General features: G+C 44.9%; 1 protein-coding gene and 1 long non-coding RNA gene across 2 annotated transcripts; one reads left to right on the forward strand and one right to left on the reverse strand.

Moving 5' to 3' along the window:
* Window positions 1–7,660: 7,660 nt before the first annotated feature.
* Window positions 7,661–211,131, reverse strand: LOC135310807 (BDNF/NT-3 growth factors receptor-like). The gene is made up of 16 exons (XM_064439796.1): window positions 210,523–211,131; window positions 192,957–193,031; window positions 192,617–192,688; window positions 179,674–179,742; window positions 173,957–174,111; window positions 169,928–170,064; window positions 166,903–167,035; window positions 165,140–165,439; window positions 135,417–135,517; window positions 125,911–126,010; window positions 100,750–100,938; window positions 71,764–71,894; window positions 58,740–58,912; window positions 42,034–42,268; window positions 11,351–11,509; window positions 7,661–10,494 (listed from the first exon to the last, which is right to left on the reverse strand). Exons 1-16 carry the CDS (start codon window positions 210,732–210,734, stop codon window positions 10,309–10,311), a joined length of 2,427 nt encoding a protein of 808 aa, XP_064295866.1. The 5' UTR covers window positions 210,735–211,131; the 3' UTR covers window positions 7,661–10,308.
* Window positions 211,132–244,486: 33,355 nt separating this feature from the next.
* On the forward strand, window positions 244,487–247,437 carry LOC135310801 (uncharacterized). The gene is made up of 3 exons (XR_010370807.1): window positions 244,487–244,704; window positions 245,241–245,383; window positions 246,416–247,437. It is a non-coding gene; the product is annotated as an uncharacterized LOC135310801 (long non-coding RNA).
* The last annotated feature ends 40,921 nt before the right edge of the window (window positions 247,438–288,358 follow it).

Raw genomic sequence — 288,358 nt, forward strand, 5'->3', positions numbered from 1 at the left:
TAGGAGAAGCAGGAGCAGGACTTGTATTGACTGTTCCCCTACTCGCCTTTTTAGTGTTTCACAACTCTCTGGATTTTATGCAGAAGGCAAAGGAAGAGCTGATGGACCTCTGACTCTGTTACTAGGCTGTGGAAGACAGAACCACAAAATCACAGAATGGTAGGGGTTGGAAGGGACCTCTGGAGATCATCTTGTCCAACCCCACTGCTTGAGCAGGTACATCTAGAGCAGGGGGCACAGGACCACGCCCAGGTGAGTTTTGAATGTCTCCAGGGAAGAAGACTACACAGCGTCTCTGGGCAGCCTGTTCCACTGCTCTGTTACCCTCACAGTAAACAAGTTTTTTCTCATATTGAGATGGAACTTGCTGTGTTCCAACTTGTGCCCATTGCCCCTTGTCCTGTCATTGGGCACCACTGAAAAGAGTCTAGTCCCATCGTCCTGACACCCACCCTTTAGGTATTTATAGATACTGATGAAATCCCCCCTCAGTCTTCTCTTGTCCAGGCTGAACAAACCCAGGTCTCTCAGCCCTTCCTCATAAGGGAGATGCTCCAGTCCCCTGATCATCTTGGTAGCTCTCTGCTGGACTTGCTCAAGCAGTTCCCTGTCCTTCTTAAACTGGGGGGCCCAGAACTGGACACAGTACTCCAGATGTGGTCTCACTAGGGCAGAGTAGAGGGGGTGGATAACCTCCCTCGACCTGCTGGCCACACTCCTTTTAATACACCCCAGGACACTGTTGGCCTTCTTGGCCACAAGGGCACAGTGCTGGCTCATGGCCAGCTTGCTGTCTACCAGCACTCTGAGGCCCATCTCAACAGAGCTGCTTTCTAGTAGTTCAGCCCCCAACCTGTACTGGTGCATGAGGTTGTTCGTCCCCAGGTGAAGGACCTTGCACTTGCTCTTGTTGAATTTCATGAGGATCCCCTCGGCCCAGCTCGCCAGCCTGTCCAGGTCTCGTTGCATGGCAGCACAGCCTCCTGGTGTATCAGCCACTCCTCCCAGCTTGGTATCGTCAGTGAACTTGCTGAGGTTACACACTATCCCTTCGCCCAGGTCATTGATGAATATATTAAACAGGACTGGACCCAGCACAGACCCCTGAGGAACACCACTAGTGACAGGCCTCCATCCAGACTTGTCTCCGTTGATCACGACCCTCTGAGTTCTGTTGTTGAGCCAGTTCTCTATCCACCTCACTGTCCACTCATCCAATCCACACTTCCTTGGCTTGCCTCTGAGGATGCTATGGGAGACAGTGTCAAATGCCTTACTGAAGTCAAGATAGACAACATCCACTGCTCTCCCTTCGTCAACCCAGCCAGTCACGCCATCAAAGAAGGCTATCAGGTTGGTCAAGCATGATCTTCCCTTGGTGAATCCATGTTGACTATTTCTGATAACCTTCTTGTCCTCTGCATGCCTGGAGATGACCTCCAGGATGAACTGCTCAGTCACCTTTCTGGGGATGGAGGTGAGGCTGACTGGCTTATAGTTCCCCAGGTCCTCCTTCTTGCCCTTTTTGAAGATTGGAGTGACATTTGCTTTCCTCCAGTCCTTGGGCACCTCTCCTGTCCTCCATGGCCTTTCAAAGATGATGGAGAGTGGCTCATCAAGAACATCAGCCAGCTCCCTCAGCACTCGCGGGTGCATCCCATCAGGGCCCATGGATTTGCGAAGATCCCGTTTGCATATGTGACCTCTGACCCAATCTGTCTCAACCGATGGTAAGTCTTCCTTTTTCCAGTTTTTTTCTCTCTCTTCTGGGGGCAAAGACCCTGTTGCTGAATAGCAAAGGTAATTATGCTTGGCTGGTGCAGGTTGTGCACACTGAAGGAGAAGCAAATGGCCTTAAACAAGCTATTTGCAAAGCCAGCTCTCCAGATGAACAGGTGTTCAAATAGGATCTTCGTTTTGGAGGAAAAAAATAAATAAAAATAAAAAAGAATCTGACAGGTTACATTCAGATTGGATATTCCTTTTTCCTATTATTATGGAACTCTTCTTTCCTCACCTTGGAAATCAGTGATCTGATTTTTATTCAGTGTTTTAGAGTGCAAATATATCATGCTTCTAAGCATACTATATCTTAATTTCACCCTTTTCAAAAGGAATGGAGGTAAATAAAGACATTTTTAAAAAATAGCACACATGTAAGAGGACAACCCCCTCTTGGAAAGAACAGGTATTGTCTATGTTTAATTCGCATGAATCTAGACTCCTTTCTTTTTGATCAAGCGCTGTTTCATGTTTTAATATTTAACCTAAGCTTAGGGACCGGATATCTTGGCTATCACTGATTATCCATTTATTCAAGAACAAGCATTCCCTTTAAAAGAAAATTATGGAAAGTTGGCAAGAGAAAATAGCCTTAAATTGTCCTTGAGTAACACATGACCATATATGGGTTAAAAGGGTTAGGGTACTTCAGCTGTAAAGCCCACCAAAGACCCTTGAAGAGAGGAATGCATGCACAGAAGAATCTGAAGCAGAGCCAAGAGGAGTGACTTAATGCCATTATGCAACCTCTGTAGATTAGAATGAATATGTATTAGATAGGCAGAATATGTATGGACTTAACGTATAAATATAATGAGGTAGCTGGCTTCGGTGTGCTTGATTTGTGGAAAACCACCAAGCACCCAGGCTTGTGCAGCCCTGAAATACATTAGCAATGTCTCACCTGAGTGTGTGATTATTGAGTCATTGCACACTGGGTGATGAGTCTGCTTTTTGGACAACACACAGCACTTCATGAAAATTGTATGTCTTTTAAAGTAATCACTGTATCTTTTGTTTGGGTGACACTTTATTGTAAGACATAATTTTTATTAAATGCACTCTAACACAAGAGACTTTCCATGTCATGTCAAGAGAAGCTTATCACATGATTCACAAACAAAACTTTTAACACTGATACATAGGCATCACTTCAAAATCAGCCAAGATGCAAAATTTTAAAGCAATGACTTGCTATACCGAACTGCAAAATGAGAATCAGTAAATATTTGCACAGATTCATCACATTAAGAAAAGAAAAAAGAAAGGAGAAAGAGTGCTACACACATCAGGTCAGAGTTTGGTGACAATATGGAGATCTATATTTATATATAGATATCTCTATCTCAAGTAACAAAGCGAGAGAGATATCTAGAAATATATGTATTAACTTATAGGTGGAGAGCAGGGCTGGGAAAAATATTTCATAATTACTTGATTCGACCTCTGTTGGTAATGTAATTAAACAGCAGTGTTGAATTAAGTTACTTGTATATAAAATATTCTTAGCTGCTTTTCTTTAAGTTACAGAATGATACATATAAGCTGCAAGATATCGGCCTCTAAAGGTTTGATCTGTGTTTTCTTACATATTTCTATCAAACAGCCTCACTACTAGCAACTTCTATTATCCTTGCCCAAAGTATTCAGTGTTTATAAAATACCAGCTGGTTGTCACTCAGAGCCTTCTACAAGCAAAAAAAAAACCACAAACAACCCATAGGCCTGGTCTAGAATGCATAGATGGTAAAATAAAGTACCCAGCATTTCCTTTTTCTTCTCCTGAGATACATGTTTGAAAGATGGCAAAATACTCACTTTGTTGATGCTGTGAAATTCACAGTGCTTTCCCTGAAACATGTACACTTTTAATTTTTGCTTCATACTTTTGAATAATTACAGTAACACCCCTGCAAGAAAACAACACGCAAGTGTTTTAAGGCTCTTCAAGGACCTCTTGATTCAAAACAGCACTGGTTCATCCTAGATCTGGCAACAAGAAAATGCAACTTATTGTGTGTCATGGTTTTAGCTGGGATGGAGTTCATTTTCTTCACTGTAGCTGGCATAGTGTTGTGCTTTGGGCTTAGTATGAAAGCAATGTTGATAACACACAGATGTTTTAGTTGTTGCTGGGTAGTGCTTGTACTAGTCAAGGGCTTTTCCAGCTTCCCATGCTCTGCCAGGTGCACAAGAAGCCGGGAGGGGAGGGGGCACAGCTAAGGGAGCGGATTCAAACTGGCCAAAGGGATATTCCATATCATGTAATGTCATGCCCAGTATGTTACCTGGGAGGAGCTGGCCGGGGGAGGGAGGCAGAAATCATGGCTCAGGGATGGGCAGCGTTGGTTGGCAGGTGGTGAGCGGTTGTATCGTTTGTGTTTCTGTTTTTTTCCCTTTTCCTTTTCATTATATTATCATTATTGTTATTAATATCATAATCAATATTATTATCATTATTAATTTATTGTAATTATTAAACTGTTCTTATCTCAACCAACAAGTTTGCTTTTTTTTTTTTTCCGCTTTTGCTCTTCCGATTCTCTCCCCCATCTCACAGGGGTGGGGGGAGTGAGCGAGCGGCTGCATGGTGTTTAGTTGCCGACTGGGGCTGAACCACGACAGTCCTTTTTGGCCCAAAGGGTTGAGATAATAACAGTTGCTGGTCACAGCATAGACTCTGTTCTCAATATTAGTTTATCTGATCTGTACCATTCTCTTGTATTTGCTGTGTCTCTTAAAGATTGGTGTTGGGTTTTGTGGTCTGCTGTGCTCTGCAGGGATGAGGGTTTTGCCTGGTAGAGTTGTTTTTAAAACACTGCCCTGGAGTTTTATTTGGTATTTGAAGTTTATATTGAAGCCGTTACTGTACTTCAGGCACCACCTCGTTGAGACAATTAGCAATTATACCTCCTCCTCTGAGAGGTTTTTTTATGGAGGAAATATAGAACGGCACCTTAGCTACCATCTTGTATAATGCCTCCTCCTTCATTACAACTTTTCAGTATCTTGAATGTCCTTGGGTATTTAAGATAAATCTGCTGGTATTGCTTTGGCAGACTGTTTCAGCTCTGTCTAAGGTTAATAAGCAGTTTATGAATATGATCGAGAGATCTGCCCCAAGGTTGGATAGCTATGCGTGTCAGGGTATGTGGGATGGTATGGGCAAATGCCTAAGACGGTGGGCACCCCCAGTGTCATGGGACTTCACCCCTGAACAAGTGCAGAATCCTGAAGAACTAGTAGAATATTTGGAGAAAGTATGTTGTCACCCTGGCAATTCCAGAGAGATACAAATCACTGCAGTGTGCTGGGGCCTGGAACATGCCTATTGAGCCTTTTTTAACACTATTCAGTACCACCAAGGGGAAGAGAAGACCTCTGGATCTAAAAGGACAAGGACAAGGAAAGCGAGAAGCACTGCGGCCACTCCAACCCCCACGACAGACACTGCGGGTACTCCAACCTCAGTGACAAGCACAGCAGCCACTCAAACCCCAACAACAAGCACTACAGCTGCTCCAACTCCGGTGGTAAGCACTGCAGCCACTCAAATCCCCTCGATAGATGCTGTGGCTATGCCAACCCCAGTGACAAACATTGCAGCTGAATCAGAGGATCAACCCGTGCCAGTATCAGTTGCCCCTATACACAAGAAGAAATCCTGGAAGAGAAAGTCAACGCATTTAGAAAGAGATGCAGAAAAAGCAGGGCCATCACGAGGAGAGGAAGAGGAAGAACTCATACAAGAAACAGAAACTACCCGATACATATCCTTGACTGAGTTTTGGGATATGCAAAAACATTTTGGCCATCGTTCAGGGCACCCTATCATTTTACCTGCATGACCACAGAAAGGACATGAGGAAGTGGGATGGAAAACCTACCTCGACCCTAGAGGCATGGGTACATGAGCTGCAAGGAAAAACAATCACTCAGGGGGGTTTTCCAGGAAAGCTGCTGCTCGTTTCCAGTAAGGAATTCCCCCCACGGAGGAGCAGAAGTGCTGATTTTCTTTCTGATCTTAACAGACACACCCGTGATTCATATTTACCGGAAGTGAGTGATGAACACTATGATCAGGACTAGGGGGGCCCTGCCTCCAGCCAGGTGGAGGAAAGGGATAACTGGGTTTATTGGACTGTGTGGATCCGATGGCCTGGCACATCCGACCCACAGGAGTATAAGGCTCTAGTGGTCGCTGGTGCACAGTGTACCTTAGTGCCATCAAACTATATAGGGGCAGAACCCATCAGCATTGCTGGAGTGACAGGGGGATCCCAAGAGCTAACTGTATTGGAGGCCGAAGTGAGCCTCACCAGGAACGAGTGGCAAAAGCACTCCACTGTGACTGGCCCAGAGGCTCCGTGCATCCCTGGCATAGACTACCTCAGGAGAGGGTATTTCAAGGACCCAAAAGGGTACAGGTGGGCTTTTGGTGTAGCTGCCTTGGAGACGGAGGAAATTAAACAGCTGTCTACCTTGCCTGGCCTCTCGAAGGACCCTTCTGTGGTGGGGTTGCTGAAGGTCAAAGAACAACAGGTGCCGATCGCCACCAAAACAGTGTACTGGCGTCAATATCGCACCAACCGAGGCTCCCTGATTCCCATCCATGAGCTCATTCATTGATTAGAGAGCCAAGGAGTCATCAGTAAGACCTGCTCACCCTTTAAGAGTCCCATATGGCCAGTGCAGAGGTCTAATGGAGAGTGGAGGCTAACAGTAGACTGTCGTGGCCTGAAATGAAGTCACTCCACCACTGAGTGCTGCTGTGCCAGACATGCTAGAACTTCAATACGAACTGGAGTCCAAGGCAGCCAAGTGGTATGCTACAAATGATATTGCTAATGCATTCTTCTCAATCCCTCTGGCAGCAGAGTGCAGGCCACAGTTTGCTTTCACTTGGAGGGGTGTCCAGTACACCTGGAATCGACTGCCCCAGGGGTGGAAACAGAGTCCTACCATTTGCCATGGACTGATCCATAATGCATTGGAACAAGGTGGAGATCCAGAACACCTACAATACATTGATGACATCATTGTGTGGGGAAACACAGCATAAGCTGTTTTTGAGAAAGGAGAGAAAATAGTCCCAATCCGTCTGAAAGCTGGTTTTACCATAAAACAAAGTAAAGTTAAGGGACCTGCAGAAGAGATCCAGTTCTTAGGAATAAAATGGCAAGATGGACGTCGTCAGATCCCAGGAGATGTGATCAACAAAATAGCAGCCATGTCTCCATCAAGTAACAAAAAGGAAACACAAACTTTCTTGGGCATTGTGGTTTTTTGGAGAATGCATATTCCCGATTGTAGTCTGATCGTAAACCCTCTCTGTCAAGTGACCTGGAAGAAGAATGATTTCAAATGGGGCCCTGAGCAACAAGAGGCCTGTGAACAAATTAATCAGGAGATAGTTCATGCAGTAGCTCTTGGGCCAGTCCGGGCAGGACAAGATGTAAAGTATGTGCTCTACACCGCAACATTGTGCAGTCAAAACCTTAATGTTTTATTGAAAACCCTGATCTGTTCCCCTGCCCTTCCCCACTCCCCTCTGTCACATTTTATAGGAGCATTTGAGGTGGGGGGGAGTGCTTGTTGTTATATCTCTGGCATTCTAGCACTTCCTCTGCTGCACAACAGTTTAAAAAGTTGAATTTCACATAGAAAAATAAATATAAAAAGAAAACAATTATTTTTACCAATCAGCAGACTTTATTAAGTTATTAACAGCACTGATTATCATTTGTAGTAATGTAGTCATATGTAAATTTATACATATATATTACCTTTTCACCAAAAAATGCATAATATGTATAACTACAGTTTATAGCTTGTCTACTCTAATTATACCTTTTATGCATGATCAAGAATAGTAATGATATAGCTTAAGATTATCCATATGGTGGCTTTGTAGAACATTTGGTCCTTTTGAAGTTTAACATACTGCTATGTTATTGCACAATGCTTTGTAATGTTAGCTATTCTCTAAAATCACTCTAATAGTCTCACAAGTAAATCAAAAATAAGATGCCACTAAGTACAATTTTGGGGCGGTGTTGGGTTTCCTTTTGTTGTTTGATTTTGGGTTTTTTTGTGTGGGTATACATTCTTTCAGTGCTTGCAAAACACTTTGCTTTCAGGCTGGAGCCTGTGCTGCAGCAGAAGCATCTCAGATGCCTTTTTCTTAAGCTCATAAGAAACTAAGACAGAATACAGCAGACAGAAGCTTAACACCTCCCCTTCCACCACCTGCAACCCTTTCCCACTGCACAGTATCAGCAGACTCTGACACCTTCCTCCTCTACTGCTGTTATGTTGAAAATTATTTGCAAATTCCTTTAAATTATAAAAATCAGATTCCAGCAGAATGGGTTTCAGTGGATGCTAAGTCTTTATCTAGGTTTCTATGTGAACTTCTAAGACAGTCTAGTAAAAATTTAAGGTTGATTTTGTAGGAATCTTCCTTACACTTTTTGTATGTTTTCAGTTCAGTACTGGTTAAGAAATAACATCTAGTTTATTAATGATAACTGAGTATGGCTTTATAGTTATATGCTCATGTTTATTTGTAATGCTGCCTTTTCAATGACATTGAGAAGGGTAAAAATCCACCACTGTCCAGTGAACTGTTTTCTTTTGGAAATGTTCAAAATATTTATGAGCTATCTCTAAAAGCTTCTGAAGGAAAAACCTAAAGTGCCTCAATAAATAATATATGCAAGTAAATGAAATATTAAGAATATTATGGGAGCACTTGCAAAAATAAAATGCTTAATTTATTAAATACAATACTCCCAACACAAGGTGAAGGTCTATTTTGGTCTGCCTCATGTCAATAAGGAAAATAAAGAGAAAAAGAAAAGAAAAATCACTCTTTTTTTTTTTTTTGCAGCAATGCCCCCTCATAAAGGGAGGCAAAAGTTTTGAGGACTAGGTAAGGTAGGTTTTCATTTGTAAGAATTCATATTAAAAATAATCCTACCTCTAAATTTGAAATCTTCAACTTCCAGTTTGAAAAAACAACAGCTATACCCATGCGTTTGTCATCAACACAGTGGTCATGCAAATGCTGTATATATACAATGCCCATCCAATCAAAAAGGAATAATTTTTTTTTAAGTGGATGTTTGGAATGACAACACTAGCATCAACACAAACATGGTGCTGAATTCAGGGTCTTTGCACTCCAAATAGTAAGCCATAATCTCAGAGTCATATTTATTTTGTCCAAGGATCTCACTCTATCCCCCACCATGGCTCAAACATAACCAGTGATCTCTGTGTTTTAGATTATTCATGTAATAGCAGTTTTGTATCTGTAGCATCTGTGTCCTCCATTAGCCCCTTCTAATGAAATATAAGTTATGCTATTATGAGTTAGCTATATGAAGTTTATATATATATATGACTTAGTACAAGGGTGTACTACAAGATGAGAGATTAATTTCTGCACAAAGGACATTAATCAACAAATAACATTCACAGTTTTGCTTGCAGAGTTTAAAAAAAAATTGAGGAAGGAAGGAATATGCTGCTGGACTAGCACCATACATACACCTGCCCCAGCATCTATAGCTTGCCCTATCTTAACAAAATCCTTAGCTTAAACACTTGATCCTGAAATTAATCATGTACATTATATAAGCCTAGCTTCAGCCTTAATTACCAAAGACTAGCTGGAGAATATTTTTATAGCAGTGACATGCCAGTATCCTACCAGAAGACAAAATAAGGGCAAGTGTTTTGTTCATAATTTTGTAAAATAATTGTGTGCAGTACAGACAATATCTTTTTCCCTTTTACCACAGACTTGCATCTGGCAAAGAAAAATGCTGGCCACGCACTTCCTTGAACAATCCCTTTATTCCTCAAAAAGACTGTCCAAGAAAAGTGCTAAACCACCTCTTGCCTTCCATCAAATTGTTTCAGTGGTTTTTTTTAGTGGGGTTAGATGCCATCTGATCCCACAGTTTCTTCAGATAGTGGATCACATAAGTGCTGTTTTCATTCCATCTAGCTTTGTCTCTGCAAGAAATGTTTCTTATAGAGAACATTAGTCTTTTCTACCCACATGCTGAAGCAAAAAAAAACTGAGGCAAAAACAAAGAGATTCCCAGTATCTATACAGCAGAAATCACAAAGTTTGAGTCAAATATATTTTTCCCTTTTTTCTTCCACATCAAAGGCATGAATACAACAAGGCATTGTTAGTTGTGGTGGGCTACCTGGAGAGTGCTGATATAAGAGATCAACTTTTTAAGGCCTTTGACTATGCAGAGTTACAATAATGCAGAAGCTAAATTAATTAGAGGAAAAATGATAGAAACTGAAAGAGAGAGTATATGTTTCAGTAATGTCTAAAATGTTAGTACTGTGTATATAGGTGGAGAAGTGCACATTGCTTGCCCTTTGAAAGCTTCTCCATATCTTTGTCATTAATACTGTCAAAGAACACATTTTAATGGAGTTCAGTGGCAGTTGAACACATTCATTCACGCAGACCATAAGAAGAAATGCTAGGATGTTTTAGCCTAAAATATCCAGGTAAACTGGAGATGCCTTAGCCAAGTTCTGGAGGAGAGAATGGATTTCTTTGACATTGATCCTCATGTGAGGCTCCCTTTGCCAACAGCCCAGCATCAACTCATATACTTCCATGGGGCACGTGCGAGGTCGCTGCAGCACTCGTCCCTGAGTGATGCACTCAATCACCTACAAGAAATCACAAGGAAAGGATCAATGTAACCATGCCAATTACGTAGGCCTCACCCATGGAAGACCTAGCTGCTAATAGCCACAGCAGCCTCTCTGGTGGCAGTCACCTGGCCACCACTGCAGAAGAGCTGCATTTCTAGTTAGATGTACAGGCAGTGGGATACGATCTGGAAAAATCACTATAATGTAGGATGTCAAGAAGCAATACCCTGACTCATGTGATGTGATGTTAACCCATGCTACCCCTTCTATTCATGAGGTAACGGTGGTAAAGAAGCAATACCATACCTCCCCTACCTCTCTATCAATCTCACCTCATCTGAGAAGTAACCTGTTTCAATCATGTCACATATAGCACCTTTCCCTCCCTCCTTACACTTCATGAGTACCACCATGGCTAATCTCTGGAAAGGGACTACTTTTGATTTCCCAAGTATGAAGAGATCTCCAGATTCCTTCAATCTATTCAATAATATTTTAGAACAACCACTTCTTGACAATGACATTTCCTGATATGTAACTGAAATCACTCACTGACAGTTTGGGAGACAGGTAAGCTCCTTTTATTGCCTTATGGTCTTTCTCAACACCCAGAGCAGACTATCCTATACAAAGGAAGAAGCTACATCCCAAATTGGTTTAGTCCTACTTGGATAATTTTCATCCAAGTTGGGGAGAAAAGGGTGAAAAAGAAGAACTTCAACCACAGCATTTGCGACAATACCATAAACACATGATATCAGGATTATTGCTTTTACTAAATAAATTTGCTATTGCCCTTTTCTCAGAGAAGCCGTACCATCAGTTAAAATGCCACCCTCCTTTATGCAATTAGAAAATATAATATGCACACCTCATTGTTTGACAGCTGATACCATGGCTGTTTGCCATAGGTAAATATTTCCCACAATACGACCCCCAAGCTCCACACATCACTTTCTGTGGTGAACTTCCTGTACATGATACTTTCTGGAGGCATCCAACGAATAGGTAGCATCGTGTGACCTCCAACCTGAGGAAAAAGAGAGTCAGAAATAATTAAATAATTCCTTCAGACCTCCAGGAAGAGTACTGAGATGCTAAACCAAGGAAATCCACATTTTCTTTTTTCCCATCTTCTGCCATTCACTTTAAAGAGCTCGTAAGAACTAGGGAGCTGAGATCCAACCTCTCTCCCGAATGGTGATCACTACCATGATAGGTTTCTCAACAGAATCTACAAAGAAATTGTTTCTGAAGTATACACTCATCTTCTACATTTATTTTGCACCCCCTATACAAGGAATTGAATTCTCTATAAGAATAATGATTAAGTAAACCTGTCAACCAAATATAAATTAGGCCGATATTACATTCCATTTTAAGACTGAGAAAACTGTAAAACATTCGTGCAATGAAATCTGCAGATATCAGCTGAGATCCATGAAGACACAATGACTGCATGACACAGAAGAATCGGGATATATATGGTTTAATCTATTAATTATGAATGACTTAAAGCAATGCTATTGTCTCTGGATAATTTCCAACTTTAATCAATCCATCAAATTATTTTGTTCCAAATTAACTACCTAGTTCTACACAGCTTTCCAAATTTTCAGTCCTTTGGCTATGTACACTTGATAATAAATAACTTGCAAGACATGTACTCTGTGTCCCAAATCATCACATGTTGAATTCCCCAGGAATCTTTTCCTGAATTAATGCCTTTCTGAAAGTTTCTAACACATTTTTTGTTTTCCCCCAAAATAATATACTTTCTTAAAATTGCCTTATTTAAGCTGAATTTAAATGAATGAATATATAAATACACTCTTGTTTTTCATTCTAGTTTCTAAACAACTTACTGTTCCTAATATGTCACATTCTGACTAGATCACATCAATGAATAAATCTACTCAAGTACTTTTAAAATAGTCTAAGTAGCTCAGCTAGAAGATAATAGAATAGATCAGTTGGAAGGGACCTACAATGATCGTCAAGTCCAACTGCCTGACCACTTCAGGGTGAACCAAAAGACCAAGCATATTATTAAGTGTGGAGTAAGTGAATTTGGCCTCCTGTGACAGCACCGGAGATCTCATTGGCCTTGTTGGATGCAAGCCGTGGGATAGAAAAACAACCCACAGAAAAAAACAGAACTGATGCCTTGATATGCAGGACAGAAGGTCGGGGCACAGCTGGAGCACTGAAGCAGGAGAGCACGCTTATCTATGTTTATACCATATATGGAACTAGTGTGATAGAACACATCCAGAGGCGGAGAGAAGGGAAAAATACTAGCTCAGGAGGCAGACTATATTAAGGCTGCTCTTTTGTTAATAAACGGCTTCGGCTTTGCTTGTGCATGAATACAGAGTCCATGTCGTTAATTGCCACAAATGGTGCCCTGTGTGAGGAGCGACAAATCGACCTAAGAAGGTGAACCGGTGGTGAGCCCCACAGGACTGAAGTGCTGCTGAAAGGAAGCAGGAGCCAGCTGCAATCCCTCATTGACTGAGGTGAGCTGTGGGGAACTATGGGGAGTAATATATCGTCCGAGGAGAAGTCAGTACTGAGCCTAACGGAGGGATTCCTATGAAAGCACAAGGTTGATATAGACGCGCAGTCATTAAAGAGAATTTTGAAGTGGATATCAATAAACTGTGAGGGGGTCGACGCAGTTAACATTTTTGACTCTGAAACTTGGGATGAAGCAGGAGTTAAATTGTGGGATAGAGCAACAAGGTTGGATAAAACTGCAGCGGAGCTCTAACTCCCTGGAGACAAATATTAGAGCTTATGCGCAAGCAGGAAGCTAGTTACCGAGATGCTGGAGAGTGTGAGTCTGCCGCTCCCCGTGACACCGCCCTACCCACTGCCCGCACAATGCCAGCGAAATCCGAGGTCCCAGAAAAAAGGAAAGGCACCTGATGTAAGACTCAAGTTTACCTAGGGTCCTCAAACAGTGATGATGACCCTGATCACCCATTTGATCCTGGACCTCTGACCCAGAGAAAGAACCTGATTTGTACCCACACGACCCAAATGAACAATGGCAAGTGATCGTAAAGAGGCATTAGCCGCTGGGGATCATGAGCTGGCCACGGAGATCGTAGCCCCTGTCATCTATGATCCCAATCAACAACCAAGATGAGAAGGACTTAACTTTTCCATTATTAAGGAAATGCGATGAGGAGTGATAGAATATGGACTGGGATCCCCGTATTCAAGGAACATGTTGGGGTCACTCATGAAATCTTTTACCCTGGTGCCCCATGATTGTCTACAACCCTGCAAGGGCTATTTGTTTTACCTGGCGTTATTGGTTCAGATTACTCTGGTGAAATCAAAATTATGGCCTGGACTCCCACCCCACCTTGCACTATTGTGCAAGGCTCACGAATATCCCAGTTGGTCTACTTTAATGCCCATCGCCCACAAACCACTAACACAGTACGAGGGTGTCAAGGCTTTAGATCAACAGGAGCCCCGCATATTTTGTGGGCCCAAACAGTGAGTGCCACGCGCCCCATGCTGCACTGTACCCTGACGGCGAAAGACAAGAAATCTATCTGATTAGCTGGTGTTATTGACACTGGTGCTGATGTCACCGTCATCTCTAAAGAACTGTGGCCCAAAGGCCGGCCTCTGGTGCAGCTTGGGAAAGCTTTAACTGGAATTGGCGGGAATGCTTTACCTTTGCAGAGTAAAAACAGGATATTAATCGAAGGGCCTGACAAACATGTAGTGTCAGTGTGCCCGTTTGTATTAGCAACACCAATTACTTTATGGGGACGGGACTGTATGAGTCAGTGGGGAGTGCAAATTGGGTCAAATTTATCCTGAGGGCCACTGTGGTGCAAGCCACCTTAGAATTGACATGGACAACACAAACTCTGGTATGGGTGGAACAGTGGCCCCTGCCTGTTGTCAAATTGCGCCATTTACACAAATTAGTTGACGACCAATTACGTGCAGTACACATAGTACCTGCCACTAGTCCATGGAATTCACCTGTGTTTGTAATTCAGAAGAAGAGTGGTAAATGGCGTCTCTTACATGACCTAAGGAAAATTAATGCTGTAATGGAGGATATGGGTGTGCTACAACCAGGCATGCTACCACCTGCCATGATCCCCCACAATTGGCATGTTACTATTATTGATTTAAAAGACTGTTTTTTCACAATTCCTTTGCATCCTAACGATGCCCCTAAATTTGCATTTTCAGTCCCTTCCATTAATATTAGTGAGCCCCAGAAATGCTATCATTGGGTAGCGTTGCCACAAGGCATGAAAAATAACCCTACGATATGTCAGTGATTTGTAGCAAAAGCCCTATCCCCAGTACGTGAACAATTTGCTGAAGCACTTATCTGTCACTATATGGATGATATCCTTACAGCCGCAGAATCTGATGAATAGGTGCAAATGACCTTAGCGTTTGCATCCCACCAAATAAAGCAGGCTGGTCTGCAAATTGCACCAGAGAAGATTCAACAGGTGAGCCCATGACAGTATTTAGGGTGGAGAATAACAGAACAAAAAATCAGGCCTCAACATGTAAAAAGCCAAAATAATGTCAAGACCCTTCATGATTTACAAAAACCCTTAGGTACTATTAATTCGGTTCGACCTCTGTTAAGTATTACAAATCATGAATTAAGCCCTTGATTTTCTCTATTGAAAGGCAACCCTGAGCTTTTATCACCTCGCGTTTTAATCCCTGAAGCGACAGTGGAACTTACAAAGGTTTCTGACGCTATCGTTTCTCGTCAAACAGATCACGTCTGTCCTGAACAACCCTTTCAACTAGTCATCTTGAATCCATCTACCCAGCCACATGCACTGCTTTATCAGTGGGATGTAACACGCAATGACCCCTTAGCGATAATCGAATGGATATTTCTTGCTAATCAGTTACATAAGACTGACGTGATGCATCCTGAAAGCTTTGCCCTGCTAATTATGAAAGGACAACAACGACTCAGAGTATTAGGAGGACAAGATATTGCCAGAATCATTTTACTAGCGTCGTCACATATGTTACAGTATTTGATGCAAACCTCCCTAGACTTTCAATCAGCTTTAGTAGACTTTCTTGGTCAGCTAGATAATCATAACCTGAGCCACAAGTTGACCCAACACAACTTTATATTATATGAAACCCCAAACAGAAGCCATATACTGTGGGGGATGAATTTGCAAGTAACTTAGCACTGTTTGACACGTCCTTGAACTGAAGCAACGCGGCTGTAAAAAACCAAACAGGAGCATGGGAATGCCAAGGAAGAATTAAGTAAGCAAAAACAAATGAGGTAGCGCAAATAGAACAGCCTATTAGAATATAGCATAAGGCGCGTGCTTAGAGCTAGCTGACGAATAAAAGAAATTGTTTGTGCGCATGATCGTGTGAGGAATGTGTCGAAAATGTATATAAGCAGTGAAAAGCTGGCAATAAAGGTCTTCTGTGGAACATCTGTCAGGAGTCCATGACATTCATCCCTGCAAATGGTGACCATGACGTGGGAGAGCAACGCGGAGGAGCAGCGTCCGCAAGGACCCCAGCCAGACAAATCAAGCTGACAGAGGGACCCCCAGCTTTAATCCTGGGACATCACCTTAATATTACAGGTGAGCAGCTGGGGCAGTAAGCATGGGAGCTAATCTCTCTGCCAAAGAGGCGATTGTTAAGTTACTGATTCAGTTACTGAGCAAGCGAGGCATTAAATATGATGCTTTTAAAGTAAAGTTATTACTGAAATTCCTGCAACAGCATGGGGCTCCATCAACAGTCTCAGCAGTGTTCGATGTTAAAACATGGGAAGAAGCAGGGACAACAGTATGGGAGGCCACCTCCCAGGAGGATGAGACTGCCAAGGAGGTGATGACCACCTGGTGGCTGGCGTTGGAAACATTCAAGTCCTGGCAAGTGGAGAAAAGGGTGGAAACCATAGCTGCACAGATGGTGACCGGAGGCGTGGACAGGGGTGGTGAGACTCCCTGTAGGGAGTCCCCGCCAGAAAATGACGTAGTAGATTTTAACGCAGACACAGAGCCGTTGCCCCTGTTAAAGCCAACAGCTCCGCCGTCCATACCGCCCATGACAGCTGTTTTATAGCCACCAACGTCCTTTGACCCCCGGGACCGATGGAAACAACTGCAACGAGATGCAATAAAGGAGGAAAGGGTGGCAGGACTAGTCTTTCCAGTATTGATCAGAGATGGAGGACCCAATGAGTGGGGCCCTTTTCAATGGGACCTAATAAAAGAATTAAGAAAAACAGTAACTACATACGGGCTTGCAGCTCCATTTTCCCAATCTCTGCTTCAAAATGTGATGACAGGGCAGTTATTGTGTCCCTATGATTTACAAACAATAGCGGCTATGATATTAACCCCAACGCAGAAGTTGTTGTGAGAGCAAAAATGGAGGGAATTTGTGAACAAGCTGCCCTTCAAAATTTAGAACGACGGCAAGGAGATGCTCTTTTAGGGGCAGACATATCACAGTTAATGGGCACAGATCCCATGGTGGATACGTGCCTACAGGCGCGGTTGGATGAGAACATACTCCAACAGTCTGCCACTCTCGCTCTTCAAGCTATGTTAAAAATTCTGGAAGCCGGAAAGCCATCTCTCTCATTTACTCGAGTCCAACATCAGCCAACTGAACCCTATAAGCAGTTTGTGGATCGCTTGCGGGATGCATTAGACAAGCAGGTAGACAACAGAGAAGCAAAAGAAGCACTGCTGTTGAAATGATCAGTAGAAAATGCAAATACTGATTGTAAAAAGATATTACAAACGCTGCCAATCAATATTAACCTAGTGCAAATGATAGAGGCTTGCAACCATGTAGGGTCTATTGCTCATCAGAGTCCTTAGCATCAGCTTTTGCAGCAGCTTTAACAATGAATAGGGACACGAAGAAGCAGTGCTACTGCTGTGGAAGCCCAGCCTACTCAGTTATTGAGCACCCTCAACAAAGACAAGGATGAGGAGCCCCTAGCGCGCCCGCTGTACTGTCCACGCTTTGCCCAAGGTGTGGTAAAGGACGCCATTGGGTGAGCCAGTGCAGATCCAAATATGATGCAGATGGACAGCCCCTGCCAGTGCAGCAGGGAAATGGGAGGCAGAGCATGGGGCGAGGTCACAAAATGACACAAGCTCCCTCGTCACAAGAGCCAAAGCAGGGCCCCCCGATGGGAACAGCGTCACATGTGATGGTTGCACAATCTCCAACTCCACCTGGAATGCAACCACCCTGCTTAGCACTGTGGGGACCCTCTCCGCCAGCACCCGAGGGAGTGCCGGACTGGATGTCGCCACAGTAGAAGACTCAACTCTCTGGGGCACACATTCCATTGAATGTGAAGGGGCCAATTGGGGGAGGGTGCAGCGCACTGTTGCTAGGTCGTTTCAGTACCACCGTGACAGGCCTGTTTGTTCTCCCCGAAGTAACTCATGCTGATTATAGTAGCCAAATACAAGCTATGGTTTGGACACCGGCCCCACTGCTGTCAGTTCCGAAAGGAACCCGGATTGTGCAATTAATACTTTTTCGAGCAATAGTACCAACAGCCAGTGAAACAAGCCATGGCTCTGCTGGGTTTGGATCAACAGGGAAACCAGCTGTTTTTTGGGCATAAGATATCATGTGACATTGCCCAACCATACATGTAACCCTGTGGAATCCTACCGAGCAGCCACAGACAAGCCAATGCACAATGCTAGTAGATACAGGTGCAGATGTTAGTTATCGCTGCCAAAGATTGGCCTTCCACATGGCCTACATCATCCCCAGCTAGCAGATTAGTAGGAGTCGGAGGCCTGTCCAGCACATTTCAAAGTTCTATAATCCTCACAATAAAGACCTAAGAGGGAACGACATGTACTGTTTGTCCTTATATCACACTAATTCCCATCAGCCTGCTGGGACGGGATGTGATGGAACAGTGCAGATTTACTGTCTCCACCTGTCGTGGTTTAGCCCCAGTCAGCAACCAAGCACCACGCAGCCGCTCGCTCACTCGCCCCTGGTGGGACGGGGGAGAAAATCGGAAGAGTAAAAGTGAGGCAACTCATGGGTTGAGATAAAGACAGTTTAATAGGTAAAGCAAAATCTGCGCACAGAAGCAAAGCAAAACAAAGAATTCATTCACTACTTCCCATGGGCAGGCAGGTGTTCAGCCATCTCCAGGAAAGCAGGGCTCCATCATGCGTAGTGGTTACTTGGGAAGACAAATGCCATCACTCCAAACGTCCCCCCACTCCTCCTTCTTCCCCCACTTGATATACTGAGCATGACGTCATATGGTATGGAATATCCCATTGGTCAGTTTGGGTCAGCTGTTCCGCTGTGTCCCCTCCCAGCTTCTTGTGCACCCGGCAGAGCACGGGGAGCTGAATAAGTCCTTGACCAGTGTAAGCGCTACTTAGCAACAACTAAAACATCTCCACATTATCACCACTGTTTACAGCAAAAATCCGAAACACAGCCCCATACTAGCTACTACGAAGAAATTTCACTCTATCCCAGCTGAAACCAGCACAGTATCCACCCCTTATTCCATACCATTTACATCATGCTCAGGTTCCACACTATCCAATACAGCCTCATTAACCTCCACCCCCTCCTTCCCATCCTTTGATAAAATACACGGATATCATTTAGTCCATGGCTTTGGTCTCCATCTGTTCTTGTGGTCACTCAGGACAGGAGAGGTGGGGTGTTGTGTGGAGTTACTGGGCACCAAAGCCAGCTCAGGTCGGGTCACTGCTGCACTCACACTGCTTCTTGAAAGACTTGTCCTCCATTGGTTCAGGTGGTTCCTGCTGTAGTAATTCCTGTAACATGCAACTCAAATCACAGGTTACAACAATTTAAAGGTATATCCATTACAATCTCCACCCCCTGGCCCCTTTGGGCCAGGTTGTAGGTTTTAACATTGCAATGAACTCCTCCCCTTGCTCCCAGCCTGGCTAGCAACAAGGGGTTTCTGCTATAGTAATTTCCATAATACGTAACTTAAATCCCGGGTTAGAACAATTTAAAGGTATTTCCATTACAATCTCCGCCCCTGGTCCATTTGGACCAGACCATCAGGTTTAACATTGTAATGAACTCCTCCCCTTGCCCCTGCTCTGGTTTGGACTTATCCACAGACTGTAGTCCTTCAGGGTTGTACCTGCTCCAAGTGGAGCCTAACCCAGGAGCCACAGTCTCTCCAGGGGCACACCTGCTGCAGTGTAGACTTATCCAGAGCCAGAGCCTCTTCGAGGAGCGCCTGTTCCAGCATGGCCATCTGCATGGGCCTCAATGCTTTCAGAGCTACACCTGCTCCAGCATGGCCTTACCCACAGCTGCAGTCCCTCCAGAAGTAAACCTCCTCCAAAATAGCCTTGCCCATGGCTGTAGTCCCTCCACAAGTAAGCATGATCCAACATGGCTTTGCCCCATGGCTTCAGTCCCTCCAGAAGTAAGCATGCTCCGTTATGGGATTACCTATGGCCACACACTTTGAGGTGCTCTGGCATGACCTCATGCACAGCCACTGATGCTTCAAGGTATACCTGCTGCAGCACGGACTTATCTACAGCCACAGACACTTAAAGGTTGTCATGGTTTTAGCTGGCATAGAGTTAATTTTCTTCACTCTAGCTGGTATAGTGCTGTGCTTTGAAATTAGCATGGAAAAAAAAAAACCTGTTGAGATAACAGAGATGTTTAGGCTGTTGCTGGGTAGCGCTTATACTAGTCAAGGACATGTCTAGCCTCCCATGCTCTGCTGGGTGCACAAGAAGCCGGGAGGGGAGGGGGCAGAGCTAAGAGAGCGGATTCAAACTGACCAAAGGGATATTCCATATCATGTAACGTCATGCCCAGTATGTTACCTGGGAGGGGCTGGCTGGGGGATTGGGGAGCAATCGCGGCTCAGGGACGGGCAGCGTCGGTCGGCAGGTGGTGAGCGGTTGTATCGTTTGTGTTTCCGTGTTTTTTTTCCCTGTTTTCCCTTTCCCTTCCTTTTCCCTTTTATTATATTAACATTACTGTCATTATTATCATAATCATTTATCATTATCATTTTATTGTAATCATTAAACTGTGCTTATCTCAACCCACAAGTTCTTTTCCTCGTCCGATTCTCTTCCCCATCCCACAGGGGTGGGTGGGGGGGTGAGCGAGCGGCTGCGTGGTGTTCAGTTGCCAGCTGAGGCTGAACCACGACAGTCTATTTTTGGCGCCCAGCATGGGGCACGAAGGGTTTGAGATAATAACAGTTGCTGGTCACAGCATTGATTCATCTGCTCGCAGTATTAGGTTGTCCAGTCTTTACCATGCTGATTGTAAAGTACATGTTAAAACTTGCTGTTGGTTTTGTCAGTTTGCTGTGCTCTGCAGTGATTAGAGATATTTTGCCTAGGAGACTTGTTATTAAAACACTGGCCTTGACTGTTATTGCTTATTTAGGTCTTGCATGGAAGCCATTACTGTACTACAGCTACCACCTCATGGAGGCAATTAGCAATTATACCTCCTCCTCTGAGAAGATTTTTATGGAGGAAATACAGAATGGCGTCTTATGTAATGCCTCCTCCTTCATTACAACAACTTTTCAGTATCTTGAACATCCCTGGGTAGTCAAGATATATCTGTTGATATTGCTTTGGCAGGTGGTATCAGATCTGTCTAAGGTTAGTAAGCAAGTTAAGAATATAATCCAGAGATCTGTCCCAAGGCTCGATAGCTATGCGTGGAAGTGTATGTGGGAAAGTATGGGCAAATGCCTAAGACGGTGGGCACCCCCTGTGGTGTGGGACTTCACCCCTGAACAAGTGCAGAATCCTGAAAAATTAGTAGAACATTTGGAGGAAGTCTGTTGTCACCCTGGCAATTCCAGAGAGATACAAATCACTGCAGTGTGCTGGGGCCTGGCCCATGCCTATCGATCCCTGTTTAACACTATTCAGTACCCACAAGGGGAAGAGAAGGGAGCTACTCCAACCCCAGTGACGAGCACTGTGGCCACTCAAACCCCCACGACAGGCACTGCAGCTACTCAAACCCCAGTGCCAAGCATTGCAGCTAAACCAGAGGACCAACCCATGCCAGTATCAGTCACCCCTATACACAAGAAGAAATCATGGAAGAGAAGGTCAACTCGTTTAGAAAGAGATTACGAGGAACCAGGGCCATCACGAGAAGAGGAGGAGGAGGAGGAACCATGTGTACAAGAAATGGAAACTACCCGATCTCTATCCTTGAGTGAGTTGCGGGATATACGGAAATATTTTGGGCGTCATTCAGGTGAGCACGTTATCACCTGGCTGCTCCGATGCTGGGATAATGGGGCCAGTAGTTTGGAATTAGAGGGGAAGGAAGCCAAACAACTGGGATCCCTCTCTAGGGAAGGGGGCATTGATAAAGCAATTGGAAAAGGAACACAAGCCCTCAGCCTCTGGAGGCGGCTCCTGTCCGCAGTGAGAGAGAGGTATCCCTTCAAAGAAGATATGGTATTTCGCCTAGGAAAATGGATGACCATGGAGAAAGGCATTCAGCATCTAAGGGAATTAGCCGTGCTTGAGGTGGTTTATGGTGACCTGGACGATCAACGGTCCTCCAAAGATCCAGATGAAGCTGAGTGCACACGACCCATGTGGCGGAAGTTTGTACGGAGCGCACCATCCTCGTATGCAAACTCATTGGCAGTGATGTCCTGGAAAGATGACAAGACACCAACGGTGGCTGAGTTGATTGACAGACTCCGGGAATATGAAGCGAATCTCTCTTCCTCGCTCGTCTCTGCTGTTGAGAAACTGTCCCGAGAGGTCCAGCAACTCAAAGAAGATAGGTCCTACTCCCCACCAGTACGGACCAGTATCTCAGCCATTAGGAGTAATCGTCCCTTGGCTCAAGAGAAGGGATACAGACGACGGGGCACGCTATGGTTTTACCTGCGTGATCACGGAGAGGACATGAAGAAGTGGGATGGAAAACCTACCTCAGCCTTAGAGGCACGGGTATGTGAGCTGCAAGGGAGAACAATTACTCAGGGGAGTTTCTCCAGGAGAGCTGCTGCTCCAGTTTCCAGTAAGCAATTCTCCAGACAGAGGAGCAGAAGTGCTGATGGCCTGACTGATCTTAACAGACACACCCATGATTCATATTTACCGGAAGTGAGTGATGAATACTATGATCAGGACTAGGGGGGCCCTGCCTCCAGCCAGGTGGAGGAAAGGGATAACCGGGTTTACTGGACTGTGTGGATCCGATGGCCTGGCACATCTGACCCACAGGAATATGGAGCTTTAGTGGACACCGGCGCACAGTGCACCTTAATGCCATCAAACTATATAGGGGCAGAACCCATCAGCATTGCTGGAGTGACAGGGGGATCCCAAGAGCTAACTGTATTGGAGGCCAAAGTGAGCCTCACCAGGAACGAGTGGCAAAAGCACTCCACTGTGACTGGCCCAGAGGCTCCGTGCATCCCTGGCGTAGACTACCTCAGGAGAGGGTATTTCAAGGACCCAAAAGGGTACAAGTGGGCTTTTGGTGTAGCTGCCTTGGAGACGGAGGAAACTAAACAGCTGTCTACCTTGCCTGGCCTCTCGAAGGACCCTTCTGTGGTGGGGTTGCTGAAGGTCGAAGAACAACAGGTGCCAATCGCCACCACAACAGTGCACCAGCGGCAATATCGCACCAACCGAGACTCCCTGATCCCTGTCCATAAACTCATTCACCAACTGAGGAGCCAAGGAGTCATCAGGAAGACCCACTCACCCTTTAACAGTCCCATATGGCCAGTCCGGAAGTCTAATGGAGAGTGGAGACTAACGGTAGACTACCGTGGCCTGAACGAAGTCACTCCACCGTTGAGTGCTGCTGTGCCAGACATGCTAGAACTTCAATACGAACTGGAGTCCAAGGCAGCCAAGTGGTATGCCACAACTGATATCGCTAATGCATTCTTCTCAATCCCTCTGGCAGGAGAGGGCAAGCCATAGTTTGCTTTTACTTGGAGGGGGGTCCAGTACACCTGGAATCGACTGCCCCAGGGGTGGAAACAGAGTCCTACCATTTGCCATGGACTGATCCATAATGCATTGGAACAAGGTGGAGCTCCCGAACACCTACAATACATTGATGACATCATTGTGTGGGGCAATACAGCAGAAGAAGTTTTTGAGAAAGGAAAGGAAATAGTTCAAATCCTCCTGAAAGATGGTTTCGCCATAAAACAAAGTAAAGTTAAGGGACCCGCTCGAGAAATCCAGTTCTTGGGAATAAAATGGCCAGATGGTCGTCGTCAGGTCCCCATGGATGTGATCAACAAGATAGCAGCCATGTCTCCACCAACCAGCAAAAAGGAAACACAAACTTTCTTGGGCGTTGTGGGTTTTTGGAGAATGCATATTCCACACTACAGTCTGATCGTAAGCCCTCTCTGTCAAGTGACCTGGAAAAAGAATGATTTCAAATGGGGCCCTGAACAACAACAAGCCTTTGAGCAGATTAAACGAGAAATAGTTCATGCAGTAGCTCTTGGGCCAGTCCGGGCAGGACAAGATGTAAAAAGTGTGCTCTACACTGCAGCCGGGGAGAATGGCCCTACCTGGAGCCTCTGGCAGAAGGCACCAGGGGAGACCCGAGGTCGACCCCTAGGGTTTTGGAGTCAGGGATACAGAGGGTCTGAAGCCCGCTATGCTCCAACTGAAAACTGCCCGTCCCCGAGCCGCAATTGCTTCCTCCTCCCCCGGCCAGCCCCTCCCAGGTAACATACTGGGCATGATGTTACATGAGATGGAATATCCCTTTGGTCAGTTTGAATCTGCTCTCTTAGCTGTGCCCCCTCCCCTCCTGGCTTCTTGTGCACCCAGCAGAGCATGGGAAGCTAGACATGTCCTTGACTAGTATAAGCGCTACCCAGCAACAGCCTAAACATCTGTGTGTTATCTCAACAGGTTTTTTTTCCATGCTATTTTCAAAGCACAGCACTATACCAGCTAGAGTGAAGAAAATTAACTCTATCCCAGCTAAAACCATGACAGAGGTGTACCACTTTCTCCAAGATGGATATATCCTTGGGCCACAATTGCCTCAGAGGTATACCTGCTGTGGCACAGACATAACCAAGGCCACAGATGCTTCGAGATATACCTGCTTTGTCATGGGCTTATACACACACACAGATGCCTTGGGGTGTCCTGCTCCCACATGGACTCATCCTCAGGTCAGTCTCTTTGACTCAAGTTTACACTAGCATTCCAGCCTGTCCAGTACAGCAGCACAGAAACAGGAGCTGGGCCCTGGCCATCTGCCAGCCCAGGCGCATCGCCATGGCTATTATCAGAATGTTCCCAGGCCCAGCAGGGTAAGGTGATAAGCAGTACAGCAAGCAGTGAATGCAAAAAGTACCATTAATGAGCACTAGATTTTAAGGTATACAGTAAGTCAGGCAAGCCCCATAGCAAGCAGAGATGCCTACCAATTAAGAGCTAAACAGCAATAACCGCTATAAATTCCATCTAGTACATTCCAATGAAATCTGTCGTTATCTCAAACCTTTCATGCCCCATGTTGGGCGCCAAAATGGACTGTCATGGTTTAGCCCCGGTCAGCAACCAAGCACCACGCAGCCTCTCACTCACTCCCCCCTGGTGGGATGGGGGAGAGAATCAGAAGAGTAAAAGTGAGGTAACTCATGGTTTGAGATAAAGACAATTTAGTAGGTAAAGCAAAATCTGCGCACAGAAGCAAAGCAAAACAAGGAATTCATTCACCACTCCCCACGGGCAGGCAGGTGTTCAGCCATCTCCAGGAAAGCAGGACTCCATCATGCGTAGCGGTTACTTGGGAAGACAGCCACCATCACTCCCAATGTCCCCCCCCCTTCCTTCTTCCCCAGGTTTATATACTGAGCATGACATCATATGGTATGGAATATCCCATTGGTCAGTTTGGGTCAGCTGTCCTGCTGTGTCCTCTCCCAGTTTCTTGTGCACCCAGCAGAGCACGGGGAGCTGAAAAAGTCCTTGACCAGTGTAAGTGCTACTTAACAACAACTAAAACATCTCCACATTATCACCGCTGTTTCCAGCAAAAACCCAAAACACAGCCCCATACTAGCTAATACGAAGAAATTTAACTCTATCCAGCTGAAACCAGGACACCACCCCTGAACATTTTTGGTAGTGGCCATTGAGGCGCGACCACCACTCCGCCTCAAATGGACAAGAGAGACCCCTGTATGGGTGGATCAATGGCCGCTCACCCAAGGAAAAGGTCGCAGCCCTACAGGAGCTGGTCCAGGACCAGCTTGCACAAGTACACATAGTACCAACCAACAGTCCATGGAATTCCCCAGTATTTGTAATCAAAAAGCAAAGTGGAAAATGGAGATTGTTGCATGTTTTATGGCAAATAACCACAGTCATAGAGGATATGGGCTTGTTACAACCCAGCCTACCATCACCTACAATGTTTCAATCCAGTTGGAATATAACCATTGTCGATCTGAAAGACTGCTTTTTGTCCATCCTGCTGCACCCAGACAATGCTCCAAAATTTGCTTTTTCAGTGCCAAAACTTAATAAGGGGGAGCCAATGGATCGATGTCACTGTACTTCCTCAGGGAATGAAAAACTCCCCAACAATGTGTCAGTCATATGTTGCAAAGGCAATTCAGCCAATTAGACAATGTTATCTAAATATTTACATGTACCATTACATGGACAATCTATTGTCAGTGGGGTGAACTCGTAATGTGCTTGAAGAGGCCCTTCAGGCCTTAAAGCAAGCACTGCAGGATGTAGGACTTCAGATAGCCCCTGAAAAGATACAGACAGAACCTCCGTGGAGGTATTTAGGATGGAAAATTTTGGAACAAACCATCCAGCCTCAAAACATGGGAATAACCACCAATATTTGGGCCTTAAATGATGTACAGAAACTATTAGGTAATATTAATTGGATTCAAACTCAATGCGGCATTGACAACGCCACTCTTAGTCCCCTGTTTGACCTGTTAAAAGGAGACACCGATATAAATGCACCACGAAGTTGGACACCAGAGGCACAACAAGCGCTACAGATAATCAACGACAAACTGTCAAATCAACAATGCCATCGTCGCAGTGAAGACATCCCACTCACACTGTTTGTCTGTAACCAAGAAGAGCAGCCTCTTGCTATAATTGGACAGTGGGATCCACGACGTAATGACGCTCTGTTGTGGTTTAGCCGGCAACTCAGCCCCACACAATCGCTCGCTCACTCCCCCACCGGCAGATGTGGAAGAGAATCAGAAGGGTAATGCTTGTGGGTTGGGATAAGAACAGTTTAATAATTAAAATTAACAACAACAGAAATGCAATGTTATGAAGAACGAGAGGCACAAAGCCCCAGGGGAGGGAACGAACCGCCGAAACAAACCGCACGTGACGCAGCCGCTCACCACCCACCGACCCAACGCTGCGCCGCTCCCGAGCCGCAAACTGCCCCCCCTTAACATACTGGTCATGGTGTCACATGGTATGGAATGAACATGCCATTGGCCAGTCGGGGTCAGCCACCCCAACCATGGCCCTGCCCCTCCCAGCCCCCCACCACGCACCAGAGCTGGGGAAGCTGGAAAGGTAGCCGACCCCCACAGTGAGGAGAATTAACCCCTTCTCAGCCAAAACCAGCACATTCTCCACCCCTTATTCCATACCATTTACACCATGCCCAGGTCCCATATGATGCAATACAACCGTACCAACCACCACCCCTCCTCTTCCCATCCTTTGACATAATACACAGACATCATTCCCTTAGATCATGGACTTTCCCTGTAAGATGTCCATTAAAATGTCCATTGAGTTCACCCAGTCCATGACTCTGGGCTCCATCTGCCGTATCAGGCTTTCAGGGTGGGAGAGGTGGTGTGTTTGGCATTGGGTTGCTGCATACCGAGTCAGTCATCGTTCCATCACTGCTGCATGGCTCGTTTCACAGTTTCTTTTCCATGGGTTGGGAGGCTTGTACTCTGATATCATTGATACAACACAGAGGTGACACAAAATATTATATAGCAGTTCGCATTGTGCCATTCAGTTCATTGACTGTTTTCAACCGACATCAAATCCCCTTGAGGCACACATCGACTCCTCCACCCTCCTGCATCATCCACCAAGTGCACCCAGGTCCTCAAGCAAAAACAGTCCCACAAATGGGTTTGCCTTTGCCTGAGGCAGGAAGAACCCAGACTGTTTTGCCCAGCATACTTTCTGCGTGCACTACAGGGACTCTATCCCCTTCCACAGTATGTAGGAGATAACATGTATGGGGGCAACTGATACTGGTACGGGTTTATTTTCTAAGCCAGCTCCAGTACTTGTCATGGGGGTTTGAGTGGCTGCAGTGCCTGTCGTCAGGGCTGGAGTGTCTACAGTGCCAGTCACTTTGCATTTCAATCCAGAGACATTCTCTTCCCCTTGGGGGCACTGAATACTGTTGAGCAGGGCTCAGTATGCATGGGCCAGGCCCCAGCACATTGCAGTGATCTGTGTCTCTCTGGAGTTCCCAGCATAACAACATACTTCCTCCAAATATTCTACTAGTTTTTTAGGATTCTGCACTTGTTCGGGGGTGAAACTCCAAAGCACTGGGGGTGCCCACTGCCCTAGGTATTTGCCCATGCTATCCCAAATGCCCTGCAACTCGTAACTATCAAGCCTCGGGGCAGATTTCTGGGTGATATTCTTAAATTGCTTAGACAAAACCAAAACAACCTGCCCAAAAACTAACAATAAGTGCACCTTAACCACCCAAGGATGTTCAAGATGCAAAAACGTTTTTGCAGTAAAGGCGGAGACATCATAGAACAAAGTTGCAAAGGTACTATTCTGTATTTCCTCCATATAAAATCTCTCAGAGGAGGAGGTATAATTGCTAATTGCCTCAACAAGGTGGTATCCGAAGTGCAGTAACAGTTTCAGCAAAAGCCCCAAATACCAGATGAAGCTGAAAACAAGTGTTTGTATAACAAATCTGGTAGGCAAAACGTTACTAATCACAGCAGAACACAGCAAACTAAACAAACCAACACCAATCTTTAACACGAACTGCAAAAACGAGATCATGGCGCTGTGACCAGCAGCTGTTGTTATCTCCAACCCTTGAGCCCCACGTTGGGCGCCAAAAAGACTGTCGTGGCTTAACCGGCAGCTCAGCCCCACACAGTCGCTCACTCACTCCCCCACCGGCAGATGGGGGAGAGAATCAGAAGGGTAACGCTCGTGGGTTGGGATAAGAACAGTTTAAAAATTAAAATTAAAAGAAACAACAACAGAAATGCAATGTAAAGGAGAACAACGAGAGGCACAAAGCCCCAGGAGAGGGGAGAGGGGGAACGAACCGCCGAAACAAACCGCATGCGATGCAGCCGTTCACCGCCCGCCGACCCGATGCGGCGCCGCTCCCGAGCCGCAAACTGCCCCCCCTTAACATACTGTTCATGGTGTCACATGGTATGGAATGAACCTGCCATTGGCCAGTCGGGGTCAGCCGCCCCCACCATGGCCCTGCCCCTCCCAGCCCCCCACCACGCGGCAGAGCTCGGGAAGCTGGAAAGGTAGCCGACCCCCACAGTGAGGAGAATTAACCCCTTCTCAGCCAAAACCAGCACACCCTCTCGTTATTCTAGAATGGGTCTTTTTACCCCACCAACCTACCAAGACCATTGCCACACGAATAGAAATGTTTTCTGACCTTATTAAAAAGGGATGGGAGAGAATAGTAAAACTTGCAGGGGAAGAACCAACACTTATTGTGTTACCTATTGTAAAAACTTATCTTACCTGGAGTATTCAAAATAGCCTAGAGTTACCATTAGCCTTAGCAGGCTTTAGTGGAAATCTAGATACCCATCTTCCTCCACAAAAGATGTTTACCATTTATTATAATGTTAAAATAGAAAATCGACCATTGTGCCAAAGACAACCGGTCAATGGCTGTACGGTATTTACCAATGGATCAGGGAAGTCATGCAAAGCAGTGGTAACGTGGGAAGAGAACCGAGTCTGGAAGCATTAAGGTGAGATTCTCCACGGCTTACCACAAATAGTGGAGCTGCACACAGTCATAATGGCCTTTCGATTCTGGCCTACCACCCCTCTTAATAGCGTTTCTGTCTCCCAATACGTGGTGGGCGTGGTTCAACGAATAGAAAGAGCTCATCTTAAACATATAACAAAGCAAACCCTATTTCTAAAATTTAAAGAACTTCTTTTAATTGAACAGCAGAAACACCCCTATTGTATAATTCATAGTTCAAGTCACACACAATTACCGGGTTTTCTTACACATGGTTGTAAAATGTGTTCATCTGATTCGTGTCAATATGGAACAATGCTAGAGTCACACGGTGAAGTGTGACCTTCTAGCATTTGACCGTTCTGTTTGTACTTGTGTAACCGAGGGCCGTTCAATTGACTTGTTAACTGTCTTAATGGTTGGAATGTTGATTGGCGATTTAGGTTGATGGTGAAGACAAAAGAAGACCCAAAATTGATCAGATAACTGGGAGACTGGCGCCTGAGAATTTTAACAAGATAATGGATGGTGCTTGGGCCAGTCGGGAGGGCGTTAGCAATGAATGAACTTCAAGGACTAACAGTGGAAACACCCTGCTACAAAGGGGAGTGACCAAAAAGACTTGCCCCCCCACACGCGTAAAGAGCATGCGGGCTAATCTACATGGCAAGCGTGGCTAATTTAACTACGGCTGACCAACGGCAAGTGGGATGCTTATCACTGACCAATGAGTGTAAACTTAGGCGTGTTTTTACTAATTGTTATTAATTAAGTAACTGAATATAAACCCTGTAATATTGTATGACGGGATGCACGTTAGGTGGAAGGATCCCCCGTGCATCCAGCGCTGCTTGCTTGTCTCTATTCAATAAATTGTAAACTTTGATTGAAATTCCGTTGAAGGCTAAATTAATTATAACATGGTAATGCCCATGCTGACATTTTAACTAATGTAACCCTTGCTGCTCCCATACCAAATATATTGGAGCAAGCATGACTCTATCACGATTTTTTCCACCAATCAAAGGCTTTAGTGAAACAATTCTGTATCACCATTGCTGACACCAAGTTAATCATGCAAACTTGCCCAGACTGTCAGGCCTGTGTATCTACCCCCGCCTTAGCAGTGAACCCTCGAGGTTTACATTCCCTCCACCTGTGGCAAACAGATGTCACTCACATTCCTGAGTTTGGACGACTTAAATATGTTCATGTATCCATTGATACGTTATCTCATGCAGTATAGGCAACAGCCACCACTGGCGAAACAAGCAGACATATACAGGCCCATTTCCGAGCCACTTTTGCTGCACTCAGAATCCCAAGTGAAGTTAAAACTGACAGTGGCCCAGCCTACAGCAGTAGCTCACTTAAAACCTTTTTTCACAAATGGGGTATTTGCCATGTTACTGGCATTCCCCACTCCCCTACCGGTCAAGCTATAGTAGAACGAACACACCACACAGTCAAACAACTGCTCCAAAAACAAAAAGGGGGAGATAGCCAAGAAACCCCGCACAACCGATTAGCAAAAATATTATACGTGATGAACCATTTGTCACTACTGTTCCAAAACGATAATACCCCACCTATAGTAAAACACTATAAATCCATGAGCAAAGCCCTAACATCTATTTAACATTCAGAACAGCCCTTAGTAATGATAAAAAATCTAAACACAGGCCTGTGGGAAGGCCCTCATCTGCTAATAACTTGGGGGAGAGGGTATGCTTGTGTCTCCACAGGTTGCGGTCCCCAATGGATTCCGGCAAAAGGAGTGAAACCATGGCTTGCAGCCTCATCACCTTCCTCGCCATCAGCTTCTGCCATTTGTGGGTCTCCATCCAACCACGAAAAAATGTCTGGGTTACCCTCGCAAGCTTAACAGGACAGGAGTCGATATGCCTGTCCTCAGCCAGCACGGATAATCCCTTTACAACATGTCTTGTGGGGACTCATGGTTGACTGGATGGGGAATCACAGGATGGTTCAAGGAAATAGTAAAAATGGCTATAGTATTTCTAATAATATTACTAATTTTGCTTTTGTTTTTGACATTCTGCAGCGATTAATAGAGAACAGTAAAAAAAGTCTGGCTAATACAAAATAAAAACGGGGGAGATGTGGGGGATGAATTTGCAAGTAACTTAGCACTGTTTGACATGTCCTTGAACTGAAGCAACACAGCAGTAAAAAGCAGCAAAAATAAATGAGATAGCGCAAATAGAACAGCCTATTAGAATGTAGCATAAAGTGCATGTTTAGATCTAGCTGACAAATAACAGAAACTGTTTGTGCACGTGATTGCGTGAGGAATGTGTCGAAAAGATATATAAGCAGTGAAAAGCTGACAATAAAGGTCTCCTGCAGAACATCTGTCAGGAGTCCGTGACATTCATCCCTGCAATATACCTCTATCAGCCCTCACCATATTTACTGATGGATCAGGTTGAACCGGCTGGGCAGTTATTGTGTGGAAAGATCCATGTACTCAAACTTGGTTGTCAGATATCAGCCATGCTGATGGTTCTCCACAAATTGTGGAACTCGCTGCAGTAGTCTGAGCTTTTCAGCTTTGGCAAGAACCCCTCAATATTGGAACAGACTCAGCTTATGTAGCCAGGCTAGTATCTCGTTTAGAAAATGCATGTTTGCGGGACGTTTCTCATCTGCTATTATTCCACTATCTATTCCAGCTGTCCCGTCTCTTGAATGACAGAAAAGAACCTTATTTTATTACACATATTAGAGCACATACGACTCTCCCTGGCCCTTTGGTTGAAGGCAACCGGCGAGCAGATGCTCGGACCATGCCTGTTCAAGTACTTCCCAATATGATGGAACAAGCCTGGATTTCCCACGCATTTTCTCACCAAAATGCGAAAGCATTACAAAAAAATGTTTTCTTTGACGTCTGTACAAGCCCATGACATTATTAGTGCTTGTCCAGACTGCCAATGCTTCTTTAGCACAACATCATGCACAGGCGTTAATCCTAGGGGACTGACTGCCTTAGAATGATGGCAAACAGATGTTACCCATTTTCCAACATTTGGTCGCTTGAAATATATTCACGTTTCTGTTGATACCTTCTCGGGAGCAATTTTTGCTTCTTGTCATGCCAGAGAAAGAGCCTGAGACGTAATCAAACACTTTACCTGTGCTTTGCATCCTTAGGTATCCCGTGCATAATTAAGACTGATAATGGCCCAGCCTATATTTCACATTGTCTACTAACCTTTTTTAAAGATTGGGGGGGTAAAACACATCACAGGTATTCCTCACTCCCCCACAGGGCAAGCCATTGTTGAACAAGCACATAACACCTTAAAACACATTTTGCTACAACAAAGCGAGGGAGCTGGAACCTTGACTCCACAAGAGCGTTTAGCAAACACTCTGTATGTCCTTAACTTTTTGAATTTTTCTGATACAGGTCCCCCCATTAGCCAACACTATCTCTCTATGCAAACAGACCGGCAGAGCATTGAAGGAAAGGCACAGGTCCTCATACGAAATTTAGAATCCGGGATAATGGAGAGTCCCTTCCCCCTAACAACATGGGGAAGAGGTTATGCTTGTGTCTCCACAGGGTCAGGACCTCGCCGGATCCCAGCCTGTTGCGTCTGGCCGTATCGGTATCAACCCTCAACAGAAAATTCCGCATGGGAAGAATCAAACCCTACTGAAGGAAAATTAAGATGCTCTGTTTGTTGATTGTATTTATAATCTGTTCATGTAAGTGGGTATGTTCTTGGCCAGGGTTACCCAAGGTGCCATCGTCTAACAATGTTTGGGTAACATTGGCGAAAGCCATAAACCAAAACTCTCTCATTCTGAATATATTCACAAAAGTATTCAGCTGCTAGAACAAAACCTGCAGAAACTGCAAATGGACGGTGACTGGAGTTGGCCTGATCAGCTCTTTAGTGGGCTAGGTCTGGGCGGATGGGTAAAAACCCTTGTGAAGTACGTAATTGCGGCGAGCGAGGAAAGCAAGCGGCCAACTCAATGTGAGTGATAGAGCAAGCTTCAGCTTTATTTTTAAGTCACAGCGCTTTTATATGCTCTTGTAAACAAGCTTCAACAATTACCTAATACAGGTTGCGACACCTTCTTAACAAACAGTCTATTTCTGTACTTCGTGCCTAATTCCTTGTTCTTGTTTATCGTTTGCTCTCAAGGCCGAGAGATATCCCTGCCTTTCTTCTTTGCTCTCAAGGCCGAGATATCTCTCGCCTTTCTCCCTCTTCCTGGTGACTTGCAGATTCTCTGTAATTTCCCATCAGTGGGTCTGATCTCTGTAATTTTCCATCAGCGGGTCTGACGCCGGGTCTGTAGTCAAGCTAATTCCATCGCATACCTATAATCCTCCAGCCCGCTTTCTATCTCAAACAACTTATCATGAGACCCACATGCTGATTCAAACCTATAGTTTCCCACACGTAATATTTTGCATTGGAATATTTTTGTGTATTGTTATCTGTATCCCATGCTTATTATAATGCTTACAACGTTTAATAGATAAATCTCTGAAAACCATATTGATAGTTGAAAAAGAAGGGGGAGTTGTGGAATAGGTGAATGTGACCTCCCGTGACAGCACCAGAGATCTCATCACCCTTGTTGGATGCAAGCTGTGGGATAGAAAAACAACCCACAAACACGCAGAACTGAGGCCTTGATATACAGGACAGAAGGTCAGGGGCGCAGCTGGTGCACCAAAGCAGGAGAGCGTGCTTACCTGTGTTTATACCATATATGGAGCTAGTGTGATAGAACACATTCAGAGGCAGAGAGAAGGGAAAAATACTAGCTCAGGAGGCAGACTGTATTAAGGCTGATCTCTTGCTAATAAACGGCTTCGGCTTCGCTTGTGCATGAATACGGAGTCCGTGTCGTGAATTGCCACACGGTTAATTACAAAATTTTTAGAATATGGGTTTTTGGTAGAATGTGAATCAGAATATAATACTCCTATATTACCAGTAAGGAAATCTGGAGGCAAGGAATATCAACTAGTTCAGGATTTAAGGGCTATAAATCAGTTAGTCCAAGATATACACCCAGTAGTGGCTAATCCATACACTTTACTGACCTCTTTAAAAGAGGAACATAAATAGTTTACTATACTAGATTTGAAGGATGCCTTCTTTTGCATACCTCTGGACATAAAAAGCCAAAGCGTATTTGCTTTTGAATAGGAAAGCCCCACCACAGGACGAAAGACGCAGCTAACATGGACTGTGCTTCCACAAGGATTTAAAAATAGCCCTACGATATTTGGGAATCAGCTGGAAAAAGAATTACAGATATGGAAGAAAACAGAACCAAGGGAGAGGCATATTGTAACACTATGTGAATGACATTCTGATAGTGGCAAAAAGTAAAGAAAAATATTTTGAAATTAAGATTCAGCTTATTAAATTTTTTGGGCCAAGGAGGATACAGAGTTTCCAGAAACAAAGCCCAAATAGGAAAAGAAACAGTGACTTATTTGGGATTTGAGATATCTCAAGGACAAAGACAATTAGGAAATGAAAGGAAAGAAGCTATTTGTCAAATTCCTGAACCTAGCAGCCCAAAGGAACTGAGAGCTTTTCTGGGGATGATTGGATGGTGTCGACTCTGGATTCTGAACTATGGACTGTATGTGAAGCCACTACATGAAGCTTTAAGAGAATCTAAAGATTGATATTTGACTTGGACACCTGAATGTCAGAAATCATTCAAAGAACTTAAAAAGGCACCTAATGATGGCTCCTGCCTTGGATTTACCTGATCTGACCAAACCTTTTGAGTTGTTTGTACATGAAAGGCAACATCTGGCTCTTGGAGTGCTGGCACAATGGTTGGGATCCTGGAGGCAGCCGATGGGATACTCTTCCAAAACAACTTGATAATGTGAGTAAAGGATGGCCGGGATGTTTGCGTACTTTGGCAACAACAGTACTGCTGATCCAAGAAGCTTGAAAACTGACCATAGGTCAAAAGGTGGTGATATGTGTGTATCACACTGCTGAAATATCAGGTTGTCTTATTGGAACAAGATGATGTAGAATTAAAAACCACAGCAATTGTTAATCCAGCAATGTTCTTGTCAGCAGAAAATCTGACGGGAAATTTAGAACAATTTAGCCGAAAATTTATTTCTCTCCCACTCTTCCCTGAAGCATCTCTTAACAACTGAGCTGATTCAATGTAGAATGTCATTAACAACCTAACAGCAAACAAGGACTGGTGATGACCCTTATCTTAGAGACGCAAACTATAAATAAACATCTTGGGTGAGTCTAACATCCTGACAGGACCGCAGCATCTCAGAAAACTGATTCCAGTGTATTAATAAACATAACTACCAAACCATTTCTTGCAGAGCACTTTGGAGCTATAGAAATCCTTCCAATAAATAACAGATAAAGCTTTCAAGGTTGGGGGAAAATTGCTTCCATGTATGTGATTAAGTCTGAACAGTTAAAAAGACTTATCCTCCTACAAAAAATCAAGTACAGTAGGTCAGAACCATCCCAGTGTTGGTATCCCTAAGAAAATTGAATTTTTGGAACTGTCTGCTAAAGACATAACAATGAAGTATGCGAGCCTGGCAAAACAGAAGTTGAGGGTCAGAGAGGGGAGCTGAGAGATATGGAAGCACTTTTTTTACAACTGTATCCTTGAGGAGAGCTGAGAGACTGATCAAAGCAAACATCCCACCTCAGAAGCCGCTGAGAAGGGGGTGATAAAGTGTGTAGTCAAGGAGAACAACTAATTGGGATGTAGATAAGAACAAAGTGCCAAACACAGGAACTATCCTCATTATAATACTAAAAATCAGGCCCATAGCCCAGGAACCACCCCCCTCTAGTAAGTCCCTCACACTCTGAGCATGTGCAGTAAATTAAAAGTGAGATGTACCATTACGTAGAAGCAAGAAAGAAATTAACTAATGATTAGCTGAGGGTTGTGAATATTAGCTGTGACTGACACATTTAACTGTATAAATGCCTCCTAGGTTCTCAGTGCAGGGTGCTAGCTTTGTGGGTTACCACGTAGCACCAATCTTTGTGCAAAAGTTACTTGAATAAGATACCTCCACTCCGTGTGCTGGTTTTGCACACCAGGTGATTGAACCCACTTTTCAGGATAACAGTGTCATTGCTGACAGTTTCATTACTTAGGTCTGCCACGGACATAATTCTCCAGGCAACTATTTGATAAGTCATAATAGCCTTGACTGATTTGTGAGCAGCTTCTGACTAGCTGTCGTGGTTTAGCCAGCAGCTCAGCCCCACACAGTCGCTCGCTCACTCCCCCACCAGCAGATGGGGGAAAGAATCAGAAGGGTAACGCTCGTGGGTTGGGATAAGAACAGCTTAATAATGAAAATTAAAAGAAACAACAACAGAAATGCAATGTTATGGAGAACAACGAGAGGCGCAAAGCCCCAGGGGAGGGGGGGAGAGGGGGAACGAACCGCCGAAACAACCCGCACGCGACGCAGCCACTCACCGCCCACCAACCCAACGCCACACTGCTCCCGAGCCGCAAACTGCCCCCCCCTTAATATACTGGTCATGGTGTCACATGGTATGGAATGAACCTGCCATTGGCCAGTCGGGGTCAGCCGCCCCCACCATGGCCCTGCCCCTCCCAGCCCCCCACCACGCGGCAGAGCTCGGGAAGCTGGAAAGGTAGCCGACCCCCACAGTGAGGAGAATTAACCCCTTCTCAGCCAAAACCAGCACACTAGCCCACATATGGCCCTAGTAGGGCAGGCCAAAATCACACAGGCTCGACTCTAACTTCCAGCTTTTATCAGCGTGAAAGATGGTGGCAAGACAGGCTGTGGCTCTGTCCCTCTTCTTGTGCTGGCCAAAAGCCAGCTGGAGTGTGAGGGGCTGGAGAAACGGTCCTTCTTGGTTTTTTCACTGTGCAGAACAAGCAACTTCCCGAAATTTGTTATCTATGCACCATATTGCAAGCTACTCCATCAGTTTGGATGAAGCCATCTATTATTATGTCTTACATCTACTTTTTTCTCCCTTCATTGTGGTTGTAACAAGTTTGCAGGATTCCTATGCACAAAGTTCACCCAATGCACAATATTTAAAAAGCATAACAGTATTTATTGCTCTATTATAGCCTTGCATAAGCAGTTACTAACATATTGCTCTATTATAGCCTGGCATAAGGAGTTACTAGCATATTGTTTTCCTTTTATGAGAGTCTTAACAACCCAACTATGCCTGAGACACCACTGAGCAGGAGGGTGACCATTAGCAGGGTCAGCACAGAGAAGGGAGGTAGGCATGGCACCTTCAGGGCACCCCCTGTGGTTCGTAGAGCATGCTCTGTGTCCTCTCTCCTCTCCACTTTGAGCCAGGGTTTTTTATACCCTCAGCAGATTCAGTGGAAAAGTACTGACTAGACGTTGCCACACGCATAGCCAGTGCATGCAACAAGGCCTGCCAGGTGCGTGCTCTGCCGGCTAATAGCAGCTTCTGGATTGCAACAACATATTGTTCAATAACAATCCTCCCGGTTCCCTTCTTCAAGGTCGCATTCTCACAGCTGTGTTCAGCTGTGAGATGAGCCCTATTGTGTTATCTTGGTCTTAACGACTTGGGTGCCAGGCAATCTCTGTCCACACCTGGGCTATCTGCTCCCTGAGCTGTGTACCAGAATTGTGGCCAGAATGTAAAATATTGACCAAAGCCAGTCATCTTGATCCTATAACTAGCAATCCAAGAGGGAGACCTTTCAATCTCTCTGGGACTGCAGCGGGCTGTGTGACCCTGTATGTCTCTGGGCTGTGATGCCTCTCAGGGTACATTTTGCGAGGACTGAAGGAAAGTCTGCTAATGATTTTGCAAAGACTCAAAGGCCTGATTTCGCGAGGTTCACTGGCTGTGTGCTGATGAATGCCAGCACATAAAAGTGAGTAATTTATGAAACTCACAAAAAGGGAAATTTTACTCACAGGTTAACTTCGGGGGGTGTGTGTGCAAATTGACTATATATATATATATATATATTTATTATCCCTATTCTCATAAACCATTGACCAAGTCTGAGACTAAGATTGGACCTAGCTGTACCTAGACTTCTCTCTGAAAGGAGTTTAGAAAGCAAGGGGGTCTATTCTGAACCTCGTGACTCAATGGGAGGGTCCTCCTTATAACCCTGCATCCACAATCCCTCTGTGAATCATTCTAAGCAGAGTATACCTCAATTTTCCTTTGTGCACTTTTTCTATGTAAGTAATAGAGTGAACCTTGCCATTCTTGAATCTTTAAGTCGCTATGCTGATTGTAATAAATTCCATCAAACTGCTGCTTTATATTGGCTAATTCTGTTAGGAATTCTACAACCTAATACTGTGATCTATCACAAAAATATTAATAAATCTTAAATTGCTAACCAAAGCTGTGTAACAAATCATATTCCTGACAATTTGGTGTAGTCGGCGATATCCACAAATCTGTATCTGCGACAATTTGGCGTAGTCAGTAGGATCCACAAGGTTTTGTGACATTCATCCATACTTTTGTCTTTTACTCACACCTTTCTCCACTCTCCTGCCTTATTCCCTCTCTCATGTCCATTATTGTACCCTCTTCACTAGTCATGCTGTCCCTTTCCTTCTCTCTCTTCTCCCTGGTCCCCACTCAGCCTCCCTCAGCCTCTAGGTAAGAGAAGATGAAGTGACAAAGAGAAAGGGAGATGTGGGAATGAATGTTGATGATGGACAGTCAGAGAGAAAGGAAACATGAGAAATGGAGCGTATCACTTGAATGAAGGGCTTTGAGAGGCACTCAGGCATCCCTCCCCATCCCCCAGACATTCCTTTGGTGAACCCCTGGTTCCTCCAAGTCACAGGTCAGGCAGGATAAAATCTTGGCCTTGTTCTAAACTCTTTCTTCATTAGGTGGAAGCTTTTCTCAAGTGGTTATGTGCTAGAATCAAGGACTAAACTCAGAGGTACACGAGCAAGTGAGATGACACTAGAGTCGGTACAGTACCACATGCCTGTGCCAGGTTTCAGTTGTCCCCAGGAAGCCCTTAGGATTAGCTAGCTTCCATCCATTTTTTTGTATTTACTTTTTCTGCTGTGGGGATTAATTATTTTTTTCTGTTGAGGCCTTTGCAAACATTTAGTATTAAGCATGATCATTCATTCTTAAGTATAATGATGAACATGGTAAATAAATTCAGTCTTATTGAAATACAGAAGAGAGACATATCCCCAGGCCCAAAAGTATTGCTCATACAAAATCAAGAAACCTTGGCCTTTGGTGCTCACTGATGTCCTCTCAAACACAATTATAGCCAGAGATTACTAATCTGTATATTTATCCAAGTTATGAAACAAAGTCATGCTTGTTTTACATTGAAGAAATAGCTTGAAGTGCTGAATTTCAAAAATAACAAAACCTAAGAATCTGGTTTGTATGTTTACTAAATACTAGGTGTGCTTTTTTATAAAAGGGACAAAGAACAAAGGAAACTGCTACTCCTTAGCTATTAAATGAAACAACACTCAAACAGAACTCGTGTGTGTAGATTCTTCTGCCCTGTCCAGTCTCATCCAGATGTAAAGGTATATTAGGTATATGTGGCAAGGTTTTGGTAGTGGGCAGGGAGGGCTACAGGGGTGGTCTCTTTGGGGCTGCCCTGTGCCATACACAGCCAGTTCTAGACAGCTCTGCAACGGACCCATCCCAGGCCAAAGCTGAGCCAATCAGCAAAGCATATTTAAGCATATTTAAGAAAGGATAAATAAACCCTGCACAGCAGCTGTGAGAGGAAAGAATGAGAAAAATGTGAGAGAAACAGCACTGCAGAGACCAATATCAGTGAAGGAGGGGGAAGAAGTGCTCCAGGCACTGGAGCAGATATTCCCCTGCAGACCATGGAAGAGACCACAGTGGAGCAAGTATTTCCCTGCAGCCGGTGGAGACAACCATGCCAGAGCAGCTATCCACACTGCAGCCCATGGAGGGCCCCATGCTGGAGCAGGGTAAAAGTATGAGAAGGAAGGTGTGGCAGAGAGGAACTGCTATGTACTGACCACAACTGCCCATTCCCCAACCCCTCCTGAGCTGCTCAGGGTTGGGGGGGATGTAGTGGAGTTGGAAATAAAGGAGTGAAGTTGAGCCTCGGAAAAAAGGGAGTGTGGGGAAGTTGTTTCAGTTTTTGTTTTTGTTTCTCACCATCCAACTCTATTTTTAACTGTCAATACATAAAACTAATTTTCCCCAAGTTGAATCTGTTTTCCCCATGATGGTAATTGGTAAGGGATCTCCCTGTCTTTATTTTGAGCCATGAGCTTTTTCATCTTATGTTTTTCCCCTCAACCTGTTGAGAAAGGGGAGTGAGAGAGTGGCTGGGTGGGTATCTGGTGGCCAGCCAAGGTCAACCCACCACAAAAGGTGATCTCTCTTCAGGCACTGCAGAAACATTGGTGCCAAGGGGACACTGTTCTTTTATAGACACAGCAGCGCAATTAAAGTGGCTAAGGAATAGGCCTTCATTTTATCTATAAGGAGTTCACTGGTAACAAATTACATGGGAGGCAGGTGCAGAGAATGTGTTTAAAGATTCTGAGTAGCTTACATTACAGGATACAGCTCTAACATTTATATACTAACAGCTTGGCCATGGATTGCCTCCCCCATGCTACAAAAAACTGATAGCTGCCACTCCAGTTCTACCCATGAAATTACATAGTACAAAGCCAACATTAACAACAATAATCAGCCGTCTATCCTAGAGATTCTAGAAGCCTTTTGCAAACTTCACAGATCATTTTATGGCAACTGAGCTCAGGGAAAATGGCCAGCACCAGAATATGAACAAGCACCATGGGCTATCGTTACCCACCACTAAGTTACAGCCCTCACCAGAGTGACACAAAACAAATGTTCAGCTATAAACAGTAAGACTAAAGAACTGTCTTAAAGCAGGAAATGCTGTCAGCAAGTAAAATAACTGCTGCGTTCAGTGCTGCTGACCATTATATCTATTTAAGTAAACTGAAACATTATACAATAACCAAAAGTTACAATTACAAATGTATAAGAACATATTTTAATATCTTCTGAGAGTTGGGCCAAATTTGATTAACCTCGCTTCCTTTTTATCTCCTGCTTCTTCACTACAGCCAAGCAAACATGCCCAATTTCTGCCGAGAGTAAAAGACTGTTGTATGATTTATTATTAGAAAATAAAGCCAACATATATAAACAACAGGACACGCCAATCTTATTCTGATTAACTCTCCCCAAATTTACCAAAACTAATACCAAAACTGAGCAAATACCATGGGTATTTACTCAGAACTAGCTTCTCCATATGCCAGCCCCTAAATAATCTCACAGAGACTGTCCAGTGTAAAAGTAGAATCAGTCACATGAATGCAGTAATATGACTGAACACCACCTCAGTTATTACTGATTATAGCAGTTCACTTACCCTATAGTAGTCTGTGCTGTACACATCTCTAGACATCCCAAAATCCCCAATCTTCACCAGCAGGTTCTCGCCAACCAGGCAATTCCGGGTAGCAAGATCCCGATGCACAAAGTGCTGTGATGCCAAGTAAACCATACCAGCTGAAATCTGCTGGACAATGTGAAGCATCTGTGACTGAGTCAGCTCAGCAGGACGGTTGCCTTCTGCCATCAATACTGCATCTGGTCCGTGTACCCTGCACCAAAAAACAAGCCAATGAAGTAATAGGCCACATGTAAGCTAGAGAAGTAAAAGTGGGCCCTAAACCACAAAATTGTCTCACTCAAATATAATGACAAAAAGGGCTAAGAATTCATTGGTGAAATAGGGGAGAATTTGCCTCTTGAATTTTCCTTTACTGTTTTCTTTCATGGTGACAGAGACAGGTGATTTAAAGACTGTTACACAATGGATATAACACATTGCTTAGGGGAATAAGGTAGATGGTTTATGACAATATATATCATTCCTAAACCACCACCTTTCTCCTGTTCTGTTTCAGCAACTAATTTCCTAGCCAACTTCCTTCTCAGAAGCAAGTGCAGCAATTTTAGATTTATAGCTGTCATGGTTTTAGCTGGGATAGAGTTAATTTTCTTCACTGCAGCTGGCATAGTGCTGTGCTTTGGACTTAGTATGAAAACAATGTTGATAACACACCACTGTTTTAATAGTTCCTGGGCACTGCTTGTACTAGTCAAGGACGTTTCCAGCTTCCCATGCTCTGCCGGGTGCACAAGAAGCCGGGAGGGGAGAGGGCACAGCTAAGAGAGCGGATTCAAACTGGCCAAAAGGATATTCCATATCATGTAACGTCATGCCCAGAATGTTAACTGGGAGGAGCTGGCAGGGGGAGGGAGGCAGCAATCACGGCTTGGGGACCGGCAGCGTCGGTTGGCGGGTGGTGAGTGGTTGTATCATTTGTGTTTCTGGTTTTTTCCCTTTTTTTTTTCCTTTTCCTTTTTATTATATTATCATTATTGTTATTATTATCATTATTATTTTATTTTAATTATTAAACTGTTCTTATCTTAACCCACAAGGGTTTTTTTTGCTTTTGCTGTTCCGATTCTCTCCACATACCACAGGGGTGGGGGGACTGAGCGAGTGGCTGCGTGGTGTTTAGTTGCTGACTGGGGCTGAACCACGACAGTCCTTTTTGGTGCCCAATGTGGGGCCCAAAGGGTTGAGATAATAACAGTTGCTGGTCACAGCATAGACTCTGTTCTCAATATTAGTTTATCCAATCTGCACCATGCTCTTGTATTTGCTGTGTCTCTTAAAGATTGGTGTTGGGTTTTGTGGTCTGCTGTGCTCTGCAGGGATTAGAGATGTTTTGCCTGGGAGAGTTGTTTTTAAAACATTGGCCTTCATTTTTATTTGGTATTTGAAATTTATACTGAAGCCGTTACTGTACTTTGGGTACCACCTCGTTGAGACAATTAGCAATTATACCTCCTCCTCTGAGAGGTTTTTTATGCAGGAAATACAGAACAGCACCTTAGTTACCATCTTATAGAATGTCTCCTCCTTCATTACAACATCTTTTCAGTATCTTGAACATCCTTGGGTAGTTAAGATATAACTGTTGATATTGCTTTGGCAGATGGTTTCAGCTCTGTCTAAGGTTAGTAAGCAAGTTAAGAATATCATCCAGAGATCTGCCCCAAGGCTCAATAGTTATGCATGGCAGGGTATGTGGGATATTATGGGCAAATGCCTAAGACGGTGGGCACCCCCAGTGTCATGGGACTTCACCCCTGAACAAGTGCAGAATCCTGAAAAATTAGTAGAATATTTGGAGGAAGTATGTTGTCACCCTGGCAATCCCAGAGAGATACAAATCACTGCAATATGCTGGGGCCTGGCCCATGCCTATCAATCCCTGTTTAACACTATTCAGTACCACCAAGGGGAAGAGAAGGCCTCTGGATCAAAAAGGATAAGGACAAGGAAAGCGAGAAGCACTATGGCCACTCCAATCCCCATGACAGACGCTGCGGGTACTCCAACCTTGGTGACAAGCGCTGTGGCCACTCAAACCCCCTTGATAGATGCTGCAGCTACTCCAACCCCTGTGACAAGCTGTGGAATAATTGCTGGAGGTGACTTAGAAATTAAACCTATGTTTTTAGAAAAGGTACAGCATTGAAGAAGCTGTCTGGTTGAAGTACAGCTTCTATGTGAGGAATCCATTCCACAATAGTTCCCTAGTAACCATAGATGTCAGCAATGCCAGGAAAACTTGGCGTACTGACTCTAAAAGGAGTTGTCTGGAGGGTGGAGAGGTGTGGAGGCATTGCGGCCAGGCTCTGTGATAAATGGGAACTCAAGGTACCATGGAGCTGGTACGCTGCATATTTGCCACCCTGGGCCAACAGTCAATCATACTTTTGACAAAATTATGTCCTTTTGGTGAACTTTGCTCATTATAATATCATTATAATACCAAAACACACCTCCATCCCAAAAGTTACCCACCTCTAAGGTGCAACCACCCCTCACCGGGCATGCGCTTTGAATTTCTTCTAGTCTATGCTTTTAAAAGTAAAGCAAGGAAATTCTGCAGCAATCATAATAAAGGTATGTATGACTAGAGTCACTCAAGCTCCACCTGAAAGGTAAAAAACAGTATAAAATGTGTGAAGAGAAAGAGGGTGTTGGGGAAGATACCATTGCATACCACTCTGATTTCTGGGACCAGTCAATGGGCTGAGCCTCCTTCCCCCCCACTGGGACGCCTTTGGGTAAGATCAAAACATCTGGGTATACCATCTGTTTCCCCGGGAAAACTTAGAAACCTCTCTATAGCTGCACTTCAAATCTCCAATCCTTCATATTTGCTTAATGCATTTGTAGCCTAGCAGTGTTACTCATCTTCTTAGTATTTGTGTGTGTCTTGTAACCAGCAATCTTATCACTGGTAATCCAAAGAACCTGTGTATCTATTGCTTTAATAAATTGTATTATTCATTACTAACAACAAATACTTTCATGAGTGGTTACTTCTACAACCCTTAGAAATTAAACCATTGACCATGTCTTAGACTAAGACTGGACTTAGCCGCACCTAGGCTCCTCTCTGAGGAGGAGTTTAGAAAGCAAGGGGGTCCTGTCTGAACCTCGTGACTCAACGGTAGGGTCTACCCCTAGCCACCCCTCAGACTCTTACCATTAATGCAACACAAGCATTGCAGCTGAATCAGAGGATCAACCCGTGCCAGTATCAGTTGCCCCTATACACAAGAAGAAATCCTGGAAGTGAAAGTCACCTCGTTTAGAAAGGGATGATGAAAAAGCAGGGCCATCACGAGGAGAGGAGGAGGAAGAGGAAGAACTCATACAAGAAACGGAAACTACCCGATCTCTATCCTTGAGTGAGTTGCGGGATATACGGAAAGATTTCGGGCGTCATTCAGGTGAGCACGTTTCGGGCTTGAGGTGTTTTATAGTGACCTGGACAATCAACAGTCATCCAAAGATCCAGACGAAGCCGAGTGCACACGACCCATGTGGTGGAAGTTTGTACAGAGTGTACCATTGACGTATGGGAACTCATTAACAATAATGTCCTGGAAAGATGACGAGGCACCAACGGTGGCGGAGTTGATTGATAGACTCCAGGATTATGAAACAAATCTCTCTTCCTCCCTCATGTCGGCTGTGGAGAAACTGTCCCAGAAGGTTCAGCAGCTCGAAGAGGATATGTTCTACTCCCCACCAGTACAGACCAGTATCTCAGCCATTAGGAGTAAGCGTCCCTTTGCTCAAGCGAGAGGCTAAACACCTACGGGGCACCCTATGGTTTTACCTGCATGACCATGGAGAGGATATGAGGAAGTGGGATGGAAAACCTACCTCGACCCTAGACGCACGGGTACATGAGCTGCAAGGAAAAGCAATCACTCAGGGGGGTTCTTCCAGGAAAGCTGCTGCTCCAGTTTCCAGTAAGGAATTCCCCAGACAGAGGAGTAGAAGTGCTGATTTTACTTCTGATCTTAACAGAGACACTTGTGAGTCATATTTACAAGAAGTGAGGGATGAATACTATGATCAGGAATAGAGGGGCCCTGACTCCAGCCAGGTGGAGGAAAGGGATAACCGGGCTTACTGGACTGTGTGGATCCGATGGCCTGGCACATCTGACCCACAGGAGTATAAAGCTTTAGTGGACACTGGTGCACAGTGCACCTTAATGCCATCAAACTATATAGGGGCAGAACCCATCAGCATTGCTGGAGTGACAGGGGGATCCCAAGAGCTACCTGTATTGGAGGCCGAAGTGAGCCTAACTGGGAATAGTTCTAATTTCCCATCCATATGTATAGCATGACACTATTTTTGCTGATTTCACCACTGAGGGTGAGTTCTGCCCAACACAGGGATTCTCCACAATGGGAAAGGAACAAAAAACACAGACTAGTTGGAACAACTAAACAACTTCAGAAATAGGATTTTTCCAAGATCTAGCAATCTCTTAAAAGATATGCTCATCAACTGACTCGTGAGAAACTCCTATACACTGTAGGGCAAAGAAGTCCCTTCTGCATTTGGAAAGCCCAACAAAGCACTATAACATGTGTTTCACCTGTCTTAAATGTCACATCAGTGACACTGATGTGTCACGCACATATGGCACATCCTGGTACGTTGAGGATACAGACGACACCAAGTTGGGTGGGAGTGTTTATCTGCCTGAGGGTAGGATGATTCTACAGAGGGATCTGGACAGGCTGGCTGGCTGGCTGGGACAAGTCTAATTGTATGAGAGTCAACAAGGCTAAGTGCACTTGGCTCATAACAACCCCATGAAATTCTACAGGCTTGGGGAAGAGTGGCTGGAAAGCTGCCCGGCAGAAAAGGACCTGGGGGTGCTGGTCAACAGCCAGCTGAATATGAGCCAGCAGTGTGCCCAGGTGGCCAAGAAGGCCAACAGCATCCTGGCTTGTATCAGGAGTAGTGTGGCCAGCAGGACTAGGGAAGCAATCATCCCTTTGTTGTGGAGAACAACATCTTGTTTAATAGAAACAGCATGAGAAATATGTAGCTTCGGCCTGTTTGCTGAAACAGCCAAGGACGATGGATCAAAGAAAGGGCACGTACAAAGCAAGCTCTGCATGTTCCAGTGTTTTGCAAACAACAGGTGGCTGGCTAAATTCCAGAGATAAGGAGCTGAGAAACAAGAGTCAGGCGCCTGCCAGAAGGAACAGAAAATATAAGCATCGAGTTATACTGGGAACATGAATCAGGTGGTGATTGGGGAGTACACCGTATGGAGTCCGTGTCCATCATACACCACAAATGGCGCCCAAACAGGGACTTGAAAAATAACAAAGGGACTTGGAAAAATAACAAAGAGAAAGCAGCAACGGTATTTACTGGTGGTGTACCCCTGCACAGCTGGACGGAGGATACTGCATCAAGCGCTCATACACATTCATCACCAGTCGCTGGATGGCAAAGGTGAGCAGCCGCGGGGAAGTCCTATAGACTGCCATTTTACATTAGGGGGCAGTCAGCAACTAGGGAACAGAAGTTACATTCTGAAATTTTGCAATGCATTTTGCAAGAGCAAGGTTTTAAGGTCGCTCCGCTGCAGTTGGTGAGGTTGCTTGTATGGATTCGGGATCATTGTCCATGGTTTCCTAGTGAGCGTTCATATGATCTCGCCCTATGGCAGAAAGTTGGTGAGGAGATGCAGACTAAGTAACTTTTGTAGTTGGAGCTCCCTGATGGTATATTGATTACCTGGCGTGTGGTTTATACTGCTCTCAGAACTCTGCTACCTGCTAAACAGGTACTGCAGAATGTAAATGATCCTGCACTGCTGCTCAATGAGTCAAACGGAAGAAAAGAACCCTGTTCATTTGAATTTATAGATCCTGAGCCAAAATCAGACTATGCTAAAGTGGCGGCTGACCCTCCATTATTGGAGGATGTAACTAATCCTGAGGATCCTTTTGATCCCCGTCCTGCCGATCCTGAACAGGAGTCAGATTTGTAACCCTCCCCCCCCCCCCGCTCACTCCTGTAAAAATTATGGCTGCTTCTGCCCCTACGGCAGACAAGATTTTGCAACAATGACAAAAAACTCTCTCACATTTATTTTTGACACATCTGCCTCCTTCTGCGCACCCCCCACCCATTTCTCAATTGCAAGGAGCTGTTCAGCCTACAGCTCCGGGTGGGCTGCTTGATGAGTGTCAGACAGAAGCATTAAAAAGAGGGGATATATCACTCCTTCAAGCCATGCCTGTGCTATATCGACCACATAGGCCACCGCAGTATACTAATTTATCATATGAAGTGATAAAGGAGCTGGGTAAGTCAATAAAGGAATACTGTTTACAGGCATCATTTACAAGGAATTTGCTACAACATATAGCAGAATCTTATGTAATGACACCCACAGACTGGAAATTCATTTTACGCCTTATCTTGTCTGCAGCACAATATTCTGTGTGGGTTTCTGAATACCATGACCTAGTTCAGGTCCAGGTAATGGACAATTTATCAGCTGGAATCGCTATCGGTCTTAATGAGTTGATAAGGGAAGGGAATTATGCTATGGGGACAGTACAAGCTGGCATGCCATGAAACGTTTTTACTCAGGCGGTAGGGTTAGCCTTGAGGGCACTCTGATGGGTGCCAGATATTGGAAAACGAGAATCATCATTTGCTGCCATTTGTTAGGGACCTCAGGAAAAATATGTACAATTTCTAGATTGTTTACAGACTGCTATACAGAGACAAAGTCTTCTGAAGCAGCAGAATTATTAAAGTTTCAGCTCGCCATTGAGAATGCAAACACTGACTATAAACGGGCTACTGATCCTATTTGCAATCAAGCAAAAACCTTGAATGATCTTATTAAAGCATGCCAAAATGTAGGTTCTGAGCAACATAAGGCAGATATGTTAGCTGCTGCCTTAGCTCAACAGTTGGTGGTCGCAAAAGCTGCTACTAAGTGTTTCTCCTGTGGTCAGGAGGGACATGTAAAGAAGGATTGCCCAAAAACAAAAAAAAGGAGGACGAGGTCAAGGAGAACAGGGAAAGCAACTTACTCGGCTATGCCCTCGTTGTCAAAAAGGATACCATTGGGCTAATCAGTGTCGTTCTAAGTTTGACAAACAGGGCAATCCCCTCCCTGGAAGTGCATCAGGAAATGAGAGGAGGGGCACGAGGTCCGGCACCCCGAGAATGCACAACAGGACCCAGCTTCCACTGGCGCAGTCCTTGACATGGCCGGCACATATAAGCGAGATGAGCACCAGCAACCTACAACAGTCAGGTCTCTCAAACCAGCCATAGCAGGCAGCGCCGGGTTGGACCTGGCCACCAGTCAATCCACAGTAATTCGAGATCAATCTGTACATTTACTGGCAATAGGAGTGTATGGTCCTTTACCTAAGGGTTTATGTGCCTTATTGCTTGGTCGTTCATCTACTTCCAGAGTAGGCCTATTTGTTTTGCCCGGGGTCATAGATTCTGACTATACAGGAGAGATAAAAATCATGGTCTGGACACCTACACCACTTTGCACTATACCTGCAGGGGAGCAAATTGCACAGTTACTCCTACTGCCCAACACACAGATACAAGCTGGAAACCCCACCCATGCTGGCAAAAGGGGATCCACTGGGTTTGGAAGCACAGGTTTGCCTCGCATTTTTTGGCCACATAAAATTACCACGGGACAACCGCTGTTGACTTGTAGGATAAACAGTCGGGTGTTCACGGGTCTAGCAGACACTGGAGTGGATGTTTCTATAATTCAATGGTCAGATTGGCCGCAGGAATGGCCATTAGTACAGGCGTTTGCTGCTGTTACTGGAATTGGAGGAACACAAATACCTTGGCAAAGTATGCAGTCCTTGACAGTAGAAGGTCCTGAAAACAAACAAGCGGTTTTAAAACCTTATGTTTTGACTGTGCCATGTACTCTATGGGGTCGTGATCTCTTGCAACAATGGAACATAGCAATAATGACACATTTTTAATGCGGGCCACTGACATTCAGCTGCGACCCAAGCTGGCTTGGCTGACAGACAAGCCGGTATGGGTAGACCAGTGGCCTTTGAAAGGTGAGCGGCTAGAAAGGGCTCATGAATTAGTGCAAGAGCAATTGAAATTAGGTCATATTGTCCCTTCCACGAGCCCTTGGAATACCCCTATATTTGTTATTCCTAAAAAGTCTGGTAAATAGAGATTGTTGCAAGACCTCCGAGCTATTAATACAGTGATGGGACCTATGGGGTCTCTACAACCAGGAACTCCAAATCCAACTATTATTCTGGATAATTGGCATTTGAAGGTTACTGATTTGAAAGATTGCTTTTTTACTATTCATTTACATCCTGATGATTGTATTCATTTTGTCTTTTCGGTTCCTGTGATTAATAATGATCGACCTATGCAGCGGTTTCATTGGGTAGTTCTACCGCAAGGGATGAAAAACAGCCCAACAATATGTCAAGTGGTGGTCAGCGAAGCCTTGTCGAATATTTGCAGACTGTATAATAACATTGTGTTATATCATTATATGGACAATATTTTATTAGCTGTTGAAACTGAATCACTTCTTTCCCAAGTTTTTGAAGGTGTAGTAACTGAGCTTCAGTGATATGGCCTCCAAATTGCAACAGAAAAGGTGCAATCAGTTCTTCCATGGGAATACTTCAGTTGGAAATTTCTTGATTTGTGTGTATATCCACAGTCGGTCCGACTTGCTATCACAGTGAGTACTTTGAATGATTTACAAAAGCTGTTGGGAACAATTAACTGGTTTCGACCTCTGTTAGGTATAACAACACATGGACTGTCACCTCTGTTTTCTTTACTGAAAGGGAATCCTGAGCTAACTTCTCATAGACGATTGACAGAAGGCGTTCAGTCAGTGCTTCAAACAGTGACAGATAAAATTATTTCCACATTCGCTCACCGAATTTCCCTCCAGTTGTCAGTTCAATCGTTTGTCATTTATCATTCTTTTCAACCGCATGCTCTTCTAAGCCAATGGGATGAAAAAGCGCAGAAGGAAGAAGATGCTTTGCGCATTTTAGAATGGCTATTTCTACCACATTCTTTTGCCAAGGCATTAACCACTGCCCTAGAGATGATTGCCAGGCTTGTTTCACAAGGTCGTTTGAAATGTCAACAAATAACAGGATGAGATCCTGTCTTTATCCATTTACCATTAACAAAAGAAGAGTTTCATACTGTGTTGTGTAAAAGTTTAACTTTTCAGGCTTCCTTGGCTGATTATACTAATGTTGTTTTGCATTCTCTGCCACGTCATCATTTATTAGGTCCTTTACACTGCTTACCTCTCCAACCACGATCCTTGTTGAGTTCTGTTCCTTTGCAAAATGCACATACTGTATTTATGGTTCTGGTAAAACAGGTAAGGCTGCAGTTGTTTGGCGACAGACTGTGCAGAATGGGCCTCAGATGTTTTGCATCTATCTGGGGGTCTACACAAATTGTGGAATTAGCTGCAGCAGTTCATGCTTTTGAATTATTTTCCAGGGAACCTCTTAATATAGTCACAGATTCTGCATACGTCACAGGTATTATTCAGCGTTTAGAATCTGCTTTTATATGGGAGGTGGACAACAAACAGTTGTTTTGAAAACGAGACAACATTTCTATTTTGTCATCCATATTCGATCTCACACTAACCTACCAGGACCTCTTCCTGAAGGTAATGCAATATCAGATCAATTTACAATGGCTGCATTTTCTCCTCGGTGTTTTGAGCAGGCCAAATTAGCTCATGAATTTTTTCATCAAAATGCACATTCCTTACAGAAACACTTTTCTCTAACAACTGAACAAGCTCAGGACATAATTCGGGCATGCCCGGATTGTCAGCAGCTTTCTCCATTACCTGTTTTGCCTGGAACTAATCCTAGAAGTTTAAATGCAAATGACTTGTGCCAATCAGATGTCACACACATTTCTTCCTTTGGACAACTTAAGTATGTCCACGTTTCTATCAACACCTTCTCTGGGTTTTTAACAGCCACTGCTCATTCTGGGGATCAGGCCTGGGATGTTGTGAAACATTTTTTGTGATGTTTTGCAACCATGGGGGTTCTCCAGAAGATAACGACAGACAATGCACCAGCTTATGTTTCTCGCCATTTTCTCTTATTTTTGCAGGATTGAGGAATTGAACACATTACTGGAATCCCACATTCTCCAACTGGTCAGGCAATTATAGAATGCACCCACCATTCTTTGAAATCTCTTACTGATAAACAAAAAAGGGGGTAATCTGATAGGGACAACACCACAGGAAGTATTGGACAAAGCTACTTACATTTTAAATTTTCTTAATCTATCTGGGTCTAAACAATATAGTTCCATGGTAGATAGACATTTTAGAGCTGAGGAATCCTTTACTGTGAGGCCCCAGGTGTTTTACAAGAATTTGGAATCTGGTCAATGGGTGGGACAAGTACCTCTGCTTACCTGAGGACAGGGATATGCTTGTGTTTCTCTTCCTTCAGGTCCTTACTGGATCCCTGTGAGAAATGTAAAGCCAGCCCAAGTGAAAACGCATGCTGAGGATGAGCAGGATTTGTGTATCTTTTAGTAATGTACAAAATAAGTCTTATCTTTTTCCTCTTCGGCAGCGTTCAGGATTATGGTTACCGGTGAATTTAACAAGATCATGGGAAGGTGAAGGTGGCTTGGCTCAATTTGCTAGAATTTTAGAGCAAGAAGTAAGTGAGACAAAAAGAACTACTAGATGGTTTTTAGGATGGTTGATATTTGCAATAATTTCTGCGATTATTATTATAGCCTTGGCTGCTACGGCAGTGGCCTCACTTACACAGTCTGTTAAAACTGCACACGTAGTTGAAGAAGCCTTGACAATTGTCACTAAAGAATTTCAAATACAAGAAAAAATCAATGAAGAGGTTTTATTTCGATTGTAGGCCTTAGAAGCCACAGTGATGTGGCTGGGAGATCGGCAGGAGGCACTCAAAACCTGAGTAAACCTGCAATGTGATTGGGAACATAAACATAGAACTTTGTGTCATGCCTCTCCTGTGGAATAGTACTCAGCATAGCTGGGATTTTGTGAAACAACATTTACGGGGGCGTTTGACTTATCTCTTCAGCATAACATTCAATCTCTGCATGATCAATTAAATGACCAATTTAAGAAACTGCAAGACCTAACAAGTGAAAGTGTGCTTCAAACATTAAGGGATGATTTGTCATGGCTAAATCCAAAAACATGGTTTAGTGGATTAAATCTTTGAATGTGAGTATTTATTGGTATAGGTGCTGTGTTGTTTTTCTTGTTCTTAGTGTTTTTACAGATTCTATGGTCAGCTATCTGACGAGTGCAAAAAGTAGAAGCCCACGTTACAGCCACACTGTTAATCAACGGATTGGTCATAAACAAAAAAGGGGGAGATGTGAAGAGCAACATCTTGTTTAATAAAAACAGCATGAGAAATATGCGGCTTCGGCCTGTTTGCTGAAACGGCCAAGGATGATGGATCAAAGAAAAGGCATGTACAAAGCAAGCTCTGCATGTTCCAGCAGTTTGCAAACAACAGGTGGCTGGCTAAATTCCAGAGATAAGGAGCTGAGAAACAAGAGTCAGGCGCCTGCCAGAAGGAACAGAAAATATAAGCATCGAGTTATACTGGGAACATGAATCAGGTGGTGACTGGGGAGTAAAGGGGCCTCCCCTTTACAGAAATGCTATATATAATTAGAGAATTTTATAATAAAGTGATTCTGTGCCTACACCCTACAGAGTCCATGTCCGTCATATACCACACTTTGTACTCGACACTGGTAAGGCTGCACCTCAAATACTGTGTTCAGTTTTGGGCCCCTCACTACAAGATATTGAGGTGCTGGAGTGCATCCAAAGAAGAGCAATGAAGCTGGTGAAGGGTCTAGAGCACAAGTCTTATGAGGAGCGGCTGAGGGAGCTGGGGTTGTTTAGCCTGAAGAACAGGAGGCTCAGGGGAGACCTTATTGCTCTCTACAGCTACCTGAAAGGAGGTCATAGTGACGTGGGGGTCGGTCTCTTCTCCGAAGTAGCAAGTGATAGGACAAGAAGAAATGGCCTCAAGTCGCACCAGAGGAGGTTTAGATTGGATATTAGGAAAAATTTCTTCTTCTTTTGTCAAATATTGGAACAGACTGCCCAGGGAAGAAGTGGTTGACTCACTACCCCTAGAGGTATTTAAAAGCCATGTAGAGGTGGTGCTTAGAGACATGGTTTAGTGGTGGACTTGGTAGTGCTAGGTTAACAGTTGGACTTGAGCTGAAGGGTCTTTTCCAATCTAAACAATTCTATGACTCTACGCCTACATGTACCTTTTTATGGTAAGCATTACTAGCCAGCACTTAGCCAATTAATGAGGTCATCTGACAGTTGTTCCTCATTTGATACACCCTATAATATTCTGAATAGCCCTTTTTATCCATCCCATTCTTCTGGTTTTACAGAAGCCTGTTTTTATTCCATTCCAGCAGACTAATCTTTCAGAGACCACCTCTGCCCTTCTCTCCTGAACTTTTTTTTAAAAATACCCTAGAACTGATTTTTGTTTTTTCTCAAAAGTCATTCATTTCCTACAAAGAGGAGTTTCAGAGTCACCTTTCTAACCAATAGAGGTGAAGTGTAGCCTTAATTTGTCCCTTGGGGAAGGGCATAGGTGTTTGGAAGAGTTGCAAATTAATCAAAATCTGTGAGAGCAAATCTGACACTACGTATTAGAAATATGATATTAAAATTTCCCCAGGGGAAGAGCTTCCTGAGGAAAGGGACAGGTGAAAGAGCATGTGTAGCATTGCTGGGATTGCATCTGATACTAGGCAAAGATGTTAAGTGCACTTGTTCTGTCACAGGCAGCCATAAAATTGTTGGGGGGGGGAATAAAAGGGAAGATATGAAATTCCCAACCAAGACTCACAGGCAAATTCCTTTTGAAAAGCATTGTACCTCTTCATTGCACTGATTTTTTTAAATGACCTTTCTCAAGCATGAAGCTCTGCATCTGCTAAATTAGAGCCCTCTTCATCTTTCACTAGCTTTCTTGAGGAGATGGTCTATATCTAATGAAACTTTTGGATTATTTTAATGGATCTTGCTTATCTTCTTGGTGCTGGTTGTAAATTAGGAGCTCCTCAGTAGCTGCAATAGCCAGTAACATTGACAGATTCCTTTGGCTACACAACAGTCTCTGCTAGCCAGAACAAGCACAGAGCAGGTGTGACTTTGAGGCTGTAGTCCTACATCTGAAACAGCCCTTGGCTCCACACAGGCAGCAAGCACCTTTGGATTAAATTTCAGATTCATTTTTCCCTGACAGCCATTGGTGGCACTGCAGGGTAAGAAATACAGGTTTTTACAGCCTGTTTTCAAGCCATGGCAAATCTGAGAGGAATAACAAATTGCAGCTTACGTTAAAGAGTTTGTCTCAGTATAATCACTTTACATTCGAAGGACAAGGGCTGATTAATAATTTTTAAAAAAGAAGAACTAATGTAGGAAATATACTCTCTGCTAAACTACCTTTCTGTACAACAATTCAAAACCAGAGTTAGGAGATAAAAAAAGGCCAATCAAAAAGAATCAAAGAAAAAGCATTTTTCATTATGACAATGAATCAGCTGCAAATTTGACTTGTTCTAATGGAAATTTGGTGCTCTGAAAAAGCACTTGTCTGACATCTTTGAAAATTGAAGCTCTCTTCTGTTCCTCAGCAGAGGTCCAAGGAGGTAAATGTAAATGTCCCAATGTCACCCTAACAATATACTTAAATCCTCTGCCAGAGAGATAATCATCCCAGGAAAAGTAGTCTTTTCTCTGCATCCTCAGTTCAGCCCCTGGTCTCCTTGTCAACCCTGCCAGCTCTGCTAATAAGGGAAGATGCTAGCTGATGCCTTTTGCTTTTATGATGTGGCTATTTGTTCACTGGAGATTAGAAGGACATCAAACTCATTTCACAAGGCTATCAAAAATGGCAACACCACCAGTCACATACAAAATCCAAACCCATTTCAAGGGACATTAGTTTGATTGCTTTACAGCTTTGTCAGTAACATGCATGACACATATATCTTTCCAAAATGGTGGTGTCCCCTAGTTATCCTTAGGCAGAAGAGGTCTCAGGACATTGAAATGCCTTTATGATACCCTGTAGTGGTTTAACCCCAGCCGGCAACTAAGCACCACACAGCTGCTCGCTCACTCCCCCCCCAGCGGGATGCGGGGAGAGAATCGGAAGGCTGAAAGTGAGAAAATTCGTGGGTTGAGATAAAAACAGTTTAATAATTTAAATGAAATAAAATAATAATAATAAATTTTAACGAGAAGGAAAATAAGAAAGAGAGAAATAAAACCCAGAAAAGACAAGTGATGCAAATGAAAACAATTGCTTACCGCCAACTGACCAATATCCAGCCAGTCCCTGAGCAGCGCCCCTGCCACCAACCTCCCCCCCTAGTTTTATTCCTGAGCATGTGTACTGTGTCAAGGTTTGGGGGGGGATGGGACTAAAGGGGCGGCTTCTGTGAAAAGCTGCCAGAAGCTTCCCCTGTATCCGATAGAGCCAGTGCCGGCCGGCTCTAAGACAGACATGCCACTGGCCAAGGCCAAGCCAATCAGAAACAGTGGTAGCGCCCCTGTGATAACATATTTAAGAGGGGAAAGAAAAAAAAAAACCACAACCCCGAAACCTTGTGCAACTGCAGCCAGAGAGAGGAGTGAGACTACGTGAGAGGAACAGCCCTGCAGACACCAAGGTCAGTGAAGAAAGAGGGGGAGGAGGTGCTACAGGCACTGGAGCAGAGATACCCCTGCAGCCTGTGGTGAAGACCATGGTGAGGCAGGCTGTCCTCCTGCAGCCCATGGAGGTTAACAGTGGAGCAGATATCCATCTGCAGCCTGTGGAGGACCTCATGCCGGAGCAGGTGGATGTGCCCTGAAGGAGGCTGCGACCCCATGGGAAGCCCATGCTGGAGCAGGCACCTGGCAGGACCTGCGGACTCATGGTGACAGGAGCCCACGCTGGAGCAGGTTTTCTGGCAGGACTTGTGACCCTGCAGGGGACACACGCTGGAGCATTTCATGAAGAACTGTATCCCATGGGAAGGACCCACGTTGGAAAAGTTCATGGAGGACTGTCTCCTGTGGGAGGGACCCCACGCTGGAGCAGGGGAAGAGCATGATAAGTTCTCCCCTGAGGAGGAAGGTGTGTCAGAGACAACATGTGATGAATTGACTGCAACCCCCGTTTCCCTTCCCCCCCATGCCGCTCAGCTGGAGGAAGTAGAAACTTTGGGAGTAAAGTTAAGCCTGGGAAGAAGGGGGGGGAGGCATTTTAAGACTTAGTTTTTATTTTCTCATTACCTTACTCTGATTTGATTGGTAATAAATTAAACTAATTTCCCCAAGTCGAGTCTGTTTGCCTGTGACAGTAGTTGGTGAACAGTAGCTCCCTGTCCTTATCTCAGCCCACCAATCTTTCATTATATTTTCTCTCCCCTGTCCAGCTGAGGAGGGGAGTGATAGAGTGGCTTTGGTGGGCACCTGGTGTCCAGCCAGGGTCAACCCACCACTGCATGATGTCATATGGTATGGAATATCCCTTTGGTCAGTTGGGGTCAGCTGTCCTGGCTGTGTCCCCTCCCAACTTCTTGTGCGCCCCCAGCTTACTTGCTGGTGGGGTAGTGTGAGAAGCAGAAAAGGCTTTGACTTGATGTAAGCACTGCTCAGCAGTAACTAAAACATCCCTGTATTATCAGTTCTGTTTTCAGCACAAATACAAAACATAGCCCCCTACTAGCTACTATGAAGAAAATTAACTCTATCCCAGCCAAAACCAGCCCATACTCTTTGATGGAAATGGCATAGGAGACCTTGAATGAACAGTCCCTTACGCAAATGTTTTTTAAGCAGGTGCTAATGTTGTCTCTTAACTGTTTATTTTTATGTCAACAAGTGCAGGCTAGAAGAAATTGTACATGCACAAGGACACTGGACATAACTTACTGGTTCATGAGTTTTATATTCTTGTGAAACTTATGTATCACCTATTTATTTATGACTGCTTCATTACCAAATTTCAATTTCAGATGTGCTTTCCTGAATAGCGCTTAAAAAAAAAAAAGCTCTAAACTAGCCCCCAAGATGTAGCAATTTCCATTGCACTGAAGTTTCCAAGGCTCAAAGTTTTCTTCTGGCAGATTAATGGTACCCTTTCAAAACAGAGGAGGGAAGCAGATTCTCAAAAGCTTTTAGGCAACTGCAGATAGAGATAGGTGCTGAGTGGGATCTTCCCAAGTGCTAGCAGAAAAGAGGCAAGGAAACAATTGCTACTGCAAGTTTTATAAACAGCCATTTCAGAATATGCTGAAATATACTGAAAACACTATTCCTTTGGTTCCCATTCTTTTGGTGGAAAGTGTAAGGATTAACTTAACAGTACTTCCAAATAGGTAAAGAAACAATAAATCCCACATCACAGTACAAAAGATGAATCAGCAGAGCGTTGCACAGATTTTTCACTCTTAGGTGTCCACATTTTTCAGTGAGAGCAGTTAATTTGGCATTAAGTATCAGCAATGTCTACCTTCTCTGCTCACTTCTGACTTTCCGGCACAACACATGTTGGTGGATTTACCTGAGGAATTTGTTAAGATCTCCGTTCTTCATATACTCAAAGACCATGATGAGTGGATCACCCTCGACACAGATGCCATAGAACTTGACAACGTGCTCATGACGCAGGTTAGTCAGCAGCTCTGCCTCACGGTGGAAGTCCTTGCGGGCATTGTCACTGCCATCCTTCAGTGTCTGGTGGAGGAAAGGCATATATAAGGAAGGGGAGATGTTCGCAGATGTGGCAAGGCACTGTGAGGGTAAGATAAGGACACTACTGTGTAAAGGATGGAGAAAATACATTCTTAGTAACTGTTTTAGCAATGTAGATGTGATGCAATTACAATTAAATAACAGTGGTACAATTTTCATTCCCCTGCCGCACATCATCCCATACAACGATTTTTATTGTAAGAGGATGCAGGAATACTCATGATCTTACTGTGCCAAGTGTTTCCCAAAAACAGAACAAAGAAATTAATCTTATCTGAAAAACATACTAGTACACAGCTGATCTATGGCCTTTAACATTTAACTCAAGCAAATCTCTGGTATCCTATTAGTATTTACCTTTGTTGTAAGTTCCTTAAAGTAAAACTTTGTTTGTTTAAAATACTTAGCAGGAATGTAGATGCATTTTTTTATTTATTATTAACATTGTTGCTGATGTCAGCCCCTACAGTGTGCTATACATTAGGTAGATTTATAGAAGGGTACACCCCTGGACCAGACCAGAACTTACAACCTGAGACCTCAGCCAGAAACTCCTCTGGAATCCAGTAAATCTACTCATATGCATAAGCAACTGAAGGATCAATCTTAAATTGATGGACAGAGAGGAAGTAGAAGCAGAACAGAATTTGGGGGGGTGTAATTTTATTTTTTTCCCCATTTATATACCTTTAAAATCTTGCATATTTTCATTTTACAGGAAATATATTAACACTGGATCAAATGGGAGGCTTAAATGTTGTATAATGAAATAATGCTAATTTAGTTCACACACAGGAAGTTTTAGATCTCTCCTCAAGAACTATGCTTCATGACAAGGAAATACTTTCATGCACCAAAAAACCCCAATTCTGACACTAGTTAAGTAAGGAATAATCATAAATAGCACCTTCAAAGGGTACAGTGGTTACACTATATTAATTCAAATAATGTTTTTAAAATAGTAAGAGAATGGTAACAGGTTACCAGTGCTCACAAACTGTTATTCACAAAAAGTGAAGGCTGGGCTCTCTACCTCTGTACTTTAACTACAATTAGACTCAATGCGAAGGAAGATGAGACAAAAAAAAGTAGCTGCTGTGTTTTTTTCTGGTCATCTAGTTTCATTATTTTCTATCCCAAATTCATATATAGAATGCGGGACCAACCACAGTCATGAGAACAGACACAGAACAAGTTGATACAATGCAATGGTTCTGCCAACAAACCCAGTTCTTAGCTGTAACAAATTCATGGTTTGTTCAAGGTTTTTCTTCAACTGACACAATTCTATCCAGTTTTCTAGTATTATATGTATGCATGTGTGAATGAGGGGCTAAAAGACAGCTGTCAGAGAAAATGCTTTACTTATGAAAGTGCAACATAGGTCTCCAAAAACGAACAGTTACGCTAATAAGGTCCAGATGATGGGACAAGGAGCAGGGCAGACTGAACAGCCATCTACAAAGATGAGGGTTTTTTCCCCTGTGGATTTCAGGCTCTATAGATCCCAGAGGCAATAAAAATCTGTCATGCCACAAACACCCCATCTCTGAGGGTCCCTCCTGTGTTTTCTGGCCCAGAGCTCCTCTTCCACAAGTTTTACCAATAATGATGCAATACGGATTTTGGCTGCTTCACGAGCTGTGATACAGCACACAGAGCTATATCCTCCAAGGTGGATATCATATCATCTCCCCACACAGTCATATCTGAACTAGGTGAGAACTGAATTGGAACATGTCTGCCAACCTTTTCAAACTCTGGGATGATGCTTTAACATGATATGGGCACCAACCCACAGTCCAATCTACATTATATAATGGAATCACCATTGAGAATTCTGTTGCCAATTGAGTTTGCTCTACTGTTTTCATGTATAAAGCAATTGGACTGTAATTCTTCTCAGTAACAGAACTAGAAAAGCAATTCATATAAAAAACATTTTGAAATAATAGCAACCTGGAGGAAAAAATTGACAGGGAGAAGCATAGGCTCATACTCTTTCCAACATGCTCTTTCCCTGGAAAGAGTAAAAATGCTGAAAACTTTGTCCTGGCATATTGTATATTTCAGAAAGCGCTTTTTATCTCGCAGATACAGCAAAATTATCATATGACAGAGCAGTTGCCATGGCAGCTACACATTTTCTGTCAAACAGCAAAATGCAGAAAGGCGTAAAACCCAGACAGGGTTTCTGCTACCAAGGGGCGACTGAAATTTCTGTTACCCAACATTGCCAAGTCCCTTTTCATTATTTCATGCAGCACACAGAATGGACAGAATGCATGAGAGAGAGCTTACATAGTCAGGCAAGGAGGAAAGTGAAAAGAACAAAAATTAATAAGTACACAGAATTTACATAGAAATGACAGAGCAATGCATTTAGCATGTCCTCAGTGCAAGGGAAAAACAAACCAAAAGAGCACAAGAGAGATAAAAGTATATGAATTTTATTTATTTATTTATTGTTACAATTACTGACAAGTAAACCAAAGCTTTAGCATGCAAAGCACTCTCAGCAGTCCATGGGAGTTTTGCCCGAATAGGAACCGAGAGACAACTCCATGTACATACAACCCTACTTGGCCAGCAGCTAAGGAGGAGAGGCATGCTCCCTTGGGCAACAGAGGGACTCCCTGGCTGTTACAGGAGCTCCACAACCACTGAAATCAGCCTTTTAACACATAACAGATAGACCACCACCCAACACTTATTCTCCTCTATGGGGTCTTTGTCCAGGTATCCCCTTAGAAACTGGTCTCTGCAGATCTGTGCTCCATAGGAAGTGCAAACCTGTAGCACCTCAATCCACCCCTACACCACTGAGCTGCATCTACCAGCAAGTCAGAGAAAGAACAGGGGAATCTGGCTCTCAACAGCATCAGTATGACTTGGTAATGAAATTATCAGGATACCTTTCCTTTACACTCTTTCAGACTTTCACTGTGACATCCTAAACTGCTGCTCCCCATCACCGTACAATAGCTAAGCTCAACAAATGAGGGGTGGTTTTGACCCTTATCTGAACTAAGAAGTTCTGAAGAGCTGGAAACCTTTAGTTTTCCTCTGCAGGTGCCGTGGAAATGTTCTTCATCTTGTACAGGCAGCACTCTACTAGATTTTTTTTCTGGAACTCTTAGCTCCTGTATAATTTGCTGCAGCAAATGTCAGTATTTCAGATATTTTGATGCATTTTGAGTCAGATGAAGTAGCTCCTGTGAGGTTCACTGACAGGGTTTTTAGCATGCTTGTTCAAGGCTGCCACAGTTGCCCAGCAACCAGCAGGCAAAAATTGACAGGCACCCTGATGAATAAAAAGAAATTCTGATGAATCTCACACAGGTGACACAATGCTTCCCCCGGGTCAGCTCACTCAGCTTCTTTGCTGCCTAAATCCTCCTATTACTCACCAGTTATAGCTTTTTTTTGGCCATTGCACAGGGACATTTTTATTTTGGTTTCACTCAGGAGGCTGAAGCTCTCTAAAACATTTGCTGTTCATGGAGACAAACTACCCTCAGCTCCTGGCATTCAGGACTGCTCTTCTAGGATGAAAAATTTTCATATTTTCACTGGGCAAAACCCTGTGCCCAACAGGAGGACCTGGACACAGTCATCTGTCACACACTCTGAATGCCTGTGAGGTCCCATTGATATCCTGAAGAAAATAGAATTTTCCACTAAAGACATAACAATGGACCATGCGAGCCTGGAAAAACAGAATTTGGCAGCCAGAGAAGGGAGCTGAGAGATAGGGAAGCATTTGTTTTGCGCCTATATCCTTGAGGAGAGCTGAGAGACTGATCAAAGCAAACATCCCGCCTCAGAAGACACTGAAATCTGGGTGATAAAGTGTATAGTCAAGGAGGACAACTAATCGGGATGTAGATAAGAACTAAAATTAAGTGTCCTTCAGGTGAACTATCCTCATTATAATACTAAAAATCATGCTCATAGGCCAGAAAACCCTCTACTCAAATAAGCCCCATACTCTCTGAGCATGCATGGTAAATTCACAGGGAGCTGTACTTTCTAAGGTGAAATGAGAAAGAAATTAACCAATTATTATCTGAGACGTGAATATTAGGTGTTACTGACACATTTAACTGTATAAATGCCTCATAGTTTCTTGGTGGGGTGTGCTAGCTTTGTGGAGTTACCACCGAGCACCCATCTTTGCACAAAAATGGATTGAATAAAATACCTCTGCTCTGTGTGTAGTTTGGCATTTTACACACTGGGTGAACGAACCAGCTTTTTGGGACAACAGTTTTGGTGACCCAGATGGGAACACGCTGACAGCCTTGCCCGGATCGTCTCGCCGTACCTGACGAGGAGAAGCGGACCGACTGGACTCCAGCGCGCACCGACCTGTTGATCGGGGACTCCATCGGCCCCTCTCCTGCAGTCGGGCGGTGAGCAACACAACGGTGCAATGCTATTCAAAAGAGGTATTTTAAGGGGAAAAGGTGGAAGAGCGAGATCTTAAGGAAGCAGCTGGAGTTGGTTTTTATATTTGTTCTGCATAAGACACATCGGGAAAGATAGGCAGCAGCAGCAGCGTAGCTTCGTATCTACATGTTGCATTTGTATTTGTAATGTAGGGAGAAAATCCCTTGTTTTGCATGGGGAATTTGTAACGCAAGGAGAAAGTGCCTCATTTTCCATGGAATTTTGGAATTTGTTGTGTATGAAACGTTAGTTTGTTTTTCGGTACCGAATTGGTTTCCACTGCTTCCAGGAAGGCTCCTCCTTGTTCTCCCATAGGATGCTTCATAAAGAATTGGAGTAAATTTGGAGGGGACCCCATGACTAAGGATAAATTAAAACAGTATTGCAATCAATGGTGGCCACAATATCAATTGGAAGATGGTGAAATATGGCTTGAAAATGGGTCTTTGAAATATAACACTATATTACAGCTAATGTTGTTTTGTCGAAGAAATGAGAAATGGGATGAAATGCCATATGTGAATTTGTTCTTTATGTTAAGAGGTGACTGGGATAATAGAAAGAAATGTGGTCTGGTGGATTCGAAACACCAGAATGGAATTGTCACAGTTTTAGCTGGGATAGAGTTAATTTTCTTCAGTGCAGCTGGCATAGTGCTGTGCTTTGGACTTTGGCCGGGGGAGGCAGGCAGCAGTCATGGCTCGGGGACTGGCAGCGTCGGTCAGCAGGTGGTGAGCGGTTGCATCGCTTGTGTTTCTGGTTTTTTCCCTTTTTCCTTTTTCCTTTTTATTATATTATCATTATTGTTATTATCATAATCAATATTATAATTATTATTTTATTCTAATTATTAAACTGTTCTTATCTCAACCCACAAGTTTCTTTTTTTTGCTCTTGCTCTTCCGATTCTCTCCCCCATCCCACAGGGGTGGGGAGTGAGCAAGCAGCTGTGTGCTATTTAGTTGCTGACTGGGGCTGAACCACGACAGGAATATATTCTTTAACGGAGAAAAGGGAAAAAAGGAAAAAGAGAGTTTGTGATGTATTGACTGTGAGACAAAAAAAAAAGGTCAGAGGATATGGAGGAAGATACTCAGCTATTGGTAGCCCCTCCGAAACAACTAGGATTGGAGTCCATAAGTGAGGAGGAATGTAAACGTGCTCAAGTGACTTACAGCTGGGGTGTCAGAAAACACATCGGTCATACCAATTGTTGTTTGGTCTTGTGTGTTGGACAAGTAAAACATCTGTATTTAGATAACACAGGCCTGGGATAGGTTTAGAGGCAGCCTACTGAACATGCTTGAGATTCCTGCCCTGCTGTGGGAAAGATCAAAGCACAGGGGTAAATTATGCCTGCGTGAATCCCTGAAATACGGGCGAAAATGGCAGGTTCGTTGATCCCCTAGCAAGGACCGAACTCCATGATGCCTGCATCCCTGCTTGTGTGCCTTTGCCCGGGTGCTGCTTCAAGGATCCCCTGGTTGGCGAGGTAACAAAAATAAATTTTACTCTTTGCATTTCATCCATGGTTTTGTGATTGTTCCTGTGTCCTGCCTGTGCTGGCTCACACATGTGGCATAGTCGGCAGGATCCAGAAACACCCAGGCCATGGCTGGAAAAATGTCAGGGACTAGGGGGGCCGCAATAGTGACTCCCTGTATTCCGGATGGCCCAGTACTGAGCACTGGACCCCCGCGGCCACTTTCCTGGCTACATTGGCTCCACCGGAAGCATGGCCTGAAATAGATGACGGGGTGGAGGTTACCCCCCCAGACAATTGAAATGGCTATGTGCGGGTTGCCACAGAAAGCGGCATTGGATTCTTCTTGCAAGTTAGCGGAGATTGGGGTGGTGGTTAGTTACTGGTCTTAGAGCTCTTGACCGTGAAGTTGTTGCATTATGGAGTAAAATGAGAGAACTGGAAAAGGAAGTCAGGACTTTACAAGACACACAGGCGATCACACAAGAAGTAATTACTATTCAAGCAGAGCGGTGCCCGATAGGTTTGATTGGAATGTGCTAGATCAAATCTATAGCTGTTATTGCTGTTTAGCTATTAATGGGCAAGCTTCTGTGCTTGACATGGGGCTTGCTTGCCTTACTGTATGTTAGAATCTAGTGCTCATTAGTGGCTGCTTTTTTGCTTTCACTGCTTGCCGTACTGCTCTACTGCTGATCATCTGACTCTGCTGTGCCTAGGAACAGTTTGGTAACAGCAATGGCTCATGTGTGGGTTACGGGATCCAATCCCGACAGGGTAGCAGTAATGAGAAGTATCAAAATGTAGCTTTTGAGAGGAGCGCCTGCCTCACTAAAACCCTTGATTATACCAGATGCAACAGGTAATGCAGGTGCCCTAGCAAATACCTTGAGGGAAATTGGTGCTGCAGTTTCAGGACCATCTGTTCGGGTGGTGAAAAAAGGAAAACCAGGAAAACCAAAAGCAGTTACAGCACGAGGAGTCAAATGTGGAATTATCTTGTACAAGCCGTTGTCCCACAATCAGAAATATATGGGATGATAACTAGTTGCAAGAGACGTTTTAGCGAGACTAAGACAAGCGTTGTTGGTGCTACAGGGAAAAGAACTTTGAGGCCTTTTTTACAGCCTATGGAGCTCACAGTTGGGAATACTAAATTAACACATGAATTCCTCTGCATGCCAGCATCTCCTTTACCATTACTTGGACAGGATTTACTCTGTAAATTAAATGCACAATTAACCTTCTCTGAAGACTCTGTCTAGTTACATATTCCCCCAGAGAATGCATGGAGAGCCCAGATATGACTGCTAACTGAGAAGGATCCTGTGGAAGAAGGAAATATTCCAGACGAAGTATTAGATGCGATAATACCCATGGTGTGGCCATCGGGAACGCTGGGATGAGCCAAGAATGTGACTCTGATAAAGATCGAACTAAAACCGGGAGCCCAGCCGGTAAGAAAGAAGCAATACCCTATTAAATTGGAAGCCCAGAAGGGATTAGAACTGGTGATAAATTCTTTTTTAGAGCATGGAGAATTAAGGGAATGTCAGTCGGAATATAAGAAAAAAACTAATGGAAGCCCCTGCCTTAGGGCTCCCAAATCTGAGAAAACCCTTTCAATTATACATACATGGAAGTCAACAAGTGGCATTGGGAATGCTGACACAAAAGCTGGGGAGCTGGAAGAGACCAGTGGGATATTTTTTCAAACAATTGGATGAGGTTAGTGAAGGCTGGCCTGCCTGCTTGAGGGCAGTAGCGGCGACTGTAGCCTTAATTGTGGAATCTCAAAAACTGACACCGGGCCAACCGATTACTGTGTTTGTACCTCATGCTGTATCGTCTCTCCTTGAAAACAAGGGGCACCACTGGATTTCCCCGAATAGGTTAGCGAGATGTCAAGCCGTATTACAAGAACAAGATGATGTCATGCTTCCCCTAACCTCCACCTTAAATCCTGCCACTTTACTCCCAATTTCTGAGTCTGATGAATTACAGCATGATTGTCTAACCACCACTGAGCAAGTGTATTCCAGCAGACCAGATTTACGAGACAAGCCTCTGCCTGACTCAGAAGTGGAGCTCTTCGCCGATGGCAGCAGCTACCTGTTGGAAGGAAAGTGCAGAGCTGGATACATGGTGGTAACAAATACCCAAACACTGGAAACCAGAGCACTGCCTGGTAATGCATCCGCTCAAAAGGTGGAATTGATGGCACTGACTCGAGCCTTAGTACTGAAGGGAGCTTCCAATACAAAACCCAAATACCAGATTGTGGAATAATCACTGGAGGTGACTTAGAAATTAAACCTATGTTTTTAGAAAAGGTACAGCATTGAAGAAGCTGTCCGGTTGAAGTACAGCTTCTATGTGAGGAATCCATTCCCTAATAACCATAGATGTCAGCAATGCCAGCAAAACTTGGCGTACTGACTCTAAAAGGAGTTGTCTGGAGGGTGGAGAGGTGTGGAGGCATTGCGGCCAGGCTCTGTGATAAACAGGAACTCGAGGTGCCATGGAGCTGGTATGCTGCATATTTGCCACCCTGGGCCAACAGTCCATCATACTTTTGACAAAATGCTGTCCTTTTGGTGAACTTTGCTCATTATAATATCATTGTAATACCAAAACACACCTCCATCCCAAAAGCTACCCGTCTCTAAGGTGTGACCAGCCCTCACTGAGCATACGCTTTGAATTTCTTCTAGTCTATGCTTTTAAAAGTAAAGTGAGGAAATTCTACACCAATCATAATAAAGGTATGTATGACTAGAGTCACTCAAGCTCCACCTGAAAGATAAAAAAATAGTATATAATGTGTGAAGAGAAAGAGGGTGTTAGGGAAGATAGTGCTCCAACTTCTGGGAGCAGTCGACAGGCTGAGCCTCCTTCCCCCCCCACTGGAATGCCTTTGGGTAAGACTGGAAACCTCTATAGAGTCACTTTAAATCTCTAATATATTAGAGTTGCTTTGCTTCATATTAGAGTCGCTTCTTATTTGTTTAGCATACTTTTAGCCTAGCAGTTTACTCATATCTTTGGTATTTATGTATGTTTTGTAACCAGCAATCTTATCACTGGTAATCCAAAAAACCTGTGTATCTGTTGCTTTAATAAATTATGCTATTCATTAATCTAGCCATGATTGTTCTCATTGAACGTGACTGGCCTGGGCATCTGCCAAATTAGTTACTAACAACAAATACTTTCATGAGTGGTTACTTCTACAACCCTTAGAAAATAAACCATTGACCAATTCTAAGACTAAGACTGGTCTTAGCCGCACTTAGACTCCTCTTGGAGGAGGAGTTTAGAAAGCAAGGGGGTCCTGTCTGAACCTCGTGACTCAACAGTAGGGTCTCCCCCTAGCCACTCCTCAGACTCTTACCATTAACGCAACAGAAAATTGGCATAGTCGGCAGGATTACCATGGATGAATTGCTTCAAAACCACAAATGTGCCCCTTCCCAGGCTGGGAAGAAGTAGGCTCAAAATTTTTGGAAGGATGAAGAGAAAGTGGTAGAACACATTGAGCAGTGTCAGGCTGTGCAAAGGCTGGGAGCAAACAGTAAAGGTGTAATTTGTGTGGTGTTAGGAGCCTATTTGTCTTGTGCTCAGCAAGAAGCGAAGGAATCCCCTGCTCCCCAAGAAATTTCAAATGCGGAATATACTGCTTTAAAATCAGAAATTGAAGTATTAAAATCATCATTGGCCTTTGAGAGGTAGACAGGCAAAAAACTAGGAACCCAAATTGATATACTTGTGAATGAAAATAATCAACTTGCAAGTGAAAATAATAATCTTAAACAATAGTTGAAAAGGTTGAATTGGCTGATAAATAAAGTGCAACCTTCCACCCCAATTGAGCAGATTTGCAGACTAATGCCCTGTACAGAGCCTGAGACCTGGGACGGGAATATTTGGTTTGATAGCAATGATGAGATTGCAGAAACCCCTGAACCAGAACCAGTTCCTTTAAAACCCTTGATTAAAACTGAGACCATTGTCGATGATAATGAAATCTTCACTACTGTGCGCACAGTTCCCTGGTATCCTGCAGAATTGGCAAACATCCAGGAGAAATATTCAAGGCAGGCAGGCGAATCTGAAGTTGAGTATAGGTGGCGAGTTTTTCTGACAGCTGCAGACCAAATTATGTTAGATGAGGAAGAAGCAGGAGGCTATTGCCTCCTCCATGCTGGGAAATCATAGCTATTCCTTCACTGCACAGGTTGCATATTGGGCAGGTGGTATGGATCCTCAGGAGAGAGGAGACCCACTGGAGACGAAAACTACTGGCTTCTCTGATCTGGCTGTGTCAGAACAGAAAGCAGCCTGCATACAGGCAATGTACGAAAGAAACAAGTTCAGGAAATCCCTGATGCTAGCTCCTGTCGACCTGGCACGATTAACCCCTCTTATTCACAGTCCTCCTGATAGTCTCAAACTAATTGCAACAAACACCCAAGATTGCATACAACCTGGCCAGCACAGGGTTAAATTCACTGGAATCGATGGTGCAGAAAAGGAATGCGCTATAAACCAACACCGATCTTTAACACGTACTGCAAAAACGAGAGCATGGTGCTGTGACCAGCAGCTGTTATTATCTCAAACCCTCTATGCCCCACGTTGGGCACCACAAAAGACTGTTGTGGTTTAGCCCCACACAGCCGCTTGCTCACTCCCCCACCAGCGGGATGGGGGAGAGAATCAGAAGGGTAAAAGTGAGAAAGCTCGTGGGTTGAGATAAGAACAGTTTAATAATTAAAATAAAATAATAACAAAAACAATAGTAACGCAATGAAAAGGAAAATAACGAGAGAGGCACAAAAACCAGGATGGGGGGAAGGGGGAATGAACAACCAAAACAAACAACACATGATGCAGCTGCTCACCACCCACCGACCCGACACCACCAGTCCCCAAGCCACAACCACCTCCTCCAAGGTTAATATACTGGTCATGGCATCACATGGTATGGAATATCCCATTGGTCAGTTTGGGTCAGCTGTCTTGGCTGTGGCCCTGTCCCTCCCAGCTTCTCGCACATGTGGCAGAGCATGGGAAGCTGGAAAGGTCCCTAACTACTATAGGCGCTACTTAACAACAACTACAACACCAATGTGCCATCGGCACTTTACCAGCTACAGTGAAGAGAATTAACTCTATCCCAGCCAAAACCAGCACACATGGCTACATGCAAGTTGCTTATTAAGGACACTGTAAAGAATGTATTTAGGAAAAAAATATACTGTTCCAGAAAAATGATAGATTTGTCATCTAACCCATGGAGGCATCTCTCCCTTTAAATGCAGAATTATCTTCATTGTGAATTACAGTGAGAAAGAGCAGCAGATAGAGAGTGCACGTACAGCATTTTACAGCAGCTGAAGTGCTAGGCTCCATTTGGTCAGGATTTTTAAAGGAAGCAAGTGAATGGAAAGGTTTTTATTTTGCTACCAAGCAGTTCCCTGAAGAGATAGAGAAGAGAAAATTTTTATTCCAGCTTCACCAAAATACAGTAGAAAATTCTGTCAGTTCTAGTTTTGCCATCTCCTCTCTCTTGCTTTCTCCTGTCTATATATTCCTTCAGGGCTTCATTTTTTTTTTTCTCACCAATCAGCATGAGTGAACAGCTCCAAGTATCAAAAAGCTTGTAACCTTGGCAAATCCAAAAAAACCCTGCTATTTTTGATGGAGCAAGAAAGTACTCAACAAATCCATCCTCTTTTTGTGTTCTCTCACTGCCAGATCCAAAACTCTGTTTCTTGTTTACAGTTTCAAAAAGATGATCTGTTGGGATTCTTTTACTGTATGGTTTGATCCAAAATGCACACACAGTTGCCTAATTGTGAATGGACAGGTAATATTATTTTCTGATCCCTAAGCACAGCCCAGATTCTAAAATGTATATTCAAACTGCCTTAAATGAGATACTTTAAATGTTGAACATCTTGTTCAGCTTTCAGCAGAGTATAGATAGAGACAGAAGTCTGTTGGCAGGGAGAATTGTCAAACTCTTAGTAGAGTAGTATACACATATAGCTGAGGATGACAATTGACCTCAGTGGTTCCATTTTGAGGAACAAAAAGGCTTGGCATGGTGAAGCAATTCTGGTGTGCAAGCTCTGTGATCATGATGGAAATCATCTTGCTTCTTGGTAGATTCCCAATGTGCTATGTAGTCTGTGCCCTTCCAGCATTCCAAAGAAATCCTTTTTTTCCCCCCTCAGAAACATGAGAATTATTCTGAATACTGGCAAGTCCAACGTTATGGTTGTTTTCACATAGTTTCCTTTTCCTTTGGACTGTATTTTGGGAGGGCTAAATGAAGAATAATCAAGAATCACTCCTCAGGGTCTGAAATATCATTACTTCTGGATTTCCATACAGCCAGTGTTTATCTACAAGGTTTTTTTATAACATTCCTGGCAGCCATATTAATGAAAATTACCCACAGACAATTTCAAAGGTTGACTGAAAGTATCACACAGTTCATGGAAAAATAGGCCTTCTTTGACTAGCAGTTATATACATAGCCTATTCACTTATCTGGTTATAGATTGTTTTTTTAGACACACAAATGTCACATGTATTTTTAATGACTTAAATGTTATCTTTCACTAATCATATCTTAGATCATAAAAGATTTTGCCCCTTTGTGACGCTGTCAGTTTCTTCCTTTTCCTTATGAAATTCAGCTCTCATTTTATAATCCACAGCAAGATCAAATTTCATGTTCTTTTAATGCTCCATTAGCCTTGTGAACCCCTCCACATATATTAGAGGAGTTACATGGGGCTACGGAATAAGCAAACATGATAATTTATAAATAAAATAGCATTAGCTGCAACCATGAATTAATAATGAAAATCCTAGACTCTTTTACCTTCACTGCCACCAAGATCTTGTCCTGCTTGGGACAAAGGTTATAGCATTCAGCCAGAAAGACTTTCCCAAAGGCTCCTTCTCCAAGTTCTCTTTTAAGAACAATACTGTGGCGTTTGATGTGCTGAACAACTGTGAACAGAACACAAAATGGAGGTCAAAAGTGAACTGCAAGGCCACAACAGGAAGGGGTCTGTGCTTACAGCCACATGGAGACAGGTTTGCCTGTACAGTGCAGTGCATATCATAAAAAGAATCAATGTGCCTATATGTTATTCATTAGCACTTTGTCCAAAAAGAATGTGTTCACATATTTATATTTGGAACATAGTGCATTTGCAGGATAAGAAGACGACTGTCATGGTTTCAGCTGGGATAGAGTTAATTTTCTTCACTCTAGCTGGTATAGTGCTGTGCTTTGAAATTAGCATGGAAAAAAACCTGTTGAGATAACACACAGATGTTTTGGCTGTTGCTGGGCAGCGCTTATACTAGTCAGGGACATGTCTAGCCTCCCATGCTCTGCTGGGTGCACAAGAAGCTGGGAGGGGAGGGGGCACAACTAAGAGAGCAGATTCAAACTGACCAAAGGGATATTCCATATCATGTAACGTCATGCCCAGTATGCTACCTGGGAGGGGCTGGCCGGGGGAGGGAGGGGGCAATCGCGGCTCGGGGAGGGGCAGCGTCGGTCGGCGGGTGGTGAGCGGTTGTATCGTTCATGTTTCTGCGGTTTTTTCCCCTGTTTTCCCCTTCCCTTCCTTTTCCCTTTTATTATATTAACATTATTGTCATTATTATCATAATCATTTATCATTATCATTTTATTGTAATCATTAAACTGTGCTTATCTCAACCCACAAGTTCTTTTGCTCGTCTGATTCTCTTCCCCATCCCACAGGGGTGGGGGGGTGAGCGAGCGGCTGCGTGGTGTTCAGTTGCCAGCTGAGGCTGAACCATGACAGTCTATTTTTGGCGCCCAACGTGGGGCACGAAGGTTTTGAGATAATAACAGTTGCTGGTCACAGCATTGATTCATCTGCTCGCAGTATTAGGTTGTCCAGTCTTTACCATGCTGATTGTAAAGTACATGTTAAAACTTGCTGTTGGTTTTGTCAGTTTGCTGTGCTCTGCAGTGATTAGAGATATTTTGCCTAGGAGACTTGTTATTAAAAACACTTGCTTTGACTGTTATCAGTTATTTAGGTTTTGCATGGAAGCCGTTACTGTACTACAGCTACCACCTCATGGAGGCAATTAGCAATTATACCTACTCCTCTGAGAAGATTTTTATGGAGGAAATACAGAATGGCATCTTATGTAATGTCTCCTCCTTCATTACAACAACTTTTCAGTATCTGGAACATCCCTGGGTAGTCAAGATACATCTGTTGATATTGCTTTGGCAGGTGGTATCAGATCTGTCTAAGGTTAGTAAGCAAGTTAAGAATATAATCCAGAGATCTGTCCCAAGGCTCGATAGCTATGCGTGGCAGGGTATGTGGGAAAGTATGGGCAAATGCCTAAGACGGTGGGCACCCCCCGTGGTGTGGGACTTCACCCCTGAACAAGTGCAGAATCCTGAAAAATTAGTAGAACATTTGGAGGAAGTCTGTTGTCACCCTGGCAATTCCAGAGAGATACAAATCACTGCCATGTGCTGGGGTCTGGCTTATGCCTATCGAGCCCTATTTGACACTATTCAGTACCCCCAAGGGAAAGAGAAGGGCGCTACTCCAACCCCCGTGACAAGCACTGCGGCCACTCAAACCCCCCCGATAGACACTGCAGCTACTCCAACCCCAGCGACAAGCACTGTGGCCACCCAACCCCCTACGACAGATACTGCAGCTACTCCAACCCCAGTGACAAGCACTGTGGCCACCCAACCCCCTACGACAGATACTGCAGCTACTCCAACCCCAGTGACGAGCACCGCGGCCACTCAAACCCCCACAACGGATACTGCAGCTACTCCAACCCCAGTGACGAGCACTGCGGCCACTCAAACCCCCACGACAGGCACTGCAGCTACTCAAACCCCAGTGCCAAGCATTGCAGCTAAACCAGAGGACCAACCTGTGCCAGTGTCAGTTGCCCTAATACGCAAGAAGAAATCATGGAAGAGAAGGTCAACTTGTTTAGAAAGAGATTACGAGGAACCAGGGCCATCACGAGAAGAGGAGGAGGAAGAGGAGGAACCATGTGTACAAGAAACGGAAACTACCCGATCCCTATCCTTGAGTGAGTTGCGGGATATACGGAAAGATTTCGGGCGTCATTCAGGTGAGCACGTTATCACCTGGCTGCTCCGATGCTGGGATAATGGGGCCAGTAGTTTGGAATTAGAAGGGAAGGAAGCCAAACAACTGGGATCCCTCTCTAGGGAAGGGGGCATTGATAAAGCAATTGGAAAAGGAACACAAGCCCTCAGCCTCTGGAGGCGGCTCCTGTCCGCGGTGAGAGAGAGGTATCCCTTCAAAGAAGATATTGTATTTCGCCTAGGAAAATGGACGACCATGGAGAAAGGCATTCAGCATCTAAGGGAATTAGCCGTGCTTGAGGTGGTTTATGGTGACCTGGACGATCAACAGTCCTCCAAAGATCCAGATGAAGCTGAGTGCACACGACCCATGTGGCGGAAGTTTGTACGGAGCGCACCATCCTCATATGCAAACTCATTGGCAGTGATGTCCTGGAAAGATGAAGAGACACCAACGGTGGCTGAGTTGATTGATAAACTCCGGGAATATGAAGCAAATCTCTCTTCCTCGCTCGTCTCTGCTGTTGAGAAACTGTCCCGAGAGGTCCAGCAACTCAAAGAAGATATGTCCTGCTCCCCATCAGTACGGACCAGTATCTCAGCCATTAGGAGTAATCGTCCCTTGGCTCAAGAGAAGGGATACACACGACGGGGCACCCTATAGTTTTACCTGCGTGATCATGGAGAGGACATGAAGAAGTGGGATGGAAAACCTACCTCAGCCTTAGAGGCACAGGTACGTGAGCTGCAAGGGAGAACAATTACTCAGGGGAGTTTCTCCAGGAGAGCTGCTGCCCCAGTTTCCCGTAAGCAAGTCCCCAGACAGAGGAGCAGAAGTGCTGATGGTCTGACTGATCTTAACAGAGACACCCGTGATTCATATCTACCGGAAGTGAGTGATGAATACTATGATCAGGACTAGGGGGGCCCTGCCTCCAGCCAGGGGGAGGAAAGGGATAACCGGGTTTACTGGACTGTGTGGATCCGATGGCCTGGCACATCTGACCCACAGGAATATGGAGCTTTAGTGGACACCGGCGCACAGTGCACCTTAATGCCATCAAACTATATAGGGGCAGAACCCATCAGCATTGCTGGAATGACAGGGGGATCCCAAGAGCTAACTGTATTGGAGGTCGAAGTGAGCCTCACTGGCAATGAGTGGCAAAAGCACCCTATTGTGACTGGCCCAGAGGCTCTGTGCATCCTTGGCATAGACTACCTCAGGAGAGGGTATTTCAAGGACCCAAAAGGGTACAGATGGGCTTTTGGTGTAGCCGCCTTGGAGACGGCGGAAATTAAACAGCTGTCTACCTTGCCCGGTCTCTCGAAGGACCCTTCTGTGGTGGGGTTGCTGAAGGTCAGAGAACAACAGGTGTCAATCTCCACCACAACAGTGCACCGGCAGCAATATCACACCAACAGAGACTCTCTGATCCCCATCCACGGGCTCATTCGTCGACTGGAGAGCCAAGGAGTCATCAGTAAAACCCACTCACCCTTTAACAGTCCCATATGGCCAGTCCGGAAGTCTAATGGAGAGTGGAGATTAACGGTAGACTACCGTGGCCTGAACGAAGTCACTCCACCGTTGAGTGCTGCTGTGCCAGACATGCTAGAAGTCCAATATGAACTGGAGTCCAAGGCAGCCAAGTGGTATGCCACAACTGATATCGCTAATGCATTCTTCTCAATCCCTCTGGCAGCAGAGTGCAGGCCACAGTTTGCTTTTACTTGGAGGGGGGTCCAGTACACCTGGAATCGACTGCCCCAGGGGTGGAAACACAGTCCTACCATTTGCCATGGGCTGATCCATAATGCTTTAGAACAAGGTGGAGCTCCCGAACACCTACAATACATTGATGACATCATTGTGTGGGGCAATACAGCAGAAGAAGTTTTTGAGAAAGGAAAGGAAATAGTTCAAATCCTCCTGAAAGCTGGTTTTGCCATAAAACAAAGTAAAGTTAAGGGACCTGCATGAGAAATCCAGTTCTTAGGAATCAAATGGCAAGATGGTCGTCGTCAGATCCCAATGGATGTGATCAACAAGATAGCAGCCATGTCTCCACCAACCAGCAAAAAGGAAACACAAGCTTTCTTGGGCGTTGTGGGTTTTGGAGGATGCATATTCCACACTACAGTCTGATCGTAAGCCCTCTCTACCAAGTGACCCGGAAAAAGAATGATTTCAAATGGGGCCCTGAACAACAACAAGCCTTTGAACAGATTAAACGAGAAATAGTTCATGTAGTAGCTCTTGGGCCAGTCCGGGCAGGACAAGATATAAAAAATGTGCTCTACACTGCAGCCGGGGAGAATGGCCCTACCTGGAGCCTCTGGCAGAAAGCACCAGGGGAGACCCGAGGTCGACCCCTAGGGTTTTGGAGTCGGGGATACAGAGGGAACGAAGCCCGCTATACTCCAACTGAAAAAGAGATATTGGCAGCATATGAAGGGGTCCGAGCTGCTTCAGAAGTGGTTGGTACTGAGGCACAGTTGCTCCTGGCACCCCGACTGCCAGTGCTGGGCTGGATGTTCAGAGGGAACGTCCCCTCCACACACCATGCAACTGATGCTACATGGAGTAAATGGGTTGCACTGATCACCCAGCGGGCTCGAGTAGGAAACCCCAGTCGCCCAGGAATCTTGGAAGTGATTATGGACTGGCCAGAAGGCAAAGACTTTGGAATATCACCAGAGGAGGAGCTGACACGTGCTGAAGAAGCCCCACTGTATAACACACTGCCAGAAAAGGAGAAGCAGTATGCCCTGTTCACTGATGGGTCCTGTCGCCTTGTGGTAAAGCACCAGAGATGGAAGGCTGCTGTATGGAGTCCTACACGACAAGTAGCAGAAACTGCTGAAGGAGAAGGGGAATCAAACCAGTTTGCAGAAGTAAAGGCCATCCAGCCGGCCTTAGACATTGCTGAACGGGAAAAGTGGCCAGTGCTCTATCTCTATACTGATTCCTGGATGGTGGCAAATGCCCTGTGGGGCTGGCTGCAGCAGTGGAAGCAGAGCAACTGGCAGCGCAGAGGCAAACCCATCTAGGCTGTCACATTGTGGCAAGATATTGCTGCCCGCGTAGAGAACCTGGTTGTAAAGGTACGTCATGTGGATGCTCACGTCCCCAAGAGTCGGGCCACTGAAGAACATCGAAACAACCAGCAGGTAGATCAGGCTGCCAAGATTGAAGTGGCTGAGGTGGATCTGGACTGGCAACATAAGGGTGAACTATTTCTAGCTCGATGGGCCCATGACACCTCAGGCCACCAAGGGAGAGATGCAACATACAGGTGGGCTCGTGATCGAGGGGTGGACTTGACCATGGATATTATTGCGCAGGTTATCCATGAATGTGAAACATGTGCTGCAACGAAGCAAGCGAAGCGGGTAAAGCCTCTGTGGTATGGGGGACGATGGCTGAAATATAAATATGGGGAGGCCTGGCAAATTGACTATATCACACTCCCACAGACCCGCCAAGGCAAGCGCCATGTTCTCACCATGGTAGAAGCAACCACCGGCTGGCTGGAAACATATCCTGTCCCCCACGCCACTGCCCGGAACACTATCCTGGGTCTCGAAAAACAAGTGCTGTGGCGACATGGCACCCCAGAGAGAATTGAGTCAGACAATGGGACTCATTTCCGAAATAACCTCATAGACACCTGGGCCAAAGAGCACGGCATTGAGTGGGTGTATCACATCCCCTATCACGCACCAGCCTCTGGGAAAATCGAAAGATACAATGGACTATTAAAGATGACACTGAGAGCAATGGGGGGTGGAACATTTAAACACTGGGATACACATTTAGCAAAAGCCACCTGGTTAGTCAACACGAGGGGATCTGCCAGGCGAGCTGGCCCTGCCCAATCAGAATCCTTACATACTGTGGAAGGGGATAGAGTCCCTGTAGTGCACATAAAAAATATGCTGGGCAAGACAGTCTGGGTTATTCCTGCTTCCAGCAGAGGCAAACCCACTCGTGGGATTGCGTTTGCTCGAGGACCTGGGTGCACTTGGTGGGTGATGCGGGAGGATGGAGGAGTCCGGTGTGTACCCCAGGGGGATTTAATTTTGGGTGAAAACAGCCAATGAACTGAATAATATGCTGTTAATTGCTATATGATGTTGTATGTCATCACTACTATGGTTGCATCAATGGAATGTTATCATGGTGGGAATCTCCCAATTAATAATAATAGCAAATGAACTTTCAATGGAACCGAGCAAAGTGCAGCAGTGAGAGAACAAGAACTACCAGTGCAGCGGTGATGGAACAAGGACTGACATGCCACAATCTGACCCCACGCACACCGCCTCTCTGAAGGACCCTTACAAGAGATGAAATCCAAAGTCATGGACTAAATGAACTCAATGGACATTTCACAGGCATCCTACAGGGGTGTTCCATAAACTAGGAGAATGATAAATGAAAATCTGTATATATAGATATATATATTGTTAAAGGATGAGAAGATGGATAGGGATTATTGAATTTGTACTGAATAGTATGGGACCTGAGCATGACGTAAATGATATGGAATAAGGGGTGGGTACTGTCATGGTTTTAGCTGGGATAGAGTTAATTTTCTTCACGCTAGCTGGTATAGTGCTGTGCTTTGAAATTAGCATGGAAAAAAAAAAACCTGTTGAGGTAACACACAGATGTTTAGGCTGTTGCTGGGTAGTGCTTATACTAGTCAAGGACATGTCTAGCCTCCCATGCTCTGCTGGGTGCACAAGCTAGGAGGGGAGGGGGCACAGCTAAGAGAGCGGATTCAAACTGACCAAAGGGATATTCCATATCATGTAACGTCATGCCCAGTATGCAACCCGGGAGGGGCTGGCCGGGGGAGGGAGGGAGCAATCGCGGCTCGGGGACGGGCAGCGTTGGTCGGCAGGTGGTGAGCGGTTGTATCGTTTGTGTTTCCGTCTTTTTTTTCCCTGTTTTCCCCTTCCCTTCCTTTTCCCTTTTATTATATTAACATTATTGTCATTATTATCATAATCATTTATCATTATCATTTTATTGTAATCATTAAACTGTGCTTATCTCAACCCACAAGTTCTTTTGCTCGTCCGATTCTCTTCCCCATCCCACAGGGGTGGGTGGGGGGGTGAGCGGGCGGCTGCGTGGTGCTCAGTTGCCAGCTGAGGCTGAACCACGACAACGACGTAGAATTAAGAGTCATCTGGGAGAAAGCTTTTTATCATTACGCTTGGATGAGTGCTGTAGAGCATACATAACAGTGAATGCTGCCGGGTAAACAGTCCAGAGCTTGGGATATATTCAGATGTGGACCAATCTCATGTTCCGTGCTTGACCACATGCATGTTCCAAACTGAGTGTTTATTTACTTAGAAACTAACTTATCTCCATTACTAAAGAATGTTAAAAGGAATGCTGCTATTAACAGCAGTGGAGAGAAGTGACACAGCCTGTCCCCCTTGCTGTCACCAACTTTGGGGAAAGGGGCCACAGTCTATGAAAGGAAAATGCATATGTTCCAAATCATAAGTCACAGAATCACAGAATGGTAGGGGTTGGAAGGGACCTCTGGAGATCACCTCGTCCAACCCCCTGCTTGAGCAGGGACACCTAGAGCAGGGGGCACAGGAACGCGTCCAGACAGGGTTTGAATGTCTCCAGGGAAGGAGACTCCACACCCTCTCTAGGCAGCCTGTTCCACTGCTCTGGCACCCTCACAGGAAAGGAGTTTTTTCTCATGTTCAAGTGGAAAAGTCTATGAAGATGCAACCTCAGAACACTCCATATATACTTAATAATAATGTGTACATCTGTGAGGTGAGCCTGGTGCTGGAATAAACTAGAAGAGAAACCCAGGATGTCCTGAGCCACCTCCAGTATAAGCCTACCAGGAGGCATCATGCCTGAGAAGCACACCTCCACAAGACTCAGCTGCTACTCAACCAGGTGCCAGAAAACCCGCTGCCAGCATGAAAACAGGCTTGCTACACACTCTCTGATCCCATGAAGGGCCCTAAGCTCCCAGCTAGCTACTCCTAGTGTACCACCACTCACTTGCAGGGCTCGGTAGTGCCAGAGGTACAGTGCCAGCTGCCTTCTCACAGGCCAGCATGCCACTCTGTCTCTTATTTGCAGGGTGATGGCTAAATGTGCTGTTTTCAAAGGGTGGGGAGAGACTATTAAATACTTGAGTGTTGACATTTTCAAACCATAACAAAAGATAAGCTATGAACGAGGCCTTTGCTGTAGGGTTGTTCCAAATGAGGTTGGGGAGTGGGTCTGTAGAGGGTACAGAGCCAATATTTATTTAGCTTTTTAGCTTCCATTTTGACATAGCCTGCATAGCCTACAAACAGGAGTACTCAATGTACACTGCACTTGGATGATATGTAGCTTTAAGTCCTCTGGATCCCAACATTCCCACTACTCATGCCCTTTGGCTCCAACACTCTATCAGACACAGACAGACTTGCTGTGATCACATTCATTTCATATAACAGCCAGCCTGTTAGACAGCACAGTATGGAAGAGTGGTTATTTGCAATGTTCCAGGCCCACAAAAACCTGTTCCTGCCGTTGCTGTGATTGCACGGTAAGGCAATTATGAAAATGGCCTGCCTTTGTATGACAGGTCTCATTAAAACTGAGAAGCCATGCTTTGAAATAATAGCAAAAATAGCCATTAAATGAGACCACAAGTTACAAACATTTTTGATTCTTGTCAAACTCTGGTCTACTGTAAAATTAAGTTATATTATGGTAAGATACACACCACCCCCACTTTTTGGCCAGCTGCTCGAATGCTGAGCAGCTTCCCTACAGTCAGTAGGAATACACTCTTTATTTTTAATTTCCTTCTTAGCATTGGCTTTTTAAATAAAACATAAAATACAGTTAGCACAAGAGACAGGCCTGAACCAAAACACATCTTTTCGTCACAGATGCAAATTAACTGGATTACTTCATCTTTACTAATATTCATAACAGAACAGATATCAAGGGTGAATTCCTGTCCTGGAGTGTTACCTAAATACAGGATACATGATATATATCTCAAACATAATTTAAGCAGAGGGTGCAGATATCATGGCTCATATCAGGCCTGAAATGTGCTGCCATTGTGCTGTATCCTATAAGTTGCTCTGCTTTCCTTCAGTTTTTCTAACTGTTCATGTCTCAATTCACATGAAATAAGTCAGTAAACAGTCCCTAATAGTAACAGAGGTCTTCAATTACAGCTAAAGATGCAGGGAATGAAAGGTGTTCAAAACTCTCTGGTTAATTACACTTTTACAAATGTTCCCCTATGCTTGCATTAGAAAAGTGTGGCAAGTTGACAGACTGTAATTATATTTGGTTGTTGCGAGGGAATCCAATTATGGTCAGACCAGTCCATTTGTGTGGGAGGAGCTGGAGACTGTGAACAGTTTTGAACATTTCTTTTCTACTAGAGAGGCAGGACTCCTTTCCACCTGAGTCCTAGAGGCCCTTCCATGCCTCCCAATGCCATCAGGAGCCAGGACAGCAGGCAGCGGTGAGGGGTTAGGAGCTGGGCTCCCAGACAGACAACCTAGCCCAGATTTTTTTGCCCTATGGACATCATGCTGGCTTAAAGGCCACTGTGACCTGGACTTTAAAAAATGCTTACTAATAAATGAGACTTTTTTTTTTTTTGCCAGCATTATAACTTGCCAGCTGTTCTCATCAGGGCAGAGACTGAAACCATAAGGTCCTGTTTTATTCTTGTTCATGTTCAGCCAAAACTGTCATTCAGTCCTACCTCTTTGGGGATTTCTCTTTCCCTCTACTTCCCCAATAGCACTACAAGGATGTCTCACTTCCTTTACTAGAGAGAAGTTTAGCTCCACATTACAAGTGTCATAATTTTAAAATGCTCATAAACCCCATTAACTTTCACAGGCAGAGAGCATGGCTAAAATCCTGGCCTACTGGAGTCAGCAGCAAAACTCCACTTCAGCAGAGGTAGGTTTTCGTTTTGTTCTCTTTAATACCACCATCAAAGACCTGGTGATAAACACACTCAACCTCTTAAATTTTATTTGGGTCCTCTCCATTTTGCACACAGAACAGCACTGATGTCTATCCTAGTGGTAAAGAGACTTTTTTGTCAAGATCTTGTAGAGTAAAAATAAATAAGAAACATGAAATACTTCTGTACAGTACACTTACAGCTGGTGCTAAATGCTCTTATATAAACCAAGCATTTAACTAAACATCCTGTCCCATACAAAACTGTCAAATGCAAAACATAGCAAGCCACAGAAGTGATCTGTACAGAATATGTTTCCAACTTGTCACATTCTATTCATCCCTGTTACCTTTCTGAGTTGAACTGAGTTACTAAATAAATTTAAAAATTACGGTAAATGTGACTGGGCGCAGATTAAATATCAAAACAATGTAAGTAAATCACACAGATGTGATGGAAATATGAGCTAAGGGGAAAAAAATCCATTTAGAACACTCAGGGCCAAGCCGTAATGACATTGTCATCAGTGGCAGGAGATTCCAGCAATAGATACACTGAAAAATTCAAGTCAAAATCTGCTTTCAATTAATATCAGGATATAGCAAAATATCTCTGTTAAAGTCCAAGGGATAATCCTGGGTTTACATTGAGGAAACAAAGCAGAATTTGGCCAAGGAGGTGGCATAAGTGAATTACCAAAGACATGGTCTAACAGGCAAAGATACACAGATGTTGAAAGGTCACGATATATATTCCCCCTTTTGGCTCTAAATCATAGAATCATAGAATCATTAAGGTTGAAAAAGACCTCTAGGATCATCAAGTCCAACCATCAGCCCAACACTACCATGTCTCTCAAACCACACCCTGGAGCGCCACATCTACAGATCTTTTAAATACCTCCAGGGATGGTGACTCCACCACCTCTCTGGGCAGCCTGTTCCAATGTCTGACCACTCTTCCAGTAAATAAATTTTTCCTAATATCCAATCTAAACCTCCCCTGATGCAACTTGAAGCCATTTCCTCTCATTCTATCACTAGTAACTTGGGAGAAGAGACCAACACCCACCTCACTACAACTGCCTTTCAGGTAGGTGTAGAGAGCGATAAGGTCTCCCCTCAGCCTCCTCTTCTCCAGGCTAAACAACCCCAGTTCCCTCAATCTCTCCTCATAAGACTTGCTTTCTAGACCCTTCACCAGTTTTGTTGCCCTCCTCTGGACACACTCCAGCAACTCAATGTCCTTCCTGTACTGAGGGGGCCAAAACAGAACGCAATATTCAAGTTCTGGCCTCACCAGTGCTGAGTACAGAGGCACAATCACTGCCCTGCTCCTGCTGGCCACACTATTCTTGATACAAGCCAGGGTGCTGTTGGCCTACTTGGCCATCTGGACACACTGCTGACTCATGCTCAGCCGGCTGTCTAACCAGAACCCCCAGGTCCTTCTCCACCAGGCAGCTTTCCAGCCACTCTGCCCTAAGCCTGTAGCATTGCATGGGGTTGTTGTGACCAAGGCACTTGGCCTTGTTGTATCTCATACAATTGACCTCGGCCCATCAATCCAGCCTGCCCAGATCCTTCTGTAGACCCTTCCTACCCTCAAGCAGATCAACACTCCCGCCAAACTTGGTGTCATCTACAAACCTTTTCAACTGTGATTTCTACTTTTAAAAATCATTGCCTGTAGACAATGTACCCAGTGAAGAGTACACCCATCCAAGCGATGAGCCGCCAGCTTCTCTAGGAGGATGCTGTGGGAGACAATGTCAAAGGCTTTGCTAAAGACCAGGTAGACAACATCCATAGCCTTTCCCTCATCCACTAGGTGGGTCACCTGGTCATAGAAGGAGACCAGGTTGGTCAGGCAGGACCTGCCTTTCATGAAGCCATGATGACTGGGCCTCATCACTTGGTTGTCCTGCACATGCCTGGTGAGCTCACTCAAGATGAACCACTCCTTAATCTTCCCTGGTACCGAGGTCAGGCTGACAGGCCTGTAGTTCCCCAGATCCTCCTTCTGGCCCTTCTTGTAGATGGACGTCACATTGGCAAGCCTCCAGTCGTCTGGGACCTCCCCTGTTAACCAGGACTGCTGGTAAATGATGGAGAGTGGCTTGGCGAGCTCCTCTGCCAGCTCCCTCAGTACTCTCGGGTTGATCCCATCCGGCCCCATAGACTTGTGAGAGTCCAGGTGGAGCAGCAGGTCGTAAACTGCTTCCTCCTGGATTATGGGGGGCTTATTCTGCAATCCGTCCCTGCCTTCCAGCTCAGGGGGCTGAGTACCCTGGTGATAACTGGTCTGACTTTTAAAGACCGAGGCAAAGAAGGCGTTAAACACCTCAGGCTTTTCTTCATCCTCAGTTGCAATGTTCCCCTCCGCGTCCAATAGAGGATGTCCAGGTTGAGACCAATAGAGCAGTGGCTAGGCTGAGTTCTAGCTGGGCTTTTGCTTGCCTAATTTTCTCCCTGCAAGACCTAACGAGGTCTCTGTACTCTTCTTGAGTTGCCTGCCCCTTCTTCCAAAAGCAGTAGACTCTCCTTTTTTTTTCTGAGTGTAAACGGAAGGTCCCTGTACAGCCAGGCCAGTCATCTTCCCCTCTGGTTCATCTTGTGACACTTGGGGACAGCCTGCTCCTGCACCTTCAAGACTTCCTTCTTGAAGAAAGCCCAGCCTTCCTGGACTCCTTTGCCCTTCAGGACTTCATCCCAAGGGACTCTCCCAACCAGTGCCCTGAACAGGCCAAAGTCTGCCCTCCAGAAGTCCATGGTAGTGGTTCTGCTGACCCCTCTTCTTGCTTCACCAAGAATTGAGACCTCAGTCACATCATGGTCCTTAAGCTCAAGATGGCCTCCGACCACCAAATCTCCCACCAGCCCTTCTCTGTTTGGGAACAGGAGGTCAAGCGAGGCACCTCCCCTGGTAGGCTCACTTACCAGCTGCATCAGGAAGTTATCTTCCACACACTCCAGGAACCTCCTAGACTGTTTCTTCTCTGCTGTGTTGTATTTCCAGCAGACATCCAGTAAATTGAAGTCCCCCACTAGAAGAAGGGCTAGCAATTGTGAGACTTCCTCCAGCTGCTTGTAGAACAGGTCATCTACCTCTTCATGCTGCTTGAGTGGTCTATAACAGACTCCTAGGAGAATATCTGCCTTTTTGGCCTTCCCCCTCATCCTTACCCATAAGCACTCGAACTTATCATCAAAATCGCTAAGCTCTACACAATCAAAGCACTCCCTAAAATAAAGATCCACCCCACCACCTCTCCTTCCTTGCCTATCCCTTCTGAAGAGCTTATAGTGATTCACTGCAGAACTCCAGCCATAAGAGTCATCCCACCATGTCTCTGTGATGGCGACTAAGTCATAGCTATCCCGCTGCACAATGGCTTCCAGCTCCTCCTGTTTGTTGCCCATGCTGTGTGTGTTGTTGTAGATGCACTTGAGCTGGTCTATTGGTTTCACCCCCAACCCTGGCACGCCACCCCTAGGCTCCTCTCTGCTGGGCCTGGCTACATCCCCTTCTCCCTTTGAACCTAGTTTAAAGCCCTCTTGATGAGCCCTGCCAACTCATGTGCAAGAATCCTTTTTTCCCTTTGAGATAAGTGAACTGCATCTGTAACTCCATTATATAATTGTGTGTGTGTCTCATCTTAACACCTCACCCAGTTATAATATCACAAGTGCTAGAAGTTTCATATGTTTTCCCATATACCTTATGAACACAGCAGAGCAGAGGAGATATCTATCCTTACAGATTAGCTGCAGGAGGGGCTCACTGCTTGATGAACAGTAAGAGCCACAGGAAACAGGCTCTATAAGCACGGCTCAATGAACTACTAACACTAGATATGTTTAATGGGTGACTCGAAGAAGGCGCTTCCATGGACAGAAGAACTGGAAGAAGAACTGGAGACACCTATGAGAAGAAAACCTGTAGGGATTTCCTAGTTGTCAAGAACTACATCTGATGATAAATCTGATAAATTTGTGGTGTTATAGCTAAAACTTTCAGATGTTTTGTTTACAGCTTAAATCCTCACAGGATCTATAATTTAAACCCCAAAGTTTTCAGTGCCTTGACTGAGAATTAGGCTTTCTTCCATGTTATAGTGCCACAACTCCTGGGAGGGTTCCCAGATGACAATCCTTCTCTCCCACAGTGGTGGGAGCACCACAGTTCTTGCCCACTGTAAATTAATTTTGCTGTAGCTAGATTGCCACCTCTCTGGCTGAAACTCAGTGTTTGCTGTCTTTTAGATTTTATATTTTATTTCTGGTGAGGGGTATTATCTCACCCTTCTGATACAGTAATCTATTTATTTGGCCAAGATCCTTTCAGTTTGGTTACAGATAGGCATATTGACATGTTCGGTTAGATCCTTAAAATCAAAAAGGAACTACTTAATAATAAATTAGCATAGCAATGCTATCATTGTTTTAAATGCATGAGCATTATGAGCTAAATTCACCTTTCAGGAAAACAAGAATACTGAAGTTGACATTTTTTTCAGGAATGAATTTGACCGTACATAAGAAAACTAAGGTATGCAAAGCCCTCGAGCCTTAGTAACCTGAAATTGGTTTTGATTTCAGTGATAAGTATGTATTAAATGTAGGTTTGATCTATTATGTGCTAAAACAACTGGGATATATCAGAATAACTAACAGAAATCTAAATTTGGCTTGCTGTGTTCAAAATAAATGGCAGACATTTTTCATTCTGTATTTTCTCTTTGCTGCTTCCAGCCTACTACCAGCTTTCCAACACAGTACGTTAAATCAACTCAAAGCAGAAAACTGTGCTGAATTTTTGACCATCCTTTGCAATTGATTTATAAATGTGAATCTCAGTGTGCTTCTTTGTAAAGATTACTGGTTGTAGAACTTCAAGGCTATTGCATGTGAGTTGCTATAGAAAATGCCTGCTGATGTTATTTTATTGTGGTCCCTCTTCCATGTTTGTTAACTGGAGACAGTGATCTCACCAGCACCCTTCTCCTAGCTCAGAGCAGGAAATCCTTTCCCTCAGCATGATACTAATCTTTTGGGATCTTCTGTGCTGCAGAAACAGAAGCACTCAGCAAAGGATGGGAAAGTACTGTGCTGTGTAGCTACTAGGACAGACACTTGCAGGGAGAAAGGCTAATAAACATACTGGCTTCAAAGCATTAACTCTTTTCTGCCTTTGTTTTCAGAAACAGGCATAGCCTGAAAAGCATCCCAGGATCCCAGTTTGAGAAGCAGGACTTGTAAGAAACTTCATTCATTCAGGGTCTGAGCCATAGTCAAGCTGTGGCTTGATAGTGGGAACAGCAGGACTTTCCCAGATCATTTCCCTTGCAAAAAGTGTGACATATTTTATCTTCTTCCCTCTTGGATTTGCATGTATTTTCATATAATGACAGATCTAGCAGAGAATATGATAAATCTCCTTCCATTCATTTGATAGCATTATCTTTCAGCTGACATTAGGGATGAAGATAAAGCAGGGACATTTAATGCAGCCTTCACGTCTGTCTTTAACACCAATGATGGGCCCTGAGACCCCCAGAGACTTGGGTGGAAAGAACGTGACTGGGGTTATGAACAAGCTTTCAGGTGACTTTGAACTTGTACGGGATTTGCTGCTGCAATTGAATGGGGCCCAATAAGATTCATCCCAGGGTACTGAAAGAGTAGGCCAATGTTATTGCGAGACCTCTCTCATTTATCAATGGCCTTGGTAATCTGGAGAGTTCCCAGTTGACTGGAAGCTAGTAAATGTTATTCCAATTTTCAAGAAGGGCAATAAAGAAGACCCTGGTAATTATAGGCCTGTCAGTCTCACTTCAGTGCCTGGTAAAATTTTGGAGAAGAGTATTCTGGGAGTTACTGAAAAACACCCGAAAGACAATTGTAGGGAAATAGACAGGGATTGGCGACCGGAAGATCACGGGCTGTGACGGAAAGATAGACTCCTCCCCATAGGAGTGGCAGGAACAGGAAGCGCAAGAGCTATATAAGCGTGTGACGCAGCTAAATAAATGGACACTTTGCATCCATCATATTGATGTCTGTGCATCACTGTCCCCAGGGTGGGTAGAGCCCTGTGTCCCGAAGATATGCGGCCCAAGATAGGTTCTCCCACAGAAGCGTACAGCAACAAGTGGTGACCCTGACGTGATTGGCGGGGCGACATGGCAAGTTCACTGGGGAGAAATGATAGCTTGAGGCATGCAAGGGTGGGACAGTGAGCCGCAGGATGGCGGGCGCGCAATGGAATCAGTCGTAAAGGTACTGAAGGGATTGGGGAAGGAATATGGAACTTGGATTTCGAAGGCGCCTACCTCAAAGGCCATCCAATGGATGATTACGCAGGGGCTCATACGGAGTCCTGCAGACATATTTAATAAAGATAATTGGGTGAGAATTAAAGAGGAGTTAGCCGAAAGGGCTATGATGGGAAAACCCCAGTACATACAGCTCTGGGGAAAGATACACCGATTACTATTGCAAGCTCGGGATGATCAGGAGACATGGCGGCAGGCGCAGCTGTGCCTGCACGGGGCCACAGTCAACAGTAGCCTGGAAATAGACCCAGGATGGGCAGTAGGGACACAGGCAGGGGCAAGCATCGCAGGGGATGGGGAAGAAGCAGGGAGTTCGGACGGAGTAGCCTGGCAAGCTACTCAGTCTGAGGCTCCCAAAGAGGGGGATCGGGAAGCGGCGGTGTTCCCTGTTGAGCCAACAGCACCTTTGGAATGCCCCCCCACCCCGCATACCCCTGGGACGATTTGCCCTGTAAAACTCGAAGTCATGGACGAGGAGGCAGGGAAGCTCCTCACGGCCGTAGTGACGATACTAGTAGCAGATGGGGTAGCAAGCCCCTTGTTGGGGCAAGACGCCCTTGCCCAGATGGGGATCGGGTTGAAAAATTTAGCATAGGGGCCACTGCCTCAGAGGGACTTTGTCAGCACAAGTTGGTGTGGAAAACCGAACAGCCCATCTGGGTGGAGCAGTGGCCCCTGACAACAGAGAAAATAGAGGCTGTAAGAGCTATAGAAAAACGAAAGCAAAAAGCGGGACACCTAGAGCCCTCGATGAGCCTGTGGAACACCCCTATATTTGCTATAAAAAAGAAAGATAAAAACCAATGGAGGATGCTGCATGACCTTAGAGCAGTAAATCAGCAAATGGAGGACATGGGGCCTCTCCAACCCGGCCTACCAGATCTGAGTGCTGTCCTGAAAGGATGGCAAGTCATTGTTTAAGATATCAAAGACTGCTTCTTCAGCATTCCGCTACATCCAGATGATAGAAAGAGATTTGCCTTTACTCTGCCCGCGGTGAACCGCACAGAACCAGGTAGTAGATGGCAGTGGACAGTACTTTCGCAGGGGATGAAAAATTCTCCAGCGATCTGCCAGAGGTATGTGGCTTCTGCATTGCAGCACGTAAGGCGACAGTATCAGGAGAGAATCTACATGATCCACTACATGGATGACGTCCTCATAGCTGCGCCCACCGAGGCGTTATGTGAACAAGTCTTTTCAGACACCCAAAGGGGCCTTGAGGGACAGGGCCTCAAGGTAGCTGAGGCAAAGGTACAGCGAGGACCAGTGTGTGGATTTCTGGGTGCTAGAATACAAGGGGATTGCATACAAGCTCAGCCTATTAAACTTACACCTAAAGTTAAAAATTTACACGATGTACAGAAGCTGGTAGGAGCACTGCAGTGGTTGCGGACATTCGTGCGCGTCACCTGTGAGGAGATGCAATCTTTCTATGCGTTGCTGAAAGGGACCGACCCGTGGGAGCCCAGGAGTTTAGACGCTGAGGCAGTCGAGCAGTTGCAGATGATAGAACGTCGAATGCAAAAGGAAGGAGTATGGTGGTGGGACCCTCAGGAGGAATTAATAGCAGGTTGAATTCTAACCGCTGGTGGAGGATTAGGATTGCTATATCAAATACAGGAGGGGGAAGAAAAACCACTGCGATGGTTATATCAGAAGGTTCCCAAGGATGCATTCTCCACAAAAGTCAAGGTAGCCGGGGGAATGATTTGGCTTCTGCGATGGGAAAGCAAGGGAATCTTTGGGAAGGAGCCAGATAAGCTCACAGTGCTGTGGAATGGGGAAAAATGGCGGAAGGTGGTAGAGAGAGAAGAGGATATACAATTGGCGGTATACTCGTACCCAGGGAAAACCGTCACAGGCACGGTACAGAGGTGGGCCGAAACAGCCAAAGTGGTGGATTTGAGTGTGGATAGTAGAGCTTTGGATACCCCTCACCCAGGACCAACATATTTCACAGACGCTTCCTTGAAGATGAACAGAGCGGCGGTAGTGTGGAAAGAAGCGAATAGTTGGATGCGCCAGACGTATGAGGAGCGGGGTAGAAGTGTGCAGTGGCTAGAAGTGAAAGCGCTAGAGATGGCCCTGCGAAAGGATAGACATCGGCATATAAATGTGTGCACGGACTCTTTATACGTGTATAAATTAGTCACGTCCATGAAACGAGAGGGTGTACCACACACGGAAATTGCCTTGATGCTAGAGGTTGCTTTATCGCAGCAAGGAGCAACTGTGACAGTAATTCACATTCGCAGTCATCAGACGGGGCCTGGACCACTGACTGAGGGGAATCGCATGGCTGATGAGGCAGCCGCGGGAGTCTGGACATTGACGGAGGCAAAGAAACTGCATGAACAACTGCACCTGGGTACTAAAGCCTTGGCAAAGGAGTGTGGCATCTCAATAAGAGCAGCAAGAGAAGTAGTAGCCACCTGTCCTTACTGTCAGCACTCGCCACTGTGGGAGGCAGGAGTCAACCCTCGAGGACTGGAAGCAAATGCTATCTGGCAGACTGACTTTACTGAATGTCCACAGTTGGCCCCCGGACAGCACCTGGCAATTACAATTGATACATATAGTGGAGTCATCATGGCTACTCAACATCGGAAGCAGACCGCAACGCAGTTGACTGCGCATTGGACCACGGTAATGGCGTGGCTTGGAAAGCCCACCGAGATAAAAACAGACAATGGACCATGCTTTCGGGCTCGAAGTACCGAAGAATGGTGTAAAGCTTGGAATATTGTATTAAAACACGGCATTGCTTACAATAGCACGGGGCAGGCAATAGTAGAACGCGCTCATCGCACCTTGAAAGCAAAAATAATACAGCTTGGGGAGGGGGAGAGGTATAAGGGAGCTATACCCGTAGCAGCTCAGCAAACTATTTTAATGTGTGCATTATATTCGCTTAATCATTTTATACGCGGGCAGGAGCAAGTTACAGCAGTGGAGAAGCACTTTGGCAAAGCTCAAGCAGGCGAGCGCTATCCGCAGGTACGAGTAAGGTTCCCAGGCAGTGAGCAATGGGAGAGAGGATGGAAACTGGGATGCCTGGGGAGGGGCTACGCCGCGGTTGAGAATGAAGGGCGCATAGAATGGGTGCCTGCAAAGTGTGTGAAAGCAGAACTGTGCAAGGATGTACAATGAATAATCCCTTTCTGAGTTGTCTCTTTGCAGGGTCTGCTGACATGGATCCTCATGCTAGCCGTGTCATTGGGAAAAGAAATGAGCTCCTTGACAAGATCGCAAGCAATATTGCAGCAAGAGCGACACTGGGAAAGGGCGGCAAAAGAGAGATATGAACTGGGATTGGATAGTAATAATTGGGGGGATCTTGTTGTGTGTAGTAACCATGGTTACTTGTGGGCTGCCATTGTTATGCTGTGTTATAAGACAAATCAAAGAGCGCCTGCGAGAGTTACATGAATATAGACCTGACCGCAATATGTATCCGCTTACGTAAGTAGCTTTGTAGAACTTTTAGCAGCATGGGGATGGGGAGATGTAGGGGAATAGACAGGGATCGGCGACCGGAAGATCATGGGCTGTGACGGAAAGATAGACTCCTCCCCATAGGAGTGGCAGGAACAGGAACCGCAAGAGCTATATAAGCGTGTGACGCAGTTAAATAAACGGACATTTTGTATCCATCATATTGATGTCTGTGCATCACTGTCCCCAGGGTGGGTAGAGCCCTGTGTCCTGGAGATATGCAGCCCAAGATAAGTTCTCCCATAGAAGCGTACAGCAACAATATGTCATGTCAGCAGCTAATGAATAACAAAGACCCATAAAGACCCATACACCTTTAGGGTAATGGCAGCTTCCTACAGGATCCAGCATGTTAATGAACTGTCAGAGCTCCAATACTAACAGTGGAAACACAACCAAAGAACGAGCAAATAGGACCTTTTGAAGCTGTAGCCCATGACAAGGCTGAGGACAAGTTCAGTCTCTGCCATTAGGCTTTCAGGACCTAAAAGCATCTTGGTTTTGAGTTGATAGTGTGCTCAGCCAAGCAGCTGTCACTAAGGAACAGGAGCTGCCCAAACACAGCAAAATGCATAGAAGTTTACTGGCTGATTTATCACACCATAATTAATTCAGTTACAGCCTTTCAAGACATGGAAGTGAAAGACAAAAAGAGGAAGAAAAAAGAAGGAAAGGGAAGAAGAGGTTCAAAGAACTTTGAACATTTTGTCCCAGTCAGTTTCCAAGAAAGAGGAAAACACTAGGAGAGATCCAATTGAAGACTGCCCTCCCACAGCCCACTGTTTCTGGAGAAGTGGCTGTTGGCCAGATACCTGAGACATATTTCCCAAAGTACACAGATGCGGTCTTTGCAGAGATGTGAACCCTCCCTGAATGGCAACACACATGCATACCAGAGCAAACAAGAAGAATGGCAGAAAAGGCTGAACGAACTTATAGAATCAAAGAATCATTAAGGTTGGAAAGGACCTCTAAGATCATCAAGTCCAACCGTCAACCCAACACCACCATGCCTCCTAAACCATGTCCCAAAGTGCCATGTTTTTTGAACACCTCTACGGATGGTGACTCCACCACTTCTCTGATGTACTATGTCAGTATAATGAACATGACAAGAGTGTTACACTCATAAGCGGGCTGAGTTAGCAGCTCCAGCCAATTAGTACCTGGTTAATTTTATGGTGATAACTAGTACAAATGCATGATAGTCTATAAAGCCTTAATAGGAAGCCTGCTTCCTGATACAAATGTTAGATGTGCCAACCAGGAATGAGGCGCTGCTGGACTTGCTATTCACAAACCAAGAAAACCTGCTTTGTAATATCTCAGTTAGTGATAGCTTTGGCTGCAGTGACCACAATATTGTGGAGCTCGGGACCCTGCTGAGTGTGCTGAAAGTCAGCTCTAAGACAAAGGTTCTGGATTTTAGAAGAGCAAACTTCAGTTCACTCAGGGCTCAGTTGGGAGGGATTCGATGGGAAGCTTCCATGGAAGACAAAGGAGCTAGTGAGTGCTGAGAGTTCTTCAAGAACTCTCTATTGAAAGCACAAAGCCAATTTATCCCCTACAAAGGAAAGGGAAGTAAGAGGAGCAAGAGGCCCCCATGGCTCAACCATGACCTCCTGGGTCTACTCAAATCCAAAAGGGAAGCACACCAGAGATGGAGGAGTGGAGGATTATCTGTTGAGAGCTACAAGGGCATTGCCAGAGCGTGCAGAGATGCAGTTAGAAAAGCAAAAGCCCAACTCGAATTGAAACTGGCTGTAGATGTGAAAAATAACAGGAAAGCTTTATTCAGACATGTCAACCATAAGTAGAAAAAGAAAACATAGGCCCACTGTTAAACAGAAAAGGAGAGTCAATCACCAATGATGCTGAAAAGGCAGAGGTCCTCAGCACCTTATTCACCTCTGGCTTTACCAACACTGTTGGGTCCCAGGATTTGGGAATGAAACTGCTGATTAATCCAAACAGCGACCCACCATCAGTGAAGGAAGAGTTAGTACATGAATTACTACAGGAGTTTGACCCCTACAAATCAATGGGCCCTGATGCCATCCACCCAAAAGTGTTGAGAGAGCTGGCTGACATCATCACAAGGCCACTCTCCATAATCTTTGAGAAGTCATGGAGGACGGGGGATGTCCCAGAGGACTGGAGGAAGGCAAATGTTACCCTTATCTACAAGAAGGGCTCGAGGGAGGCTCCAGGTAACTATATGCCCATCAGCCTTACTTCAGTACCTGGGAGAGTTATGGAACGAATCCTCCTGGGGGCCATCACAAGTCAAATGAAGCACGTGATTGGGGAAAGCCAACATGGCTTCACTAAAGGCAGATCGTGCTTGACAAACCTGGTGGCCGTCTATGACAAAGTGACTTGCCTGGTTGACATGGGGCAGGCGGTGGACATTGTCTACCTGGACTTCTCCAAGGTCTTTGATACGGTCCCCCAGTGTCTCCTCCTGGAGAAACTGATGTGTTATGGCCTAGACGAGTGGTCTGTGCAGTGGGTGGGGAAATGGCTGACAGACCACACCCAAAGGGTGGTAGCAAATAGCTCTTTCTCAAACTGGCAACCTGTCACAAGTGGAGTCCCCCAGGGATCAATATTGGGCCCAATGTTATTCAACATCTTTATAAGTGATCTGGATTATGGCATCAAGTGTAGCCTGATGAAGTTTGCAGATGACACCAAGTTGAGTGGGGAAGTAGACACTCCAGAAGGGAGAGCTGCTCTGCAGGAAGATCTGGATAGGCTGGAAGAGTGGGCCAGCAAGAACCTTATGAAGTTCAACAAGGACAAGTGTAAGGTCACGCACCTGGGAAAACATAATCCAGGAGTGCAGCACAGACTGGGATCCACCTGGCTGGAGAGCATCTCTGTCGAAAGGGACCTGGGGGTCCTGGTGGACAGGAAGCTCAACATGAGCGAACAGTGTGCTGCTGCAGCCAAGAAGGCCAACAGGATGCTGGGTTGCATCAAAAAGGGCATCACCAGAAGAGAGAATGAAGTCATCATCCCACTCTACTCAGCGCTTGTCAGGCCACACCTGGAGTACTGTGTCCAGTTCTGGTCCCCGCTGTAGAAAAAGGATGTGGACAGGCTGGAAGGGGTCCAGAGAAGGGCCACCAAGATGGTCAAAGGACTGGGAAGCCTGCCATATGAGGATAGACTGGGAGAACTGGGTTTGTTCAGCCTTGAGAAAAGGAGGCTTAGAGGGGATCTCATCACCCTGTACCAGTACTTAAGGGGTAGCTACAAAGAAGATGGAGACCCCCATTTTACACGGAGTCACATGGAGAGGACAAGGGGGAATGGACACAAGTTGCTCTTGGGGAGATTCCAATTGGACACCAGAGGGAAATTTTTCACAGTGAGGACAGTCAACCATTGGAATAATCTCCCCAGGGAAGTGGTTGACTCGGACATGTTGGACACCTTCAAGTGTTGTCTGGACAGGGTGCTGGGCCATCTTGTCTAGACTGCGCTCTTCCTAGAAAGGTTGGACTAGATGATCCCTGAGGTCCCTTCCAACCTGTGATTCTGTGATTCTGTGATTAAGTTGGCCCTGCGTAGCTAGACCTTTGCTACCAAAATGGTTGATGAGTAGATATAGTGAAGCAAAAGGGAATAAAACATGGGAAAGCTCACATGATTCACCATGACACATAAAATTTCCAGAGAAAGGTTAAATATTGCTTGGCTAGAACACAAAAGGCTGGCCCCTTTGTGGGCAACAGCACGTTTGAGTGGACATATCAGAACACAAGCATAGCCGGTCGGGGGGGGAAGAGCTGCATAAAAAGGATGAATTCATATATACCTATGCCTCGGTGAATGATGTGGGATATACAAATGGATTTCCCAGATTTTGGTCTCTTACGCCTAATACATGTCAAGGTGACGCTGTAGTCCATGACAGTATTTGGGATCAGGAAGCAGGAGCTTACAGCTGTAAACATTCTAATAGAATAGATTGGCCCTGTTGGAGGACAACATGGGAAGAACTTTGTTCAGATATACCCTGTTGTGAAAACACCGCAAAGGAATCACTATATTGTTGTGGTGGAAGTGACCCATTTGGTTTAGAACCCACCCCTTATTTTGACCATTCACCCCATGTGGAACGTTGGGGAGGACCCTTTTCTAATGGATCAGTGACCCTTAAGGGACACTATTGGATATGTGGAAACCATGCATATAAAGCACTGCCAGCAAACTGGTCAGGAATATCTTATGTTGGGGTGATCGGTCCCTTGTTTTGCTTACTCTCAGAAACAGGCGGAGACCATTTAGGTGTCCAAATATATGACGATTTGAAGTGGGAAAAATGATCCAAAGTTATTGATACCTCCCTCACTGATGGGAGTGGCCAGTCCTGGGGTAAAGACTTGTGGACCCCCCCCAATGTATCATACACCATTATGGACCCGCAACATGGTACCCCAATGAATGGGTTAGTGGTGCTCGAGAACCCATTTACAACCTAAATAGCATTATCCAGCTGCAAACCATATTAGAAATTATCACCAATCAAACAGCTGAGGCCCTTGACCTATTGGCAGACCAGGCAACCCAAATGCCAACTGCAATTTACCAGCATCACAGGGTTCTTGACTGCCTACTAGCTGAAGAAGGCGGAGTCTGTGGGAAATTGAATGACTCTAATTGCTGTTCAAAGATTGATGACAATGGAAAGGTCGTTAAACAAATTACTGCTGGAATACAGAAATTAGCCCATGTTCCTGCCCAAACCTGGGAAGGCTGGAATGTTGATATGTTCTCCTGGCTTCCAGGAGGTCCTTGGATTAAACGAATCTTATTTTACCTACTGTGTGGTCTAGCTACGTTACTGGTTTTGCCATGTGTCATCCCATGTTTCATTCCATTAATCCAACGTGTTGTCGCAAATATGCAGTTTGTACCCACTGTGACACCGGATGGAATTAAACAAATTAGAGCTGTACATCAGCTTGTGTCATCCACAGTCCAAACTGCATAAACTGTCTCCCCAACCTGTTTTTTCTTTTATTGGAAACTGAATTGTTATTAGGCATTGGCCTTGTTTAGAGTTGATATCATTACAGTGTTTTGGCCTTCATAGCTAAAATCTTTGTTATTGATCTAATCTTTCTGCCTTTGTCTCTATAGTTTCTTTCATCACTGTCTCTATATTCACCACCAATGTTGAGCCACGGGGTGGTGTAAGGGACTAGAAACTTGTCTCAACATTGTTGGCAGGCAAGTTTCACTACCGAAGCCTGATCACCACAGCAACTGAGCGGGACAGTTTAATCACCAAGGCATCCCATTGAGTTCTACCCGACAGGAATGTGTGCTCTGTTGTCTTGGAGTACATCCTCTGCATGTGCGCCCAGGCCCAGGGTCGACTGGCAACATATGGGGGGGCTCAGACCCTCTAGAACTATCAAGCACCCTCTAGTGACGGTACTGGGCATGCACCCTGCCACTGAGTGGAAGGCATGGATATGCAAAACAGTATTGACTATGCAAGAGGACAACCCTATAGAAAGGGGAAACCATGAGGAGCATTCTGGAACATTCACCCTCCACCGGATTCGAAGATACATCGGACCGCACGGACCGACCGACCACACAGGTAGACCGACCACCACAGATCCATGGTGGTAGCTATTGCAACACTCTCGTGCTCTCTCTCTCTTTCTTTCCCTTTCTCACTTTTTCTCTCTTTCTCTGCTTTTCTCTCGTGTATTTATTGTTGGCCAAATAAAGTGACTTGGCACTTGACTCCGTTTTGAGTCTTAATTCTGTTTCCGAGAATGTAAAAGGAACCTAGTCACGATAAAACATTGGAATTAATTAGATGTTAAGCCCAGCTACCCCCAACCTCCCAGAATTACGTGAGGTCGATTGGAAAGCAAGGGGGTTTAACCGCTGCCAAATTTTTCAACCCAACAGTGGATCGTGACAAAACTATAGGCAGGCCAGCCTCACCTCCATCCCCAGAAATGTCATTGAACAGTACAACCTGGAGGTCATCTCCAGGCATGTAGAGGACAGGAAGGCTATCAGAAATAGTCAACATGGATTCACCAAGGGAAGATCATGCTTGACCAACCTGATAGCCTTCTATGATGGTGTGACTGGCTGGGTCGACGAAGGGAGAGCAGTGGATATTGTCTACCATGACTTCAGTAAGGCATTTGACACTGTCTCCCATAGCCTCCTCACAGGCAAGCTAAGGAAGTGTGGGCTGGATGAGAGGACAGAGAACTGGCTCAACAACAGAACTCAGAGGGCATGATCAAAAGAGCAGAGTCTGGATGGAGGCCTGTCACTGGTGGTGTTCCCCAGGGGTCCGTGCTGGGTCCAGTCCTGTTCAACATATTCATCAATGACTTGGATGATGGGATAGAGTGTACCCTCGGCAAGTTCACTGACGATACCAAGCTGGGAGGAGTGGCTGATACACCAGAAGGCTGTGCTGCCATGCAACGAGACCTGGACAGGCTGGAGACCTGGGCCAAGGGAAACCTCATGAAATACAACAAGAGCAAGTGCAAGGTCCTTCACCTGGGGACAAACAACCTCATGCACCAGTACAGGTTGGGGGCTGAACTACTAGAAAGCGGCTCTGTTGAGATGGGCCTCAGAGTGCTGGTAGACAGCAAGCTGACTCTGAGCCAGCACTGTGCCCTTGTGGCCAAGAAGGCCAACAGTGTCCTGGGGTGTATTAAAAGGAGTGCGGCCAGCAGGTTGAGAGAGGTTATCCTCCCCCTCTACTCCACCCTGATGCGACCACATTTGGAGTACTGTGTCCAGTTCTGGGCCCCTCAGTTTAAGAAGGATGTGGAACTGCTTGAGCAAGTCCAGCAGAGAGCTACCAAGATGATCAGGGGACTGGAGCATCTCCCTTATGAGGAAGGGCCAAGAGACCTGGGTTTGTTCAGCCTGAAGAGAAGACTGAGGGGGGATTTCATAAATACCTATAAATATCTGAAGGGTGGGTGTCAGGATGATGGGACTCGACTCTTTCCGATAGTGCCCAATGACAGGCCAAGAGGCAATGGGCACAAGTTGGAACACAGGAAGTTCCACCTCAACATGAGGAAAAAAAAATTGTTTACTGTGAGGGTGGCAGAGAAGTGGAAGAGGCTGCCCAGGGAGGTTGTGGAGTCTCCTTCCCTGGAGACATTCAAATCTTGCATGGACAAGTTCCTGTGCCCCCTGCTCTAGGTGTCCCTGCTCAAGCAGGGGGGTTGGACAAGATGATCTCCAGAGGCCCCTTCCAATCCCTACCATTCTGTGATTCTGTGATCAGCAATTCAGTGACTATTTAATGCATTCCATTGCTTATGGTATTCCAGATTACTCAAATGCCCTCTGGTAGAAGAGATTATGAATTATTTCTATTCACAAAATAGTGCCACACAATAAAATGATGGTAAGAAAGAACATCGGGAATATATAATAAAAATGCAGGAAAATGCCTCCTGGTGCACTGGGGGAAGATCCTTATGTGTATTGTGCTTAGGGCAGACATTAAACTGTGGATCAGCGTTAATATTCACAAGACATAGGTAGCCTGGCATCACTTTCTACACCCTTTGAAGTCCTGCACAAGTCTATGCATGCACAGATCAAGGAAGGCACCTATTGTAGTATTTAAACTATGCAAAGCTGGAGGCAAAGGTTTCTGACCTAGATCGTAAGCCCTTAAACTACAGTTTTTGTGGTGAAGCTAAATCAGTCAAGATACTGATATGGATCTCACCTAGCTGCGCATCCAACACTCACCAACTGCACTAGGAATCTTTAGAATGACCTCTCAGAGAAACAGATCAAGCTTCCAGCAACACTTCAGAAACTTATGTACAAATTTACAGCATAAAGAGGTAGAAAGAACCTTGTCTGAAACAGTTAAAGACCATAATGTACATGTGAAACATAGTAAGTAGTGCAGTTACTATTAATTATAATATTATTTAGGTATTTTTTCAGTTTTTTGCTGTAGTTTCAATTGCTGTTTCAAAAATCAGCAGTTTGTATTGTGGTGCGTTAAACCCAGCCAACAGCCTCTTGCTCACTCCTGGGACAGGGAGAAAATAGAAGGAAGGTGAGAAGACTCATGGATCGCGATAATGACAGTTTAAAAGGGAAAGCAAAAGCTGTGTGTGCAAGCAAAGCAAAAAGAGGAATTAATTCACTATTTCCCATCAGCAGGCAGTTATTTAGCCAATTCCTGGGAAGCAGGGCCTCAGCATGCATAGCAGTTGCTTGAGAAGACAAACACCATAACCAGAAATGTCCTCCCTTCTTCCTCCTTTCACTGAGCTTTTATTGCTGAGCATAATGTCTTATGGTATGAAATATCCCCTTGGTCACTTTGGCTCCGCAGTCCTGGCTATATCCCCTCCCAACTTGTCCACCTCCAGCCTACTCACTGGGGAAGGGGGGAAAGGCAGAGAAAGCCCTGACGCTGTGTTCAGCAACAGCCAAAATGCTGGTGTGTTATCCACACTGTTTTAGTCATGAATGCAAATATTGACTTCTGTTTCTGACCCAGGATGTGTTTTATCCCAAGAATACATTAGGTGCACAGAACTGGCCAAAGACCACTGAAATTAGTGGAAAGACTACCGGTGACTTTGATGGAATACAAATTGGGCTTTGGGCCTAACACTGCTGCAATTCATTGATTCAGCACAAGGGCTGAATTTGGCTTTGACACTTGTAAAGCAGTTCATCCCATGTACCAAAGTACTCCTTAACGAATTGCATATATTTTAACTCCACCCTTCTACTCCCAGGAATTTACACCATTTTTCTATTAGCACTGCTAAGGAGCCCCAGCACTTGCACAAAAAAAAAAAAATAAAAATGACTGAACTACATATAGGCATTTGTACTTACAGTTGTCTGGCTTAAGCTGACTTCTGGCAATTCCAAAGTACTGGGGATTTTCAATTATGGGAATCTTTGTCATCCCAATGATGACTGCATCAGGACCCCCCTCAGAAGAAGAGGGAGTGTTACTGCCATTTGAGATGTGATGGAGGGGACTTGCCGAATCGTCATCATTGCTGATAATTGAAGAACGACCTAGAGTTAGAAACAAAGATTCTCCTGTAACTCAGAACATTTTCCCTTCCTCAGACGATTTCTTTCTTTTTTTTTGACTAGTTTGTCCTCCATCCCACTAGTGATAAAGCTCTCTTTATGTCCCTTGCTGATCTTACCTCAGGAATTTTATACATCTGACCATTAAGAGTAGGAATGTAATATAAATTTTTGTACTAGAGATCATCTAGACTAAATATATCAGGGTCTAGCATACTGCATCACTGGGAAAGATCTCCATATTTGATGAACTTCTATCAGTCTCAGAAATAACCTATGAAATACATGCATTAACTTTTTTACCTTATGCCCTACTCTGATCACACTGCAATAATTCCTTTTCCCACAAAGCTGGCAAACATCCGCCTTCCATTGGAGGTGGCATTATAACATGACAACAGACATGGAGGAGATGGGCTCATCCTAACATGGGAAGCTGTATGATTCCTGAAGGACAAAATGGCTGAGAGACAAAATCCAGAGGACAATTTGCACAGTCACAGTAGTACAAGGCAGACACTCAGAAGAGTAGTGGAAATCACTCGTCTCACCCCACTGTGAGATCTGGGGTCATTTCACAGGGACTTGTCCAGCCCAAGGGAACATTTCTCTGCCTTATAAGGCCCCATCAATACCCAGGTCTAGTGACCTTCCAGAAGGAGAGGTTTGTTTTGATCAGTAATTTAGTGAATTTTTTTCTTTTTTTCTCAGTTTGTGCTTTGTATTTTTAATGAAAGCACCATAGAGATAAAACCTTATAAATGGGCAAAAATAACCAACCTGCTTAGCTGAGTTCCACTTATGTGAGCTGCAGGGGCCTTTGATCTAACACTGAGATCAGAGCAGACAATATTTGAACTCTTGTGATTTAACCCCTGCTAGCTAATTCTGTTATATCCTCCAGTTTACATTCAGAATTCAAAGAAAATCAACATCACCATTAAACAATGACATTTTACCTAATCTGCCCATTGAAGAGCTGACAGAGACCACAAATACCAATTTTCAGATCATTTTCCGTCCATGTTAACCAGAGATTTTGGGGCAGCATTCACATCTCCTAGAATGGCATCCTCAGACAACACCTGTATTTGTCCCGCAGGCAAAAGTGACAGGCAGGGAGACAGCAGCATTCACAGCAATCAAAGAAGGGGGCAGCAGAGAGGACTTTGGGGAAGACAAAAAGCTGTGTTTACTCTGAGTCGACAGCCACTCCTTTGAAGCCCCAGACAGGTTTTAGGTTGAACAGAAGAGGACAGTGCAGAGGCAAGACAGGGATTTGAGTATCACCTGCACATAGATGGCATCTGTGTTTGCAGGAGAGTTGGGGGATGCAGAGGCAGAGAGGATGGGGACCAGCAGCAGATCTTGTGGATGCTTCATGAAGGGCACAAGGAAAGATAGGGAGGATATACCACACACACAATTAAGGAACAAGATATGAACCAGGACAGGCCCAGACACATCAGCCAAGAAAAGGCAGCTTTAAAGAAAAGAAACTTAGACTCTCTTACAGTTTTGTGGTTCACAGTATCATAACAAAAGCACTTTATCATTACATAGCATGGCTTACAGGAATAAAACGTAAATAATTTGGCATGTGGCTATTTCAACCATAGCTTTAGAGGCTCAAGCATACTCCCGCTCCTATCCTGCTTTCTTTTCTCCCCAATTGGTTTAATGGTGCATGAGGGAAATCTCATTGTTTGAAAAAGTACTTCTACCACTGGCTTGTAACATTAGAAGTAATATTTCAAATGCCTCGTACTTCACTGGAAAGTCACTGTTGACAAATGTAAGTGAAGCCTAGATCTCTGCAGTTTAACAAATGGAATACTAATACAAATGCTGGTTTTGTCCTTACTGACCACCCAAATCTGCAAAAGACTGATTCTACTAGTAAAGCTACCCGGATTAAGTTTTTGGTGAAGATTTTTCCAATGAAGTGCAGAGCCTAACTGTTGGCCCCTCAGATGGCACACAACAAATATTTTTTAAGTGCATGTGAGTTTGTGTGCAGCAGAAATAGAGTGCAAACACATGAAAAAAACTTGTTCATACAGCTGGAAGTAGCCTCACAATCGCAGGCCCTGGTTCTCATGGGGGACTTCAACTACCCTGATATTTGCTGGAAAAGCAACACGGCGAGCCATGCACAATCCAGAAGGTTCCTGCAGAGCATCGAGGACAACTTTTTGATGCAAGTGGTGGAGGAGCCAACAAGGCGAGATGTGCTGCTCAACCTTATCCTAACAAACAAGGAAGGGTTGGTTGAGGATGTGAGAGTTGGGGAGTAGCCTTGGCTGCAGTGACCATGAGATGGTCAAGTTTAGGATACTGCATGGTAGAAGCAGGGCAACAAGTCGGATTAAAACCTTGGACTTCAAGAGGGCCAACTTTGGCCTCTTCAAAGACCTGCTTGGAGGAATTCCATGGGCTACGGCTCTGGAAGGCAGGGGGGTCCAAGAGAGCTGGACAGTATTCAAGGACCACTTCCTCCAAGCTCAAGATCAGTGCCTCCCTTGGAGGAAGAAGTCAGGCAGAGGAGCCAGGAGACCTGCATGGATGATCAAAGAGCTTCTAATGAAACTCAAATGGAAGAGGGAAGTTCACAGTATGTGGAAAAAGGAACTGGCCACTTGGGAGGAATATAGGAATGTTGTCAGGGTATGCAGAGATGCGATGAGGAAGGCCAAGGCCCACTTGGAATTAAATCTGGCAAGGGATGTCAAAGACAACAAGAAGGGCTTCTTTAAATACATCAGCAGTAAAAGGAAGACTGGGGATACAGTGGGCCCACTGCTGAACAAGGAAGGGGCCTTGGTGATGCAGGATGCAGAGAAGGCAGAGTTACTGAATGCCTTCTTTGCCTCGGTCTTGACTTCTAAGGCTGGCCCTCAGGCATCTCAGCACCCAGAAGAGAGAGAAACAATCTGGAGAAAGGAGGACTTCCCTTTGGTTGAGGAGGATTGGGTCAGAGATCACCTATGCAAACTGGATCCTCGTAAATCCATGGGCCCTGATGAGATGCAGCCACGAGTGCTGAGGGAGCTGGCGGATGTTCTTGCTGAGCCACTCTCCATCATCTTTGAAAGGTCGTGGAGGATAGGAGAGGTGCCCGAGGACTGGAGGAAAGCAAATGTCACACCAGTCTTCAAAAAGGGTAAGAAGGAGGACCTGGGAAACTATAGGCCAGACAGCCTCACCTCCATCCCCAGAAGGGTGATGGAGCAGTTCATCCTGGAGGTCATCTCCAGGCATGTAGAGGACAGGAAGGCTATCAGAAATAGTCAACACGGATTCACCAAGGGAAGATCATGCTTGACCAACCTGATAGCCTTCTATGATGGTGTGACTGGCTGGGTTGATGAAGGGAGAGCAGTGGATATTGTCTACCATGACTTCAGTAAGGCATTTGACACTGTCTCCCATAGCCTCCTCACAGGCAAGCTAAGGAAGTGTGGGCTGGATGAGAGGACAGTGAGGTGGATAGAGAACTGGCTCAACAACAGAACTCAGAGGGTCATGATCAAAAGAGCAGAGTCTGGATGGAGGCCTGTCACTGGTGGTGTTCCCCAGGGGTCCGTGCTGGGTCCAGTCCTGTTCAACATATTCATCAATGACTTGGATGATGGGATAGAGTGTACCCTCAGCAAGTTCACTGACGATACCAAGCTGGGAGGAGTGGCTGATACACCAGAAGGCTGTGCTGCCATGCAACGAGACCTGGACAGGCTGGAGACCTGGGCCAAGGGAAACCTCATGAAATACAACAAGAGCAAGTGCAAGGTCCTTCACCTGGGGACAAACAACCTCATGCACCAGTACAGGTTGGGGGCTGAACTACTAGAAAGCGGCTCTGTTGAGATGGGCCTCAGAGTGCTGGTAGACAGCAAGCTGACTCTGAGCCAGCACTGTGCCCTTGTGGCCAAGAAGGCCAACAGTGTCCTGGGGTGTATTAAAAGGAGTGCGGCCAGCAGGTTGAGAGAGGTTATCCTCCCCCTCTACTCCGCCCTGATGCGACCACATTTGGAGTACTGTGTCCAGTTCTGGGCCCCTCAGTTTAAGAAGGATGTGGAACTGCTTGAGCAAGTCCAGCAGAGAGCTACCAAGATGATCAGGGGACTGGAGCATCTCCCTTATGAGGAAGGGCCAAGAGACCTGGGTTTGTTCAGCCTGAAGAGAAGACTGAGGGGGGATTTCATAAATACCTATAAATATCTGAAGGGTGGGTGTCAGGATGATGGGACTCGACTCTTTCCGATAGTGCCCAATGACAGGCCAAGAGGCAATGGGCACAAGTTGGAACACAGGAAGTTCCACCTCAACATGAGGAAAAAAAAATTGTTTACTGTGAGGGTGGCAGAGAAGTGGAAGAGGCTGCCCAGGGAGGTTGTGGAGTCTCCTTCCCTGGAGACATTCAAATCTTGCATGGACAAGTTCCTGTGCCCCCTGCTCTAGGTGTCCCTGCTCAAGCAGGGGGGTTGGACAAGATGATCTCCAGAGGTCCTTTCCAACCCCTACCATTCTGTGATTCTGTGATTTTTTATAGAGATTGTCCTTAGTCTACAAACTTTCTGAATGTCAAGCTAATGGCACCAAAAACCAAGCAGACAAATACACATTTTCTTGGAAACAATGTAGTCTTTTTATACTAATACAGCTTTAGTATGAGGGTCAAATCCCTTCCTTTATAGCAAATGGGTGAATTTTCTTGGCTGTGCAATTAAAGGCACTCCTCTAAGTCTTCCATCCTTGCTGTTCTCTGCTTCACAGCATGAGGCTTTTTTGTTATTATTTGCTTTTACCATGCATATAGCAATGGCATGGAAAAGTGTCCATTACATATTTCTAGGATGGTAGAGCAGGATATTGAATAGGAACTCATAGCATCTATGTGGGTACTTGGCTGCTGGCCAGGTCAATCTACCACACTTACCTAAGCAGTCTCAGGCAATACAGAATCAGAAAGACCATATGGTTCTGGTTTGCACTTGGCATGGCATTGCTAGCACGTATTCCCAGACTTTAGTTTAGATGGTCACAATCACTGTATCCATCTGCTTCTCCCTCCACCTAATGTGCTGATGATATAAGCAGTCTACTGTACGTGCACTTACTCTCTGAACTATAAAAATATTTCTTGGATGCTACCGTATCCCACATCCCCCTCGCCACATATTTTTGTGCATCACACATCACATGACTTATCCCTGAAGTTACCACTAATGGCTCAGTCATGCTAGGAGGCAACAGAGGCAGGACAGTGAGTGCATATCATCAGTCAGCCTCAGCTCTGTTGGATTTTGAGCCCATAATGAATCTTCTTTTTTTTTTCCTTTTTGGATGGACGTATTTTTTCACTAGTTAATTACGTTGTTCTCAAAAAGCACTTACACAAGACTTCTTTCCCCATAAGACTCACATATTTGCTGTAGATTCCAATAAATTATTTTTTTCTGCATGATTAAAAGGCAAGTTTTATACTTCAGCAAGAACAGAGACTCAAACTTTCTTGTTATCAAGCTAAGATCCCAGTTTCCTAACAGAATACACATCCTCTTTTTAGCTCAGTTCTTGAATCCTGTCGTGGTTTAGCCAGCAGCTCAGCCCCACACAGTCGCTCGCTCACTCCCCCACCAGTAGATGGGGGAAAGAATCAGAAGGGTAACGCTCGTGGGTTGGGATAAGAACAGTTTAATAATTAAAATTAAAAGAAACGACAACAGAAATGCAATGTAAAGGAGAACAACGAGAGGCGCAAAGCCCCGGGGGAGGGGGAAAGGGAGGGGAGGGGAGAGGGGGAACGAACCGCTGAAACAAACCGCACGCGCCGCAGCCGCTCGCCGCCCGCCGACCCGACGCCATGCCGCTCCCGAGCTGCAACTGCCCCCCCTCAATATACTGGTCATGGTGTCACATGGTATGGAATGAACATGCCATTGGCCAGTCGGGGTCAGCCGCCCCCACCATGGCCCTGCCCCTCCCAGCTCCCCCCCGCCACGCGGCAGAGCGCGGGAAGCTGGAAAGGTATCCGACCCCCACAGTGAGGAGAATTAACCCCTTCTCAGCCAAAACCAGCACATTCTCCACCCCTTATTCCATACCATTTACACCATGCCCAGGTCCCATACCATCCAATACAACCGTACCAACCACCACCCCTCCCTTTCCAATCCTTTAACATAATACACACACATCATTCCCTTACTTCATGGACCTTCCCTGTGAAATGTCCACTAAAATGTCCATTGAGTTCACCCAGTCCATGACTCTGGGCTCCATCTGTTGTATCAGTCTTTCCGGGTGGGAGAGATGGTGTGTGGCGTTGGGTTGCTGCATACCGAGTCAGTCATCGTTCCATCACTGCTGCATGGTTTGTTTCATAGTTGATCTTCCATGGGTTGGGAGGCTCGTACTCTGATATCATTGATACAACACAGAGGTGACACACAGTATTATATAGCAGTTCGCATTGTGCCATTCAGTTCATTGACTGTTTTCACCCAAAATCAAATCCCCTTGAGGCACACATCGGATTTCTCCATCCTCCCGCATCACCCACCAAGTGCACCCAGGTCCTCGAGCAAAAGCAATCCCACGAATGGGTTTGCTTTGCCGGAGGCAGGAAGAACCCAGACTGTTTTGCCCAGCATACTTTTTGTGTGCACTACAGGGACTCTATCCCCTTCCACAGTATGTAGGATTTCTGACTGGGCAGGGCCAGCTCGGTTGGCAGATCCCCTCGTGTTGACTAACCAGGTGGCTTTTGCTAAATGTGTATCCCAGTGCTTGAATGTCCCACCCCCCATTGCTCTCAGAATAGTATTTAACATTCCATTGTATCGTTCAATTTTCCCAGAGGCTGGTGCGTGATAGGGGATGTGATACACCCACTCAATGCCATGCTCTTTGGCCCAGGTGCCTATGAGGTTATTTCGGAAATGAGTCCCATTGTCTGACTCAATTCTCTCTGGGGTGCCATGTCACCACAGCACTTGTTTCAAGACCCAGGATAGTGTTCCGGGCAGTGGCATGGGGGACAGAATATGCTTCCAGCCAGCCAGTCGTTGTTTCTACCATTGTAAGCACTTGTGGGAGTGTGATATAGTCAATCTGCCAGGCCTCCCAATAGTTATATTTCAGCCATCATCCCCCATACCACAGAGGCTTTACCCGCTTCGCTTGCTTGATTGCAGCGCATGTGTCACATTCGTGGATAACCTGTGCAATAACGTCCATGGTCAAGTCCACCCCTCGATCACGAGCCCACCTGTATGTTGCATCTCTCCCTTGATGGCCTGAGGTGTCATGGGCCCACCAAGCTAGAAATAGTTCACCCTTATGCTGCCAGTCCAGATCCACCTCAGCCACTTCAATCTTGGCAGCCTGATCCACCTGCTGGTTGTTCCGATGTTCTTCAGTGGCCCGACTCTTGGGGACGTGAGTATCCACATGCCGTACCTTTACAACCAGGTTCTCTACCCGGGCAGCAATATCTTGCCACAATGTGGCAGCCCAGATGGGTTTGCCTCTGCGCTGCCAGTTGCTCTGCTTCCACTGCTGCAGCCAGCCCCAGAAGGCATTTGCCACCATCCAGGAGTCAGTATAAAGATAGAGCACTGGCCACTTTTCCCTTTCAGCAATGTCTAAGGCCAGCTGGATGGCCTTTACCTCTGCAAACTGGCTCAATTCACCTTCTCCTTCAGCAGTTTCTGCTACTTGTCGTGTAGGACTCCATACAGCAGCCTTCCATCTCCGGTGCTTTCCCACAAGGCGACAGGACCCATCAGTGAACAGGGCATATTGCTTCTCATCTTCTGGCAGTTTGTTATACAGTGGGGCTTCGTCAGCACGTGTCACCTCCTCCTCTGGTGATATTCCAAAGTCTTTGCCTTCTGGCCAGTCCATAATCACTTCCAAGATTCCTGGGCGACTGGGGTTTCCTACTCGAGCCCGCTGGGTGATCAGTGCAACCCATTTACTCCACGTAGCATCAGTTGCATGGTGTGTGGAGGGGACGTTCCCTCTGAACATCCAGCCCAGCACTGGCAGTCGGGGTGCCAGGAGCAACTGTGCCTCAGTACCAACCACTTCTGAAGCAGCTCGGACCCCTTCATATGCTGCCAATCTCTCCTTTTCAGTTGGAGTATAGCAGGCTTCGGACCCTCTGTATCCCCGACTCCAAAACCCTAGGGGTTGACCTCAGGTCTCCCCTGGTGCTTTCTGCCAGAGGCTCCAGGTAGGGCCATTCTCCCCGGCTGCAGTGTCGAGCACATTTTTAATATCTTGTCCTGCCCGGACTGGCCCAAGAGCTACTGCATGAACTATTTCTCGTTTAATCTGTTCAAAGGCTTGTCGTTGCTCAGGGCCCCATTTGAAATCATTCTTTTTCCGGGTCACTTGATAGAGAGGGCTTACGATCAGACTGTAATGTGGAATATGCATTCTCCAAAAACCCACAACGCCCAAGAAAGCTTGTGTTTCCTTTTTGCTGGTTGGTGGAGACATGGCTGCTATTTTGTTGATCACATCCATTGGAATCTGACGACGACCATCTTGCCATTTTATTCCTAAGAACTGGATTTCTCGTGCGGGTCCCTTCACCTTACTTTGTTTTATGGCAAAACCAGCTTTCAGAAGGATTTGGGCTATTTTCTCTCCTTTCTCAAAAACTTCTTCCGCTGTGTTGCCCCACACAATGATGTCATCAATGTATTGAAGGTGTTCTGGAGCTTCTCCCTGTTCCAGTACAGTCTGAATCAGTCCATGGCAAATGGTAGGACTGTGTTTCCACCCCTGGGGCAGTCGATTCCAGGTGTACTGGACGCCCCTCCATGTGAAAGCAAACTGTGGCCTGCACTCTGCTGCCAGAGGGATTGAGAAGACTGCATTAGCAATATCAATTGTGGCATACCACTTGGCTGCCTTGGACTCCAGTTCGTATTGAAGTTCTAGCATGTCTGGCACAGCAGCACTCAACGGTGGAGTGACTTCATTCAGGCCACGATAGTCTACTGTTAGCCTCCACTCTCCATTAGACTTCCGGACTGGCCATATGGGACTGTTAAAGGGTGAGCGGGTCTTACTGATGACTCCTTGGCTCCTCAGTTGGTGAATGAGTTTATGGATGGGGATCAGAGAGTCTCTGTTGGTGCGATATTGCCGCCGGTGCACTGTTGTGGTGGCGATTGGCACCTGTTGTTCTTCAACCCTCAGCAACCCCACCACAGAAGGGTCCTTTGAGAGACCAGGCAAGGTAGACAGCTGTTCAGTTTCCTCTGTCTCCAAGGCAGCTACACCAAAAGCCCACTTGTAACCTTTTGGGTCCTTGAAATACCCTCTCCTGAGGTAGTCTATGCCAAGGATGCACGGAGCCTCTGGGCCAGTCACAATGGGGTGCTTTTGCCACTCATTCCCGGTGAGGCTCACTTCGGCCTCCAATACAGTTAGCTCTTGGGATCCCCCTGTCACTCCAGCAATGCTGATGAGCTCTGCCCCTATATAGTTTGATGGCATTAAGGCGCACTGTGCGCCAGTGTCCACTAAAGCTTTATACTCCTGTGGGTCGGATGTGCCAGGCCATCGGATCCACACAGTCCAGTAAGCCCGGTTATCCCTTTCCTCCACCCGGCTGGAGGCAGGGCCCCCCTAGTCCTGATCATGGCAGTCACAACTCACTTCCTGTAAATGTCAATCAAGAGTCCCTCTATTACACTTAGAAATAAAATCAGTGCTTCTACTCCTCTGTCTGGGGACTTGCTCACTTGAAATTGGAGCAGCAGCTTTCCTGGAAGAGCCTCCCTGAGTGACTGTTCTTCCTTGCAGTTCACACACTCGTGCCTCTAGGGTCGAGGTAGGCTTGCCATCCCACCTCATCATGTCCTCTCCGTGGTCACGCAGGTAGAACCATAGGGTGGCCCGTGGTGTGTATCCCCTTCTTTGAGCCAAAGGACGCTTATTCCTAACAGCTGAGACACTGCTCTGTCGAGGTGGGGAGTAGGACAGATCTTCTTTGAGTTGCTGGACCTCATGGGATAGTTTCTCCACAGCAGAGATGAGCTAGGAAGAGATATTTGTGTCATAATCCCGGAGTCTATCAATCACCTCTACCACCGTTGGTGTCTCGTCATTTTTCCAGGACATTACTGCCAATGAGTTTGCATGCGAAGATGGTGCGCTCCGTACAAACTTCCGCCACATGGGTCGTGTGCACTCGGCTTCATCTGGATCTTTGGATGACCGTTGATTGTCCAGGTCACCATAAATCACCTCAAACACAGCTAATTCCCTTAGAGACTGGATGCCTTTCTCCATAGTTGTCCATTTTCCTGGGTGATATGTAACATCTTCTTTAAAGGGATACCTTTCCTTCACTCCAGACAGGAGTCGCCTCCAGAGGCTGAGGGCTTGTGTTTTTTTCCCCAATTGCTTTGTTAACACCCCCTTCCCCAGAAAGGGATCCCAATTGTTTGACTTCTTTTCCCTCTAGTTCCAGGCTACTGGCCCCATTATCCCAGCATCGGAGCAGCCAGGTGACAATATGCTCGCCTGAACGACGGCTGAAATCTTTTCACATATCTCGCAACTCGCTTAAGGACAGGGATCGGGTGGTCTCTATTTCATTTATGACTTCTTCCTCCTCTCTTTGTGATGGCCCTGCTTTTTCATCATCCCGTTCTAAACGAGTTGACGCCCACTTCCAATATTTCGTCTTGTGTATGGGGGCAACTGATACTGGTACGGGTTGATTCTCTGAGCCAGCTCCAGTACTTGTCGTGGGGGTTTGAGTGGCTGCAGTGCCTGTTGTCAGGGCTGGTGTGACTACAGTACCAGTCACTTTGCCTTTCAATCCAGAGACATTCTCTTCCCCCTGGGGGCACTGAATACTGTTGAGCAGGGCTCGGTATGCATGGGCCAGACCCCAGCATGTTGCAGTTATCTGTGTCTCTCTGGAGTTCCCAGCATAACAACATACTTTCTACAAATAGTCTACTAGTTTTTTAGGATTCTGCACTTGTTCGGGGGTGAAACTCCAAAACACTGAGGGTGCCCACTGCCCTAGGTATTTGCCCATGCTATCCCAAATGCCCTGCCACTCGTAACTATCAAGCCTCGGGGCAGATTTCTGGGTGATATTCTTAAGTTGCTTAGTCAAAACCAAAACAACATGCCCAAAAACCAACAATAAGTGCACCTTAACCACCCAAGGATGTTCAAGATGCAAAAACGTTGTTGTAACAAAGGCACAGACATCATAGAACAAAGTTGCAAAGGTACTATTCTGTATTTCCTCCATATAAAATCTCTCAGAGGAGGAGGTATAATAGCTAATTACCTCGACAAGGTGGTATCCAAAGTACAGTAATGGTTTCAGCAAAAGCCCCAAATACCAGATAAAGCTGAAAACGAGTGTTTGTATAACAAATCCTGTAGGCAAATCATTACTAATCACAGCAGAACACAGCAGACCCAACAATCCAACACCAATCTTTAACACCAACTGCAAAAAGGACAACATGGTGCTGTGACCAGCAGCTGTTGTTATCTCCAACCCTTGAGCCCCACGTTGGGCGCCAGAAAGACTGTCGTGGTTTAGCCAGCAGCTCAGCCCCACACAGTCGCTCGCTCACTCCCCCACCGGTAGATGGGGGAGAGAATCAGAAGGGTAACGCTCGTGGGTTGGGATAAGAAAAGTTTAATAATTAAAATTAAAAGAAACAACAACAGAAATGCAATGTAAAGGAGAACAACGAGAGGAGCAAAGCCCCGGGGGAGGGGGAAAGGGAGGGGAGAGGGGGAACGACCCGCCGAAACAAACCGCATGCGCCGCAGCCGCCCGCCAACCCGATGCCGCGCCGCTTCCACGCTGCCACTGCCCCCCCTCAATATACCTGTCATGGTGTCACATGGTATGGAATGAACCTGCCATTGGCCAGTCGGGGTCAGCCGCCCCCACCATGGCCCTGCCCCTCCCAGCCCCCCCGCCACGCAGCAGAGCTCGGGAAGCTGGAAAGGTAGCCGACCCCCACAGTGAGGAGAATTAACCCCTTCTCAGCCAAAACCAGCACAAATCCCTACCTATCTTCCTCTAGAAGACAACTCATCAGTCATGGCTTGGCACGCTTTTCTGACTGAGATGCTACAAGCTTTATTTTGAATCTTTGGACACGCTCCAGCACCTCAATGTCCTTCTTGTAGTGTGGGGCCCAAAACTGCACACAGTACTTGAGGTGCGGCCTCACCAGTGCTGAGTACAGGGGCACAATCACCTCCCTGCTCCTGCTGTGGTGACGCAGACAGAACTCCCACTAAAACATGCAGCCACCCAGGTCTCTGGATGCAGGGAGTGCCAGAGCCTTGCTCCAGTCATGGAGGGCTCCCGAGACAGGACCTCCATGAGGTGTGAGCAGGTGGAGGAGCTGCTCAGCATGGTGACAGAGCTGAAAGAAGAAGTTGCAAGACTGAGGAGTATCAGGGAATGCGAGAGGGAGATAGACTGTTGGAGACACTCCCTACCACCCCTGAGACAAGCACACCAGATAGAAGCATCAAGAGAAGGAATGGCTCCCCTGCCCTCGTGCCGCCAGGCAGAGGGAGGGGACCCAAGAGATGGAAGATGGATGCAGATCCCTGCTCAGCGCACTAGCTAATCCTCTCCCGGCCGAGTTTGCCGCCCCAGGTGCCCTTACACAGTAGGTATGAGGGTCTGGAACCTGAGGGTCAGGAGGACGAAGATATGGACAGTGATCCACCCAAGGGGTTGACTAGAGGGAACCAGTCGGCCCCACGCATTACAACGGACACTGATAAGAAAAAAAGAAGGGTAATTGTCGTAGGGGACTCCCTTCTGAGGGGAACAGAGGGCCTGATATGCCGACGGGACCCATCCCATAGGGAAGTCTGCTGGCTCCCTGGGGCAGGATAAGAGACATTACCAGAAAGCTCCCTAGGCTGGTAAAAGTATCTGATTATTATCCGCTAGTGGTAGTTCAGGTCGGCAGTGATGAGGTAGCTGAGAGAGGTGCAAAGACAATCAAAAGGGACTTTAGAGAACTGGGGCGATTCCTTGAAGGATCAGGAGCGCAGGTAGTGTTTTCCTCCATCCCATCGGTAGCTGGGAGACATATAGAAAGGAACAGGAAGTCCCATCTCATTAACACATAGCTCAGAGGCTAGTGCCAGCGGTGGAATTTTGGTTTTTTTGATCATGGAGCAGTTTACATGGCACCAGACCTGCTGGAGACAGATGAGGTTCACCTGTCGCAAAGGGGGAAAAGGATTCTGGCTCAGGAGTTAGCAGGCCTCGTTGAGAGAGCTTTAAACTAGATGCGAAGGGGGGAGGGGATAAAACCAGGCTTGCTAGGGATGAGCCTGGGGTGGCATGCCTGTGTTGGACATGAGTTCCATAGCTCAACTGAAGTGCATTTACACCAATGCACGCAGCATGGGCAATAAACAGGAGGAGCTGGAAGCCATTACGTGGCAGGGAAACTATGATGTGGTCGCCATCACGGAAATATGGTGGGATGACTCGCACAATTGGAGCGCTGCAATGGATGGCTACAAGCTCTTTAGAAGGGACAGGCAAGGAAGGAGAGGTGGAGGGGTAGCCTTGTATGTTAGAGAGTGTTTTGACTGTCAAGAACTCAACGACAGTAGTGAAAAGGTTGAGTGCTTATGGGTAAAGATCGGGGGAAGGCCAATAAGGCAGACATCATGGTGGGAGTCTGTTATAGACCACCCAACCAGGATGAGGAGACAGATGAAGTACTCTACAAGCAGTTGGCTGAAGTCTCACAATCTCTAGCCCTTGTTCTCGTGGGAGACATCAACTCACCAGATATCTGCTGGAAATAATACAACACAGAAGAGAGAAAGCAGTCTCGGAGGTTCCTGGAGTGTGTGGGAGAGAACTTCCTGACGCAGCTGGTAAGCGAGCCAACCAGGGGAGGTGCCCCGCTGGACCTGCTGTTTATGAACAGAGAAGGCCGGGTGGGTGATGTGGTGGTCGGAGGCTGTCTTGGGCTCAGTGACCATGACATGATAGAGTTCTCGATTATTGGAGAAGTAAGGAAGGGGGTCAGCAAAACCGCTACCCTGAACTTCAGAAGGGCAGACTTTGGATTGTTAAGGAGTCTGGTTAACAGAGTCCCTTGGGAGGCAGTCCTGAAGGGCAAAGGAGTCCAGGAAGGCTGGATGTTATTAAAGAAGGAAGTCTCAAAGGCACAGGAGCAGGCCATCCCCATGTGCTGTAACTCGAGCAGGCGGGGGAGAAGGCCAGCTTGGCTGAACAGGGAGCTTTGGCTAGAACTCAAGGGAAAAAGGAGAGCTTACCGCCTTTGGAAGAAGGGGCAGGTGACTCAGGAGGACTACAAGGATGTTGTGAGGGTATGCAGGGAAAAGATCAGAAAGGTGAAGGCCCAGCTGGAACTTAAACTGGCTGCCACTGTTAAAGATAACAAAAAATGTTTTTATAAATATATCAGTGACAAAAGGAGGGCCAGGGAGAATCTCCCTCCTTTGTTGGATGCGGAAAGTAACCTTGCCACAAAAGATGAGGAGAAGGCTGAGGTACTTAATGCTTTCTTTGCCTCAGTCTTTAATAGTCAGACTGGTCATCCTCAGGGTTGTCAGGCCCCTGTGCTGGGAGATGGAGATAGTATGCAGAATGAAGTCCCAGTTGCTGAAGAGGTGGCAGTCACCGACCTGCTCCTTCACCTGGATGTTCACAAGTCCATGGGGCCAGATGGGATCCACCCGAGGATACTGAGGGAGTTCGCCAAGCCACTCTCCATCATTTACCAGCAGTCCTGGTCAACCAGGGAGGTCCCAGATGACTGGAAACTAGCAAAGGTGACGCCCCTCTACAAGAAGGGCCGGAAGGAGGATCTGGGGAACTACAGGCCTGTCAGCCTGACCTCGGTGCCAGGGAAAGGTCATGGAGCAGATCATCTTGAATGCCATCACGCAGCACATGCGGGACACCCAGGGGATCTGGCTCAGCCAGCATGGGTTTATGAAAGGGAGGTCATGCCTCACTAACCTGGTCTCCTTCTATGATAAGGTGACCCACTTAGTGGATGAGGGGAAGGCTGTGGACGTTGTCTACTTGGACTTTAGTAAGGCCTTTGACACTGTCACCCACAGCATTCTCCTGGAGAAGCTGGCTGTTCACAGCCTGGACAAGTGCACTCTGCGCTGGGTTAAAAACTGGCTGTATAGCCAAGCCCAGAGAGTGGTGGTGAATGGCGTCAAATCCAGTGGGCGGCCAGGCATGAGCGGGGTTCCCCAGGGCTCAGTGTTGGGGCCAGTCCTGTTCAATATCTTCACTGATGATCTGGATGAGGGGATTGAGCGCACCCTCAGTAACTTTGCACATGACACCAAGCTGGGTGGAAGTGTCGATCTGCTGGAGGGCAGGAAGGCCCTACAGAGGGACCCGAACAGGCTGGATCGTTGGGCCAGAGCCAACGGTATGAGATTCAACAAGGCTAAGTGCCAAGTCCTGCACTTGGGTCACAACAACCCCATGCGACGCTACAGGCTTGGGGAGGAGTGGCTGGAGAGCTGCCTGGAGGAAAAGAACCTGGGGGTGTTGGTTGACAGCTGCCTGAACATGAGCCGGCAGTGTGCTCAGGTGGCCAAGAAGGCCAATGGCACCCTGGCCTGTATCAGGAATAGTGTGGCCAGCAGGACCAGGGAGGTGATAGTGCCCCTGTACTCGGCACTGGTGAGGCCGCACCTCAAGTACTGTGTGCAGTTTTGGGCCCCTCACTACAAGAAGGACATTGAGGTGCTGGAGCGTGTCCAGAGAAGGGCAACGAAGTTGGTGAAGGGTCTAGAGAACAAGTCTTATGAGGAGCAGCTGAGGGAGCTGGGGTTGTTTAGTCTGGAGAAGAGGAGGCTGAGGGGAGACCTTATCGCTCTCTACAACTACCTGAAAGGAGGTTGTAGCGAGGCGGGGGTCGGTCTCTTCCCCCTAGTCACAAGCAATAGGATGAGAGGAAACAGCCTCAAGCTGCGCCAGGGGAAATTTAGGTTGGATATTAGGAAAAACTTCTTCACCGAAAGGGTTGTCAGGCATTGGAACAGGCTGCCCAGAGAGGTGGTGGAGTCTCCATCCCTGGAGGTATTTGAAAGAAGGGTAGACGTGGTGCTTGATGATATGGTTTGGTGGTGGACTTGGCAGCGATAGGTTAGCGGTTGGACTCGATGATCTTAAGGGTCTTTTCCAATCTTAACGATTCTATGATTCTATGATCATTGATAAAGATATTAAAGACTGGCCCCAACACTGGGGAACCCCGCTCGTGACTGGCCGCCAACTGGATTTAGCGCCTTTCACCACCACTCTCTGGGCTCGGCCATCCAGCCAGTTTTTTACCCAGCAAAGGGTGCACCTGTCCAAGCGATGAGCCACCAGCTTCTCTAGGAGGATGCTGTGGGAGACAATGTCAAAGGCTTTGCTAAAGACCGGGAAGACAACATCCACAGCCTTTCCCTCATCCACTAGGCGGGTCACCTGGTCATAGAAGGGGATCAGGTTGGTCAGGCAGGAGCTGACTTTCATGAAGCCATGCTGACGGGGCCTCATCACCTGGTTGTCCTGCACATGCCTGGTGAGCTCACTCAAGATGAACCACTCCTTAATCTTCCCTGGTACCGAGGTCAGGCTGACAGGCCTGTAGTTCCCCAGATCCTCCTTCTGGCCCGATTTGTAAATGGGCGTCACAGTGGCAAGCCTCCAGTCGTCTGGGACCTCCCCTGTTAACCAGGACTGCTGGTAAATGATGGAGAGTGGCTTGGCGAGCTCCTCTGCCAGCTCCCTCAGTACTCTCGGGTTGATCCCATCCGGCCCCATAGACTTGTGAGAGTCCAGGTGGAACAGCAGGTTGTAAACTGATTCCTCCTGGATTATGGGGGGTTTATTCTGCAATCCGTCCCTGCCTTCCAGCTCAGGGGGCTGAGTACCCTGGTGATAACTGGTCTGACTTTTAAAGACCGAGGCAAAGAAGGCGTTAAACACCTCAGGCTTTTCTTCATCCTCAGTTGCAATGTTCCCCTCCGCGTCCAGTAGAGGATGGAGATTCTCTTTGATTCTCTTTTTGTTGTTGATATATTTGTAAAAACATTTTTTGTTATCCTTTACATCAGTGGCCAGGTTGAGTTGTAGCTGGACTTTTGCTTGCCTAATTTTCTCCCTGCAAGACCTAAAGAGGTCTCTGTACTCTTCTTGAGTTACCTGCCCCTTCTTCCAAAAGCAGTAGCCTCTCCTTTTTTTTCTGAGTGTCAGCAAAAGCTCCCTGCTCAGCCAGGCCAGTCATCTTCCCCTCTGGTTCGTCTTGTGACACTTGGGGACCGCCTGCTCCTGCACCTTCAAGACTTCCTTCTTGAAGAAAGCCCAGCCTTCCTGGACTCCTTTGCCCTTCAGGACTTCATCCCAAGGGACTCTCCCAACCAGTGCCCTGAACAGGCCAAAGTCTGCCCTCCAGAAGTCCATGGTAGTGGTTCTGCTGACCCCTCTTCTTGCTTCACCAAGAATCGAGAACTCAATCATATCATGGTCCCTAAGCCCAAGATGGCCTCTGACCACCACATCTCCCACCAGGAAGCTCCCATCCAAGGAAATCAACTGAAAACATGACTTGGAAAGCTATAAGAATGCTCAGAGACCTGAGGAAAAACTGGAAGACATGAGATTTATTTTATCCTAAAGAAATGTCTGAGGCGGTGCATGACAACACCCTTCAAGACTGTTGCATAAGGAAGGGAACAATATTTATTTCATATCTACACTGGAGAGGAATGAAAAGTAGCATGATAAAATTGCATCAAGAGAGACCAAAATTAAATGATAGGAAGACTTCCTCAGGCACTGGAATTGTTCATAAATTGTACAGAAAGTTCCACTTCTGGACATCTGGAAGCCAAGTTAGATAATGTCTGTCAGGAAAGATACATAGTTGACACAGGTTTAGGACAGAGAATAATCTCCCAAGTCCCCTTCCAGCCTTAATCTTCCATGATGCCAAAAAGGTAGACCTTGAGGGGTCTTACGGCAGATACTTTGGTCTCTTCAAATGTTGATTTATGTCTATTCAGAACTGAATGAGACCTTGTGGAATGATTACTTGGGGTGATATTATTTAGGTTGAAAATATTGAGGCTAAAGTTATATCCACATTTCATAAAAGTTAACTTCCAGAGCGGAATGCAGTTGGCGTGCTGGAAATTGGTTCAGTGATTGTCCCCTAAGCAATGCCACCTGCACTCTTAGATGTTAGGAACACTGGGGAAGCTTGGTGTACTAATCTAAGGGAGATAACTGGAGGAGGGAGTGAAGCAAAGTCTTCATGGCCAAACTCGTCCATAAATCACTGCATAACCAGGAACTGCATGGAACCATGCCCGGACATCATGCCCTGTGGGTGAACTTTGCTCATTATAACCTCATTACAATACTAAAACACACACCTCCATCTCAAAGTTACCTGCCTCCAAGGTACAACCACCCCTCACTGAGCATGTGCTCTGAATTTCTCTTAGTCTATACCTTTCAATCGAAGCAAGGAATTTCTACACCAATCAGTAACGAAGGTATGTATGACTAGAGTCACTCAAGCTCCACCTAAACATAAAATAGTATAAAAATGACCCCAAGAGAGAGGGACCTTAGGGAAGATACCATCACAGACTACTGGGATCAGTCAATGGGCTGACCATCCCTTCTCCCCCATAGGGACGCCTATTGGGTAAGACTCGAACACTTGGTTATACCGAGTGATTCCCCGGGAAATTTAGAGAACAAGCTTGTTATTTTGTGTTTTAGCACTTTACACTTGCACATGCTTTGCAGTCACCGGCAATCCGATAAGAACCTGTATTTCTGTTGCTTCAATAAACCGCACTATTAGTGAATCCGTCCGTGAAGCATTATTGGGCACGACTAGACTAATAGTGAGTGTCCTGTTAGTGAATCCTTCGCGGACTAACAGTGCTGAACTGGGTATCACTCAGAATCTAAGCCCAGCTGCCCCCAGCCCCCCTGACATCTGAGGACCAGCTGGATCGCAAGGGGGTTTATTTTCTGCCAAGTTTCTTCGCCTATTAACGCAACAGGCCTGTAGCTGAACTGATAAAAAATATATATGATTAAACTACATACATTACACTGCATTAGCAGGTTACTTCTGCAGGCTTCAGTATCAAGATAGGTTCAGTCAGGAGGGAAGCACATCAGTAATGCATGAATCCACAGTTTATAGTGGATTATTGCTATTAGAATACAACTTATTTAATTGCATTCTTCACATGGAGTTCATTTCAGGGTTTAATTTCCCTTTCTTAATTGCTTCTGAACAGTTTTTATTAGTGGAGGTGTTAGCCACATAGCACTATAACACAAAGTCTTGTACCATTTTTCATCTTCCGTGAGTGGAAGATTTCTATAGTCCACAAAGACTGCATGAATTATGAAGTCTTACATTGAAATATACCTCTTGATTTGCTCTCAACAAACATTCCAGCATAATAGCTTCAAATTCATTTTTCATTTACATCCACACTAAACCTTAAACATGACATTCTGCACAGAAACAAAACTGAATGATTACACACAATCAACTCACATACCATGTTCAAATTATAAACAATGTCTGCAGAAATATGGTATTGCTGTTTACTCAACTCTTATTTAGATGATCCTGCAGCCTAACTAAAGGTTTATTGGCTTTGCACTGAGTTCCAGCCTGGCTTCCCTTAATCTCCAAGAATCCCCCAGCCTCGAAAACAGGCTTTGAAAACAAAATCCCAAGGCCCACCTACACCGGAAAAGGAGGACATGGGAAGCCAGTGAACTAACAGTCCACCTACTACTCCTTGCCAAGCACTGTGCTATATTCCTGGTTAAACAGGCTTTGGGTCTTGACAACCTAAATTTTGCATGTTCTCGGGAGGCAGCATTTGGCTTTTGGAAGAGGGCTGCTGGAAGGGCAGGAAGCTTCAGCACAGAAGAGGGGCTGTCCAAAACTGGCCCTCAGTGAGCACAAAGCAAGAGGCAACTTACTTTCCTTCCAGAGCATTAGTGCCTGGTATTTCTTCCCCAATTGCAATTATATTTAATATTAATTTAGTATTGATTAAATGTATTAATTATAAAATTTAAAATTAATTTTATATTACTTAAAATATATCTATTATAATAATAAACTTAGCAATAATGAAACTGATTCCTTTTGTGTCTCTGCCACAGCAATCATTTCAGCAGCTTTCTCTATAGCCCTTGTCCCTAGAGCACTCAGCAGCGATACATCTCTCTCTGGCCTCAGACTGGAGATCCTAGCCCCTGCCCAGAAACCCTTACTGGCCTGCAACAGGAGGTCTTCAGGGAAAAGTCTTGGTGCTCAGCAATCACATGTCAATTAAAATTCTTGTGATAGCCAGGAGACACATCTGCCATTGTTCTACAACATGAAATAGCCTTAGTGACAGACTCACTGTAGGATTTTGTGGTTGTCTGCATCTATAAGAAATCATAAAGGGAAGAAAAGCCATTACTTTGCTTTAACACGGTTATAGCTTTTTAGGATTATGCTCAATTAGATCTTTTGGGACAATGTTTAGAAACAACTCAGCTTTGAAGAAGGAAGGGAGCTGGATGGACTGTTTGGAAGAATATCCCTGCCAATACAGCTTCAGATCAAAGATACAGAATTGCCTCAGAACACCACACTTCTTTCCCAAGCCTATTCCTAAAGCAGTGAAGCCTCAAATACTCAAAATCCTCTTCAAATGCAGACCTAAGGGCAACTGTGAATAGAAAGGCGTCACTTCAAATTTCAGCATGTCCCAGCAGTTTCACTCACAAGCTATAGGATTAGCTCCACAAGTTGGCTGACTTGCTTCTAGATGTTGGTCCTCTACTGCTGTTTGCAGCCACCTCCTCCTCCCTGCCACATGATGCCTCATCTCCTGGAGTTTCCATCCTGCCACCTGTTTTCTGCCAGCTTTCCTTGCAATTATCTCTATGGCAAGCATGAAAATGCCCTACACAGAATGCTGCTTGCACCATACCAGGCAGGTCAGCCATCCTGGAGATAGCCACGCTACAAACCAAGCTCTGGAAGTTTTGCTACAGCAGATTTGAAAATGGATGCATTTATTATGAAACCGGTCACAAAACTACAATGAGGTTTTGCTAAAACATTGGAAGTATCACCAGTTCTATTTTGCAGGGCTCTAAATAAAGCAACGTTTCAGTTTTTTTCAAGATGTACAAAATATTTTCCTAAATAATTTCTACATTGCCAGAGACCTTTAACAAGTATTGGCTGACTTATTTTCTGATGTGCCCCTTCCGCTCATTTACCACCTTCTTCCTTTCTCAAGAGTTTTACCTCTCTCCTTAATAACTTCTCGCTTGACCACTTCTGGCTTATCTACCCTTTCTTTTTCTAACATCTCCCTGGATTTGCAACACCTAGTACATTCAGGTCACAATTCTGGGCGTAGCCTCCTGTGATGCTGCAATTTATACGTTCACATAAAAAAGCATTAGTACTTGTTATACTCAAGTATTTTAGGATGACACTCATTTGTTCTCAGAGCATCACTTTGTCTTTTACAAAAAATTCAGTCATAGCTGCTTCTTAGTAACAACTTTATCAGAACATATTTACATGGAAATCAAATACTCTCAATAAGGAACTGCTCAAGGAAGCTGATAATACAGCCTTATTCCTGGCCATTACAGACAAATACTATAATGCAGGGTATGAGAGTTTTGTAATTCTATATTAATCTAATGAACACGTGCAGAGCATTAGCACTGACCCTATGAACTTTTCTAATTAGTATATGTCGGAGTTGATCTGCAAAAACAATCTTGTCTTCAGACTTCAAAACAAACCAAACTGTACACAGCCACTGTCCTCACTTGCACTGGACTGGATTCAAAATTAGAGTCTGCAACAGTCACATACAAATGGGTCACAAAGGACTAGACTGTGAAAAGCAGACCTGTGCACTTCCCACGTGCACAAAAAAAATATGCATGCCCTTACTTCATGCACACCCATACTAAATACCCAAGTATCAGACTTCAGTGCAGGAACATAGTCAGTACTCATTACTCTGGGATGTACACATTTATGTGTACATGGAAAACCAGTCATTGAGTTCATAGGTAGCTGGTTTGATCTTTGATCTTTTTATCCAGAATTTCCAAGATACACATTTCCAAGATACTGACCAATACTGAGTATAAAAAATTCTCTTCACCTTTGCCTTATTTTCCTCATGCTCAAATATCCCAGGTTGTTTATCTTAATTTATTATTTCTCATTGTATGCTTATTTTGCCAGCTCTACAGAGCAGGCATTCTTTTATTATAAGTCTGAGTATTACATATCAATATGATGTTCTAATCTCAGGTCTTTAAACACTGATTTAAAATAAATTCAATAATACTGATTATTATAAATTTTGAAAGTGTTTCTGGGACTTTGGATTATGGATAGATTATAGATCGACCCATACTGCAAAGCTCATGCATGACTGTAAACTTTGGAGAAGTTTGCAGTTCGTTTCACGGACAACTGAACATCATTTCTTTCTGATGAAACATTCAGGGGCTATTTGTAGCTCACAGTGACATTTCACCATTCCCACACATACCATGGCAGTGATAAGTTTTTTAAGGAATGCACCCGATCAAGGAAGTAATTTTACTGCTTTTGCATTCCTGGTCAAATTAGCAGGAAAAAATAAATTCCATAGATGCAGTTGCTGCCTTTTCATAATTTCAGCTAGTTATTCCTCAAAAAATGTATCCTTACTCAAATATGATCTGGATGGCCAATTCCACAACAGAAAACTACTGAAGTCAAACTTACTGATAATGCAAGGCCATTATTTTTGTGAGCGAAGTTGTAATTAAAGATACTGAAAAACAATCACCATGTAAGGAGCTATCTAGAAGGTAACTTATGTTACCATGTAAAATAGAGTTTTGTTCATTCTCCCTCAGGATAGAGTTTACTTCCTAGTTCTAACAATGCTGTCTTGAAATCTGTAACACAAATTTTGAAAAACCTAACAAGCATTCAGCTTTAAATCCCAAACATCAGACAGTTCCTATCATTGCTCTCATTTAGCTTCATTTCCTTCAGGTCTTTAAATGCAATTCGGAAAGCTTCAGCCACAAAGAAAATTTCCACTGAGCTGCTGTTCAGTTCTAGACAGTTTCTTCTAGTCTTTGGCCAAAACTCTCCAGCTCTATCCCACAGGGTCTATGTTGTTTTTCAGGACATTTCACAGTGCCCATCCTCATTTAATGCTACTCCAAAGACCAGAGACTGTGTCACATCAGAAGGTGAGAGAAAATGAGGTTACCATCCTAGTGAGCTAATGTGTACTATCTACTATCTACATTTCTACTCTGTTCAAATCTCATCTGTTCTAGGAACTCTTTTCTACACGGAATATACAAATACCAAATATACAGTAGATATCTCTGAAAAGAGCACTGTCAAGAACAAGTCAGAATCATCATGTATCTGTGAGAAAGAACCAGTGTGATGGGATGCGCTGCAAATGCACATTCCCCTCTTGCCATTGAATCTATATATTGGGTTTAAAGGGCAAAGTTTTGGTAGTGGAGGAGGCTGCAGGGATGGCTTCTGTGAAACACATATTTAAAAATTATCATTAAAATATACATTATCACACAATCTTCACAAACTTCACTTACATCAACAAAAAGAATTTCCCACACCAAAATCAGAACAACATCACTGCAACACTGACAACAGTGGACAATTTACACACACTCCACCCCTTGTCCCTTTACCACAATTACAACAACAAAAATTCCCCACAATTATTCTTCTCTCTGGCAATGTCCAGTCCATGTTTTGCCCATTTCCTCTCCCAGTTACCATCCCTACCTTGAACTCCTCCAGCTCCAGAACAAACTGTGGCGAGTTAATGTTGGCTGGCTGCCAGATGCCCACCAAGCCACTCTATCAACTCAACTTGGAGAAGATTAATTTAATTTATTGCCAGTTAATAATAGAATAGGATAGCAAGAAATAAAAAGAAAACTAAAACCAAATTCCCCCCAGACCCTTTTTTTCCCAGGCTCAACTTCAATCGTGTATCTTCTGCGCTCTCCCTCCCCAGCCCCCGAGCGGTGCAAGGGGATAGGGAATGGGAGTTGTGGCCGGTTCATCTCTGCTGATCCTGCCTCCTCCTTTCTCTTGGCTTTTATTGCTGAGCACGACTTCATACAGTATGGACTATCCCTTTGGTCAGTTTGTGTCAGCTGTCCCAGCTGCATCCCCTCCCATCCTCTTGCCCACCCCCAGCCTACTGGGGGATTGGAGAGACGGCCTTGATGCTGTGGGAGCACTGCTCAGCAGTAGCCAAAATATTGGTGTGTTATCAATGCCCTTCTAGCTACAAATACAAAACACAGCACTATGAGGGCTGCTATGGGGAAAGTTAACTCCATCCCAGCCAGACCCAATACAATCTATCACCTCAAGATAGCATTTATAGAATTGTCTGAAGTATCTCTTGCATACAGCATAGACTGTTGCCAAATATTTGTAATCGAAGTCTTAACAGAATAAATTTAATTTCTTATCTTCTACTTCCCTACAGTGACTCAAGTGATATTTTATTCCACAAAGTGTCCCATGGGGCTGTGCAGTTGAAGAGAAAGAAATGGGATCTATCATAAGAAAAAACAGAGAAGTAGAAAATTCAAACCAAAATTATATATTCCTATCTACATCTGTCTCTGCTCTTACTTACCTGATGAATAAATGAAACACAAAATGTGACGGCACTTTATCTAGTTATCTTGACTATTCTTGGTGCAGATACCTATGGTATAAGCGTGTACAACCCACAATAATTACAGGAGAGAAAAAAAATAACCCTGCATACCTTTCATCCCAAACTTAGAGTGTCTTCCAAACTTCAGAATAATGAGCATTATTACTAAGCCAGTGCACACCAGTGCTGCACTTCCCACCATCATATACACCTAAAAAAGAGGACACAAACAGATCTGATTTTTTCTCATTAACCATCTTGAAACATATTCAGCATACATTCAGATCTACCCATTAACCCAACCTCATGAGGTTCAACAAGGACAAGTGCAAGGACCTGCACCTGTGTCAGGGCAACCCCCGGTATCAATACAGGCTGGGGGATGAAGGGATTGAGAGCAGCCCTGCAGAGAAGGACTTGGGGATACTGGTGGATGAAAACCTGGGCATAAGCCAACAATGTGCGCTTGCAGCCCAGAAAGCCAACTGTATCCTGGACTGCATCAAAAGAAGCGTGGCCAGCAGGTCAAGGGAGGTGATTCTCCCTTCCTGCTTCACTCTCGTGAGACCCCACCTACAGTATTGCATCCAGTTCTGGGGTCCCCAGTACAAAAAAGATGTGGACCTGTTAGAGCAGGTCCAGAGGAGGGCCACAAAACTGGTCAGAAGGCTGGAGAACCTCTCACATGAGGAAAGGCTGGGAAAATTGGGTTGTTTGGCCTGGAGATGAGAAGGCCTTATAGCAGCCTTTCAATACTTAAAGGGGGCTTATAAGAAAGACAGAGAGAGACCTTTTACCAAGGCCTGTAGTGACAGGACAAGGGGCAACAGTTTTGAACTGGAAGAGGGTAGGTTTAGATTAGATATTAGGAAGAAGTTCTTTACTGTGCGGGTGGTGAGGCACTGGAACAGATTGCCCAGAGAAGTTGTGGATGCTCACCATTGTAAGTGTTCAAGGTCAGGCTGGAGGAGCTTTGAGGAGCCTGATCTAGTGAAAGATGTCCCTGCCCATGGCAAGGGAGTTGAACTAGATGATCTTTAAAGGTCCCTTCTTATCCAAACCATTCTATAATTCTATGATTTAGGTTGACATTCATTTCGAATAGGAAACATTTGCACTCAGATCAAAGAGTACAGAAATAAGTCACTTGCTGAGGTTTCTTCTATCCTGCAGAGAACAGAGACTCAGACACCTCCTAGAACCACTTTCTCAACATCCCGCACATTCAAGGCAGGTGGGAGGGAATGCACATCACCCCTTTCCCTTCCAGCAGAGTGGCATGTTTTAAGAAAACACTTTTTTACTGTGAGGGTGGTCGAACACTGGCACAGGTTGCCCAAAAAGGCTGTGGAGTCTCCATCTTTGGAGATATTCAAAACCTGACTGGATACAGTCCTGGACAACCTGCTCTAGTTGACTGCTTTGAGCAGGGGGGGCTGGACTAGATGATCTATAGAGGTGCCTTCCAGTCTCAGCTATTCTGTGATTCTGTTATGAGAAAAGATAAGACTGTCTGTGATCTTCCTGTTTTTTTAGCAAATTATAGCTCCATTAAGAAATCACTGTCAATGTGAGGGACTGGAGGCTGTCAAAGTTATGCCCCCACTGCACTTAATAGCTGGAAACAGAACAAAATCGAAGTTTTAGGAACCATTCTCACTGCCTTTATTCTTATAACTTTTCACTCCCCAGCCATTGGTGCTGGAGAGAGCCACTGGGTAGGCTTTCTCCCACCTGCACAAAACAGATTCCTCCCTCATCACTTTCAGATGTATTGAGGCAATACTTAGCCTTCATAGTCTCCTTTTCCATTCTTTCCCAACTCACAATCTACCACAAATGCACACACTCTCCACTGCCTGCCGCCTTGCAGAATCATCAATCCGGCAGCAGGGAGGCAGCATTACTAACCAGACTGACCACCTGCTACCAGTTTCCAACAATTCATGACATTTAACATTCATCTAACATTCAATTTCCAAAATCGTGACAGATGAGGCAGCAAAGGAGAAGGCTCACCAATTCATCTGCCTGTACTAAGATCCACTACAAATTATCTTATCAAAAAGCTACATGAAATCACATATTAAAAACATAGAATTAGAATTTGAAAGTTCATTACACCATGTCATCTTTGTAAGGAGCAGCTGAATGGAGGGACTGAAATTAAAGCAACAGTCTAAGTTACCTTCAACAATGTTGCTATTTTGTAAAAAAAAAAAGAGCTGCTCCTCTTGGCTGAACTTAGAAACAAAGTCTTGGGCTAAAAAATTACAGTTATTCGTCCAGAAAAGCAGGAAACAAATTAGGAACTTTACTGGAATGAAAAATGAAGCACTCTCAAAAAATGGGGAGAAGGAAGAGGGGGGTGCATTGATTTTTTCTCCCCTGATTTTGATCACGACATAGTAATAGCTCTGGTGTTCTGGTAGCTTAGGGTCCTATTAAAACCATCGCAGTTTCATTAGTTGTTGTGCTGGTTTTGGCTGAGAAGGGGTTAATTCTCCACACCGTGGGGGATCGACTACCTTTCCAGTTTCCCATGCTCTACCTCGTGGTGGGGGGCTGGGAGGGGCAGGGCCATGGTGGGGGCGGCTGACCCCAACTGGCCAATGGCATGTTCATTCCATACCATGTGACACCATGACCAGTACATTAAGGGGGGGCAGTTTGCGGCTCAGGAGCGGTGCAGCGTCGGGTCCGCAGGCGGTGAGCGGCTGCGTCACATGCGGTTTGTTTCAGCGGTTTGTCCCCCCTCCCTTCCCACCCCGCCGGGTTTTGCGCCTCTCATTGTTCTCCTTTACATTGCATTTCTGTTGTTGTTTATTTTAATTTTAATTATTAAACTCTTCTTATCCCAACCCACGAGCGTTACCCTTCTGATTCTCTCCCCCATCTACCGGTGGGGGAGTGAGCGAGCAACTGTGTGGGGCTGAGCTGCTAGCTAAACCACGACAGTCTTTCTGGCGCCCAACATGGGGCTCAAGGTTTGGAGATAATAACAGCTGCTGCTCACAGCGCCATGATCTCGTTTTTGCAGTTGGTGTTAAAGATTGGTGTTGGTTTGTTTAGTTTGCTGCGTTCTGCTGTGATTAGTAACGTTTTGCCTATGAGATCGGTTATACAAACACTCGTTTTCTGCTTTATCTGGTATTTGGGGTTTTTGCTGAAACCATTACTGTACTTTGGATACCACCTTGTTGAGGCAATTAGCAATTATACCTCCTCCTCTGAGAGATTTTATATGGAGGAAATACAGAATAGTACCTTTGCAACTTTGTTCTATGATGTCTGTGCCTTTGTTACAACAACGTTTTTGCATCTTGAACATCCTTGGGTGGTTAAGGTGCACTTATTGTTAGTTTTGGGGCATGTTGGTTTGGTTTTGACTAAGCAACTTAAGAATATCACCCAGAAATCTGCCCCGAAGCTTGAGAGTTACGAGTGGCAGGGCATTTGGGATAGCATGGTGTCGTGGTTCAGCCTCAGCTGGCAACTGAACACCACGCAGCCGCTCGCTCACTCCCCCCACCCCTGTGGGATGGGGAAGAGAATCGGACGAGCAAAAGAACTTGTGGGTTGAGATAAGCACAGTTTAATGATTACAATAAAATGATAATGATAAATGATTATGATAATAATAACAATAATGTTAAAATAATAAAAGGGAAAAGGAAGGGAAAGGGAAAACAGGGAAAAAACCACAGCAACACGAACGATACAACCGCTCACCACCCGCTGACCGACGCTGCCCGTCTCCGAGCCGCGATTGCTTCCCCCCTCCCATGGCCAGGCCCTCCCAGCTAGCATACTGGGCATGACGTTACATGATATGGAATATCCCTTTGGTCAGTTTGAATCAGCTCTCTTAGCTGTGCCCCCTCCCTCCCGGCTTCTTGTGCACCCAGCAGAGCATGGGAGGCTAGACATGTCCTTGACTAGTATAAGCGCTACCCAGCAACAGCCTAAACATCTGTGTGTTATCTCAACAGGTTTTTTTTTTTCCATGCTAATTTCAAAGCATAGCACTATACCAGCTAGAGTGAAGAAAATTAACTCTATCCCAGCTGAAACCATGACACATGGGCAAATACCTAGGGCAGTGGGCACCCTCAGTGTTTTGGAGTTTCACCCCGAACAAGTGCAGAATCCTAAAAAACTAGTAGAATATTTGGAGGAAGTATGTTGTTACGCTGGGAACTCCAGAGAGACACAGATCACTGCAACGTGCTGTGGCCTGGCCTTGCTCAACAACATTCAGTGCTCCCAAGGGGAAGAAAATGTCTCTGGATTGAAAGGCAAAGTGACTGGTACTGTAGTCACACCAGCCCTGACAACAGGCACTGCAGCCACTCAAACCCCCACGACAAGTACTGGAGCTGGCTCGGAGAATCAACCCGTACCAGTATCAGTTGCCCCCATACACAAGACAAAATATTGGAAGTGGGCGTCAACTCGTTTAGAACGGGATGATGAAAAAGCAGGGCCATCACAAAGAGAGGAGGAAGAAGTCATAAATGAAATAGAGACCACCCGATCCCTGTCCTTAAGCGAGTTGTGAGATATGCGAAAAGATTTCAGCCGTCGTTCAGGCGAGCATATTGTCACCTGGCTGCTCCGATGCTGGGATAATGGGGCCAGTAGCCTGGAACTAGAGGGAAAAGAAGTCAAACAATTGGGATCCCTTTCTGGGGAAGGGGGTGTTAACAAAGCAATTGGGGAAAAAAACACAAGCCCTCAGCCTCTGGAGGCGACTCCTGTCTGGAGTGAAGGAAAGGTATCCCTTTAAATATGATGTTACATATCACCCAGGAAAATGGACAACTATGGAGAAAGGCAGCCAGTCTCTAAGGGAATTAGCTGTGCTTGAGGTGATTTATGGTGACCTGGACGATCAACGGTCATCCAAAGATCCAGATGAAGCCGAGTGCACACGACCCATGTGGCGGAAGTTTGTACGGAGCGCACCATCTTCGCATGCAAATTCATTGGCAGTAATGTCCTGGAGAGATGACGAGACACCAACGGTGGTAGAGGTGACTGATAGACTCCGGGATTACGAAACAAATATCTCTTCCTCGCTCGTCTCTGCTGTGGAGAAACTAGCCCATGAGGTCCAGCAACTCAAAGAAGGTATGTCCTGCTCCCCACCTGTACCGAGTAGTGCCTCAGCTGTTAGGAATAAGCGTCCTTTTGCTCAAAGGAGAGGATACACACCATGGGCCACCCTGTGGTTCTACCTGCGTGACCACGGAGAGGACATGATGAGGTGGGATGGCAAGCCTCCTTCAACCCTACAGGCACGAGTGTGTGAACTGCAAGGAAGAACAGTCACTCAGGGAGGCTCTTCCAGGAAAGCTGCTGCTCCAGTTTCCAGCGAGCAAGTCCCCAGACAGAGGAGTAGAAGCGCTGATTTTATTTCTGAGCTTAATAGAGGGACTCTTGATTCACATTTACAGGAAGTGAGCTGCGAATGCCATGATCAGGACTAGGGGGGCCCTGCTTCCAGCCAGCTGGAGGAAAGGGATAACCAGGCTTACTGGACTGTGTGGATCCCATGGCCTGGCACGTCCGACCCACAGGAGTATAAAGCTTTAGTGGACACCGGCGCACAGTGCACCTTAATGCCGTCAAACTATATAGGGGCAGAACTCATCAGCATTGCTGGAGTGACAGGGGGATCCCAAGAGCTAACTGTATTGGAGGCCAAAGTGAGCCTAACCAGGAATGAGTGGCAAAAGCACCCCATTGTGACTGGCCCAGAGGCTCCGTGCATCCCTGGCATAGACTACCTCAGGAGAGGGTATTTCAAGGACCCAAAAGGGTACAGGTGGGCTTTTGGTGTAGCTGCCTTGGAGATGGAGGAAATTAAACAGCTGTCTACCTTGCCTGGCCTCTCGAAGGACCCTTCTGTTGTGGGGTTGCTGAAGGTCAAAGAACAACAGGTGCCAATTGCCACCACAACAGTGCACCGGCGGCAATATCGCACCAACAGAGACTCTCTGATCCCCATCCATAAACTCATTCACCAACTGAGGAGCCAAGGAGTTATCACTAAGACCCGCTCACCCTTTAACAGTCCCATATGACCAGTCCGGAAGTCTAATGGAGAGTGGTGGCTAACAGCAGACTATCGTGGCCTGAATGAAGTCACTCCACCGTTGAGTGCTGCTGTGCCAGACATGCTAGAACTTCAATATGAACTGGAGTCCAAGGCAGCCAAGTGGTATGCCACAATTGATATCGCTAATGCAGTCTTCTCAATCCCTCTGGCAGCATAGTGCAGGCCACAGTTTGCTTTCACATGGAGGGGCGTCCAGTACACCTGGAATCGACTGCCCCAGGGGTGGAAACACAGTCCTACCATTTGCCATGGACTGATTCAGACTGTACTGGAACAGGGAGAAGCTCCAGAACACCTTCAATACATTGATGACATCATTGTGTGGGGCAACACAGCGGAAGAAGTTTTTGAGAAAGGAGAAAAAATAGTCCAAAACCTTCTAAAAGCTGGTTTTGCCATAAAACAAAGTAAGGTGAAGGGACCCGCACGAGAAATCCAGTTCTTAGGAATCAAATGGCAAGATGGTCGTCGTCAGATCCCCATGGATGTGATCAACAAGATAGCAGCCATGTCTCCACCAACTAGCAAAAAGGAAACACAAGCTTTCTTGGGCATTGTGGGTTTTTGGAGGATGCATATTCCACATTACAGTATGATCATGAACCCACTCTATCAAGTGACCCGGAAAAAGAATGATTTCAAATGGGGTCCTGAGCAACGACAAGCCTTTAAACAGATGAAACGAGCGATAGTTCATGCAGTAGCCCTTGGGCCAGTCCGGGCAGGGCAAGATTTAAAGAATGTGCTCTACACCGCAGCCAGGGAGAATGGCCCTACCTGGAGCCTCTGGCAGAAAGCACATGGGGAGACCCGGGGTTGACCCCTAGGGTTTTGGAGTCGGGGATACAGAGGGTCCGAAGCCCGCTATACTCCAACTGAAAAAGAGATATTGGCAGCATATGAAGGGGTCCGAGCTGCTTCAGAAGTGGTTGGTACTGAGGCACAGCTGCTCCTGGCACTCTGACTGCCAGTGCTGGGCTGGATGTTCAAAGGAAATGTCCCCTCCACACACCATGCAACTGATGCTACATGGAGTAAATGGGTTGCACTGATCACCCAGCAGGCTCGAGTAGGAAACCCCAGTCGCCCAGGAATCTTGGAAGTGATTATGGACTGGCCAGAAGGCAAAGACTTTGGAATATCACCAGAGGAGGAGCTAACACGTGCTGAAGAAGCCCCACTGTATAACACACTGCTAGAAAAGGAGAAGCAATACGCCCTGTTCACTGATGGGTCCTGTCGCCTTGTGGGAAAGCGCTGGAATATGGAAGGCTGCTGTATGGAGTCCTACATGACAAGTAGCAGAAACTGCTGAAGGAGAAGGTGAATTGAGCCACTTTGCAGAGGTAAAGGCCATCCAGCTGGCCTTAGACATTGCTGAAAGGGAAAAGTGGCCAGTGCTCTATCTTTATACTGACTCCTGGATGGTGGCAAATGCCCTGTGGGGCTGGCTGCAGCAGTGGAAGCAAAGCAACTGGCAGCACAGAGGCAAACCCATCTGGGCCGTCACATTGTGGCAAGATATTGCTGCCCGGGTAGAGAACCTGGCTGTAAAGGTACGGCATGTGGATGCTCACGTCCCCAAGAGTCGGGCCATTGAAGAACATCGGAACAACCAGCAGGTAGATCAGGCTGCCAAGATTGAAGTGGCTGAGGTGGATCTGGGCTGGCAACATAAGGGTGAACTATTTCTAGCTCGGTGGGCCCATGACACCTCAGGCCATCAAGGGAGAGATGCAACATACAGGTGGGCTCGTGATCGAGGGGTGGACTTGACCATGGACGTTATTGCACAGGCTATCCACGAATGTGAAACGTGCACTGCAATCAAGCAAGCGAAGTGGGTAAGGCCTCTGTGGGGGGACGATGGCTGAAATATATCTATTGGGAGGCCTGGCAAATTGACTATATCACACTCCCACAAACCCGTCAAGGCAAGCACAATCTGCTTACAATGGTAGAAACGACGACTGGCTGGATGGAAACATATCCCGTGCCCCATGCCACTGCCCGGAACACTATCCTGGGTCTCGAAAGACGAGTCCTATGGTGACATGGCACCCCAGAGAAAATTGAGTCAGACAATGGGACTCATTTCCAAAATAACCTCATAGACACTTGGGACAAAGAGCATGGCATTAAGTGGGTGTATCACATCCCCTATCACGCACCAGCCTCTGGGAAAATTGAACGGTACCATGGACTGTTAAAAACTACACTGAGAGCAATGGGGGGTGGAACATTCAAGCACTGGGATACACATTTAGCAAAAGCCACCTGGTTAGTCAACACGAGGGGATCTGCCAACCGAGCTGGCCCTGCCCAGTCAGAAATCCTACATACTGTGGAAGGGGATAGAGTCCCTGTAGTGCACACAAAAAGTATGCTGGGCAAAACAGTCTGGGTTCTTCCTGCCTCCGGCAAAGCAAACCCACTCGTGGGATTGCTTTTGCTCGAGGACCTGGGTGCACTTGGTGGGTGATGCGGGAGGATGGAGAAGTCCGTTGTGTGCCTCAAGGGGATTTGATTTTGGGCGAAAACAGTCAATGAACTGAATGGCACAATGCGAACTGCTATATAATATTGTGTGTCACCTCTGTGTTGTATCAGTGATATCAGAGTACGAGCCTCCCAACCCATGGAAGATCAACTATGAAACAAACCATGCAGCAGTGATGGAACGATGACTGACTCGGTATGCAGCAACCCAATGCCACACACACCATCTCTCCCACCCTGAAAGACTGATACAACAGATGGAGCCCAGAGTCATGGACTGGGTGAACTCAGTGGACATTTTAATGGACATTTTACAGGGAAGGTCCATGAACTAAGGGAATGATGTCTGTGCATTATGTTAAAGGATTGGAAAGGGAGGGGTGGTGGTTGGTACGGTTGTATTGGATGGTATGGGACCTGGGCATGGTGTAAATGGTATGGAATAAGGGGTGGAGAATGTGCTGGTTTTGGCTGAGAAGGGGTTAATTCTCCTCACCGTGGGGGGTCAGCTACCTTTCCAGCTTCCCATGCTCTGCCGTGTGGCTGGGGGCTGGGAGGGGCAGGGCCATGGTGGGGGCGGCTGACCCCGACTGGCCAATGGCATGTTCATTCCATACCATGTAACACCATGACCAGTACATTAAGGCGGGGTAGTTTGTAGCTCAGGGGCGGTGCGGTGTCGGGTTGGTTGGCAGTGAGTGGATGCATCACATGCGGTTTGTTTCGGTGGTTCGTTCCCCTCCCCCCTCCCCAGGGTTTTGAGCCTCTCGTTGTTCTCCTTTACATTGCATTTCTCTTGTTGTTTCTTTTAATTTTAATTATTAAACTGTTCTTATCCCAACCCACAAGCGTTACCCTTCTGATTCTCTCCCCCATCTACTGGTGGGGTGTGAGCAAGCGACTGTGTAGGGCTGAGCTGCCAACTAAACCACGACAGTTGTACAGTCAAAAAATCTGCCAAGATTACAGATCAGGAAACAATGTGTATACTTACAGTGATACTATCTTCATTCTCTTTGTTGGAAACTTCTGCAGAAGTGATTCGATTACTGTTATTCATGGTGTCTCCAAGGCCATTAGGTGTGGTTTCATACTCTTAGGAAAGGAAAAAAAAAGGGTGCTTTTATAATTTCATAACCTTGAAGGGGAAAGGGTTGTCTTTATTACTTCAGCTTTGTAGTAACATAATGACAGTAACACTTATCAGCATTCTGAGCAATTTGAAAATTATACATTATTTCTATTGTACCTAATACATTTGGGGGGATCCTTGTGACAGATAATTATGAACAAATGTGTTGTGACTGACAGACTTGAAAAAAGAAGCGTTATAGAGAAGGGTTCTACATCATAATATAGATTAATATTAGAAAAACTAGAGTTAAATAAGAACTCCATCCATAAAGATATTTTTATGTGCTTCTGACTTCCCATTAAAAATAGAAGACTGTCCTCTACAATGAACTTCTCTAGCCTTGTATTCAGCCAAATATAGGACTGACTTAGTGTGCTGGTTTTGGCTGGGATAGAGTTAATTCTCTTCACTGTAGCTGGTAAAGTGCCGATGGCACGTTGATGCTTTAGTTGCTGTTAAGTAGCAGCTCGGTGTTGTTAAGTAGTGCCTGTAGTAGTCAAGGACCTTTCCAGCTTCCCATGTTCTGCCACGTGGGCAAGAGGCTGGGAGGGGCGGGGCCACAGCCAACACAGCTGACCCCAACTGTCCAATGGGATATTCCATACCATGTGATGCCATGACCAGTATATTAACCGGGGGAGTTGGTGTGGGAGGGGAGGTTGTTGGGGCTGTGTCATATGTTGTTTGTTTTGATTGTTCATTCCCCCTTGCCCAGGTTTGGCCTCTCTCATTATTTTCCTTTTCATTGCATTATTATTGTTGTTATTATTGTTTTATTTTAATTATTAAACTGTTCTTATCTCAACCCACGAGCATTCTCACTTTTACCCTTCTGATTCTCTCCCCCATCCCCCTGGTGGGGGAGTGAGCAAGTGGCTGGGTGGGGGCTGAGTTGCTGGCTAAACCACAACACTTAGAAATTAGCTTGGGGACTTTTTTATCTAGGAAGAACTTGGCAGATGACCTTTTAGCTAATGTATCGATATCAAATGCAAAAAAAGCTGGTTTTCTTAGGTTAAAAAAAAATGAGTAATGCTATTGTGTGCATAGAGGTTACAGTCTAACATGCTAAATTTTTATACATGTAAATGTTAAAGTTATGTACCTGAGATGGTCTGAAGAAATTTGATTTAGCAAAACAATGCTACTAATAGGTCTGCAGGGATGAATCCAGGACAATTCCATCAAAAGAATGAGTATGGCTTAATTATTTAAAATTGTTTTTAAATGAAACACAGATATATACAGTCCATGATTTACTGTCAAAATTATTCAAATGAGATAAGAATTAAATAGTACGTGTATGAATTTAGATACATTCATTAAAATAAAAATGCTTAATATTTTTTATGATTGCATCTGGAAATATACATAATGTTTCAATTGTGTGACTGTAATGTGTGCAGATGAAATAAATGCAGTAAGTACATTTATTGCAAATGCTCCTCTAGCACTCTAATTTAAATTTGCAATTAATTGTGTATTTCTTTATATATTTTGAGTAAAATCAGTGCCATAAGTCTACAGATGAAATTGTAACTGTGAATATGAAAAAGCAAAATTCAGAGGCATAGCTCACAAACCACGGAGGCAGAAACTCTTCCAACCTCAGAGCTGCTACTGGGCAAGGGGCAGGGAGGGCCTTTATCTTCTTTAGCTCCCAAAGCTGTTTTGGAGACCTCAGCTGGCAACGCTAGCAACAAGCTGCACCAGCCTTTTGATCTTCATGCATGCACAAATACACTTACTTTCTGCAAAGCACTTAGCAGACTGCATATTTTTTTGGTATGTGAACTAATACAGCTACCTCTGCCACCAGTGCTATAGTCAGGTTATCTAATCAACTCGCTAAGTCTATTCTGGCTCTATACCGTACATGCCAAAGGATAGGATTTTTTCAAGCTAAAATACATAGTCTACAGAGCTTTCACAAAAAAAAAATAAAATTAATTTCCTGGCCTTTTGTCATTTACATTCTTCAAGTGAGTATTGCATCCCTATGTCTATAGCTTCCTATGCAGCAAGGTTAAAACAGTAGTGAAAGGCAAAAGAGCAGCAATCCTTATTCCAGGCAAAATAAATCCTACCTGAATTCCCCACTTGGACAAACAGCCTGGACACTGAGACAAGGTTCTGTGCAGACCATGCACTACTGTGAATACAACTTTTGCCACAGCAGAGATGATTTCAGTTTTATTCATCTGCAGGCAGCACGTAGACTCTTGATCAGTGGAGAACCCAGTTTATAACAAGTATCTCAAGCTATAAGATTGGGCTTCATTTACAGTTTTCTGGCAATGTCTTCACTAAGATAGTTTTGACCAACCCTTTATTTACAGTAGCTTTATAATAGCAACAATATAGAAAACAAACTTAAAAGCCTTCACTGGTCTGTCTCCATAATGCAAAATTTTAAGAGGGAATATTTTTGCTCTTAATTTTACCTGTAAATAATGGGGAGCAAAAGCTGAAGCTATTTGCAGTTCTGTTTATGTTCATTTCTATACTATGATACTGGAAATCATACCCTGAAGGACTAATGAGAACTATGCAAAATATTTCAGGTCTGAATCTATGAATCCTCTGAATGCAGTATTATTAAAAAGGGCAAGGGATAAAGTAGACCACTTCAGTACATCAGTGTTGCATTGCCATTTCCCACTGTATAACTGTGAACCATTTACATTTGAATTGGTGCCAAATTTTCAAAGCCTCTTGAAATGGGTGATCCAGGCAAGGAAAACATGCACAACAGTTATCCAACCAAACCCAGGAAATTATGAATTAAATGAATTACTGTTAATTTTATTATGAAATTCTGGTTAGGCACATAGCATTCTGATGCAGACAGGGTCATGACGCTTGACTCATGCTATGTGGGACTTGTACTGTTTCAGGGCTACATTCTCTGGTGTCTAGTAACTTATACAGACATATATTCCTACACCAACTGAGGTAAATCACAACTAAAACATGGGAGCATTTTGCAGCTGTTTTATAAACAAAGTGTAAAGCAGCTGGGATCTAGACAAGAGCACTGTCATAAGTATCAGGGAGTCATTCTGCAAAATATCCCTGGGAGTGCAGTTTTATGGGGCATACTGTCTCTCATTTTCATGACCACATTAGAAAAAGCAGCATGGCATTAAAACATGAACTAGGAGCCAAAGGAGCCATCTTTGCATTTGATTTCCTGCTCAGCTCTGGGCAAGTCACTTTATTTTTCTTTCTCAGTTACCTCTCATACAAAACTGTGATAACATCTCTTATTTGACTTTTCCACAAGATTCTGTGGGAATTAGTTATTAGGGATTGATTGCTCTGTGCTTTGAGCATATGAAGTACAATGTGGATAGAATTCCCCCAACAAACATAACATCATGCATACTTTTGTGAGTTTGTCAGTTCTTCTGTTTCCCATAGTATTTTTAAAACATTTAATGGTAATTACCTCATATGAAGCACAGAGCACTGAAGGTCAAATTCCAAGGGACAGACCAAATCCCACTACAAAGGGCTTTGCTCTATGCAGAGGGTACTCAAGGCTAGAGTCCCCTGCCCTCATGCAGCCAAGCCTTGCTTACCCACACAAGGCACAGCAATGAGGGCCATAATCATCCTACACCAGATCCTAACTTCATCCTGCTGGCTAAGGGAGCTCAGGCAATGCACAGGCACTGCAGAGACCAAGTACCAGCCCAATAGCAGCTATGAAAATCTGCCACAAACCTTTTCTCAGGGGCACATAGGGACGCTCTTTGTCTGGAATTTTTCTAGTTGGTTGAAATCTCATTATTAGTCTCTCTAGGCTGTTTTGGCTCCTTTGAATTGAAAGGACACCCTTCATACCCTGTTCCATTTTATTTTTGCCTAGTCACATTCCTTCTTTTTCCTGCATCTATTCACGTGGGGAGAATCACACACCTCTTCTGTGAAGGTCCAGTCCATTGTCAGGGCCCTGCTCAGCCTCCCCTGGGGCCTCCTCCACCCCTGCTCATAGGTCTAGGAGCCTCATTTCAGGTCAGTCCAGGGCCATCAATCCCCACCCCAGCAACACCATAAGAGTGTTGGTCTCTAGCTCTGCCACAGCCCTGCCCTGCCCTGCCTTGTCATGGGTCCTGCTGAGCCAAGCCCAACACTTAGGCTCACATCCTGGCCTGACCTCAGCCTGTCCCTGTCCCCATGGCCCTGCCCTGCCATCCTAGGGCTGTATCTGACCCTCATTACCCTCATTGGTGCTGATCCTGACCCCCACTCATGGGCTGACAGCCCATCCTGGCCACAGCCAAGCCCTATCCCTACAGAGGCGCCGGATGTCCTTGGCTGCGGGCTGCCCCCGGCTGCCCCCACAGCCTGCTCTGCTCCCTCATTGGGGGCAGTGGGACAGGCCCTGTCTGGCAATACCGCTGCCCTGCCAGCCTGAAGATACCCTTGACACCTGCCCCCCAAAAAGCCACCAGCACTGCAGTGCCCTGACATAGAGAAATACCTTGCAACTCCCACAAAAGGCATCCCTAGGGAGTGCTAGCAACCAGGAGCACTGTTAACAGGATGGGTAAACAGGGTATGGCACGTCAGCCAGGGCATGGAATGGCAGTTTGCATGGCATTTCACACAGGATGAGCAGGGAGGGCACCTCTTCGAAGGAGGGGCGTTCCAATGGCTGGGTGGGAGACTTGAAGTACACATAACCCAGAAACCAGGCACTGTTCTGTGACCATCTGCACAGGTGTAGGGCACTCATCATACCTGACCCTCAAGGCAGAATGATGGGCTCTCGTCTGAGAGCTAAGGCTGCATCTCTGGCTAGGGGGGTCTGCACCATCTACCCCAGCAGTGGCCGATGCCTCCACCCAGATGGAGCTGCTGAAGGGAGAGGCTGTGGCACAGACCTCAGACTTCAGGAAGTGCCTAGACCTTTCTCCTGGGGCAGAGACAGGCAGCAGACCTGCCTGCAAAAGGTGTGCTCAGGTGGAGGACCTCCTGCAGCAGGTGGCTGAGCTGCAGGAGGTGGTGAGAAGGCTGTGTAACATCAGGGAGGCTGAGGAGTTATATAGCTGGTTCAAAGTGCAGTCTGCAGTGGACCCACAGCCAAACAGCCAAAAACTCCCCCACCAGCACACACAGAAGAGAGGGAGGCCAATAAAGCAGAAGAATGGACAGTTGCAATGGCAAGGACCAGCTTCCCCCTGAAGCCTGAGGTGCTCTTGCAGAACCGCTTCACTGCTCTGCAGACTGAAGAGGAAAGACCCATCACACCAGGAGAGATGCTAGAGCTAAGGTAGCCCAATCTGCTCCCCATATAACAACCAGCGCAACTAAGAAAAGGCACTGGATGATAGTAGGCAACTTTCTTCTGAGAGGTATGGAGGCACCCATTTGTTGACCTGATGCACTCTCTAGAGAGGTGTACTGCTTACTGGGGGCTCGTATCAGGGTTGTCACCAAGACACTACCAAGCCTCATACAGTCCACTATTATCCTCTGCTGTTGTTTCATGTGGGCACCAGTGATACAGCCAGGAACAGCCTGAGGAGTGTCAAGAAGGATTACAGAGAGCCCTGGGAGCAGCAGTAAGGGACTCTGGAGTGCAGGTAGTTTTTTCAACAGCCCTCCCATTCAAAGGGAATGGGTTTGAAATGGCTAGTCAAATCTGGCAAATCAATAAATGGTTACAGGACTGGTGCCACAGCCAGTGGCAGCACAAAGGAACTCCAGCCACTCCAGCCAGTAAGTCACCTTCATCAGGGGCCCAACTTAAATGCCTCTATGCAAACTCACATAGCATGGGGAGGAGTAAGACACATGTGCATGCCTGCAGGACTGTGATCTTATTGGCATCATGGCGACATGGTGGGATGGCTCCCATGACTGGAGTGTTGGAATGGAAGGACACAGGCTCTTTAGGAAGGACAGGCAGGGGAGACAAGGAAGTGGTGTCACCCTGACCAGATGGACTGTGTGGAGCTCTGCCTGGGGATGGATGAGGAGCCAAATGAGAGCTTATGGGTCAGGATTAAAAGGAGGGCAGAGGCAGGTGACATTATAGTGGGGGTCTGCTACAGGCCACCCGACCAGGAAGACCAAGTGGATGAGGCCCTCTATAGACAGGTAGGAACAGCCTCACATTCACAAGTCCTGGTCCTCATGGGGGACATCAACCACCCCGATAGCTGTTGAAGAGACAACACAGCAGGGCATAAGCAATTAAGCAATCCAGGAGGTTCCTGGAATGCATTGATGATAACGTCCTCCTCCAAGTGATAGAGGAGCCAACGAGGAGAGGTGCTATGCTGGACCTTGTTCTCACCAACAAGGAGGGGCTGGTGGGAAATGCGAAGCTCGAGGGCAGCCTTGGTTGCAGTGACCATGAAATGGTGGAGTTCAAGATCTTAAGGGCACTGAGGAGGGCACACAGCAAGCTCACTACCCTGGACTTCAGGAGAGCAGACTTTGGCCTCTTCAGGGGTCTGCTTGGTAGAGTACCATGGGATAAAGCCCCAGAGGGAAGAGGGGCCCAAGAAAGCTGGTTAATATTCAAGGATCACCTCCTCCAAGCTCAGGGGTGATGCATCCCAGCAAAGAGGAAGTCAGGCAAAAACAGGCCTGCATGGATGAACAAGGAGCTCCTGGACAAACTCAAACACAAAAAGGAAGCCTACAAAGGGTGGAAGCAAGGACAGGTAGCCTGGGAGGAATACAGAGACATTGTCTGAGCAGCCAGGGATCAGGTTAGGAAAGTTAAAGCCCTGATAGAATTAAATCTGGCCAGGAACATCAAGGGCAACAAGAAAAGCTTCTATAGGTACAGTGGTGATAAAAGGACGACTAGGGAAAATGTGGGCTCTCTCCGGAAGGAAATGGGAGACCTGGTTACCCAGGATATGGAGAAGGCTTACTCAATGACTTTTTACCTCAGTATTCACTGGCAAGTACTCAAACCACACCGTCCAAGTTGCAGAAGACAAAGGCAGGGACTAGGAGAATGAAGAACTGTCCACTGTAGGAGAAGGTCAGGTTCAAGACCATCTAAGGAACCTGAAGGTGCAGAAGTCCATGGGACCTGATGAGATGCATCTGAGGGTCCTGAGGGAACTGGCAGATTAAGTTGCTAAGCCACTATCCATCATATTTGAAAAATCATGGCAGTCCAGTGAAGTTCTCACTGACTGGAAAAGGGGAAACATAACCCCCATTTTTAAAAAGGGGAAAAAGGAAGACCTGGGGAACTACAGGCCAGTCAGTCTCACCTCTGTTCCCAGCAAGATCATGGAGCAGATCCTCCTGGAAACTATGGTAAGGCACATGGATGAGGTGATTGGTGACAGCCAACATGGCTTCACTAAGGGCAAATCATGCCTGACAAATTTGGTGGCCTTCTATGACGGGGTTACAGTGTTGGTGGATAAGGGAAGAGCAACTGGCATCATCTACCTGGACTTGTGCAAAGCATTTGACACTGTCCTGCATGACATCCTTGTCTCTAAATTGGAGGGACATGGATTTCACAGATGGACTACTCAATGGATATGGAATTGGCTGGATGGTCACACTCGAAGAGTTGCAGTCAATGGCTCAATGTCCAAATGGAGACCAATGATGAGTGGCGCTTCTCAGGGGGCCAGTATTGGGACCAGCACTGTTTAACATCTTTGTTGGCAACACAGACAGTAGGACTGAGTGTACTCTCAGCAACTTCACAGATGACACCAAGCTGAGTGATGTGGTTGATACTCTAGAGGGAAGGGATGCCATCCAGAGGGAGCTTGAAAGGTGGGACCATGCGAACCTCATGAAGTTCAACAAGGACAAATGCAAGGTCCTGCACATGGGTCGGAGCAATCCCAAGCACAAATACAGGCTGGGAGGAGAATGGATTGAGAGCAGCCCTGAGGAGAAGGACTCAGGGGTCTTGGTTGATGAGAAGCTCAGCATGACCCAGCAGTGTGTGCTTGCAACCCAGAAAGCCAACTGTATCCTGGGCTGCATCAAAAGCAGCATGACCAGCAGGTCAGGGGAGGTAATTTTCCCCCTCTACTCCGCTCTTGGGAGACCACACCTGCAGTACTGCATTCAGCTCTGGGACCCCAATATAAGAAGGATATGGACCAGTTGGAGCGAGTCCAGAGAAGGCCACAAAGATGATTCAAGGGCTGGAGCACCTCCGCTATGAAGACAAGCTGAGAGAGTTGGGGTTGTTCAGCCTGGAGAAGAGAAGGCTCCAGGGAGATCTTATAGCAGCCTTTCAGTACTTAAAGGGGGCTTATAAGAAAGCTGGAGAAGGACTTTTCACAAAGGCATGTAGTGATAGGACAAGGGGTAATGGCTTTAAACTGAAAGACGGTAGATTTAGATTGGACATAAGGAAGAAATTCATTACTGTAAGGGTGGTGATACACTGGAACAGGCTGCCCAGAGAAGTTGTGGATGCCCCCTCCCTGAAAGTGTTCAAGACCAGGCTGGATGGAGCTTTGAGCAACCTGGTCTAGTGGAAGGTATCCCTTCCCATGGCAGGGGAGTTGGAACTAGATGATCTTTAAGGTCCCTTCCAACCCAAACCATTCTATGATTCTATGATGAACTCCCCTGAGTTTGTTAAAGTACTAGGGCACAATCCAAGCACCCTGATTTTACCAGGACCCAAGCCTCTTACAAACACATAGATATTGTGCAACATGCTGCAGGGTCAAACCCTCTGCAGTCGTCTTTACTCTTTACATGGTGCAAATTTGCAGCATGATTAGCATATGAGTCTGAAAAAATATGTTTTAAAGGGGAGAACAGCAGGAAGGAGACCTTTAAATCTTGCTTCCAACATAATCTAAACTGGGGGTAAATAGATTAGCATACAGATTGAAGGGTCTGAAAAGAAGTCATGAAAAATGCTCAGTCTCTAGGTGGAGCTAATTCCCAGGTGGTTCCACAATCAGTCATGCAGTGGTTTTCCCAAGAAGTATAACAGTTTCTAGACTTTTTAGCCTTATTTATTCATCTCACCAACTGGACTTGTGAATTTGGAATAATTAATGAAACACTCCAGACTACAAAGTGTTGCACAAAGCAAGCACTAAGTCACTGAAACACAGATCAAAGTCAGCAATTTCAAAAAGTAGAAAGAAAAGCCAGAAATAAAAAGGAATATTGTTTTTATCAGAACTCGATCTTGCAGGCTGTGATTCACTTGCACAACTCAAAGCACACATTTTAACCAAATCTACCAGTCAACTGAATTACAGTACTCATACACATGCATCAGGACCTTGATAAACAGCTCAGACTCAAAATCTTCATGTATACAATGTATATAACACAACACATGTAGGAAACCATCACCTCTTCCTCCCCCTCAAAAAAAAAAATTGGGGAGAGAGGGAGGGCAAGCTATGCTTCAAATGCATATTTGCTAAAGTTTAATGACATGGAATCAGAGTAATAACATTTAAATCAGCTTAAGGAAAATTGATTCATGGGCCATTTTCTCCAAATAAAAATACTCCAAACAGGATCTGGCTTCTGCTGGAAGCTAAAGGGTATTTTGGATGTGTTGGTTCGGATGTACTTTCATGCTCAGCAGAAGTATAGCAGAACTATTATGTAAAACTAGCTAGTTGTTTTTCAGTTTGCAGCTTCTATTATAATGTACATTGGCTTTCAATAGGTATAGCCTAAAATATTTTGCCTAACTAAAAAAATAACTTGAACACTATGTCATCAAATCTCTCAGATATCACGGAGTTGATGTTCTGCTTATGCAAGAGGGACTAAAGGAAGTTACAAATGAGATGACAGAGAAAAATTACCTACAGGAAAACTCACTTGTGCCAAACTAATTTTTAAAATGTACCTCTAAATTCACCTTAAGAGGCAAAACAAGTATGGAATCAACCCTGAAAAAATAAGTTATATAAGGAGAAATCATGAACTCTCTTTCCTCCAAGAAATGCCTCTGGAAGGATCAGAAAATCTCATGCCTATATGCTACATCAGACAGTTGTCACCCTACAGTACCTATTGTAACCATCAGTAGCAGTGGATTTATGCTAATCTGAATCAAAAGCAGCAGTGTAAATAAAAATTGCCTTCATTTATCTTAAATAATATGTCAGGAAAAGAACCAACAATACAAAGTGCCTTTTAGAACTGTGTTATAATATATGCTATTTCAGTTTAACTGAGCCCGACATTCAATCTTTTAGTGGTTTGAGTTCCTTTATTTCTATTAAAAGAAAAAGAAAATCAAATATATACCATAAACGTCTGGATCCACAATTGGGCCACTACCTGTGCATGGAGAGAGAAAGAAAACAAAACAAACAAACAAAAAAAAAAAACAAAGAAAAGCCTTTGTAAATAGATTGCAAATGCTGGAAGAATAAGAGTTTCTTTAGGACATTTTTTAAGAGATTACATGTTATTTGCAATAGCAATGGTCAGTACCTACACAAATGCAAATCAACATCAATATATTGTACTATAATTTACAATTATTTTAGAGCTATCCCAAACGTTAACACTTTGCTTCATGTGAAACAGATAATACACAGGGCATTTGCTCTAGTAAAAGAGTAAAAGCAGGCATATTTACCAAATGGGCAAAATTCTGCTCTCTGCTGCTAATGTATATCTGGAATAAGTGCAATAGTAACTATACTTGTTGAAAAATCAATGGTAAAATTCTCCTTGACATTAAGTGGAAGCAGACTTCAGTGGGAGTTACAATAACTGACTTTTTTACCTGGTCAAAAAATTTACAGTTAAATCACTGTGAGAGCAAACTGGTTCTGGTTTAGAGCTGCAGCACTGTAGCAAATCAAAGGCTAGAGGATGCTGTTAGGGGATGCTCCCAAGAAGCCAGCTGCACACCTGATCCACAGACAGAACTCTTACTGAAAGAATAAGATTTCTCATATGCAAAGAAACTAGAGAAGCCAGCCTTTACACAAGCAAACTGGATACCTGTCTAGTATATACTTTTCTAAATTTTACTAGTTCCAGTTTTCAGCTTTTTCCAATTGCTACACATATATAAGGCTAAGCACACATGCGAGTATAGCACACACTGAAGTTAGTATAATATTAGGCTATTCATGCTTCGGAAGATACTTGTGTTATATTTCAACATGCTCATTTACCCTGGTCTATAATGTATTTATAGCATGCCTTATGTAGTACATTTACTCTTTTTGTTGTTGGTTTGGTAATAAAATTAATAGATAGTTAAAACCTCTAAAGATTAGTCAAAATTCAAAAAGCATAATTCTGTTTATAGTACCATACAGTAATTCCGTGCCAGTGACATTACACTGGCATAAAGCCACTGTGAAGTATGACCACAACACAGTTGCTTCTGCTTATTTCAACAGCATGAGAACCTGTGCTGAAAATGTAAGAGTTGCAACCTATTTGCAAAATGGCAGCAGAAAATTAGGTTCATTTTTAAATGCATACAGAGATATTCTAGTACCCAGAGATATAGATTAAGAGACCCCATGAGAATGGTCATGTCAATATGCAGAAATAAATAACAAGTGAAATAAGTGTGTACTGCTATCTGTCCTCAATCAAGTTCTGACCAGGGTTTTTTGTCCATAAACCTTCATGGATTCAGTTTTTCCAGTATAAAACATTCAGCTGATAAAAGAACCAGTTTACCTTCTGTATGAGTCCTACTTCTCATAATCTGAAGAAAAATCCTAACCTTCTTAAGGCCTTTACTCCTGAGTTAAATGAAAATATTTTAATTACTGTTTACTGGGAATGGGATAAAATAATCAGATTGGCGTAACCTGTGATTCCTACTAGGGTCATATAAACCAGGAAGTCATCTATGCCATTCAAATACCTTTTATATAACTAAATACTTCACTTGTGCCCTGGTTTTAGCTGGGATAGAGTTAATTTTCTTCACTGCAGCTGGCATAGTGCTGTGCTTTGGACTTAGTATGAAAACAATGTTGTTAACACACCGATGTTTTGGTTGTTGCTGGGTAGTGCTTGTACTAGTCAAGGACTTTTCCAGCTTCCCATGCTCTGCCAGGTGCACAAGAAGCTGGGAGGGGAGGGGGCACAGATAAGAGAGCTGATCCAAACTGATGAAAAGTATATTCCATATCATATGACATCATGCCCAGTATATTAACTGGGGGGAGTTGGCATGGGAAAGCAGCAATTGCAGCCTGGGGACTGGCGGCATCAGTTGGTGGGTGGTGAGTGCTTGCATCATTTTTCCCCCTGGGTTTTGCCTCTCTCTCTCGTTGTTTTCCTTTTCATTATTATTACTACTATTTTAATTATTAAGCTGTTATTATCTCATCCTCAAGTTTTCTTACTTTTGCTCTTCTGATTCTCTCCCCCATCCCACAGGGGTGGGGGGAGTGAGCGAGCAGCCGTGTGGTGCTTAGTTGCTGACTGGGGTTAAACCACAACAACTTGTAAGTTGAAAAAAATCAAGAAGAAGTCGGACCAACCCCAAATTTCTATGTAGTATTCCCTGCATGAAAACATCATCAAAACATTGGTTGAATCTATTTTAACATTAAACTTTACCACAGTATTTTTGCATGTTTACATGCAATTATTCTTACTGCAAAGAACAGCTTTGTTGTTTTATTCCCTGTTAGAAAAGGTTGTTGTGCATATAAAATATTACCGACGTATCCTATTCATTCCTCTTTATAAACTGCCTCAACTACATTTGGTTTGCTTGCTTCTTTCTTTATAAAGTTGACATTTTCAAAATAAAGTACCGACAAAAGACTCAAGCCAAAAAAATACTTGTGCAACATAGTCACATGTTATTATGCCAAACCAGCAGGATGCTACTATGCATATCTAACATATTATTATACTATGACAAGATACTACATGACTTGAATTCCTTCATCTTAATTTTAAAGTAGAGGGCTGGTAGATAAATTATTTCATTTAGAAATTAATTAATTCATTTTAAAATAGCTATTATTGGTAAAAATCTCTCGAGCACTCATTAGCTGTTATGGATCAATTATGGAAACAGCCTCTGGAATAAAACACAGCTTTTTATTGCTTAGTACTTGTAATGTAGTCTCAAACAGCCAAATTATCCTCAGCAACAACAGCTTCACTGGAATCCATGAAGATTAGCAGATTAAACCTAGTTAAAAATCTAGCTAACACAATTTGAAATTTGTTTCCCTAGGCTTAATGTTATAAATTAAAAGATTGTTTAAAATACTAACTGTGATATCATTAACTTGACCCAAATCCTATTGTGGTACATGCTTTTCTCTCCTTTATGCTTGCATCCTCCGTCCCTAAGTCGCATGCTGGAAGCTGAGAGCATCTTAGCACAAATCCTATCTTCATCATGCTTGATGCAACTTTGAAAGTACAGTATTAGGCTGCTGATGATACAACATGCTTCAGACTTTGCTGTATTTATTTTAAACAGACATATAGTTTATAGGTGAGGGTTTTTGAATTGGCCTTTGTTTTTATCTTCAGTGCATTTGCCTTTAAGTGATTTAATAACCAGAGAATCAGTTCAAAGCTCAGTCAGGATACCCCACCCCATGAAACATCAGGGCTGGTATTTAATTCAGTCATGAAGGCATGGAAATGAACATGATACCACAGCATGGGCCTAATCTCTATGCTTCATTCTACAATATGTGGGCCAAAAGGAGATACTACACAGTAACAACAGCACTGAAAAAGCCTGAAAGATTAGAAAAAATAAAGATCTGAAAAAAGCCTGAAAGATCCTGACAGTGCTTTAAATAGTAATACTAACAAAAAAAAAAGTAATACATTGCATAGAGGATACTAGTTTTTTAACATTTACTTTTATGCCAGATTCAATGGAGGAGACAATAATGTTACAGAATATTCTAAAGCTCAGTACCAAAAGTCTTAGAGGAAAAAGCCCCACTAATAAAAACATTGAGGAGGCTACCTAGATAAGTCATTTCCCCTGCTGTTAATTTTTAAGACTGGTTTGGTGCCATCCCCTACACACAAACTGATTTCTAATGCAGTTACATCCTGCCTGTATGTAGTCCAGTTTGAATACAACATAGATTATCTTGGAGACTTATAATGCATATGTTTATAAAAATGGAGGAACAAATAATGCTGTCCTAATTGGGACGATACCTTTAATTTAAATGGCCACAAGTGGGAAATTTTCAGCTTACAGGGGACAAGCATAAAAGAAAAATGGAACATTAAATTCATATAAACGTATTAGAGGAACTGTTATTTTGTTAAGGAAAAAAGCCAAATTCATATTAAACAATCAGTGTGTAAGAGAACTTCCATCATACACAGAATATCTAAGAGGTGAACTGTTTTACTGAAGTGCTATAATGTAACATTAAAGAATGCCAGTAGCTGAAACCATGACCTGTTTCTGTAATGAGTCTATTTAAGGAAGGACTGTGGAGAAAAAAAGGAGAGAGGAGCTACTAAGAACAGCAGGCGAAAATAGCGCCCCATTATATCAGCTCTTCACCTTCACTTTCAAAGGGTGGGAGAGAAAAAGACTTGCCATATCTCTCCACGTAGCAGGCTGAGCTGATAAGAACAAATGTTAAATACAGACCATATTTTCACTGTCTGTAGCCTACAATGTAGGGGAGGAAATTTAAATATTAAAATTTATTCTATCACATAATATTAGCACGGCATATTGCTGTTTCAAAAAAGAGGGAAGCTATTAAGTACTCTACAAGCAGTTGGCTGAAGTCTCACAATCTCTAGCCCTTGTTCTCGTGGGAGACTTCAACTTACCAGATATCTGCTGGAAATACAACACAGCAGAGAGAAAGCAGTATCAGAGGTTCCTGGAGTGTGTGGGAGAGAACTTCCTGACGCAGCTGGTAAGCGAGCCAACCAGGGGAGGTGCCCCGCTGGACCTGCTGTTTACGAACAGAGAAGGCCGGGTGGGTGAGGTGGTGGTCGGAGGCTGTCTTGGGCTCAGCGACCATGACATGATAGAGTTTTCAATTCTTGGAGAAGAGGGTCAGCAAAACTGCTACCCTGAACTTCAGAAGGGCAGACTTTGGATTGTTAAGGAGTCTGGTTAACAGAGTCCCTTGGGAGGCAGTCCTGAAGGGCAAAGGAGTCCAGGAAGGCTGGATGTTATTAAAGAAGGAAGTCTCAAAGGCACAGGAGCAGGCCATCCCCATGTGCTGTACCTCGAGCAGGCGGGGGAGAAGGCCAGCTTAGCTGAACAGGGAGCTTTGGCTAGAACTCAAGGGAAAAAGGAGAGCTTACCGCCTTTGGAAGAAGGGGCAGGTGACTCAGGAGGACTACAAGGATGTTGTGAGGTTATGCAGGGAAAAGATTAGGAAGGCAAAGGCCCAGCTGGAACTTAAACTGGCCTCCACCGTTAAAGATAACAAAAAATGTTTTTATAAATACATCAGTGACAAAAGGAGGGCCAGGGAGAATCTCCCTCCTTTGTTGGATGCGGGAAGTAACCTTGCCACAAAAGATGAGGAGAAGGCTGAGGTGCTTAATGCTTTCTTTGCCTCAGTCTTTAATAGTCAGACTGGTCATCCTCAGGGTTGTCAGGCCCCTGTGCTGGGAGATGGAGATAGTATGCAGAATGAAGTCCCAGTTGTTGAAGAGGTGGCAGTCACCGACCTGCTCCTTCACCTGGATGTTCACAAGTCCATGGGGCCGGATGGGATCCACCCGAGGATACTGAGGGAGCTGGCAGAGGAGCTCGCCAAGCCACTCTCCATCATTTACCAGCAGTCCTGGTCAACTAGGGAGGTCCCAGATGACTGGAAACTAGCAAAGGTGACGCCCCTCTACAAGAAGGGTCGGAAGGAGGATCCGGGGAACTACAGGCCTGTCAGCCTGACCTCGGTGCCAGGGAAAGGTCATGGAACAGATCATTTTGAATGCCATTACACAGCACATGCAGGACAACCAGGGGATTGGGCTCAGCCAGCATGGGTTTATGAAAGGGAGGTCATGCCTCACTAACCTGGTCTCCTTCTATGATAAAGTGACACACTCAGTGAATGAGGGTGTCGTGGTTTCGCCGGCAGCTCAGCCCCACACAGTCGCTCGCTCACTCCCCTACCAGCAGATGGGGGAAAGAATCAGACGGGTAACGCTCGTGGGTTGGGATAAGAACAGTTTAATAATAAAAATTAAAAGAAACAACAACAGAAAATGCAATGTAAAGGAGAACAACGAGAGGCGCAGAACGCCGGGGGGGAGGAATGGAGGGGGGAGGGGAACGAACCGCCGAAACAAACCACACAAGACACAGCCCCTCACTGCCCCAGTGCCGCACCGCCCCGGAGATGCAAACTGCCCCCCCTTAATGTACTGGTCATGGTGTCACATGGTATGGAATGAACATGCCATTGGCCGGTCGGGGTCAGCTGCCCCCACCATGGCCCTGCCCCTCTCAGCCCCCAGCCACACGGCAGAGCATGGGGAGCTGGAAAGGTAGCCGACCTCCCACGGTCAGGAGAATTAACCCCTTCTCAGCCAAAACCAGCACATTTTCCTGTTTAATATGTTCAAAGGCTTGTCGTTACTGAGGGCCCCATTTGAAATCATTCTTTTTCCGGGTCACTTGATAGAGAGGGCTTACGATCATACTGTAATTTGGAATATGCATTCTCCAAAAACCCACAACGCCCAAGAAAGCTTGTGTTTCCTTTTTGCTAGTTGGTGGAGACGTGGCTGCTATTTTGTTGATCACATCCATTGGAATATGACGACGACCATCTTGCCATTTGATTCCTAAGAACTGGATTTCTCGTGCGGGTCCCTTCACCTTACTTTGTTTTATGGCAAAACCAGCTTTCAGAAGGATTTGGACTATTTTCTCTCCTTTCTCAGAAACTTCTTCCGCTGTGTTGCCCCACACAATGATGTCATCAATGTATTGAAGGTGTTCTGGAGCTTCTCCCTGTTCCAGTACAGTCTGAATCAGTCCATGGCAAATGGTAGGACTGTGTTTCCACCCCTGGGGCAGTCGATTCCAGGTGTACTGGACACCCCTCCAAGTGAAAGCAAACTGTGGCCTGCACTCTGCTGCCAGAGGGATCGAGAAGAATGCATTAGCGATATCAATTGGGGCATACCACTTGGCTGCCTTTGACTCCAATTCGTATTGAAGTTCTAGCATGTCTGGCACAGCAGCACTCAATGGTGGAGTGACTTCATTCAGGCCACGATAGTCTACTGTTAGTCTCCACTCTCCATTAGACTTTCGCACTGGCCATATAGGACTGTTAAAGGGTGAGTGGGTCTTCCTGATGACTCCTTGGCTCCTCAGTTGGTGAATGAGTTCATGGATGGGGATCAGAGAGTCTCGGTTGGTGCGATATTGCCGCCAGTGCACTGTTGTGGTGGCAATTGGCACCTGTTGTTCTTTGACCCTCAGCAACCCCACCACAGAAGGGTCCTTTGAGAGACCGGGCAAGGTAGACAGCTGTTTCATTTCCGCCGTCTCCAAGGCAGCTACACCAAAAGCCCACTTGTAACCTTTTGGGTCCTTGAAATACCCTCTCCTGAGGTAGTCTATGCCAAGGATGCACAGAGCCTCTGGGCCAGTCACAATAGGGTGCTTTTGCCACTCATTGCCAGTGAGGCTCTCTTCGGCCTCCAATACAGTTAGCTCTTGGGATCCCCCTGTCACTCCAGCAATGCTGAAGAGCTCTGCCCCTATATAGTTTGATGGCATTAAGGTGCACTGTGCGCCGGTGTCCACTAAAGCTTTATACTCCTGTGGGTCGGACGTGCCAGGCCATGGGATCCACACAGTCCAGTAAGCCCGGATATCCCTCTCCTCCACCTGGCTGGAAGCAGGGCCCCTCTAGTCTTGATCATGGCATTCGCAGCTCACTTCCTGTAAATGTGAATCAAGAGTCCCTGTCATGGTTTCAGCTGCGATAGAGTTAATATTCTTCACTCTAGCTGGTATAGTGCTGTGCTTTGAAATTAGCATGGAAAAAACCTGTTGAGATAACACACAGATGTTTAGGCTGTTGCTGGGCAGCGCTGATACTAGTCAAGGACACGTCTAGCTTCCCATGCTCTGCTGGGTGCACAAGAAGCCGGGAGGGGAGGGGGCACAGCTAAGAGAGTGGATTCAAACTGACCAAAGGGATATTCCATATCATGTAACGTCATGCCCAGTATGCTACCTGGGAGGGGCTGGCCGGGGGAGGGAGGGAGCAATCGCGGCTCGGGGACGGGCAGCGTCGGTCGACGGGTGGTGAGCGGTTGTATCGTTCGTGTTTCTGCGTTTTTGTTCCCTGTTTTCCCTTTCCTCCCTTTTCCCTTTTATTATATTAACCTTACTGTCATTATTATCATAATCATTTATCATCATCATTCTATTGTAGTTATTAAACTGTGCTTATCTCAACCCACAAGTTCTTTTGCTCGTCCGATTCTCTTCCCCATCCCACAGGGGTGGGGGGGGGGTGAGCGAGCGGCTGCGTGGTGTTCAGTTGCCAGCTGAGGCTGAACCACGACAGTCTATTTTTGGCGCCCAACGTGGGGCGAGAAGGGTTTGAGATAATAACAGTTGCTGGTCACAGCATTGATTAATCTGCTCGCAGTATTAGCTTGTCCAGTCTTTACCATGCTGATTGTAAAGTACATGTTAAAACTTGCTGTTGGTTCTGTCAGCTGGCTGTGCTCTGCAGTGATTAGAGATATTCTGCCTAGGAGACTTGTTATTAAAACACTGGCCTTGACTGTTATCAGTTATTTAGGTTTTGCATGGAAGCCGTTACTGTACTACAGCTACCACCTCATGGAGGCAATTAGCAATTATACCTCCTCCTCTGAGGAGTTTTTTATGGAGGAAATACAGAATGGCACCGTAGCTAATATCTTATGTGATGTCTCCTCCCTCCTTACAACAACTTTTCAGTATCTTGAACATCCTTGTGTAGTTAAGATACATCTGTTGATATTGCTTTGGCAAGTGGTATCAGATCTGTCTAAGGTTAGTAAGCAAGTTAAGAATATAATCCAGAGATCTGTCCCAAGGCTTGATAGCTATGCGTGGCAGGGTATGTGGGAAAGTATGGGCAAATGCCTAAGACGGTGGGCACCCCCCATGGTGTGGGACTTCACCCCTGAACAAGTGCAGAATCCTGAAAAATTAGTAGAACATTTGGAGGAAATATGTTGTCACCCTGGCAATTCCAGAGACATACAGATCACTGCCATGTGCTGGGGTCTGGCTTATGCCTATCGAGCCCTATTTAACACTATTCAGTACCCCCAAGGGAAAGAGAAAGGAACTACTCCGACCCCCGTGACAAGTACTGCGGCCACCCAAACCCTCACGACAGACACTGCAGCTACTCCAACCCCAGCGACAAGCACTGCGGCCACCCAAACCGCCGTGACAGAGACTGCAGTTACTCCAACCCCGGTGATGAGCACTGTGGCCACCCAACCTGCCGCGACAGAGACTGCAGCTACTCCAACCCCGGTGATGAGCACGGCGGCCACCCAACCCGCCGCAACAGAGAATGCAGTTACTCCAACCCCGGTGACGAGCACTGCGGCCACCCAACCCGCCGCGACAGAGACTGCAGCTGCTCCAACCCCGGTGATGAGCACGGCGGCCACCCAACCCATTGCGACAGATACTGCAGCTGCTCCAACCCCGGTGATGAGCACGGCGGCCACTCAAACCCCCACGACAGGCACTGCAGCTACTCAAAGCCCAGTGCCAAGCGTTGCAGCTGAACCAGAGGACCAACCTGTGCCAGTATCAGTCGCCCCTATACGCAAGAAGAAATCATGGAAGAGAAAGTCAACTCGTTTAGAAAGAGATTACGATGAACCAGGGCCATCACGAGAAGAGGAGGAGGAGGAGGAACCATGTGTACAAGAAACGGAAACTACCCGATCTCTATCCTTGAGTGAGTTGCGGGATATACGGAAAGATTTCGGGCGTCATTCAGGTGAGCACGTTATCACCTGGCTGCTCCGATGCTGGGATAATGGGGCCAGTAGTTTGGAATTAGAGGGGAAGGAAGCCAAACAACTGGGATCCCTCTCTAGGGAAGGGGGCATTGATAAAGCAATTGGAAAAGGAACACAAGCCCTCAGCCTCTGGAGGCGGCTCCTGGCCGCGGTGAGAGAGAGGTATCCCTTCAAAGAAGATATTGTATTTCGCCTAGGAAAATGGACGACCATGGAGAAAGGCGTTCAGCATCTAAGGGAATTAGCCGTGCTTGAGGTGGTTTATGGTGACCTGGACGATCAACGGTCCTCCAAAGATCCAGATGAAGCCGAGTGCACACGACCCATGTGGCGGAAGTTTGTACGGAGCGCACCATCCTCGTATGCAAACTCATTGGCAGTGATGTCCTGGAAAGATGACGAGACACCAACGGTGGCTGAGTTGATTGATAGACTCCGGGAATATGAAGCGAATCTCTCTTCCTCGCTCGTCTCTGCTGTTGAGAAACTGTCCCGAGAGTTCCAGCAACTCAAAGAAGATATGTCCTACTCCCCACCAGTACGGACCAGTATCTCAGCCATTAGGAGTAATCGTCCCTTGGCTCAAGAGAAGGGATACACACGACGGGGCACCCTATGGTTTTACCTGCGTGATCACGGAGAGGACATGAAGAAGTGGGATGGAAAACCTACCTCAGCCTTAGAGGCACGGGTACGTGAGCTGCAAGGGAGAACAATTACTCAGGGAAGTTTCTCCAGGAGAGCTGCTGCCCCAGTTTCCCGTAAGCAATTCTCTAGACAGAGGAGCAGAAGTGCTGATGGCCTGACTGATCTTAACAGAGACACCCGTGATTCATATCTACCGGAAGTGAGTGATGAATACTATGATCAGGACTAGGGGGGCCCTGCCTCCAGCCAGGTGGAGGAAAGGGATAACCGGGTTTACTGGACTGTGTGGATCCGATGGCCTGGCACATCTGACCCACAGGAATATAGAGCTTTAGTGGACACCGGTGCACAGTGTACCTTAATGCCATCAAACTATATAGGGGCGGAACCCATCAGCATTGCTGGAGTGACAGGGGGATCCCAAGAGCTAACTGTATTGGAGGCCGAAGTGAGCCTAACTGGCAATGAGTGGCAGAAGCACCCCATTGTGACTGGCCCCGAGGCTCCGTGCATCCTTGGCATAGACTATTTCAGGAGAGGGTATTTCAAGGACCCAAAAGGTTACAAGTGGGCTTTTGGTGTAGCTGCCTTGGAGACGGCGGAAATTAAACAGCTGTCTACTTTGCCTGGCCTCTCGAAGGACCCTTCTGTGGTGGGGTTGCTGAAGGTCAAAGAACAACAGGTGCCGATCGCCACCACAACAGTGCACCGGCGGCAATATCGCACCAACAGAGACTCTCTGATCCCTATCCACGGGCTCATTCGTCGACTGGAGAGCCAAGGAGTCATCAGTAAAACCCACTCACCCTTTAACAGTCCCATATGGCCAGTCCGGAAGTCTAATGGAGAGTGGAGGCTAACGGTAGACTATCGTGGCCTGAATGAAGTCACTCCACCGTTGAGTGCTGCTGTGCCAGACATGCTAGAACTTCAATATGAACTGGAGTCCAAGGCAGCCAAGTGGTATGCCACAATCGATATCGCTAATGCATTCTTCTCAATCCCTCTGGCAGCAGAGTGCAGGCCACAGTTTGCTTTTACTTGGAGGGGGGTCCAGTACACCTGGAATCGACTGCCCCAGGGGTGGAAACACAGCCCTACCATTTGCCATGGACTGATCCATAATGCTTTGGAACAAGGTGGAGCTCCCGAACACCTACAATACATTGATGACATCATCGTGTGGGGCAATACAGCAGAAGAAGTTTTTGAGAAAGGGAAGGAAATAGTTCAAATCCTCCTGAAAGCTGGTTTCGCCATAAAACAAAGTAAAGTTAAGGGACCTGCACGAGAAATCCAGTTCTTAGGAATCAAATGGCAAGATGGTCGTCGTCAGATCCCCATGGATGTGATCAACAAAATAACAGCCATGTCTCCACCAACCAGCAAAAAGGAAACACAAGCTTTCTTGGGCGTTGTGGGTTTTTGGAGAATGCATATTCCACACTACAGCCTGATCGTAAGCCCCCTCCATCAAGTGACCCGGAAAAAGAATGATTTCAAATGGCGCCCTGAACAACAACAAGCCTTTGAACAGATTAAACGGGAAATAGTTCATGCAGTAGCTCTTGGGCCAGTCCGGGCAGGACAAGATATTAAAAATGTGCTCTACACCGCAGCCGGGGAGAATGGCCCTACCTGGAGCCTCTGGCAGAAAGCACCAGGGGAGACCCGAGGTCGACCCCTAGGGTTTTGGAGTCGGGGATACAGAGGGTCCGAAGCCCGCTATACTCCAACTGAAAAAGAGATATTGGCAGCATATGAAGGGGTTCGAGCTGCTTCAGAAGTGGTTGGTACTGAAGCACAGTTGCTCCTGGCACCCCGACTGCCAGTGCTGGGCTGGATGTTCAAAGGAAATGTCCCCTCTACACACCATGCAACTGATGCTACGTGGAGTAAATGGGTTGCACTGATCACCCAGCGGGCTCGAGTAGGAAACCCCAGTCGCCCAGGAATCTTGGAAGTGATTATGGACTGGCCAGAAGGCAAAGATTTTGGAATATCACCAGAGGAGGAGGTGGCACGTGCTGAAGAAGCCCCACTGTATAACACACTGCCAGAAGATGAGAAGCAATATGCCCTGTTTACTGATGGGTCCTGTCGCCTTGTGGGAAAGCACCGGAGATGGAAGGCTGCTGTATGGAGTCCTACACGACAAGTAGCAGAAACTGCTGAAGGAGAAGGTGAATCGAGCCAGTTTGCAGAAGTAAAGGCCATCCAGCTGGCCTTAGACATCGCTGAACGGGAAAAGTGGCCAGTGCTCTATCTCTATACTGATTCCTGGATGGTGGCAAATGCCCTGTGGGGCTGGCTGCAGCAGTGGAAGCAAAGCAACTGGCAGCGCAGAGGCAAACCCATCTGGGCTGCCGCACTGTGGCAAGATATTGCTGCCCGGGTAGAGAACCTGGTTGTAAAGGTACGGCATGTGGATGCTCACGTCCCCAAGAGTCGGGCCACTGAAGAACATCGAAACAACCAGCAGGTGGATCAGGCTGCCAAGATTGAAGTGGCTGAGGTGGATCTGGACTGGCAGCATAAGGGTGAACTATTTCTAGCTCGGTGGGCCCATGACACCTCAGGCCATCAAGGGAGAGATGCAACATACAGGTGGGCTCGTGATCGAGGGGTGGACTTGACCATGGACGTTATTGCGCAGGTTATCCACGAATGTGAAACATGTGCTGCAATCAAGCAAGCGAAGCGGGTAAAGCCTCTGTGGTATGGGGGACGATGGCTGAAATATAAATATGGGGAGGCCTGGCAAATTGACTATATCACACTCCCACAGACCCGCCAAGGCAAGCGCCATGTTCTCACCATGGTAGAAGCAACCACCGGCTGGCTGGAAACATATCCTGTCCCCCACGCCACTGCCCGGAACACTATCCTGGGTCTCGAAAAACAAGTCCTGTGGCGACATGGCACCCCAGAGAGAATTGAGTCAGATAATGGGACTCATTTCCGAAACAACCTTATAGACACCTGGGCCAAAGAGCACGGCATTGAGTGGGTGTATCACATCCCCTATCACGCACCAGCCTCTGGGAAAATCGAAAGATACAATGGACTATTAAAGATGACACTGAGAGCAATGGGGGGTGGAACATTTAAACACTGGGATACACATTTAGCAAAAGCCACCTGGTTAGTCAACACAAGGGGATCTGCCAACCGAGCTGGCCCTGCCCAGTCAGAAATCCTACATACTGTGGAAGGGGATAGAGTCCCTGTAGTGCACATAAAAAATATGCTGGGCAAGACAGTCTGGGTTATTCCTGCTTCCAGCAGAGGCAAACCCACTCGTGGGATTGCGTTTGCTCGAGGACCTGGGTGCACTTGGTGGGTGATGCGGGAGGATGGAGGAGTTCGGTGTGTACCCCAGGGGGATTTAATTCTGGGTGAAAACAGCCAATGAACTGAATAATATGCTGTTAATTGTAATATGATGTTGTATGTCATCACTACTATGGTTGCATCAGTGGAATGTTATCATGGTGGGAATCTCCCAATTAATGATAATAGCAAATGAACTTTCAATGGAACCGAGCAAAGTGCAGCAGTGAGAGAACACAAACTACCAGTGCAGCAGTGATGGAACAAGGACTGACATGCAACAACCTGACCCCACGCACACCGCCGCACCGAAGGACCCTTACAAGAGATGAAATCCAAAGTCATGGACTAAATGAACTCAATGGACATTTCACAGGCATTTTACAGGGGTGGTCCATAGACTAGGGGAATGATAAATGAAAAATCTGTATATATATATATTGTTAAAGGATAAGAAGATGGATAAGGATTATTGAAGTTTTACTGAATAGTATGGGACCTGAGCATGATGTCAATGATATGGAATAAGGGGTGGATACTGTCATGGTTTCAGCTGCGATAGAGTTAATATTCTTCACTCTAGCTGGTATAGTGCTGTGCTTTGAAATTAGCATGGAAAAAACCTGTTGAGATAACACACAGATGTTTAGGCTGTTGCTGGGCAGCGCTGATACTAGTCAAGGACATGTCTAGCTTCCCATGCTCTGCTGGGTGCACAAGAAGCCGGGAGGGGAGGGGGCACAGCTAAGAGAGTGGATTCAAACTGACCAAAGGGATATTCCATATCATGTAACGTCATGCCCAGTATGCTACCTGGGAGGGGCTGGCCGGGGGAGGGAGGGAGCAATCGCGGCTCGGGGACGGGCAGCGTCGGTCGGCGGGTGGTGAGCGGTTGTATCGTTCGTGTTTCTGCGTTTTTGTTCCCTGTTTTCCCTTTCCTCCCTTTTCCCTTTTATTATATTAACCTTACTGTCATTATTATCATAATCATTTATCATCATCATTCTATTGTAGTTATTAAACTGTGCTTATCTCAACCCACAAGTTCTTTTGCTCGTCCGATTCTCTTCCCCATCCCACAGGGGTGGGGGGGGGGTGAGCGAGCGGCTGCGTGGTGTTCAGTTGCCAGCTGAGGCTGAACCACGACAGTCCCTCTATTAAGCTCAGAAATAAAATCAGCGCTTCTACTCCTCTGTCTGGGGACCTGCTCACTGGAAACTGGAGCAGCAGATTTCCTGGAAGAGACTCCCTGAGTGACTGTTCTTCCTTGCAGTTCATGCACTCGTGCCTCTAGGGTCGAGGTAGGCTTGCCATCCCACCTCATCATGTCCTCTCCGTGGTCACACAGGTAGAACCATAGGGTAACCTGTTGTGTGTATTGTCTCTTTTGAGCAAAAGGACGCTTATTCCTAACAAACAGCTGAGGCACTACTCGGTACAGGTGGGGAGCAGGACATACCTTCTTTGAGTTGCTGGACCTCATGGGCTAGTTTCTCCACAGCAGAGACGAGCGAGGAAGAGATATTTGTTTCGTAATCCCAGAGTCTATCAATCACCTCTACCACCGTTGGTGTCTCGTCATCTCTCCAGGACATTACTGCCAATGAGTTTGCATGCGAAGATGGTGCGCTCCGTACAAACTTCCGCCACATGGGTCGTGTGCACTCGGCTTCATCTGGATCTTTGGATGACCGTTGATCATCCAGGTCACCATAAATCACCTCAAGCACAGCTAATTCCCTTAGAGACTGGATGCCTTTCTCCATAGTTGTCCATTTTCCTGGGTGATATGTAACATCTTCTTTAAAGGGATACCTTTCCTTCACTCCAGACAGGAGTCGCCTCCAGAGGCTGAGGGCTTGTGTTGTTTTCCCCAATTGCTTTATCAATGCCCCCTTCCCCAGAAAGGGATCCCAGTTGTTTGGCTTCTTTTCCCTCTACTTCCAGGCTACTGGCCCCATTATCCCAGCATCGGAGCAGCCAGGTGACAATATGCTCACCTGAACGACGGCTGAAATCTTTTCGCATATCTCGCAGCTCACTCAAGGACAGGGATCGGGTGGTCTCTATTTCATTTATGACTTCTTCCTCCTCTCTTTGTGATGGCCCTGCTTTTTCATCATCCCGTTCTAAACGAGTTGATGTCCGCTTCCAATATTTCATCTTGTGTATGGGGGCAACTGATACTGGTACGGGTTGATTCTCTGAGCCAGCTCCAGTACTTGTCGTGGGGTTTGAGTGGCTGCAGTGCCTGTTGTCAGGGCTGGTGTGACTATAGTACCAGTCACTTTGCCTTTCAATCCAGAGACATTCTCTTCCCCTTGGGAGCACTGAATGTTGTTGAGCAGGGCTCAGTATGCATGGGCCAGGCCACAGCACGTTGCAGTGATCTGTGTCTCTCTGGAGTTCCCAGCATAACAACATACTTCCTCCAAATATTCTACTAGTTTTTTAGGATTCTGCACTTGTTCGGGGGTGAAACTCCAAAACACTGAGGGTGCCCACTGCCCTAGGTATTTGCCCATGCTATCCCAAATGCCCTGCCACTCGTAACTATCAAGCCTTGGGGCAGATTTCTGGGTGATATTCTTAAGTTGCTTAGTCAAAACCAAAACAACCTGCCCAAAAACTAACAATAAGTGCACCTTAACCACCCAGGGATGTTCAAGATGCAAAAACGTTGTTGTAACAAAGGCACAGACATCATAGAACAAAGTTGCAAAGGTACTATTCTGTATTTCCTCCATATAAAATCTCTCAGAGGAGGAGGTATAATTGCTAATTGCCTCAACAAGGTGGTATCCAAAGTACAGTAACGGTTTCAGCAAAAACCCCAAACACCAGATAAAGCAGAAAACGAGTGTTTGTATAACAAATCTCATAGGCAAAACGTTACTAATCACAGCAGAACACAGCAGACTAAACAAACCAACATCAATCTTTAACACCAACTGCAAAAACAAGATCATGGCACTGTGACCAGCAGCTGTTATTATCTCCAACCCTTGAGCCCCACGTTGGGCACCAGAAATACTGTCATGGTTTAGCGGCAGCTCAGCCCCACACAGTCGCTCGCTCACTCCCCCACTGGTAGATGGGGGAGAGAATCAGAAGGGTAACGCTCATGGGTTGGGATAAGGACAGTTTAATAATTAAAAGAATCAACAACAGAAAATGCAATGTAAAGGAGAATAACGAGAGGTGCAAAACCCCGGGTGGTGGGGGGGGAGAAGAAATGAACCGCCAAAACAAACCGCACACGATGCAGCCACTCACGAGTCGCAAACTGCCCCCCGTTAATATGCTAGTCATGGTGTCACATGGTATGCAATGAATATGCCATTGGCCAGTTGGGGTCAGCCGCCCCCACCATGGCCCTGCCCCTCCCAGCCCCCCCGCCACGCAGCAGAGCTCGGGAAGCTGGAAAGGTAGCCGACCCCCACAGTGAGGAGAATTAACCCCTTCTCAGCCAAAACCAGCACAGCGGGGAAGGCTGTGGACGTTGTCTACTTGGACTTTAGTAAGGCCTTTGACACTGTCTCCCACAGCATTCTCCTGGAGAAGCTGGCTGCTCACGGCTTGGACAAGTGCACTCTGCGCTGGGTTAAAAACTGGCTGTATGGCCAAGCCCAGAGAGTGGTGGTGAATGGAGTCAAATCCAGTGGGCGGCCAGGCATGAGCGGGGTTCCCCAGGGCTCAGTGTTGGGGCCAGTCCTGTTCAATATCTTCACTGATGATCTGGATGAGGGGATTGAGTGTACCCTCAGTAACTTTGCACATGACACCAAGCTGGGTGGAAGTGTTGATCTGCTGGAGGGCAGGAAGGCCCTACAGAGGGACCCGAACAGGCTGGATCGTTGGGCCAGAGCCAACGGTATGAGATTCAACAAGGCTAAGTGCCAAGTCCTGCACTTGGGTCACAACAACCCCATGCAACATTACAGGCTTGGGGAGGAGTGTCTGGAAAGCTGCCTGGAGGAAAAGAACCTGGGGGTGTTGGTTGACAGCTGCCTGAACATGAGCCGGCAGTGTGCTCAGGCGGCCAAGAAGGCCAATGGCACCCTGGCCTGTATCAGGAATAGTGTGGCCAGCAGGACCAGGGAGGTGATAGTGCCCCTGTACTCGGCACTGGTGAGGCCGCACCTCAAGTACTGTGTGAAGTTTTGGGCCCCTCACTACAAGAAGGACATTGAGGTGCTGGAGCGTGTCCAGAGAAGGGCAACGAAGTTGGTGAAGGGTCTAGAGAACAAGTCTTATGAGGAGCGGCTGAGGGAGCTGGGGTTGTTTAGTCTGGAGAAGAGGAGGCTGAGGGGAGACCTTATCACTCTCTACAACTACCTGAAAGGAGGTTGTAGCAAGGCAGGGGTCAGACTCTTCTCCCTAGTCACAAGCAATAGGATGAGAGGAAACAGCCTCAAGCTGCACCAGGGGAAGTTTAGGTTGGATATTAGGAAAAACTTCTTCACTGAAAGGGTTGTCAGGCATTGGAACAGGCTGCCCAGGGAGGTGGTGGAGTCTCCATCCCTGGAGGTATTTGAAAGAAGGGTAGATGTGGTGCTTGATGATATGGTTTAGTGGTGGACTTGGCAGTGATAGGTTAGCGGTTGGACTCGATGATCTTAAGGGTTTTTTCCAACCTTAACAATTCTATGATTCTATTTCTATCCCATGATTAAAAAGCCAGAAGTATACACATGCTCATATTTTCAGCTATGATTCTGCAATTATTTGCAGAAAACCATGCCTATATTTCCACTCAAGGTCCACTCATTTTTTTTTCCCCCACATACAGCAATGCACTTACATTTACGTCTTCATATTTTTACAGTCACTTCAAATATGGTTTTGAAGATGTGGGAAAACATCGAACCACCATGTACATTAACTACTTACAGCAGTCCCTGCAGTTCAGTGAATTAGTCTACCTTGAGACTGCTCACATAGCATTTAGGAGGTCTGACCTGGAGCCTTTAGAGCAGCATAAGATGCATACATTTCAAGATAAACATCTTGAGCACAGATATTCCTAGGCATGCAGATGCCCAACCTCCACCAAAATGAATGGGAACTGGATGTCTAAATGCCTGTGAGGACCTGAGAACTGGTCCACCCTGCCTCTGGGTTACTCGTTTTCTATCCAGCTCCCTCTAGTGTCCTACACAGTACATTATCATCAACTCACTGCACTGCATTACTGATTTTTCATCAACGTACTAGATGCTACATAAGCATATTCCCTGTGCCCTTGGATACACTGCCTAGTTGCACTTGTACACAGTGTAGAAAACTTGCAGAGCAACTGAATTGGTATTAAGTGCTTTCCAGGATCAGAACTGAGACTGAAGATAACACTTCAGAAACAGCAATTCCTTACTAGCCTTAACTGACACTGAGGATGGTTACTCAAAGAGAGGATTTAGAGAGCACTAGCATGGCCTCCCTTGAAAAGCAATAAACAAGAAGAAAGTGTAAAAAAAAAAAAATTGTTTTACAACTAATCTTGAAGACATTCATTCAGAGAAAAAACATGCCTATAGAAAACTTCCTCCAAAACAGGTAAGCTGGCCAGGAGCACTGTCTCCACATTCTTGTCAATCTGCAATTGTTATAACATAAAAAAAAAAAATTATACTCACCATCTCCAGGCACTGACATGAAATGAGCATTAACCCATTTTTCATCTTTTCCATACTCATTCTTTGCTAGTAAGGTATAAGCACCATTGTTCAGATGGGTAGGGTTGTCCAGCTGAAGGCAGCCGTGGTATTCACTTTGATTGATAACATGTATTTTAGTACAGATGTATTCAGACTCATTCAGCATAGACCCTTCATAGAACCACTGCAATGTGGGCTTAGGGTTCCCCTTCACAGTGAAAGGAATACACCAGTGATGGTCCGGAGTTGGAGATTCAATAAATGTGATATTTGGTGCAACTATATTGGGGGGAAAAAAGATAAGAACATCAGAATATCCTAAATGTCTTTTTTTTTCTTAGATTATCAGTGCTAAAATACACTACTTGAAGGAATTATACCTATTTGGAAGATACTCACACAGGAAGCCCACCTACTCTGCCTTGAGTACTGTGCTCACAACTGAAATGAAGCCATTCTTTTCAAACTAGTTTGTTTCTTTCTGACAAAATGTGAACCCCCGTTAAATCACTTACTCTGCAAGGTGTGGAAAGTTCAGTTACTGGATCACTGAGAAGTGAGATAGGGAAATTTTAGCTTTACTGTGCTGAAAAAATGGCACAGAGGAGTGCTGAAGGAACAAAACAGTATTTAAAATATTTATAACTCAGCCAAAAGCAAGTAGTACTGGAAATATATTCAGCTAGGAATCCATACTTTCAGGTGACTTTTAAAAAAAAATAAATCAAAGACAAAACAGCTGATTTCATTCCCTGGATTCTTCTGTCAGGGAAGGACCATTTTCTATTATACATTTTCTCATTCTTTGTTCAAACATGCTAAATGCCTCAAGTTTACAGATTCTTTTTCCCTCAAGAGACTATTTCAACACCTTGCACATTATTTCGCTGTTAGGAAATTTTCCTTGATATCCATTCTTAACTGCATCCAATTTCATCTAGTTATACTCATAACAATGACAATCTCACAATCTCATTTATACTGTTCAAACATTTCTAGTTTATGTCCCTTTCCATAGCTATTACATATCTAATTTCCACTTACAAAACATTTTAAGTGCTTCTAGAGTGACTCCTCAAGTTTACTGCCATGAACACATGCTGAAGAAAATTTTCCATCTACAAAGTGTTCCATTCCCATCTTCAGTTAAACAGAGGGTTGCAACTTGTGAAAACATATTTCACATAAAATAAATTCAGGCTGGAATCTCAGATCTAAGAAGACAATGCTTTATACTACATGTCCCTTGGCCCTGACAAATAATTAATCAAAGCTAGGACAAATAAATTTACATCTGGCAGAACAAATGATGCAAGTGTGTTAATTTTTGAACAAAGCAATTGTTGGTTTAGTTTTTTAAAACTTTAAAATTTGTAGTTTATTATTAATAATTTCTATTACTTTTGATGTATTCATGCTTCTTAATTCCTAAGATAGTGTGTACATATATCCACACCATTACAACCCTGTTCACACTGACAGTACCACTGAATATTTGGGGTTTCAGACATTTACTTACAGATTGCTCAGACTGGAAGATAAGTCATTTAGAAACATAACTTTTGCAGAACTCAGAGCAGAAAAAGGTAAAAATAACAACTGCTCATTAGGCTGTTCCCAGAATTAACTGCAATAGATTGTTCACATGCTTAAAGGGTGTTTCTGTTTCAACAACCTGTATGCCCAACAAATATTTCTACCCAAAATAGTTATTGCCAATGTGGTTTAGCCTGCTTACGTACAGAATACCGTGAGCTTGGCAGAGGCTTGGTCCTCTCCCACAATATTATCTGCTACGCAAGAAATCCACAGTCCGCTGTCCACAGATGAAATGTTCTTTATGGTTAGCGAGGCAGGATTCTTACTTGTGTCACTCTACAAATGATCAAAAGATATGGATGTGCCAAAGCCAAATATGGCATAAAGAAACAATGGAGAGAGGGGGAACCATTGGCCACAGTTCAAGAGCATTTTCCATTTTCCCTTCCTTTTAGCTGTATCAAACTGTAATTAATCAAAGTATTACTTTGGTGTCTTATCCGAATAGATGCAAAACACCTACAGAGCCAATTGCAACCATTGGTAGTGGTGGATTCAAAGCCCCCAAAACTCATTAATTTTTCCACCATATCACTGTTTCTCCCTTCTTTTGATACCTCTTTCTCTCTACACAAATGGGGTTTTTTTCTGCAACCATTCCCTTGCTTATCCCTCTCTTCAGTTTCATGATTGATTTCTATGGTCTATCTCTAATATCTTTAACCTTTTTTTTCCCTCCTATATTCTGTTCAGTCCTTGCTTTACTCTTCCCTTTATCTCTTTCATTTACACTTATCTTGACATCTCTTCTACTATTGCCTTCTGAGCTCTACTGCATCTTGACATGTCTTCTCCCTCCTCCTTAGCCATGTCTCTTAAAAGCTTCTTGCTATCATGGAACCTTCCACAAGACAATATGTCCCTGCTACTAACTTAACTGCTGCCCAAGCACTGTTTTACTGTGCTTGAGCACAGGCTAGTTGAGGGAAGAACTATGATTTACAGAAAGTTCAGTGCATTAAATGCTATATTAGATATGCAGCTATGCTACAGTGCATAAAGTAAATTACAAAAATTAATTACAAAAACAAAGCAAAAAGTAATTACAAAGATTTTTAAAAAGTAATACCAGCTAGCAAAGCTAGTTGTTAAAGCCCGTTATCTTAAATTAGGTCCTTAAAATGACAGCCAAATAATTACTATTTCCATACTTTATTTTGTCATAAAATGCAAGATTATTTTATTAAAAAGGAAAGGAACCAAAATAAATTTAGAAAATAAACAACAATTAGGATAATTGTTTAAAAAAAACACCTTTTGGGGTAGTCGTACACATATGCTTTGATGCTGCACAGAACACAAGTAAATGATATGCTGTACCTGTAAAACCACAGTGACTTCCAGTGGTAGACAGTGGGGACATGTAGGAACACTCCTGCATACACAATTGCAGGACCAGAATTTTAAACATCAAGATGACACCTTAACTCTACTTAAGTCAAATGTCCCATTGATTTCACTGTGACATGGGCAGGAGGAGTGGAAAAGCCAACACCCTGATGCACATTTCTCCATGTGCAACTCTCATTGGTGAGCAGTCCTCAAAGCAGGAGTCAAAGCACAGGGCTTCAACTGCAGGCTCAGGCCGAAACATATAGCAAGAAAAGTCTAACTGATATTAACCAACTTATACATCAGCATGAAAGCTGAGCATGTGGTTAATGTTGCAGGACTGAATTTTGGTTTTCACTTTTGCTAACATTTCTCCTTGTAAAACAGGAAAGAAAACCAGGCAGAAGCAGTATAGGGGGTTAAGAAAAGGGAGGCAGAAACAAAGATATGGAAGAGAGAAAAAGGAAACCAAAAACCTCACTCACAGAAAGTCATGAATAGCAAGTGAGCTTTAAAAGGCACTCATTCTCCTGCTACTGAAAAAAACTACTGTGCTCTACAACTACATTATAAGCCCCTCTCACAAAGTCATGTCAGGCTAAAAAGAGCTTTTCAGGAAAGCTCCAAGGAAACTGAACATGGCATTTGAAAGACAGGAAGGTTAACAAGTGAGGTGATCTTACTTTTCAAACAGTATCCCACATTTGTCTTGGATCAATACTCAAGAAAAAAAATAGAAAAATAAAAACCCACAACTGCATAAATTCCTCAAACTGCTTTAATTTCTTGTTCTTGTTGATAACTCATGCATTTGGGTAGTTTTACACATTAGAGAAAAGTTTAAAAATAAAACTAGAGCTCTGCAAAAAGCTGAAAGACAGGCTAGTCAGATTCTACATAAGCCTAATGTAATGACCTCAGTGAAGAAAGTTCAGAGGTTAAGAGACCCCAGGGTCCCATCTCTTCCATACTGCAGGAACAGTTTTGGAAGTACACATCATGCACTTTGCACAGACCAGAAAGCTTTAGGCAGTCTGTACTCTCATGAATGCAGGGGAACCAATGCCATAAGATTGTAAATAACGGAGCATCTTGCAGAGTGTAAATAATGGCAATTTAGGAGGTCAACAGCTGCATGTTGAAGACCTGCTTAAATGCTTCTCCTTCTCAACATCTCCACCAGAAAGAACTTAGTATATCTCCACTGCACACACAGTCTAAGGCAGGTACACAGAATACCAGGATCTCAGGAAACAAAATTCCCACTGTCTGGAGGGGTTGAGGAAACATTTTCATACTTCATAAGAAAATTTTGCCATAGTAAAACCTTGACTTTCACAATGCTCTTGTTATTTTGTTTTCTTAAAGGAAAATGAAACAAACCACAAAGTAATTAATATTTACAACCAAAGTTCCAGCACACCAAGGTTTTGGCCTAAAAATATAATAAAATTAGAGAGAAAAAGCTTTTCTCACTGTTAAAGTAGATTGGACTTGTTCTCTCTGTGCAGGTATTTGTGATAGTAAGAAAGTACTTAAGCTTCAGTATACTGATTTGCTACATTACTTCCATGAAATTACAGCACTCTCATTTACAGAAGAACTTCCAAAAACTGAAGTGCAAATCAGTTTCTCAAGGAATGAGTGTTTGCCATTTTCCAAAAGCACTGCAGCAGTCACCATGGATTGAAAGTAATTGGAAAAGAAATGTAATTCTAACATTAGTTTACTATTTCATATTTTTTATAAAAAGTTAAAGTTAGAGACAAGGCTTTATTGCATCCTTTGGCAGATGTGTTGTCTCTGAACTGCCACATATTTGAATATGAAACTTACCTCATAGTTTGAAACAAGATTAGTGAGCACCCAGGATACATTAGGGGGTGGCCCTCCAGTAGTATCACAGTACAATGTGATGCTCTTTCCTTCCACCACGGTGATGTTGTAATTGCTTAAGTTTGCTGAGGGCAAGTCTATGATACAAGCAAAAACAAAACAAAAACAACACACACAAAAAAAAACCCCACATGGATATTTGTGTTTGCCAGAAATAGATACTGCTCAGTTCTATGGGAAATGTATAAATGCAATCAAAAACACTGCTTACTTAAAATTCACTGTGGTCAGTTATCGTTCAGGAAGAGAGTACAAACAGCATTGTTGGAAATATATAAGTACAATCCCTTAGGCTGCTACATAAATTTTTTTGGGCCTCCTTTATTTCACATTCAAAGGAAACATTCTAGCATGTGGAAATACATTAAGCTAATTATAGAGGGAAATGTTTCAGGTGGGCAAATAGTAATTATCCTAACTTCAGGTTTTAACTTAAAAAAAAAAAAACAACCCCAAATCCTCCATTTTTTAACACAGGAAATTTAATATCTCTCTGTCGTAGCAGTTTCAATGATAGCTCTACTTTCCAGGGACTAATTGACATTGAGATATTCCTGCTATTCTCTACTACAGTTAACATTAAAATCCCATTACCCCATGGTATCACATAAGAGACTGAAGCCCTCCCTCTCATACAGGGAGCTCATAGACAGCAGAGCAAAACCTAGATCTTCAAGTACAAAGTGCGCAAGAGGGAAACAAAGCCCTGAACAGATCAAACCAGAGGAGAAAAATGACAGAAGAGAGGATCAGTGACTACACAAAGCTGCTATCCAGGGCACTTCAGCAGACTTAGCTATTGCCCTCAAAAAAGAGGGAAAGAAGAAAAGCTGTGAGATAGTACCACTCACCAGTAACCCAGCCTAGCTTTTGCAAGAACCAGGACTCTCCCACTATCTCACATATCTATAAACCACTTCATATCTCATTTTTCTCATTCTTCAGCACCCAAAGCAATGGAAAATTTCAAAAGAGTAACAGCACTAATATGCTGAGTGCTTCTAAAAACCCAACATGTTATATACTATTTTGGAGCTGACCCCTTTCAAAAATATTGCCAGGAATATCAAAAGACAGACATGCAAGACCTTACATCATACTTATTTGCATAGAAAATAATTAAATAACATACTGGATATTTCTTAAAAGATACTGTACCATCATTTGGAGGTCCTATACATTGTAAGAATCCTTACCCTCAATTATGAGTCAATTCTCATCAACAGTTCCAGGCAAGTTTGACTTCCAACTTATCCTCTCAAATAACAGCTTATCTGCTGTGCTGGATATGTATGCATTGAGTTTACATAGCAAGGTTTTGGTAGTGGAGGGCTGCAGGGGTAGCTTTTCTGAGAAGCTAGAAGATTCCCTTATGTCTGATAAAGCTAATGCCAGCTGGCTCCAAGATAGACTGGCCAAGCCAACCAGCAATGGTGGTAACACCTCTGTGATAATATATTTAAGAAAAGGAATAAAAAACATGCTGCAAAACAGCAGCTGGAAGAGAGGCATGCAAACATGCAAGAGAAACAACTCTGCAGACACTAAGGTCAGTGAAGAAGGTGCTCCAGGCACCAGAGAAAAATATTCCCCTGAAGCCCACAGTGAAAACCATAGTGAGGCAAGCTGTCCTCCTGCAGCCCATAGAGGTTAAGGGTGGAGCAGATATCCACCTGCAGCCCATTGAGGACCCTACATCAGAGCAGGAGGCTGTGGCCCTGTGGGATGCTAGTGCTGGAGCAGACTCCTGGTAGGATCAGTAGATGCATGGAGAGAGGCAGCCCATACTAGAGTAGGTTCCTGGCAGGGCTTGTGACTCCACAGGGGACCACACTGGAACAGTCTGTTCCTGAAGGACTGCACCCCTTGGAAGGGACCTACCCTGGAGCAGTTCATGAAGAACTGCAGCCTGTGGGAAGGACCCACATTGGCAAAGTTTGTGGAAGACTATCTCCTGTGGGCCCCATGATGGAACAGGGGAAGAGTGTGAGGAGTCCTGCCCCTGAGGAGGAAGGAGCAGCAGAAATCTGATGAACTGACTGCAACCCCCACTCCCTATCCCCCTGTGCCACTGTAGGGGAGGAGGTAGAGAAACTAGGAGTAAAATTAAGCCTGGGAAGAAGGGAGGGGTGGGGGGGAAGGTGTGTTAAGATTTAGTTTTTATTTTCTCATTACCTTATTCTGATTTGATTGATAATAAATTAAACTAATTTCCTCAAGTTGAGTCTGTTTTGTCTGTGACAGTAATTGGTGAGTGATCTCCCTGTCCTTATCTCAACCCGTGAGCCTTTAATTTCTCCCCTCTCCAGCTGAGGAGGGGAAGTGATAGAGTAGCTTTGGTGGGCACCTGGCATCCAGCCAGGGTCAACCCACCATATAGGTCCCCTCCATGGCTCTAACCCACCAGCAGCTGCAATCAGAGTGTTGCACCTTTCATATAGCCAGCGGAGAGAAGGGTGCTCAGTAGGCAATGATGGAAGTGATACCTGATAGTGGCTTCAAAAGAATGTATGGCCCCCTCTAATTGGAGCAACATAGCTAAGTTTGAAATACTTGGAATACTTTGCAAATAAGATTGTCTTAGAACTTGCTATATGTGATTAGATAGAAGGGAGTCTGGAGACACTGCATCCTTGAGTAGAATAAATAAGGGAGATGTGCTAGAATAAGCTAGTTTAGTATCAGTAAGAATTGTGTAACCAAGCCAAAAATGAACTGAGCATGCCCAGAGACTGAGTTCAACCAGCAGACACGGTGAGGAAGACTATCCACAACCACCAGAGGACCCTGGAAGATCACGAATGAATGCGAATGCCCATGCGTTAAGGACATTGGCATATGTTAATGAGTTCCAATAACAGTATGAGTATGATAATAATTTCCTAGAAATCTAATGAATATGTATATTTTGATTGCATATAACCCCTGTAGTAGAGCAACTCAGCGCACACACCAGGTGGAGCAATCCCCTGTGCGCCCGGCACCGCAAAAAAGAATGACTGCTTTCTAAAACTACAAATTGAATTTTAGAGGGTTCTTATATTTGCCGACTTACAGTATCAGAAGGAAGAAAGGTAGAATTTGTTTGTTCCTCCTGACATTCACTTTTGCTTACAACTTTCCCAATCCAATTCAGTCCTCCATGAGGAAACCCTGCTCTCCTTATCTGCCTGCTGCTGAGCACCCCATCTCACTTGGAAAACTCCAGATTTCAATAGGCTTCACATCACATCAGAAACACCTGAGCTCTGCCCCATCCACAGAGGAAGAGGATCTCTTCAACTATCAGGTGAAATCTTCCACCAGTTGTCCCAGGGCTATATACAGAAATCAAAGTTGCATACAAATAACAAAGGGGATGGCCTTATTTTTACACCATTTCTAAATCCATATAAGCTAACTGAAAATAATATCCTGCAAAATGCTACAAACCTAAGCTTGTAATGTCTCTTTTGCATAGCATATGCAGAGTTTTATCTGTGTGAAAACCAGCTATTTGTTAACTTTTTCTCTTTCAGTAGGCATGTTTTTTCTGAATTTCCTTCATGTAGTCCTAGCAGTAGATTTTGTATTTTTGAAGGAAAATATTTCATTAATCTGAGATATCTGAAAAAAACTTCCAAGGAAGCAAAATCTTGTGTCTATTCAGCTTGGAAGCACTAGTATTTTGTTCAGTAAAGGCACATGCATTTTATATAATTCTTGTGTGTTGTCTGTAATTGATGTTCTGTTTTCCTGCACTTGAACAACAGCATGTTTTTAAAGGTTCAAGGAAAAAAAAAAGGCTTCATGTGAGGCTCCCAAAATTATTCCAAGTGGCATGAAAGACTGGTGAGTGGTTAATATTTCCCCCACACCTTTTCCTTTAGCAGCACTGTTGTCATCTTGATAGGTATCTTGTCAAAAAGCATGTTTATTTTTCCTTTCTCACAATATCTTAGTAAGAACTTCATGTTATAAGAGTATTACCACAGTTTGGGACTGTCATATCCAACAAGGCTGTCCTCTTGATGTTGTCATCTATGCAATATAAATCCTGAGTTTCTCTGTAGAACTTGGTCTCTTGAAATTTCTTGATCCACATAATTTCACAGGAACACTTGAATGGATTGTCCACCAATATCCTACAGCAAAAATCAAATTATTTCTTAAGACCATGTCATGCATATAGAAAAAAGTTTCAAAGTGCTCATGTGGATAAAACTAAAAGTTGAACTCTACTTTAAAAAGGTATGGATCAAAGACCTCAATGCAGTGCAAACTGTAAGTAGATACAGTTTCTTTGTAGAAAATGAAGCCCTGTCTGCACCAACTAAGAATCCATCCTGCCACAGATCAGAGATTACACAGGGGTCTCAATTCCTATCTCCAGTTCACTGGTGTAAATCAGGAGTGCCTGGAGAACTGGGCTTTCCACCAAGATCCATTTTATTTCATGACAGCTAAACACATCAGAAATTCTGCTCTTGTATGATAGACTCTGCTCAGCTATCTCAGACCACTCTAGGAAAGGTTTATTGCTGTTAAGTGGATAAATCCTTTATATAGCCAAACAGTCATGTATTATAGGCAAATTCTAACTCTAATCATAAAAAAGGATTTTATACAACCTTAAAAGATTCATCATGTACATCACTCTGGAATAATCTCACAGTAAAAGCCCTAAGTAATGTCATGAAGAAACTAACTGAAAACATGGCCCTGAAACAGAAATGTATAGTATAATCTAGCTATATAGTATGCTGTATGAAATTTAAATAACTGATTAACAGATTTATCCAATTCTAATTTTAAAATTTAATTAAACCACACACAAATGTAATGCAATAAAGCCCAACTGAAATAGGAACAGAAACATCCCAAAACTTAGCTAACGAATGATCCAGTATCTCCTTTTTCTCCTAAAAGCATAGATGAGGTCCAATAAAGCCTGCGTGTGTGACTGCTTGAGGCATCTCATTATAAGAACAATTATTCTTACCAGAATTTCACAAATGTTTTTGATGTACAGAAACTAAATTCAAGTTGCTCATAAAATCTGTACTCATAAATGCTTGAGGCTGCCTTGTGAGTATATGAGTGTGCAAATAATCATGAAATATTCATCTCCTTAGAGATGCAACCTGTTCCCCTGCTGGACTTTCACAGGACTACTGCATGGAGAACTACTCTACCCACCCCACCTCAAGTGTCACAGGGAGGATGGAGGGGTTACAGTCAGTACATAACAGTCCCTTTCTGCCACTCCTTCCTCCTCATACTTTTCCTCTGCTCCAGCATGGGTCCTTTCCATGGGCTGCAGTCCTTCAGAAAATAAATCTGCTTCAGCATGTCTTCGCCACGGGCTGCAATTCCTTCAGGAAACATCCAGCTGCTCTGGTGTGGGGTCCTCCACGGGCCACAGTGTGAATAACCTCTGGCATGGTCTCTTCCATGGGCTGCAGGCAAATACCTGCTTCACCATAGTCTCCATGGACTGCAGGGGAATATCTGCTCCAGTGCCTGGAGCACCTCCTCCCCTTCCTTCTTCTCTGACCTCAGTGTTCACACTGTTGTTTCTCACCTTTTTTCTCTCTCTCCCCTCTTCTGCCTCTCTGGTAGTTTTACCCCTTCTTAAATATGTTTTCACAGAGGCACCTCCAGCCACCAGCTTTGCTTATTGGCTCAGCTTTGGCCTACAGTGGGTTCGTTGCCAAGCCAGGTGGAACCGGCTCTGTCCAGCAACAGGGGCAGCCACTGGCCTCATCTCAGAGAGGCCACCCCTGCAGCCTCTGCTACCAAAACCTTGCCATGTACACCCAATATAGCAAGACAGAATACGAACATTAGGGTCCGGTGGGTCAAAACCTACAATGGGCATTTTCCAAACAGCAAGATTTACTTTTCATTTTCTGTTTCATCAATAAATTCCCTTTAAAGGAGAAATCTCCCTTGAAATGTGGCTGAGCAATCCTTTTCTTCCATTTTTTTAAATTGTGTTAACCCCACCCGAGGAGCCAGGCACGTCATAGGCAGGATGCTGGACAGCTATGACGGCCCTCCACATACTCTTACGTGAAAGAAAATCTGACTTAGTAAAAGGAAATTACAAGACTTTGTTTGCTGTAATTTTATACATGTAGCTGGTTTGTTCTAAAAGAAGATGACTTTCAAAGTGTCATCTCCTTCTCTGCAGTATCTGGAGAATTTTTCCTACCTCACCCTGGTCTGACCTTTTCATCCATTTATGTTTTGCTTTAAAAGTGTGCTACCAACAGGACACTTGCTTGTCAGATTTAGAACAAGCTCCTCAGGAGCTATTTATAGCATCATTCTCCTCTTAGATTCCCCCTCCAATACCCTTCCTTCCCTCCTCTTATCAACAGAATTGATCAACTGATTCTGGTTTTATCCCTGCTTTTCCACCCTCCAGGCTCAGCTCCCCCCCTTCTTTCCCTTCCCTGACTTCTATTTATCCCACTTTATTGTAACCTTTCTTTTCATAACTTTCCTAACTTTCATTTGTTTTTTCATCTCTACAGTCCCACACTTTACCAAGCCCCTATCTCAGTTTTATATCCTATCTCTCTCTTAACTTGGGCCCTATCACACGTTGCCTCCATACCTCAAATATTAATCAGTTCAATCTTCACAACATCCATTTTTCCCATGTCTGGCTCACTCCCAGTAACCATGTCCTCTGCTTCTACCCCCGTGACACTGAACGTCCATTGTTTAATTCTGATATTAACAATATAAATAGATTTGCACCTACTTTGCATCAGTCAGCTGTTTTGCCAAGAAGTGCTATTTCCCTACCTCATCAAATTCATTCCCATGATTCCTGTCACATATTTATAATGTTTGATTCTGTCATTCTCTGTCCCAAGTCCTTTTTTCTTTCCTTCTGCCCAGGAGCAAACCAACTTCTTCAGAAAGATCATCAATTTCTTACATCATCTCAGCGAACAGGTATGTAGGGATTTGACTTTGTTCTCCTTCAAAAATCTAATAAGCACCTACTTCACCCACAACCTAAAATAAACTGTTCACCTGAGATGGAGAGGTTCAAGAATGGCCTGGTCTGTACTTCAGACTAAATCTTTTAAAGGCAGCAGACTAATATCAAGAAAGCACTAACAGAACTGAGAGCAGACTATGCCTTAAAAAACGCTGTCACTTCCTTTTTTTACACATCTCCTAAGCTAGAGAATATTCAGCCTTACATTTCTGCAGTCCAGGGGGCAAAGACAACTGCAAAATATAGATGTTACAGTCAAGTACTCACTCCCACTGGCTTTTTGGCACAGACTAGATATGGCATATGAAGAAACTGGGACTTCAGAAGCAACAAACCCATGCAGGGCATATGGCAACAGGAGTGCTCTGCAATTAGCTAGTCTTTCCATCAGAGTGCTCAGCGATCACTAAGTTACGAAAGAAAATTCCAGCAAACAATATTTCCTGGGCTGCAAAGAAAATGATTACACCAACTTAATTATCAACAAAACATACCTAAGGGGCATAACCTTGTTTGCAGCACTGGGTTTTGTTCACTTAATTTCTCACATGCTGAAATAACAACATACACCAGAAAAGGCTGAGGATTTCAAGGCTGGTGCTGCAATCCTGGGCTGGTGCTTCAGGCTACTTCTGACCCTGCTCTGAGCTGCAGGAGAGCAGCCTCTGTTTGTCCCCCTGCAACTCTGTCACTCCTAAAGCTCTTGCAGGCTCTGTGCAGTCCCACATATTAGCAAAGACTGCACAAGACAACCACTTCTCTTACATTTTTAACACAGCAGCACAACTCCAGGCCTTAGAAATTCTTCTGAGAGAAGTCAGTGTGAAGACTCACTAATCAGAGCTTTATACAAAAGACTAATTCTGCCTGCCTTATTATCTGTGCCAATAACCCCAATCACAAAGTCATTCAAAAACTCTACCTTTTCTGTGAGCCCCAAATTTAACAAAAGAAATAAGATATAACAATATCTGCCACGTAGGCATGCTACATGCTCTTTTCTCTTTTTTTACCCTTTGATTACATAATTTTGGAATGTATACTGATATAGAAGTTCTGCTCCAAAGAGCACAGAATAAAAATGTAATGTTAAAACAATCAACAAATATATGTTTACAAATGCTTCATTACCAAATGAAGCATTACAATAAAACTCAAAAGAATTTGAGAAAACAAAAATATTGTTCAATAGCCAACCACAAGCATAGCAGCTGTGGAACCAATATTATATAAGAATATGAGGTAAAGACTTCATTTGAAGATGTTGCTAAAGTAGAGAGACATTAATTGGATGTGTGGACCACTCGACAGATAAGGAATTGGCTGGATGGCCACATTCAAAGAGTTACGGTCAACGGCTCGATGTCCAGGGGAGACCAATGATGAGTGGTGTCCCTCAGGGGCCCGTATCAGGACCAGTATTATTTAACATCTTTGTTGGGGACATGGACAGTAGGACTGAGTGCACCCTCAGCAAGTTTGTGGATGACACTGAACTGAGTGATGTGGTTGATACTCTAGATGGAAGGGATGCCATCCAGAGGGGCCTTGACAAGATAGAGAGGTGGGCCCGTGTGAACCTCACAAAGTTCAACAAGGCCAAGTGCAAGGTCCTGCACATGGATCAGGGCAATCCCAAACATGGATACAGGCTGGGCGATGAGTGGCTTGAGAGCAGCCCTGCAGAGAAGGATTTGGGGGTATTGGTGGATAAAAGCTGAATATGAACTGGCAGTGTGTGCTTGCAGCCCAGAAAGCCAACTGTATCCTGGGCTGCATCAAAAGAAGTGTGGCTAGCAGGGTGAGGGAGGTGATTCTCCCCCTCGGCTCCATTCTCAGGAGACCCCACCTGTGGAGAGTTGTGTTCAGCTCTGGGGCCCCCAGCATAAGAAAGACATGGATCTGCTCGAGCAGGTCTAGAGGAGGGCCACGAAGATGATCGGGGGGCTGGAACACCTCCCCTATGAGGACAGGCTGAGAGTGTTGGGGTTGTTCAGCCTAGAGAAGATAAGGCTACGGGGAGACCTTATTGCAGCCTTCCAGTACTTAAAGGGGGCATACAGGAAAGATGGGGAGGGACTCTATCAGGGACTGTAATGGCTTTAAACTTAAAGAGGGTAGATTTAGATTGGACATAAGGAAGAAATTCATTACTGTAAGGGTGGTGATACACTGGAACAGGCTGCCCAGAGAAGTTGTGGATGCCCCTTCCCTGGAAGTGTTCAAGACCAGGTTGGCTGGGGCTTTGAGCAACCTGATCTAGCGGAAGGTATCCCTTCCCATGGCAGGGGAGTTGGAACTAGATGATCTTTAAGGTCCCTTCCAACCCAAATCATTCTATGATTCTATGATCTGTAGATGGCTGTATTTTTTACTAGCTCAAATATTTAATACAAGCACCAGTAGTTTTGTGTGAAATAATCTCATAAAAAGTATTTTAAAGTTGAAGGGAAAAGGGTAGTTTGAACTATAAATTTTTGTTAAAACATATACTTGATCTTTTCTGAAGGCCTGGAATTAAAATCACTCTGCAGTTATGTCACTGGCAACATATTTGCCACCTTCTTTGGATCAGAATCTAATTTCTTATCTTTGATGGACCTGTAGCTTCAAAAGAACAAACTTCAAAGTCCTATTCTGTGATTGCTAGCCACAAATAACTTTATTTTTAAAAATGACAACTTACAGATCAGACAAACCCAGATGGCGAAAAGGCTTCTTGGACAAACTTGAGAGCTTGTTTCTGGATAAATTGCTATGGGAAAACAGAAAAATTGTATTAATTAGGGCTGCTTCTTCTTACAGTATCAATACAGTTTGTGTCTCTCAAAAAAAAAAAAAAATTAAGAGCCCAAACCAGCTCTAAAAAGCTCTTATTCCTTTAACTTTAGTGGGAAATGAATAGTGCCCAGTCTCTTTTTACAGTTTGATGGATTTCAAGGATTTGAATCCAGCCTATGACTGAAGTTAAATACATTCTTTAAAATCAAACTCAACAGGGGGTCAATATTTTCACTTAAAGCACTTGTGTTCATTACAGAAAAGCAGCAGATTTAATTGTTTCACAAGTATTATGTAAAGTCCAGGTGTTAATTATATGCTTAATTTATTCATAAGTGAAATGGTTGTGTCCCTTTCTTTGAGTACCGAACTCTGTACTCACATACCAACACACATCCACATCAGAGACATTTATCTATTACGGTCAAATTACATGTGCAATATGAACCCACAGGAAAGATCAAAAGCAAAAATGTAAAATGCCTATATTGGGCTTTTTTATGTCAATTAAGCATTTACAGTTTCCAGTGGTAATTAAGTGAAAGGTCCTCTCCTGTTATGCAGAGCAAAGAAATGCTCATCTGAATCAGAAATGCTCCCCTTCCCAGGCTTACAAAAATGCTTTCTCCAAACCAAAATAATGCTGGTTTTCTGTAGCCTTATCAGTCCACAAACTAAAGATAGTAAGAGCAGTAAACTGTAAAACTGCCAGTAGTGTAGTGCAAATCAGCATTATGAGCCAAATATCCCATGAGTTTTATGTGGTATTATAGAGGTGCCATAGGGGCTCCATATTTTCAGTTGCATAGCATTTAAAACAGGGATTAAATCTCTTCCCCCTGCCCCCTGACTGAAAAACACAGTGTTTACTCCCCCTACTTTCAGCCCTTGATCTCTGAGTACAAGATAATTTTCAGAGAAATTACAGGGATACAAGTTGCATCTTTTATAAACATTTAGATGGAATCTTTAAGATATTTTATTTACTATACTTTTGTTGATTCCTTCTAGCAAACAATGGTCTGAAGTTTGCAAGCTGACTGGTCCTAACGTGTGGGAGCAAAATGGGTGAGCTACTGTTTCATTATTTAGGCCAACTGAGCTGCCCTACAGTAGATGCTGGTGGAAACATCTCATGTGGATCCTGACGGTCAAAATTAAAGTACAATTTGCATCTAGGACAGAAGTTGTGGTTAAGTAAAAACCAGTCAATATGTTAGCTAACTATGATGGTTTTCCTAATATTCACAAACAATAGGTTGGGAGGTTGAAAGAAAGAAGTTAAATTCTCCTGTGAAATTGGGCTCTCTTCTCTAGCACTGAGACAACACAAAACATGTCAAATCTTACCCCTCCACAGGTGATTCTGACTCATAAAAAAAAATCCATCCAGTCCTGACACTGCTGAGCAGCATGCACAGATGCCCCTATAGTATTAACAAATGAGGCAAATGCCTGCTTCTTTTACCTGCACAGTGACTAAATCCCATCTTCCTTGAAAGACAGCCAGATATACAGTGGGTTCTACCTGCAGATAGGTACCCATGCCACTTACTAGTCTAGTGGAAAGCAACATATTCCAGGTCATGGGAGAACAAGATTTAAATCTTGGTTTCTGCACAGCGGAGAACCCTGCTCTTCTATACCAGGAGGACTCCCTAACCATCAAATGATGGGTCCCTCAGGGAAATCTCTATCCAGCTGAAGTTGTTCCATGTCATGTGATCTTTCCTGACACCCTAAAAGGGAAAGCCCAGGCTCAAGCTCTGATTCCACACCAAACCAAATAGAAGGGGCCTTGAAAATCACCCTTCTCCCACTTTCTAAATACTAGAGTATCACAATACAGATCTGAAAATATAAGCCTCAAACATCTTACGTAAGATCCTCAGCCATCCTATGAGATGGTATTTTCTCTTTTTCTCTTAAGAAGATAAAATATTAAATATATATTTGTTAAGAAAAACTTAGGGGAAAAAAAAAAAAGACTGACTCAAGGAAAGGGTTCTTTGTTGGCAAGCTGGAGTGGACATAAGAGCCTAGCTACTTCACGAGCAGGACTGAACAGAACTGAAGTCCCATTTTTCCTATGGCTTTCCTCCTGGCTGAGTACATACTTCCTTGCTTAACTTACTAATGGTCATCTAATTCTCCACTTCTCTGTGAGGAGCTGAGCTGCCTCAATCAGAAATATGAGCTCTACTGGACAGCAGACTGTTCAGTGTTGCCGTAACTGTATTTTGTTGTCATTTACCTTCAGACCACTCATTGCTTTTGGAGAATCATTGTAACCCTCTAGGCATAAGAATAGCCCTTACTTGATTTAAATTCATAAGCCAGACTTACTGTCTAAATATCAGTGAGTATGTTACTTTCTGAACACTTCAGGCAGGTATAAATGACTGCATGAGCCAGTGAGGAACTGGAACTATTAATTCAAGCAAAATTATAAAAGCATTAAAAATTATTATTTTAACAAATCCAGTTGTGAAAAAACAAAAGTAACTCAATAGGTTTTGTCATGGTTTTAGCTGGGCTAGAGTTAATTTTCTTCACTCTAGCTGGTATAGTGCTGTGCTTTGAAATTAGCATGGAAAAAAAAAACCTGTTGAGATAACACACAGATGTTTAGGCTGTTGCTGGGTAGCGCTTATACTAGTCAAGGACATGTCTAGCCTCCCATGCTCTGCTGGGTGCACAAGAAGCTGGGAGGGGAGGGGGCACAACTAAGAGAGCAGATTCAAACTGACCAAAGGGATATTCCATATCATGTAACGTCATGCCCAGTATGCTACCTGGGAGGGGCTGGCCGGGGGAGGGGGGGCAATCGTCGCTCGGGGACGGGCAGCATCGGTTGGCGGGTGGTGAGCGGTTGTATCATTTGTGTTTCCGTGGTGTTTTTTCCTGTTTTCCCTTTCCCTTCCTTTTCCCTTTTATTATATTAACTTTATTGTCATTATTATCATAATCATTTATCATTATCATTTTATTGTAATCATTAAACTGTGCTTATCTCAACCCACAAGTTCTTTTGCTCGTCCAATTCTCTTCCCCAACCCACAGGGGTGGGGGGGTGAGCGAGCGGCTGCGTGGTGTTCAGTTGCCAGCTGAGGCTGAACCACGACAGTCTATTTTTGGCGCCCAACGTGGGGCACAAAGGTTTTGAGATAATAACAGTTGCTGGTCACAGCATTGATTCATCTGCTCTCAGTATTAGTTTGTCCAGTCTTTACCATGCTGATTGTAAAGTACATGTTAAAACTTGCTGTTGGTTTTGTCAGTTTGCTGTACTCTGCAGTGATTAGAGATATTTTGCCTAGGAGACTTGTTATTAAAACACTGGCCTTGACTGTTATCAGTTATTTAGGTCTTGCATGGAAGCCGTTACTGTACTACAGCTACCACCTCATGGAGGCAATTAGCAATTATACCTCCTCCTCTGAGAAGATTTTTATGGAGGAAATACAGAATGGCACCGTAGCTACCATCTTATGTAATGTCTCCTCCTTCATTACAACTTTTCAGTATCTTGAACATCCTTATGTAGTTAAGATACATCTGTTGATATTGCTTTGGCAGGCGGTATCAGATCTGTCTAAGGTTAGTAAGCAAGTTAAGAATATAATCCAGAGATCTGTCCCAAGGCTCGATAGCTATGCGTGGCAGGGTATGTGGGAAAGTATGGGCAAATGCCTAAGACGGTGGGCACCCCCTGTGGTGTGGGACTTCACCCCTGAACAAGTGCAGAATCCTGAAAAATTAGTAGAACATTTGGAGGAAGTATGTTGTCACCCTGGCAATTCCAGAGAGATACAAATCACTGCCATGTGCTGGGGTCTGGCTTATGCCTATCGAGCCCTATTTAACACTATTCAGTACCCCCAAGGGAAAGAGAAGGGAGCTACTCCAACCCCCATGACAAGCACTGCGGCCACTCAAACCCCCACGACAGACACTGCAGCTACTCCAACCCCAGCGACAAGCACTGTGGCCACCCAACCCCCTATGACAGATACTGCAGCTACTCCAACCCCAGTGACAAGCACTGCGGCCACCCAACCCGCCACGACAGATACTGCAGCTACTCCAACCCCAGTGACAAGCACTGCGGCCACCCAACCCGCCACGACAGATACTGCAGCTACTCCAACCCCAGTGACAAGCACTGCGGCCACCCAACACGCCATGACAGATACTGCAGCTACTCCAACCCCAGTGACAAGCGTTGCAGCTAAACCAGAGGACCAACCCGTGCCAGTATCAGTCGCCCCTATACGCAAGAAGAAATCATGGAAGAGAGGGTCAACTCGTTTAGAAAGAGATTACGAGGAACCAGGGCCATCACGAGAAGAGGAGGAGGAAGAGGAAGAATGTGTACAAGAAACAGAAACTACCTGATCTCTATCCTTGAGTGAGTTGCGGGATATACGGAAAGATTTTGGGCGTCATTCAGGTGAGCACGTTATCACCTGGCTGCTCCGATGCTGGGATAATGGGGCCAGTAGTTTGGAATTAGAGAGGAAGGAAGCCAAACAACTGGGATCCCTCTCTAGGGAAGGGGGCATTGATAAAGCAATTGGAAAAGGAACACAAGCCCTCAGCCTCTGGAGGCGGCTTCTGTCCGCGGTGAGAGAGAGGTATCCCTTCAAAGAAGATATGGTATTTCGCCTAGGAAAATGGACGACCATGGAGAAAGGCATTCAGCATCTAAGGGAATTAGCCGTGCTTGAGGTGATTTATGGTGACCTGGACGATCAACGGTCATCCAAAGATCCAGATGAAGCTGAGTGCACACGACCCATGTGGCGGAAGTTTGTACGGAGCGCACCATCCTCGTATGCAAACTCATTGGCAGTGATGTCCTGGAAAGATGACGAGACACCAACGGTGCCTGAGTTGATTGATAGACTCCGGGAATATGAAGCGAATCTCTCTTCCTTGCTCGTCTCTGCTGTTGAGAAACTGTCCCAAGAGTTCCAGCAACTCAAAGAAGATATGTCCTACTCCCCACCAGTACGGACCAGTATCTCAGCCATTAGGAGTAATTGTCCCTTTGCTCAAGCGAGAGGATAAACACCTACGGGGCACGCTATGGTTTTACCTGCGTGATCACGGAGAGGACATGAAGAAGTGGGATGGAAAACGTACCTCAGCCTTAGAGGCACGGGTACATGAGCTGCAAGGGAGAACAATTACTCAGGGGAGTTTCTCCAGGAGAGCTGCTGCTCCAGTTTCCCATAAGCAATTCTCCAGACAGAGGAGCAGAAGTGCTGATGTCCTGACTGATCTTAACAGAGACACCCGTGATTCATATCTACCGGAAGTGAGTGATGAATACTATGATCAGGACTAGGGGGGCCCTGCCTCCAGCCAGGTGGAGGAAAGGGATAACCGGGTTTACTGGACTGTGTGGATCCGATGGCCTGGCACATCTGACCCACAGGAATATGGAGCTTTAGTGGACACCGGCGCACAGTGCACCTTAATGCCATCAAACTATATAGGGGCAGAACCCATCAGCATTGCTGGAGTGACAGGGGGATCCCAAGAGCTAACTGTATTGGAGGCCGAAGTGAGCCTCACTGGCAATGAGTGGCAAAAGCACCCTATTGTGACTGGCCCAGAGGCTCTGTGCATCCTTGGCATAGACTACCTCAGGAGAGGGTATTTCAAGGGCCCAAAAGGTTACAAGTGGGCTTTTGGTGTAGCCACCTTGGAGACGGCGGAAATTAAACAGCTGTCTACCTTGCCTGGTCTCTCGAAGAACCCTTCTGTTGTGGGGTTGCTGAAGGTCAAAGAACAACAGGTGCCGATCGCCACCACGACAGTGCACCGGCGGCAATATCGCACCAACAGAGACTCTCTGATCCCCATCCACGGGCTCATTCGTCGACTGGAGAGCCAAGGAGTCATCAGTAAAACCCACTCACCCTTTAACAGTCCCATATGGCCAGTCCGGAAGTCTAATGGAGAGTGGAGGCTAACAGTAGACTACCGTGGCCTGAACGAAGTCACTCCACCGTTGAGTGCTGCTGTGCCAGACATGCTAGAACTTCAATACGAACTGGAGTCAAAGACAGCCAAGTAGTATGCCACAACTGATATCGCTAATGCATTCTTCTCAATCCCTCTGGCAGCAGAGTGCAGGCCACAGTTTGCTTTCACATGGAGGGGGGTCCAGTACACCTGGAATCGACTACCCCAGGGGTGGAAACACAGCCCTACCATTTGCCATGGACTGATCCATAATGCTTTGGAACAAGGTGGAGCTCCCGAACACCTACAATACATTGATGACATCATCGTGTGGGGCAATACAGCAGAAGAAGTTTTTGAGAAAGGGAAGGAAATAGTTCAAATCCTCCTGAAAGCTGGTTTCGCCATAAAACAAAGTAAGGTGAAGGGACCCACACGAGAAATCCAGTTCCTGGGAATAAAATGGCAAGATGGTCGTCGTCAGATCCCAATGGATGTGATCAACAAAATAGCAGCCATGTCTCCACCAACCAGCAAAAAGGAAACACAAGCTTTCTTGGGCGTTGTGGGTTTTTGGAGGATGCATATTCCACACTACAGTCTGATCGTAAGCCCTCTCTATCAAGTGACCCGGAAAAAGAATGATTTCAAATGGGGCCCTGAACAACAACAAGCCTTTGAACAGATTAAACGAGAAATAGTTCATGCAGTAGCTCTTGGGCCAGTCCGGGCAGGACAAGATGTAAAAAATGTGCTCTACACGGCAGCCGGGGAGAACAGCCCTACCTGGAGCCTCTGGCAGAAAGCACCAGGGGAGACCCGAGGTCGACCCCTAGGGTTTTGGAGTCGGGGATACAGAGGGTCCGAAGCCCGCTATACTCCAACTGAAAAAGAGATATTGGCAGCATATGAAGGGGTCCGAGCTGCTTCAGAAGTGGTTGGTACTGAGGCACAGTTGCTCCTGGCACCCCGACTGCCAGTGCTGGGCTGGATGTTCAGAGGGAACGTCCCCTCCACACACCATGCAACCGATGCTACTTGGAGTAAATGGGTTGCACTGATCACCCAGCAGGCTCGAGTAGGAAACCCCAGTCGCCCAGGAATCTTGGAAGTGATTATGGACTGGCCAGAAGGCAAAGACTTTGGAATATCACCAGAGGAGGAGGTGACACGTGCTGACGAAGCCCCACTGTATAACACACTGCCAGAAAAGGAGAAGCAATATGCCCTGTTCACTGATGGGTCCTGTCGCCTTGTGGGAAAGCACCGGAGATGGAAGGCTGCTGTATGGAGTCCTACACGACAAGTAGCAGAAACTGCTGAAGGAGAAGGAGAATCAAGCCAGTTTGCTCGAGGACCTGGGTGCACTTGGTGGGTGATGCGGGAGGATGGAGGAGTCCGGTGTGTACCTCAGGGGGATTTAATTTTGGGCGAAAACAGCCAATGAACTGAATAATATGCTGTTAATTGCTATATGATGTTGTATGTCATCACTACTATGGTTGCTATATGCCATATCAATGGAATGTTATCATGGTGGGAATCTCCCAATTAATAATAATAGCAAATGAACTTTCAATGGAATCGAGCGAAGTGCAGCAGTGAGAGAACAAGAACTACCAGTGCAGCGGTGATGGAACAAGGACTGACATGCAACAATCTGACCCCACACACCCCGCCTCTCTGAAGGACCCTTACAAGAGATGAAATCCAAAGTCATGGACTAAATGAACTCAATGGACATTTCACAGGCATCCTACAGGGGTGGTCCATAGACTAGGGGAATGATAAATGAAAAATCTGTGTATATATATATATATTGTTAAAGGATGAGAAGATGGATAGGGGTTATTGAATTTGTACTGAATAGTATGGGACCTGAGCATGATGTCAATGATATGGAATAAGGGGTGGATACTGTCATGGTTTTAGCTGGGATAGAGTTAATTTTCTTCACTCTAGCTGGTATAGTGCTGTGCTTTGAAATTAGCATGGAAAAAAACCTGTTGAGATAACACACAGATGTTTAGGCTGTTGCTGGGTAGCGCTTATACTAGTCAAGGACATGTCTAGCCTCCCATGCTCTGCTGGATGCACAAGAAGCTGGGAGGGGAGGGGGCACAACTAAGAGAGCAGATTCAAACTGACCAAAGGGATATTCCATATCATGTAACGTCATGCCCAGTATGCTACCTGGGAGGGGCTGGCCGGGGGAGGGGGGGCAATCGCGGCTCGCGGACGGGCAGCGTCGGTCGGCGGGTGGTGAGCGGTTGTATCGTTTGTGTTTCCATGGTTTTTTTTCCTTTTTTCCCTTTCCCTTCCTTTTCCCTTTTATTATATTAACATTATTGTCATTATTATCATAATCATTTATCATTATCATTTTATTGTAATCATTAAACTGTGCTTATCTCAACCCACAAGTTCTTTTGCTCGTCCGATTCTCTTCCCCATCCCACAGGGGTGGGGGTGGGGGTGAGCGAGCAGCTGCGTGGTGTTCAGTTGCCAGCTGAGGCTGAACCACGACAGGTTTAATTGTCTTTTCAGATTTTTACCAGTTGTGCTTGCTATACACCAGACAAAGGAAGTAAGAAGCAGTAAAAACAGTAACAAAAAAATCCTGTTCCTATATTCTTGGTCATGGGTTGACACATTTAGTACTTTATGACTGTAGCCTTTTCCTCCATGTAGTTTATCACCTTAAGGTTTTTAAAGTTGGCAAATAATTCAAAAGGAAATTTTCAGACCACTGTTATTGATTGACCTTAAACTATACTTTGACAGTAAATTTACTGTTATTTTTTTTTTTCATAAACTGAGCACTTTATATTGATTATAGAGATGTCTGCTATGGTGTCTTTAATCCATGTTAAGTGAAAAAACATGGACCAACTTATTACAGAGTAGGCAATGACCACTCATCCACTTCCATGGAAAGAGAATATAAATTAGTTCACCAATCCAATTACACACACACGCGTGTACATCTGTGCACACACACAAAGATTGTGGTGAGCAGCCCAAAGACTTCATCTAGGCTTCAGAAGCCTTTTTTCCTTTTTTTCTTTTTTTTTTTTTTTTTTAAAAAATGTGGAGTACAGAGTCTGGCTCCAGAGCTATACCTAAGGATAAGACCAGCATGCAGCATGCAGTCAAAAGCACGACTATATTTTACATATGAATATCAAGCCCACTTTAAAGTAGCTAGACCTAATACAGCTCAAAGCATACCTGTAGCAATGTAGGGAGCACAAGAGTGGCCTAAGCAGCTGCATAAATATTCACATAGCTAGCAACACAGGTGTAGCTTTATATTGCAATGTCACTGTACTGGATCTGGATGGGATAGAGTTCATTTTCTTCATAGCAGCTGGTATGGTGCTGTGTTTTAGATTTGTGACCAAAACACTGCTGATAACACAGTAATGTTTTAGCTATTGTTGACCAGTGTTTGAGGAGCGTCAGGGCTTTCTCTGTTTTTCACTCTGCCTCCCCAATGATTGGGGGTGCACAAGAGGTTGGGAGGGGACACAATCAGGCAAATTACCCAAACTGAACAAAGAGATATTCCATGCCATGTAACATCATGCTCAGCAATAAAAAGGGAGAGGAGGGCTTTCAGGAGGTTAGCCATCTTTTGCTCAGGAAATGGCTGGGCATCAGCCTATCCATGGGAGGTGGTGAGTGATCGCCTTTGCATCACTTGTTTTGTTTTCTTTCTGTCGTCTTCTGCTTTTCCTTCACATATTAAACTATTTTTATCTCGACCCCAAAGTTTTCTTGCTTTTACTCTTCCTTTCCTCTTCCCCCATCCGACTGGGTGGGGGTGGTGGGGAAGTGAGCAAGCAGCTGTGTGGTGCTTACCTGCCTACTGGGGTTAACCCACAACAGTCACTATGCCACTACACTGCCTACGTTGCTCCTGGCAAGGAGAGGCAAGAAGGAAGAGGAGGGAACAGATCTAAGGAGAAAGGGAGGGAAGAGTTGAAGAAATGGTCATGGCCATTTTGCTAAACTCAGTCTCCCTCTACAGGCTCCTGCTCTGCCTACAGCTGGAGCCAGCCCTGTATTGCCTGTGCACTTGCAAGGGAAAATCTGCAGCTAGGTCTCAAATAGTTACATTTGGCTACTTTTCCTAAAAAAAAAAAATTCAGCCTAGAGATATTAATGCATTCTAATACCTAGATCTGTAAGTATACAATGTATATGAATCTATGATTCAGTGATGCAATTATACACAGCCTGGTACATAGCAATAACTATTTTTTAATGTTTTAGGAAATACATACTTGCTGTGAAATTTATTTCTGTATTTAAAGGTATTGACAGAATACCATGCATATGTGTTAATCAGGTCTATTAAAATTATTTTTAGCAGCAGATGATCTTATAAATTACAGCACTATTAAACTAGGACTGTTTAATAGCTTGCTAAATGTGTCTGTTGACTAATTTGAGTCTGAGGTCAATGAGAATAGCAGAATTAGATGAGCAAGGCTATTAATTACATTTAAGTGGTATCTATTGGAGCATTTACCTTTCTATCGTTTATATTTTACTCAAGTCTTGTCATCATACATAACTCTAGAAAGATATTTGGGCTACAGAAGTTTGGCTGAGAAAAGAAGGTAATGACAAAGAAAAAACTTAAGGAAATATGTGTTAATAAGTTCCTTATAATTCTATATTCTTATATGATTCATAAAATAAATACTATATTCTTATAATAAAGCTTCTTAACTACATTAAAAGACTTCTCATGTAAGAAAAATAAAACTACAATAATATAATTAGGAAAATTAAAGCTCATACAGTTGCATCAGTCTTCAGAAAAGTGGCTGGAGTTTGTTTCCTTTATGAAATAATGATAAACTGATGTTTTAAAATAAAATGTAAGACTTCTCAATGATCTGTACTCAGTAGTCACTCTGGCAAAGCAAAATGATTTTAGCTTTTAATAGTTTTCACTGTCACAACCACAACAGCATCTGCATTTCATTCCCAGTGCAGTCAACAGGAGTTTTATTGCTGATGACAACAAGCAGTGATTCACCAGGTTTTTCAGAAACATTTTAACATGCATGAAGACTTCCCAGCAAAAACAAACAAATGCCATTTTTGCAGGGATAATAGATCAGCCTAGGCAAAAAATGTCTCCATACTAACTGCTTTGTCACATATATATAGAGAAGGTGGTGCCACTTACTATTTTCAGTCTTATCTGGGCTTATCCTGTGTCTGCTAAGGTTACTAATTCCCCAGCAAAGAAACCATAGTATCAGACTGGACAAGCTCCTAATTCATAACCTTCTTCTGAATCAGGATTGCATGTACATCAATGCAACAGATGTCAGTCAGCTTAATTTGTTTCTAACTAGCAGTTTCATGAACTAGAGTTCTAATAAAGCCTGCATACCAACAGATATGTATTCCATGTTTTATTGTGTGCTCCACTTGAAGCTCTTCCTGTAGCTGAAGTATTTTAAATACATCTTGTCCACATAGATTCTCTAGTGCCCAACAGGACATATGTGCACAATGATATTTTTCCCCTAAGCAGGATACCTAATAGGGTCTTTATGTTCTGCCCAATGGCAAATTTTCACAAAACCTATTCACTTATATCAGTTTTAGTTAGAATCAACCGCTGGGAACAAAGACACTTTCTGACTGCATGAGCCTCATTTTCTTAAGGAACTAGCCAAAAAAAGACTATGAAGAGGATCCCACCAACTCTCTCAGTTATTTTTTGCAGTGTCTACTTGCCCATACATCTGGAAAGGTTTTCCAAATATCTATCTTCCTTGTCACAAAATAAACTCATTATTTCCTATCCTCATGGTCATGGAGAAAACTGATTGTTCTCCTCTTCATAATCACTTTCCTTTTAAAAAAACTGAAGATGTATATTCTTTTTCACTCTTTTCCTTACTAAATTGAACAAACTCAGCCTTCTCAGCCTATCCCGAAATGATTTGCTTTACAAACTCCTTATAGCTCTGTTGCTCTTCTCAAATATCTTTCTAGATGGGTAGATTCAGTGTCTTAATCTGTATACAGTATTCCAATAGATGCCTTCCCAGCAGCTAAAGTAATGGGGAAAAGATGCAAAAATCTAACACAAAATTACTTCTGATCATAGACTGAATGTGCTTTGTTCTGCTGTATCATGCTGAGATTCTGTTTGAATATAGCCACTAAACATTTCTCTGCAACTGTGCCACTTAGCCAATAATTTCTCATTGTGCATTTCTACAGTCAGTGCACATGCACTTGACTTTATGGAATTTCATTTTATACAGTCATAATTCACTGGGAAATTGACACACAGGTAGACACACAAACTCATTCTGGAAGATACTTCCTTTATTCACCAACTGATTATAGTAAAAGCAATTTACTTTATTAAGGACTATATGAAGTAATATGTAACCCTCATAGGCCAGTGAGATCTGGTTCATACTCTTCCAGTGTTTGTTCCACATTAAGGATAGCAATTACTGTGTAGGTAAATTCAGATATTCATGCCCACTTGTTTACATAAACTGCTATTCCTTAGTGTGGACATCATACTCTCACCACCAAATGACTCAGTAGCGACACACTCCTTTGTGCTCCACTACTTACTAAAAGAGATGCAGCCAGCAGCCACTATCAGACACAGGATAATGAGCTGGATGGGTCTTTTTGCCATTCCACATGATGTTCTTATGATCCACCAATTCCTTATCATACATGTCCTATTTCACACCCATTAATGACAGGAGGCCATTAGAAGTTAAACCATTTTATATTAAGGAAATAGGAAGAGAGAGAAGAGAGTTAAGGTTTGGACAGTTTTAACTTAGAAGACAGAAGCTATCCTTACTCACATGTGTTGTAGGTTGACGTTTTTCACAAATGCCTGATGGGACACAAACCTTAAGCCTGAATCCACCACAGTCCTGTGAAAGTATATAAAACAGAATAGTTCATTTAAAAAACAATGAAAGGATAAGGATAATGTTTAAAATAAGAATGTGGATGAAATATCAACTAGGCTGAACAGCTCTACAGCTGTCGTCTTCAGGAGTTGGACTCGATGATCCTTGCAGGTCCCTTCCAACTCGGGACATTCTATGATTCTATAATGCAAAAAGTTAGCCCTACTCTCTCATGAGGTCTGTAAATGTTTCTGCAAGATAAATAAATAAAATTATTACATATACTCACAGATTTTTAAGTCCGACATAAAATCCGACGTCATTGTCATTGATACTTTCTAATTTCTGCTGGTTTGCAATGTAACTGTTGAAAAAGACCAAAAAAAAAAGTAAGAAAGTGGCTCCTTCCATGGCTTTGATTGATCAGAAGTCAGTAGTGAAGTCTGAAAGCCGGCAGTAGTTGCTGACGTATTACACTGTATTTGGTTTATGTGGCAAGGTTCTGGTAGCAGGAGGGGCTGCAGGGGCAGCTTCTGTGAGAAGATGCTAGAAGCTGCCCCCATGTCGGACAGAGCCAGTTCCAGCTGGCTCCAAAACAGACCCACCGCTGGCCAAAGCTGAATGAATCAGTGACACTGGTGGCGCCTCTGTGATAACATATTTAAGAAAGAGTAAAAACTGCTGCACAGAAGCAGCTGGGAGAGAGGAGCAAGAAAAATGTGAGAGAAAAAGCTCTGCAGACACCAAGGCCAGTGAAGAAGGAGGGGGAGGAGGTGCTCCAAGTGTTGGAGCAAAGATTCCCTTGCAGCCCGTGGTGAAGACCATAGTGAAGCAGGTTGTTCCTCCTGCAACCCATGGAGGCCTACGGTGGAGCAGATATCCACCTATAGCCCATGGAGGACTCCATGCCGGAGCAGGTAGATATGCCCTGAAGGAAGCTGTGACCCCATGGAGAGCCCATGCAGGAGCAGGTCTTCTGGCAGAACTTGTGGCCCAACAAGGCATCCATGCTGGAGCAGTCCATTCCTGAAGGACATGCTTTGTGAAGGGCCTGTGGAAAGGGTCCATGCTGGACCAGTTTGTGAAGAACTGCAGCCCATGGGAAGGACCCACGTTGGAGCAGTTTGTGAAGGACTGTATCCCATGGGAGGGACCCCACGCCAGAGCAGGGGAAGAGCGTGAGGAAGAAGGAGTGGCAGGGGCAAAGCATTATGAACTGACCCCCATTCCCCATCCCCATGCACCACTTGGGGGAGGAGGTAGAGAAGTGGGGAGTGAAGTTGAGCCTGGAAAGAAGGGAGAGGTGGGGGGAAGGTTTGGTCTTATTTCTCATTATCCTACTCTGATATGATTGGCAATAAATTAAATTAATTTCCTCAAGTCAAATCTGTTTTGCCTGTGATGGGAACTGCTGAGTGATCTCCCTGTCCTTATCTTGACCCACGAGCTTTTGGTCATATTTTTTCCCCTTGTCCTGTTGAGGAGGGAGAGTGATAGAGCAGCTTGGTGGGAACCTGGCGGCCAGCCAAGGTCAACCCACCACATGCAATTAACACTGAGCTCTAGTTAAAGCACCTGCAGAGCAAAAGTGCTCATTAAAATCTTCCCCATCATTTATTATTGTGGTGCAGGGCTGGAGGAGGAACAGTTGAGTTTTGCACAGGGGAAATGAGTTCATCAAGGAAAGAAGTCACCCTGAAGAAACAATAAATACAGCTGTATTACAGCATCACTGTTTTCCAGGACAGGTTTTACAAGAGGAAAAGGGCCAACTTTCATGGTAGTAGCACAGTTGCTCCCATTTACATTTGGGGGGGCTGCCCTAGTCTTATTTCCCTCATTTTGTTCTTAATTTAATAACTCATTAAATTAATTTTCTCCCTTTCCCAAAGTAGTTGGAGTTTTATTTTATAAGGTGTGGCAATAGGAAAACAGAAGAAAGGGAGGCTATACTTCATTATATTACATACACAAGCAGAAATTAAGAGAAGATAAATAGTCATAATAGACCAAAGTACTGTCAGTCCTCTCACATACCGTGAATCTCTGCTTGAACCCCAAAAAGATGCGGGCATGCAAGCTGGTCTTTTGCATTATTACCATGTGAGACCTATGAATGACCAGTGTCATCGCACAGATTGGAAATTAAAATGTTGTACAGATAATACATGGGATGATACATAGCTTATCTCTTCTGCAGACAGAAAAAAGTTTCCTAGTGCAAATCATGCTGTCCAAGAAGGAGGAATCAGAAGAAAGTGCAATTCAACTGACCTTATGAGCAGAAACATAAGACTGCTGTGGGAAATCACCTTGTCAGAGAGTCCATGCATTTCAGAAGATAACCCCAGTCACAGACAAACTGAAACTGAGATTTGCTTGTATTTTCATAAGCATCCAGAATTAAGCAAAGCCACAATACACTACATTTTCGTAAACAGGAGTATTTATTTTGCTAGACTAAAACTTGATTTCACTTTAAGGATTTATTGTATTTAAAGGAACTCTGGTGAATTGGAGAAGAAACTTTCCCAAAAAGAATTAAATCTACTGTAGTTGGTGTTTTAGAGAAATCTTTTGTGTGCCCACATCCCAACAGAAGCCTGAGAGTCCCAAGAGGTGGGCTGGGCTTCCCTCCAAGCTGCAAAGCTGACTTAGGCTACAGTCTTGCCAAGCACCAGGAAAAGCAAAAAGAAAATCCCCTAATGGGATTCATTGTCCCTTGAGAAAAATAAAGGCAGACAAAAAACAACACATGATACTGGACAAAACGTTACCACAGCATCATATAACATCAATGACTGCTCTGCAGGGCTTCTTAGGATAAGATTAACATGGTGCACCCATTGTAAGGTAATTTGCCTATATATTTTGTGCCCTTTGATGGATTTTTACATTAATTTGATTTGATCTCTTGGGGTTTATTAATCTATTTTTCATTTGCTCATTGATTTATGTATTTTGCCAAGTAAAAACAATGAAGAATTCTAGTAAAGGCTATCAATCCTTCCATTTGAGAGTCCTGTAAGTGAATGATCTTACTGCCTCTGAATTTGCCCTGAACAAGAACAGGGGATTTAATTACATCTCATCTTATCTGTCACTTAGACCTCATCATGCTAAAATAAAGCAATGCAATAAATATCAAAGGTATCTTCCTCACTCTGTTCTCAACATTCAACCAATGAGCACCCTGCAGGATCAGGAGGAGACAGGGCAAATGCATAAGAGCAGGAATGAAGGAAAACGGACAGAGAAACACAGAGGGAGAAGGGACTCAGAAAAAAGATAAGAAACTGAGCAACAATTTTACAGTAGCCATCAACAATTCTCTGACAAGCACTACCATAACCCAGGTCCATCACTGTCATGATTTTAGCTGGGACAGAGTTAATTTTCTTCACTGCAGCTGGCCTAGTGCTGTGCTTTGGACTTAGTATGAGAATAATGTTGATAACACACAGATGTTTTCGTTGTTGCTGGGTAGTGCTTGTACTAGTCAAGGACTTTTCCAGCCTCTCATGCTCTGCCGGGTGCACAAGAAGCCGGGAGTGGAGGGGGCACAGCCAAGAGAGCTGATCCAAACTGGTCAAAGGGAACTGATGGACATTCGGAAAAAAGTTGCAGAAGTTACAGGGAGCAGAAGCTAGGGATTTGGGAAAGTTATTGGATACGGCTTGGGTAGTTTATAGAAACAGAGATCAGCAGAAAGAAGAAGAGGGTGCAAGGTTAATTGCATTAGGAAGAGCTTATAGTCCTCGGGAGGGACCTGGGGGAGGATTCAGAGGCAGAGGCCGGGGAAGAGGGTTTAACAGGATTTCTGAGGTCCCCACTGGGAGAGACTCAATGTGTCTATTGTAGGAAGGAGAGGCACTGGAAACGAGAATGCCCTTCTCTACAAAAGGCCAAGGAGTCTGAAAACCCTCTGATAGCCTTAAATGCTAGGGATTGAAGGGGACCAGAGGAGTCTCTCCCAGCAGAACCTCTGGTTAAAATTAAGCTGGGGGAGGATGAGACAGAGATGGAATGTTTAGTTGATACAGGGGCAACTTATTCAGTTTTAAATACAAAGAAACATGAATTAGGGCATGACACTGTAAGAATTATTGGTGCAACAGGAAAGGCAGAGACCTGGCCCTTTTTTAAACCTATGAAATTTAGGATTGGAAAACAATGGGTAATACATCAGGTTTTTTTATCTGCCAGGTGCACCAAAGCCTCTAATAGGTCGAGACCTATTAGAAAAATTAGAAGCTGAAATAAAGTTTAAAAATGAAGAAGTTGAAATAATAATGCCTGAGTCTAAATTTGTCCGAGCTTCAGTATTGTTATTACAGGATCCCTGAGGTCCCTTCCAACCTGGGATTCTGTGATTCTGTGAAATTCCAGCAGAAGTCGAGGATGTGGTAATATCCATTGTCTGGGCAGAAGAGGTACCAGGGAGATCAAGGAGAGCTTACCCTGTAAGGATAGACCTTAAACAAGGATCAGCACCAGTAAACTGAAACAGTACTCCCTGAAACTAGAGGCTAGAATTGGATTAGTACCCATGATATAGAAATTCTTAAAGTATGGTTTGTTGAGGGAATGTGAATCTAAATATAACACTCCGATTTTACCTGTTAAGAAAGCTGATGGGAAATCTTATGGGTTAGTTCAGGATTTGAGGGCAGTGAATCAAATTGTCCAAGATCTCCACCCTGTGGTAGTAAACCCGTATACACTGTTAACTGCCCTTTCCGAAGAATACGGATGGTTTACAGTCCTAGATTTAAAAGATGCCTTTTACTGCATCCCGCTCAATCCTGAAAGTCAGGAGGTATTTGCCTTTGAGTGGGAAAATCCTGAAACATGAAGAAAGACCCAATATACTTGGACTGTTTTACCGCAAGGATTCAAAAACAGCCCAACCATCTTTGGAAATCAGCCAGCGAAAGAACTAGAACTATGGAGACAAGATAATAAGAATGGGATAATGCTACGGTATGTTGATGATATACTGTTAGCTGCAAACTCCTGGGCAGAATGGCTGGAACTAATAATCAGTTTGCTGAATTTTCTTGGACTCGGTGGTTACCGAGTATCAAAGGAAAAGGCCCAAATTGCACAAGAGACTGTAACATATTGGGGTTTTGAAATCCTGAATGGACAGAGACAGTTGAGCAATGAAAGAAAAGAACCTATTTGCCAACTTCCAGAACCTCGAAATATTCATGAATTGAGAACCTTTTTAAGAATGGTGGGATGGTGTCACCTGTGGATTGCTAACAATGGACTGATGGTAAAACATTTATATGAATTATTGAAATCATTGAAAGGTCCCCTGCAATGGACAGATGAAAATCAGAATGCATATATTCAAGAGGGCTTTGATGAGAGCTCCAGCTTTGGGGTTGCCTGACTTCAAAAAACCTTTTGAATTGTTTACTTATGAGAGGCAGGCCGTAGCCTTTGGCGTTCTAACCCAACATCTGGGAGAATACAAATGAGCATTGGCTACCTTCTAAGCAATTGGATCCAGTGAGTCAGGGATGGCCTGGATGCTTAAGAGCAGTAGCTGCAACAGTATTATTAATACAGCAGGCCCGGAAGCTCACCATGGGTCAGAAAAGGACTATGTTCCATATATGGTAACTACAGTACTGGACCAAAAGGGTGGACATTGGCTGTCTCCTAGTCAAATGTTAAAATATCAAGCAGTGTTAATAGAACCAGATGATGTGACTCTAAAAACAGTTGCTGTGGTTAACCTTGCTATGTTCCTCTCAGCTTGACAAGAGGAAGGCAAACCTGAGCATGATTGCTTACAGACCATTGAGGAAGTTTATTCAAGCAGACCTGATTTAAAGGATGTTCCCTTGCAGGATCCAGACTGGGAGCTGTACACTGATTGCAGTAGCTTTATGAAAGAAGGAAAGCGAGTATCCAGATATGCAGTCACCACTGTCGATGTGGTGCTGGAAGCACAGGTGCTACCTGGTAAAACATCAGCTCAAAAGGCTGAATTGATTGCTCTAATTCAAGCTTTACAGTTAAGTAAGGATAAGCGAGTAAATGTTTGGACTGATTCAAAATATGCTTTTGGAGTAGTGCATGTGCATGGAGCTATTTGGAAGGAAAAGGGATTATTGTCTGCTCAAGGCACGGAGATAAAACATAAAGAAGAAATCTTGAATTTACTCAAAAGTATAAGAGGCCCTGCTGCAGTGGCTATCATGCATTGTGACGTTCACCAATCAGGATGAACCATTCAGGAAAGAGGAAATAGGATTTAGCTGCAAAGCAGGCTGCAGAAAAAGGCTTAGAAAAAGAAGTATTAGCTATAGTACCGGAAAAGAGAATCTCTCTCCAGAAAATTCCTATTTATGCTAAACAAGATTTAAGATTAATTGAAACCTTAAAAGCAGAGAGATGAGAAAATGGATGGGCAGTTACACCCTCAGGCTTGGTGTTAGTACCCTATTCCCTTATGAATAGTTTAGTGAAGGAAGAACATAATGCCATGCATTGGGGAACAGAAAATTTGTTAAAGCATTTGCAGAAGTCGGTTATCAGTAGGAACATGGTAGAAACCATTAAATCAGCCACAGAAAGATGTGAAATATGTTGTAGAAATAATCCAAAACCACAAAATAAAATTCAGTTTGGTAAAACTATTGGGGGACAGGCACCTGGAGAATATTGGCAAATTGACTTTACTGAATTGCCAAGGAAAGGAGGGCTGAAATATTTATTGGTCTTAGTGGACACTTATACAGGTTGGCCTGAGGCCTTTCCATGTCACACCAACAAAGCAAGAGATTCTGAAGAAATGGCTCCTTTAAAGCTTACATTAAAAAGGTGTTAATTGTGGTTTATGTACTAACTGTAAGTTTTGGAATCATGGGACAAGGATTAGAAACTCTATGGAAAGAGAATGTCCATGTGTGAATGGTAACAAGAACAGCCTCTGCAATTAATGCCAATGATTGTTGGATTTGTTCACAATTTCCAGAACATGGTGCAGTGACCAATATTTCTATAATTGGCCTCCCAATTCCTTTTAATACTACTTGGGAAAATCTTTGGAAAAAGCCAAAATTATATTTTAAGGATTACAACAAAGATCCCCAGGTTTGGGAAGTTGAGACCCTCAAGTTACAGGAGAAGGTTAAATGCATTATGGACTATAAGTCAATTAATGCTGGGAACTTCTCTGTGGGAAATTACTCCCAGTGTGACTGGTATATGTAGTTACAATGGAGAAAAGGGGCAAAGGCAGTACTTGGGAAAATATTGGGAAGTACCAAAAGGGACAGGATGGTATTGGCTATGTGGAAATAAGGCTCGCAAAGCCTTGCCTCCTTGGTGGTCAGGTTCTTGTACCCTAAGGGTAATATTCCCAAAAATTAAAATAATGGCAGAGATTACAGAGATGGGATGGTTGGGAACTCCTGTGGGAAGAAAGAAAAGGGAAACACCTGGTGTTTATAGAGCAAATCCATTATTAATTCGGCCTACGGCTTTTCATTCATTTGCCAGGTGGTTTATTCCATGGCTAGATGTTAGTGAATTGGAAAAAGCCATTGTTAATATATCAGCAGTCATGGAAAAGATGGGAAACACCATCTTAGATGCTATAAAAACTTTGCAGAGAGAAGTGATGGAAGTATCACAAGTAGCTGTACAAAACAGAATGGCTCTGGATATGATGTTAGCTTCCCATGGAGGAGTATGTGCAGCAGTTAATTCTAGTTGCTGCATGTACATTGATGAAACAGGACAAGTGAATGCTGACTTAGGAATTATTAAACAAGTCACTATAGTCAGACAGGTAGAGAAGGATGACACATCCCTAGGATTTGAAGAACTTTGGCGCAGACTGACCTCGTGGTTACCTGATTGGTCTTGGTTAAAAATATTGTTTTGGGGCATTATTCTTGTTACTGTTGATCGAGCCACCAAGATGATCAAAGGACTGGGAAGCCTGCCATACGAGGATAGGCTGGGAGAACTGGGTTTGTTCAGCCTTGAGAAAAGGAGGCTTTGAGGGGATCTCATCACCATGTACCAGTACTTAAGTAGCTACCCACAAAGAAGATGGAGACTCCCTTTTTACAAGGAGTCACATGGAGAGGACAAGGGGGGACGGACACAAGTTGCTCTTTGGGAGATTCTGATTGGACGGAATTGGAGGGAAATTTTTCACAGTGAGAACAGTCAACCATTGGAATAATCTCCCCAGGGAAGTGGTTGACTCAGCCGACATTGGACACTTTCAAGAGTTGTCTGGACAGGGTGCTGGGCCATCCTGTCTAGACTGTGCTCTTTCTAGGAAGGTTGGACTGAGGTCCTTTCCAACCTGGCATTCTGTGATTCTGTGATCCTGTGTTTCTGTGAATGATTTCTTGTATAATGATATTGTGTAGTAATTGCCTTTCTAGGTTTTTTATTTTTACTTGAAAGAAGTAAAATAATACATGGTGAGGGTTATAGCTTATTTGCTATAAACCCTCAAAAGAAAAGGAGGGATTGATACCAGATGGGATATTGATTGATACCAGATGGAACATCTGGTCCCTGTCTAATCAAAATAACCAAAAATATATTTACAAGTATGATAGGTAGAAGATATATGTACAAGCAAGATAAGGTTAGGAAAACATTATGTTTAGACAACAGGAAGAGTCTGGACATGATTTGAGTATCGTGTCCTTGGACAATATATCCTGGATATGATTTAGTATTGCACCCTGGTAGAATACATTCCTTACTAATTGGCATGATTTAGTATTACAGAACAATATATCCTAATTAGTAGATTTTTGTAAAATAAGCGCATGGAAGAACCTTGAGAACAAGCCAAAAGGGCTTGAGCATGCTGAGCATGCTTGAAGAGTGAGTGCAACTAGCGAACACCGTGAGGAAGACTATCGACGACTACCGGAGAAATTTAGAAGACAACCATTGATTTTGACTGTGCATGCACCAAGAACATTTGCATATATTAATTAGTATGAATATTGTAATAGTTTCCCAGAAAATTAATGAATATGCAAACTTTATGTGTATATAATCTCTGCAATACAAGAGCCTGGCACGCACATTAGGTGGAGTGATCCCCTGTGCGCCCAGTGCTGCAATAAATGCCCACTTTCTAAAACTCTAAATAATGAGTCTTAGAGAGTTTCTGTGGGGGATGAATTTGCAAGTAACTTAGCACTGTTTGACACGTCCTTGAACTGAAGCAATGTGGCAGTAAAAGACAAAGACAGGAATGTGGGAAATGCCAAGAAGAATTTAAGCAAAAACAAATGAGGTAGCGCAAATAGAACAGCCTATTAGAATGTAGCATAAGGCGCATGCTTAGAGCTATCTGACAAATAACAGAAATTGTTTGTGTGTGTGATCGCGTGAGGAACGTGTCAAAAAGATATATAAGCAGTAAAAAGCTGACAATAAAGGTCTTCTGCAGAACATCTGTCAGGAGTCCGTGACATTCATCCCTGCATCTTTCACCAACTTTTACGGTATCACACCCACATACACACCTTCAGGACAAGTGGTAACTATTTCTGTAGCTGTGACACCTAGGTCCATGCCCTCCAAAAAACATGGGCTTTGGGCAACAAGACAGCTGCTGCACACAAACACAGTCCAGAATCTGCAGCGATGTCTAGTGCTAGTACAACCTGTACTTGTATTAGGAGTCACCTTCACCCCCTTAAACTCTTTAAACAGTCCCTAAAATAGCAGTGGAAAGGTGCTTTCAGCTGCATCTAGATTAATTTCCTCTCTGAATTTTATATCAGAGAATATCTGAATACCTGCATTTTTAGTGCTGGAAAAAACCCCAAAAGGTCTATCCAGCACTAATATTTTTCCACTTTGGTATCTTTATGCCACATATGGATTTGTGCCAATGCAAACTGTAAATCTATTTGAACCTAACGTGAAAAGTTCAAACTTTTGTGTACGCATATAAATACATGGGGCATATACAGTATTTAAAATATACTTACATTGTTACCACCCTAAACTTGAAAATATTTTGGCATATGCTCAAATACACTGCATAGTTAGCCACGAAGAAGTTAACAGAACTGCTTCTAGTAGGAGAGCTCAATATATGTGTTTACAAGCTGAAGATCACTGCATGCACACTGTATTCCAAAACTAATTTTTAAAAAATTAGGAAAAGACAAGACTTGAGGGGGGAGTAAGAAATGAAAAAGCAACAGATTATTTACCTCCCTATCTACAAAAGGGATTTTACCCTCCTTAAACAGACCCATATTCACCAAATAGGTTCAGCTGGAAAACAAAGACGACAAAAAACAGATATGTCTACATGAGGTAGAAGACCACAGATCTGGAGGAAATTCTGAAAATAATGTTCAACTATTATCCAGGAATACCAGGTTCAATTTTTCCCTCTTCCTGAGGGAATGTAATCCCAGTCTCCCAAAAGATACCATACTATAAAGCAATCGGATAGGGCAGTCTCAGCCTTACCTGTTCATGCTGTTATAATTTTTGTCATAATTGAACATTCAGTGGAGCAGGAACAGGATTCAGCTGTCTCACTATACAAATAAGTATCACAGTCACTTAGCTAAAGTTCTGCTCTCTGACCCCAAAGCAAATTTAAGTATTCCACGTGAATTTAAGCAACTCTGACAGGAAGAATCAAGACAAATCCACATCTGTATGCCATATAGGATGGTAGTTAAGATGCTGACATGCAAGACCTTGGTTCAAACCCATGCTCTGATTCAAGCAGAGCAACCCTATACAATACTCTGCTAAAATGGTTTCGTTTGGACCACACAAACAGCTTACTCCACAGCATGATGCTGTTCGTTAGAAGGGAGGTCTTGTTTTTCCCATTCAGTGAACTAAGTCCCCAAAGTCTTCTTATAGTCAGTATACTCAGAGAGAGGGGCATGCTTACATCAGATAAGTAAGTAGATTTGCAGTAAGAATCTAATTTAGGCCTTCTGAATCACTTCCTGGAAGAGGTGGACTCTCCATTGCTGGCAGGAGAGCAACCAGCTGAGTTAAGTGCCTTTGCTATACAGTTCATAGAGACATGCCAGATTTTAAATGCTGAGGTCTGGGACAGTCCAGACATGCTTAGCAAGTCCAGCATAAAACACTAACAGCATATGCTGTGAAAAGTCCCCCATGCCTGCCCAATAAGTCTGACATACCTAGTATGCACACATGATTTATGTGCATATGCTTGCTGTGCAGTCTGGTATTTAGAAAATCAGTGAGTTGTTGCAGAAGTATGGGGAAAAGTCACATCCTATGTGCTCTTCATATAGAATACAGCATCTGACTGTGTGAATGTGCTGGTTTTGGCCGGGATAGAGTTAATTCTCTTCACTGTAGCAGGTAAAGTGCCACTGCACATTGAGGCTTTAGTTGCTGTTAAGTACCAGCTAAGTGTTGCTAAGCAGTGCCTATAGTAGTATGTATGAATTTATTCTATAAATATAACAAAGGAGCCAGCTTTGGATTTGTGGAAATTTGGATTTAATTTGTGGAAAACCACCAAGCACCCAGGCTTGTGCAACCCTGAAATAAATAAGCAATGTCTCTCCTGAGTGTGTGATTATTGACTCATTGTACACCAGGCAACGAATCCTCTTTTCAGACAACAGTATGGTTCCTTTCCCATAAGTGCATTATGATTTTGTAATGTTATGGTTAATAATAGTAGCTATATAAGAAACAAGATCTCCATATGCATATTTCAGGGGATGTTAGTTTGGTTTGCTTTGCTTTATGCAGTTTCTGAAAACTTAGGCTCACAATCAAAAAGGAATTAAGGTGCATCCCCAATATATTTGATTTCAGTATCAGCTATGTGCCTACATACATTTGGATAAGTAATCTTTGTAAATGCAGTGTCCAGTAATAGATTGTATTCACATCCCATGCAGCATAGGCATATGGCTTTCAAACCTCTATGAATTTATTTCTCCATTTGAAATACACATAAATGATAAGTTAATACAAAGAGTGCTTCACTTTTTAAAGGACAGTTTTCAAAGAGAGGTTTTCCAAATATAACAAGCTAAAGATACATTTAACATCAATAAAGTATTGAGAGGGTTTTTTAAGTTCTCTGCTCTGTTTTTCATCATTTTTATGCTTCGTTACCTACTATACTCATCCAGCTTGGGCAAAGAAATTCTACTAGCCACCTTTATCAACATGTTAGATATTGCTGCAGTGACAGGTGACAAACACTGGAGAGAGAACTGCAATCCAAAATGGGTTTTTTTTCCCCTCTTACTTTAAAACTAATTCAAAATGGAGAAATAAACTTTTATTTAGTTATGCAAAAGTTTTTGGTTTAGAGTGATTCAAGATCTAGAATCTTGATAGGCTGTTTTCTCTCTTATACTTTCATCATAAAAATAATAAAGGAAAAATAGAATCTGAAAAATCTGGTAAATACCGTTCTAAAGATATTGGAAGCTAGACTCCTGGGCCTTCTGTTTTCTCATTAGTATGGAAATAAGTGGAAGTTTCATGAAAACAACATATTCTAGACCAAAGCTTCAAATTCATACAAATTACCTTCATTTTAGTATATAAATCCCAAACTTCTCTTAAAACACTTGAATGACTACAGACTAACTACAGGTAGCCTCTTGCCAACCCAATCCTGCACAACACTGAACACCTCCTGAAGGATGCTGCCCTCCTCCAGCAAGAGCCAGCTTGCACTGTCTCAGCCTGCCAGAGACAACCCCAGATAAGTTCCCAAGGAGCCCCATGAGTCTTCACTGACTGGAAGAACAAGGATTAAAACAAGGGATGCAAAAGGTTACCTGAGAGCAAAAAGAAACCAGACTATATAAAACCCTATGGTTTGTGATATTTGGGGTTTTTTTAGAGCCCGGAAATTAAAAAACTGATTTTCATAATGCTTTCTTTCAACTCACCATAACCAACTAAGATCTTTAAAGGAAGATGGAAAAAAAATGGACAGATTCCTAGAAGAAGATATTGTATCACAACTGTCCAAAATCCCTTTAATAATGTGGAGCCCCATGTCTTGTATTTTATTGTAAGATTCCAAAACACCAGAAATAAACATTAAATCCAGCCAAACCGTGCCATCCTGCACAGCCAAAAGTGTTTTCAGGAGGAAGGGGATGGGGGTTGAGAAGCCCTGTTGACAGTTTTATAATACATTTAATTTACAACAGAGTCTAAAATTCTAAAATGAAAGAGAAGCATAATACCAACAGCACTGAGCTTCATATGAATTTAAACATGTTTTTTTTAGCACAGGCTCACATGGATAGTCTATAAATTACTTATCCTGTCTTATTTATTAACAATTCTAGACTGCTTTATATAACTGCATTAGAAAATTACTTTGTGGTTTTGAAATATATACACTACACAATCACCTCTCTCTTTACAAGGGAAGAGTTAAAGTCACCTACTATTTTGTTGAGAAGCAGTTCTTCCTGAAATACACCAAATAATTTCAAACCTCATTCACCTGAATAATCGTAAGACAATGTCTTAATGACTTTATACTAGAGCTGCTAAACTAGGCCAGGAATATACTTGCACTGCAAGAAGATACTTTGATAGCAAGGTCTATGAAGAGTCATACACACTAAGATATACTAACAGTACATTTTACTTAAAGAGAAAATATTAAACCAGGCGGCTTACAAAAAATCCTGAAAAATTTTAAGTGACTCATTATCATATTAATATTTTTGCTCAAGTGATCTTAGCATTACTCATGTGCCATTGTACCTATAGTGTATGGATTTAACAATATTTATATATTAATTTTTGCTCCTTAGCTCTTTAGTTTGAGCTTCAATGGCTGACTTCATGATTTTAATTCAGGCCTCACTTTGGAGTTCAGTTTATATCTAATAACATCAATACTACAAAACTATTATTATGATTAAGCCATGTTATAATAAACAATTTTAGCATGGGCACATGCTTTCCATACTGAGACCAACTCATGTCAGCACCCTAAACAACAGGACAAAAATCTAATCTTATTGGCTGCTCATGGCTTGGACGGGTATACTGTTCGCTGAGTAAAAAACTGGCTGGATGGCTGAGCCCAGAGAGTTGTGGCAAATGGAGTTAAATCCAGTTAGCAGCTAGTCACAAGTGGTATTCCCCAGGGCTCAGTGTTGGGGCCAGCTCTGGTTAATATCTTTATCAATGATCTGGATGAGGGGATCAAGCACATCCTCAGTAAGTTTGCAGATGACACCAAGTTGGGTGGGAGTGTTGATCTGCTTGAGGGTAGGAAGGCTCTGCAGAGGGACCTGGACAGGCTGGATCAATGGGCCGAGGTCAGCTGTATGAAGTTTAACAAGGCCAAGAGCTGGGTCCTGCACTTTGGTCACAACAACCCCAGGCAATGCTCCAGGCTTGGGACAGAGCGGCTGGAAAGTTGCCCGGTGGCAAAGGCCCTGGGGGTGTTGGCTGACAGCTGGCTGAGCATGAGCCAGCAGTGTGCCCAGGTGGCCAAGAAGGCCAACAGCATCCGGGCTTCTATCAGCAATAGTGTGGCCAGCAGGAGCAGGGAAGGGATTGTGCCCCCGTGCTCAGCACTGGTGAGGCAACATCTTGAATCCTGGGCTCAATTTTGGGCCCCTCAGGACAAGAAGGACCTTGAGGTGCTGGAGCGAGTTCAGAGAAGGGCAACAGAGCTGGGGAAGGGTCTGGAAAACAAGTCTGATGAGGAGCGGCTGAGGGAGCTGGGGTTGTTTAGCCTGGAGAAGAGAAGGCTGAGGGGAGACCTTATCGCTCTCTGCAACTACCTGAAAGGAGGTTGTAGGAGGTGGGTGTTGGTCTCTTCTCCCAAGTAACAAGCGATAGGACAAGAGGAAATGGCCTCAAGCTGCATCAGGGGAGGTTTAGATTGGATATTAGGAAAAATGTCTTTACTGAAAGAGTGGTCAGGCATTGGAACAGGCTACCCAGAGAGGTGGGGGAGTCACCATCCCTGGAGGTATTTAAGAGACATGTAGAGGTGGTGCTTAAGGACATGGTTTAGTCTGGATTTGGCAGTGTTAGGTTAATGGTTGGATTCGATGATCTGAAGAGTCTTTTCCAACCTAAATGATTCTATGATTCTATGATTCTATTAGAGGCACTGGATTTTGGAAATCTGTCTTTTATCCATCAGAAGATAAAACTGCAAAAACAACTAGGAAGGGGAAGAGTGAGGAAGATAACTTAGAAAAGCACCAGGCAGAAGTACTCCTATGTCCTCCTATACCAAGTTTCAGCAGCTGAGTCTCATAGGGCTCTAAAGTACTATTTATCTACGGGCCAAAATAGAGCCAAGGCACCTAGGTACCAAGTGGTAGAAGCTGTTCAAGGCATGGGAAACTGCCCCAGCTTTCTCTCCCACTTCTTAGAGCCAAGGGGAAACCCTTGCTGCCCACTCATACCTTGCCTGCTCAGTGTCATCCACCTGGCCCACAGCCAACCCTTTGCACCACCATGAGTTTCACATGCCTGACCCAACCATGGAGTATTCTACCTGCAAAATTTCCAGGGCACATGGCCTTCTTCCCAGATGAGGATCTTTACTCAGGCAACATTCCCAGGGAGTTGGTGGATGTTTTGCCTAGGACTGTGGGACCCACTCCAATCAAGAGCAGGACATAAGCAATAAATGAAGGATTGGTCTCAAAAAACATTCAGGAAATATAAAGGAATATATTACAAGAAATTAAGTGTCTTATGCTCTTCTCACTCTCATTTGTACCAAGAGTAATTCCACCAGAGATCAATGGAATTGTGTTCCTGTAACTACAGAACATATAATAGAAAAATCAGGCCTGAGGCTTCTTAAATAAAATGTATGCTACAGCCTCTTAAACTGGTTGCTTAGCTAGAATAAACAAGATATGCAGTGTTGAAAAATATGTCTTCATATTCTATATCTACCATATTAGAAATGCTTCCTTACATATTATTTGCTGAATTTCCACAATGAAATAATGTGGCAGCTGCAGGAATAAAATTTTCAATTTATGTCTGAAAACTAATTAAGGGACTTCATGCTTTATGTTAAAAAAGAGCATCTTAAATACATGTAATAGCATCTCCCGAGAAATTCAGTACTCCAAATTATTTTTAGATCAAACACAACATGCAATGTCACAGAATGATACAGTAAAAATTGAAAAGAAATGTAAAGATCAGTGATGCTGAAAAAAACATAGAAAAGAATAAAACCCAAAAATCAATGCAAAATGACTGGACATGCTTTAAGTTGATCTTGTCTAGCATATATATTTACATATGCATTTTTTCTCTGCTCTTTTAAACAGAGCTTAAATTCTAGTGGGAAATTGCTGAGTTGCCTCCAAATTGAACATACTGGATAACAAGGCTAACAAAGCTTATAAAAATGAGCAATGATGCATAGCTTAAAGCATTTTTTAAAATTATGCAATCCACAGAATATTAAACAAACATCTGAAATAATAACTGTTTTAACAACTTAGATTACTTTATTCTCTTAGGTCCTAAAAATCTACCAAAGGTAGGCCCTATATGAGTAGAAGAAATTAATGTCTCCAGCTTTTTCCCCACAAATACATGGGGAAATGCAGTGAACTGACTACAATAAACTGCAGAGAGGTAGCCCAAGAGCTAGAATTAATCTGAAGTCACACCAAATTTAATGGCATTTTCACATTGATTCTAAAGGAAACTGAAAAAGAGGAGAAAGAAGGAAAAGGGAGAGAGTTAGAAATCTGTATACATTTTGGAGGGAAATATTCTTTATCTTTTATATTTAAAATGACATAGGAAACAATGCAGAAACGGGAGGTGCTGGGGAAGATGGAAGTGGACCAAACAGCTGTAGAGGGGGTTTTTCCCCATATCTGTCATCTACAAATCTGGTATCCAAAATCTTTGCTCAGCAAGTCTTTGCAGCTTTTCTTCGGCAAAGTATGTAGATTCCACAGAGCTGTAAAAAGGATGCAGGACTGAACACAAAAAGCTACTGGATTTCTTTACTGAAATCATTTGCAGTCAAACAAGGTTGGAAATGACACATGGATAAGAGAAAAAAAAAAACAACCCAAAAGCAACAACAAAAAAACCCTTCCACTTTCCTCACTATTAATGAGGGTTTCCTAATGCTCCAACACTTGCTGAGAGACAGCGCAATGTTCTTTCTCCTGCAGACCGTATTTTCTCCTTCCAGACGCTTTATAGGGAAGGGCAAAGCAGGCTCGCGTGCCTATGGCCAGGGCAGGGAAGCTAGTTTGCTCTCCCTTCAATCAGAATGTGCTGCATCGCTTTCGCCCCTCCCCCCCCCACCTGTTTTTAGACAGAAAAAGTGGAGATCTGAGGAGGGGGGGAGGCCACCCACCAAACTCTCCGTTCGCAGGAATAAACGGAGGGAGCAAAAATTTTAAAAAGAAGAATAAAAAACCTTTCCAAATCTGCTGCCGACGCAGAAGCGAGATTTGTGTGGTGCGCACTTCACCCCACCCCACCCCCCGGAAGATGCAGGGGCCGGAGGCGGCAGCTCGGCTGCGCACTTCTGTAACCCCAGGTATTTATGCGAACCCGCGCCAACCTTCCCCTGCTCCGCTTCACTGCCCGTCCCGCTCCCAGGAAATCGTATCGCGGGCAACTAGGATTTATCATCTAAATGGGTTCGAAATGATATCTCTGGGAAGTCAAGTCCAAATTAAATCACACCAGACTTGTAGGCTTCCAGCTAGAATATCAGTCCGCGGAGCAAGTGCAGGAAACTTCCCGCCGTCCCCCCGTCGCTTCGGCGGCTCCATCCCCGCCACCCGTGCCCGGGGCTGAGGCCTGGCCATACTCACATCTCGGTGACATTGTCGCCCTCGGTGCTCCGCTGCGGCACGGGGAAGGAGATGATGCCTGGCACCGGCTCCGCGCACCAGATCCGCCAGGAGCTGCAGCGGCAGGACGCAGGGCAGCCCAGCGCGCCCCACCAGGAGCCCAGCACCAGGCAGCACAAACCCCACAGCCGCGCCAAGCCGGGCCCCGGCCGTCTTCGCCGCCAGGACGCCATGCCGCCCCTGCTCACTCCAGCGCTGCCTCGACGTCCTCCACCTACCACCACTGCCGGGGGGCAAGACCGGAGGGTGCGCAGCCTTCGGAACCGCGGGCGAGAACCCCGCGGCCAGGGTTCACATGGACGCACCGCAGCCGCCTGGGAGGCTTTGCGGGACGACGGGACCAGGCGCTACTGCGGGACAGAGACAGAAAGGGTGATGAGAGGCTAGAGGGGCCGCCGGCACGGCGTAGCACGGCCGGCCCTCGTACCTGCCCTAGCCCCGCGGGCAGGCAGCGGCGGTTCCCGATAATGCTGCAAAACGCGCGGAGCGGCCGAGACAGGTGGCAGAGGCAGCGCTTCTACCTGCGGGGGCTCAGCCGACCGCTGCCCGTGGTAGAGGAGGAATGGAAGAAACAGCACAGGTCGCGGCGGAAGCGGAACGCAGGTCTTATCGCTTTACGCACCATATCCTCCTCCCTCCAGCTGATAATAAAGCAGCCGCGGCTCTTGCTCCAGCCCAAGCCTGGGAGCTGTTGGCGAAGTGACGTGAGGCTGACGTAAAGAAAGATAGGCAAAAACTTCGCAAAATGAGCCTGAAATCTAAAAAGAAAACAGAAAAAACGGGAGCAGAGAGACAAAAGCAACAAGGCAGGGAGGAGGGAGGAACTGAGAAAATGAGAAAGAAGAAAATGAAGGTGAGGGGAGATGGAGAGAGAGAGACAGAGATGAAGAGCAGGAGGAGGAAAGGGAGAAAGAGGGACAGAGATGAAGAGAGATGGAGGGACAGAAAGGGAGAGAGAGGGAGAGAGATGAGGGAGGGGCAGAGAGCTGCAGAGAGAGGGGCAGAGAAAGAGATGGTGGGAGAGAGATGAAGAAAGAGAGACCAGGAGAGTTTGAAAGAGAGGGGGGAGAGATATGGGGAGAAAGAGCTGGAGGGGGAGAGACAGCATGAGAGGAACAGAGGTGGGAAGAGATTAAATGGGATACAGAGTGAGACAGAGGGGAAACAGGAGGGAGAGGGAGGCAGAATGAGAGGGAGAGGAGGGAAGACAGGGAGAGGATGGGGAGACAGAGGGGGAAGATGGGGGGTGAGAGAGATGGAGAGAGGGAAAGAAATTAAAAGGAAGGGAGGGAGAGATGGAGAGACGCCAACAGGTGAGAGAGGGGAGGAAGAAGGGGAGATAGAGGGGGAGAGAGGGAGACAGAGATGGAGAGACAGAAACAATGTAGGGGAGAGGTGTAAAGGGACGGAAAACCCCACAAGAGAGACAGAGAGAGGCCTAGAAAGGGAGGGATTGAGGGAGAGAGACAGGGGCAGAGACAAGAGAGAAGGAAGGAGAAAGGGAGGGGGAGAAAGACAGAGAGAGGAAGTAAGATGGGGAGAGAGAGACATGGAGAACAAGAGAGAGGAGGGGGAGAGAAACAGAGAAAGATGGGGAGAGAAACCAAGAGAGAGAAAGAAGGGGGAGATAGAGATGGGGAGAGAGGGAGCAAGAGAGATGGGGGAGAGAGAAATGTAGGGAGAGGAATAGAGAGAGTCTGAGAGAGAAAGAATATTAGGAACAGCAAGAGAGAGCAAGGGAGCAAGACGGGGAGAGAGACGGGGGAGAAAGGGGGAGAATACAGGGGGAAACAGATGGGGAGAGAGAAAGCAACACGGGGGGGGGAGTGATAGAGAGAGAAAGAGACCGAGAGAGATGGGGAGAGGGAGACACAGACTGAGAAGGAGGGCAGACGTGAGAGAGGGAGAGATGGAGACAGAGATGAGGATCAAGAGAGTTGCCCTTTATGTGAGAGAGCTGCTGGAATGCATGGAGGATGCATGAAGAATCCATCCCTGTCTAGGGATGGATAATGAGCCAACTGAGAGCTTATGGCTAAGGAATAAAAAGCAAACCAATACAGGCAACATTGTAGTAGGAGTCTGCTATAGTGGGTGTATGCTTTAGGCTGCCTGATAAGTAAGAACAAGTAGATGAGGCCTTGTACAAACACCTAGAAGTAGACTCACATTTGCAGGCCCTGATCCTCATGCTCAGGTCCCATACTATCCAATACAATTTTAATAACCCTTACCCGCCTTGCCATCCTTTAACAGAATATACAGATTTCATTTATCATCCCCTTAGTCTATGGACCACCCGTGTAAAATGTCTGTAAAATATCCACAAATGTCCACAAAATGTCCATTGAGTTCACTTAGTCCATGATTTTGAGTTCCATCTATTGTACAATTCTTTCAGGGCCGGAGAGATGGTGTGTTCATTTTTCATTAATTTGGGAGATTCCTACTGTGATATCATTGACATGGCATACAGCAATCACAAAAGAGATGGCATAAAATATTATATAACAATTAACAGCATACCATTCAGTTCATTGACTGTTTTCACCCAACATCAAATCCCCTTGAGGCACACATCGGACTTCTCCATTCTCCCGCATCACCCACCAAGTGCACCCAGGTCCTCGACCAAAAGCAATCCCACAAATGGGTTTGCCTTTGCTGGAGGCAGGAAGAACCCACACTGTTTTGCCCAGCATACTTTTTGTGTGCACTACAGGGACTCTATCCCCTTCCACAGTATGTAGGATTTCTGACTGGGCAGGGCCAGCTCGGTTGGCAGATCCCCTCGTGTTGACTAACCAGGTGGCTTTTGCTAAATGTGTATCCCAGTGCTTGAATGTTCCACCCCCCATTGCTCTCAGTGTAGTCTTTAACAGTCCATTGTATCTTTTGATTTTCCCAGAGGCTGGTGCATGATAGGGGATGTGATACACCCACTCAATGCCATGCTCTTTAGCCCAGGTGTCTATGAAGTTGTTTTGGAAATGAGTCCCATTGTCTGACTCAATTCTCTCTGGGGTGCCATGTTGCCACAGGACTTGTTTTTCGAGACCTAGGATAGTGTTCCAGGAAGTGGCATGGGGCACGGGATATGTTTCCAGCCAGCCGGTGGTTGCTTCTACCATTGTCAGCACATGGCGCTTGCCTTGGCGGGTTTGTGGGAGTGTGATATAGTCAATCTGCCAGGCCTCCCCATATTTATATTTCAGCCATCGTCCCCCATACCACAGAGGCTTTAACCGCTTCGCTTGCTTGATTGTAGCGCATGAGTCACATTTGTGGATAACCTGTGCAATAACGTCCATGGTCAAGTCCACCCCTCGATCACGAGCCCACCTGTATGTTGCATCTCTCCCTTGATGGCCTGAGGTGTCATGGGCCCACCGAGCTAGAAATACTTCACCCTTATGTTGCCAGTCCAGATCCACCTCAGCCACTTCAATCTTGGCAGCCTGATCCACCTGCTGGTTGTTCTGATGTTCTTCAGTGGCCCGACTCTTGGGGACGTGAGCATCCACATGACGTACCTTTACAACCAGGTTCTCTACCCGGGCAGCAATATCTTGCCACAATGTGGCGGCCCAGATGGGTTTGCCTCTGTGCTGCCAGTTCCTCTGCTTCCATTGCTGTAACCAGCCCCACAGGGCGTTTGCCACCATCCAGGAGTCAGTATAGAGATAGAGCACTGGCCACTTTTCCCTTTCAGCAATGTCTAAGGCCAGCTGGATGGCCTTTACCTCTGCAAACTGGCTCAATTCACCTTCTCCTTCAGCAGTTTCTGCTACTTGTCGTGTAGGACTCCATACAGCAGCCTTCCATCTCCGGTGCTTTCCCACAAGGCAACAGGACCCATCAGTGAACAGGGCATATTGCTTCTCATTTTCTGGCAGTTTGTTATACAGTGGGGCTTCTTCAGCATGTGTCACCTCCTCCTCTGGTGATATTCCAAAGTCTTTGCCTTCTGGCCAGTCCATAATCACTTCCAAGATTCCTGGGCGACTGGGGTTTCCTACTCGAGCCCGCTGGGTGATCAGTGCAACCCATTTACTCCACATAGCATCAGTTGCATGGTGTGTAGAGGGGATGTTTCCTTTGAACATCCAGCCCAGCACTGGCAGTCGGGGTGCCAGGAGCAACTGTGCCTCAGTACCAACCACTTCTGAAGCAGCTCAAACCCCTTCATATGCTGCCAATATCTCTTTTTCAGTTGGAGTATAGTGGGCTTTGGACCCTCTGTATCCCCGACTCCAAAACCCTAGGGGTCGACCTCGGGTCTCCCCTGGTGCTTTTTGCCAGAGGCTCCAGGTAGGACCATTCTCCCCAGCTGTGGTGTACAGCACATTTTTTACGTCTTGTCCTGCCCAGAGTGGCCGAAGAGCTACTGCATGAACTATTTCTCGTTTAATCTGTTCAAAGGCTTGTTGTTGCTCAGGGCCTCATTTGAAATCATTCTTTTTCCAGGTTACTTGATAGAGGGGGCTTACAATCAGACTGTAATGTGGAATATGCATTTGTCATGGTTTTCGCTGGGATAGAGTTAATATCCTTCACTGCAGCTTGCCTAGTGCTATGCTTTGGACTTAGTATGAAAACAATGTTGATAACCCACTGATGTTTTAGTTGTTGCTGGGTAATGCTTGTACTAGTCAAGGACTTTTCTAGCTTCCCATGCTCTGCCAGGTGCACAAGAAGCAGGTACTATTGTGGTCCACCACAATAGCATCTCTCCTATGAGAAAAGGCTGAGAGAGCTGGGACTATTTAACCTTGAGAAGAGGTTTGGCGGTGTGTGCTGGTTTTGGCTGAGAAGGGGTTAATTCTCCTCACTGTGGGGGTCGGCTACCTTTCCAGCTTCCCGAGCTCTGCAGCGTGGTGGGGGAGAGGGGGCTGGGAGGGGCAGGGCCATGGTGGGGGCGGCTGACCCCGACTGGCCAATGGCATGTTCATTCCATACTATGTGACACCATGACCAGTATATTGAGGGGGGGCAGTTGCACCTCGGGAGTGGCGCAGCGGCGGGTCAGCGGGCCAGGTTTCTTTCGGCGGTTCGTTCCCCCTCTCCCCTCCCCCGGGGCTTTGTGCCTCTCGTTGTTCTCCATAACATTGCATTTCTGTTCCGTTACCCTTCCGATTCTCTCCCCCATCTACCGGTGGGGGAGTGAGTGAGCGATTTTGTGGGGCTGAGCTGCCGGCTAAACCACAACAGTCTTTTTGGCACCCAACGTGGGACTCAAGGGTTGGAGATAATAACAGCTGCTGGTCACAGCACCATGTTGTCCTTTTTGCAGTTGGTGTTAAAGATCGGTGTTGGTTTGTTTAGTCTGCTGTGTTCTGCTGTGATTAGTAACGTTTTGCCTACAAGATTTGTTATCCAAGCACTCGTTTTCAGCTTTCTCTGGTATTTGGGGTTTTTGCTGAAACTGTTACTGTACTTTGGATACCACCTTGTTGAGGCAATTAGCAATTATACCTCCTCCTCTGAGAGATTTTATATGGAGGAAATACAGAATAGTACCTTTGCAACTTTGTTCTATGATGTCTGTGCCTTTGTTACAACAACCTTTTTGCATCTTGAACATCCTTGGGTGGTTAAGGTGCACTTATTGTTAGTTTTGGGGCATGTTGTTTTGGTTTTGACTAAGCAACTTAAGAATATCACCCAGAAATCTGCCACGAGGCTTGATAGTTACGAGTGGCAGGGCATGTGGGATAGCATGGGCAAATACCTAGGGCAGTGGGCACCCCCAGTGGTTTGGAGTTTCACTCCCGAACAAGTGCAGAATCCTAAAAAAGTAGTAGAATATTTGGAGGAAGTATGTTGTTATGCTGGGAACTCCAGAGAGACACAGATAACTGCAATGTGCTGGGGCCTGGCCCATGCATACCAAGCCCTGCTCAACAGTATTCAGTGCCCCCAGGGGGAAGAGAATGTCTCTGGATTGAAATGCAAAGTGACTGGCACTGTAGACAATCCAGCCCTGACAACAGGCACTGCAGCCACTCAAACCCCCACAACAAGTACCTGAGCTAGCTCAGAAAATAAACCGGTACCAGTATCAGTTGGCCCCATACACAAGACGAAATATTGGAAGCAGACATCAACTCGTTTAGAACGGGATGATGAAAAAGCAGGGCCATCACAAAGAGAGGAGGAAGAAGTCATAAATGAAATAGAGACCACCCAATCCCCGTCCTTAAGTGAGTTGCAAGATATTATAATTAATTTAGCCTTAAACGGAATTTCAATTAAAGTTTACAATTTCTTTAATAAAGCCAAGCAAGCAGCGCTGGATGCACGGGGGATCCTTCCACCTAACGTGCATCCCGTCATACAATATTACAGGGTTTATATTCAGTTACTTAATTAATAACAATTAGTAAAAACACGCCTAAGTTTACACTCACTGGTCAGTGATAAGCATCCCACTTGCCGTTGGTCAGCCGTAGTTAAATTAGCCAGGCTTGCCATGTAGATTAGCCCGCATGCTCTTTACGGGTGGGGGGGGCAAGTATTTTTGGTCCTGAATTGGGTCGGTGGTCGCAATCTCCCCCTGCCGGAATTACCTTTCCCCCAGTTTTCATGCTTCAGTGCCTTCTGAGCCAAGAAGTTCCCTGTTATCACTATTGGCTGATTTGTGGCCTTCCCCATCTTGGCACTCTCCTTTGTATCAGGATCTTTCCACTGTTAGCAACAAATCGCCAATCAACACTCCAACCATTCAGACAGTTAGCAAGTCAATTGAACGGCCCTTGGTTACACAAGCACAAACAGTTCCATATTGACACGAATCAGATGAACACATTTTACAGGAGACCTGGCTGCTCCGATGCTGGGATAATGGGGCCAGTAGTTTGGAATTAGAGGGGAAGGAAGCCAAACAACTGGGATCCCTTTCTGGGGAAGGGGGCATTGACAAAGCAATTGGGGAAAAAACACAAGCCCTCAGCCTCTGGAGGCGACTCCTGTCTGGAGTGAAGGAATGGTATCCCTTTAAAGAAGATGTTACATATCGCCCAGGAAAATGGACAACTATGGAGAAAGGCATCCAGTAGCTAAGGGAATTAGCTGTGTTTGAGGTGATTTATGGTGACCTGGACGATCAACGGTCATCCAAAGATCCAGATGAAGCCGAGTGCACACGACCCATGTGGCGGAAGTTTGTACGGAGTGCACCATCCTCGTATGCAAACTCATTGGCAGTAATGTCCTGGAGAGATGACGAAACACCAACCGTGATGGAGGTGATTAATAGACTCCGGGATTACGGAACAAATATCTCTTCCTTGTGTGGGAAACTATAGGCTTGAATCCACATGTGGGTCTCATGATAAGTTGTTTGAGATAGAAAGCGGGCTGGAGGATTATAGGTATGCGATGGAATTAGCTTGACTACAGACCCGGCGTCAGACCCGCTGATGGAAAATTACAGAGATCAGACCCACTGATGGAAAATTACAAAGAATCTGCAAGTCACCAGGAGGAGGAAGAAAGGCGAGAGATATCTCGGCCTTGAGAGCAAAGAAGAAAGGCAGGGATATCTCTCAGCCTTGAGAGCAAACGATAAACAAGAACAAGGAATTAAGCACGAAGTACAGAAATAGACCGTTTGTTAAGAAGGTGTCGCAACCCGTATTAAGTAATTATTGAAGCTTGTTTACAAGAGCATATAAAAGCGCTGTGACTTAAAAATAAAGCTGAAGCTTGTGGGAAAAGCGGCCAGTGCTCTATCTCTATACTGACTCCTGGATGGTGGCAAATGCCTTGTGGGGCTGGTTACAGCAATGGAAGCAGAGGAACTGGCAGCACAGAGGCAAACCCATCTGGGCCGCCACATTGTGGCAAGATATTGCTGCCCGGGTAGAGAACCTGGTTGTAAAGGTACGTCATGTGGATGCTCACGTCCCCAAGAGTCGGGCCACTGAAGAACATCAGAACAACCAGCAGGTGGATCAGGCTGCCAAGATTGAAGTGGCTGAGGTGGATCTGGACTGGCAACATAAGGGTGAACTATTTCTAGATGGGTGGGCCCATGACACCTCAGGCCATCAAGGGAGAGATGCAACATACAGGTGGGCTCGTGATCGAGGGGTGGACTTGACCATGGATGTTGTTGCACAGGTTATCCACGAATGTGACACATGTGCTGCAATCAAGCAAGCGAAGCGGGTAAAGCCTCTGTGGTATGGGGGACGATGGCTGAAATATAACTATGGGGAGGCCTGGCAGATTGACTATATCACACTCCCACAAACCCGCCAAGGCAAGCGCCATGTGCTTACAATGGTAGAAACAACGACTGGCTGGCTGGAAACATATCCTGTCCCCCATGCCACTGCCCGGAACACTATCCTGGGTCTTGAAAAACAAGTCCTGTGGCAACATGGCACCCCAGAGAGAATTGAGTCAGACAATGGGACTCATTTCCAAAACAACTTCATAGAAACCTGGGCTAAAGAGCATGGCATTGAGTGGGTGTATCACATCCCCTATCACGCACCAGCCTCTGGGAAAATCAAAAGTTACAATGGACTGTTAAAAACTACACTGAGAGCAATGGGGGGTGGAACATTCAAGCACTGGGATACACATTTAGCAAAAGCCACCTGGTTAGTCAACACGAGGGGATCTGCCAACCGAGCTGGCCCTGCCCAGTCAGAAATCCTACATACTGTGGAAGGGGATAGAGTCCCTGTAGTGCACACAAAAAGTATGCTGGGCAAAACAGTGTGGGTTCTTCCTGCCTCCGGCAAAGGCAAACCCATTTGTGGGATTGCTTTTGGTCGAGGACCTGGGTGCACTTGGTGGGTGATGCGGGAGGATGGAGAAGTCCGATGTGTGCCTCAAGGGGATTTGATGTTGGGTGAAAACAGTCAATGAACTGAATGGCACAATGCGAACTGCTATATAATATTGTGTGTCACCTCTGTGTTGTATCAATTATATCAGAGTACGAGCCTCCGAATCCATGGAAGATAAACTGTGAAACAAGCCATGCAGCAGCGATGGAATGATGACTGACTCGGTATGCAGCAACCCACGCCTCCACCGCCACACACACCACCTCTTCCACCCTGAAAGCCTAATACAGCAGATGGAGCCCAGAGTCATGGACTGGGTGAATTCAATGGACATTTTAATGGACATTTTACAGGGAAGGTCCATGAACCAAGGGAATGATGTCTGTGTATTACGTTAAAGGATGGGAAGAGGAGGGGTGGTGGTTGGTACGGTTGTATTGCATCATATGGGACCTGGGCATGGTGTAAATGGTATGGAATAAGGGGTGGAGAATGTGCTGGTTTGGGCTGAAAAGGGGTTAATTCTCCTCACTGTGGGGGGTCAGCTACCTTTCCAGCTTCCCGAGCTCTGCCGAGTGGCGGTGAGGGGGGGGGGGGGGGCAGCTGGGAGGAGCAGGGCCATGGCGGGGGCAGCTGACCCCGACTGGCCAATGGCAGGTTCATTCCATACCATGTGACACCATGACCAGTATATTAAGGGGGGGGCAGCTTGCGGCTCGGGAGCGGCGCGGCGTCGGGTCGGCGGGCGGCCGCAGTGCGTGCGGTTTGTGTCAGCGGTTCGTTCCCCTTCTCCCCTCCCCTGGGGCTTTGTGCCTCTCGTTGTTCTCCTTTACGTTGCATTTCTGTTGTTGTTTCTTTTAATTTTAATTATTAAACTGTTCTTATCCCAACCCACGAGCGTTACCCTTCTGATTCTCTCCCCCATCTACCGGTGGGGAGTGAGCGAGCGACTGTGTGGGGCTGAGCTGCCGCTAAACCACAATACGGTGTGGTGGGTGGGAGGTTCTCATGAATGTGTATAAATAGCTGAAAGGAGGGTGCAAACAAGACAGATACAGTCTTTTTTCAGTGGTGTCCAGTGACAGGACGAGAGGCAATGGGCACAAACTGAAACACAGGAGGTTCTGTCTGAACACCAGGAAAGACTTTTTTACTGTGAAGGTGACCAAGTACTAGAACATTTTCCCCAGGGAGGTTGTGGAGTCTCCCTCCTTGGAGATATTCAAAAGCCATCTGGACATGGTCCTGGGCAACTGGCTCTAGTTGTCCCTGCTTGAGAAAAGGGGGTTAGACCAGGTGACCTCCAGAGGTCCCTTTGAACCTCAACCATTCCATGATTCTGTGATTTGTATGAATTAAAAACTAAACAGCAATAATGTTGTAAGGGGCCTCAGGCAAGAATGCACTCAATGACATAATCTTTGCAAGCCTGATCTGGACATTCTGGAGGGATGCAAACAAACTAGCAGCAGAGGCCAGTTGAAACCATGATAAAGGGGACTAAGGTCATCTCCACCTATATAAGAGCCAGAACACCAGTTGAAACCAACACATTTTGCAACACACTGTGAATGACTATGTATAACCATTCTGGGAAATCTAATGTGTATGCATATAACTGAGCAATATAAGCTTTGTCTGTTGACTTGGGGCATGCACGCTAGGAGGAATTATCCCCCATGCATCTGGCGCCATAATAAAGAATGCCTGCTTCTTAATCCTACATCGGTGTTAAGGAGTTTTATTCCTGATTTTGGTGACAGTTTTGGCAACCCAGGTGTGACTCTGCTGCTGAACCTTGATGGATCCATGGGATCGCAGGACCTCCAACTGGCATCGAAGGGTTCTCGGGGACAACATCCGATCCCCAGACCGAAGAGCTCTGAGCAAGGCTCCTGAGAAGGTAAAGGCATTCTTAAAGGATTTAAAGGAATATTTAAGGTAAAGGTTGCCTGCCTGTAAGATGCAGTGAAAGCTACGCAGGGTTGGGCTATAAAAGTACCTAAAGGAAGGATTTGATCCTATCGGATGTAAGTCCTTACGAGGAAACGGTTAATCAAATATTGTAATCATTGGTGGTTGATGTATGCTTTGGAAAATCAAGAGAAACGGCCTAAGAATGGAACTATGAAATATAATACAGTTAATGTTGTTTTGTAAGAGAGAAGGAAAATGGGATGAGATACCATATATGGATTTTTTTTTTTTTACATTGCGGAATGGTTGGAAAAGGAGAAAAGAATGTGGATTGATTACTAAGGATGCAAATATTTTGGCTTTAGAACAAATTCAGGACAAACACCTAAACTATGTTGTTCTGCATGCAGTATTGGTAAAAGGTGTGAAAATATAAGGAGCTGGTGGAAGAGGAAGATGATGTAGGATTATTAGTGGCTCCAGGACAGGGAAATCTATGGGAAGGTAATGATCAGAGTAGAAACAGGGAAGTTGGAGAAGTGGATAATAGGGATGTGGACAGTGATGCTGAAAGTGAAGGGGAGAATTTCAGTGCAGTAGCAGGAAGAACTAGGAGAGGTGGGGGCTAGGAGAGGGTGGGGGCAGTGCTACAAGCACCCTTAAGGCAGGCTGTGGGTCCAACAGGAGAACCGGTGTGGGTTAAAGTGCCCTCCTTGGTAGCAGACTTAAGGGCTTGGAAAGAGATGGCTGGAACATATAGGGAAGACCTGGAAAAGGTGGCGAAGGTATTGGAAACTATTGTGGAGAATCATGACCCAGAGTGGAAGGATATACAGGTGGTGTTGAATACATTGCTGACATATGAGGAGCGGAGGGCTGTTGTGGTTAAGGTTAGGGAAGAAGTAGAGAGGGTTCATGCTCAGGACACACAGGCAGGAAGACAGGAGGATCATTTTTCCCACCACTAATCTGAATTGGGACCCTAACAATCAGGCACAGAGGTTATTGTTAACTGAATGTCAGAGGTTGATATTGTTCGGTGTAAGGAACGCAATTCCAAAACTGAAAAACTTGTCAAAATTATATCAGGTGGTACAAGGGAAAGATGAATCTCCGTCAGCTTTCTTTGAACAATTATGCGATGTGGCTAGGAAATGGACGGATTTGGATCCAGAGAGAGACCGATGCACTAATGTTTGTGACTTTGTTTGTGGGGCAGTCGAATACTGATATTAGGAGAAAACTGCAAAAGCTAGAAGGAGCAGGGGCGAGATCTATGGATAAGTTATTAGAAGTGATGTGGAAGGTGTATATTAATAGGGAGGAGGAGAAGAAGTGACAGGAAAAGTAGCAAGTTAAGAAAAGGAATTGCAAGGCTCTATTGCTGGCTACAGCAGTAGTGGAAGGCAACCAAAATAATAAAAGGCAAAATGACAGGTATAGGTTAGATCGCCCTCCTATGGGAGGAAGTGTGAGGACCCCCCTTTAGGCCTGGGGAGAGTAAACCTTTGAATAAGGATCAGCACATTTTTTGTAAACAAAGGAGGCAGTGGGAAAGGGAATGCCCTCAGAAGCGTTTTCAGAGAAATTTTCCAAGAAAACAGGAAAATCCCAAGGTGGAAGAGCTGCTTACTTTGGGTCAAGATTCAGATAGACGGGGACCAGACAATGAATCGAAAGTCTTCCCAACAGAACCCCTGGTTACCTTGAAGTTGGGGAATGATAAGATAGATTTTTTTCAATAGATAGAGGAGCAGCATGTTCAGTGTTAAATACCTGTAAAGGTAAACTGAGTAAACAAAACATATCTATTATCGGGGCCACAGGGAAAAGGAGGTAAGGTCTTTCTTCCAACCAGTTAAGTGTGGAATTGGAAGTGGAGTTTTTACTCACAAATTTTTATACATTCCTGCATGCCCGGTGCCCTTGATGGGAAGAGATTTATTGACTATTCTGGGAAATCTAATGCATATGTATATAACTGAGCAATATAAGCTATGTCTGTTGTGACTTGCAGCATGCACACTAGGAGGAATTATCCCCTGTGCATCCAGTGTCGTAATAAAGAATGCCTGCTTCTTAATACTACATTGGTGTTAAGGAGTTTTATTCCCGATTTCAGTGACACCACCCTGAAGAATAAAGGATACCCTTGGACTACTGAGATAACACCAGCATCCTAGCCCCTCTAACACCTCTGTGAAACCCTCCCATTATCTGGCATCATAGATAAGTAACTGTAGCAAGACCGACTCCAGGGATGTCTACATCAAGAAAGAAGCTAATGGATGATGATGCCATAGTATTATAGTTGCTTGGCAAAACAGTAGTGTGTGTGTGCTAAGTAGTGATTGGACAAATCATGTTGTACCTGAATGCTTGAAAGGTATAAGAACCCTGTGTAAAACCACATTTGGAATGCCCCAATTTGAATGGGACACCTCATGCGCACGAATAACGAATGACTCTTGTAATTCTATACTTTGTGTCCTAGCCTTTCTCCTTGGGTCAGCAGTTGTGAAATTTTCATGACAGTTTTGGAGACCCAAGTGGGAATTAGCCAACTTGCCTGATCCAACATCTCATTAGCATCTGGACCCTGACTGTGTTGGGTCTGGCTGGGATGGAGTTAACTTTCCCCGTAGCAGCCCTCATAGTGCTGTGCTTTGTAGTTGTAGCTAGAAAGGTGTTGATAACACACCAGTGTTTTGGCTACTGCTGAGCAGTGCTCCCACAGCATCAACGCTGTCTGTACAACATTTCCCCCCCCACCAGTAGGTTGGTAGGACAGAATCTTTGCAAGTGTGATTGGCACATCCTGGAGGGAGGCGAACAACCTAGCCAATTGAAACCAAGACAAAAGGAACTAAGGACATCTGAACCTAGATAAGAGTAACACCACTTGAAACCAACACATCTTACAATTACTGTTTGCCTATTTAACATCAGTGTTACTAAATAAGTGAAACATGTCCAACCTTTGTAATAGAGAAACAGCAACATAGTTTCTCTTGACATCAATACAAGTAAAAAATATTAATGTGCCTCCAATGCACTCTAATTTTCTGCATTTCATTTTTGTTTCTTCTTAAAGAAAAGTGAAGAGCCTGTGAATGACTGCACCTTCAGATGAACTCATCACATATACCTGCCTTTATTTGTGTGCAGTATGAAATTTAAATTAATTCAGTTTGGGGTGAATATATATACCTATTTATATAAAAATCATGGAGTTCATTCAGCAGATTTCTCCACATTATGTTTTTGATTTTCTGGCAGGCTGCTAATCAAGTCCCTGAGAGTGTGGAACACTTTATTTTGGAAATATAGGGCTTATCCCTTTCCCACAGCCTGACTTGAAATGAAAAACAAGTAAGTAACTATGGATAAAATTATGTCATTACACTACTGTTCCTAGGCACTGCTCCTTCAAGACACAGAGGGTTTCCAAAGCATTTCACCACCCTCTTCAAACCCTGTTCTCACTATATGCTAAAGCCCAATGCTCAAACACCTAATATCTAATATTTTTACACCATCTTGTCTCTTTATTTTTTTTTCTTTTTTCAGTGGCCATGAGAAGTCTAATTTCAGACAAATTAACCCCCATTATGACTAGACGCTCATAATCATTCAACCTTAAAAAAAAAAAGTCATCAGATTATGAAAGACCCCCCCACCATGAGACTTGTTTAGCTGCCATCAGCTTGGATATAATTTGTCTGGTGAGAGTTTTGATTTCCTTCCATTTGACTGGACAGCCAGCAAGGTTTATATTCTTCAGTTATTAGCTATAGAATAGAATGGAATGGAATGGAACGGAACAGTTCTATGACAATGACATTTGCCAGCTCCCTCAGCATTCATGGGCCCATGGACTTATGTATGTACAGTTTGCTTAAGTATTCCCTGATCTGATACTGTTCCACAACAGGTACATCCTCCTTGCTCCAGCCTTTCCCCCCAGTCTCTGGGACTTAGCATTCCTGAAGGCCAGTCTTGCTAGTAAAGGTATTAAGTACCTCAGCCTTTTCCATGTCCTGTGTCACCAGGTCCCCTGTGCCATTCAGCAGCAGGCCCACATTTTATTTATTTTTATTCCTCTTTTTATCATCTATGTATTTATAGAAGCCCTTTTTCCTACCTTTGCAGTCCTTTGCCAGATTCTTTTCCAGCTGGGCTTTGGCTTTCCTAACCTCATTCCTGCATGCTCAGACAACATCTCTATATTCCTCCCAGGTTACCTGTTCCCACTTCCACATTCTGTATGTGTCCTTTTTGTGTTTGAGTTTTGTCAGGAGCAATTTGTTCATCCATGCAGACCTCCTGACATTTTTGCCTGACTTCCTACTTGTTGGGATGGACCATTCTTGAGCTTGGAGGTGATCATAGAAGCATTGAATGGTTTCAGTTGGAAGAGAACTTTAAAGATCATCAAGTTCCAACCCCTCTGCCATGGGCATGGACATCTTTCACTAGATCAGGCTGCTCAAAGCCCAATCCAACCTGACCTTGAACACTTCCAAAGATGGGGCAGACACCACTTCTTTGGACAACCTGTTCCAGTGTCTCACCACCCTCATCATAAAGAATTTCTTCCTTATAACTAATCTAAATCTACCCTTTTTAAATTTAAAATCATTACCACTTGTCTTATCACTACAGGCCTGTGTTGGGGTGACCCTGGCTGGATGCCAGGTGCCCACCAAGCCACTCTATCACTCCCCCTACTCAGCTGGACAGGGGGAGAGAAAAACATGTCAAAAGGCTCATGGGTCGAGATAAGGACGGGGAGATCATTCACCAATTGCCATCATGGGCAAAACAGACTCAACTTGAAGAAATTAATTTAATTTATTGCCAATTAAACAGAGCAGGATAATGAGAAATAAGAACAAATCTAAAACCACCTTCCTCTGACCCCTCCCATCTTCCCAGGCTCAGCTTCACTCCCAACTTTTCTACCTCCTCCCCTCCTAAATGGTGCAGGGGGATAGGGAATGGGGGTTGCAGTCAGTTCATAATGCTTTGTCTCTGCTGCTCCTTCCTCCTTGCTTACAATGTTTAGCAGCTTCAACTTTGTTAATTGCAACAACAGAGTCATTTTTTACTGCTTTGGGAAATGTCAGAAAGAGCATATTAAAATGTTGTAGGGTGGCTTTTTTAAAAAAAAATTAAGAACAGGTCTGTCATATCAATAATAATTTACACACCAGGGAAGACCTGTTAACAGCAGGAAAGAAAGGATCCATAATGCACATAAGTAATTTTGTTATCAGCCTTAGAACTTTGAAGTTATAAAACTTAAATGTAGCAACCACTAACTCTGGTAATTATTTCAACCTATTTCCAGTAGCCATTTTTTCTACATCTGTTACCAGATACAGCCTTACTATCAGCTGCCTGGTATACGGAAAAGAGGAGAGATGAACCTGGACAGTCCAGACAATGTGGCATGACTGTGGCTGTGTGTCCTGGTTTAGCCCCAGTCAGCAACCAAGCAACATGCAGCTGCTCACTCACTCCCCTCTGGTGGGATGGGGGAGAGAATGGGAAGAGTAAAACTGAGGAAAGTCATGGGTTGAGATAAAGACAGTTTAATAGGTAAAGCAAAAGCTGTGCGTGGAAGCAAAGCAAAACAAGGAATTCATTCACTACTTCCCATGGGCAGGCAGGTGTTCAGCCATCTCCAGGAAAGCAGGGCTCCACCACATGTAACGGTTACTTGGGAAGACAAACGCCATCACTCTGAATGTCCCCCCCTTCCTCCTTCTTCCCCCAGCTTTATATACTGACCATGACGTCATATGGTATGGAATATCCCTTTGGCCAGTTGGGGTCAGCTGTCCTGGCTGTGCCCCCTCCCAGCTTCTTGTGCACCCGGCAAAGCATGGGGAGCTAGAAAAGTCCTTGACTAGTACAAGCACTACCCAGCAACAACGAAAACATTGGTGTGTTATCAACATTGTTTTCATACTAAGTCCAAAGCACAGCACTAGGCCAGCTGCACTGAAGAAAATTAACGCTATCCCAGCTAAAACCATGACACTGTGCAGTCAGGAAGCTCCCCTCATCCTTCTTCCACATCGATTCTGTGCATTTATCTGGGTATACATAGGGTTTAAATCCCCTACCCTGAGCCCTTCACACTATGCTTGATCTTGCAAGGAGGAACAGGCAAAAATTCCTGCATCAGTGTGGAGCCCTCATCAAATCTAACTGGTCCATAGGGGGACTGCCTGCATAGATTTTGTTATAGTTCCTTGCCCTGGAAATCAGTGTGAAAAGTCATAACTCTTCCAGGCAGAACCTGGCCTTTATTCATTAGTAGAAGCAGGGATAATTTATCTACTAAAATAAGTGTGCATTACAGATTTAAAAGGAAGGGAAAAAAGTAGAACTGAGGGCAAAACCAACTATTTTTAAGTTTGTTTAAAGCTCTGAGTTCCTAGGGGGAACATGTGTCCAGGGAAACAAAAAATACACCACTTTCCTGTATCAGTAGCAGAACAGCTTTCACAGAATAATTTATTTTATTTACAGTAAATGTAGTGTTCTTGAAATGTGCCAGTTTTCAGGGCTGCACTGAAGATGATAGAAAAGGAGCAAGTAACCTGCACATTATGCATCCAGTGCATCTTGACAAGGGAGAGTGTAAGCTTGTGCTACTAGCTCTTTTGACCCTTAGCTTAGACAGATATGGCTCTGGAGAGGGTGGCTTGTAATTTATAAAATGGTTATTTGTTATTAGAAATTCTATAAAACTACCTCATTCTTTCCTGTTAGACAGCCATCCACAACTTCAACTCTAAGCACCCTGGACCAAATTCAGCTCAGTGACATAGAAGTGAAAAGTTCTGCATCCCATCATCAAGTGCCTAATATAGCCACTTCTTCCACAGAAAAACACTTGTGAATTTAAGCAGTAGCTTGGTAACAAAGTTTCCAAGTGTAGAGTATCTTCACTTTATATGATACTACCAAAGGGGAAAAACTGGCACAGAGAAGAATGTTTGGTTTTATCTCTAAGCAATTATCACAGAATCACAGAATCACAGGTTGGAAGGGACCTCAGGGATCATCTAGTCCAACCTTTCTAGGAAGAGCAGAGTCTAAACAAGATGGCCCAGCACTCTGTCCAGACGACTCTTGAAGGTGTCCAACGTGACCGAGTTAACCACTTCCCTGGGGAGATTATTCCAATGGTTGACTGTCCTCACTGTGAAAAATTTTCCTCTCACGTCAAATCGGAATCTCCCCAAGAGCAACTTGTGTTCATTCCCCCTTGTCCTCTCCATGTGACTCCATGTAAAAAGGGAGTCTCCATCTTCTTTGTAACTACCCCTTAAGTACTGGTACATGGTGATGAGATCCCCTCTGAGCCTCCTTTTCTCAAGGCTGAACAAACCCAGTTCTCCCAGCCTATCCTCATATGGCAGGCTTCCCAGTCCTTTGACCATCTTGGTGGCCCTTCCCTGGACCCCTTCCAGCCTGGCCACATCCTTTTTCTACAGCGGGGACCAGAATGGGACACAGTACTCCAGGTGTGGCCTGACAAGTGCTGAGTAGAGTGGGATGGTGACTACTTTCTCTCTGCTGGCGATGCCCTTTTTGATGCAACCCAGCATCCTGTTGGCCTTCTTGGCTGCAGCAGCACACTGTTCGCTCATGTTGAGCTTCCTGTCCACCAGGACCCCCAGATCCCTTTCCACAGAGCTGCTCTCCATCCAGGTGGATCCTAGTCTGTACTGCACTCCCGGATTATGTTTTCCCAGGTGCGTGACCTTACACTTGTCCTTGTTGAACTTCATAAGGTTCTTGCTGGCCCACTCTCCCAGCCTATCCAGATCTCACTGCAGAGCAGCTCTCCCTTCTGGAGTGTGTACTTCCCCACTCAACTTGGTGTCATCTGCAAACTTCATCACGCTACACTTGATGCCGTTATCCAGATCACTTATAAAGATGTTGAATAACATTGAGCCCAATATTGATCCCTGGGGGACTCCACTTGTGACAGGTTGCCAGTTTGAGAAAGAGCTATTTGCTACCACCCTCTGCTGTGTCGGCGGGAGGCTGGGAGGGGTGGGGCCACGGCCGGGGCGGCTGAGCCCGACTGGCCAATGGGATGTTAATTCCATACCATGTGATACCATGACCAGTTTGCGGCTCGGGAAGACGCGGCGTCGGGTTGGCGGGCGGTGAGCGGCTGCGTCACGTGCGGTTTGTTTCAGCGATTCATCCCCCTCCCTCCACCCTGCCACCGGGTTTCGCGCCTCTTGTTGTTTTCCTTTCCATTGCATTTTTGTTGTTTTCCTTTCCATTGCATTTTTGTTGTTGTTTTTTTTAATTATTGAACTGTTCTTATCTCAACCCACGAGTGTTACCCTTCTGATTCTCTACCCCATCCCAACAGTGGGGGAGTGAGTGAGCGACTGTGTGGGGCTGAGCTGCCGGCTAAACCACAACAGTCTTTTTGGCGCCCAACATGGGGCTCAAGGGTTGGAGATAATAACAGCTGCTGGTCACAGCAACATGTTGTCCTTTTTGCAGTTGGTGTTAAAGATGGGTGTTGGTTTGTTTAGTCTGCTGTGTTCTGCTGTGATTAGTAACGTTTTGCCTACGAGATTTGTTATGCAAACACTCGTTTTCAGCTTTATCTGCTATTTGGGGTTTTTGCTGAAACCGTTACTGTACTTTGGATACCACCTTGTTGAGGCAATTAGCAATTATACCTCCTCCTCTGAGAGATTTCATATGGAGGAATTACAGAATGGTATCTTTGCAATTTTTTTCTATGATGTCTCCTCCTTTACTGCAACAACCTTTTTGTATCTTGAACATCCTTGGGTGGTTACGGTGCACTTATTTTTAGTTTTGGGGCATGTTGTTTTGGTTTTGACTAAGCAACTTAAGAATATCACCCAGAAATCTGCCCCAAGGCTTGATAGTTACGAGTGGCAGGGCACGTGGGATAGCATGGGCGAATACCTAGGGCAGTGGGCACCCCCAGTGTTTTGGAGTTTCACCCCCAAACAAGTGCAGAATCCTAAAAAATCTAGTAGAATATTTGGAGGAAGTATGTTGTCACCCTGGGAACTCCAGAGAGACACAGATAACTGCAATGTGCTGGGGCCTGGCCCATGCGTACCGAGCCCTGCTCAACAGTATTCAGTGCTCCCAAGGGGAAGAGAAGGTTTCTGGATTGAAAGGCAAACTGACAGGCACTGCGGCCACTCAAAACCCCCACGACAAGTACTGGAGCTGACTCAGAGAATCAGCCCGTGCCAGTATCAGTCGCCCCCATACACAAGAAGAAATACTGGAAGCGGACGTCAACTCGTTTAGAATGGGATGATGAAGAACCAGGGCCGTCACGAGGAGAGGAGGAGGAAGTCATAAATGAAATGGAGACCACCCAATCCCTGTCCTTGAGCGAGTTGCGAGATATGTGAAAAGATTTCAACTGTTGTTCAGATGAGCATGTTGTCACCTGGCTGCTCTGATGCTGGGATAACGGGACCAGTAGCCTGGAATTAGAGGGAAAAGAAGCCAAACAACTGGGATCCCTTTCTGGGGAAGGGGTCGTTGACAAAGCAATTGGAAAAAGAACACAAGCCCTCAGCCTCTAGAGGCGACTCCTGTCCGGAGTGAAAGAAAGGTATCCCTTTAAAGAAGATGTTACATATCACCCAGGAAAATGGAGAACCATGGAGAAAGGCATCCAGTCTCTAAGGGAATTAGCTGTGCTTGAGGTGATTTATGGTGACCTGGATGATCAACAGTCATCCAAAGATCCAGATGAAGCCGAGTGCACACGACCCATGTGGCGGAAGTTTGTACGGAGCGCACCATCTTCGCATGCAAACTCATTGGCAGTAATGTCCTGGAGAGATGACAAGACACCAACGGTGGTAGAGGTGATTGATAGACTCCGGGATTACGAAACAAATATCTCTTCCTCGCTCGCCTCTTCTGTGGAGAAACTATCCCATGAGGTCCAGCAACTCAAAGAAGATCTGTCCTGCTCCCCACCTCGACAGAGTAGTGTCTCAGCTGTTAGGAATAAGTGTCCTTTGGCTCAAAGAAGGGGATACACACCATGGGCCACCCTATGGTTCTACCTGTGTGACCACGGAGAGGACATGATGAGGTGGGATGGCAAGCTTACCTTGACCCTAGATGCATGGGTATATGAACTGCAAGGAAGAACAATCACTCAGGGAGGTTCTTCCAGGAAAGCTGCTGCTCCAGTTTCCAGTGAGCAGGTCCCCAGACAGAGGAGTAGAAGCGCTGATTTTATTTCTGAGCTTAATAGAGGGACTCTTGATTCACATTTACAGGAAGTGAGCTGCGAATGCCATGATCAAGACTAGAGGGGCCCTGCTTCCAGCCAGGTGGAGGAGAGGGATATCCGGGCTTACTGGACTGTGTGGATCCCATGGCCTGGCACGTCCGACCCACAGGAGTATAAAGCTTTAGTGGACACCGGCGCACAGTGCGCCTTAATGCCATCAAACTATATAGGGGCAGAGCTCATCAGCATTGCTGGAGTGACAGGGGGATCCCAAGAGCTAACTGTATTGGAGGCCGAAGTGAGCCTAACTGGGAATGAGTGACAGAAGCACCCTATTGTGACTGGCCCAGAGGCTCTGTGCATCCTTGGCATAGACTACCTCAGGAGAGGGTATTTCAAGGGCCCAAAAGGGTACAAGTGGGCTTTTGGTGTAGCTGCCTTGGAGATGGAGGAAATTAAACAGCTGTCTATCTTGCCCGGTCTCTCAAAGGACCCTTCTGTTGTGGGGTTGCTGAGGGTCAAAGAACAACAGGTGCCAATCGCCACCACAACAGTGCACCGGTGGCAATATCGCACCAACAGAGACTCTCTGATCCCCATCCATGAGCTCATTCACCAACTGCGGAGCCAAGGAGTGATCATTAAGACCCACTCACCCTTTAACAGTCCCATATGGCCAGTGCGGAAGTCTAATGCAGAGTGGAGGCTAACAGTAGACTATCGTGGCCTGAATGAAGTCACTCCACCGTTGAGTGCTGCTGTGCCAGACATGCTAGAACTTCAATACGAACTGGAGTCCAAGGCGGCCAAGTGGTATGCCACAATTGATATTGCTAATGCATTCTTCTCAATCCCTCTGGCAGCAGAGTGCAGGCCACAGTTTGCTTTCACTTGGAGGGGCGTCCAGTACACCTGGAATCGACTGCCCCAGGGGTGGAAACACACTGTAACACCTACAATACATTGATGACATCATCGTGTGGGGCAACACATCAGAAGATTTTGAGATAGGGAAGAAAATAGCCCAAATCCTTCTGAAAGCTGGTTTTGCCATAAAACAAAATAACGTTAAGGGACCCGCACAAGAGATCCACTTCTTAGGAATAGAATGGCAAGATGGACATCGTCAGGTTCCAATGGATGTGATCAGCAAAATAGCAGCCATGTCTCCACCAACTAGCAAAAAGGAAACACAAGCTTTCTTGGGCATTGTGGGTGTTTGGAGAATGCATATTCCACATTACAGTCTGATCGTAAGCCCTCTCTATCAAGTGACCCAGAAGAATGTGTTCAAATGGGGCCCTGAGCAACAACAAGCCTTTGAACAAATTAAATAGGAGATAGTTCATGCAGTAGCTCTTGGGCCAGTCTAGGCAGGACAAGATGTAAAGAATGTGCTCTACACTACAGCCGGGGAGAATGGTCCTACCTGGAGCCTCTGGCAAAAAGCACTAAGGGAGATTTGATGTCGACCCCTAGGGTTTTGGAGTCGGGGATACAGAGGGTCCGAAGCCCACTATACTCCAACTGAAAAAGAGATATTGGCAGCATATGAAGGGGTTTGAGCTGCTTCAGAAGTGGTTGGTACTGAGGCACAGTTGCTCCTGGCACCCCGACTGCCAGTGCTGGGCTGGATGTTCAAAGGAAACATCCCCTCTACACACCATGCAACTGATGCTACGTGGAGTAAATGGGTTGCACTGATCACCCAGCGGGCTCGAGTAGGAAACCCCAGTCGCCCAGGAATCTTGGAAGTGATTATGGACTGGCCAGAAGGCAAAGATTTTGGATTATCACCAGAGGAGGAGGTGACATGTGCTGAAGAAGCCCCACTGTATAACAAACTGCCAGAAGATGAAAAGCAGTATGCCCTGTTCACTGATGGGTCCTGTCGCCTTGTGGGAAAGCACCGGAGATGGAAGGCTGCTGTATGGAGTCGTTCAAGACAAATCGCAGAAACTGCTGAAGGAGAAGGTGAATCGAGCCAGTTTGCAGAGGTAAAGGACATCCAGCTGGCCTTAGACATTGCTGAACAGGAAAAGTGGCCAGTGCTCTATCTCTATACTGACTCCTGGATGGTGGCAAATGCCCTGTGGGGCTGGCTGCAGCAGTGGAAGCAAAGCAACTGGCAGCGCAGAGGCAAACCCATCTGGGCCGTCACATTGTGGCAAGATATTGCTGCCCGAGCAGAGAAACTGGTTGTAAAGGTATGTCATGTGGATGCTCACGTCCCCAAGAGTCGGGCCACTGAAGAACATCGAAACAACCAGCAGGTAGATCAGGCTGCCAAGACTGAAGTGGCTGAGGTGGATCTGGACTGGCAGCATAAGGGTGAACTATTTCTAGCTCGGTGGGCCCATGACACCTCAGGCCATAAAGGCAGAGATGCAACATACAGATGGGCTTGTGACTGAGCGGTGGACTTGACCATGGACGCTATTGCACAGGCTTTCCATGAATGTGAAACATGCACTGCAATCAAGCAAGCGAAGCGCAGAAAGCCTCTGTGGTATGGGGGACGATGGCTGAAATATAAATATGGGGAGGCTTGTCAAATTGACTATATCACACTCCTATTAACCCACCAAGGCAAGCGCCATGTGCTGACAATGGTAGAAGCAACCACCGCCTGGCTGGAAACATATCCCGTGCCCCACGCCACTGCACGGAACGCTATCCTGGGTCTTGAAAGACAAGTCCTATGGCGACATGGCACCCCAGAGAGAATTGAGTCAGACAACGGGACTCTTCCGAAATAACTTCATAGACAGCTGGGCCAAAGAGCATGGTGTTGAGTGGGTGTATCACATCCCCTATCACGCACCAGCCTCTGGGAAAATTGAACGGTACAATGGACTGTTAAAGAATACACTGAGAGCAATGCGGGGTGGAACATTCAAGCACTGGGATACACATTTAGCAAAAGCCACCTGGTTAGTCAACATGAGGGGATCTGCCAGGCGAGCTGGCCCTGCCCAATCAGAAATCCTACATACTGTGGAAGGGGATAGAGTCCCTGTAGTGCACGCAAAAAGTATGCTGGGCAAAACAGTCTGGGTTCTTCCTGCCTCCGGCAAAGGCAAACCCATTCGTGGGACTGCTTTTGCTTGAGGATCTGGGTGCACTTGGTGGGTGATGCGGGAGGATGGAGAAGTCCAATGTGTGCCTCAAGGGGATTTGATTTTGGGTGAAAACAGTCAATGAACTGAATGACACAATGCGAACCGCTATATTATATTGTGTGTCATCTCTGTGTTGTACAAGCCTCCCAACCCATGGAAAAGAAACTGTGAAACAAGCAAACTGCAGCAGTGATGGAACGATGATTGACTTGGTATGCAGCAACCCAACGCCAGACACACCATCTCTCCCACCCTGAGAGATTTATACGACACATGGAGCCCAGAGTCATGGACTGGGTGAACTCAATGGACATTTTAATGGACATTTTACAGGGAAGGTCCATGAACTAAGGGAATGATGTCTGTGTATTATGTCAAAGGATGGGAAGGGGAGGGGTGGTTGTTGGTAAGGTTGCATTGGATGGTATGGGACCTGGGCATGGTGTAAATGGTATGGAATAAGGGGTGGAGAATGTGCTGGTTTTGGCTGAGAAGGGGTTAATTCTCTTCACTGTCGTGGTTAGCTACCTTTCCAGCTTCCCGTGCTCGCACTCTGCTGCGTTGGCGGGAGGCTGGGAGGGGCAGGGCCACGGCCAGGGCGTCTGACCCCGACTGGCCAATGGGATGTTCATTCCATACCATGTGACACCATGACCAGTATATTAAGGGGGGCTGTTGCGGCTTGGGGAGGCACGGTGTCAGGTCGGTGGGTGGTGAGTTGCTGCGTCACGTGCGGTTTGTTTCGGTGGTTCACCCCTCTCCCCCACCCTCTCCTCCGCCCCGGGTTTCACGCCTGTCGTTGTTTTCCTTTCCGTTGCAAATTTTTTTTTTTTTATTTAAATGATTAAACTGTTCTTATCTCAACTCCCGAGCTTTACCATTCTGATTCTCTCCCTCATCCCACCGGTGGGGGAGTGAGCGACTGACTGTGTGGGCCTGAGTTGCTGGCTGAACCATGACACTGACCAAAAGGATATTCCATACCATATTGATATCCCGAAGACAATGGAATTTTTGGAACTGTCTGCTAAAGACATAACAATGAAGTATGCGAACCTGGCAAAACAGAATTTGGTGGCCAGAGAGGGGAGCTGAGAGGTAGGGAAGCACTTGTTTTACGACTATATCCTTGAGGAGAGCTGAGAGACTGATCAAAGCAAACATCCCGCCTCAGAAGCCGCTGAGAACGGGGTGATGAAGTGTGTAGTCAAGGAGAACAACTAATTGGGATGTAGATAAGAACTAAAACAAAGTGCCCAGTACAGGAACTGTCCTCGTTATAATAGTAAAAATCAGGCCCATAGGCCAGGAACCACTCCCCTCTAGTAAGTCCCTCACTCTCTGAGCGTGCGTGGTAAATTAAAAGGGAGCCGTACCTTTACATCCAAGTGAGAAAGAAATTAACCGGTTATTAGCTGGGGGTGTGAATATTAGCTGTGACTGACACATTTAACTGTATAAATGCCCTGTGTTTTTTCGGTGCAGGGGGCTAGCTTTGTGGGTTACCACCTAGCACCAATCTCTGCAGAAAAATTAATCCAATAAAATACCTCCACTCTGTGTAGTTTGGCGTTTTATACCCACTTTTCGGGATAACATTATGATGTTGTGATCAGCAGTAAATCTAAAAGAAAGGATCCTGATGGGAAGTAGAGAAAAAGTCTTTTTGGTTCCTTCACTTCTGCATGCAGCCTTTGCTTTTCTTTATTAAACTGCCTTTATCACAAGTTTTTAGTCTTTTTTTTTTTTTTTACCCCCCTGTTCAGAAGAGGAATCACCGTATCACAGAATAGTAGGGATTGGAAGGGGCCTCTGGTGATCATCTTGTCCAACCCCACTGCTTGAGCAGGTACACCTAGAGCAGGGGGCACAGGAATGTATCCAGGTGGGTTTTGAATGTCTCCAGGGAAGGAGACTCCACAGCCTCTCTGGGTAGCCTATTCCACTGCTCTGTCAGCCTCACAGGAAAGAAGTTCTTTCTCATATTGAGGTGGAACTTCCTGTGTTCCAACTTGTGCCCATTGCCCCTTGTCCTGTCATTGGGCACTATTGAAAAGAGCCTAGTCCCATTGTCCTGACACTCACCCTTTAGATATTTATAGGTACTGATGAAATACCCCCTCAGTCTCCTCTTCTTCAGGCTAAACAAACCCAGGTCTCTCAGCCTTTCCTCATAAGGGAGATGCTCCAGTCCCCGGATGACGGAAAACCAGCAGGAGACAGGCACCATCCGATGATGATCATCAAGTCTCGTTTATTGGCAATTAGCAAATATCTTTTATACCGTTCGTTAATTAGCTCATACATATTGCAAAAGCACAGCTCATCATTGGCTGGGAGGTAGATGCCAACTCCTCCCATGCTTATCTCTTGTGTTCAGCCTTGCAATTAGCAGTTACTTGTTTCTCACACTCCTTTACCGGTCAACAACAGCTGGGCTCACACTCCCTTGTAAAACACCAGCTGGCCTCATATTCCTCTGTCGACCAACAGCTGGGCCCAAGGTTGCTCTAACTCTGAGCCTGCTTTCTACTTCAATGCCCGCTTTCTGCTAGCCGTTCCCGGGCTAGAGTTTCCCACATCTCCCCCTTTTTCTTTTGTTCCTTGAGAAAGGAACACGGCACTCATACTTCTTTCCATCATTTGTTGCATACATTGCGATATACAAGGGACATACATTAATATAATAATAAACAGTATAAATATTATTAATCCCATCTGCAAAATACTCTTGATCCAATTGCCAATGCCCCATCCATTAAACAAGCTGTTAAACCAATGCCATGGATCATCCTGTCTTACAGAGTCTACATCTAGTAATAAGTCAGATAATGCCTTTGATGTGGCATTTGTTTGCTTAGCTAGCCAACACCCTAGCTTGTTTAATGTCATGAGGCTTTGAGCAACACCAACTCCAGGAGCCAAGAAGGAAACAGCTATGATCTTTGTAGGATTCCAAAATTCAGCTGTAGAGTCACAGTTATCCTCAAACTTATGAGGGCTCCTTTCGCTTCTCATCTTTCTATGGTGTTGATAAATCATTGAAGTGTTAGGGGTAAGAAACGTTAGGCGACCTATAGAGCAAGGCCCTCCCTTTATATGTGACGGGATGCCAGGCCAAGCCCGATCTCCACAAATTAAAAACAAACCTGCAGGTAGCGCAATAGGCATATTGTTAGAGCGTGATATATTTACAGAGGTATAGTTACACCAAGCAGTAGCATTAAGAGAGCCCGCAAGGGCAAGCTCTTGTGGTTCTGGGCCTACGGGGAGTACATCATCCCAGATATCATACTCAACAAACACCGAAGGGGCGTCACGCCACTTAAAGGGACGCTTCCGAGTTATATTATGCTGCTGTTGCAGCTCCGCTACGGACTGAGTAAAAGTCATAAAGGTTGCATTACTTAAAGGCACCCTAATAAGACATGTGACAAATGGGGAGTCGGGCGTTGCTAGGCTGGCACAAAAGCTAGTTGTATTCAATGATCTAGCTAGCGTGACCCAGATATTTTCTCGTGGGTCAAAAACGTTAGGCACAAGGGCAGTGCTACATACACTTAAAAGGGCTAATACCCATAATTTCTGTTCAGCAGAGCTCATTATCAGTCCGCCTTGTATTCTCGGTCGAAACCAGACCAAACCTCGGGCGCTATGCACCCTCTGGGACCTTTGTTCCTCCCGGACCGTGGTTATTCACTGGTGAGTGCTGCACAGCGCTCCTCTGGGTTCCTTCCGCTGATCCCAACCGTTCAGGTGCCGCTTCGGCTGGTGCCGCGGTGGGCAGCTGTTCTGCGTCGCGCTGTGTGTGGGAGGTGGCGGGTCTGGCACATCTAGCTGGAATCCATTGCGGCCCTGTAGGGGTAGAAACACAGAGATACCCCCTCCCCCAATATAAAACCTCCACAGGCCCTGACCATACACCCGTACGCGGGTCTTTGTATTTGACCCAAACTCGGGGTAGCTCCCGTTCGTCTTTTTTCTGTCTATAGTGAACGATGACAGCAGGCACTCCCTCAGAGCCAAATACACACAAATAGTTTAACACAAACAGTGCTTTTACCAGCCGCTCTTGCGGGTCTTTTATATCTGCATACTTTTGAACATAGGTTTTCAGCAACCCATTAGCTCGTTCCACTATTGCTTGACCCGTTGGGTTGTGAGGGATACCTGCAATGTGTTGTACTGACGCACCCACGCAGGAGGGTTATCGTGTTCTGCAAATAGGCATAAGTGATTTAATACAAACAAAACTTTTGCACAAACAAGACTTTTGCCATTCCAACACCCTTATCTTCTCCCCCTTTTTCTTTTTGCACTGAGTAAGTGCACCCAAAATGTGAGTAGAACCATGGAGTATGGTGAGATCGATGGGGAGATCGGGGTCCAGGCGGTCTACTGCTCTCTGGACGATCTCGGAGCTAAGACGTTGTATCATAGTGTGTTGTTCAGCAGTCGGTCGGACCGGCGCGGCAGGGTCAGTGCCCTTTAACATTGGGCGAAAAACTGAGAGTCACGGATGCGCCACCCAAGGTATTTCCATACCGGTGAACGTTGAACCTTCTCTGCTGCTATTACTAGGTCGTGTAGCTGGAGCTGTTGCTGTAAATATAATTCTTGCTGTGCTGAGAAAGGTTGTACTTGCGCAAACAAGATGTCATCCATGTAATGGTAAATTATAGTGTCCGGCCATTGCTGCCTCACTTCTTTCAATGCAGCATCTACGAAGAGTTGACACAGAGTAGGGCTATTCTGCATGCCTTGTGGCAATACTGTCCATCCGAAGCGTAAGTCAGGACCCTCTCTGTTGATTGCCGGTAATGTAAATGCAAATCGCTGGGTATCCTGAGGATGCAGCTTTGTAGTAAAAAAGCAGTCCTTTAAGTTGATAATTAGTAAATGCCAGTCAGTTGGTAGCATGGCTGGATTTGGAAGGCTAGGCTGTAAAGCCCCCATCGCTTGCATTTGCTGATTTACTGCCCGTAGATCATGTAACAGCTTGAGATGTCCTTGATCTAATTGTTGTTTTATTAATATACAGGCTTGTTGTAGACTTTCCCGTTTGAGCGGTCACTGCCCGACCCGTACTGGCTCTTCTGTGAGCCATGTCAGTGGGATTGGGAAAGTCCATGTGGCAGTGACCCTCTTTGGTTACTGTTGAGAGTTTTTGGCTGGACCCAATGGGGCGAGAGCGGCACAAACTTGTTGCTGAACGTGTACCATTCCCTGCCCAACTTCCCTCAATGCTTCAACTAACATAGCTCGGGGGCCGGGAGGTACCCGACTCATGCGTTCAAGCATCACCTCAATGCCTGCGTCTAGGGGAAGTGTAATTAAAATGCTTTTAGTAGTATGGTTGGAGTTTTCCATAACACATTGACGCAGCAATGGGCCCTTCATAAAAATTTTCCAATCAAGAGGATTATGGTGTGCTAATAAATTTTGATTGTTAGCAGGGTCCGGTTGATAGATGACAGGGAAAGCCTGAGCTAACAAATCGGCGGTCTCTAGGTCCCCGTTCTGTAATGCCTCTAACCCGATTTTTCGCCAGTCAACCTGGCTACGCACAGCAGGCACAGAACGGTGACTAGACAGCGTGCTCGGCTTATTTTCCTTCACCGGAGAGACTACATCACATAAATTTTCAATATCTTCACCTCCCTTTCCCAAGCTTATTCCTCCTCCGCTAGTTTCTACAGATGTAGATTTATCAGGGGCGGGAGGGGGGGAAATAAGGGGTTTTTGAGGTACGACAACTGGGATCCCCGAGAAGGGAGGAGAGAGATTGTCTAAGCCAATTCCAATCTTTCCAGCATTGGGGTCACAGTTGTCTAGCCGATCAGAGGCGGCTGTTGCTAATCTTTTTTCAGTTTTATATTTTTTCATACAGTTAATCACTTCCCGCCAAGGTTTCATTAACTTTTTCGCTGTCTTATCGTCATCTATCACCCAATCCCACAAACAATCACCATAGGCTCTCCCCTCCTCTACTTCAAAAATCGACTCCGGTTCTTTAAAAAACCCTTTCGCTTTACCCACTGCAACTAATCCTGACAAGTCTTTTAACTGACTTACTCCCCGCTTTTCTAAAAAGCACTTTAATAATTCGAAAGCTACCTCGACCTCCATCGCCCGATGTGAGGAAAATCAGCGTCTTTGTACGGCTCTCGCTCCCGGGTTAGCTTCAACTGCGGAAAGCGGATCCCCTCTTGAATCCCGAGGTTGGATCCAGGCCGGAGGGTCGGGACGTATCAGAAATGATGCATAAATCGACTCCTCTTTGCCCCCTGGCCGCCGTCGGCCAGTGCATCTCCGTCTCTCGCTGCTGTATCCGAAATAGTCCTTTTCAGGTGTGGGTTACTAAAGTGTCCCTTCTCACATCCCCAGCTTATCAGCAACGGTAGTTCTTTGCGTAGATCTATACCCTTAATGCTACGCCTTTCTAAGAGGGATGTAAAGAAATCATATGCTGCTTGCCTCTGCGTTGTGCTCGTCGGCGCCGTTGCAGCTCCCAAGGTCTCGGCAGCACGTATCGGCTGAGCCCACCTATGTGGTCGCCCAGGGCACGCAGACTGAGCCCACCTATGTGGTCGCCCAGGGTACGCAGACCAGCTGCGCTGTCTGTTTTGCCGTCCCTCTGCTTGCAGGACCCGAACCCTACGCTGGACCGTCCGTGGTATCACGTCGGGGTCACCATTTGACAGAAAACCAGCGGGAGACAGGCACCATCCGATGATGATCATCGAGTCTCGTTTATTGGCAATTAGCAAATATCTTTTATACCGTTCGTTAATTAGCTCATACATATTGCAAAAGCACAGCTCATCATTGGCTGGGAGGTAGATGCCAACTCCTCCCATGCTTATCTCTTGTGTTCAGCCTTGCAATTAGCAGTTACTTGTTTCTCACACTCCTTTACCGGTCAACAACAGCTGGGCTCACACTCCCTTGTAAAACACCAGCTGGCCTCATATTCCTCTGTCGACCAACAGCTGGGCCCAAGGTTGCTCTAACTCTGAGCCTGCTTTCTACTTCAATGCCCGCTTTCTGCTAGCCGTTCCCGGGCTAGAGTTTCCCACACCCGGATCATCTTGGTAGCTCTCTGCTGGACTTGCTCAAGCAATTCCCTGTCCTTTTTAAACTGGGGGGCCCAAAACTGGACACAGCACTCCAAATGTGGTCGCATCAGGGCGGAGTAGAGGGGGAGGGTAACCTCTCTCGCCCTGCTGGCCACATTCCTTTTAATGCACTCCAGAATATTGTTGGTCTTCTTGGCCACAAGAGCACAGTGCTGGCTCATGGTGAGCTTGTTGTCCACCAGCACTCCCAGGATCTTCTCAACAGAGCTGCTTTCCAGTATTCAGTCCCCATCCTGTACTGGTGCATGGGGTTGTTCCTCCCCAGGTGCAGGACCTTGCACTTGCTCTTGTTGAATTTCATGAGGTTCCCCTCGGCCCAGCTCTCCAGCCTGTCCAGGTCTCGCCGGATGGCAGCACAGCCTTCTGGTGTATCAGCCACTCCTCCCAGCTTGGTATCATCAGTGAACTTGCTGAGGTTACACTCTGTCCCTTTCGTCCAGGTCATTGATGAATATGTTGAACAGGACTGGACCCAGCACAGACCCCTGGGGAACACCACTAGTGACAGGCCTCCATCCAGACTCATCTTCATTGATCACGACCCTCTGAGTTCTGTTGTTGAGCCAGTTCTCTGTCCACTCATCCAACCCACACTTCCTTAGCTTGCCTCTGAGGATGTTATGGGAGACAGTGTCAAATGCCTTACTGAAGTCAAGATAGACAACATCCACTGCTCTGCCTTCGTCGACCCAGCCAGTCATGCCATCATAGAAGGCTATCAGGTTGGTCAAGCATGATCTTCCCTTGGTGAATCCATGTTGACTACTTCTGATAAAAGACTGGAGTAACATTTGCTGTCCTCCAGTCCTTGGGCACCTCTCCTGTCCTCCAGGACCTTTCAAAGATGATGGAGAGTGGCTCAGAAAGAACATCTGCTAGCTTCCTCAGCACTTGCAGGTGCATCCTATTGGGGCCCATGCATTTGCAAGGACCCAGTTTGCCTAGTTGATCTCTGACCCAATCCTCCTCAACCAAGGGGAAGTCTTCCTTTCTCCAGATTTTCTCTCTCTCCTCTGGGGGCTGAGATGCCTGAGGGCCAGCCTTAGCAGTAAAGACTGAAGCAAAGAATGCATTCAAGAACTCTGCCTTCTCTGCATCCTGTGTCACCAGGGCCCCTTCCTTGTTCAGCAGCGGGCCCACTGTATCCCCAGTCTTCCTTTTACTGCTGATGTATTTAAAGAAGCCCTTCTTGTTATCTTTGACATGCCTTGCCAGATTTAATTCCAAGTAGGCCTTGGCCTTCCTCATCACATCTCTGCACACCCTGACAACATTCCTATATTCCTCCCAAGTGGCCAGTCCCTTTTTCCACATACTGTGAACTTCCCTTTTCCTTCTGAGTTTCTCTAGGAAGGGGAGTGAGAGAGTGGCTTGGTGGGCACCTGGCTGCCAGCCAAGGTCAACCCACCACAGAGGCAGTTGGAGATTGTGCATGGTTTAGAACTACAACAGAAAAAGCTTTTGTCTGGTGAGAAGTTTTATTTCCTTAGACTTCCTTCATTTGACTGGACAGCCAGCAAGGTTTAATATTCTTCCGTTATTAGCTGTAGAATAGAATATTTCAGTTGGAAGGGACCTGCAACGATCATCTAGTCCAACTGCCTGACCACTTCAGGGCTGACCAAAAGTTCAAGCATGTTGTTAAGAGCATTTTCCAAATACCTCTTAAACAGTGACAGGCATGGGGCATCGACCACCTCTCTAGGAAGCCTGTTCCAGTGTTTGACCACCCTCTCAGTAAAGAAATGCTTCTTAGTGTCCAGTCTGAACCTCCCCTGACGCAGCTTTGACCCATTCCCATGTGTCCTGCCACTGGATACCAGGGAGAAGAGATCAGCACCTCCCTCTCCACTTCCCCTCCTCAGGAAGCTGTGGAGAGCAATGAGGTCGCCCCTCAGCCTCCTTTCCTCCAAACTAGACACACCCAAAGTCGTTAGCTCCTCCTCATAGGACATGCCTTCCAGCCCTTTCACCAGTTTTGTTGCCCTCCTCTGGATGCATTCAAGGACCTTCACAGCCTTGTTAAATTGTGGTGCCCAGAACTGCACACAGTACTCAAGGTGAGGCCACACCACCGCTAAATACAGAGGGATAGTCACCTCTTTTGACCAGCTGGTTATGCTGTGTTTGATGCAACCCAGGATGCGGTTTGCCTTCTTGGCTGCCAGGGCACGCTGCTGACTCATATTGAGCCTGCTGTCAACCAGCACCCCCAGATCCCTTTCTGCAGGGCTGCTCTCCAGCCATATTTCTCCCGATCTATACTTGTGCCCAGTGTTACTCTGTCCCAGGTGCAGAATCTGGAATTTGTTCTTGTTAAATTTCATGCCATTGATGATTGCCCAATGCTCCAAACTATCTAGATCCTTCTGTGAGGCCTCTTGTCCCTCGAGGAAGTCACCAGCATCTCCCAGTTCGGTATCATCAGCAAACTTGCTAATGGTGCATTCAACACCTGCATCCAGATCACTGATAAAAAAATTGAACAGAACTGGCCCTAGAATTGAGCCCTGAGGAACACTGCTGGTGACTGGTCACCAGCCAGATGTAGCCCCATTCATAAATTTCTAGCAAACTTAAAAATAGTTGACTAATAGATGATCTGTGTTTGTTTCTCCTTCTGTAGTTTGGAGGTAACCCATTTGCTTCCTTAGTAAGCAGTGTATCATCAGGAGGGGACAGTCAGCCATCTCGTACAGAAAACAGAGGTCCTTTACCAAATCCCTGGGCTCCTCAGTCCAGCTTGCAGAGTTCCACAAGTACCAGCACCAGTGGTGAGAGCAGTGGCAGTAGTAATGTCGGAAATAGCACATCTGCCAGTATGGGACAGAGCTCAACTATACCAAATTTGGGACCTGGACTAGGAGGTGTGTCTGTTATTGCAGTTGTATATGTTTGCAAATATTCAGGAGTTTGCCGAAATGATTCTGTTATTAGAAAGAGATGTTTTGATTCAAAGTTTGTATTGCTGTTTATTTCCATAAAACATTTGAATATTATCAAAGCCCTCTGTAGAAAACAAACATAAAAAGTAAACCAAGAGTACTAACAATACTTGTGTACTGCCTTAAAATAACAAAAGTAGGGAATCTGTAGATGAATGATAATATTTCTTCTGTTTGGAGACAAACAGGAAAACAGCTAGTAATGCAGATACTTGAGACTGCTTGTTGGATACGACCTCTGGCTTAACTTGTTTCTAGGGCAGATGCATCTGTGTAAGCAGAACCACACTGAGATGTATTTAAGGGGCTAAAGCTCTTTTTTTTTTTTTTAAAAAAAAACAAACAACCAAAAAACGCCAAACCACACAGTTGTATCCCAGTTCTAGGCAGTCTAAGTTGATTATAGTAAAGATTTTTACTGAAGTGACCCATTTATTTATTTATTTATTTTATTAAAGTTGGTATGTTCAACACACCAGGAATGCAGAGCTTGTTACAGCAGATAACAGAAAATCCACAACTTATGCAAAATATGTTGTCTGCACCCTATATGAGAAGCATGATGCAGTCATTGAGCCAGAATCCTGATCTTGCAGTACAGGTAAATGCTTTTGGTGTAGCAACGTGTTGTGTGCACTGGAGTGAAAAAAGGAATTGAATTTATGATACAGTTATATTTTCACTACAGAGTAATTGTGCCAACTTCTCAACAATAACTTGTCTGTTGTGAATGGTCCAATTTTTAACGTATGCTGATGCCCGACATAGTGAAGTTGTTACCTTTAGCAATCTGTTGCAGTAAGTTTCTTCAATTTGTAGTTGGACGTCATGTCAGGCATTCTCTTGTAACAACTTTTAAGTTTGTATATGTTTCGTACAGCCCTAAACTTCTGTGGCCTAGCATAAGAACCGGTTATACAAAAGAAATGTTTTGATTATAAATTAAGGTAGATCTGCTACTAAATAAATACCTACCCTAGCTTGGGAGGACAGAAGTGGAGGGGAAGGAGTTTGTGCCATATCTAGCTGTTACTCTGGTTTTCATTTCTCATCTGCGATCCTTGCTCACAATAAAAGAGCTAATACTTACTGTTGTTTTATGAATGGTAGTGTAGAAGTGCTTTCCCATTTTACTTACAATAATATCCAAAGTCAAATCTTGAACTGAGATAATATTATTTTTTGTATATTAAACAGTTAATTAGGAAAATATCCCAGGCTTTTTGCAGACAATGTTTACAGGGAAACCGTCACATTTGTAGTGGAAGCTGACCAGAAAAGGCTTTTCTTGTTATGTAAATGAGGTTGCTTTGGTGAGGATCTAGCAAGGATTCACTTCAAAAGTTTAACACCCCCACCCCCCAAAAAAACCCCTCACAACAACAAACACACCCCCAGAAAAACCCCAACTCCACACCACCAATGATTTTAGTCAGTTCTCAGGCTGGTGGTTCATCATTTCAGAACAAGTTTTGGCCAAAGGAGAAGTGGGAGATAATTACTCCGAGGTTATCATAGACTATTATCTTGTTTTCTGATTCATATGTGGTAAATAGTTGTCTTAAAATCCACTCTAGTATTTACTTTTTGATCTACTGCTTGATCTATGATGTTAAATATTTTTGTCCCATAGATGATGTTGAATAATCCTTTATTTGCTGGAAATCCTCAACTTCAGGAGCAAATGAGGCAACAGCTTCCTACTTTCCTTCAACAAGTAAGATGAGATACTAAGTGTTGTTAATAAATGTCTGAAATTGTGAGCAATTTTTGCAATAAACTGGTTCCTTTCCTTGATTTCACTTAAAGCTAGATTCTGTTATGTGTATTCTCATTAGCTTCAGACAGAGTTGCATTTTCCCTTGATAATTAAATGCTTGATTTATCTCTCCATGCCTTTCAAAAGTTAAATCTGGCTTTCAGTGGATGTGTTTGTCTGTGACTAGCACAACTGCTTTGATTTGCTGTCGCGTCTTTGCTTAGAAGAAATGACTTGTTCTTACTGCGCACCAGCCAGAGAAAACCTGTTTCTTACATGATTTCTTCTGCAAATTAAAGAAAAAAGATTATTACTTTCCCCACTACTAAGATAAGCTTTTATGGTACTTTTCTCATACCTCCTCCAACCTGCCCTGAATATTTGGGGTAAAGAGACCTTACAGCATGCCTTGAAAGAGGCGAGTCATAAGCTAATTCAAAAGATATCTTAACTGTCACAGCGTATACTAGGACTGTGTCCTTTAAATAGGACTAAGCAAAATTTTTAGGAATTAAAAATTTAATCCAGTGTATGAGTTCCATTATTAGGCAGTCCTTGCAAATCAAAGTAAATGTGTGTTGCCAGGATCTCATTGCATGGAGGCAGTATTATGAGTAAAATAAATAACAACATTAATTTCATGCCATTGATGATTGCCCAATGCTCCAAACTATCTAGATCCTTCTGTGAGGCCTCTTGTCCCTCGAGGAAGTCACCAGCATCTCCCAGTTCGGTATCATCAGCAAACTTGCTAATGGTGCATTCAACACCTGCATCCAGATCACTGATAAAAATATTGAACAGAACTGGCCCTAGAATTGAGCCCTGAGGAACACTGCTGGTGACTGGTCACCAGCCAGATGTAGCCCCATTCACAACCACCCTTTGAGCCCTGCCGTTCAGCCAGGTCTTCACCCAGTGCACCGTGAACCTGCTCATCCCATAGCTGGACAACTTGTCCAGAAAGATGCTGTGAGGGTCGGTATCAAAAGCCTTCCTAAAATCCAGAACAACTACATCCACAGCCTTCCCTTCATCCACTAGGCGGGTGACCTTATCATAGAATCATAGAATGGTTTGGGTTGGAAGGGACCTTTAAAGGTCATTTAGTCCAACCCCAAGAAGGATAGAAGGTTTTAAAATTAGTTAGACAGGACTTTCCCTTTGTGAACCCATGTTGTCTGTGCCTGATGATTGCATTGTTCTTTAAATGTCTTTCAACAGCACCCAGTATGATCTCCATAATTTTCCCAGGTACTGAGGTTAGACTAACAGGTCTTGCAGTTTCCTGGGTCTTCCCTCATGCCCTTCTTGTAAATTGGAGTAACGTTGGCTACCTTCCAGTCAGTGGGGACCTCCCCAGACTCCCAAGGCCTTTGGTAGATGATTGAGAGGGGTCCTGCTGTAACACCCGCTAGCTCCTTCAGTACTCTGGGATGAATCCCATCAGGCCCCATGGACTTATGAACATTCAGATGATACAGCTGGTTCCTTACAATTTCAGTGTCCACAAATGGAAAGTCACTGTTCCTGTACTCATGGTCCTCCAACTCAGAGGACTGATCAGCCCACGGTCTAACAGTATTATTAAAGACTGAGGTGGTTCTTCAAAACTGACCAGCACTCATGGATCCCTAAGCCCTCAAAAGCAGATTCCAAGGGGACACTGCTAAGTAGCTCCCTGAGTAGCTTAAAGTTTGCTCTCTTGCAATCCAGGGAATCAACTCTGCTGCCCTTTTTTCTCATTACACTGAACATTTTAAACTCAGCCATTTTGTGATCACTGTGGCCAAGACAGCCACCTACCATCACATCTCCCACAAGTCCTTCTCTATTCATAGACAACAAGTCTAGGAGGGCATCTTTCCTAGTTGGCTCGCTGAGTGCTTGTGACAAGAAGTTATCTTCCACAAACTTAGGAATTGCCCAGACCCGCTCGTCACAGCAGTATGGTATTCCCAGTTGATGCCTGGGAAGTTGAAATCTCCCATAAGGACAAGGGCTACCTTGTAGGAGATTTCTCCTAATTGCCTATAGAATAACTCATCAGTGCTATCATCCTGGCTGGTCTATCCATAGTAGGCACCCACGATGATATCTGCTTTGTTTCCCATCCCCCTATTCTTCAACCAGAGGCTGTGTGAGGGATTTTGATGATGGTCTGTGTAGGGCCACGACGGAAAAGTTACAACCTGAACACAGCTGTGAGAACGTGACCTTGAAGAAGGGAACTGGGAGGATTGTTATTGAACAATATGTTGTTGCAATCCGGGAGCTGCTGTTAGCTGGCAGAGCACGCACCTGGCAGGCCTTGTTGCATGTGCTGGCCACACGTGCAGCAACGTCTAGTCAGTACTTTTGCACTGAATCTGCTGAGGGTATAAAAAAGCGTGGCTCAAAGCGGAGAGAGGAGAGAGGACACAGAGCATGCTCTACGAACCACAGCAGATGCCTTGAAGGTGCTGTGCCTACCTCCCTTCTCCATGATGACCCCACTAATGGTCACCCTCCTGCTCAGTGGTGTCTCGGGCGTAGTTGGGTTGGTAAGACTCTCATAAAGGGAAAACAATATGCTAGTAACTGCTTATGCAAGGCTATAATAGAGCAATAAATACTGTTGTGCTTTTTAAATATTGTGTGTTGGGTGAATTTTGTGCATAGGAATCCTGTGAACCTGCTACAGAGGCTCTCAACTACATCATCCCTAACTGTAAGAGCTGTACAGTCAAACCTCTCCCTCCACCTCGCCTGCCCTTCCTATGTTTCCTGAACAGACTATAGCCCTCCACCCCAGCACTCCAATCATGGGACTCATTCCACCAAGCCTCACTAATACCAATGATATCGTAGCTCTGGGAACTCACTAACACTTCTAGTTCATCCTGGTTGTTTCTCATACTGCGTGCACTGGTGTACAAGCAGTTCAGATGTGCTCCTAAGCCCTCAGTGCTCCCCGAGAATTGTAAATGCTCCCATTAGCATTCCCACCCTTAGGCGATTCCGTGCCGACCCTTTGTTTACCTTCAGCATTTCAGATGGTATCCCCTTCCCCCATCAATTCTAGTTTAAAGCCCTCTCAATCAGTCTTGCCAGCTTATGAGCAAAGACATTTTTTCCCCCATCGGGACAGGTGGATCCCGTTAGGCCCCAGTATACCTTGTGTTTCAAAGACATTTCCATGGTTATAAAAACCAATGTTCTGGTGGAGGTACCAGTTCTGGAGCCAGGTATTGATGTCTTGGACATGCCCATTTCTTCCAAAGTCTTTCCCTGTTACTGGGAAGACTGAGGAAAACACTACCTGTGTTCCTGAATCTTTTAGCATTCTTCCCAGGGCCCTGAAATGTCTTTTGATCAACCTTGGACTTCTTGTTGTGACATCATTAGTACCCATATGAAAGTTCTCTTGGGCAGGAGCCCAATAGCCTGAAGGCTATACTAAGCTCATCAGTCATCTGGTGACATCCCTGATTCAGGCCCCAGGGAGGCAGCAAACTTTGCTGAAAAGAGGGTCCTGTCTGCAAACAGGTGCCTCCGTTCCCCTCAGGAGGGAGTTACCTATGATGGTAACTCACTGCTGTTTCTTCTTGGCACTGATCTTAATGCAGCTCTTGATGCAAGGGGTTGGTCGATTTGACCTTGGCGAGAGTGCTTGCATAAGTTCTTCCTCTTCTATCTCATTATGTGCTTTGTCTACCATACCCAGAGCCTTGTACCTATTCTGTAGAGGTAGCTGAGAGGGTAAGGAGGGGTTCCTCTTATAGCTCCATGCGGTAACCTGCTTCCACCCCTCCCTATCCCTTGTAACACTGCCTTCCTCCTGGCACAGAACAGATACTGCACCTACTTCTGTAGTGTCCATGCTGAGTTGGCTTATGTGTACCAGAGATGTCAGAGCACAGCTCCATTGGTCAATTTCCTTCTCAGACTCTCAGATGCTCCTCATTCTGCCCACCCCCTCCTGAAGCTTGGCCATCAGGCAGAGGAGTTCATCCACCTGGTCATACCTCCCACAGGCGTGCTTGCTATCACCCTCCATCTCCAGGAATATCCACACACACATCCTGTAGTCTGAAGCCTGTGTGGTTGCATGCTCTGGCAGGAGCTCTGTCTGTGTGGTTGCATTGGTTCTACCAGGTTCTAGAAGCTCAGGAGAAGCAGAGAACATGGCTTTTTGCTGGGTGGTCACCATGCTGCTGTGCGCCTGCCCACTGCCTGTCCGCTGGTAAATATATATATGCACGTCCGCTGCATTCAGCTGGGCTGATTGTTTTAGCCTGTTTAAATCATTTGGGCTGCTGGGTGCAGGCTCCAATCAGCAGGTCTGGGCTCAGTCGCTCGGGGAATGCCCCCTGTTCAGCAGTAGTCTCTCCTTGTCCTTGTGTATCCCTTGTGTATCCCTCACAGCTGCTTACTGCCACTGCTGCTGGTGCTCCTCACACTGCTCCAGCATCCGTTGCAATCAGTGGATTAATCTTTGTGTTCACAGTGGCTACACCAAAAGCCCATCGGTACCCTTTTGGGTCCCTGACATACCCTCTCCTGAGGTAGCCTATGCCAAGGATACAAGGGGAATCTGGGCCGATCACAATGGGATGCTTTTGCCACTTGTCCCCTGTTAAGCTCACCTCAGCCTCCAATAAAGAGAATTGCTAGCATCCCCCTGTAACTCCAGAGATCCAGATGGGTTCCGTGCCCCAGTACCCTAATGGCACCAGTGTACACTGTGCACCAGTGTCTACCAAAGCCTTATATTCCTGTGGGTCTGATGTGCCAGGCCATTGAATCCACACAGTCCAGTAAACCTGGAACCTGGTCATCCCTTTTCTTCTCCTGCCCAAAGGCAGGGCCCCTCTATTCCTGTTCCTGGTCTGTGTGTTCACTGTATGACCCTGTAAGGCCAGACCAGAAGTCCCCTCACCAGAATCAAGGGAGGTCCTTCTACATCTGGGAGATTGCTGATTGCCTTCTTGTGTCTCTACAGCAACTAAGCTGACAGCCTTCTTGGGTGGCCCCTTAACAGCTGTCTTCCCTCTCAGTTTGTGTACACAGGCTTCCAGCTTAAAGGTGGGGTCACCATCCCACTACCTCACGTCCTCCCCCTGGTCACGCAGGAAGAACCAGAGTGCACCACGTGGTATGCAGGACATGAGGGGACTGACTCCATGTGGCGCCCCTGACAGCCAAGGTGCTGGCCTGTGGGGATGAGGGGGGACAGAGATTTTCTTCAAAGTTTTGGAGCCAGAAAGACACTCTCTCCACAGTTGGTGTATCTGTATCTGGGCAATACATTGTTGCCAAGCTGTTAGAATATGACACTGGGGCATTTTGGAACACCTTCCTCCACATGGCCTGTATGCACAGGTCATCATCTGGATCTTTGGAGACCTCGTTTTTGTCTAGGTCACTGTAGATGACTTCCAGCACTGCTAATTCTCTCAGGTACTGGATGCCTTCCTCAGCAGTAGTCCACTTTCCTTGGTAGTTAGCATGATCTTCCTTGAATGGCTAACTTGCCCTCACACTTGACAGGAGACATCTCCAGAGACCATGAATTGCTGCCTCTTTTCCAATTCCTCTGTCAATTCCCTGGTTTCTAGCAAGGGATCCCAGCTGTTGGGCTTCCTTACCTTCTAGTTGCTGACTGTTGGCCCCACTATCCCAGCATCGGAGCAGCCAGGCAGCAATCTGCTCACCTGGCTGGCAGCTGTAATCTTTCCACATATCTCGAAGTTCTTTCAAGGTCAGGGACTGGGTAGTTTCTGCCTCTTGGGTGATTTATCTCACTTTTTCCTCTGGTTTCTTTGCTGAAGGACTAGATTCCTGATCAAACCCTTCCTCCTTCTCCTCCCTTACTAATCAATGATATGGACCTGTTGACCTCCTTGTCCACTGTTTGTTTTTCACTACTGGAGTAACTACTGTAATTGGCATTCTCAACCATGGTGCCCTCATATATGGCTTGGGTCCCTGTCTCAATTATCATGTTCTTGGATGTAGTTTGTATCCTGGTTTCAAGCATGGCATTCTCAGAGGTGGTTTTGGTCCCTGTCAACCACAGTCCTCTGGTAATACTGAATTGTGGCTCGATAGGCACAGGCCAAGCCCCAGTACAGTGCTAGAAGCTGCTGGTTTTCATTGGGGTAGGCAAGGCACCCTTCTATCGGGTCACATGACATTTACCAGGATTACTTGCCTGTTCAGGTGTAAAATCCCAGGCTATGGGAGGTGATAACCACCCTAGGCACCTGCCCAAATCCGTCTGCACACCCTGCCACCCAGGGACCGGCTGCCTCAGGGCATGTGTCAGTATGGCCTCATCCAAAAGTTGTCTCCTCTTATGCCAGGATGACACCAGATTCTACAAACCTGACAATAAGCCAACAGTGCAGTAGCATTAAACAGCTCACATAAGGGTGAACAAGGACCTTGGGAGCCTGCGCAATAAAACCACCCACATCAATCTTGGATAGGAAGAGGGAGGTGTATTCCCTCACCCTCTCCACAAGATAGCTCTCCCAGAACAGTAAGGGCATCAATGCCAGGGCAAAGTGCATAACTATTGTTTGTATTAATATGATCCCAAGCTCTGCAAAATAAAGAGATAAGAAGTGTAGGCAGCAAACTCCATGAGCTGCACAGACACTTGCTACTTAATAGCTACTATAGCTATAGCACACTCAATTCAAAACTGCTGTTGTCTCATGCTCCATGTTGGGCACCAAAAAAGACTGTGGTAGGTTGACCTTGGCTGGCTGCCAGGTGCCCAATGAGCTGCTCTCTCACTTCCTTCCTCAGTGGGAAAGGGGGAGAAAATAAGATGAAAAACTCATGAGTTGAGATAAAGGCAGTTTAATAAAGAAAAGCAAGCCTGCGTGTGGAAGCAAAGTAAAAAAAAAATATTCTCTACTTCCTATCCCAGCCAGACCCAATACAATCATGCATGACTTCCCCTTGGTGAATACATGCTGACTACTCCTGATGGCCTTCTTGTCCTTCATGTGCCTGGAAATGGTTTCCAGCATTAGCTGCTCCATCATGCTCCTAGGGATTGAGGTGAGGCTGACTGGCCTGTAGTTCCCTGGGTCCTCCTCCTTGCCTTTCTTGAAGATAGGAGTGACATTTGCTTTCCTCCAGTCCTTGGGCACTTTTCCCAGTCACCATGATCAATCAAAGATTATTGAGAGTGGCCTTGCAATGACACTGGCCAGCTCCCTCAGCACTCATGGGTACATCCCATCAGGACCCATGGACTTGTGTATGTCCAGTTTGCTCAAGTATTCTTATTCTCTAACCTGATCCTGTTCCACCAAGGGTACGTCTGCCTTGCTCCAGCCTTTCCCCCGGTCTCAGGGGCCTGGGATTCCTGAAGGCCAGTCTTGCTAGTAAAGATTAAGGCAAAGAAGGCATTCCATACCTCAGCCTTTTCCATGTCCTGTGTAACCAGGTGCCCCATCTCATTCAGCAGTGGAACCACTTTTTCCCTAGTCTTCCTTTTGTCACGTACATACTCACAGAAGCCCTTCTTGTTGCCTTTGACATCAGCTCTGGATATGAGGAGAGCAGACTGCAGGTTGCTCAGGGAACTACTTAGTAAAGGTCCCCTGGGGAAAAGCTTTTGAAGGTGCTGGGGTCCATCAGCTGGTCACTTTTTAAGTACCACCTCCTAAGACTGCAGAATCAGGCAATTCCAAAGTGTTGGAAGTCAAGCAAGCAGGGCAGAAGGCCAGCTTGGATGAGCAGGGATATTCTTCCAGAAATAAGGAGAAAAAAGAAAGTATATGGCCAGTGGAAGCAAGGTCAGGAGACATGGGAGGACTATAGGGATGCTGTTTGCCACTGCAGGGAGGAAATACGTGCAGCCAAAGCTCAGTTAGGGTTGAAGCTGGCCAGTGCTGTGAGGGACAATAAGAAGGGCTTTTTAAAATATGTTAATGGCAAAAGACAGGCCAGAAATAACATTGGCCTGTTACTTGATGAGCATGGTCACCTCACAAACAGGGACATAGACAAGGCAGAGATATTTAATGCCTTCTTCACCTTGGTCTTCAACACCAATGGTGAGCTCAGGGACCACCCCGGAGCCCTGTGTTGGAAGACTGTGACTGTGGGAATGATAAACTCCCAATCAACCCTGAACTTGTGCACGACTTGCTGCTCCAGCTGGATCCCTATAAGTCGATGGGGCCTGATGAGATTCATCCAAGGGTACTTAAAGAGCTGGTTAATGTCAGAGCGAGACCTCTCTCAATGATTTTTTAATGCTCTTGGGAATCTGGAGAGGTCCCAGTTGACTGGAAGCTGGAAAACATTGTCCCAGTCTTCAAGAAGGGCAACAGGGATGACTCCGGTAACTACAGGCCTGTGAGTCTCACTTCTGTGCCTGGCAAAATTATGGAGAAGATTATTCTGGGAGTTATTGAAAAATACCTGAAAGACAATGCAGTCATTGGTCCCGGCCAGCACGGGTTCATGAGGGGAAAGTCCTGCTTAACAAACTTAATTTCCTTCTATGACGAGGTTACTTACCTAGGTGACCAAGGGAAGCCAGTCAATGTGATCTTTTTGGATTTCAGTAAAGCCTTTGATACTGTCTCTCACAGTATCCTCTGGGACAAAATGTCCAGCATACAGCTGGATAAACATGTAATGCAGTAGGTGAGAAATTGGCTGATGGGTCGGGCTCAAAAGGTCATAGTAAATGGGGTTACATCAGGCTGGCAGCCAGTCACTAGTAGGGTTCCGCAGGGATCCATCTTGGGGCCGGTACTCTCTAATCTGTTTGTAAATGACTTGGATGCAGGAATTGAAGGAATACTAATTAGTGTGCTGATGACACAAAATTGGGAGGAGCTGTTGACACTCCTGAGGGCAGAGAGGCCCTGCAGAGGGATCTGGACAAATTAGAGTTGCGCAATCACCAACTGTATGAAGTTTAACAAGGGCAAGTGCCGGATTTTACACCTGGGGCACAGCAACCCTGGATGTACATATAGACTGAGGAATGAGAGGCTGGAGAGCAGTTCCACGGAGAGGGATCTGGGGGTTCTGGTTGACGGCAAGTTGAACATGAGCCAACAGAGTGCCCTGGCAGCCAAGAGGGCCAACCGTGCCCTGGGGTGCATCAAGCCCTGCATTGCAGCCAGTCGAGGGAGGTGATTGTCCCGTTCTACTCTGCGCTGGTGCAGCCTCACCTTGAGTACTGTGTGCAGTTTTGGGCGCCACAGTACATTAAGGATACAAAGCTACTAGAGAGTGTCCAGAGGAGGACCACGAAGTTGGTGAAGGGTTTAGAGGAGAAACCGTACGCGGAGCAGCTAAAGTCACTTGGTTTGTTCAGCCTAGAGAAGAGGAGACTGAGGGGAGAACTCATCGCCGTCTACAGCTTCCTCACAAGGGGAGGAGGAGGGGCGGGTGCTGATCTGTCCTCTCTGGTGACCAACGACAGGACCCAAGGGAATGGCAGGAAGATGTGCTGGGGGAGGGTTAGGTTGGGTATTAGGAAAAGGTTCTTCCCCCAGAGGGTTGTGGAGCACCGGAACAGGCTCCCCAGGGAGGTAGTCACGGCACCAAGCCTGACTATATTCAAGAAGCACTTGGACAATGCTCTCAGAGACAGTGTGAATTTGGGGTTGTCCTGTGCAGGGACAGGAGTTGGACTCGATGGTCCTTGTGGGTCCCTTCCAACTCAAGACATTCTATAATTCTATGATTCTATGCCTTTATTTTTTTACATGCTGCAGATTTTCTTCAGACTTCTTAGCTTAATGTTTTTGATACTTTAAAAATGTAACGATTAGGAGATTAAATAAACTTTTCACAGAATCCCTGGTTGGAAGGGACCTCAGGGATCATCTAGTCCAACCTTTCTAGGAAGAGCACAGACTAGACAAGATGGCCCAGCACCCTGTCCAGCCAAATCTTGAAAGTTTGTGCAATATTTTGGTCTTTGTAAATTTACCAATTACCAGTTGTCATGGTTTTAGCTGGGATAGAGTTAATTCTCTTCACTGCAGCTGGCATAGTGCTGTGCTTTGGACTTAGTATGAAAACAATGTTGATAACACACCGATGTTTTGGTTGTTGCTGGGTAGTGCTTGTACGAGTCAAGGACTTTTCTAGCTTCCCATGCTCTGCCGGGTGCACAAGAAGCCGGGAGGGGAGGGGGCACAGCTAAGAGAGCTGATCCAAACTGGCCAAAGGGATATTCCATATCATGTGACATCATGCCCAGTATATTAATTGGGGGGAGCTAGCCAGGTGGGGAAGCAGTGATTGTGGCTCAGGGACTGGCGGCGGCGGTTGGCGAGCAGTTGCATCACTTGTTGTTTGGGGTTTTTTCCCTCCTCCTGAGGTTTCATCTCTCTCTTTTTTTTTGTTATATTACTATTATTATTGTTATTACCACTTTATTTTAATTATTGAACTGTTCTTATCTCAACCCATGAATTTTCTTACTTTGGCCCTTCTGATTCTCTCCCCCATCCCACAGGGGTGGAGGGAGTGAGCAAGCGGCTGCGTGGTGTTTAGTTGCTGACTGAGGCTAAACCACAACATCCCTAAATAAATAAATATAAATCATGTTTCTTTTATGATATAGTACTAAATAAAAGGACAGGAAACAGAACGGTAGGACAAGAATTATGTCACTCTCAACAGAACTGATTTTAAGTGCTAGCCAGGGCACTGTGGCAGTAAAAATGAAGATCAAGGGAAAATAAAAATGCAGATGTTTCTATCTAAACCAATATTTACTGATGGAACTCTGTTTTTGGGTATGGTTTTCAGTATCAATTTACATTTTAAAATGCAGGCCTTTAGTACAAGATGTCACGTCAAACTGATGCTATTGCTTTAGAATTGTTATTCTCTGACTGAAGAATAACCACCTATTTAAGAGAAGCCTACATTTTACAAAAGAAAGCTCATTATTTAGCAGTTAAATAATGAAACCCAGCTCTCTACTTCCACAAGCGCAGAAATGCTTGTATACAAAGGCAAAATCTGCTGTGGCATAAGGTAATTCCTCATTCTCATCACCTGCATTTCAGTTCCTTCACCAAATCTCATTCTGATCAGTTTTCATCCCCAGGATGAGCAGGAATTAGGAAGCATTATTTCTTTAAAGAGTTTTCATTTCAAAGGTGGGGAAAAAATGTTTGCCAAACACTCTCTTGATTTTGTTTGTTTGATAGTGCTTAACACCTGCAGCTCCCATTGATCTCACTGATATTTGTGAGTATTTAAATCCAGGCTAGATTTATTTAATTTCTTTTTGTTTGTTTTAAGTGGATTTAGGCACATTTCAGACACCCAGATTTGAAGCCATTGACTGGTGGAAAAAACACCAGTTTAGAAACTTACAGCACTTATTGTTACAATAACCTAAAACTGTTTCAAGTCATAATTGCAGTATCTAGCACAAATTATTTCTCTGCAATATTTAATCATATTGCCAAACAAGAACATAGCTGTGTTTCATCACACAGGTAGCTATAGCTCTACAAACAGGATAGACTACTCATAAAGGATACATACAAAAGCTACAGTGTATTATTCTGCTCAGCAAAAGTAAGTTTAGCGCTACAAGTTCCTGGTTTTCATTTAAATCAATATTATTATATCATGAACTGCAGTGACAGCAGCATTTGGCCCTTAGCACATACAACTGCTTCAAAGCAATTAAGAAATCTAATCATGGCAAACTGAAGAGACAAACCATAACGGTCTAATCTTCAATTACTTAATCAGCTGGTTTAAACCACATAGGGCTTTCCCTGCCCTTTCCAGTAAGGTACATTAATGAATTGCCTCCCTTAAACAAATACAGATAAGATGTACTCCAAAACTTAATCTAGTTAATGACAGAGAATGTAGTTTAACATATGTATGAGGAGGTGCTCTCTGCATCTTAACAGTGATTTGAAATTGTCTGATTCACCTGGTTGCGTGTATTTTTTAAACGTCATTGCTGAAAGAAAACTGACTAAATGTAAGGCTATAGTAAACAGGAGGCTGCTGTGTATGGGTCTATAGTATAGGAACAGATGGCACAGGTTAATTCTATTGATTAGCAGTCACTTGGCAGGAAGACTGAAAAAGATAGACACAAGCAGATACCAAGTTTAATATAGCATTTTATATAAAAGTTCCATAGCTTTAAAATCAAAATGCACTTCAATTTCCTGTCTCTCTCACACAAATTTATCTTAGCTTTCAGCCAGACTTCTTAAAAATCCATTGTTTCCCATTAAGAATTTTTTAAAATCTGCACATTTACCCTAGGATATTACTGGACAGCTAGTTTTCTTCTGCTGAAAAATTAAGTTTTTTCTTATTACTTCAGTGGAAAATCAAGGATCAAAAGTAATACACAGTAATCAAACAGCGATTGAAAGCTAGTTTGGTATGGGAAATTTGTTCATCTGAAAGAAACAAAGTAAGATAGGTAGCTTAACTGTCTGTCAAGTGTTTTCAAATTAGATAAATTCCCTCCTCTGTTTATTGTACTGCTGCACTGTAGTTCTTTAAGAATTAGAATGCCATTCTTTATATACATCATTCTTGTTTTCTATGTGAAGTTTATGAAGTATGAAAATATTTTTTTAGTGTTTTAACTTTGGTTTTAGCTTTAAAAACCTAATGAGCATTACAATGGTCTGTGTGTTCAGAAGATAATTATCCTATTTTTCCCTTACAGCTCATTAAAATGGCAATGCATTGTTTCTTTAAGGGGCCACGGCTGCTAACTCTAGTGCTAATAATATGATGTTTTCTCTCTCTTTCCTCTTCTTTCAAAGGTTTGGAGTTCATGGGGAAAAGGGTAGCTTTGGTTACCATTAAATCAATCTCACCTCATATCCTTTCATAACTATGAAATTAATTCTGAGTTATACTGATTATAGCAACTGTATCCTGGCCTTGGTCAAACCTAATTATTATTTTCATGCAGTGTTGCACTCCATTATTGTTTCCAGACTATATGGTCTCTTTTTCACTCAGCAGCCTTTGCAGGCAGCTCCTTGTTAATGAATAAGAAGAGCTGAAAAAACCTACATAGTCTCAAATGACCTCTTCTGCACTGTAAAAAGATAGGTGGGTTGATAAATACACTAGGAGGTGTTATTATCCATTATTTAGTTTTACAATTAATTAACACCTGGCATGGGGGAAGTGGGGTGGTTGGTTGCTTCTCATCAGTATTAATGTTGATTGCCAACAGGCACCAGAAAGCATACCAATTTCACCCTTCTAGAGAAGACAAAAATGTGAAACAAAAATAACTTTAATATTAAGAGATATAGGTTTAAATCTTAACTTTCTAAAGGTTATGGATTGCACGCCTTTTCTTAAAATATCATTTATTTGAGGCTTCTTTATGGAGTTGAAATAAGACTAAAAATGATTGTGAAAGGTCAGTGGATTGAGTCTACAAAATAACAAGGAGATAGGGCAACAGGTGTAACACTGAAGTTGGATATAAATAGACATAGAACATTTTGTTTTGTCTGTCTGATATTATCCAGTAGAGCTGAATTAACTTGATTTTCAAATAGCCTTTTAAAAAAACTTTTGTAAATCACAGATGTGCAGGTTGATAATGTTTGATTGACCACTATTGGCTGTTCATTGGTTCTGATGTCTTTGGTCTCCAAATGTGTCATTTTCCATTTTAATGTATAGGCTTAAAACTTTATAGAAACATATGGATACATAAGACTTGCCAATCAACAGTATCTTATCAAAAAGAAAAAAATTTAAATTAAGGGGAATATAATATTCATTTAAAACAGCCATTTGAACCTCAGGAAATTCAAAGGTAAGACTGCAAGTAAAAGAAGCAGGACAGGTGAAAATATTAATCTTAACTTTGACTATTCTCCATAGAACAAAGGAAGATTCAGAATTAACATAATATGCACAAACATGTAGATTATTTTTCTTTAACGTGTGCATGGGTGTGCTCTTCTAAGTACTGGATTAATTTCTTGGTGGCTTATACAGAAAACAGCATGACCCTCAGATACTATGTATAACTAGACAATAGATTAGTATATTTATTCATAAGTGTTGATATTTTGACCAGCATATATTCCAAAATAATCCAGAATGCTTTTCCAGAGGGAATGGGCAGAGAAAGAAGGAAGAAAAAAGAAAGTCTTGTTAAGGATATATGTAAAAAAAAAAGACATTAATTTACAGCACCAGCCAAACTGTCCAATGTATTGAAGTAAGAAACACTAAACCACAAAACACTAAAAACCAAAATGGTTTACTTAATAAGCATCTTTTAAAATGACAGTGTGAGAATATAGGCTGGAGTCTTTCAGTGCAATTTGCAGACCTTTTCACATATGAGGATATTTCAGTTGACTTCAGTGGGCTGCTGTTCTGATGCTGGACTGATTTCTTGTTTTGAGTTTCTGCTTAAAGGACACTGGTCACCAGAAGTGGGCAAGGGAAACAGAAGCATTGATGCTATTCCATTTTATAAAATGTGCTGACTAATGCCCAACAACACAGCACTGCATTCATATCACCTTCTCATAGGACAGAGAATGTTTTCTTTCTCCTTTCCTGTCTGCTTCCCAGTTAACCCTGTCTATAGGCTGTATCTATAGGATGCAGAGAGCTCAGCAACCAGACCCAACAATGCTAGAGGGAAGGGCAGCAATAGATGTCAGTGCCTCTGTCTGGCACTGTAGGAGCCCAGAAATAAGCATAAGCAAATCTTAAGCTTATTTTTTCACTAGATAGATAGATAAAATGTTTTTAGGACTAGGCCTTGAAAAACTTGATCTTGTCTTTTAAAGAAAAAGTAACAATAGTTGCTGTCTTCAGGCATACAGTTGTATTTGACATGAACAGCTGATTTTGTTTCCAGCTTTAATGCTAGTATAAAAAAGCTAATACAAATATGTGAAGTTTTATTAGCCATATCAAGTCACATCTCCCATTGACACCTCAGACTCACGTGCATTGTCATCTTTATGGCTTTGATATCAATGCAAGTTCATGAGACAATAACTTTTTAATAAACCCTTTTTATTAACAACTGTTCCACAGCTCAACTGGAGCTAATATATGTTTAGCAGTGCTTCAGGATTTAAATGGTACTGAAAGTCTTGTAGACTGTCATTCCCTAACTGAACTGTCCCAGCAGCCTTTGTAGATGCTTGTGTCAATGGAGGAAGTGCATTGCTGCATCTCAAAGCAGTATTAGAACTGGGGAAAATGCTGCTGCTTTTAAAGTGAAAGCATGTCTCTTAGGGGGAAATGATATGTGGACAATAATTGAATAGACTGAGAGGTTGGTTGTGTGGCCCAAGGAGGCAAAACAAAACTAGCAAAGATTAATCCTATGAAATACCTCTTCAGCATACAGACAGTAAAAATAAATGTAGTCTCCAGATAACTGGAAATCTATTATATCTAGAAATTTGCTAGAGATGGAGATATAAGGTTGCAGGCACTGTTCTCCTAACCCTGACCATGCTTGCTGGGTGCTAATAGCCTCAGATTAACCTAAGGAAAGACACATAAAGGTGATTGCTTTGGATTGTATTAATTACTAAGCATAATGCTTTAGCTGTGACTAATTGAACCAAATTCCTCCTTCAGAAAAATGGGTGCAATTCTCATGAAAGTGCCCAGGAGTGACATCCCTGTGCAACTCAATAGACGTCCATGCTGTGTGAGTTCTGATGATCCTACAAGTACCAGGAAGCAAACAGAAATGCTTCTTTTCCAGTCTCTGTGAAGCTAAATAATGCTCTTTAAACTTCTCAGATCTGTTTGTGGTCATCTCTCATGTATTATACTAGTGTCTGAACATTAGTTCAAGACTGGGTGCATATCTGCAAGATGGGAAGCCGCAGGCTGAAAGCTAGTGCATCTGTGTACTGGTTTTGGCTGGGATGCGGTTCCTCATAGTAGGTCATATGGGGTATGTTTTGGATTTGTGATTAAAACAGTGTTGATAACACACTGATGTTTTAGCTATTGCTGAGCAGTGCTTACACAGAGTCAAGGCCTTTTCTGCTTCTCACAGTGCTCTGCAAGCAAGTAGGCTGAGAGTGTACAAGAAGCTGGGAGGGGACACAGCCAGGACAGCTGACCCTGACTGACCAAAGGGATATTCCATACCATATGATGTAAGAGGGGGGAGGTTGGGAGGGATGGTGTTTGTTTTCCCAGGTAACTGTTAGCGCTTGATGGAGCCCTGCTTTCCTGGAGATGGCCGAACACCTGCCTGCCCATGGGGAATAGTGAATTAATTCCTTGTTTTGCTTTGCTTCTGTGCACAGCTTTTGCTTTACCTATTAAACTGTCTTTATCTCAACCCAAGAGTTGCCTTGCTTACCCTTCTCATTCTCTTCCCCATCCTGCTGTGGGGGAGTGAACAAGTGGCTGTGTGGTGCTTAGACACCTACTGGGATTAAACCAAAACAATGTTTGCTGAATTTAGTTTCATTTTAAAATGACATTTGTAAGATGAAACTTTCTAAAATTGTGCTGTCTTAGCACTGATTTGAAACACCACCAAAAAAAAAAAACATACCAAGAAGACCGAACATTTCTAAAACGTGAATTCAGGGTTTTCCAGAGTCCTTGTAAACATCTCACTAGAGCCACAGTAAAGGTTTACAGTAATACAGTACCTTGAAATATGTTCCAAAACATGTTTTCTGTCCTTGGAAAATAAAGAAAATAATAGTCTACCTATTTGAAGCACTTACAGACTTTGATATTCTAGTTACTATTTAAAACTTATTAACCTTATCCTGACTATTACTTCATTAATATGTACAAGCATTCCTTGCTTTCTAAACACCACACCAGTGTTTTACAAAGAGCTTTTAATTGTCTAGTGTCATCTAATTAGATAGTTCTTTGTTAATATAAAGTCATATGCTATAACTTAAAAGGTGAGGGTATTAAGGCTTTAGATGATCTCCAGTTAATTATGGTTGTCAATGATTCAAGAGCAGTTATGTCTCCTTCTTCTATTAGCATTGAATTTATGCAACAGCCAGAGACTAGGTCTAAGAAAAAAGTGTAGTAACTTTTCTTCTGGCTTCCTTCTGACTTACTGTTTGACTTAGTGAAATGCCATCAATTTCAGAGGCTAAACATAAGCATTTAAATCAGTGCAGGTGTGTGGTGGGTTGTGACCTTGGCTTACCACCAGAACTATACCAAGCCACTCCCTCACTTCCCCTCCCCAACAGGATAGGGGGAGAAAATAAGATGGAAAAGCTCATGGGTAGAGATAAAAATAGGGACATTGCTTACCAATTACCATCATGGGTAAAACAGACGCAACGTGGGGAAAATTAATTTAATTTATTGCCAATTAGAAATAGAGTAGGATGGTAAGAAACAAAGACAAAACTAAAAACACCTTCCTTCCCACCCCCCACCCTTTTTCCCAGGCTCAACTTCACTCTTTCATTCCCAGCTCCTCTACCTCTCCCCCCTAAGCAGCATAGGGAGGATGGGGAATGAGGGTTTGGAGTCAGTTCATAGCTCTTCATCTCTGCTGCTCCTTCCTCCTCACACTTTTCCTCTGCTCCAGTGTGGGTCCTTTCCACAGGGTGCAGTCCTTCAGGAACAGACTGCTCCAGCATGGGTACCCCACAGGCCACAGTTCCTGCCAGGAAACCTGCTCCTGTGTGGATTCCTCTTCATAGGCTGCAGCTTCCTTCAGGGCATATCCACTTGCTCCAGCGTGGGGTCCTCCACAAGCTGCAGTGTTGGATATTTGCTCCGGCACGGTCTTCCACATGCAGCAGGGGAACAACCTGCATCACCACAAGCTACAAGGGAATCTCTGCTCTGGCACCTGGAGCACCTCCTCCCACTCCTCCTTCACTGACCTTGGTGTCTGTATAGTTGTTTCGCTCATGCTTTTCTCATTCATCTCTCACACAACTGCTGCACAGTATTATTTAACCTTTCTTAAATACATTATCACAGAGGTGCCACCAGCTTTTCTGATTGGCTCAGCTTTGGCCACTGGCAGGTTTGTTTTGGAGCTGGCTGGAACTGGTTCTGTCTGACATGGGGGCAGCTCCTGGTGTGTACTCACAGAAGCCACCCCTGCAGCCCCCCCATGCTACCAAAACCTTGCCATTTAAACCCAATACAAAGTGCATGAATCAGCTGTGAGTTTACTGGGGTATACAAATTGCTTAAGCAGAGAAGAATAAAACTAAAACAGGGTTGAACCTGGCAACAAAAGGGAACAGCTTGCTAACCACCGCTGTTCTTTAGTAAAAGATGGGGAGAAGGGTCTGAGCTAGACTTGTACCAGTAGGTAAAGAGAAATCATATGGCTTCCACAAAATAAACTTCACAAAGTTTACTGGATTCTTTCCTGTGGGAGATTCAGGCCAGACAAGTACAAACAGCAGTTTAATTCTTAATGGCTGCACTGATTACAATCTAAGCAATAGTGAGTTTAAGGGGTCCTAGAAAAAGATGGCCCTCCTCAATAATGTATAAAGATTGCCTGTCTATTTTTTTAAGGGGAGGGAGAGAGCAAGCAGAGTAATTGATGAAGCTTTCTTGTCTGCCTGTGATTCAGGGTTGCAGGTTCTGAGTGTTCAAAGGGAACAAGAACTTATTTTTCAATTTGAACAACAAGCAGGCTTGCATATTTGAATGTCATAGAATCATAGAATGGTTTGGATTGGAAGGGACCTTAAAGATCATCAAGTTCCAACCCCCCTGCCGCAGGCAGGAACATCTTCCACTAGATCAGGTTGCTCAAAGCCCCATCCAACCTGACCTTGAACACTTCCAATGATGGGGCATTCACATCTTCTTTGGGCAACCTGTTCCAGTGTCTCACCACCCTCATAATAAAAAACTTCTCTTTGGAAATGGCCATCCAGCCAATTCCTTATCCAACTAACAGTCCATCCATCAAACCCATATGTCTCCAATTTAGAGGTAAGAATGTTGGGGGGGGGACTGTGTCAAAGGCCTTACAGAAGTCCAGATAGATGACATCCATAGCTCTTGTCCACTGATGCTCTCACTCCATCATAGAGGGCCACTAGATTAGTCAGGCACAATTTGCCCTTGGTGAAGCCCTGTTGGCTGTCTCCAATCACCCCCCTGCCTTCCATATGTTTTGACATGTCTTTCAGGAGGCTCTGCTCCATGATCTTCCCAGGCATGGAGGTGAGTCTGACTGGTCAGTAATTCCCAGGGTCCTCCTTTTTAAAAATGGATGTGATGTTTCCCTTTTTCCAGTCACTGGAAAGATAATTCAGACACTTCAGTCTAGTAAAAAGAGTGGGTGGGGTGTGTTGGGATAGGGTGGTTCAGTGCTATTATCCTTCAAATGCATTTTGCTGAAACATTGTTTAGGAAGCATAATTCCTACTTCTTCTTAATTCCCTTGCCCATCAGACAGTATGAAACAATTAAGAAAAGTCTCATTAAAATGTTAGCTATAATTAAAAGGTAGCTCAATAAGGAAAACATCTGATTCTGTCTTGCATATGTTATAATTCATCTGTTTGTAATTCTTTCTTGTTTGTTTCAGTGTTGCCATAGCAATCCTTGCCTTTCAAGTACCAAGTAAATTGTTGAAAAGTACTTTTTAAAATTATTATTTAAACAGCATGTTCCTATAGAAGGAAATACTTTATTACTATGGGCACCAACATTTCATCTATTGTAGCAACACTCCCCCTTTTCAATATAAGCATATTCATTAAGAACCCACTTTTAAAATTCTATTCTTATCATGACTTCAGAAGACTTTCTCCTCATAATGGCATTCAAAAGATTTGCTCCTCAAAAAGGTTATGGTAATCCAATTGTGTTAATATATGTCCTTTTTCATATCTATTTTGTAGTATTTTTATGCAAACCATGCACTTAACAACAGAAGTCTGCTGCAAGGTATCCACCAAGCTGCTCTCTCACTCCCCTCCTCAGTGGGAAAGGGGGGAGAAAAACTTGTGGGTTGAGATAAAGGCAGTTTAATGAATAAAAGCAAAGGCCATGCACAAAACCAAATTAAACAAAAAAAGATTTATTCTCTACTTCCCATCAGTAGGCGATGTCCAGCCACTTCCTAGGAACTACTTCCCAGGCCTCAGTACATGGAGCTGTTGCTTCAGAAGACAAACACCTTAATAACAAATGCCCACCTCCTCCTTCCTCTTAGCTTTTATTGCTGAGCACAACTTCATATGGTATAGAATATCCCTTTGGTCAGTTTGGGTCAGCTGTTCTGGCTATGTCCTCTCCCAACCTCTTGCCTACCCCCAGCCTACTGGCCTTTGGGGGTGGGGGGGTGGAGGTTAGAGAGACAGCCTTGACGCTGTGGGAGCACTGCTCAGCAGTAGCCAAAACACTGGTGTGTTATCAACGCCCTTCTAGCTACAAATACAAAGCACAGCACTATGAAGGCTGCTATGGGGAAAGTTAACTCCATCCCAGCCAGACCCAATACATACACATATACCAGAATTCCAGTATAGTATCTATACGTAAATGGAATTACTTTCAGGCAACTGAGTAACACCAAAATGAAATAGAAATGCATTAAAAGATACAAGGCTTACAAATTGTTGGGCTTTTTCCTGCTTATAAAAGCAATGTATTAAGAGGACTGCAAATACATGAACCAGGAAAGGAGAACGGATATTGCATAAAGTAATGTTGTTGTTTCGTTGGGGGTTTTTTGGGCAAGTTTTTTTATTTTAAGATCATAGGATAGTCAAGGTTGGAAAGGACCTCAGGGAGGTCTTTAGTCATAGACTCATAGAATCATAGAATCGTTAAGGTTGGAAAAGACCCTTAAGATCATCGAGTCCAACCGCTAACCTATCACTGCCAAGTCCACCACTAAACCATATCCTCAAGCACCACATCTACCCTTCTTTTAAATACCTCCAGGGATGGAGACTCAACCACCTCCCTGGGCAGCCTGTTCCGATGTTTGACATCACTTTCAGTGAAGAAGTTTTTCCTAATATCCAACCTAAATTTCCCCTGATGCAGCTTGAGGCCATTTCCTCTCGTCCTATTGCTTGTTATTAGGGAGAAGAGACAGACCCCCACCTCACTACAACCTCCTTTCAGGTAGTTGTAGAGAGCGATAAGGCGATAAGGTCTCCCCTCAGCCTCCTCTTCTCCAGACTAAACAACCCCAGCTCCCTCAGCCGCTCCTCATAAGACTTGTTCTCTAGACCCTTCACCAACTTCGTTGCCCTTCTTTGGACACGCTCCAGCACCTCAGTGTCCTTCTTGTAGTGAGGGGCCCAAAACTGAACACAGTACTTGATGTGCGGCATCACCAGTGCCGAGTACAGGGGCACTATCACCTCCCTGCTCCTGCTGGCCACACTATTCCTGATACAGGCCAGGATGCCATTGGCCTTCTTGGCCGTCTGAGCACACTGCCGGCTCATGTTCAGGCAGCTGTCAACCAACACCCCCAGGTCCTTTTCCTCCAGGCAGCTCTCCAGCCACTCCTCCTCAAGCCTGTAGTGTTGCCTGGGGTTGTTGTGACCCAGGTGCAGGACCCGGCACTTAGCCTTGTTGAATCTCATACCGTTGGCTCCGGCCCAACGATCCAGCCTGTTCGGGTCCCTCTGTAGGGCCTTCCTGCCCTCCAGCAGATCGACACTTCCACCCAGCTTGGTGTCATCTGCAAAGTTACTGAGGGTGCACTCAATCCCCTCATCCAGATCATCAGTGAAGATATTGAACAGGACTGTCCCCAACACTGAGCCCTGGGGAACACCGCTCGTGCCTGGCCGCCCACTGGATTTGACTCCATTCACCACCACTCTCTGGCCTTGGCCATACAGCCAGTTTTTAACCCAGCGCAGAGTGCACTTGTCCAAGCTGTGAACAGCCAGCTTCTCCAGGAGAATGCTGTGGGAGACAGTGTCAAAGGCCTTACTAAAGTCCAAGTAGACAACGTCCACAGCCTTCCCCTCATCCACTAAGCGGGTCACCTTATCATAGAAGGAGACCAGGGTAGTGAGGCATGACCTCCCTTTCATAAACCCATGCTGGCTGAGCCAGATCCCCTGGGTGTCCCGCATGTGCTGCGTGATGGCATTCAAGATGATCTGCTCCATGACCTTTCCCTGGCACCGAGGTCAGGCTGACAGGCCTGTAGCTCCCCGGATCCTCCTTCTGACCCTTCTTGTAGAGGGGCGTCACCTTTGCTACTTTCCAGTCATCTGGGACTTCCCTGTTTGACCAGGACTGCTGATAAATGATGGAGAGTAGCTTGGCGAGCTCCTCTGCCAGCTCCCTCAGTATCCTCGGGTGGATCCCATCTGGCCCCATGGACTTGTGAACATCCAGGTGAAGGAGCAGGTCAGTGACTGCCACCTCTTCAACAACTGGGACTTCATTCTGCATACTATCTCCATCTCCCAGCACAGGGGCCTGACAACCCTGAGGATGACCAGTCTGACTATTAAAGACTGAGGCAAAGAAAGCATTAAGTACCTCAGCCTTCTCCTCATCTTTTGTGGCAAGGTTACTTTCCGCATCCAACAAAGGAGGGAGATTCTCCCTGGCCCTCCTTTTGTCACTGATGTATTTATAAAAGCATTTTTTGTTATCTTTAATGGTGGCGGCCAGTTTAAGTTCCAGCTGGGCCTTTGCCTTCCTAATCTTTTCCCTGCATAACCTCACAACATCCTTGTTGTCCTCCTGAGTCACCTGCCCCTTCTTCCAAAGGCGGTAAGCTCTCCTTTTTCCCTTGAGTTCCAGCCAAAGCTCGCTATTCAGCCAAGCCAGTCTTCTCCCCCGCCTGCTCGAGTTACAGCACATGGGGACGGCCTGCTCCTGCGCCTTTGAGACTTCCTTCTTTAATAACATCCAGCCTTCCTGGACTCCTTTGCCCTTCAGGACTGCCTCCCAAGGGACTCTGTTAACCAGACTCCTTAACAATCCAAAGTCTGCCCTTCTAAAGTTCAGGGTAGCGGTTTTGCTGACCCCCTTCCTTACTTCTCCAATAATTGAGAACTCTATCATGTCATGGTCGCTGAGCCCAAGACAGCCTCCAACCACCACATCACCCACCCGGCCTTCTCTGTTTGTAAACAGCAGGTCCAGCGGGGCACCTCCCCTGGTTGGCTCGCTTACCAGCTGCGTCAGGAAGTTCTCTCCCACACACTCCAGGAACCTCCGAGACTGCTTTCTCTCTGCTGTGTTGTATTTCCAGCAGATATCTGGTAAGTTGAAGTCTCCCACGAGAACTAGGGCTAGAGATTGTGAGACTTCAGCCAACTGCTTGTAGAGTACTTCATCTGTCTCCTCATCCTGGTTGGGTGGTCTATAACAGACTCCCACCATGATGTCTGCCTTATTGGCCTTCCCCCTGATCTTTACCCATAAGCACTCAACCTTTTCACTACTGTCGTTGAGTTCTTGACAGTCAAAACACTCTCTAACATACAAGGCTACCCCTCCACCTCTCCTTCCTTGCCTGTCCCTTCTAAAGAGCTTGTAGCCATCCATTGCAGCGCTCCAGTTGTGCGAGTCATCCCACCATGTTTCCGTGATGGCGACCACATCATAGTTTCCCTGCCACGCAATGGCTTCCAGCTCCTCCTGTTTATTGCCCATGCTGCATGCGTTGGTGTAAATGCACTTCAGTTGAGCTATGGATCTCATGTCCAACACAGGCATGCCACCCCTAGGCTCATCCCTAGCAAGCCTGGTTTTATCCCCTCCCCCCTTCACATCTAGTTTAAAGCTCTCTCAATGAGGCCTGCTAACTCCTGAGCCAACCTCCTTCTCAAAGCAGAGTCATCTTTGACATCATACCAGATTGCTTGGCACCCTATCCAGTCAGGGCTTAAAAACTTCCAGGGATGGTGCATTGGGTGTACATGACAAGGTTTTCGTAGCTGCAGGGGTGGTCTGCGTGAGAAGAGACCAGGGGCTGTCCCCATGCCGGCCACATTTGGTTCCAGCTGGGTCTGCAACATACCCACTGCAGGCCACAGCTGAGCCAATCAGCAAAGCTGGTAGCACCTCTGTGTAAATATATTTAAGCAAGGGCAAAATGTTGCCTGGGAGTGAGGCGTGAAGAAAAAAAAAACCTGTGAGAAACAACAGTGTGAACATGGTCAGAAAAAAGGAAAAGAAGGGGAGGAGTTGCTCCAGATGCTGGAGCAGATTTTCCTCTGCGGTCTGGCGAGAAAAATGCCAGAGCAGATATCCACGCTGCAGCCCATGTTGGACCCCACGCTGGAGCAGGGGAAAAGTGTGAGGAGGAAGGATTGTCAGAGAGGAACTGTTTTGAACTGATGCATCCCCACATTCCCCATCCTCCTTGTGCTGTTCAGGGTAGGGGTAGGAAGTAGAGGAGTTGGGAATGAAAGAGTGAAATTGAGTCTGGGAAAAAGGGTGGGGTGAAGGTGTTTTTAGTTTAGTTGAGTTTAGTTTCTTACCATCCTACTCTATTTTTAATTGGCAATAAATTAAATTCATTTTCCCCAAGTCAAGTCTGTTTTGCCCATGATGGTAATTGGTAAGCAATCTCCATCTTTATCCTGACCCATGAGAGTTTTCATGTTATTTTCTCCTCCTTTCCTTTTGGGGAGGAGGAGTGAGAGAGTGTTTGGGTGGGTGTCTGGCAGCTGGCTAAGGTCAACCCACCACAAATGGAGACAGCACAACCTCTCCGGGCCCCTGCTCCACTGCTGTACTATCCTCACGGGGAAAATGTTTCTCCTGATATCCAGTCTGAACCTCTTGTTTCAATGGGCCATGCATCACTGTGAAGAGCCTGGCAGCATCTCCTTGATCCCCCTCCCCACTGGTGCTGGGGGGGCTGCTGTTAGGCCCTCCTGAAGCTGTCCCTCCTGCAGGCTGAACAAGCCTCAGTCCCACAACCTCTCCTCGCAGAACCTCTGCTCCCCAACCATCTTGGTGGCCCTCTGCTGAACTCCCTCCAGTTTATCAACATTTTTCCTGTACTGGGGGCATCAAAACTGGATGCAGCATCTAGATGTGGTCTAATGAATGCTGGGTAGAGAGTGATAATCACCCCCTCAACTTCCTGGCCGTACCCCTATTCACACAGTCCAGAACACTGCTGGCCCCTGCTCAGCTAGCTGCCTGCCAGGGTTCCCAGGCCATCTCCACAGAGCTGCTCCTCAGCTGGTCCATCACCAGCCTGTATCATTGCCAGGGCTCTACCTTCCCAGGACTCAGCATTTGTCCTTGTTGAATTTTAGGTTCCTGTCAACCTGTTCCTGAAGCCTAAGTCCCTCTGGATGGCAACTTTTTCCTTGAATGCATCAACTGGTTACCCCCAATTTGGTGTCATATGCAAACTTGACAAGAGTACTCTCCATCCTGTCCTCCAGATTCTTGATATACATGTTAAACATGACAGGTCCTGATACCAACTTCAAAAATAACATACGACCCCCCTCTAATTGGGGCAACATAGTTAAGTTTGAAATACTTGGAATACTTTGCGAATAAGATAGTCTTAGAACTTGCTATATGTGATTAGATAGAAGGGAGTCTGGAGACGCTGCATCCTTGAGTAGAATAAATAAGGGAGATGTGCTAGAATAAGCTAGTTTAGTATCAGTAAGAATTGTGTAAGCAAGCCAAAAATGAACTGAGCATGCGCAAAGACCGAGTTCGACCAGCGGACACAGTGAAGAAGACTCTCCACAACCACCAGAGGACCCTGGAAGACCACCAATGAATGTGAATGTGCATGTGTTAAGGACATTGGCATATGTTAATGAGTTCCAAGAATAGTATGAGTATGATAATAATTTCCTAGAAATCTAATGTATATGTATATTTTGATTGCATATAACCCCTGTAGTAGAGCAACTCAGCGCACACACCAGGTGGAGTGATCCCCTGTGCGCCCGGCACCACAATAAAAAATGCCTGCTTTCTAAAACTACAAATTGAGTTTTAGAGGGTTCTTATATTTGCCGACTTATGGTATCAGCCCCAGAACAGACCCCTGTGGTACCCCACTTCTTACCAGCCTCCAGGTAGAATAAGATCCAGTAACTATTACCAATCATCCAAACAGGTTTTTATCCATCTGTTTGTCCACCCATCCAGACCATAATGACCTAACTTGGATACAAGAATATAGGGGGAGACAGTGTTGAAAGCCTAGTTAAAGGTAAAGGGCATGCACAGCTTTTCCCTTGTCCACAAATCCAATCATTTTATTATCAGAGGCACTCAGGTTGGTTAGGCATTATTTACCCTTGGTAAATTCATACTGACTGTTCTCAATTTCCTTCTTCCCTTTCATGTGCTGAGAAATGTGCTCCAAGAGTACACGCTTTGTGACTTTCCCAGGGACCAAACTGAGCGTGATCAACCTGTAGTTCCCTGGATTGATTTTTAGCCTTTTTTGAATAGGGGTGCACATTCTGCAACATTTGCCTTTCTCCAGTTGTCAGAACCTTTCCACAGTTTCCACATTTCAAAGATGTACTTTTAAGTACATCAGTCACCTCCCTGAGCACCCTCGGGTGTAGCACATGGGGTCTCAGGGACTTATGTGGGTCAGGTTTTCACAAAACCCTCACTCAACCCCCATACCCAGCTGGCAGCTCCTCTTGCTCCTCCTTGAGCCCTGTCACTAAACACAGGCCTGAGAGACTGCCACAGGTGAGTACCTATGAGGGTGTGATTCCCCTCCACCTTTATCTCCCTAACCCTGCTCAGGTGATACACGCAGTCATAATGGCTGCATCTGGTCATGATGGCTGCATCCAGCTCAAAATGGATTCGTGAGACAGATAAAAACCACAATAACCAAGGGCTATTGTGCAACATGCTCACCTAACCACAGTGAAGAAACTAAACTCTATGGTTGGTATGTGTCGTGGTTCAGCCTCAGCTGGCAACTGAACACCACGCAGCTGCTCGCTCACCCCCCCGCCACCCCTGTGGGATGGGGAAGAGAATCGGACGAGCAAAAGAACTTGTGGGTTGAGATAAGCACAGTTTAATGATTACAATAAAATGATAATGATAAATGATTATGATAATAATGACAATAATGTTAATATAATAAAAGGGAAAAGGAAGGGAAAGGGAAAACAGGAAAAAAAAACCACGGAAACACAAACGATACAACCGCTCACCACCCGCCGACCGACGCTGCCCGTCCCTGAGCCGCGATTGCTCCCTCCCTCCCCCAGCCAACCCCTCCCAGGTAACGTACTGGGCATGACGTTACATGATATGGAATATCCCTTTGGTCAGTTTGAATCTGCTCTCTTAGTTGTGCCCCCTCCCCTCCCAGCTTCTTGTGCACCCAGCAGAGCATGGGAGGCTAGACATGTCCTTGACTAGTATAAGCGCTACCCAGCAACAGCCTAAACATCTGTGTGTTATCTCAACAGGTTTTTTTTTTTCCCATGCTAATTTCAAAGCACAGCACTATACCAGCTAGAGTGAAGAAAATTAACTCTATCCCAGCTAAAACCATGACAGTATCCACCCCTTATTCCATATCATTGACATCATGCTCAGGTCCCATACTATTCAGTACAAATTGAATAATCCCTATCCATCTTCTCATCCTTTAACAATATAGATATATACACAGATTTTTCATTTATCATTCCCCTAGTCTATGGACCACCCCTGTAAAATGCCTGTGAAATGTCCATTGAGTTCATTTAGTCCATGACTTTGGATTTCATCTCTTGTAAGGGTCCTTCAGAGAGGCGGTGTGTGTAGGGTCAGATTGTTGCATGTCAGTCCTTGTTCCATCACCGCTGCACTGGTAGTTCTTGTTCTCTCACTGCTGCACTTTGCTCGGTTCCACTGAAAGTTCATTTGCTATTATTATTAATTGGGAGATTCCCACCATGATAACATTCCATTGATATGGCATATAGCAACCATAGTAGTGATGACATACAACATCATATAGCAATTAACAGCATATTATTCAGTTCATTGGCTGTTTTCGCCCAAAATTAAATCCCCCTGAGGTACACACCGGACTCCTCCATCCTCCCGCATCACCCACCAAGTGCACCCAGGTCCTCGAGCAAACGCAATCCCACGAGTGGGTTTGCCTCTGCCTGAAGCAGGAATAACCCAGACTGTCTTGCCCAGCATACTTTTTGTGTGCACTACAGGGACTCTATCCCCTTCCACAGTACGTAAGGATTCTGATTGGGCAGGGCCAGCTCGCCTGGCAGATCCCCTCGTGTTGACTAACCAGATGGCTTTTGCTAAATGTGTATCCCAGTGCTTGAATGTTCCACCCCCCCATTGCTCTCAGTGTCATCTTTAATAGTCCATTGTATCTTTCGATTTTCCCAGAGACTGGTGCATGGTAGGGGATGTGATACACCCACTCAATGCCATGCTCTTTGGCCCAGGTGTCTATGAGGTTATTTCGGAAATGAGTCCCGTTGTCTGACTCAATTCTCTCTGGGGTGCCATGTCACCATAGGACTTGTTTCTCAAGACCCAGGATAGTGTTCTGGGCAGTGGCGTGGGGGACAGGATATGTTTCCAGCCAGCTGGCGGTTGCTTCTACCACGGTGAGAACATGGCGCTTGCCTTGGCGGGTCTGTGGGAGTGTGATATAGTCAATTTGCCAGACCTCCCCATATTTATATTTCAGCCATCGTCCCCCATACCACAGAGGCTTTACCCGCTTCGCTTGCTTGATTGCAGCACATGTGTCACATTCATGGAAAGCCTGTGCAATAGCGTCCATGGTCAAGTCCACCCCTCGATCACGAGCCCACCTGTATGTTGCATCTCTCCCTTGATGGCCTGAGGTGTCATGGGCCCACCGAGCTAGAAATAGTTCACCCTTATGTTGCCAGTCCAGATCCACCTCAGCCACTTCAATCTTGGCAGCCTGATCTACCTGCTGGTTGTTTTGATGTTTTTCAGTGGCCCGACTCTTGGGGACGTGAGCATCCACGTGACGTACCTTTACAACCAGGTTCTCTACCCGGGCAGCAATATCTTGCCACAATGTGACGGCCCAGATGGGTTTGCCTCTGCGCTGCCAGTTGCTTTGCTTCCACTGCTGCAGCCAGACCCACAGGGCATTTGCCACCATCCAGGAGTCAGTATAGAGATAGAGCACTGGCCACTTTTCCCGTTCAGCAATGTCTAAGGCCAGCTGGATGGCCTTTACCTCTGCAAACTGGCTCGATTCACCTTCTCCTTCAGCAGTTTCTGCTACTTGTCTTGAACGACTCCATACAGCAGCCTTCCATCTCTGGTGCTTTCCCACAAGGCGACAGGACCCATCAGTGAACAGGGCATATTGCTTCTCCTTTTCTGGCAGTGTGTTATACAGTGGGGCTTCTTCAGCACGTGTTAGCTCCTCCTCTGGTGATATTCCAAAGTCTTTGCCTTCTGGCCAGTCCATAATCACTTCCAAGATTCCTGGGCGACTAGGGTTTCCTACTCGAGCCCGCTGGGTGATCAGTGCAACCCATTTACTCCACGTAGCATCAGTTGCATGGTGTGTAGAGGTGACGTTGCCTCTGAACATCCAGCCCAGCACTGGCAGTCAGAGTGCCAGGAGCAACTGTGCCTCAGTACCAACCACTTCTGAAGCAGCTCGGACCCCTTCATATGCTGCCAATATCTCTTTTTCAGTTGGAGTATAGCAGGCTTCAGACCCTCTGTATCCCCGACTCCAAAACCCTAGGGGTCGACCTCGGGTCTCCCCATGTGCTTTCTGCCAGAGGCTCCAGGTAGGGCCATTCTCCCCGGCTGTGGTGTAGAGCACATTTTTAATATCTTGTCCTGCCCGGACTGGCCCAAGAGCTACTGCATGAACTATTTCTCATTTAATCTGCTCAAAGGCTTGTTGTTGCTCAGGGCCCCATTTGAAATCATTCTTTTTCCGGGTCACTTGATAGAGAGGGCTTACGATCAGACTGTAGTGTGGAATATGCATTCTCCAAAAACCCACAACACCCAAGAAAGCTTGTGTTTCCTTTTTGCTGGTTGCTGGAGACATAGCTGTTATTTTGTTGATCACATCCATGGGGATCTGACGACAACCATCTTGCCATTTTATTCCCAAGAACTGGATTTCTCGTACAGGTCCCTTCACCTTACTTTGTTTTATGGCAAAACCAGCTTTCAGGAGGATTTGAACTATTTCCTTTCCTTTCTCAAAAACTTCTTCTGCTGTATTGCCCCACACGATGATGTCATCAATGTATTGTAGGTGTTCGGGAGCTCCACCTTGTTCCAAAGCATTATGGATCAGTCCATGGCAAATGGTAGGGCTGTGTTTCCACCCCTGGGCCAGTCGATTCCAGGTGTACTGGACCCCCCTCCAAGTAAAAGCAAACTGTGGCCTGCACTCTGCTGCCAGAGGGATCGAGAAGACTGCATTAGCGATATCGATTGTGGCATACCACTTGGCTGCCTTGGACTCCAGTTCGTATTGAAGTTCTAGCACGTCTGGCACAGCAGCACTCAACGGTGGAGTGACTTCGTTCAGGCCACGGTAGTCTACTGTTAGCCTCCACTCTCCATTAGACTTCCGGACTGGCCATATGGGACTGTTAAAGGGTGAGTGGGTTTTACTGATGACTCCTTGGCTCTCCAGTCGATGAATGAGCCCGTGGATGGGGATCAGAGAGTCTCTGTTGGTGCAACATTGCTGCCGGTGCACTGTTGTGGTGGCGATCGGCACCTGTTGTTCTTTGACCTTCAGCAACCCCGCAACAGAAGGGTCCTTCGAGAGACCGGGCAAGGTAGACAGCTGTTTAATTTCCGCCGTCTCCAAGGCAGCTACACCAAAAGCCCACCTGTACCCTTTTGGGTCCTTGAAATACCCTCTCCTGAGGTAGTCTATGCCAAGGATGCACGGAGCCTCTGGGCCAGTCACAATAGGGTGCTTTTGCCACTCATTCCCAGTTAGGGTCACTTCGGCCTCCAATACAGTTAGCTCTTGGGATCCCCCTGTCACTCCAGCAATGCTGATGGGTTCTGCCCCTATATAGTTTGATGGCATTAAGGTGCACTGTGCGCCGGTGTCCACTAAAGCTCTATATTCCTGTGGGTCAGATGTGCCAGGCCATCGGATCCACACAGTCCAGTAAACCCGGTTATCCCTTTCCTCCACCTGGCTGGAGGCAGGGCCCCCCTAGTCCTGATCATAGTATTCATCACTCACTTCCGGTAAATATGAATCACGGGTGTCTCTGTTAAGATCAGTCAGGCCATCAGCACTTCTGCTCCTCTGTCTGGAGAATTGCTTATGGGAAACTGGAGCAGCAGCTCTCCTGGAGAAACTCCCCTGAGTAATTGTTCTCCCTTGCAGCTCACGTACCCCTGCCTCTAAGGCTGAGGTAGGTTTTCCATCCCACTTCTTCATGTCCTCTCCATGATCACCCAAGTAAAACCATAGGGTGCCCCGTCGTGTGTATCCCTTCTCTTGAGCCAAGGGACAATTACTCCTAATGGCTGAGATACTGGTCCGTACTGGTGGGGAGTAGGACCTATCTTCTTTGAGTTGCTGGAACTCTCGGGACAGTTTCTCAACAGCAGAGACGAGCGAGGAAGAGAGATTCACTTCATATTCCTGGAGTCTATCAATCAACTCAGCCACCGTTGGTGCCTCGTCATCATTCCAGGACATCACTGCCAATGAGTTTGCATACGAGGATGGTGCGCTCCGTACAAACTTCCGCCACATGGGTCGTGTGCACTCAGCTTCATCTGGAACTTTGGAGGACCGTTGATCGTCCAGGTCACCATAAACCACCTCAAGCACGGCTAATTCCCTTAGAGGCTGGATGCCTTTCTCCATAGTAAGTCCATTTTCCTAGGCGAAATACAATATCTTCTTTGAAGGGATACCTCTCTCTCACCGCGGACAGGAGCCGCCTCCAGAGGCTGAGGGCTTGTGTTCCTTTTCCAATTGCTTTATCAATGCCCCCTTCCCTAGAGAGGGATCCCAGTTGTTTGGCTTCCTTCCCCTCTAATTCCAAACTACTCGCCCCATTATCCCAGCATCGGAGCAGCCAGGTGATAACGTGCTCACCTGAATGATGCCCGAAATATTTCCGTATATCCCGCAACTCACTCAAGGATAGAGATCGGGTAGTTTCCGTTTCTTGTACACATTCTTCCTCTTCCTCCTCCTCTTCTCGTGATGGCCCTGGCTCCTCATAATCTCTTTCTAAACGAGTTGACTTTCTCTTCCATGATTTCTTCTTGCGTATAGGGGCGACTGATACTGGCACAGGTTGGTCCTCTGGTTTAGCTGCAATGCTTGGCACTGGGGTTGGAGTAGCTGCAGTATCTGTCGTAGGGGGTTGGGTGGCCGCAGTGCTTGTCACTGGGGTTGGAGTAGCTGCAGTATCTGTCATGGCGTGTTGGGTGGCCGCAGTGCTTGTCACTGGGGTTGGAGTAGCTGCAGTATCTGTCATAGGGCGTTGGGTGGCCACAGTGCTTGTCGCTGGGGTTGGAGTAGCTCCCTTCTCTTTCCCTTGGGGGTACTGAAGAGTGTTAAATAGGGCTCGATAGGCATAAGCCAGACCCCAGCACATGGCAGTGATTTGTATCTCTCCGGAATTGCCAGGGTGACAACAGACTTCCTGCAAATGTTCTACTAATTTTTCAGGATTCTGCACTTGTTCAGGGGTGAAGTCCCACACCACGGGGGGTGTCCACCGTCTTAGGCATTTGCCCATACTTTCCCACATACCCTGCCACACATAGCTATCGAGCCTTGGGACAGATCTCTGGATTATATTCTTAACTTGCTTACTAACCTTAGACAGATCTGATACCACCTGCCAAAGCAATATCAACAGATCTATCTTAACTACATAAGGATGTTCAAGATACTGAAAAGTTGTTGTAATGAAGGAGGAGACATTACATAAGATGGTAGCTACGGTGCCATTCTGTATTTCCTCCATAAAAAACTCCTCGGAGGAGGAGATGTAATTGCTAATTGCCTCCATGAGGTGGTAGCTGTAGTACAGTAATGGCTTCCATGCAAGACCTAAATAACCGATAACAGTCAAGGCCAGTGTTTTAATAACAAGTCTCCTAGGCAAAATATCTCTAATCACTGCAGAGCACAGCAAACTGACAAAACCAACAGCAAGTTTTAACACGTACTTTACAGTCAGCATGGTAAAGACTGGACAAACTAATACTGAGAGCAGATGAATCAATGCTGTGACCAGCAACTGTTATTATCTCAAACCCTTCGTGCCCCACGTTGGGCACCAAAAATAGACTGTCGTGGTTCAGCCTCAGCTGGCAACTGAACACCACGCAGCCGCTCACTCACCCCCACCCCCACCCCTGTGGGATGGGGAAGAGAATCGGACGAGCAAAAGAACTTGTGGGTTGAGATAAGCACAGTTTAATGATTACAATAAAATGATAATGATAAATGATTATGATAATAATGACAATAATGTTAATATAATAAAAGGGAAAAGGAAGGGAAAGGGAAAACAGGAAAAAAAAAACCACAGAAACACAAACGATACAACCGCTCACCACCCGCCGACTAACGCTGCCCGTCCCCGAGCCGCGATTGCTCCCCCTCCCCCGGCCAGCCCCTCCCAGGTAACGTACTGGGCATGACGTTACATGATATGGAATATCCCTTTGGTCAGTTTGAATCTGCTCTCTTAGTTGTGCCCCCTCCCCTCCCGGCTTCTTGTGCACCCAGCAGAGCATGGGAGGCTAGACATGTCCTTGACTAGTATAAGCGCTACCCAGCAACAGCCTAAACATCTGTGTGTTATCTCAACAGGTTTTTTTTTTTCCCATGCTAATTTCAAAGCACAGCACTATACCAGCTAGAGTGAAGAAAATTAACTCTATCCCAGCTAAAACCATGACAGTATGCAAATATGACTATGAGTCAATCATCTTACCCCCATAAATAGTGAGCAGCCCAAGAGTCCTTTGAGCTCTCCTGCAAGGCAGCAGGCTGTATGCCAGGATCTCCACTTGAGTAGGGATGCCTCTCAAGGTTGAGAGATTCATTGCCGCAACAGATCCTCTGTAAGTGACTAATAGCAACTTTGAAATCTTAGCTAAGTGGTATAAAGGATTGACTGTGCATATATCATCCTTTAGACATAAACCATTGACCAAGTCTGGGACTAAAATTGGATCCAGCTGCACCTAGATTCCTCTCTGAGAAGGAGTTTAGAAAGCAAGGGGGTCCTTTCTGAACCTCATGACTCAATGGGAAGGTCTCCCTGACAGTTTGTCTGACCCTGTTCTCTATGCAGTAAACAATCAGGTGTACCTTGCCATTGAATCATTTTAAACCACTGTCACATTTACCATTGAACCTTGTTAAATCACTGTTTTATATCAATAAAGTATATTTTTGCTTCTCTCTTACAAGTGAGGTGCATCACCATCCACAACAGTACCTCAGTCTCATCTGTGTCTGCTGTGACTAAATCACCCCCCCTACCTTTTCAGCAGAAATCCCTTATTTTCCTTGTTCAGCCTTTTACTGCTAATGCAGCAGTAGAAGCTCTTCCTGTTGTTCTTGACATCCCTTGCAAGTCTCACCTCTTGGCTTTCCTGACACCATCCCTACATGCAGTGTTTCTAAATTTCCATTTTGTATCCTATCCCTGCTTCCCCTTCCTGTACGCTACCTTTTTGCATTGGAGCTGTGCCATGAATTCACTGCTTAGCCAAGCTGGTCTCCCAAAATATTTGGGAGGATGCTATCTTTAAAGACTCACTAGCTTTCTTAAGCTCCTTTACCTTTCAGAACTGCCTCCCATGGGATCCCACCTACCAGTTTCTGAAGTCAAAATTTGCTCTCCTAAAGTCTAGGGTCTGTGCTCTGCTACTCTCCTCAGGCTCTTGATTCTGCTATTTTATGGTCACTACAGCCAAAGCTGCCATTGATTACCACATCCCCAAACAGTGCTTCCTTGTTAGTGAACAGTAGATCCAGCTGTGCATCACCCTTGGTTGGCCCATCCAGTACCTATATCAGGCAGTTTCCCCTAATACTCTCCAGAAATCTTGATTTCTTGTGTCCTGCCGCATTGCTCTTCCAGGAGATGTCAGGGAGGTTAAAGTGCCCCAGAAGAACTGCCAAATCCCTGTCCATGACACCAGCTGTGCAACCACATGTCAACCTGCAGGATCCATCAGCTCCTCTCCAAGCCTTTTCCCTTCACCAACAGGATAGATGAGATGCAACCTGGGCCCTCACACCCTTGTTCCTCATCCCCCAGAGCCATGCAATCACTCTTGATATGCTCAAGGTCTCCCTTGGTTTTATTGTTGGTATCCACAGGGATGAGCAGCAGGGAGGAATAGTCCAAGGGCTGGAAAAACCTTGTCTGTCTCTCCACAACATTCCAGATCCAAGCCCCCAGCAAGCAGCAAACCTCGCTAGACAGCAAACCAGGTCAGCAGATAGGGGTCTCTGTCCCATACAGCAGGGAGTCACCCACTATCACTCACTGCTTCCTCCTGGTGCTCGCCTGCAGGATTCAGACTTAGATACCACTGACACTTCTCCAGACAGGGCTTTCTGCCCCTCATCTGCTACCAGGGCACTGAGCCTAGTCTGCAATTGCAGATCTGCAGGCAGAACAGGAGCCATCCTCCTGTTACCAGAAGTCAACTGCTTCCAGCCCTCTCCATGTCTCTATTTGTCCCACAGTCAAACACAGTCTCTGGCTACCTCTAGTTTTGTGCAGTTAGGGGTTCAGGCTTCGGTCTCTGCAGGGTTTCTGTGAAAATCTTGTCTTGTTTTTTAATCTTCCCTGATGTTGCGCAGTCTATTCACTCACCTCCTTAAGTTGGCAATGCAGCTCCTTGTCCAGCACACCCTTCCTGCAGATGAGGACATCACTTCCACCTGCACTGCCTGCAGCCCCAGGCCTAGGGAGCTGATTTCTCCCTCTAGAGCTTTGTCTGAATTAAGGCATCTGAGGTATTTTACTCTCTATAGCCCAAGTAAACTGTCAAAATATCAAAGTAGGGGACAGTCAGTTCCAAAACACAAAATATTTTACAAAAAGTCAGCTGCTTCTTTGTGAATCAAATGTGTTGAAGATAAAGATCATTCTGCATCTGTTCTTCCTAGTCATGGTATTACAGACTTTTTTCCATTAATGCAGTATCCAATATTTCCAATACTATCTGCCACCAGGTGGCTTCAGCAGAGTAGCCTTTTTCTGTAAGGCATCACACTGCCAACTATTAAGGTGTCTTCTCACAGCAGCCATTCAGTCAGGTGTTACCTGTGGTATATGTTCTGCTATTAGTTTAAGTACCTAAACCCACATTGAGAATGCCACAATACCAGAAGATCCTGATGTCATATTAGGCCTTATTTATTCTAATTATTTGTATTGAGACTCATGTGGTCACATTCTAACCACTGCAGTTTTGCACTCATTAACTAAACTCTACTGTTATTGAACGCCCAGTCTGAAGCCCAGTGCCTGATTCCATACTCCCTTGGGTTGAGAGCTGGCTGATATTCTGGCACAGTGAATTCTGAAAACTCTGAAAATTCTTGTTCTGAGAAACACTGAACCTAAAATCTAAAAACCTAAAAAATTAAAAACATAAAAATAAATTATCTAGGTATCTATGGTATCCCCATTTAGGTATTTCATAGAACTGTACTTAATGGTAGGTACTTAAGATTCATACTTCTCCCTTAAGGCAATGAAGTATTTTCACAGCTGTGAAAACTGAGTCATGTTTTATGCCAAAATTAAAAATTCCTAATAAAACAACAATAACTTTAAATGTATATTCTCAATCCTTCACTTTTTGCTGCCAACAGTTGTCTTAACTTCACCATACATGTTAGTTGAGATTTTGCTGAATTTTTAAATGCAAATCTTGTACTGTTCCTCCTTTCTATTTTAAAAATATTGAATTAATAATCTCAGTAAAAGAACAAATTTTAATTTATTGAAATTCTTTATGAGCAACAGGGAATAAAAATTAATTTTAAAACTATTTAAAATATTCCAGGCAATATCCTTCCCACAAAGCATCAGCAGCTGTGATTAGTCAGTGAACTTATACCCGGCCCATATTGGTAAAGAAAAACATAGCAAGACCTTGAAGGGCTTGAAATTTAAGCAGTATCTGAATTGTTTGTCAAAGATCTATCAGAAACTTCTGCTGCCTGGCCAGAAGAATTATTCAACAGAAGGATTATTTACCTTCACTTGAGTATAAGAATAGCTCACAAAAAATACCAGACCTCTTAACAGAAGACTCTGTTGACTTTATTATTTGGATAATTAAGTTCCTAAGGGTAGGTTCAATGATTTGTTTCTACCCTTCTTCTCTGAGTAAGAGAGAGATTGGGAGATGAGATCATTTCTGATCCCTACTTTGTCAGGGACTCCTAGGAAAATATAGATCTGACATATTCACCTATGATTCTCCTGCCTGAGAGACCAGTGTAGAGGACTGAAAGAGCATGGCTGCTGTTCAGTTGCCAGCTCATGTAAGTTTGAATCTCCAACCAATGCTTAATTAGTTTTTGGAGTAGGGAACCAGAAAAAGAATCATGGATATAGAACTATATCAACAGTCACTCCTAAGTGGAAGCTACGTGGGATGCTTAAAGGCAGGGTATAATCATAGCAAGTGCTTGATTTTCCTGAACTCTAAGGGAACAGCATGTTGTAGAACATAGAAACAGAGTAGAAAAGATTTTATGTTGGTTTCAAGCACGCTATATTGAAGAGCATGAAAAAAAACTATTTATTTTCTTTGCTAGATGATATTAAGCTAGGATTGTGGTTGAGGTCTCTAAGAAACAAAACATGTCACCCTTCCCAGAGGTTGACTGATAATCACATATCAACAAACAAGTAAATAATTTCATTTCATAGCTCTCTTTTTTTTCTGGAACAAATAGGAAAATGTGCATATCTGTATTTATATACAGATGTACACACCTATATAGCTTCGTGTTTGTACATAAATCCGCATTTATGTGCTGATAAATGTAGTGGCAACTAAGCTAAGTCTACATCTGTATCTAATGTCAGTTCCAAGAGATCTAGTAATATTTTTCAAAGCTCCCATAATACCAGCATTAAATCTTATTTTCACCTACTTATCTACTTCCTTTCCTTGAGATAGCTTATAATAAACAGGTCCAATATAATGTAGACCTAGTCTTCTACCCTGGTGTCAGTAACCCTAACACTGCCCTATTCCTTATATTCCAAATTCTGTTTGAGCTCCAGCCAACCCCTTATCTGCAGTGATCATCACTATCCTTTTCCAAATACTTATGAAAAATCCCTTCTTAGAGTCATAGGCAATATAATAGTCTATTTGGAGCTGCAGGTGTGCTCATTAAAGGACAAAAATATTTCTCACCTGATGACTGTGACCCAAATTTGGAGGCTGTGATACAATCAACAAGTATCCTGAGAATATTTTTTTTTAAGCCACGATTGAATGCTCAGGCCACAAACTCTTCTTTTGAAGTTCTGGAGAACCAGACAGCCAATAGTTGGGAATCTTGTATAGAACTATTGGCAATTTGTACCAGTATTAGATTTGAGGCCTCCACAGATTAGAACCTGCTTTTTTTTCCAAAGCCAGCTTTTATTGGCAGTGAAGATAAGTTTGGAAGTGTATAGAAATACCTCTTATAGTTCCAGGACACCTTCATCTAAAAGGACTAACCAACAATAAAGTTCTATTCTAATCAGAAATTTGCCTTATAAAAATTTCAGCACAAATTTTCTTTTTGATTGGATCTCTCAGACTTCCAGAGTATCTTTTAGCCTTACAAATTCAACTTGGAAGTTTTTTCCCTGACTTGCATGCTGTTGGCAAAATAAACCCTGCAAATGAAATGTGAATTTTGTTTGCCCTTATTGATTTATGAATCAGAATGGAACTCACTCACTTGCTCACTGCTCAGTTCTTCAGTGCCAACTGAAGACTGGAGTCGCTAAAGTCCATACATTATAGTTTTCACATATGCTGTACAGAATGACTGCATTAAAGTACCTCTTTTACAATTACAGAGGGAATCTACTTAATAGACTTTTAACTTTTAAATATTATTATTGCATACAAATAGAAATATCGCATTTTGAAAATAATTTATAGGTGGCATAAATGCTTTCAGCAAAAAAAAAAAGAAATGGATATGGAAGCCATAGTTGAATCACCTTAGATAATAGCCTTTTTCACAGGAATGTGTGCAGGTACATCAGAAGTAGAATATTCTTTCCTCTAATAGTTTATCAGTAAATTTGGTTGCAATACTTTCAAAAGACATTTTTGTGAAAATATCTTGTTTTTCTAAGCTGAAACATGAAAGAGACTTACTGAGTTCTACAGAGGTTTCGTTGGGGAGGTTTTATAGCATCCCAGGACGTACAGTTACTTCAGATGAGAGAGAATAAAATTCATAATATTTTATGTAGAAATTGATATTTCAATGCAATTTTACTTGTGAAAATACTTTAAAGGTTTTGGATTTACTCCAATGCAGAACAGAAATTGAATTGTCATCTCTCACCAACTTTAATAATCAAGAATAATACTTTGCATTATAGTTTTGCTTTTCAGAGGATTACAAGATTGGACCCAAAATATACATCCAGATAATAGTACTTTTTAGAGCCTCTTTCATCCTAAGATCTCAAGTGTCATTAATTAAGCCTCACAATACTCTAATCATGAACATCCTGCCTACATATTACAGAAAATACAGCACCGAGGTTAAATAATTTCCCACTGTCATACTGGTAGCCTGCTGTAGAAATCACATTTCCTGGCTCCCAGTCCTGTCATCTGATCACAATGATTCTGTAAAGTTGTGGGAATTATTGACTATCATGAAGCTACAATCCAAAATATTATTGTCCACAAAAGCAGAAGTCACACTAGGTCTCAAAGGAGACAAATGTTAAAGACAAGGAGGCAAGCTGTACTTAATAAGTGACTTGCTATCTGTTGATAAGGAAAGATCAAAATAATTTATTTTCCTTTTCAAAAAATGAGCTATTTTTCTATTATGGTCAAGTGATGCATCATTCATTTATTAACTAAGAGAGCACTATTACATCTGAAATGTGGACTAATTATTCTAAAAGCATTGATCAATTTGTTAAGAACTCTGCAGTAATAATGTAGTCCCTTTGTTGCTAACACAGTAAGATTTACCTCACATAACCATAATCTGCTTATTGATATAAATATCATCTCCTTTTAGATAATTTCAGGAAAACATTTTAGAAGTGCTCTAGTCTGATAATTTTTAGACTGAAAGTTGAAGTGGATTGATTAGGAGCAATTTTTTATGTTTTACACAATAAAAAGATTAACTACACAGTTCACAGAGCCAATTTGCAGAGCAACCTCTTCTCTCTAATTGCTGCTAGACTAACGTAGAAGCACACTCCTAGGAAGTAGAGAAATCCATTTACCCAGCCATGTCATTTAAGTAACAAATGCAAGTAGTGGATTTTTCCATTACCTTTCATGTTAGCCTTGCTACATTCCACCTGTGACCCTCATTTTATGAGGGCAATGCTCTTTTATACAATTTTGTAACTATAATAATGGTCCACTTCAAAATCTTTCAAAGTAGACTAAGGACATTTTAAAAAAAACTTAATTAGGGACATAGCCAATCTCACTAATTCCTGTAATGTATTGTAAAATCAAATTATTTGCTAAAAGGTCTAATAAATCTCCATCTTCAGGTGTAGAAAAGAACATATCCTCTATTTCCTCTGGCATGAGAATCTAGTGGCTGTTTTCTTCTGACTACTCACTCTGCAGTTGCCCCAGCTACTGTGAAATTTATTTTAAAAAGCATTTTTTTGTAACAGGAAATGGACATATTGCCAACATATGGTATGAGTTGCAATCCTAAAGTTACAATTACCCAAATAAGCCAGGTTTATATCAGAGATGCCTGCTATGTGTGAAGAGGTATAATTGATGAGTGAGAAGAGTTGTACCAGCAGAAGTCCATAGCATAGCTAGAACTCCGCTGACAAAACCACTTTAACCATTGGAACTAGTAGATGCAGAAATGAGTACACAGAAGTGGTTGAGGCAGAGAATATGACACATTTGCAGATGACCATTAGCTTTAATTAGAATTAAAACAAGCCTTTTAGGTAAGCTTAGGTATAACTGCATCCACCCCTGGGATAGCTTTAGAAATTTCCCAAGTGTTGGTATTCTTAAACAGATAAGTACTCTGCATGTTAATCTTAAAATACTTTTCAGATGTTTATAATTTTACAGTCACGGGAAAACACATCTGAAGGGACTCAAAGTTATCTAGTTCTATTGTCTGTTGTCTCTAAACCACAATAACTATACTCAGGTAATTCCTGACTGATTTTGTCCACCTGTTCCTGAAGGTCTCCTGATCATAGAGCCCCACAACCTCCCCAGGCAACCTATTTGAGATATCTGTGAGTACTACCTTTAATAATTTTTCCTCATGTTTAACCTGAATCTTTTTTGCAGCAATTTAAGCCTGTTACTTCTTGTCCTACTGTAGACAGAGAATAGATTAATCTCTTAGTCTGTAATAACTTTATGCATATTTGAAGACTATGTTTCCTCATTCCTCCCTTCAGTCTTCTTTCAGGTAAACAGCCTGATTTCTTTCAACCTTTCCTCACCAAACATGTCTTCTCTCCTGATGATCATCATTGCTGCTTGTCTGGACTTTCAGTGTGTGGTTGACATCTTCCCTGAAGTGTGATTCCTAAATCTGGACAGAGTAAACCTGTACAGATTTACCAGTGCTGACCAGAGGAGAATTACTTC

The sequence above is a fragment of the Phalacrocorax carbo genome (assembly GCF_963921805.1).
Source record: "Phalacrocorax carbo chromosome W unlocalized genomic scaffold, bPhaCar2.1 SUPER_W_unloc_1, whole genome shotgun sequence".
NCBI lineage: Eukaryota > Metazoa > Chordata > Aves > Suliformes > Phalacrocoracidae > Phalacrocorax > Phalacrocorax carbo.

Coding starts and splice junctions, on each gene's coding strand:
- LOC135310807 (XM_064439796.1), bottom strand. CDS start 210,734: ATGGCGTCCTGGCGGCGAAGACGGCCGGGGCCCGGCTTGGCGCGGCTG. Junction 192,689..192,956: donor TATGTCGGACTTAAAAATCT/GTGAGTATATGT, acceptor ATACTTTCACAG/GACTGTGGTGGATTCAGGCT. Junction 170,065..173,956: donor TATGACAGTCCCAAACTGTG/GTAATACTCTTA, acceptor CTTGTATCATAG/ACTTGCCCTCAGCAAACTTA.